This window comes from Magallana gigas, chromosome 4 (genome assembly GCF_963853765.1).
Source record: "Magallana gigas chromosome 4, xbMagGiga1.1, whole genome shotgun sequence".
NCBI lineage: Eukaryota > Metazoa > Mollusca > Bivalvia > Ostreida > Ostreidae > Magallana > Magallana gigas.
Window position 1 is genome coordinate 32,752,443 of NC_088856.1, and position 281,947 is coordinate 33,034,389.

At 33.5% G+C, this 281,947-nt stretch overlaps 10 protein-coding genes and 1 long non-coding RNA gene across 35 annotated transcripts; 4 read left to right on the forward strand and 7 right to left on the reverse strand.

The window, feature by feature from the left end:
• Positions 1 to 11,020: 11,020 nt before the first annotated feature.
• On the forward strand, positions 11,021 to 29,358 carry LOC105331625 (probable glutathione S-transferase 8). The gene is made up of 6 exons (XM_066082149.1): positions 11,021 to 11,123; positions 15,629 to 15,848; positions 20,318 to 20,410; positions 26,747 to 26,862; positions 27,257 to 27,361; positions 28,617 to 29,358. The coding sequence occupies exons 2-6, from the start codon at positions 15,716 to 15,718 to the stop codon at positions 28,779 to 28,781; spliced, it is 612 nt and encodes a 203-aa protein (XP_065938221.1). The 5' UTR covers positions 11,021 to 11,123; positions 15,629 to 15,715; the 3' UTR covers positions 28,782 to 29,358.
• Positions 29,359 to 32,906: 3,548 nt separating this feature from the next.
• On the reverse strand, positions 32,907 to 37,781 carry LOC105331624 (E3 ubiquitin-protein ligase MARCHF8). Of its 2 annotated transcripts, none has more exons than XM_011433893.4 (4): positions 37,624 to 37,781; positions 37,384 to 37,534; positions 37,104 to 37,273; positions 32,907 to 33,420 (listed from the first exon to the last, which is right to left on the reverse strand). In XM_011433893.4, exons 1-4 carry the CDS (start codon positions 37,762 to 37,764, stop codon positions 33,061 to 33,063), a joined length of 822 nt encoding a protein of 273 aa, XP_011432195.2. In that variant the 5' UTR covers positions 37,765 to 37,781; the 3' UTR covers positions 32,907 to 33,060. The 2 variants fall into 2 exon arrangements, with proteins under 2 accessions (XP_011432195.2, XP_011432196.2); XM_011433894.4 differs by having other exon boundaries at positions 37,651 to 37,768.
• A 7,331-nt stretch (positions 37,782 to 45,112) lies between these two features.
• On the forward strand, positions 45,113 to 51,183 carry LOC105331623 (uncharacterized). Its single transcript, XM_011433892.4, has 2 exons — positions 45,113 to 45,445; positions 50,106 to 51,183. Exon 2 carries the CDS (start codon positions 50,137 to 50,139, stop codon positions 51,181 to 51,183), a length of 1,047 nt encoding a protein of 348 aa, XP_011432194.3. The 5' UTR covers positions 45,113 to 45,445; positions 50,106 to 50,136.
• Positions 51,184 to 52,171: 988 nt separating this feature from the next.
• Positions 52,172 to 69,742, reverse strand: LOC105331622 (protein MCM10 homolog). Its single transcript, XM_066082150.1, has 22 exons — positions 69,618 to 69,742; positions 69,259 to 69,290; positions 68,805 to 68,969; positions 68,197 to 68,469; positions 67,469 to 67,927; positions 67,248 to 67,370; positions 66,998 to 67,132; positions 66,603 to 66,708; positions 66,045 to 66,207; positions 65,526 to 65,684; positions 65,260 to 65,387; positions 65,089 to 65,169; positions 63,509 to 63,601; positions 63,251 to 63,403; positions 61,219 to 61,301; positions 60,883 to 61,124; positions 56,167 to 56,293; positions 55,532 to 55,671; positions 54,869 to 54,982; positions 53,995 to 54,140; positions 52,391 to 52,433; positions 52,172 to 52,303 (listed from the first exon to the last, which is right to left on the reverse strand). The coding sequence occupies exons 2-22, from the start codon at positions 69,263 to 69,265 to the stop codon at positions 52,202 to 52,204; spliced, it is 3,042 nt and encodes a 1,013-aa protein (XP_065938222.1). The 5' UTR covers positions 69,266 to 69,290; positions 69,618 to 69,742; the 3' UTR covers positions 52,172 to 52,201.
• On the reverse strand, positions 54,991 to 55,524 carry LOC136274663 (ATP synthase subunit a-like). Its single transcript, XM_066082046.1, is given in 2 exon segments — positions 54,991 to 55,281; positions 55,284 to 55,524. Coding segments are annotated over 2 exon segments (513 nt in total). The 5' UTR covers positions 55,506 to 55,524.
• Positions 69,743 to 71,350: 1,608 nt separating the features above from the next.
• Positions 71,351 to 122,164, reverse strand: LOC105331620 (dedicator of cytokinesis protein 3). Of its 4 annotated transcripts, XM_066082151.1 has the most exons (52): positions 122,005 to 122,164; positions 112,113 to 112,205; positions 108,980 to 109,020; positions 108,810 to 108,865; positions 108,394 to 108,496; positions 107,830 to 107,975; positions 107,257 to 107,380; positions 106,337 to 106,491; positions 106,022 to 106,103; positions 105,728 to 105,788; positions 105,508 to 105,582; positions 104,561 to 104,636; positions 104,281 to 104,405; positions 104,012 to 104,137; positions 102,952 to 103,076; positions 102,400 to 102,498; positions 102,224 to 102,287; positions 102,012 to 102,121; positions 101,748 to 101,925; positions 101,136 to 101,233; positions 100,937 to 101,023; positions 100,735 to 100,835; positions 100,550 to 100,628; positions 100,383 to 100,438; positions 99,718 to 99,832; positions 99,416 to 99,608; positions 98,800 to 98,927; positions 98,578 to 98,691; positions 97,667 to 97,870; positions 95,984 to 96,049; positions 93,593 to 93,685; positions 93,097 to 93,191; positions 92,878 to 92,956; positions 92,102 to 92,261; positions 91,870 to 92,018; positions 91,689 to 91,777; positions 83,336 to 83,434; positions 82,253 to 82,313; positions 79,328 to 79,570; positions 78,835 to 78,921; positions 78,306 to 78,452; positions 78,026 to 78,167; positions 77,480 to 77,649; positions 76,890 to 77,156; positions 76,289 to 76,552; positions 76,007 to 76,101; positions 75,215 to 75,299; positions 74,080 to 74,250; positions 73,025 to 73,076; positions 72,848 to 72,883; positions 72,357 to 72,427; positions 71,351 to 72,210 (listed from the first exon to the last, which is right to left on the reverse strand). In XM_066082151.1, exons 1-52 carry the CDS (start codon positions 122,048 to 122,050, stop codon positions 71,965 to 71,967), a joined length of 6,027 nt encoding a protein of 2,008 aa, XP_065938223.1. In that variant the 5' UTR covers positions 122,051 to 122,164; the 3' UTR covers positions 71,351 to 71,964. The 4 variants fall into 4 exon arrangements, with proteins under 4 accessions (XP_065938223.1, XP_065938224.1, XP_065938225.1 ...); XM_066082152.1 differs by lacking the exon at positions 74,080 to 74,250; XM_066082153.1 differs by lacking the exons at positions 95,984 to 96,049; positions 97,667 to 97,870.
• Positions 122,165 to 125,927: 3,763 nt separating this feature from the next.
• LOC117693028 (uncharacterized) lies at positions 125,928 to 134,449 on the reverse strand. Its single transcript, XR_010713115.1, has 5 exons — positions 133,817 to 134,449; positions 132,066 to 132,228; positions 130,858 to 130,943; positions 129,802 to 129,897; positions 125,928 to 129,056 (listed from the first exon to the last, which is right to left on the reverse strand). It is a non-coding gene; the product is annotated as an uncharacterized lncRNA (long non-coding RNA).
• Positions 134,450 to 146,630: 12,181 nt separating this feature from the next.
• On the reverse strand, positions 146,631 to 165,297 carry LOC105345995 (mRNA-decapping enzyme 1A). 2 transcript variants are annotated; one of them, XR_010713117.1, is made up of 12 exons: positions 165,140 to 165,297; positions 159,933 to 159,973; positions 156,542 to 156,669; positions 155,477 to 155,540; positions 152,424 to 152,580; positions 151,017 to 151,152; positions 150,680 to 150,848; positions 150,188 to 150,584; positions 149,958 to 150,060; positions 148,806 to 148,891; positions 146,768 to 147,847; positions 146,631 to 146,718 (listed from the first exon to the last, which is right to left on the reverse strand). XR_010713117.1 is itself a non-coding variant. In XM_011454415.4 (11 exons), exons 1-11 carry the CDS (start codon positions 165,260 to 165,262, stop codon positions 147,776 to 147,778), a joined length of 1,476 nt encoding a protein of 491 aa, XP_011452717.3. In that variant the 5' UTR covers positions 165,263 to 165,297; the 3' UTR covers positions 146,746 to 147,775. The 2 variants fall into 2 exon arrangements, 1 of the variants encoding a protein (XP_011452717.3); XM_011454415.4 differs by lacking the exon at positions 146,631 to 146,718 and having other exon boundaries at positions 146,746 to 147,847.
• LOC105345994 (muscle calcium channel subunit alpha-1) lies at positions 157,637 to 243,364 on the forward strand. 20 transcript variants are annotated; one of them, XM_066082169.1, is made up of 49 exons: positions 157,637 to 157,689; positions 157,893 to 157,959; positions 175,022 to 175,331; positions 181,660 to 181,765; positions 183,949 to 184,088; positions 184,906 to 184,926; positions 186,748 to 186,854; positions 189,548 to 189,700; positions 189,850 to 190,037; positions 190,690 to 190,793; positions 191,226 to 191,398; positions 194,275 to 194,353; positions 197,348 to 197,508; positions 198,091 to 198,316; positions 199,263 to 199,476; positions 199,673 to 199,793; positions 201,799 to 201,950; positions 202,614 to 202,720; positions 203,648 to 203,745; positions 205,525 to 205,572; positions 211,900 to 212,080; positions 212,290 to 212,419; positions 214,646 to 214,705; positions 214,794 to 214,900; positions 215,025 to 215,112; positions 215,397 to 215,504; positions 215,645 to 215,697; positions 215,920 to 216,066; positions 216,386 to 216,587; positions 217,102 to 217,260; positions 217,349 to 217,459; positions 217,989 to 218,072; positions 218,348 to 218,368; positions 223,758 to 223,880; positions 224,719 to 224,784; positions 225,068 to 225,162; positions 225,291 to 225,447; positions 227,455 to 227,582; positions 229,090 to 229,186; positions 230,031 to 230,235; positions 231,954 to 232,084; positions 232,213 to 232,323; positions 232,604 to 232,902; positions 233,061 to 233,207; positions 233,296 to 233,476; positions 234,757 to 234,856; positions 238,550 to 238,776; positions 239,980 to 240,276; positions 241,672 to 243,364. In XM_066082169.1, exons 3-49 carry the CDS (start codon positions 175,207 to 175,209, stop codon positions 241,711 to 241,713), a joined length of 6,180 nt encoding a protein of 2,059 aa, XP_065938241.1. In that variant the 5' UTR covers positions 157,637 to 157,689; positions 157,893 to 157,959; positions 175,022 to 175,206; the 3' UTR covers positions 241,714 to 243,364. The 20 variants fall into 20 exon arrangements, with proteins under 20 accessions (XP_065938241.1, XP_065938240.1, XP_065938244.1 ...); XM_066082168.1 differs by lacking the exon at positions 157,637 to 157,689 and having other exon boundaries at positions 157,770 to 157,959; XM_066082165.1 differs by lacking the exons at positions 157,637 to 157,689; positions 157,893 to 157,959 and adding an exon at positions 165,428 to 165,756 and having other exon boundaries at positions 238,589 to 238,776.
• A 7,525-nt stretch (positions 243,365 to 250,889) lies between these two features.
• LOC105345996 (periostin) lies at positions 250,890 to 252,911 on the forward strand. Its single transcript, XM_011454416.4, has 6 exons — positions 250,890 to 251,072; positions 251,739 to 251,956; positions 252,043 to 252,232; positions 252,321 to 252,422; positions 252,500 to 252,607; positions 252,690 to 252,911. The coding sequence occupies exons 1-6, from the start codon at positions 250,925 to 250,927 to the stop codon at positions 252,791 to 252,793; spliced, it is 870 nt and encodes a 289-aa protein (XP_011452718.1). The 5' UTR covers positions 250,890 to 250,924; the 3' UTR covers positions 252,794 to 252,911.
• Positions 252,912 to 258,571: 5,660 nt separating this feature from the next.
• LOC105345997 (periostin) lies at positions 258,572 to 261,361 on the reverse strand. Its single transcript, XM_011454417.4, has 6 exons — positions 261,146 to 261,361; positions 259,530 to 259,747; positions 259,257 to 259,446; positions 259,067 to 259,168; positions 258,882 to 258,989; positions 258,572 to 258,799 (listed from the first exon to the last, which is right to left on the reverse strand). The coding sequence occupies exons 1-6, from the start codon at positions 261,291 to 261,293 to the stop codon at positions 258,696 to 258,698; spliced, it is 870 nt and encodes a 289-aa protein (XP_011452719.1). The 5' UTR covers positions 261,294 to 261,361; the 3' UTR covers positions 258,572 to 258,695.
• Between the last annotated feature and the right edge of the window lie 20,586 nt (positions 261,362 to 281,947).

Genomic DNA, 281,947 nt, shown 5'->3' on the forward strand with positions numbered 1-281,947 from the left:
TCTTATTTCATCTTGCATCTTTGACACTGTTTCCGTAAGGGTCGAGATCGTTTGCATTAGTTGGCGATGGTCGCCGCCATCTTGGAATCCGTTTCTGTTACTCGAGCCCGATGCTAACTGTACGGGGCGCTCTTCATGATCCACGCGACTACGACTAGAAGTCAAGTCTTTAACCTTCTTCAATAGCACACTCTTTTTGTCGGACTGACGAAAACTAACGTTGTTCTTTCTTAACTCCTCTCTGAGTTTCTCGACTGTCCAATTCTCAGGTCTGTTGAGATCGTACGGGGCACCTGCACTAGATCTCGCTCGTGCACTGCGGCGGTCTGCCATGTTAAATCCCGTGAAATTAAAGAAAACGTTAATGGTTTGTAAAGCTGGTCGAAAGTTTGAAAAAATAATAATTAAAAACACAATGCGTCTGCTTAGCTAGAGTCCGGACAAAGGAATGATGCTACAAGTAGTTACTGAAACTTAATACTGCTAAGATAAGAGAATCAGGACAAAGGAATGATGCTACAAGTAGTTACTGAAACTTAATACTGCTAAGATAAGAGAATCATGTGGTGGCTGACCACCAGAGATGTAGCTGCCCATTATGCAATGCATTACCTAATTTGGACATGGAATTTAGGTATCTGCAATAATTAGGGACCCACTGCCTGGTCTAAAAATAACTACTACAGAGTGACCAAGCTTGTTTGCATATAAAGTATAAAACAAATCCTACATTGTTGACTATAAAATAATATCCAGCAAATGACTTTAAACCTAAATACATGTAGACCACACATTACATGAAGAATGAAAATATACACATGAAAATTATTGTTTTATATGTATAAACCAAATTTTTTATACATAAAAAATAACATTTAATGGTATACACGAAAAGGCATGCAAAAAGTTGAATATATTAAGATTACTCAAGCATACAATTGATAGGTAAACACTTGTTAAAATTCGGCTTTTATCAGACCTAGATTGGAATATGGTGATGTTGTTTGGAACAGCTGTATCAAGGAAAATCCGAATTGCTTGAACATGTACAAATTGAAGCAACCAAAACAGTGACAGGGATCAGAGTTAATTCTTCTAAAATTATTTTATATTGTGAGCTTAATTTGGAAACCTTACAATCTCGAAGGGATAAACATAAACTAATTATATTCTCCAAAATTATAAATGGTTTAGCACCACACGATATGTTAGATTGAATTCAATCATATTTTCTAACTGAACATACATATAATCTTAGGTCGAATGAGCTTTTTTACTATCTACCACTATATGCTTATTACAATAGCTTTGCTCCGTCTACATGTAAATTATGGAACAATCCTCATGCAGGAAAGAAAATTCCATCAACTTTATCTTTCTTTAAGTCAAAACTTAAAAAAACAAAATATACCTAAAGCTTACAAATATTTCAGTTAAGGCCATAGGAAATATTATTTTACGTCAATTACGGAATAAAGCTAGTAAAGCTTACTTTAAGGGTTTTTAAACTGATGGGAGTCGATGTTTATAGTGTAGGTTGGCATCTGAAGGAAATGTGATTTTTTTCCCCTGGATATCCAAGATATACTCAACAAAGAGACGAACTTTTTAAACAACTTATTGACATTAGTGTAACTTTTTATATGAAATATATACTTTATGGTAGTTCTGATTTTTCATACAGATAAAATTGTAAAATTGTTTCCCATGTTTATATTTATATTAGAGCTCCAACGCGTTTTTGATTCTCTTAGGTTACACGGTTTAAACCTATTTAAGTATTATACATGTATATTTACTTAATATATAGTCCCCTTTTATTTACTGTTTTTTTCAAATGGGCTGGATCATGAAAATGTCATTCTTATGTTTGTATCCCTGCAGGTATAAATGAACGTGATAGGTTTGTTAATGTAGGTGTGAGTCAACATGTCTACCAACAATATGTCATACAATCATATATGATAAATATTCAGATAATTATTTAATATTCAAGTATCCACTGTATTATATGCACATATCAATAATATTCTGTAAACTTGTAATACTATGTTCTTATGACTATAGATAATTTCTTCTTGACTTTGTATGTTTGAAAGGGTTTACATAGGCTATGACTCTTATCCAGTCCATTCAATAATTTGAACATTCCGTTCAATAAAACACGTTTAAATTGAGTTAATAATGTAGGTGGCTGTGATAGGAGGGTAAACCATCTACTCCAACGCTGCTGTATGATCTACTTCTACATATTTCTAATTAAAAAATGCAATTTACCTATTTATTGACGAAAACAATTACTGTTAGTATTTATTTTTGTAATCAAAGCAATTTAGAAACTTTTAAAGCAAAATTATTTTATTGTCATCCTGTACAAAAATGAAGTTGCTAACTTGCTACAGATTCCATGAAGCAGAATTGTTTATGCCTAAAAAAATCAGCGATTTGATGATATTTAGTTACCCTAGTAACTACGTAACAAATAGAATTTTTAAAAAAGGCTTTCAAGATATAGTTACTACAGCATTGTTCATGAAATGCATATCATCATTTTGTAATGAAAAATGAAAATCTACAATGAACAATATCAAAGTTTCAATTTACTGGGTGAACGTAAAACCAAAATTAAACAATATGATGTATTGTAATTTTTAAAATATTTACATTTTTACATTTCTCCAGCGAATTTAAAAAATGGAGTTTAACTGCATTGAATATTTTAACGTGTTATTATGTATATGTCAAGGGGTAGCTGATATATAATATTCTGGGCCACATTTGGGAACAATTAAGAACTCCAAGGCCTATTGTGGAAATGACGCTGAATATTTATTGTTGTATTTGTATATCGAATAAATGGTTTCCTCAAGTACAGCTGGGTGATCTATAATCATATACAATTATAATATTACTAAAACATTCTCATCCTCTACATTCACTCATCAAATTTATCTTTAGTTAGATAATATTTAAATTACACATATTTGATTAAAATAACTCACCAAGTATAACAGCAATATGAACTAAGATAATAGTCGGGTTGACAAGCTATGAAGCTTAATAATTCAACCGTCTGTCTTGGGTGGCGTCGTGATATTAAATCAAAGTTCGTGCTAAAAATTCGATAATGCAAACGGACATGCGCACTCACTCACTTAAACCCGAAAAACCAGTCTAACACACCCATTCATTCACTGATCCACCCGCCAAACGTAACCACGTGACCTCTCGTACTACCATCATACTATGAATGATTGTATGAATGAATGAAGCGATGTGAATATAAACAAATGAACAATGGGAAATGAACACATGAAATGTTGAAAAAAGTGAACGCAAATATGAATACTACTTAACTAAAATAATTCATCCTGTGACATATACAAATATTCTTAAAAAACATATTTTTTAAAGAAATATATAGATATCACAAAAAACAGCAATTATACGCGAAAAGTTTATTATGAATAAAATAGTTATTACATATTTAAAGGGATAATATGTAAATTAAAACATATTCATTTATAAAGTTTCATTTTTAACCCCCCCCCCCCCCCCCCCGTTGAAACATATAAATATAAAGAATAAATATGTATAAACTGATAATTTTTTATTAAATAAACTCAAGTTATAATATTGATTCCTTATTTTGTGCTTCTTTGGTGTTGAATTTTGAACCGGTTTCATGATCAAAATTCCACGATGCGGGTCAATTTTCAACGGATTAGGGTCTTTATTCAACACCTTTCGTCTCATTATTTAACGTGGAAAAATGACCCCCGGGTCAATTTTCAACCCGGGTCAAAATTCTTCGTTACACCGGTTACATTTGTGAAACTGAATGGTGTATCGCATAACAGTACATGTTAAAGTCTGCATTCCCTCGTGTTAAAAACTTTATTGCAGCTTTTCCCAAAGCATTTGTGTAATTTAAAGTATTTACGAAATGTTTAGGACCCTCAACACCATGTGACTTCTATTTTTATTACAGTACATTCCATGATGGCGATTCTAACCTTTGTGCAACTGTTTATAGGGAGTATCCTGTAATTTTCATCGCGATGCTAATATTTAGACGTTATTGGTGGAAAAACAATAATTCATTTTTTCACTTTTGTATTTTAGAATTATCCTTAGAAATTAGCTTACTCTGAATGAATGATTCTGTCACTTGTATAAAGCAATATCCTATATACATTCATGAATTCTATGTACTCTGCGAAAATAACACATTTTTACAATGAATGCCATTTATCAGTTATTCCGTTAAATTATTGAACTACATGTATAGGTACATACTGATAAGATGATATATTACGAAATAAAGATTAAAGAGTACTACGCTATAAAACATTTTTTTTTATAATCTATGTTATTTATTACGTAGAAGAACAAAATATGCTACAATACAAAAAAAAACATTTTTAGTTCGATCGATGTTATCTACAGTAAAAGAACAATAAATAATTGGTATATTAAAATGCACTAATAGAAAAATTCATAAAGATTCACAAATTTGTGCATTATATTGAACATTCATTACTGATGTAGCCCTACCCATTTCTAAGACTACAGTCCACTTGAATTGAAGCAATATTTTATGTTTCGGTCCAGCAAAAATTGGTCAAAATACTTTGCATTCAGTAAGTCCAGAACATTCTCTTTATTTTGCTTAAGTTTATGTAAAACGTTTTATTTATTCAGCTACTCTTTCTTAAACTTTGGGCTTGTAAAAAAGCTATCTAAAAAAATATCGCGTTATGGGAAAAGTTATTTGGAAAAAAGTATCAAAATGATATTAAGCTTCAGGCAAAACAATTTGAGTACCAGTGACTGTACATTAACCTGTGTGCATTGAGGTGCTGAATTATAACACATTAATTATCTTATTTACCAGAATTGACCATTGATAATTTCATTCAAGAAGTAAATGTGTTGTCAAAGGAGAAGGTCAGAGGTCAACAAGCCGTTAAACCGTTCAAATTAAATTCCTGTCACATGTGAAACTGATTGGTGTAGTGCACCATAGTAAAAGTTTGCATTCTTTCACGTTAAACTTCCTTAGAGATCTAGAGTTGTCTTTAATGCGACTTTTCCCAATGCATTTCTGTAATTTAACACTTTAAAGACATGTTTAAGGTCCTCGACACCCTGTGACTTCTATTTTTTATAACAGTACATCACAAGATGGCGATTTAACATTTGTGCGGCTGTTATTAGGTAGAATTCTGGAATTATTATCGCAATGCTAATATTTAGACGTTATTGACGTTGGGAAAACAATCATTTTAAAGAATTATCCTTAGAAATTACCATACTCTTAATGAATGATTTAATGATTCTGTCACAAGCAATATCCTATATACATTTATGAATTCTTTGGATTCTGCGAAAATAACATATCTTTACAGTGAATGCCATTTATCAGTTATTCGGTTAAAACATTGAACTACATACTAATAAAATGATTTATTACGAAATAACGATTAAATAATACTACATGCACTATAAAGAAAATTCATTTGTGTTACAATCTATCTTATTAATTCTGTACAAAAACAAATAAGTTACAATATAAAAAAATCAGTTTTGTTTTGATTAATGTTATGCACTGTAAAAGAAAATTAAACAATGGGTATATTCAAATGCATTGATAGAAAAATTAATTAAAGTTCAATTTTAATTCTCTAATCCGTCTGTAAATAGCTTTGGACGATGATCCCACATTTGATATTTTAATCTATTACGGAAGAAGTCCAAAAATACAATGCTGTAACAATTTTTAATTGCATTTCGAACAATGCAGTTTATTCCATAATATATTTAAGACGATAGCTTTATTTTCATATCTTGAGTAACGACGGAATTCAGGCAAATATAAGACTTTCCGATTACGAAGCACATCAGAAGACCTTGGAGACCAGGGCATACGTGATCAGTGGGCTGAGGATGTCTGATTTAGCTTAAAGTTCCGAGGCCTTCCGATTGTGCATACATGGTATGCTTGATCAGTGAACACTACTCACTGTGCTGGATCACATCCTGATTGGTGAACGCTAATCACTGAGCAAGGAACGGCTGGTATGGCTTAGTTCTTGAGGCCTTCCGATTGTACAAACACATCGGAAGGCTTCGGGAACCAGGATGCATTTAATTGGTGAGCCCTTTTCACTAGAATAGGGACATCACGACTATTGAACACTACTCACTGGGCTAAGGACGTTTTGTTTAGCCTATAGTTCCGAGGCCTTACGATTGTGCATACATGGTACGCTTGATCGGTGAACACTACTCAAAGTGCTGGATAACACTCTGATCGATGAACGCTAATCACTGAGGAAGGGACGGCTGGTATGGCTTAGTTCTTGAGGCCTTCCGATTGTACAAGCACATCGGAAGGCTTCGGGAACCAGGGTGCGTTTGATTGATGAACACTACTCACTAGAATAGGGACATCACGAACAGTGAACACTACTCACTGGGCTTAGGGCATCTTGTTCAGCCTATAGTTCCGAGGCCTTCCGATTGTGCAAATATGCTACGTTTGATTGGTGAATAATACTCATCTCTCATGGGACACCAAGTCTTGCCTGACTCACGATGCCTCCCGATTGTGCAAGGACATCGGAAGGCCTCGGGAACCATGGTATGTTTGGTTGGTGAAATCTACATGTTTAGCAAGGGACACCCCGATCGTTGAACACTACTCACTAGGTTGGGGACATCCCGATCAGTGAACGCTGATACTAATGGCCATACTCAATCGCTCAGTGAATTTACTGTTACACCATCCATATAGGTAAACACTACACATGACAAATACACTCGAACTGATATATATTATTACCTGAGTGGTACTTTGAGTGAACATTACTTATCTTGTTTCTTGTACACGTGCACTACTTATAAAAGAGCACAATTCAATGCACTATATAATATTGTAGATTCATTACTGATGTACCCATTTCAAAGACTTTAGCACACTTGCATTGAAACAATATAGCATTTAGTCGAGCCAGAACAATCTCTTTATTTTGCTCGAAATTAGGTACGTAGTTTTATCAATTGTTAAGTTACTTATGCTAAAGTTTTGGACTTGTAAAAAAGCTGCCCAAATAAAACTTTAGCTTTGGAAAACCAAAGGCAAAACTAATCGAGTACCAATGACTGTGCATTACCCTGTGTGCATTGAGGCATGAATAAGAATGATTTCTTCACAATGTGCTGAATTATTACACATCAATTATCTTGTTTTCCAGAATCGGCCATCGAAAACTTTATTCATAAAGTAACTGTGTTGTCAAAGGTCAGAGGTCAACAAGCTGTTAGTCCGTTCAAGTTCAGCTTAAGCTCCGGTCATATTTGTGAAACTGAATGGTGTATCGCACAACAGTACATGTAAAAGTCTGCATTCCTTCGTGTTAAAAACTTCCTTAGAGTTCTTTCTTGCGGCTTTTCCCAAAGCATTTGTGTAATTTAAAGTTTTTACGAAATGTTTAAGACCCTCAACACCATGTGACTTCTATTTTTTATAACAGTACATCACATGATGGCGATTCTAACCTTTGTGCAACTGTTTATAGAGAGTATCCTGTAATTTTCATCGCGATGCTAATGTTTAGACGTTATTGGTGGAAAAACAATAATTCATTTTTTCACTTATGTATTTTATATTTATCCTTAGAAATTAGCTTACTCTTAATGAATGATTTAATGGTTCTGTCACAAGCAATATCCTATATACATTCATGAATTCTTGGGATTCTGCGAAAATAACACATTTTTACAGTGAATGCCATTTATCAGTTATTCGGTTAAAACATTGAACTACATGTATCGGTACATACTGATAAGATGATATATTACGAAATAACGATTAAAGAGAACTACGCTATAAAACATTTTTGTTATAATCTATGTTATTTATTACGTAGAAGAACAAATATGCTACAGTATAAAAAAAATTTTTTTTTTAGTTTGATCCATGTTATCTACAGTAAAAGAACAATAAACAATTGGTATATTAAAATGCACTAATAGAGAAATTCATAAAGATTCACAAATTTGTGCATTATATTGTACATTCATTACCAATGTACACATTTCAAAGACTACAGTCCACTTGAATTGAAGCATATTTTATGTTTCGGTCCAGCAAAAATTGGTCAAAATACATTGCATTCAGTAGGTCCAGAACATTTTCTTTATTTTGCTTAAGTTTATGTAAAACGTTTTATTTATTCAGCTACTCTTTCTTAAACTTTGGGCTTGTAAAAAAGCTGCCCAAATAAATATCGCGTTATGGGAAAAGTTATTTGGAAAAAAGCATCAAAATGATATTTAAGCTTCAGGCAAACCAATTCGAGTACCAGTGACTGTACATTAACCTGTGTACATTGAGACATGAATAAGAATGATTTCTCCACAATGTGCTGAATTATTCCACATCAATTATCTTATTTACTAGAATTGACCATTGATTACTTCATTCAAGAAGTAACGGTGTTGTCAAAGGAGAAGGTCAGAGGTCAACAAGCCGTTAAACCGTTTAACTTGAAATCCGGTCACATGTGAAACTGATTGGTGTAGTGCACAACAGTAAAAGTGTGCATCCTTCACGTTAAACTTCCTTAGAGATCTAGAGTTGTCTTTAATGCGACTTTTCCCAATGCATTTCTGTAATTTAACACTTTAAAGACATGTTTAAGGCCATCGACCCACTGTGACTTCTATTTCTTATAACAGTACATCACGTGATGACGATTTAACCTTTGTGCGACTGTTAATATGTAGGTAGTATTCTGTAATTATTATCGCGATGCAAATATTTAGACGTTATTGGTGGGAAAACAATCATTTTTTCCCTTTTGTATTTTAGAACGATAGCTTTATTTTCATATCTTGATTAACGACGGAATTCAGGCAAATATAAGACCTTCCGATTACGAAGCACCTCAGAAGACCTTGGAGACCTGGGCTGAGGATGTCTGATTTAGCTTAAAGATCCGAGGCCTTCCGATTGTGCATACATGGTATGCTCGATCAGTGAACACTACTCACTGTGCTGGATCACACCCTGATTGGTGAACGCTAATCACTGAGCAAGGAACGGCTGGTATGGCTTAGTTCTTGAGGCCTTCCGATTGTACAAACACATCGGAAGGCTTCGGGAATCAGAGTGTGGTTGAGTGGTGAACACTACTCACTGGGCTAGAAGCACCCCGATCGGTGAACACTACTCACTAGGATGGGGACATCACGAACAGTGAACACTACTCACTGGGCTATAGACATCTTGTTTAGCCTATAGTTCCGAGGCCTTCCGATTTTGCAAGCATGGTACGCTTTGATCGATGAACACTACTCACTAATTACACCCAATATAGCCTGGCTCCCGATTGTGCAAGCACAACGGAAGACCTCGGGAACCATGGTAAGCTTCATCGGTGAACACTACTTACTAAGCTAGGGACATTCCGATTGACAGTAATGTAATTAAATTTATAAATATCAGTCTGGTAATAAAAAAATATTAATGGTTTTTCACCTCGGTATTTCTATGAATTATTATAACAATATCGATCACCCACCAGTTCACACTTATAATCTAAGAACCGGTGATGTACAACTTGTACGGACAGTTGTCCCCCTTCCACTGTCAAGCAAAGGCTCAGCTTACCTGAGTACATTAGAAATTAACGCTCTAGTATGTCCTCTGTTAAAAGTCGATTAAATTCTTATTTTTGTAGGAAAAGTAATGAACTTTTTAAATTTTTGGGCCTGTAAATATATTTTAAGGAAAAATGCAAGTATCTTAATGGCAGACATGTATAATCATGGCTTAGCAGAAACAGCAATGTGTGGTAATAGTGTTGATTCAGTTGAAGATTCATATCATTGCACGTATTTTTTTTCAAATGTCCGAAGTATGAATCATTTAAAATGTCACTTTTTCAAGCCAAAATGATATTGTATTTGGCGCTGATCATTAATTTTACTTGAGTTTAATGATATATGGTAGTCTTAATCATGGACTTCATATCAATGTTCAAATATTTAGAGCATACTTTTATCACAGCAACAAAACGCGTATCATAATATTTTTCCTTTTCTTTTTTCATTTGTATCTTGTATCTTGTGTCTTTTTTTTTTACTTTTCCCTAATTCCATTCTTATAATTAAGTAACGATAACAAATTTACGTGTCTGAAGAATTTTGATATATAATTTCACGACTTGAATAATTTCCTTTTTTATCAAATAGTGATAATAGTGATTTGCTAGGCCCTGGATGGTCAAAACTGAATGAAAAAGAAAGAAAATTCCTGTAAAAGGAAATTTTAGATTAGTTAATATTGTATGCAGGTGGAAAGAAAAAGTTGTCACAAGTCGAAATTCTAAACTAGGACGGTTTTCGTGAGAGGGATACCGCGGTAATTCTTCTAAGAGGAAATTCTAAACCAGGCCCAATTTCCCCGGAAAGGGGAGGGGGTGTTCCAACCCAGGCCCATTTTCAGGTAAGAAAGTATATGCTACAACACCGGCATACGGCGGCGCCCCTTCTCACGTTCTTTGTAACCTAATACATGTATCTTCAAGGGTATCTAACTTTATGTAATCTGAGTCAAAGTTAATTGTATTATAGTAATGTTTGTGGTTTAACGCCGACATTTCGTGATTTATTGCATCTGTGACATTGTTTTTGTATCAATCATTATACTATTTCCTATATATAATTATATTTTAATCGTTTTTTATCTTCGAAACTCAAATAAGACGAGACATTTTATTTGAAATTATGAAGCAAAATTGAAACAAAATAAAACTTCGAGATTTCTCATTTTAAAAAGAAACAGCTGAAACAACAATATGTATCACTTACATGTACATGTGTACGACAAGTGTTCATTGTTCACAGACAAACTCATGTCATTAGTTGTAAACATGCCGACGGGGGACTCCTGTTTATAAGCCAATCATTTAGTTACAACTTCGTACATGATTGCATGAATATGTAAGGAGCTTTATTCATATGTTTGATAGATTACTGAGCCCGTCACACATACATTCATACACATCCATTCATATAATCAGTTTGTCAGTCTGTGTATTTGTCGGTAGAAGGTAAGTGACTTTGTACTGTTATTATAGTCTAGTCGTTAGTATCACACGAGAACTCAGTCCAAACAAACACACAGTACACAAACAACAGTCCAGCCTATCTATGTCGGCCACAGTTATCAGATAATGTATTTACGCTTCAAAGTTAAGGTGAACTGAAAGTAGGCAAATACTAAAAATAATAGAAACTTAGAATATGAGTGTTTATCAGCTCATCACCACACTGCAAGACTATCATTGTAATTGTATCATTGTAAGAAATTGTACTAAACGTACGGATTCAGCTTGTTTTAGCTAATAATTGAAATGTTTATTGTATATGTAACACTGCTTATTTGTTTTTGTTTTTGTTTTTTTTAAACAAAACTGATAAACTGTATCACTTGAATGCTACTGTTGAATTACCATCTAACTTTTTCGCTTAAAAAAGTCTGTTGGCTTCAGATTAATTTTGAGAGGATTTTACGTTCTCAAATTCTGTCACCAATAATCAAACGAAAAAGACGGGAGGTGGTGATGGGTTGGTGGGTCCTTGCTTATCATACTGAATACCATAATGATACCCTTTGAAATTCAAATGCGTATAGACCCCATTAAATTAGCAGTTGTTTATGGTATCAGACAAAAAACTGTTACTCAACATAAGAATGAAACAAACTAGTTCCGTATTGCTACAATGGCTGCCCGTGATGTGTCATAGCTCTTGACTCCCTCTTCCTTTTCCGTATGTTAAAAGGGGTCAACATTTTCATACAGTAATGTGTAGACAAACAGAGGGTTTTCAACATTTTTCTATGTACAGATTAGTTTGACCCATGACCTTTAACCTTATGACTTCAATAGGATTCTTTAAGGGGTACCCTGTACTAGTGTGCTAAGTGCTAAGCTATATAGCAGAGGTTTCTCAGAATAGTCAGTAGGCAACATCTTCCTTTGTCAAGAGTGTCAAGAGCAGTTTTTGACCTTTGACCATAAAAGAGTGGCTCTTCATCTCAAGGGTTTCCATTGCTTCAAGTTTGATGTCTGTCGAACAAAAAAAATATAGATATTGAGTGAACAACGCTAAATCCACTGGATGAAGTCTTTTAAGAGTAGTTTGTACCTTGGCCGTAGTCCCTGTGACGTTATAATCAACAGTGTCCTCAACTTTATAGGGGGAACAGTTAACCAAGTCTGATGTCCGCCCGGCAAAAGTTCTCGAAATGTTGATTGGACAACAGGGTCTATCAACCGACATATCTTTTTTTAAAAGGGGGTTGGATTTAGCAGTAGGCTGATAGCAGTAGGCTGATCACATTGAAAGAAAACCATATCACAGAGCTGTATTAAAAATATCTTATGGAATTGTAAACAGGTCAACATGATTTACAAAACAAAGCTGTATACATGTAATTCTTTGTTTTTACAATCATGCGTTTATTAACATACCGTAGGCGTTTGACAAAAATACTTAAAATACAATATATTCAGAATACCTCAAGGCATCTTTATATTTATCCTGGGCCATGTATTAAAGTCGTCCATCTGTAACAAAGTGTCAAAATTAAGGCATTCGGTGCAATAATCCTACCATGAAAATGCTCGAGCTTGGGTGGAATTTTCATATGAATAAAATGAAAAAAATGTAATCTTAAAAACTTATCAGTTTCTATGTTTGGAATATTCATTTCTTTGTAAATTTAGCAAAAGTTTCCAATCATTTTCCCATTATAATTTTTCACAGAAGAAAACATATAAACTCAAATGATATGAAATAACACTGGTTATACACGTAAAAGAAATAACACTGGTTATACACGTAAAAGAAATAACACTGGTAATACACGTAAAAGAAATAACACTGGTTATACACGTAAAAGAAATAACACTGGTAATACACGTTGATCCCTGATCCTCTGAAGTTTGAGAATTTACAAAATGCTTTATATTAAGAATATCTAAAATAAGAAAAAGATTCGAAAAAAAGGTGTGGATTGGGGGGGGGGGGGGGGTTGGGGGGTTACACCGTTACTAATATTCTGGTCCAGTACTATCTGTCGCTAACAGTCAACGACGGAATCAAGTATAACTCTCGTGGTTAAACCAAGTTGAACTCGTCGTTAAACACGTCGTTAAATAGTTGAGCGTTTCGTGGTTTTATTGTGGTTCAGTCAGTTTAAACTGCTTGTGTTAGTGGCAAGTGTTCAACTCGTGGCTAAATCAGTCTGAACTATTTGCGATTGAATCAGGTTTCATCACTCTCAAAGTTACATAGGGCTGAACTTGTCGTGAATAAATCAAGTTCATTTACTAGTACTTTTTTCTGACCCAAGTTACAGTACTTTTCTGGAAACGAAGTATGTTCTTAAGGACTATGTAAAACAATTGTTTGTATCAAAACGTTGGTGAAGCAAATGACGTGCATGGTTCAAATGACGTAAATTGTCTTAGCATACCGCGGCTCTGGAACAAGGAAGGAATTTACAGTTCATACACTCAGTACAAGTCGCTGACAGATGGTCACGCCCCTCCGTCGTCAGAATAACCTTCACGGGGGAAACTGATTATCAGCAAAGTTAGAACCTGCGATCTTTAGTTCCCCGTTTTGCAATTGTAGAATCATTGCAATATATTATGAAAAAAACCCATCAATTTGCAATTTATATATTAAGGTCTAAACATTCATGAGTGAAAAGATACCTCCTGATAGATCGTCGTATTATTTATCTTATCTACATATGCAATAAAAGGGATCGAACAATATTAAATGTACCCGGGTCGTTATTATACAGTGTATATGCTATATAATTGTAAAACTTAATTTGATTAGTTGTATTTGTTTAGGTGCAGATTAATGCATTTATCAAATTTTCCCCTGAAGTATATATGCGAAGCAACAAAGAGGTTGATCGCATCCCATCCAAACAGACAGTTTTATTTACAGTGGGTGCACGTTCACACGTTAAGGCTGCACTGTTGGTGTTCACTGACTGGTATCGAGGAACCTGCCTCGTATGTTGTACGGTACTCCCATGACCGATCGATTAAGGAAAACATAAATAATATATAATAAGCTTTAATGTGTGCTCCCGAGATAACCAGCACCTACACGATCCCTGCCGAACTACAGACTTCACTGAGAAAGTGGAGCATTGCTGAATAAACAATCTGGAGATGTCGCCATGTCTTTTAAATATATACTGTAAATAGATCAAATTGGATAATTACACAAACGCAATAACCCCAAACAAATGAAAGTATTCGAGTAAATCTGGTTCAAATATAACAGATTACACGTGCGATATCCCAATGATTTGAACCTTGCGAGGTCATGGAGTGCAAGTTGTCTATTTCACTTGCCAATTCCCCCATTGACAGAACTAGTGCAACTACTTCCTCCCGTACGGGCCGGCAATGATTCAACTAAAACATTCCGATCTGTCGGCACCCGAGACTCAAAGATGTGAAAACGGATAAGAAAAACGAGTTGAAAGCCATTTAATCTTCTCTTTTATGCTAAGAAATCTTTTCGACACTTGTGACACAACTTTGAAAATGTAATTCAACTTTTTTGGGTGTAAATTTTATCTGTTGTCCTTCCAAATGCCCTTTGTATGCCACATTCGGTACTGTATGAAGGGAAAATGCGAGGAAAGATTCCTGCATTAAGTTTATAGGCAAACGCAACGAAAACTAAATATTTGGTAATTTGTGTGTTGTTTTGGCGGGTAAAAATGTGGAAAGGGGGGGGTGGGTGTAATTCTTCAGTACGGTGTCAGTATTAAGATAGGTTTCCATCACAAACAAGCGACTAAAGTTTTGTCATATGTAATTAACTACAGTATGCATTAATCCCCTGCAAATTTGTAGCATATTAAAAGATATTTCTGACATCGATCATCATTAATAATGTAAAGATATTTTTTTAGATCAATCATCATTTATGACATTGTAATTACAAGAACTGCATATATTCCGTTCAAAACATTCATGTATTCGCCAAAAATTCAGCCAAAAATTATCTGAAAATGAACTTCAAATCTTAGTGAATAGCGGACGTAAATTAAGCACCTTTCACAAATTAATATATTTTAATGCGTGTCAGTGCATAAACGTTATATACGATTTGTATGACGACCCTACTCGCCCACTGGGGTATTGTTGTAACAATAGTTAAACATCCACCCGTATGAAATAACAAAGTCACTAATAGTTAGGGACTATATTGTTAACTGGACTGTTTTAAATGACATTGAAATCTCGCTTCATTTTAGGGTGATAAAATCCTTCATAATAACCTGAAGATATATCAATGGCCTTTTAAACAAACAATTAACCTCCATGCACTGAATAACTTTCTAAAATTAAAACGACCAATCGGTAAGGGGTGTCATATAGAGTGAAATAGATTAAAATGCACCTGTTCACTCAAAATCTGAACATGTAACGAAATTTTGCCTCCCTCTCCGCGATATCTGAGTCTAGCGATTATACTGAATTCTGACATACTACATGTGTATATTGTAAAGTCCAATCAGATTCCCACCTGACATCCTATACCCAGCCGTGCATTATAAATGAGCGCTACTTCTACCGTCCTACACTGGGGATAAAAGATGGCCAGCTACCGACTTCACTACTTCGACGTTAGGGGCAGGGGAGAAATAGTACGAATGCTCTTCAAACTGGCCCAGGTTGAGTTTGAGGATATTCGAGTTACTCAGGGTGAATGGACTGATGTTAAGCATGGTAAGTTTGTTGTTGTTGTTTTTTTTACTGATTGATAAACTTGTTTATTTTATGTACAAGCTGTCGACAAGAGACTCATCTACATGTAATTGCATCCGGCTTAAACAGGTCCATTGATAGTGCAAAAAGAATATACCTCAAGTTAAGATACAAATAAATTTAAACAGAACGAACTTTTAGTGTTGATCTTGCGTGAAAGGGTTTAAAGCATAGCCCGGGGCCATTGGGGTGTGTAATTGAGCCTTCCAATTGTCATTTCGTCATTGTCAGCAAAGACATTTCATTTCAAACCAAGCCAAGTAAACTGGGAACCGGTGGGTGTGTATATATATATATATATATATATATATATATGGGTAGCATCGCAGAGTGTTACCTCATCTGTACAATAACCTCTATCGTCTTACAATATTTTATTTTTCTTATTTAGATAAATATTTACGTGTATAAAGAGTAAAATAAATAATACAGTGTGCAATTATATTCTGTTTGTTTTAATTCAAATACTGAACAACTATGCGCTGTAACTACCTCACATTTAATGGGACAATAAGGTGTTTTGGAGAAAAATAAACATTAATTTCTATATCCAGACACTAGAGGAGTCACTATTTGTTATTTCACATGTAGTTCTCAGTTTTTAAAACTTTAGCCCTTGACAGCTGATTTTTCAAACTAAGGATGTACGGTGGCTATCTACATCAATTAAATTTATTTAAAATAGGTACAGAATACCTTAATGCAAGAAATCTGCAGTTTTTAGCTCACTTGAGCCGTAGCCTTGAACAAGACCTCTCTAATTGACCCCTGCGAATGTGTTCGGAATGTTTTCTTTATCGTTGCTAAGAATGTAATAAATCCAGAGGTGCTCGAATGAAAGTTCACGAGACTTCACCGAGATTTGTTCAGTTCCTGTGAAATTTCGAGCGGAAGTATAAGTGTTCGGATAATATTCTCAAAATACGTAATTACTGGTCGTTTTTCATATCGTATCCTACTTTGGTTTATGTTAATGTTAAAACATGGAATTCTTTTAATAAGTTCGTCTTGTTTCACCATTTAGCGGTTTTTTATATTAAACGATAATATTCAGAACAGAGTTTTCAACACGTGGTTGAAAATATAAACATTGCGTGGCTTAATAAAATCATATCCATGTTTGATGCTTGAGGCGCGGATCGAAAATTAATCCTCAGGGGGGATCTCTACTTAGCATGTTAATTGTTGCAACAGCTGACAAAAACTATTTTTTGTATTGTCACATTTATTTCTAGAACACATTTTATTCACCAATTAATGAAGATAAAGTTTAAAATCAATAAACCTCTAGATTTAATATTTGACTACTATAGTACCTATAGATTCTATGAACTAGACTATAAACACGAGGCACGATTTTTACTGCGAAACTGAAAGGGTCAAATAAAACCATGTGGTCTAAAATTTAAATGACAATAACATTCGCAGGGGTGTAATTCACGACTGTTCACAGTGCCAAACTTACTTTTTCGGCCACTGTAGGGTAGTTTGTTATATACCGGTACACGGCATATGTGAAAAATAGCTTAAAATAAATTATAACACCCCTTCCACCTTAGAAAAGAACAAATGCGTACCACCCCCGATTGTATGAATAACTTCTTATTTGTCATTTCAGAAAAGTAAAGCATGTATCCGATAGAGTATCTGCTTTATTTATCCAACAAGCACGTGTTGATATTATCGCAATAGTTGTTTCTCTTTCTTATCGTGTTTGTGTTCTTCAGTAATCATCCACTGAGAGGTGGCGATCGTTCTTTAGGTCACTGTCGAACGGTAACATCCGAGAAAACCCTTACATCTACTGAAGATGTCTTCTTTGTTTTTAAAGAAACACATTTGTGTTCATTCTGCTACTCACACTCACAAAACCGTTTCGGAATCGCGATCTATACATATTCAATGTCCGCGAATGAATATACGAATATCTTAATAAAAAAATTCAAAAATACTGCCTTCGATCGCATTATCTAGCATAACTTAGATCACTAACGGCGTTTATTCATATATTAATAATGAATAATGTGTACATTTATTTAATACTTTAGATGTTGAGAATATGGGATTATTTCCCGATAAAACGTTAATAAAGAGCATTGCGTGGACTGACACCCCCAAATGTTTGATTCATGTAGGGAAGATATTGCTGTTTCATCAATGCTACTAACTGATCGACAGTGATGATACGAATAGAGGGACGGACAAAAAGACGGAAAGGGGGGGGGGGAATGCACATCCATTGGTAGCTTATATGAACTTGAAACAAATGTGTTCATTATTGAAGAGAAAAAATTATAAAACACACTGACGCGGGTTGAGTATTTTTCTGCAATGCTGTTACTTTCATACCCGCATTAATCACCAAAGAAATGACTATCGTGATTCAATTGGCACGCAGAAAGCACCATTAACATGTAACAAAAATATACATTATTGCATATTTCAATGTTAAATTAAAAAAAAATTTCGGAAAGACACTGATACTACCTCCCCGGAAGATGTTTGCATCCGCTATTATTACTTATCATGTCGTCCAAAAAAAGTACATGTTGTATAAATAACGCCGACATGTTCTTTTCTTTTCTGAAACGACCGAGAGGTGTTGCAAACCTTTCTCTTTATTTAGACATGGAATGGAATGTGGTGTTTAAATTAAAATCTTGTTTTATTAAAACAAATCACTGTGGTGGAAGAGGGTGTCAGTCGTGGTATTGACGCTGCTATGATTATAGGGACGTAAGCAGAAGCATGTGTCAAATTTTTTGAGATACATGTATATCAAGACATTTTGTCAATAAATTAAAACATGTCTGCGCCAGAGTAACTGCTAACACCTTTGGTATTTCAACACGTGTGTTATGATCCGTAAGATTAAATTGAAGTCTAATTATAAATTATAAGTAATTATTCTAAAATTAACTGAAAACGTACTTTAATTTTCAATAAACCAGCCCGAAATAGCAAAAATGAGAGAAGGTGGTGGACACTCATTGGCGGATCCAATTGGTGGGAATTTGCATCAAAATACCGGTATATGCTTTTAAAATTAGATGAAATAATATTGAATATAATTACGTAATGAGTGAATAAATTTACTGGGAATTAACTTAGAGTACACATTGAAGTTAAGATTCGACAAACGTTGGCAAAAAGTTTAGGGCGAGTTCATGCATCGCGGTCAGATACCTTGGATCGGACATCTTTGGTAAATACAAAAAATTATTAATGAATAAATTACAACAATTTGATGCGATTTTAGTTTTGATGGAAAGAACTTTCCAGAACGGGGTGCCCAGGAACGCGGTTTGACTACTAACGACATTACGGAAAGTGTAGGGAGAGTTAACCATCTGGTAGATACATGTACTTTGGATCTTACAACTTTGGTTTAAAATACGCATATAAATATAAATACAATAGCGTTTTACAATTTGGTATATTTTTATACCACAGCAGATAGATTGTAAATCTTATATATTACATTAATTTGTTAATAGTGTGCAGATTGTGTCCTTTGTCTATATGAATAAATGATTTATGGGAAGTTGAATGGGGGGGGGGGGGTCACACCTTTCCCCATTTAAAAAAATAATATTAAATTCTTATTTGCATGGGACAGTGATAAAAGTCATCGTAAAATTTAACCCATGGAACAAAATTTAGAGATACGACACCCTAAATACAGACTCACTGGTTTGAAATAAAATTTTTAAAAAGTTTAATTTCAGCTTAGATTTTTCAACTCTGTTCGCTACTCTAAATGTCCAGCCATGTATTTTTTTTTTCATTTCAATTCTAAAGAACAGGTTAAGAAAACAATTAAGAAAAATTTCGGGCACAGTACATTTGTACATGTATATATACAAAAAAGATTTTAAGAAATATATTGGTCAATATATTAAGCATTGTGTCATATTAATGTGTAAAGTGTTTATTCCTGCGGAAGACTGTGTGACTTTTGTGGGTCACAGGGGACTGCAGATGGGAGGGGAGTCTAAACTTTGTTCTCTTAATAAAGAAAATGCTCACACGTTAAGATCGTCTCACAAAATAGAAATATCCCAAAAGAATGACATGTACTGCTTTAAAGTCAGCTCATGTGGACCCATGTTAACAGATCTTTTTAAGGTTATCCTAGGCCTCTAGATGCAAAAAAAAATAAGACTTGTAATCTTGTAAGTTCTACGGTTCAGTTTTGTTCGTAGACTTTGTGAATGTTATCTTACGCGATTGCAATCCCAAATTTCATATTTGATGCCTCAAATAATCATAACTGCATTGCATTATACTGTATCATATTATTTTACCTGATTGTACTTATATGGTTGGGTGATTATCTTTGAAATTGTTCAAAAATGTTATAAAATGTTAAAACATCGCCTAAATATTGTATAGAGTGGCCGACTAACAAGGCATCCTTTTTTTTACAGACACCCCTACTGGAGAACTACCGTACTTAGAGGTTGGTGAAAAGCAGCTGACACAGAGTCTGACCATCGCCCGCTACTTGGCCAGGGAGTTCGGTGAGTCCAGTAAGAGTAGGCATGTATAAACAACCAGAGTCCAGACTTAGAGTGGTGGCATAAAAATCAGAAAGCCCAGTTGGCCACGACATCCTATTTATATCTTCAAATGTGCATTTGCTTTTCAAAAATCCCCCAAATTATGTTCATATTAGTTCTTTTCCTCAGGTATTCATTATTTAAAAGTGACTATCATTCCGAGGTCTGTTATAGACTATGTACTAAGAGACTGTTACATGTACGGTAGTTTAAAGCACTTGTATGTAGTAATAAATGACGTCATTTCCGTCTTGTTTATCGAGAAGTTTCATTTCTGCTTGTAGTAATTCAATACGATTTTCAGCTTTCCAATAACTGATTCTTTTATTGCATAACTGACTTGTTTTATCCTACAGTTATGGTGTAATTGTCATCTCAGTCATGCGGTTATACAATTGAATCTCATCTCGGTCCTTTAGTTATGCAATTTATTAATGTCATTTCGGCCTTGTGGTTATGCATTAAATGAATGTCGTCTTGTTCTTGTATGTATGCGATTGGATCTCATCTTGGCCTTGTAGTAATATACAGTTGAATCTCATGTCGAAGCAAAAAATAACTCGTTTCTTCTTGTATTTTTGGAATAAATGTAAATAACTGGTATATTGTTTCTGTTGGTGTACTACAAACGACTCCCATCACGGATAGGTCTTTTAGGTATTTGATAAATTACTGTAGCCATCGACTTGGAGTAATGTAATTTAAAGTTACTGTGCCCTTATCCACGTCTGTGTCAACGCACTTTGAAAAAATTACGCACTTTGAACACATTTGTCAAAGTGCGTTAAATTTGGGACCAAATCAACGCACTTTGAAAAAAAAAATCAAAGTGCGTTAAATTTTGGACCAAGTTAACCCACTTTGAAGAAAAAATATGTATAAATCACAAATTCTGGAATTGAATTTCTAATTTGTTGATAGTATGATGATTTGATAACACTGGTGAATCTATAATTTACCGTATTTGAGAACGGGGATGGGGGTTGAGGTGGGGGTTAACCAAAGATACCGGTCAATCACCAGTGCATCATTTACTTGATAACAGGAAGAAGGACCCCTACCCCTCATTTTTCCTTCCAACACATACATGGTGTCCCAGAATAATTGATACCATTTGAAATGCATGGAAATTAATTATTGCTTGGCCAAAACTTGTAAACTATGACTCAAATAAAATGTAAAGTAGTTTAATTTCAGATATTATGGGACACTCTGTATGATATTCAGCAACTTAAACGCTTAAGAGCGGAAAAAGAAATATGTTCTGTTGTAAATTAAGCACATGGAGTGATATTGAAAAAAATGAGCTGGCCAAACAATAATTTCTCCATTGGTATGTTAAAGAATCTATAAGAGTTTCAACATTCTGTTTTTATTTTCTAATCAAAACACTTCAAAATAAAAAGAAATTACATTAACAAACATTAAATTATTATAAACTTAAAATGAGCATTAGGATGTGGGTTTTTTTTTCTTGCACTGATTCTCTAAAAGATCATAATGTTTTTAATAAACATAACTAACGTATCCTTTTATCACATTATGTTTGTTTACAAGCACATGCAATAAGCTAGTTGAAATATGTTATACATTGATCTCAGTTATCAATATATACCAATCATATTTGTTCTTGCATAGCTCAATATACCAAATAGGAAGTAAATTTGATGCATACTCAAAATAGGAAAATGCAGTGACTAAGCAATGAAGTTTATGTCATATTTGGATAATTCAAATCTCCCGAATTGTTCTTTGTGTGTAAATTGTCGATATTGTCTTATGAGAAAAAAAAATTGTCATCTAGAAACTGTTTATCAAGTTAGCTGAGAATGCAACGGGTTCTTTTTTAAATAAAGCTACACAAGGTTAAAACAACCATTTATTGTAAATGAAAGTATCAATTATTTTGACTAAACCCTGAACATTTTTTTTTCAAAGTGCATTAATATCGACGATATCAACGCACTTTGAAATAGAATATATTTTTTTCAAAGTGCGTTGACTTGGTCCCAAAATTAACGCACTTGAACAAATTTTTCAAAGTGCGTCGCTTTAAATTTTTAGCCAGGCTCATTGCGTTGAAATCGTTCTTTGCTCAAAAATGTTGTTCCAATGAGTGTTAGAAGTCCAATGACAGGCGAGGTACAGAGGTAAAAAATCATTGTTATGTAAACATATATGTTGTAATGTAGTTATGTAATGAATGACTGTTATGTATGTAATTTAGTTATGTAATGAATGACAATCTTGTTTGTAATGTAGTTATGTAATGAATGACTGTCATGTATGTAATGTAGTTATGTAATGAATGACTGCCATATATGTAATGTAGTTATGTAATGAATGGCTGTCATGTATGTAATGTAGTTATTTAATAAATGACTGTCATGTATGTAATTTAGTTTTGTAGTGAATGACTGTCTTGTTTGAAATGTAGTTATGAAGTGAATGACTGTCTTGTTTGAAATGTAGTTATGTAGTGAATGACTGTCATGTATATATTGTAGCATTGTAATGAATGGCTGTCATGTATGTAATGGAGTTATATAATGAATGATTGTCATCTATGTAATGTAATTATGAAGTGGCTGACTTTCATGAAGTTATGTAATGAATGACTGTCAGGATAGTAGCATGTATGTAATGCTGTTATGTAATGAATGGCTGTATGTAATATAGTTATGTAATGAATGACGGTCATCTATTTTATGTACTTATGATATGAATTCAGTAGTCTCTGTCGTGCCTTGTAATAAATTATCACAGCAATGATTAACAGTAAAATATGTAATAAGTTATGCAAAGAAAAACAGTCATCTCTTATATGTAGCTATGATATGAATAACTGTCATTTTTTACACTCTATGTAATGTAGCCATGTAATGAATGTCATATGTATCGTGTAGTAATGAAATGCAATTCACATGGTTAGTTAAATCATATAAGGAATATTTTCTCAAGAATAAAAAAAAAATAAATCAATTTTAGCAAAAAGCAAAATACGAAGTCTCAAGATAAATATTCTTGTTTTTTTTAATGGATAGTCGCAAAGATATTAAAATATGATCATGATTGTGCTCATAGGAAAGTTTTGTAATAAGTGTCAAATATTTTTCGAAACTATATACATTAGCAAAGCTTCTCGGTGACTAAGTAGCAATGCGCCTTTGTGACGTTGCAATTTGACTGATTGTGACGTCATAAAGGATTCTAGTTTCAACATTGCGGATGCTAGAATAACAAAACTTGAAAGCAAAAATGGAAACCAAGAGCAAAAGGAGTGCTATGTCCAGCTTCACGAGGCTATTTATCTGCTGCACTCGTGGCGAGAAGGTTTCCCCCCAAACAGACGAAGAAAAACAAGATTTTGTGCAAGACAGAGAGAGTTGCCAGACTTTTATAGACATGGATACCAGACCAAAGACTGGCTTTCTCTACCAATGTCGAAGGTTTCAAGATTACATTAGAAGGAAATTTCACATTGAGAGAAAGATGAAAGTTCTGAAGAAACCAATTTCTCTGGAAGATGAGCCATGTTCTTCTCGATCTCCCTCTCCAGGGTCATCCGGCTCAAGCATGGGCAGTGCCATCTCGACAAGTCCCAGAAAGCCAAAAAGAAGACTGATAAGGGCTATGGAACGCGCCGGCCGTTTACTTCCGGGAATTCCTGAGGAAGATCTTGAAATAGAAATCATCCAGCTGGACGATTAAAGATGCAAACGCCTGAAAGACTGGGTCTGAATAAACCATATAGGTTTTAAGAAGTAGGACGCTGTCCATGGATATTGACCCTAGTGAGTTGTGCCTTTCTATTGTAACCTTGAGTTGGCCTCCAAGGAAAGGCAGCTCAAAGTAGAGACACGATATATAGTGTAGTATATATAGAGAGGGAAACTATATACATGTATTCCCTTAATTTTTCAGTTCTGTATGGTTACTTTGCATCATCTCTGAATAACGTATTTAGATCATTATTAATTATACATAATTATGCTATTGAACTACATCACTTTAGTGTGAAGTACACAGAAACTGCCTTTTCTACCGAAGCTTTTTTATTACAACCTATTTGGTCAAATAAAATATTCAATTTTAAAAGTAAGACAATCTGCTTTGAAAATTGGATTAAAAGCGGAATTCTATATGTAAAAGATATTTTTGAAGAGAATGGAACTTTAAAAAGTTCGTCGGATATATTCGGTACATTACGCAAAAGAACAAACTGGTTATGTGAATACAAAATAATAAAACAAATTTTTACCAAATTTGAACTCAAATACGATTTTTTAAAAATTCCATACTTACAAACAAAACAAATACAAATAATTTCCGATCAACACAACACCAAAACTTTTTATTCAAGATTAATAAAACGTAAATTTCAAGCACCTTGTACACAATCTAAATTAGAAAAAGAATTTAAGTTGGAAAGCAAAAATGTATGGAAATCAATATATACACAGAAAATAAAAAATACCAAAGACAAAGCCTTAGCTGAGTTTAATTACAAACTACTGAACAATCTGTTATGTAACAATCTTTTAGTGAGCAAATGGAATAAAAATATCACTGCTAAATGCAAACAATGTAACGAAATTGAAAATTCAAAACATCTTATTTTTGATTGTGTTAATGTAGTAAAAATTTGGAAAGTGGCCAGCGAGTGCTTAAATTTTGATATTAATTGGAAGCATATTGTTTTGGGTTTCTACCTGGAAGAAACACAAGTCACCAAATTATATAATTATTTTTTGTCATTTATTGCATATAGAATATACAAATGTAAAATGTATTGTAGACTTGAAAATTTACCCGAATCAATTTTATTGATAAAAAAAATCATTCAAAGAGTATATTACGACACACTGTGCAGTTCTGAAAATGCTAAAAAATACAAAAGAAAATGAGCTTTTTCAACTGTTGATATCTAAGCTTTGATATTTGTTATTCTTTTCAAAACAATAATATACCCGATACACATAGGGACTGTCTATGTGTATTAGCGCTTTACCCGGGGACGTAGTGATGGACTGTATGCATATGTATGTGTTATGTCCACCGGGTAAGCCAGGGGTTCAACTTTTTTTTTACTACGTATACCAATGAATGTAACATTTCAATATATGCATGTATGATTATGTTTTCGGACGATACATTGTATGTTAGTATGTATGTTTTATTACATTTATCACTGTGTGCATAATAATGAATAATGATTTCAATTGAAATTCATATCTATGTATAAGCTATCTTTGACCACAATCTTGTAAATTGTTTTATATAAAATCAATAAAAGAATTTGAAAAAAAAAAAAAAAAAGTACACAGAAACTGAACAAGACCATGTTTGTAATATTCAGTAGTATGCTGCGATCTTGTTCTACTTATGGAGCAAACTATTTCAAATACAGAAATTAAACGCACGACTTTATCAGAGGTCAACAGGTCAACGGTCAACTAAATATATGTCAGGAAATTTAAACTCCTTTAGTCGGTTAACCACAAAACAGAGATGGGTGATTACCACGTGATACACGTTCGGTGACGTGACCACGAGATACAGCTGACGAACACTTGCTACACACTACAACACAGAGATGACGGAAAGACGAGGAGAGAAATCTCATTCATTTTATCAAAACTGTAACAATATGATAGAGATGACATTTATCACGTGATTCCAATACTCATTGGTTTATTCGTAAAATACAATTCAATTTTAATTGTGTGCAGTTCTGTCTGTCGTCGGCTTGATTTTTTTTTTTTGGGGGGGGGGGGGGGCAACACGAGAGAAAAAATTGCCTAAAATTAAAATCAATAATTCTTTAACCTTATCAATGGTCTGCTGCTTTATCCACTGAGCGATATACATATGAGCCATATCAATCACATATAGATTTATTTCACCACTTTATGGGACTTTCGCCATAAATTTACGGATTTCTCTTATTTCCAAAAAAACAAAAACATTCTGTTGATGTGATTCAAAATGATATTTCTTATGTAAAGTGGGTCATCCCTCTGAATTTTTGTTGATTAAAACTGGTTTCATTTCCATTAAACCTCATTAAGATGATTAAAAAGAATACATGTGTACCGTCTGCAACGTAAATTATAAAAAAAATATTAGATTTGTTGGTATTTTTATTTTTCGGTGTTTGAAGAATCCATCCTGATCTTGGCATTTTACCAACCTTTTTCGCATCTTCTAAATTCACTTCTTAGAAAAAATAATGTCTCGTAGATATGGGAAACAAATGTTAATTGTGTATAATCTACAGTTTGTCCATGTTGTCAGGTTTAGCTGGGGACACGAACTGGGAGCGTGCACTGGTGGAGCAAGTGGTGGACACATGTGATGACCTGAGAGCAGAGAACGCCAAGATCATCCATGAAAGAGACCCGGACAGGCTGGTAAGTACAGCAAGATCTTCCAGGAGAGAGATCCAGACAGGCTGGTAAGTACAGCAAAATCTTCCAGGAGAGAGATCCAGACAGGCTGGTAAGTACAGCAAGATCTTCCAGGAGAGAGACCCAAACAGGCTGGTAAGTACAGCAAGCTATAGCGCACTGTGACTTCATAATTCAACATTTACTGTACATATTTCACATACAAGGGTGTATGAAAATCATTCGATCTGATCTCGTCCAACAGCCTACAGAGGTAAGAATTTCCCAATGAAAACATGGAAGGTCTTATATATACCGGTATTTCTGTTTAGTATCTGTTTTTGTGTTAAAGGAATTAATGTCACATTAAATATCACTGGTGGTACAATATATTTATATATGTATTTTTTACTTTAAGGCAGTAATGAAATCAAAGATGAAAGACCAAATACTTCCCAAATACTTGAACAGACTTACTAAATTTCTAAATGATCATGGAGAAAGATATTTCGTCGGATCAAAGGTAAAACTTTTCATTACACACTTAGTATGTATTTTTCCATTTGCTACACAGCTAACTTTACTAACTTCCAGGGCTGGTACGGATCATGCATCTGCATGTCTGGTGCGGATTCGTATCACACTTCTTTCGGAACTCCTTGGGTTTTTTCCCGCTTCATCATTGTATAACATTTTTTATACATTCATACTTTATAAAATCATATTTGTGTTCAAAACCCAATGGTAATGGAACTAACAATTGTAAAACTCTCTTCAACACAATATTTCATCTATGCAAACTGAAACGTATTTATTTAACTTGACAAAATAATCTGATTTTAATTATCTGTTGTTTTACTAGGCATGTAATAAATACAATAATTTATCCACATCACATTCCTTGACAGGATATGATATGGGAGAAGGTGTGTATTACATGTAATTCTATATATCACATAAAATGCATTGGATAAAACGCGTTACGCGATTGTCATCGACATCTGTTTAGACGGCAAGCGGCAGCATATCGGACCGGGCGTCTTTTCCTTGACATTTTTGTCCTTTATCATCATCCATTAGGTTTGTTACTTATTTTATTGACCTTCGTGTAATATGTAGCGGGCTGGACGAAATCAATCTTAATATCTGTGTTGTAGATAATGTTAGCAGACATTGCTGTCCTTGAGTTACTGACACAGACAATGTTTTAATTATATATTCAGACAAGTTGTGTTGTGGATAACGTTAGCAACCATTGCTGTCCATAAGTTACTGACACAGACAATGTAGATATAATCAGATATATTGTGTTGTAGATAACACAAGCAACCATTGCTGTCTGTGAGTTACTGACACAGACAATGTTCATATAATCAGACATGTTGTGTTGTAGATAACGTTGGCAGACATTGCTGTCCTTTAGTTACTGACACAGACAATGTTTACATAATCAGACATATTGTGTTGTAGATAACGTTGGCAGACATTGCTGTCCATTAGTTACTGACACAGACAATGTTTACATAATCAGACATATTGTGTTGTAGATAACGTTGGCAGATATTGCTGTCCATTAGTTACTGACACAGACAATGTTTACATAATCAGACATATTGTGTTGTAGATAACGTTGGCAGACATTGCTGTCCATTAGTTACTGACACAGACAATGTTTACATAATCAGACATATTGTGTTGTAGATAACGTTAGCAACCATTGCTGTCCATGAGTTACTGACACAGAAAATGTTTATATAATCAGACATATTGTGTTGTAGATAACGTTGGCAGACATTGCTGTCCATGAGGTACTGACCACCTTCCTCCAAAACGACCCGTCATGCCTTGACAAGCACGAGCTACTACGGGAACATCGACAGTTAGTGGAGCACCACCCCAACCTGAGTGAATACCTCTCCTCCAGACCCCGCTTTGTCGTATAACTCGGCACCAGAGCTAGAACCCATGTCGTCAGAGCCATGCAGGCCGTCAATACAAGAGATATACCGCGATATATCAGGGTAGACAAACTGTACTGCGTGATATCAGAGGAAAAGTTTTAACGTACGATTTAATATTGTTACTATTTTTCATTCAGTATAAATTTATGTAAGGCACGTGGTATCGTTTGGTTTACAAAGCGTAAACTGTCCCCTGTCCCTTGTTATACTCGTATAACATAGAAATAATATGATTCATTCCTTATACTTTAATTTTCCATTTATAAGTAAGAAATTATTTCCTTTAATGGATTTTCAGAAAACTTCAAAATGATGTTAAAATTGCCATCAAAGGCAGAAAGCGATAACACTAAACTGTTTCTCGAGTTTCGGTATTCTTGACTTTTTAAAAAGGCCTAATCCCCAAACATTGCTACGTGCCTTGAATGTAATATTTACCCTCAGTGCGAAAAATGTGACAAGTTATAATAGAATTACAGAGTAGTGGAGAGAGAGAGAGAGAGAGAGAGAGAGAGAGAGAGAGAGAGAGAGAGAGAGAGAGAGAGAGAGAGAGAGAGAGGCAAATTTAATAAATACATATATTTACGGGTATTTTCTTCTGCATGTTATTTGAAAATATTACATCAAATATGTAATGTTTTAACATACAATTTTATTATGAATCTGAGGAAGAGTGTTTACCGCACACAATCTAAGTTTGGGTTATGTATTTAAGAGAAACGGGGCTTGATTGTCATGTCGATTTTTTAACCGCCGTAATTATGGAAAAGAAGAGTTCTAAACATGCAGGATAATACTTAACATTTGCGTTTTCCTACTGTTAATTTTTTATAGATCTCGAATTTCAATTTTCCAGTGGATCGATCAGATGGGTAATTAATTGATTGGCTGATTAATTAGCCTCTTTTATAGAAGGTATTTTAACAAGTATGAGCATTTGTGAAGTATTTGTTTCAGATCGCATGTAACCACCTGCCGGGGGGGGGGAGGGGGGTGTGATGATACAATGTACATGTAATTAGAATCGTTATTGTATATAATAGATATGTTATAAAGACAATACTAGGCAGATATGTGTGTAGGTTTTAAAAGGTCCTGTGCATGGATTCTTTTGTATTACGGTTAATTTAAACAGATATGTGACCCAATTTTTTTTTTAAATGGTTAAATGGGCACGATTTACATTTTCAATCGATTTAAAAATCACTCAAGAATTAACTCTTGGTACAAGTATTATTGGGTTTCATTGTTAGATGTTGTTAGATATGGCCAAGAATCGATCAAGCATGCATTTAGATAATGATTATAAGTTTATTCAACATGTTGATATTCCTTATAGATTTTCGCATAAACATACAATGATCTTAAAAATCATAATAAATATTCATTCATAAAATATTAATGATAACAAAGATTATGAGTTAAAATCAATATTTAGTTAGGTTTGGGTTTTTTTTTTTGGGTTTTTTTTTGGGGGGGGGGGGGGGGGGGTGTACTTTGCGATTTGTTAAGGCAGAATGTCTCTGCGTCTGGTAATTATTCAGGGAGGTTGGTGGGTCAGCTGCTACATATAAGTCCAGTGTTATTTATACACGTGTTGTACTTAATGAATGTGATATATTCTCTGTCATGTATCCTCTTATGTTTATTTATTTATTTATTTCTCGTAAATTTGTAGTATATATCAGCATATATATCAAGAACAAAAGTTTCGTGTCTCCTTACTGCTGTTATGAATTATACAATGTGCAATTCTTATCTTGTGTGTTTGTTATTGGTATACATGTATTATTCGAATTCAAAAATATAAATGAGGTTAGGAAAGATTTTCTTTTCATCGTAGCGCATGACAATTGTTTTTACTTCTTAGTTTCGTCACTTTTCATTTATTTCCATAGAAGAAATACCGATTTTGAGGCCACATAGCATTGGCTTGGTAAACTAAGTCCATCGGGGTATACACGACGGAAAAGTTAATTTCAGTGAATACAGCTTTCAGGTTTCGGAGTTTATTCTATCTTCGAATGTATCAATGATACACATATACATGTGCAGTTGAAAGTCATCTCGAATGAATCTAGCACAAAAATGACAGTCTTAATTCATTAACTGGGTTTTGACTGGAGAAAAAATTATAAGAATAGGAAGCACAGCAATGATTTACGTCAATACAACACACGAGCACATTTTTGTTGCCGACACTCATTGATAGAATTGCCTCGCTTGTAACAATCTGAATTCACGTGCTTTAAATTCGTTTAACAATGCAGCTGTGTAGCCTCTAATGTCATAATTTAAATTTTTTTTTATTATAAAATCTGTACTTTATCAACTGTGTACTCGATAAGAGCGTCTTTCATACCTCATTTATTTGAACTGTGAAAATGTTGGCCATCTATAAGTGGTTTTTTTTAAATAAACTTCTGATGTGAGACTGTTAAGCGTACATATGCTATGAAGTAGTCTGTTCCTAAACAGTTAGGAAAGAAAAAAAATGTAAATATAAACACTGAATCATTGAATCATTTTCTTTTGCATGAAGAATTTAATCTTATCACTGCAATATGATAAGATCAGATCCTCACAAACATATTTCATAACGCGCGTTCTTCAATTGGTTTGCACACACCAGTGCAGTTATCGGACTACATCTTTGAAACAATTATTATTTAATCATCAAATATTTGTAATTCATAATTCATAAACAGTTGGTAAAATAGTTTTTTTATAGCTTATATCTAATTAATCTGTAGGTTTTCCTAGACAAATAAGTCTAGTAACTTTGCAATGCAATACATTTAAATCACTTGAAAAATCATAAATGACAAGTTGGTTGTATGTTTTAAGTACGAGAAGTGTTCCAAAAATAATGCCATTTCATCTTTTTCGCGTGGAAATCGAGTAAACCTCATTGACACGTTAGATTGATCACTGAACAGTCCATGCTCACAATTTCATTGTCATAGCTACAGTGTCCATTGCTCTATAGCGTATTCATTACACTAAACTCATCAAAACTGGAAAAAGAGCAAGCAATACACTTGAAATTAGAACCTATATAAAAGTAATGTTATTAATTGGAATTAAACCAGTAGATATTCATCATGAGGTCTGTGATATCTACGGGAATGGTCAAATGTCTCGTGAGTCTGTTTGTCGGCACCTCAGAGACGCTGCTCCCCAAGGCCGCCCTGCAACAGTTACAGCAAATAATACCGTCGTAAAAATTCACCAATTCTTACAGAGAGACGCAAAATATACCGTAAGGCAAACGTGAACATGGTATTTTGAAGAAAAAAAATCTAAAGCTTAGATAGATATAGATAAAGTTAAAACGCTAAGTGGATACCTTGTTTGTTTAGCGATCAACAAAAGAGTGTCCGTGTTAAAATGCAAAGAAATTATTCAAACTGTATCCCAAAAATACCTAAAAGGTTTTTGATAATTTAGTTACTGGCAATAAGACAATGGAATTCTATTTTGAGCAAAAACGAGAGAGTTCTAACAGAGTCTGGGCATCAAATTGCAAAACGTCCTAGTATTATATTACTAACAGATTACGAACCGTGAAGGTTTTATATTATTTTCTCTGACAAAAAGGGCACTGTCATGCAAATTCCTGTACCAAAGAAGAAAACAGTCACAAGTAACTCTATAAAATGTTATTAAAAAACTGAAGAAATATTAAGAAAGTCGTCGCCCCAAAACGGGTATGAATGAAGTATCTCCTACATTTGCACGACAATGCGCCTGCACAAAAAGCACGTATTGTGACCATGTATTTGGAGGCAAAAATTGTTATTATCCTACCATACCCCACCCCCACCCCCTCTGTTTTCTCCAGATTTAGCCCGTGCGACTTCTTTTTGATCTCTTAAATTCCACCTATCTGGAAAAGGATTTACGAAATGCCCTTGGGTCTGTACTTTATCAGTATATGATTGGCGTCCCTTTGAGGAGTATGAAAAATGTTTCCAGACGTGGATTGATCGTCTAAAAGGTCAAAGGTGAGTACTTTGAGGGCATGGACGAATAAAAAAATCAAAGATTAATAAAATAATGTGGGTGAAATCATCTAAGTGTCACATATTATTTTTGGAACATCCCTCGTACGTACGGACTTCATGCCGACTCGCTGAAGTGAAACCGTCACTGTATGTGTAAGAATCTACAAGTACCATGTTAACCCTTACATGTTTCCAAGCATCCGCTTTATTAATCCACCCTGTACCCATTTTGTAATAAGTGACACGGCGCATCGTTACGCTCTGTTTTCGTTGAGCAGTAACCGTCGTGTTGCGCGCCGCAACATCCCCCTCCGCTGAATAGAGAAACAACACTCCACTCCAAACCAAATAATCACCAACCCCACAGTCAGCGTGGCACAGAAAAAGGCAAAGGCGATACAAATAGAGAAAACTATGTTGGAATCGTCCACACGTTTCGGGGAAATCTCAGGGTCCCTGGCGGCCTTCTCGTACTCCCTGTCAGCACTGACGGTCATCAATGACGTCACAATGGTCACTATCAGAAGGAACAATATGGCGGTGCCGAGGATAGCTCTTTTGCGCCGATTGAATGGGCGATTCCGCTCAAAATGCCAAGCAAGTTGGTGTAAAGCCTTCCTCAAATAAAAGAAAAGTAGATTAATTTAATAAAAATTAGTTAAATAGAGAAATTAATGTTGAATAGAGAAAATAATGATCAATTCAGTTCGATAATGGGTAATTTTCACTGATTGTTATTTTCGCCCAATCACGGTTGTAAAATTTTAAGTTTCGTTTTAAATTAGCCTTTCATGATGGTCGTGGTTAAAAAGAAAGTAATCCAAAGTTTACACGTTTGTTTAACTGTTTAGGTGGAGTAACACATCATCACAAAATGGCTGACCTCTGATCGAAACGACATGTCGTTTTATTAAAAGGATTTTATCGACCTATATTATGTCACTTACTCCATAGCCGAGTGGATAAGTTGTCTGACTTGTGATCCGTACATTCCGAGTTCGAATACCGAAGGGACATTTGTTGTTACTTACTGAACTGAAATTTTTAGATATTCATTTTTTTTCCCTAACTGGAAAATTTTCGCTTATTTGACATATGTACAGTTTATTTACGATTAAATCTTTCATAATCAAATAATTTAATGTTAATTTAATTGACTTTTTCCAGGTGTATTACATTGTATTCCACCTAAAGGGGTGTAAAAATAAAATATATTTGCATTCAGTCTATATTTTCCCTTATGTTTGCATTGGAAATCTGCGACGATCAATCAATCAATAGAAGAACAAATATAAACGTCTTCACGTGTTTTGAGTGTATTTATTTTTGTAAGACTAAATGAAACATTCTATCTTACATAAGAAATTTTTTGAAAAATAACCATTAATTTATATCTACTCCTTAATATTAAAAAAGATTTTTCTCTACAAAGTTTCTGGCATTATATTTTTAGTCGCGGAAGCGAACTAAATAACATGTTAATATGGCTGTTCCGTGTATGTTTCATATCCCTGACTGAGAGCTTTTATAATGGCTTTACAGCGACAATACACGTGTATTTCATACAAATAGACAAATATAAGCATTGAATGCTTATTTTTGGATGTCGTCAGTCCTGTAACACACCAAGCGGTGAGACAAATTATCATACCGCGCTAACGCGCGGTACTACATGCAGTATTCAATTTGTCTGCACCGCTTGGTGTGTTCTTAAATTGACGAAAATAATCCTTGTTTACAGTACATTGTTCCAACGAGAGAAAAAAGTCTAAAGATTCACAAATGCAGTACTGTTGTTTTGCTTCTTGTAGATTTATTTCATAAAAATAAAAGAAATGGAAAGCATCATATTACCTTATTTTACTCTTTAACTCTAAAACCTTGTTCTTAATTTTTCTCTAATTTCATTAACATAGTAAAACAATATAATGTTGAGAATTTTTGCATTTGATTTAAACACAATTTTTGCAGTGCACGGCGTCATCAGTTTGTTTGAATGGGCTGAAAATATATTTTTTTTTTTACATAAAGGTAAATAAAGAAAGCAAGCTTATATGGTCAAATTTGATCGCCGAGGCATCCAAGGAGTTACCACTTTGTATCCAACAAATAACTGTCCAAGTTTATTTGATGGTTCTAGCCATCAGATGACTCACCAACCAATTGTCTATGGGTACAGTCATTTGGGGTATTCACTTATTTACAAATTGGTTGCAGAATTATATGTAAAACGCATTTTACAGTTGGTTGTTTGGTATCAACCCTTAATCATATTAAGTCAGGAAACAGGTCATTTCCATCTTTGAAGAAGGAGTTCTTATGACACGCTCACTTTAATGTATTGCGGGTCACTTCCGGGTTTTTCGAACCGGTACCTAAACTGGCACAAAAGAGTCCCACAAAATAATATGATTTAATGAATTAGCTCGTTTTACTTCCCTACTGTCAAAAACAAATTAAAAGAAATCACTAGTTCAGTCCATACTTTTGGCTACTTTAAATCTAATAGATTTATGCAAAATTTTATTATACATGTAATTAGGTTTCTGCCGTTAAATTTAAATTTGAAAAGTGGAAACTCCCATCACACGTATTTGGGAACAAGTTAAATTGGTGATTAAAATTTTGAAGAGAGCGTGTAATGTCTTGAGAACTTCTTGATAACGTTTTTCATTGGGTGAAACACGTCACGTGACTGTCGTCTATATTTCTGTAGACAGCGGAAGATGAAACTCGCTGTAACCTCTTTTTCAGTGTGTGTGTGTGTGTCCAACAAAACGTTAGGGTCGTCGACAGAACAATTAACTTATCAGGTTAGTTACTGTCTTCAAAGCGTTTTGAGTTCATTGAACTTCAACAATCCGAAGGCATTGCGTATCTGAGCTATTTCTGCAGAGAGTAAGTGACAAACCCAATAACTAATAACGTAACGTCAAGCGGACAAAGGGTCGTTCTCTTAAAACTTCAAGACGACATTGAAGTGGTAATCACCATATTATTATCAAAAAGCGGGGGTTAAAATCGTTCACTACGGAAAAAAGGAAAAATATTTCCATGGTAACATGATGTCTTGATAACCGCCATAGATAGGCTTATATATGACTTAAACTGAAATAAAAACAATTTAAGCTAAACTAATCTTAGATCAATGTCCTAAGTAATGTTGTTTTACATAGAACTAAAAGACAGTTTTCTATAAATAAAACGCATCATGTGATTGCCATCTAAATTTTGTAGTCGGCAAACGGAAAAAAGATGGAATCATGGCACGTCTTTTTAATTGAAGTTTTTCTTCTATATTGAGGAGATTCACAATTTGCGAGTATATAAATTAGTGAGGTTTCGGTCGGTTTAACTTTAAACTGCAAAACCTATTGTCGGCCATTTTTAGGATAAAGAATTTCTTGTGCGGAGAGCTCGCTATAGCGATATAGGAAAATATTTTATAGATGAGCAACTGATTTATCAATTTTGAAATAAAAATGTTTGTAAAATTTTCGTTCTACATGTGTATAGCTGCTTCGCCAGAGATTTTCAATTGAAAATTGGTTGATAAATGTTTATAGTTGATAGTATGGTATGCATTGCGGATCCAATACTATACTTTGTCCCAAGATATTTTGGATTCACGTTTGGCTTAATTGTTTGATATTTATAAATACCTCAGGATTCAAACGATGTTCATTCAAAAGTATGAAAAATTTCCAAGATTTCTCAGTCAAAACGCCCCTGTTAGCTTATCATGTTTCAATACAATGCTAAAAAATGTGATGTCTACGGAGATTTTGTATCGCAGCAAGCCCGGATGATAACGTTGAAATATTGCGCGATGTATTCCGAGTGTATTCCGAATGGAGTAAAGATGTAAACATTCCCCATTATAAATCTCCGTAAGGAATCTGTTTTCGTTCCTGTGAATTTTTCCGAGTGAAAGATGATAATGTGTCAATGAAATTATCTTGGAAAATATCCCCTTTCAACTATCTTTCACAGGTAAGTGTATTTTTATCAAAAATCGTCCAAATGTGCAGCATAAATATCTTGGGACAGACTATAGTAGGATATTAAAGAAATTAGGGGGTCTGAGGGATAATTTTACCTGAAGGGGAGGGAGTTGGGGGGGGGGGGGTCATTTTCCGACCCCGAACCATCTCCTCTATATCCGCGCATGATATGGATATGCTCAATTTGCTTTGCTCTTGGTATGGATTAGCCTGCAGCTAGGTATGGATATCATTAGAAGAGGAAACTTGAGAACGTTGTATGGGACATTGTACGAGACGTCATATAGACATACCTCTAGCTGTAGCAGTCCTGGCTGTAAAGGAGGTGTGACGCAGGCAAAATGGCTGGTACAGATCTCACACCTTGTGGAGCCCTTGTATCGCACCCACTCCTTCAGGCAGGAATGGTGGACTTTGGACAAGTATCCGCGACAGTCACACTCCGTGGAACTTAAGTCTTCGTCTTCACAAACGACATTCAAATGATACCATATAGATTATAAAAATATAGATATAAAACATTTTCATTTTTTGAAATCATTGAAATTATTTGGTACTGAAGTGCTAAAATACCTGAATTCTTTTTTGCCAATTGACAAATTCTACACACAAATTCTGAGTTAGAAGAAGACGAGCTGACCACAAAGACATTGACCTGACGGTTGGAGACTTGGCAGTCGGTAACAGAGGATTCTTGTGAGGTCAAGGATGGCGAGTCTCCAATCTAAAATGGTGATAGTACAATATTTTTTTTTAAGATTAGAAACAACAACGGACATGTCAATCAATTTAAAAACAAACCTCGGCGATTACCTGCGTCAGAGGGACCCTATCACTGACCGTGTTAGACTCCATGCCTAGGGGCTCAGAATGACCCTCCATGTTAGCATACCCATTTTCAATATTTAAAGATAACGTTGTGCAAGCAACGCTAAAGCACGTATTCAACGTCATAATGAAAGAATGGTAACGTTTCCCGCGCAGATTGGTTAAACGTTTAGCGATAGGAAATCAACTGACCTTGCGAACAGTATACGTGAAAAACAAAATGTGGGTAGAAAATCAAAATTTTATATTGATACAAACGAATCAAATCATAAAAAATAATTCATCTTTATTTTACGCAAAACTACAGAGGAAACGAATAAACAAAGTGATAAAAAGCAGATTGTCAACGCTGAAAAAATGATAAACGACTTGAACCAAAATCGAATTACAGTGTACCTATTTTTCATTAACTTATTTATTTTTCAATCTCAAAGATTTTTACGAATCAAGAGAACTTGCTAAAAACCACATATTTGGCTATATATCTCTATGTAGTTGTTATGATCCCTTTTCAATTTCTGGTCATAAATGAAAATGTGAAAATATGTTTGAAATTTTCAATTAGTCTTTTTCAGATTTAAATGTACATGTAGAAATAAATTTTCTTACTTCTACACTTCAAGCTGAAAATATGTACAGATTTTTAATTTTGTCTGATTTTTTTCAAAAGATGCCGATGCGTATCTCAACATATTCAGATATAGGCGGAGAATTTGCCAACGACGGAACTTTATCCATCGGAAGTCTGACGTCATTCCGTGGAGTCCAATCTCTCATGAAAATTTATCTGTAGCTAATCGACTACGATACAATTTTGTTACATGATTGATTTCAAAAAGTCAAATTTTTTAAAGAAAAAAAAATAGATACTAGTTTGACTGGGATATGAACACTTGGTCACAGGAAGGCTTATTTCCCTCCATTGATCATGAGTTTGTGATGATTCCATGTCTCTTCTCAGTCTCCAGAAAGAGCCCTTGAGGATTCTGGTGTTGCTAATGATGAGGAGAAGACTGACAATCAAAATGATGCCGAAAAGGTGCAAAAAATATTAAGTTCAATTTTTAAAAAAATGATCATTTATGAAGCCTGTTGCCTTGTCAATTTTACCTTTTGCTGTTCTTCTGCTTCCATTTGACTTTAAAATAATCCTCCTTTCTGAAGGCCCCTTCCAGTGTCATTGACACTGCGATCTAATGTGACATTATCTCCCTTTTGTTAAATACCGCGGTATATACGTAGAAAATGAGCGAAAGTGTTGCATTTTAAAACTAATTTGTACACATTGTTTTACTACGTTAAAATACATTAACCTTACTTTCAACCTACGGTAATGATGCTAAAAAATAGATACTACAAATAGAGAACTCAATCATGAATGATATATCAAGTGGGTGTGGAAGGAAAAATGTGGTGTTTGCATATTGGTTTTTTGGGGGTGATTTTTTTGACACTCACACACATTCTTTGTAAAGGCATACTCTAAAACATGGCGTGGTCTTGTCTCAGAATTGGCCTGGTCTCACTCATAGCCACAAATTTTGACCTGGCCTCAAATTTTAGTTTGGCCCCAAATTTGGCATCTTCTTAAATTTTTGGCCTCACATATTTGAAATTTTTATTATTTTTATTTATCAAAATTTTCATAAATTTTTTTAATGTATATTTTTGTAAGAAACTGAAAATTAAATGCTTTTTAATGTTTAACAGATAATCGTGTGGACAATATATACACGACACTTGACTGACCGATAAGTTTCAATTGATTTGATCTATGTCTCTACACACAACAAATGACATGCATGTACAACACTGCTCTCCCTATTGACAAGAAATGGATTATTCCCGCTACTAAAGCTACTAGTATCAGCTATAAAAATTCGGTATACTCTAAAACCTGGCCTGGCCTCACTTTTGGCCTCAAAGTTGGCTTGGCCCTAAATTTTGGCCTGGCCACAAATTTTGGCCTGGTCCCTAATTTGGCCTCTTCAAAACTTTTTGGCCTCAAATTTTAAAATTTCATTTTTTCTCATTTTCTTAGATTTAGGTTCAGTTTTTATTGATTTCTTTTGAAATGTTTACGGAATAATCAAATGAAAAAATACATATTACAAGTGATTAACTGTTCAAGTTTATTTAATTTTATCCACGTATAAACACAAAAAAATACCTATGACATGCATATACACCACTGCCTTTACTATTGTAAAGGAATAGATTATGCCAATACATGTACCAAAAGCGGTTAACTAAAAAACTAAGAGCCGCCCCCCCCCCCCCTCCTTCATTTAAAAGTTAAACATCATTTAAAAGACTAACCTGATTGATATCCCAAACATTTGTAAACTCGTACAAAGCATTTTTAATTAAAAATTGTTATCACTGTGTAATGCGCTTTTAATTTTGCCTCTAATCAGGTACATTGGGGTCAGATTCATTGCCTACCCTGTCATTTAACAATTCACACGGTCTAATTTAATCAATGGCATGTGTGAATGACTGCAACATTGCATCTCTGATTACTTGACTCAGTGATGGTCATTTATCATCACCTCCTGATTAGAGTAGATTTTCATGCATGTGTTGTTTGTATATTTCTCCTATAAGAAATTGTCATATGAATTTGAACAAAGCAAAACATTTTGTGACATTTGCTGTTGGTTAAAATAAACAAAAATTGGCCTCCTCTATTTTTTTTCTCTTAAACAAGTAGTTGGTATAAGTAAAGTTACATTGATATTGTTCATTGAATTAAGTACGTTGCAAAAAATGGTTAAACAATGGCAGGGCAAAATCACATTCTTAAGTTTTTAATAATTTAAAACAGACTGAATAAAAATCTATTAGAATGGATTACTCGACATACCTGTAGTCATAAAGATACATTGTTTGTGCTATATTTTCATTTGTCAGTATTATTTTTAATAGACTATCACTTAAACACACTAAAGCCATCAAGTGGGATTTTTAATATGAATTGAAAATAAATCAATAAAATCATTAAATATGTAAAGAAAATATAAAAAAAATTTGAGGTCAAACATTTTTGAAGAGGCCAAATTTAAAGCCATGCCAATTTTTTAGGACAAGCCAAAATTTGAGGCCAAAAGTGAGGCCAGGCAAACTTTGAGGTCAGGCCATGTTTTAGAGTATGCCTAAAAATTCAGAGCCGCCAACCTCTCCCCATTCAAAGAGTAGACGAACTGTTACTAGAATGATAAAGAAAAACATATTTTGAGAGACTGATATTGATTGAGCGATCACTAAATATCTCAAACATTTGTAAACAGGTTCATAACATCACATAATGCACTTTAAAGCTGCTTGGTCCGATTTTATATCAAATTTTATGCACGCTTTTAAACGATGGCTATGCTAAGTATATGTATAATAATAGATATTGCAGTAGTTTTACCCTTCAATTATGCCAACTTTCAATGAAGAAAAATACGTACAAAATTTGCTAACGAAACATACGACATTAAAGGGTACCTCGTTATTTCGCCTCATGTTAAATTTCACCCCTGACGACGAGACGGGTATGGTTGTATTACGACTTTGACATCGCTTTAAATAAAGGTCGAAATGATCAGACAAATTACAAATAAACATGTGTACGTTTTGTTCGCTAATATTTCAAAGTCTGCTTTCTTTTCAATCGATGCATAACATGCGGGTTGAATAACCCCAATCATTCGGGGGACGAAACTATGCGGTTTCCTTTTCTAAACATTCCCGTGATGCATTTTGGTTTGTTTTTTCGTTTGCCCAAAGAGAAATTATTTTTATTTACTTTGAATATTTCTAACTTTGAAAGGAGACTGATTCTGCTGGTGTAAATAGGAGAAAGTCCATAACTTTCTAAGATAAATGATTTGTATGGGAAAAAATTTGATACTGTAATTACAAAAAAATCGGACCAAGCAGCTTTAAAGATGCCAGTTTGTTTACATTACCTCTCAACACCGATCAAGCCCAAATTTCCCTCCCCAGCAGAAATACGATCTCAGCCTCCTCTGTCGCTAATTTGGTACATTGTGGTCAGATTCATTGCCAGCATTGTTAAACATTTCCCATTAATTAATTTAATGCCGTTTGTGAATGACTGCATCCTCCAATTATATTTGATTCAGCAATGGTCATTGATCATCAGCTCTCAACTAGAGTAGAGTTTCATGCGTGTGTTGTTTGTATATTTAGAATATGGGAAAATTCGTTATCAGAATTTGAACGTTACAAAACATTTTGTGACCTTTAATGTGGGTTAGAATGATCAAAATGAACTCCACCATTATTTCTTTCTCCTCAAACAAGTATTTGATATAAGTATAGTTGCATTGGTATCGTTTGATTCTAGGAGCAGTTTATAATTAAATTATCTGAAAAAAAGCAAGCAATGGCAGGGTATCATCATGTAAGCATACTATAGAATTTAAAACCGACTGCAAAATTATTACACATTCTTAAAGTAGATAATTTCTTTGTTCAAAACAGTTTCTAATAAATGTTACAAATCTTTTAATTTCTGTGACAAAAGACGTGATGTTGGGACGCAAGCGGTTTTTGCATATGAAAATACCGGTAACGCAAAATGGTCAAGTTGACCATATTTTCATATTTTTTAATTTTGGATTTGTCAATTTTTATAATCAATCGTACAGTTGTTTAAAATTATGTAAACCATACGTAGTAAGGAATCCTTTTTCTTTGAGCACTATAGCATGGGGCGGTCATTACAGTCGGGGCGTGATCAAATCTCACATAAAGCAATTTCGGCTTTAATGGATTTTTTACACTCTGACCATAATAATCACTTCATAAACGACTCCTTATTACTTAAATAATTCAAACAAAATCACTCCGCCTTGATGCAGATTTTTTTTACACAGATTTCAACCTAAAAAATGGTTTGTTTGCAACTGTTCACTATACAGTATACAGACCCAACGGTCGCGGACATTGCAGTCACCCAGTTCGATCTGATTGGGGTAAATGGTAAATAAGGGTCTTCTGGTGTTGGTTATAATGACTTTAAATAATTTTCGAACAAAATCGTCATTCTAGTAGTGTTTCGTTGTAACCATCTAAATCAAATCAATATTTGAAAAAAGGTCTTTCAATTAATTTTGGTTTCCTTTTATTTTAAGTTAAATTAAAACTTTGTAAGTCTACAGGTGATTTCATTGTTCAGCACAAAGTTCCCGAGTGATTCCAGTTTTCCGATAAACATTTCCTGTAATGCGAGTTTATATCGGTTTTTGTTTGAGGAGTGATAGATATATAAGTGTAGGTTTCAGCCTTGATAAGAGCTGACAAGCAGAGAGACAATATATTGAACATGACAGTTCATATTAATTTCCGTTATTATTGCGTTCGATTTCATTAAGACGAACTTTCCTTTCGCAGAAGCGACAAACGCTTAAGACATTTTTTTCACTAAATGCCGTTTTCTGATTTCGCATCGATATTCTGTGCTCTCCTATCACAATTATGCATCGTTTTGTAAGAAAGCCCGCAGCGACCTCACAATGCTATAGAACTGTAATGGAGACCCTTGTAGTTGATAAAATGGCATCATTTTATGAATGAAATTTCCGGTTCTATCACGGGACATTTCCGCGCCGAATCAATGATAGTATCTCTTGGGCGGGCCTATCCTCTAGGATTCATTCATAAACAGCATTTGACCCTTGTATCGGCGTAAATGAAGTTCACAAGGTCGAACTTATTGAATTCTCTTTTCCATTATCTTTTACTGGCGCTAAGTTAAAGTCATTGTTACGTGCAAATGATTTAGTGCAACATACAGCCAATTGCGCACTATCGAGAAACAACGTCATCCGTTCGTTTAATTAGTGTTTAATAAGAGGATTTGTTACAAAAACATGTCAAAACATCTAGGTATTTTTTTTTAGAGATTTATTACACAGGAAAGCAATCATCCACGTCCATGAGCATCCGTATTAAAGACTTAAAAGGCCAAAACTGTTCAAAGTGACCATGGTTCTCTCCTGGGTAGCAAGACCGGCATCTACATGTACATCTAGATCGTATAGTGGCATCAACCTATATTACGCTTACCAAAAACATTAAAGAAAGCAAAACAAAGTTAAAACATTGATCTTCAAATATACATTAATTTTATAGCTTTAGTTTAGATGTCACTTAAGTAGTGGCTCTAAAGGTCAGGTAATGCTCGGCTCAATATAACACTGAGTGGTTGTTTGATTATTCTCTTTTGAGAAGTGGACAGGCATAGCCTACATCCACTATTTGAGAAGTGGACAGGCATAGCCTACATCCGCTATTTGAGAAGTGGACAGACATTGCCTACATCCACTATTTGAGAAGTGGACAGGCATAGCCTGCATCCACTATTTGAGAAGTGGACAGACATTGCCTACATCCACTATTTCAGAAGTGGACAGGCATAGCCTGCATCCACTATTTGAGAAGTGGACAGGCATAGCCTACATCCACTATTTCAGAAGTGGACAGGCATTGCCTACATCCACTATTTGAGAAGTGGACAGGCATTGCCTACATCCACTATTTCAGAAGTGGACAGGCATTGCCTACATCCACTATTTGAGAAGTGGACAGGCATTGCCTACATCCACTATTTGAGAAGTGGACAGGCATTGCCTACATCCACTATTTGAGAAGTGGACAGGCATTGCCTGCATCCACTATTTGAGAAGTGGACAGGCATTGCCTGCATCCACTATTTGAGAAGTGGACAGGCATAGCCTACATCCACTATTTGAGAAGTGGACAGGCATTGCCTACATCCACTATTTGAGAAGTGGACAGGCATTGCCTACATCCACTATTTGAGAAGTGGACAGGCATTGCCTGCATCCACTATTTGAGAAGTGGACAGGCATTGCCTGCATCCACTATTTGAGAAGTGGACAGGCATAGCCTACATCCACTATTTGAGAAGTGGACAGGCATAGCCTACATCCACTATTTGAGAAGTGGACAGGCATAGCCTACATCCAGTGGATAAAGGTTATGCCTGTCCACTTCTCAAAAGAGAATAGTTGTTTGTATTGAAAGTGAAAAACTAAATCCAGAATCACAACCCGTTAATAGACAAGCTAGTGCCAAGAAATTATCTTTTTATTTCAATATATTTACATTTTTCAGTGTCTCTCTCGATGATAAACTACACATTTATTTTGTAAGGTATAGTCTAAAACATTTCACCAAATACTTTTTGATTGTTAAATCGTACAATTGCAGAAAACTATATGAATATAAGTAATAAGGAATATTTCTTTGAATATCATGAAGTGATCAAATACGGTCAGAGGTTAAATCCCTTCATGCTTTATATTGGATTTGACCCCCAACCCCTCCACCCGACCGTATTTGATCATATAATAATACCCAAAGAATGATTTCTTATACCTTAAATTTAATAGTTCTTCTGGTTTTGAAATTTAACACAGTTCAGCTCATACCACAATCACTAGCCCCACGTTTCATGAAATCTAGTAGCTACACCCGCGCTCTATGGCAACAAAATAGTGCGTGGCCGACTAGGTGAGAAGTGAGCCGCTACATTTATGGATATATAGTTATACTCGATATTTATGATTGCATAAACTTTATCAGTAGAGTACGGGGAGGATTCAGAACACTCTACTTAATTATTTCTATCTTCCCTTGCCTTCTCCAATGTCCATTCACAAGAACCTATAATTAATTAGTTTGCGGGGGCGACACATTGACACTATAAAAGACAGATCGGACACGTACGGCCGGAATAGTTTGGCGCATATACTCACAATTTCTTTGGGTAAGTTGTACACTATATTTATTTCTGGGTATAAACCAATTCCAATCTACTGCATTGGATCATGTTTTTGTATAAAGGCAATTCAGTAAAAAAAAAAGTTTGATTTTAAAAAGTAGCTAATTTATTAAACTCTAATTTGTTTCAAGAATTTTTTTTAATGCATTTGAATTGAGTCTAATTGTAATCGCAATACATTAATTTGCGACTTTCTCAAATGTTCTAGAGTGATTTTTAATCAATGAAAACAATATTTATGTGCATTATAAGTCTGCAGTTTGCTCAATGTTTTTTTTAAGGAAAACAAAGAAAATCGCAAAAACAACAGGTTACAAAAACAAGGAGCTGTTAATTTGTTAATTCTATTTAATTGAATCTTTAAACAGTTTTCAAGTACACCCCGATTTCCGCCTGGTCATTTAACCGTGTGGTTTTATTCTACAAATCCTGGTTATGGTCTCCGCGGCATACGTCATAGATGCTCTTACAGGTTTAAAACCATAAGGTCTGATAAAATAAAAGCTTTAAAAATTCCCTGGTATATGTTAGTTGACACATATAAACCTACAGGTATTAAATTCTACGTAACCAACCAACTTCATAAGAAGTCTAAACACCTGCTAAAAACGGAATAATTATATTAAATATTATAGGGGAGAGGGGGTCTATCAGGCCACATCGCAGTCTTGCTTCATACTCTCAAAACTTAGTTATCAACTTCAATAATCCCAAAAAATATAGGTTTTTTTAAAATCAAAATGGGTCTCTTACTTTTGATATGACAAATGAAATCCATCGTTTTATGGAAACTTGTAAACAATATTCCAATTTTTCGAAATATAACTGATTGTAGAGACTGTCGAGGACTGCTTTTTTTTAAAAAATATTTCCATATAGTGCGTCCAACGTACGTCTTGGGATACGTCTGACTATTTCTCGAAACTCTTCTAAATTTAGGAACTACCACAACTCTGTCCAAAATTTAGGACATCACTTACCTTGTCCTAAGACAATCCTAAGGTTGTTAAAATACATTTTTGTGGGGAAATTAGGACTGTTGTAAAGCTTGTTTTTGACCGGTAGAGTAAAGTAATCTCTTCTACGGTTACACATTTCCGACAAACCACTTATTCCTAATCGGGGGGGGGGGGGGGGGGGGGGGGGGGGGGTTAGCCATTTATTCTATCATGTACGTTCGTTTAAAATCTTTATGTGGAGAGGTTTCCCCGAACCCCCCAATTCTCCACATGCCTGCCTGGGAGCTGGCAAATTAAGCATTCCCCAGAAAATACTCTCTCTGTTTGGCTGAAGAAAATTATTAAATTATCTTTAATATATACAAAAATTTAGTTATATCCATTGTTTTGATTACATGTACTAGTTTTGGCCAAAAATTTATTCAAATGTCACTTCATTCTGAAAAAATAAACTTAATAAAATTCGTAATGTTGATTAAACTATTTATATATTTTGAGATATATTACAACTTATTTCTTATTAAACATGTACGTGTATTCTGTATATTGCATTTACACACGTAACGTTAAATCTATGAAAATCGCTGTTTATCTTATACTTCAATGACAAGGTTATCAAACGTTAATTTACACTCAAGGAATGCAGTGTGTTTTAAATAATTATTGACTTGTAAGCCAATTCTGTCCTGATACATATTTTCTTTACAAAAATAGCAGTTTTTTTTGGGATTTCTAGGGGTTTTGGGGTTTTTTTTATGTTTGGTCCTTTTTGTGGCTTTTTTCTTTTATTATACTTAATTAATTGTTTTTTATCACCAGTATATTTTTAAGTGCATATAAATGTATATATTTAGAAATGTATACATTAAAATTGCTGGTTTTAAGCGTATTCTGTAGGCCACCGACTCGTACAATTCCTCTGACAAAATATTGACAGATTTATTCCTTCACAATCTTTTAAATTCGACCTATATGAATAACTGTGAAAAATAAAAATTCTCTTGGTAGGTTAGGATATTCTTAGTAACACACGTAGATCACATTTTAGGAAAGTTTCGTGAATATGCCTGCTCGTCACGAACAAAAAATCAAGCGAAATAAATTAGAATATTTTTTAGTATCAACTATTCAAGTAAAATAAATTTTTCAGTATGCGTTTGCATTTGTACTGTAAATCAATTAGAACAAGAGTATTTTAAAACGAGCTGCAGCTAGATTGATAAAGACGCATACTAATTACTTACGTTTTATTGACATAATACCGAGTATTAAAATAATTTCCACTTTGTGTTTCAAATACCAGATTTAAACGAATGATCAGAATATTGCAGGTATTACCAACGTTTTGAAGCTCATAACCAATGGAGGTTTGTTAGTTTTATAACATGTATGTTTCATATTGTGTCCAAATTTTAAAACCTCAATTTAAAGTGCCAAAATTTAGAAGACCCCCCCCCCCAGCATATTTCACTAAAAAGCGGCAGGACATCTTATTAGCTATTTTGAAAAAAAATTTCATTTGTCCAAACTTGCAATTGCTTTTTATATTTACAATTTCGTTATATTCGTTAAAAGTACAAAGAAAAGAAAACCTTCGTATTTATAAATATTAAAACCATTTAATAAGGAAAGAACCTGGGGGATTAAGTGGCCACAACCCTATCACTATAGTGTGTTTCAAATGACAATCACGCATATAGTATTGTATGTGTATTAACTTCAAATATTTTTATTCCCGTGCTTACATATCTCCAGAGAATTTATTATGTGCGTTTACATAGAATAAAGAATTCTTATCTTTAAGTCTAAAACTTGTAGCCCTCAACTAAGTAACATGTTTATTTTTACAAATAACACTAAAAACAAATGGTTTAACAGTTAACTAACAATATATAAAATGATTCAAAGTAACGCAATTTTTACTTTCTTTAAATAGAATGAGTTTTTCGAATTTAAACACCCCCCCCCCAAAAAAAAAAACAATAAAAATATTTACACCACGATTCATTAGAATCGAACTCCTACTTCAACATTACTAATGTTCAAAGAACTCCGCGCTAACCGCTACATCATGGAATCACATGTTTGAATCCTTTGAAATAAACTCAATTTAGTATTGCGAAAAAATAATTCAGTCTTGGCCAATTGATGATCATTGATAATTGAAGGAATAAAATTTGCTTTTTACCCTAGAGTGGGTTTGGTACCATTTTTTTATTTGATTGAAAATTGAAAAAGATAGACACTTACATGTTTTATCAGTATACGTTGTTAGAGAATGGTATGATGACCCACTCTATAAAAACTATAATCTGAACATCCGATTTCATTAACATTTTATTGCTCAATTAGCATATACACATTTTGATATCTTAATATCAATTAAATTGGAAGTCAATTTTTGAAGGTTTTGGCAATACTGAATGCAAATGATTACATAACCGAAACAAAAGTGATATTTATAAGAAAAAAATCAGAGGTTTTCAAATGGACTAAAGTGGTTTAGGCCTCGCCTTATTCCCCCACGTTCTTTTTTGTCAAAAACGTAAACAAATATTTTTTTAAAAATCAGGGAAATTGAACATTTTTGTAAATAAATGGAAAGAAGCTTGGTTAAATAAAAAGAAGATTCGCACTGAACAAAACACATGGAAAACAAAATTAAAAAGCCCCCCCCCCCCTTGAATCCGTTATGCCTCAAAGTTTGGTTTAAAGATTTATATCACAGTCAGGTAAATAATTGAGTATAACACGTGCTGGATAAATGGTCACATTTATTTTTGTTTCATTGGATAAGCTAATAAAAAACGCAATAAAAATCTTTGAAAATAAACTGATGACTTTGAAAAACTCGGTGATAATTTTAATTCGTATTTATAATTTTATAAAATCGATATTTTATGCCGCAAATAACATTTCATCATTTCCAGACTATATGCGATTCAATAGATGAATTTAAAAAAAATGATGGATAAATCTTGAAAAAATGTCAATGACCTCAGATAAAAAGGAAGTCATAAAAAAGCTCAGAAGATTTCAATAATGTTAGTCCTAGGCATGCAATGTAATTAAATAAGTATTAAAATAAAGAAAATGAAAAATACTACATCGCTCACCAGTCCAATTGATCTTATTCCTGTCAATAAAGCTCCGAGATGTTAAATTCTAAATGAATAAATAGTTTCATCTTTCATCTTTTAATCTGTAGATGTCCCTTTGTAGCCCTCTTTAACCCAAATAGGTCATTTTTTTTTAAAACTTCAGCTCCTCTTTAAGAAGTTTCTTGCATGTTAATTTCACAAACCAATGGCCTCTATGTTATATTAAAGGAACTTTTATCTTGACATCATTTTGAAACCGATTTGGCCACAGGCTGGTAATCTAATGGATTTATAAAATCCATGATAAACAATAAACTTTTATATAAACATGATAAATGTAAACGAGTACAGTTAAGACCTCCGATAAGATTTTGTCACGTTTTTTTACTTTGATTGACATTTTAAATTGCATTTACCGGTACTCACCCTTCAACTAAATTTTTACTTCACGAACTTTGTTGAAACAGCAATATTTAGAAGGCTCATATCAAATTATATTTTTTTCACGACAGTATTTTTGTACACATAAGGGGTGATTCGAGACAACCGTATCACATTTCATAAAAACATTTCTTACTTTTTCAGATATGAGGATATTGAGCTCAGTGCAGTGCTAATGGAAGAGGCTACAGTTTTGTTGTGTATTTGTACTCTACAGTTGCTCACGTGCATCCGTGCTGGTGAAAATGAGACTCGAGTGGGCAAAGACTTCTTACAGTTTGACCATTATAGCTCAAATATAAGACAACAACAGATTGGAACAGAACACCTCGTTCAGATTTTTCCATCAAAGCAAGTGTATACAATAAAGATACTGCCGTCTGTTACCATCAAGAACAATCTAAATAAGCGCATGTTTTTAGTGAACAAGCCAGATCTAACCAAAAAACAGGACCAAAAGCGAGAACCAAAGAAAAGTGAGTTTATCTATGGCACGGACGATCGCATCGTGGTGGAGAGCTACAAGCTGGGACAATACCCATACTTCAATGTGGTCAAGCTGTCGTCTGGATGTACCGGTACTCTGTTAACCCCAAACTACGTCATGACGGCGGCACATTGCGTTCATGACGGAGTGGAATTCCACAAGAACATGGAAATGCTTAAAATTCTGATTCCCCGTAAAATGGGATATAGACTCCATTACGCCAGGGAGATTATAGTGCCCTACAACTGGCAAAAGTCCGAGGGTGTTTCGGATGCTAGTCGTGTGGCGTTCGATTATGCCATCATAAGATTGGCCATTAGCGTGTTCGGGCGCCAAGACTTCTCTCCCTTACGTGCTATCAAGTCCAGCATTTATTCGGAAAAGCTCTGTTTCTTTGCGTTTCCTAACAACGAAAATCTGATGTGGAAATCGGAGTGTAACGGCTGGAACAGCTTTCCTTGGTTTAACCAAAATGTTCTCCTGAGTAAATGTGATTCTGCTCGAGGAAATTCGGGTGCAACGATTCTGGCCCAGGATGATCGTCATGGCAATACATACAAAATCATAGGAGTTCTTTCCAGTGTCATACCAGAGAAACACTACACGTCGTTCAGTCTACTGACTGCGGACAAGATCAGTGATATATGTACAATGATTTACCCCGAGGGACAGACCTACAACATATGCCCTCACCACGAGTCCCCGCTGACGAGCCCGTGGTTATACAAAGGCTGAGACATGACTTTCTACTATACCCAGTCCTTTTATTTCACAGTTGACACAATCAAACATCACAATAATTATAAATAAAACTAACATATATCACCTACAAAAGACATATTTACATTGTTACACAGTACAAACATAAATCACAAAGACGTGTCTGTAAAGCATCAAAACAATCACAAAATAAACTGAATCGCCATATGCCAGAATAACCGAAGATTTGGCAATGTACAATGTCCAATCACATGAATATAATGTAGATCATGTCTTCTTAACATTGACATTTTGAATACAATAAATTTATATACATGTATGTTAATATATATGATACATGTATGTACCCGTAATTCTTTAGTACATAACATGTACACTATTACATGGGCGTCATTACAAAAAACTGTAAACGTCTGTACTGGTATAAAGCAGGAAAAAATCCAGCCTTTATGCATTCCTTACATCAATGCAAGTTCAATATATTGTATTCATTTGCTGTTTGTTTTTTGCAAAATAAAACCAACCATATTTTTCATTAAAAATAATTTTCTTTTTTGTTTCTGAAAAAAATATCTTGATTTAGATTCTACATAACCTAAAAAAAATTTTATTTCTGAAAATCAATCCTTAACATGTTAGTGAGTTATGTCAATCAGAAAACCACAAGAGATTGTATAAAAAATAATGTGTGACTCAAAACAATAATACATGTACTTGGATACATTTCTTAATTTCTGAGCTCTCTCTCGAGCTCTCTCTCTCATAAATGAAAGCAGGACTACTGCTTACATGTAGTTAAAATCAAGCACTTAAAAAAAAAATTCAATTCTATATCAATCAAAAGCTCAAAATCTGCTTCAGAAGCAAAATATGCTGGCTGCAGTAACAGAAACCCAATTACAGTGCAAAAATTAATTGCAGTAGAACAAAATTTGATTCAATGTTCATAAAATCGGGTTTATGCCATGACATTTGATTACAGAAATTTTTTCTCAAAAAGTCCTTATATTCAGAATTTCAATATCAGATGTCCTCAAATGTTGAGATAGACAGTTTGCTTCATGGCGCCGAGATAGGACACCTCATCCCCGCGTAGACTTAGCTTCTCCCCGGGCAACTTGGGACCTTTTTTCTCCTACAAGATGTCAAAACAATACTCTAATACTGCCTCAAGTATGGAAAGAGCGACACATTTCATTTCATACCATAAATTTGACTTTACCTCCATCATGGCTGTTCTTTGAAAGCTGTACTCCCCACACTCACTGTAAAGGGAACCAGGAAGTGCCGTAAGTCATTGTAATTGAAGCTCAACAACATTTTTGTGTGTATTCTACACTTAAAATGGGCTTATTAATTTTCAATGAATGAAAAAGTGAGCACTCTCACATACCCCACGCTCCCACATTACTTGACAATGCTACACATAATTAACGGCAAGGCATGCTTTATGTACCCGGTACATAAAATTCCATGCAGCAGTTTAAGAGGATTTGCACTTAAAAAACTGTTCATTTCTATTTCAATATATGGGCAAAATTTTAGGTTTTAAAAGGGCAAAAATTCCCAGGAAAATAAAGAAACCTAAAATTTTTGGTAATATGCACATATACACATTGTTTCCTAGATTTAAGGTTTATGAGGACTTGCGCTAACAAAAAAGGAGGACTGACGGACAGATGGACTGACTGCAAGACAGACAGACAAACTGACTGACGGACTGGTCAAAACATTTTATCCCTCTCAACTGTTGCATGGGCTATAAATAATAACAATTTGATTTGAAATAAAGAGTAAAAGCCTGTTATATATCTAGATTTGTTATTTTATAAGGTCTAGTAATGTCTACATAATTAAAATCGCATCATAAAACAATTTATTAATATGGTGGGTGCACTAATGAAATAAAAATTTTCTGTGCTGATGAAATCAATACACTATTACTTAGTTAAAAACTAATGATGCAATACATGACAACAGTGTAGATATAACATAGCTGCTGTTATTACTTATTAGGTTTGTTACTACAGAATTACTGTATACAGGGGTTATTTTCGCCTATGTTATTTTCATCCTTTTTCACTTGCACTCGGTTTCGCCCTGTCTTGAATTTGCCCAGACAAAATATTGTTTAAAGAGAGATACTTTGAGATGTTAGAATTTGCCCAGTCTTAAACTCCTGACAATTGACAATGAGGGCGAAAGAGACAAAAACTAGACATCATTAAGATGGTGACTATCTCAAAGGGCCCTGCTTAATTAACAGAAAATGGGATAAAAGCAATTCACAGGATTTTACTTTTACCTATGACTCAGGTTGGCATAGAACTTTAAGCTCATTACTCTTACCAACAGGCTTTTTGGGGTTTAATATCAGTTAGAAATAATAACAATAATATCAATAAGAAATAATTTGTGTTCTAAAACCAGATTTTAAAGAGATCTACAATGACCTTCACACTTGACGTTGAAACTTTGTATAAAAATGCTGCACACCCTTTACCCAAAAACTCTGTTTATGTGAAGTATGAGCCATAAATATGCTCCGAATTTTTTTTCATGGTGATATGAATTTGACCCTTAACTTAGACACATAATTCAAGGTCACTGCACATCCTTTGACCAAAGGCACTCTGTTGGTAAAGTATGAGCCAAATTGGACCAAAGGGAAGTATGATAGCCGATTGGGCAACGGGGAGAGACTGAGAGGATACTCTAAGACTTACAAGGGTTCTGTGAGTATTTGGGGATAAAATCTTACTCTTTTAAAATATGGTTCTGTGGGATATATGTGGATAGAGCCCAACAGTTTAGTCCGACACTTACCAGGGTTCTGTGGGGTATTTGTGGATAGAAATTTTCCTCTTCCCACAGTGTTTACACTTAAAAAAGCGCTTGGATGTCTCACTCTTGACTATGGTATGTCTTTCAGTTTTACACTTGTCTGCAAGCTTCATGGCTGTATAATTACACTGCCAAGACAAAATATATGTAAAATGTTTAACTACACTGTCAAAATAAAATACATGGATTCTGTAGAGCTACACAGTGAAGACAAAACATACTGTATAGGTAAGCTCTCAAAATAAAATGTGTTTTACTCTACTTATGTTGTAAGCTAAAAACTGTAGATAATATCCTCCCACATATGGTATAAGAAAAAACAAACTTAGATAAAACTTTGAGAGGCTAATCATGCATTCACGTATTTAAGAACACTGTACTTAACCAATGGCATAAATAACCATTTTACAGCAATGTTCTTTACACTGACATGTAGCTACATCCACTATCAAGATAAAATAGAGTATACTGTTAAGGTCTGCAATTGTCTAATCATGATACACATGTATTTTCTACCATCTGTAAAATACATCAAAAATTAAACTTGAAGGTTTGACGACACATTCCTCGAGCATCTTTTTGTATCTCCTTGTAATCATAAAGAGTTGCAATAAAATTATTATTATTTATAGTCGTTTATAATGATGAAAATTTTATTTATCCATGAAATTGCATACTCTAGTATTTTACAGAAATGTCTGGTAAGGTATTCTAATTTTTTGCAAAAAAGCTTCTCAAAGTAGTAGTAAGTCAATAACAAATTCCTGGAAAAAGTTATATAAAATTGAGGAACGTGTCGTCTGACCTTAATGCTGAATTTTATACAGAGGTTGTTGAGCTTTCCTTGAGTACTCACATTTTTACAGGTGAAGACAGTACACCTGACAGACATGGTTGACTGCATCTTGTCTTCGTACTTCTCTTTCTTCTCCAGCTCCATGAAGTACCTCTCCTCCTGCTCCATCTCCACCTGACCAATCACAGACAACACAGAGATAAACAGACACACAGATAAACAGACACACAGAATAAATAGACACACAGAATAAACAGACACACAGATAAACAGACACACAGAATAAACAGACACAAAGAATAAACAGACACACAGATAAACAGACACACAGATAAACAGACACACAGAATAAACAGACACACAGATAAACAGACACACAGAATAAATAGACACACAGATAAACAGACACACAGATAAACAGACACACAGAATAAACAGACACACAGATAAACAGACACACAGAATAAACAGACACACAGATAAACAGACACACAGAATAAATAGACACACAGATAAACAGACACACAGAATAAACAGACACACAGATAAACAGACACACAGATAAACAGACACACAGAATAAACAGACACACAGATAAACAGACACACAGAATAAACAGACACACAGATAAACAGACACACAGATAAACAGACACACAGATAAACAGACACACAGAAGTTTGTACATCACCGGGCATTGTACTAACACCAAACAGGAACTGACCTGAGCTAGAGTCCCCGTGTGTTTTGACCTGGATTTCATGAGATTCTTAAATTCCTCTGAATTCTCGTCAATGTTACCCAAAAGCTTGGAGCGTTTCACTGGAGGTTCTTCTAGTTTCTGTTTTTCATCAACTGTATTTCCTGCCAAATCATTGACAACTTAAAAAAAATCCTAAATAATAGCTAACTCTAATTGTTGAATACAAATGTATGCTGAGTGTCTATGTTAATTAGACATATCTATCCATTATATAACAGGATGCATTGAAAAACCACTTATCATTTTAGAGATGATCAAGTGAGCAGGCTGCTGTTAATAAGACTATGTCAGATGGGAGTGAGCCCCATTTTGAAAAGGTCTAAGTATTTATGTTGAACAGGATCAAATATCCCTAAATACCTATGTTGATTTAAGATTGACTATGTTTGATAGGATGAAGTACCTATGTTGGATTAAACTGACTTACTATGTTGGATTGGACTAAATACTTAGTAGGATAACACCAACTTACTATGTTTGATAAGACTAAATACTTATGTTGGATAAGAGTGTCTTTACAATGTTGGATAAGAGTGTCTTTACTATGCTGGATAAGAATGTCTTTACTCTTTACTATGTTGGATAGGACAAAGTACCTATGTTGGATAAGACCCTTTCCTGCATCTTCTGCTTACTCTCTGGAGAATCTCGCTTCCTTTTAAGTGCATTTGGGTCTTCCTTTTGTATTCCTCCACTCCTTTTAACCTTGGATATGGCCATCAACTGCCAAATATAAAATGAGTCAAACAAAGGGTTCTCACAAAAAATACCATATCAAGCCTACAAATGAATATCTAGTGTAGTTTGATCTTTGAACTATGACCCAATAGGGGTCAACTACTCCTTTGGAATACCTGCATACAAAGTCTGATATCTGTTCTGCAAAGAATTCTGAAGATACTGACCAGACAATGTTTAGCTTCTCAGGTGATTCCAGACTTGCTGGACCAATGTTCTTTGACCAAGTGACCTCAAAATCAATGAGGTCATCTACTTCACAGGGTACCTGCATAGTTCTAAGTTAAAGGTCTGTCTAGAAAACCATTACTAAATATTGATATTGATAATAACCTCTTGGTCAGCTACCCAACACTCCCACAAATTATCAGGAGCAAACTATATGCTTCTTTTTTTTCTAAAATGGGGCGGGGCCATAAAAAACCTTTTCTGAAATCAGATAACCAGTAAACATTCCTCTAAAACCTTGTTTCAGTGAAGTTTGCACTATTTCATCATTGATTCATTATAAAATAAAGACGTATTAAAGTTTATTATTCTGAACATCTATTAAAGGGACTTGGACACAATTTGAGCTTAAAATTTCAAATTTTATTTCCATGTTTTATGTATAGAATGGTTAATATGGGAATTTTTAATGCCTTGTCAAAATTTAGAAGTCAAATATTGAGTTACAAGCAAGGTACAGAGTTAAAAATTCTTTGTTCTGTAAACAAAGCTCCAGTCTTTTTATTGTTTACATGTGTTGTTGCTTCTTCTACATGTAATATAATTTAGGAACACATTGATTGAAACAGTTTATCTTCTTTGCCCCATGTCATTTTGTCAGAGATGGTAATTCCTTACTTTACATTATTTGTAAACAACTATAAGAATTGAGCTCTGTTTACATACCACTGTATCTCTCTCATAACTTGACTTGTAACATTCAAATTGTAGTCATTCATTTGAACTGTAGTCATTCATTTGAATTGTAGTCATTCATTCAAATTGTAGTCATTTATTTGAATTGCACAAGAAAACTATTTAATACATAAAAAATAAAATTTTTATCTCAAATTGTGTCTAGGTCCCTTTAAAATTAACCCCAAACTTAAGCATTCAAATGTTCAATACAACAGCTGACGAGTTTCTGTCTATCAAATGACAAAATTGAGCAAATCAGAAAAAGTGGCTTCCAATTGATAGCATTATCTTCCCTTCCTTCCTCTTGGTCCATCATCTCTAGCCTGAGGTCAGAGGGATGGGGAAGGCCTGAGGGCTTGATTAGGTTAATCATAGTTACAGAGATCTGCTGATAAGAAATCAATACACAACACTCCAGGTCTGCAAGCGCTCCATTCATAAAAACTCCAGACCAGCAGTATCTATCAAAAAACATCACTTCCTCCATCACAGTCAAATGCTTCTTTAATCCTCTTTGTTGGAATGAAAGATGACAGATAGGTTTGGGGTCAGCAAGCCTAGCGGTAAATCAGTCATGCCACCAGATAATCTCAAAATATACATTGACAATAAACAGGGCTTCAGCAGGGTAAGTTTATGATGTACAAATCAAATAGGAAGTCACTCCAATATCAGACCCTCCACTCAAAATTTTCCAACAAAAAATGGACAATTTATGGAAATTTGTTTCCTGTGCTATTTCAGCTACATTTTGTTCCTGACTTTTACAAATGATATTCACAATGATTCATGGAAATATTGTTTGAGGCAATGTCACTTCAGCTGACATCTTCACTAATCTTGCCATTTACAACCTTGTTTCTGGAGGTGTTGGAAGGCTGTCACTGAAAATGTATATTCAAGGACAGGACAACATCCAAGAATAATGCGCAGTAACCTCTGGAACAAGAGAGATTGATATGGCCATCCTTACTGCATGTTAAGCCCTCTTAAGCTTCAGAAACCTGAGTCATTCTTAATTGTTATTCCATTTAATACCTTGTTCATTGAAAAGGAAACACTTCTAAGATATTAATGTTTTTGTACAAAAAATTCAAGATCTCAAAAAAACCAAAATGATTCAATCTTTTAAAGTACAAATATCCTACCAATCGACTGGATTGGCAGATACATGCAGATAGATAGATAGGTAATTAATCTTTGATGTATGTGTTTATCAATAAAACATGAACTCTTACAGAGGTCTGTGAGTTGGCTATACACAGATAAAATATATTGACTTGGGGGCTTGGGTCAATGACACTATGACAGTCTACCATCATATCCTTCTGAAATACATCAGTGCACTCTGTTTAATACTGTTCACCTGGCAAAAAACCTCACCTAAAGATAAAAAAGCCAAATGGCTTTTACAGTTACCTAAGTACCGGTACATGTACGAGGGTCAATAAAAAAATACGAAGACAATGTGGCTGTCTATCATATATTTTTCAGTAAAGTCATAACTAACAGATTATATTAATGCAACATATTTATTTTATTGATATACGAAGTTTCATTCCATTTGATGAAAAGGTATTTTTGTTATCCAATTTTAAAATCAACATGTTTTGTCACTACGGCGCACAGTAACTTTGAAAACATTGGTCAAGGTTAATAGAAATATCCAATCTCTATATCACCCTGAGTCTTTTGTGCTTTTCACTATACAATTTAAATTGAGAATATTTCACTTGACATCTAATTTGTTCACATTTGTTCGAAAATCATGAGTTAGTTCCTTGAAGTTTTTTTTATTTTTTACCGCATGTCTTCTCATTTACAGTAAGGAAATCCCTGAAAGTCAGATGACATTTATTTTTCAACCACATATTTGCAGACATTCTACTCTCTTTCGTATTGTTTAATGTTCAAAATACATTTACCACAACCCCCACAAAATGTGTTAGACTACAACACAAATGTGCAAATAATTTTTGACTTATTTTTTTACCCCCATTGAACATTTTCGCAGTTTTTATTTTTTCATTGCGCCGTGACATCTGGCGACTTCAATGTTTTTAGTTAATTTTAAAGAGGACTGTATGTCTTTAGTTACTGATGTCTGTTCAACATATCTGTATATCTCGTCATTACTTGGTACATAGTATATCATGACTATTTTTGATTTTAGCTTACAATATTAGTTGGATTTAAGCCTAATTTATGGAGATATTACTTTTAACATATGATTTATTGTTGACACAACACAAAGCCTGACCGTGCACCGTGAACTCGTTATTGCAGGATTAGATTCTATATAATTCTTAGAAATAAAGGAATATATTCATTTTTTTTTTTATTTTAAATTGTTTGAAACAATTGCTAAATTATGTCTACTGAATTTAGTACATGTTATATAATATGACGTTAAAAACCATAGCTACGGCAAAAGTCTTCATATTTTTTGATTGACCCTCGTATATTGGGAGGGATCCACAGGTTGCTGTTTATTAATAAGTATTTAATAAATCCAAAATAAACTAACTTATGTTTGAAATTTGTCGCTCAAAATCAAATAGGGAAGGTTTTCAAATCATTGTATTCCATAAAATTAGGTCAAGATGTAAAATTAAAATTTGATCGATTAATTTTCATGCTACTTGCACTATTTATTGGGTAAGTTGGTGTAATTGTGACCATTAATTATACATAGCATTTCAAAACCTGATCATACAGCCAAATAGCTCTAGATTTTTCTCTGAAAATAAGCAGTTCACTATCACTTTGTTCTAATTTCAAATGAAAACCCAAGAAAACAACCAAATTGAAAGCATATGCAACATTGTGATGCAGATTAACTTTGACCATATCTGAGGCTTCTTTAACTATCACAAAATAATTTCTTCTTCTCATCAAATCGATCAATTTCTGACTCAATCCATTCTCTTTTTTAATTATTATTTCAACAGGAAATGCAAAGAGAAGAAACTGAACTAACTGCAGTAGTTGATTGCCTAAAATATGATGATATTTTATGATAAATGCATATTGGGAATACTAAAAATAATTATCAATATTTTTTAAACTAAAAAATTTGAAATAAATTAAAAAGTGATCGAAATTAAAATAGCATACATGTGAATTAAAGTTAGCATGCCATATGAAGTTTCAACAGTAAACAAACTTCGCAGTTGATGCTGACTGAAGTTAAATTAGGTTAATTAAGTTACATTAAAATGAAATGAATTTATTTCTAGTAATACACAATTTGAAAAAAGTAAAAAAAAAACAAAACAAAAACATTTATTTGATATGAGGTTAAATTTTTTTGAAAGGGATTATGTTGTCTATTTTGTTTCTGCTCTGCCAAAGTAATTGATGTCATAATTTTTTAAAACAGAAATCACTGTGTTTGAATTGTAAAATTAAATATATGCCTATTTCCTGATATACTTGTAATTAGCAATAAAAAGATTTCTAACACTAAAACCGAGTTAACAAAAAACAGGACTGACAGACTGACAGACGGGTTAAAAGACATTTTACCAGAATTCCTTCTGTGGGGTATACTGAAAACATTGCATGCCTTTTCAAGGATTGTAGTTAAGAGTCTTTCCACTCATTTGATCATCTGCTACTATTAACTCCACATGTACAAAGTTAACATATAAATCTCGATCTAATACCTTGGCAATTTCTGTGCTAGATACAGGCTTGGCTTTCTTGGACATATCAAGAGAGATAAATCCGTCCATGGATCCCCCTCGTGCTAATTTGGGAGTCACATCTTTTGGATTCTGTGGACTTTCTAGGGAAGCTAGGCCACTCTGCCTGGACTTCCTTCTCCTGACCATGTCCTGCTTGTGTTGTTTGAGTAATTCAGCAGGGGATATTGATTGTATTTCCACTTTTTTGTCACCTGAGCAGTCTGCAAAACCAAGTATTGTTCAAACAAAACAAACCTTTAACAATGAAAGTGGCACAAACGTTTTGTAAAGAGAGTGTATCAATCAAGAACTAACCTGTTTCTTTGGGATTTTCTTTCTTTACTAGATGCTTCACAAAATTCAGAGACCCAACAGTAGGAGTAGCTAAAAGATCCACACTGAAATTACATAGGCTTTAATTAAACACAGGCTAACACAAATAACCATCACTTAAAAAGCAATATTTGTTACACATACACAACTTATTTGCAGACCAATCTGACTGATTTTTCTTCACCAAACATATCAAAACAAGAGATGTTTGCAAAACACTTATGCCCCCCTCCCATAGAAACATCTGCGAAGAAAATGAACGGAAACTACAAATAATTGAAATTTTCTGAGTAGAAGGCACATAACTCTGTCAAAATTGCTTGAATACACCCAAAATAAAACTTGACCTAGATATCATTATGATAAACCTGTATACCAAATTTCATTTCAATATGTGCATCCTATGCAAAGAAAATGAACGGAAACTGCAAATAATTGGAGTTATTATATGTCCAAAGGGCATAGCTCTGTCGAAAATTGCTCGATCGCACCCAAAATCAAACTTGACCCAGATATAACATGTATTATGATAAACCTGTATAGGGTGATTTAACCATGCATCGGACACATACCTTGGATCGGACAACTTTGTTTATAAATATACAAATAAATGTGCATGCGCTCATGTGTTGTTTCGTATATTCCTGAATTAGAACAAATGAACTTTATCATTATTAAGAATTTGACAGTCACATTGTCAAAGAAATAGCAATATAGACATCGTAAAATGACATCAAATACGCCATTATTGAAAATTTAGTTACGAAGATTTTACACTAAAGCATGATTTGAATGTTGTGCGTTTGATTGTAAATTAGTGAAAATGCACTCTCTTCGTAAAATAATTAGAAAGAAGTAAGTTTTGAAACAAAATTTGATTAAAATAAGTCCAAGAAATTTGAACAATTAATGTCAAGGCCATTATTGCACCATATCTTCATTTCACCATGGATCGGACACAAATTAACCATGCATCGGACAGTTTTCACTGCATGATTTCTTCTAATAATATGGAGATTATGTGCCCATTCCTTCTGATATACTTTAAATGTGAAGTAAAATAAAAATTCAAAAAATAATTGATACAAACATTTTCCTCAAACCACTTAAAAATCGAGTTTTACGGACACACCATTTTTAGTCCAAAGTTCCTGTAGGAGCTGGCACGATAAAGAACCCCTTATGATAAATATTCCTTTAAACAGAAGCACTAGTCTTAATTCCTATATGTATATTTGAGGATTTACATTAAAAGAAATATGAATAGCAATTGAATAAATTAATATTTCCGAACTTTTGTATTTTTGCATTAAAACCAGAAAATGTTGTTATTTTTAATCTCTACTGCACTGCTATAGCTGTCCGATGCTTGGTAAATATTGTCCGATCCATGGTGAAATAGTTCAACACTTCATTAATTTGCTTTATTTTCTACATTTTTAACAATTTCACAATTTTTTCTCCAATAATTAAGCAAGGGGAAAACCTGTACCTTTTAAAACAAGTTTTATTTATATTTGGACGATATTTAATGCGTGAACAAAGGGAAAAATCCAAAGGTGTCCGATGCATGGTGAAATCACCCTAGCAAATTTCATTTCAATATGAGCATCCTTTGCGAAGAAAGTGAACGGAAACTGTTGGTGGACCAACCGACCGACAGACATCAGCAAAGCAATATGCCCTCCCTTCTTCGAAAGGGGGCATAATAAATTTCTTTCATACATTTTAAAATTATCATGTCCAATATAATTTATTGTCTAGAATGAATTGGTTTGGCTGATGGCTTTCAATTGATAAACAATTGCAAAAAAATTAAAATAGTTCATTCAACTGAACCTGATATTTATCAAATTTAGTGATAATTACATCCATAATCCAAGTGAAATCTGTAGTTTTTGCACAATGTTAATTTAAAACATTTTTCATATGTTAACTTTAACTTTTTATGATGGTGGGTCAATAAAGAAAAAATCAGAAGTTGGACAATCTATCTGTTTACTGCAGAGCTTACAGGTCATTTTTTTTCTGCTCCAGTTGTCTGAGTTTCTCCTTGTCTGCCGGGTCAAGGTCGTGGAGGGACATGGTGGTGAACTTTCCCTGACTCTGTAGCTGCTTGGCCTGGAGCTTACTGACCGTCACCTGGTCCTTCTGGGACGCCTTCCTCCTACACAAACACACAAACTCAAAGTTTATATTTGATCTTCAATGGGTATTTCCAAAATAAAATAAATTACTATAAATACATTTAAACGAATGCTTGATGATATACTTTGTATTGGTAAATGTTTCCCCTCCATAGAAGAAAAGAGAGTCTTTGTTGTTCCTGCGTCCAAACACATGATTCTTAGGGGTGACTGCGGAGCTAAAACAAAACCATGATAAGTCACCTCGTTACACTATTCACATTGGACCCTTGCAAACTAAGTGTTTATATATGTGAGATTGCTACATAGGACTGGTAGACAGACACTGTAAACTAAGTGTTTATATATGTGACGATTGCTATATAGGGCTGGTTGACAGACACTGTAAACTAAGTGTTTATATACGTGACGATTGCTATATAGGACTGGTAGACAGACACTGTAAACTAAGTGTTTATAAACGTGACGATTGGTATATAGGACTGGTAGACAGACACTGTAAACTAAGTGTTTATATACGTGACGATTGCTATATAGGACTGGTAGACAGACACTGTAAACTAAGTGTTTATATACGTGACGATTGCTACATAGGACTGGTAGACAGACACTGTAAACTAAGTGTTTATATATGTGACGATTGATATATAGGACTGGTAGACAGACACTGTAAACTAAGTGTTTATATACATGACGATTGCTATATAGGACTGGTAGACAGACACTGTAAACTAAGTGTTTATATACGTGACGATTGCTATAAAGGGCTGGTAGACAGACACTGTAAACTAAGTGTTTATATACGTGACGATTGATATATAGGGCTGGTTGACAGACACTGTAAACTAAGTGTTTATATACGTGATGATTGATATATAGGACTGGTAGACAGACACTGTAAACTAAGTGTTTAAATATGTGACGATTGTTATATAGGACTGTTTATATATGTGACGATTGCTATATAGGACTGGTAGACAGACACTGTAAACTAAGTGTTTATATACGTGACGATTGCTATATAGGACTGGTAGACAGACACTGTAAACTAAATGTTTATATACGTGACGATTGATATATAGGACTGGTAGACAGACACTGTAAACTAAGTGTTTAAATATGTGACGATTGTTATATAGGACTGTTTATATATGTGACGATTGCTACATAGGACTGGTAGACAGACACTGTAAACTAAGTGTTTATATACGTGACGATTGCTATATAGGACTGGTAGACAGACACTGTAAACTAAATGTTTATATACGTGACGATTGCTACATAGGACTGGTAGACAGACACTGTAAACTAAGTGTTTATATACGTGACGATTGCTATATAGGACTGGTAGACAGACACTGTAAACTAAATGTTTATATACGTGACGATTGCTATCTAGGACTGGTAGACAGACACTGTAAACTAAGTGTTTATATATGTGACGATTGATATATAGGACTGGTAGACAGACACTGTAAACTAAGTGTTTATATACGTGACGATTGCTATATAGGACTGGTAGACAGACACTGTAAACTAAGTGTTTATATACGTGACGATTGCTATATAGGGCTGGTAGACAGACACTGTAAACTAAGTGTTTATATATGTGACGATTGCTATATAGGGCTGGTAGACAGACACTGTAAACTAAGTGTTTATATATGTGACGATTGCTATATAGGGCTGGTAGACAGACACTGACCTTCCCTGGAGCTCCGTCCGCTTGGCACATGTTTTCTTGTAGGCTGACTGTACATGGTACACACAGAACTGCCCTTGTTCTCTAAAACCAATGACAATACAGTTAAATCAGACCTCCCTATGATACTCAATGATACTGCTTCACACACACACACACACACCAAGCACTCACTTGTTGATGAAGTTGGTACAAGCCTTGCCCGCCTTGCTGACCCCAGCACACTTGCCTAGATCCTGGGAGTAGCCCATCATCATTATCTGGTTAGGATGGTTCACTGTGAAAGCCATGTCCTGCTGACCCTGGAAAATAAAGCATTGCTACTTGTATTGATAGACTAGACAAGATTTAGAAAACTTGTTTATTCCTATATAGACTGGGGTGTACAAATAGATCTAGATGTACCTCTATAGACTGGAGTGTACAGATGTGTTCCATACCTTGTCTGCTTTGTCCATCTTGTTCGGGTTTAGAATGCCCACCACAGATTTGACCTCATTCTTCCAGTGCTGTTTAAACACCTCCCCGAATAAGAAGAAGCTAATAGTCTGATCGCAGTCATCCAGGTCACTCAGGCGCCAGATACAAAAGGACTTCCCCTAGATATGAGGTAGAGGGATAACTGTAAAAGTGGTTATTTACACGTGTGGGAAATTTACACTAGTTATGCGTAAAGCTTAAAACCGTGTAAAATACCCCACGTGTATGGTAAATAATTTAACACTCCAGTGTGGTCAATAATGCATCCGCTTATTTAATACTTACGCATACTGTTTGACCATAAAAATCGCGTTCTTAACCACCAGCGTAAAACGCCACTTTTACAGTATACAAAATCAAGCACAACACCGTGTATCTACCCTTTCTGGATTTTGTTACATGCCTACACATATTTTAAAGCTACAAACTATATCCACTCTTGGTATATCCTATACAACCAAGAGAAACGTTTTACTCACCGAGGATGAAGTCCGAGGCTCAGATTTATGTACAATGACCCCTACTGTCACCCAGTCTCCTTGTAATTCAGCACTTTTTAACTTAAGATGAATCTTGGATAGCTTAATTAGTTTCCTGTCTGCCATCTTGTATTTCATTTCCATGCTAGATATCTTTGGATTGCTTAAAAAAAAAGTACTTTGTATACAGCTATATGTATATACATGTAACAACAAGGTTTAAGATAAATAAAGGTTTTAGAATGACAAAATTAAAAATTAAGTATCAAAATTACATAAAAATAATTTTTTATCTGATTTTTTTTTTCATTATGTAAAAAAACAAGCTCTGTTGCTACTAGACTTGCATAATAACACCAAAACTTGTCAACAAGGATCACTGGACAAAAATGAAATGTCAAAGTATGGATCCAATGTCAACTTGAATTTAATAAAAACTTTTAACTTTATTAAACACATGCATTCAATGGACAAGCTCCTCCATTACATAGGCTACCAGGACAATGAATTCCTACAGCCTCCCTGTCACTACGTTAACTGCTGGACAAATGTACTCACATTATTCTGATCCCTGAGAAAGGGTCTGTGATACTCTGATAATTCTCACTGCCATTCTTATGGGGTGGATTTACCATCTCCTGGCCGGGGAAAGGGCCAGTCTTCCCTGAAACAATTAATATCAATCCTTCACTAGATCTGTTGGCTATCTTTTTTTGGAGAGAATCGAAAACTGTAACCAGTGTATTGTATGCATGCAAGTTATAACTGCAAGATTCCCGAGAAACCTCCTCTCATGGAAGAATGAAATAAAACAAGTACTTACTCCAAGAAATCACTTTTTCTGGTTTTGTTATCAATTAGCCATTTGCGAATAAAACTCAATGTGTTTCATACCTGGTTTACATAGTACAGGTAAAACACACAATGAGGTGTAGGTATACAGTAGAGCTTACATGACTTGGACTTGAGGGCCTTCTGTCGGAGTGCCTTCACATCCTCCAGGGACGCCGAGGACACCCTCTGGGAATCAGCTGTCTTCATCAAGTCATGGATAACTTGGCCTGATTCACTCAATCCTGGCTTTACATCTAATAATTTAAACTGAGATAAGCTGACTGTATCCTATATGAATACTAGCAATAATTTGTGTAGGCCGGTAGATACCAAACTCAGTATTAACAAAGTAAAAGTACAAATACAAACCCCCATCCAGTTCCTCCCAATCACTGTCACTGTCCCCAAATAGCCCACTTGTCCCCTTACCCTCAGCCCCTGGGTCTGAACTGGCAAAGAAAGGATTTTCGTCTGTGCTGTCAATTGTTAGTTCTGGAATAAGGATAAAATTTGTCAATAACTTCTCAAGGGTGAAACATAAATAACCTGACTCAGGTTTTTGCTTGAAAAGAACAGAACTAATACACTACCTCTCTTATTTGACACCACTGATTTTGAGTCACTATTTGGAGACACTGTTTTGGAGATACTCTTTTCCCTTTTCTGTTTCTCTTTATTATTTGGAAGGTTGAAACCATTTTTCATTTTCTTTTCTCCATTTCCAACACAGGTATTGGATGGCAACAATTTGTTTATACGTTGATGGCCTGCGAAGTTCTCTGGGTCCTTCCCTGTTTGAGATACTTCAGGAGTTACAGTCTGTTTTCTTGTCTGTGGCTGAGACATTTCTGAAGCTGGTGTTTGTTCCTCTTTCACTTTGAATGAGAGCTGATCTTCAGAGGTTTCTCCACCACTTTTTTTAGAGTCTAAATCCTTAGCAACCTCAGACTTCCCAGATGATGATAATTTTGAAGCATTCTTACTTTTTTTTCTCTTCTTTAGTTGAGATTGAAGTTCCAACATCTTCTTTTGAATATTCAAGAGCTCAGCTGATTAACAAAACAATTAAATTCAAATTATAGATAGTTAGGTTTGAAACAGATTTATTTATGATAGTAGATAAAAATAATAAAGAAATTCAGAATTGCTTAATGACAGTGTTTTTACAAAGTACGACACCAATATTAAATCAAAGTAACATTCAGAGAGTTAAGTGTGTGAATAGAGGCGAGTCAGTCCCACATAATGGACATCAAAATCTTGACTCTATCAGAAACATCAGTGTTATATGCAAGGTGATGAGCCACCTTCACTTTACCCTGTATATCTGTGTCATCATTCGTGTCATCATCCGTCTCATCATCCTCTTCCTCTTCTTGCTCACTCATCTCATCAAGGGCAGTCCGAGATAAAGATGGCTCACACGGCTCACTTATCACAGTACAGGCAGGCTTGGACTGTGACGGCCCACTCCTTCCTTCAGACGGGGAGATGTCCTTGTTCCTTGATAATTTATTCCCAGTATCTCTTTCCTCAAAATCACCATCCTCCTCCAGAAAGGCTGCTAGGCTGTCAATGTCACAATCCTCATCTGCAAAAATAAATCAACTTTGAAAATTCTTTACCGGGTAATTGTATTTGTTTTTGCTATTTTGTACTGGTAGTCTTATGTAATTTTTAAGCACTACCGGTATTTTAGTTGGTGTACAATGCTTTAGTAAATTAGTAAATACATACCCTAATTTCTATTTTTAATAAACCAAGAGAGAAAAAAGCAAAATTAATGTAACATAACTCATGAGTATGCTTTCCCTTATAATTACATCTGCATCTCTTACCAGTCCAGTAACTACTAAACAATTAGATCCAGAAACATTTAACTTGTTCAGCACATAACAATTTTGTGAATTCTTTAATCAACAAGACCTTCATTGGCTGGCTGTGGACCCTTGGTGAGGGTTGAACTCTGTGGACTATTTCCGTTCCCTTTTCCCACTGACTTATTGTCAGGTGGATCCCGTTGTTTTACATCTCCTGAATTACTATCGTCATCCAAAAGTGAAACTAAGACATCCAAGTCACATTCATCTTCTACAAAAGTTTAAACCAATTTAATTCAAAGTATTCCCACAATTAATTGATATGTACATATGAAGATAACTACTATTGGTAACTTGAACGCATATTTACAGATAGAGCCTTATTGATTTTATATACAAGTATGTAGCTATATAAATGTTTGCTAGCTGAACTTCATAAGTTTATTGTTATACAATCATTCAAAAGATTTATGATCATCGACATGTTTCAAAAGCATGTGTGAGATATGTCATATTTTCATGTTTACATGCAAGCATATAAAATAATAAAGAATACAAACCTGACATTTTGACTTTTGAAAACAGCAATGGTCTGAAACAGATAATATAGGCCATTATTGCCATGGAAGCAAAAAAGATTTTTTTTCATATTATTTCAAATGAAATGATAACAAAAAATGATCAGAAACATTGTAGCTTTTGTGCAGGATCTGGAGTAACAAACTTTCGAGCCTTCTGGTGTCACTAAACATTGGCTTAATTAAGAGATGGACACTTTGTGATGAGTCCCTGTGTCAAGAGTATCAACACATGATCTAACGTAGGTCAGTTTATTCAAACAGACCAAACATATGACGGTATATGAGGTTCAGAACATGATGAGATGATGCTAAACTGATACAGAAGGTGAGTGATTTACCTTCAAAGCTTGTAAAACATCGGATTCTCTCTTGACTGCGTCCCTTTCTATATGCCTTTGGTTTATATCTGCCTACTTTCGCTTTTTGTTTCTTGGCGCCATAAATGGGCGTGGTTAAAATATAAAGTTTCACTGAGGAATAGCAATTTCCGAATTGAGAGAGAGAGAGAGAGAGAGAGAGAGAGAGAGAGAGAGAGAGAGAGAGTACCCAAACTCCGTCATCATAAGCTGGAAACATTCCGCGTTTCTCTGTAAATTATTTCTTGTGGTTTTTATCATTTGCAATCACTAAATATAACCTGAAACGTTATAATTTATAAAATTATTATCAAATATATTTTTATTATTATTCAAATAAGCCCTCTGAATACGACGTTTATCACACGTGCTATCATAACTTATGAACCTAACTCCGTCACCCACATGATCTATGATACGCCAAGGAAAGAAGACACATTAACAATTTAGTTTAAACTCAGGCCAAGTTATAAGTAAAATTGGTGTATACAATTTAAAATGTATTTAATTTCATCAAAGTGAAATGATCGCCAGAATAAAAAATGGGTCCTTGTAACAACAATCACAATGACCTTTTCAGAATGTATGGATGTCGTTTGATTTCTGTCCTTACATATTTCAAATATATCATTTCAATAATGAATATATTAATGATTATCTTATTTTTTTATTACATTTTTTTTATAATAAATGTAGCATATTCTAAATACCGACATACCGTAAATATCTGTAACCCTACATCATGAGGCCTGCCTGATACATTTCTAATACCTATTAAAACAGACCTACATATACACGTACTGAGGAGATAGCCAACAGATTTGGTACACACTCATTTACTAGTAACTGGTACATATATCCTTTATATATAGCTGCTAATAAGAAACAATAAATGTAGAATTAAAATATAAATACATTCATAATCTGAAGATATTTTAGAATTCTTAAATAAAATAAATCTTTTGGATAGCAGTGTCCATTTATAAAAAAGATACTTGTCACAAACTTTCTGTATTAAAACAATTAATTAAAACTTATGTGTACATGTAGACCAGTTGAGCTAAGTTGTGGAAAATTTGTTTGGAAATATTTCCTTGCTGTGATGACATGTATACATATTTGCAATTTGAAATGCAATTGAAATGAATTGCACAAGCATTTGAGGAACTATTGAATCATTGATAGGGTTGCCATTTTTGTTTAACATACAGTGTAGCTAGATCTTTGCTGGCAAAACTTTATGAATTCTCTTCCTCGAATTACAGCAATTCAGAAGTGTTTGTCAAGGATGTTATATTTATGACTGAGAGGTACCAACAAAATTATGAAAAACTGAACCACTATAAATTCGAAAACTTTTCAAATTTGTTAGATCTTTATTATAGTTTAAAGTTCATCCCAACACAAAATATGCTTATATATGTTTGACATTACATGCAATAGTCTGCAATTTCAGTACTCATTGCATACCTTGCATTTATTTCTTCATATTCAAATTTTAGATAAAAACAAGCCACATGTATGTGATAAGAGTACATGTATTTCATTGCATAATCATTGGCACACATTAAGAAACTAAAATGACTTAATAATTAGCCTATTTAACATCCCTTTGCTCTGATAATTTCCAATAAAGGTTTGCTCTGTAGTCAATCATTGAAACCAAATGATAAGCTTCCTGCTCTTTTGGCATGTAAAACGCATCAACGCACTCACAGGGGTAAATGTATATTTATTTACATACATGATGCACTTTTTATAACAGAATCTGCATGGAACATTTTGCAGAATAAATACATGTAGTTAAGAATTAATGTCTTTTATTTGATCATGAAATAATCATTAGTACACACACAACAACAGATCAGTTCCTGGATGAGATTTAAATACAATGTTGATTGTTCTCTGATTCTATGAAAATTCTGTAACCTGCAAATATATTTCACATAAAAATAAAATTTTTAAAAATGAAAGATTGCAACAATGAATATCATTTGTAGATGCAAAATGACGACATGAACAGTCAATATTCTTGTATGCATTGGTAAAAACTTCTTGTGTAAAAATTAATCTGAAAAAAATCCCACACATGAGATTTGTGTATATCACAGTCTATTGCCAGGGGAGAGCCGCCATTACCATCTACACTGCCAACAGAAATCACGCCTTTCTCCTCTCCCTTATCACTTGCCCAGATTATGCGTACAGTAAACAACATAGATTTTAGCACTAGTTTCAGTCTTCTCACTGTGTTTTAATCTCAGAGGATAATCCCCATTAGCAGAGATCTGCAGGGCTTAGTTCTATCCCAGGAGTGCCCCAACCTCTCTCAGAGTCTACTGTTTTCCTCATGCCGGATTACTGAGGAGCGAGGAGCAGGCTTTGGCACTGTGGAACGTAGAACAGAGGCCCTCTGAGGAATAGGAGGAGGAGTGTCCGAACTCTGTGAGGACTCCACCGGCTCATACATGGAGGTTCGATGAAGTCCGTTTGTCTGTTTCCCTAGGGAGGGTTTACGGGGAGGTAATGGGGGTACACGATTGGATGTAGCACTAATTTCACTTTTGACAAGTTCCTATATAAAATACAAATGCAGAAAGATGTATTAAAATAAATGTCATAATAAAACTTAAATTACAAAAATATCATATTTTTAGGTCAATCAAAAAATAGAAAATACCAGGAATGAGGATTTAGAGTGAAGCAGTAAGACGACGGTACCTGTGTTTCCTTTGGCTGCCGTTGTTTGGGAGGGGGCTCAGGTTTTTCTGGGATAGGCTCTGCAGACAGACCTGCCAAAACATTAAGTATATCTAAGTACACACATAACAATCACACAAAGCAAAGAAGTTACACCAGGGGGTGGGGGCTACACAATTTTATTCCATTTAATATATATATTCATTAATGGCATACAATGTATGGTAAAAACCAAAGTAGTACAATGTTGAGTATCCACATGCATTATTTCACTCTCCTTTGTAAACTGTTTTCCCCAGATGTCCTATTTTAGTTCTTAGACTGGGAATGAGAGTCTAGCAATACACCAAAATGGTTGAATATATCTACCATATGTATCAAATATCTTAAAAATCAATTCAATTCAATTTTCATGACTATTACACACTTTGCTGGTGTATAGTACAGTACATGTATATCCGTACCATAAAACTTGGTACACATATACTAAGTGACTGCACCTGGAGCCTTACCTGGATGTCTGAAGGGACTGTCTCTGCTGAATGAATCTGTCAATACAAGTCAGAATCAGAGTCATCATTAGTTAATAATCAAACAATGATTTTCTTTATCCTGCAGCTTTTTAAAATCATTTACATCCCTCATGTCAGGACTTACTATTTCAATAAATAATTGGGTTGTTTCTTTACCTGGGTATTTGTGGGATGGCTGACGTGAAATATCTGGATCTGATATGGACTTCTGCACAAAAATATGACAAAGGACATTTATAAGTTTGACATCTATAAGTTTTCTCAAAAATATAATTGTACTGTTTTTTTTGTAACCTACTGGTACCATATAGCAGGTTATTTTAGTAATTATCAAATTTTGTAATTTTAAGTTATCATAGTACTGTTATAAACCAATTTTGACACTTGAATACAAAATTTTTCATGACAAAAGTGAACATAAGTGTAACGTTAGGATTTCAATTTTGGCCATTTTATCAGTTTATCAGCTGACACTACAATATAAAATGAGCATCCTGCAAATAACCGGCTATAAAGTACCAGGTAAGTGTAATCAAATTTTGAATCAATTTCTAAACTACTGGATATCAAAAAGCAAAAAATCATGCATAACTATTCTACTGAAGGGGAGATTACAGTACAGAGGAATGTATATTATGGTAAAACAAAACGGAGGATCTGAAGCTCATGGTGACATGACTGAGCAAGTCTTGTAACTATACTAAGTTTCCAGCAGTCCCAGGCAGACTAAACCAGACTATTGAAGAAATGAGCACAACCCCACAGAACTGCATGTCCCACTGGATTTTATGTGGGCTCCTAGTTTCATATTTACTCATCCAATATCTAAGCATCTGTGGCAAGTTAATAATGACAAGTCAATAGCCTAATATCAAAATAAAACCATGCTTTTGAATATATTTATCTAAATGCATGGACAAGCAAAACAACGGATATATTGTACAGATATAAATATCTATATAAAATTTGGTATCAAACTCATGCTTTTTGTAACAAAATACATATCATAATGACTCTAAAAGTCAGAAGAACAATAAATCCCTATTGCACGTTCTTCAAGTAATCAAGGAGGCAACAGAAATGCTGTATGAGCCTTTAGCTCTATACCCACCACAGGGACATGCTAAAAACAGTCAACTCCCAGCCACAAACCACAACATCAAAATCAGGGCCCACTGAATGCAGTATAACCGAGGCTGAGTAATGTTTACCTCCAGCAGTGATGAGCTGACTGTACCAGAGTCGTACCACACAGACTTTGGTGGAACTCGAGGTTTCTTTTCAGTGCTTAGTATCATTGAAAATGGACGCTTTTTCTTGCTATTGTTGGAGTATGCTCCCTTGGGTGGCTGGTTGGTAGGTAGATTTATAGGTGGAATATTCTGATATAAACATGCAGATATGACAATAGACAAAAGACATCTACAGATTTACTAGCAAGCTTGTTATACATGCAAAACAAATGGGTAAAATCAGGGAAGGGGAGGGGGCTTGAAATTTTACAGTATAGATTATTGTAACATGCTCACAAACTGCATGGTTAGTTTAAAAAAAAAAAATTTTAAAAAGAAAATAAAATTAACTGAGTATTAGTAAAGATTGTAAGATTAACCATAAAATAAATTTAAACTTTGTAAGGGAAAAACAAATAAAAAATACACAAAATTCTAAAAAGGATTGAAATACAGATATTTTTTTTAAATTTTGATCCTTTTAAACAAATAACTGTGATAACATTCATTAACTTTATCAACATGCCTTTTTTTTTTTTTTTTTTTACAAAAAAAATAATGATTCACACATAATTTACTCATCTACTTGTATCATAATTAACAAGGAATATTTACAACATTGAGTTTTCTTTTTTTTTTATTAGTCTTTAAAAAAGTGACTTTAGTGCACAAATAAATCAACACAACAACAAAGATAACAGAGTGGAAATAAATGAAAACCATTTGTTCAGAAAATAAAGGCAATGCAAGAATGTTTTGATAAATTTTGAAGATTGAAACAGAATTGAAAAGTGTTAACAGAGGTTAACGGTCTGCAGTTATAAATTTCTCTTCTTTCTACTTTTCACCACATTCTACCAAAAACAGACATGAAAAAAACATAATTATTCATAAATTCAATTTAAGAATTTAAAAATTTGCGATCTATATCTGCGAGTATTTCTGAACACCAGTTAGTCTTCATTTATACGGAGCAGGAGTGTCACTGCAGTAATCATTGCTTGTTGTTTAAGTGGTCAGTTAAAACACTATTTTCCATTTACGAAGCCCTTCACTGAAAGCTCACACAGAGTAATATAGCTATATATAACACAGTGTCTGTGCTAATACTGACCTCTTGAGGTCCTTGATCCGGTTCAGACAGGTCTACTAGTTCTTCCGACACTGCGTCTGCTGCTGAGAACCCTGAGGAACGATTGCTGCAATCAGGAAAATAGACATAGTGTACAAACATAGTGCTCTCTCACTGTAACATGATCATGAGTTTCTAAAAGTACAACAGTTTTAGATTAGCAAAGACTTAAACAACATGTAAATAGGTAGTTTGTGGGGTTTCTTTGCATATCAATTGGTGAGGTGGTAGGATAAAATGATATGACTCGGTGCGGCTTTACAGTGATTTAAAGCCCCTGATTTGATCTTTCTCTGAAAATACAAATTATTTTCAATTGGATTCAGTTCTAAAATTAGTGAATGTATTTAATGTGTATAGATAAAAATTGTTCTTTGATAAGTTGATGTCAGTGAAAAATTTAATAAAATTTGCATCTTAATTATATCACTCAAAATGGAGGTCAATGCAAACAAACACACTAATTTTCAATTCATACATCATGTACGCATTTCCTTTAATATGAATTTCTTTTCAACATTTGAAATGAAAACTACCTAGCAAATTCTTTAATTATTAAAGAATGTTTATACATGTGTTGTCATAGCAGGTAGCAATAACAACACTGATTTAATAAAAATGTAATTTTACGGTAATCAAATTTTAGAGAAATAATTCATAATTATACTCTAAAGTATAAAATCATTATTAATTGGTATAAGGGTATATAAAATATTGCGTGGAATGGTGATACACATGTAGTTTTCCCCTGTGAGGTAGTGAGTGGGTACTGACCTTCCTGATGACTGTATGGACCCACCCCCCGGGGTTCCTGGTCTCTGCTCCACCAACATACTCTCCACTCCTGAGTCTGACCGACGATTCCCCTCCTAGTGATACAAGAGAGGACTCAATACTAAATGCTTAACGGTATTATAATGAAAGGAAACAAAGAGATGAGAGGAAGTCTTACCCTCACTAAGGACAAAGATATAAGAGGAAGACATCCTCAGTGAGGACACATATAGGATGGAGACTTATCCTCATCAATGACACCATTATCAGACATAGACTTACCCTCACTGAGGACACAGAGAGATGAGAGGAGGACCTGCGTACTGAAGAGGACTGCATTCCCAGACTTTCCTTGATATCCCGTAATATTTCACCAAGGGAACGCAGCATATCTGACAGTCCCGTCCCATGCATGCGGTCCATGGTCTTCATTAAATGGAGTCCATGGTCCAGTAGTTTGACTTGTTCATTCAAGAGTTCCTTCAGCTCTCGTATTCTGTCTCTCTCCTCAGGGTGTAGTCGCTCATAATCCGGCGAAAAGAAGGCCTGGGTAGATGAGTTTCATTTAAGTATATGTGTGTTTATCATGCAACAAATATTCAAATAACAAACAGAGGATTATTGTGAGCTGTACAGAAAAAAAATTTGAAAGAGCACATTCCAGTGTACAAGTACTCTCAACAGCAACCTCTCCTCACCATTGGACAAGTACAATTTGAACACCCAGTGTTATATGTATGTTTATTACTGGTATATATCTCTATCAGAGTTTACTGAATAAATAAAACTATTTAATCTGTAATAAAAAGTCATATATTACACTTACCCACATAACTCTTTTGCACATGACCTGTCAAACAAATGCATCCCACAATGTCCTTACCTCTTGATACTTTGGTATTCCACCTTGAACAGAGGCACTAATCATTCCTTGTAATTTCATGGAAAGAGATTTAATAGCATCAATGGAAGAGTCTTTTTTAGTTTTGTCAATCTCTTTTTGCAGTTCTTTACATGCTGATTTGACAGCTTCATTGGCTGTACACACAGGACTGAGGGTCAGCTGTTCGGTGCGGATCACCTCGTACCACTGGAGGATCCCGGGGAACGTGTAGTTGGTGTGCATCACCAGCCTCTCTGTACACAGGGTCTGGAAACAGACACGTCAAAATCAATTACTGTGGAAGCATTTCAATTTGTGGGGGCCAATTTTTCGTCAATTGTTCATATTTTTGTGGGGATGTAATTTTTTGGATGCATCCGTTTTCAGTTTCAATAAGAGAGATAACTCTTTTTAAATTTTTTTTTTGTCGAGGATGTGAATTCATTAGGGAGGGCTACCCACGAATACTACGAAAATTGAGTCACCATGAATTCTAATGATTCCACAGCAATACACTCATATTCTACAATTATTAGGATAAGACTGAGTCTTTATTACCGACGATCAATGAAGGGGAACCATATGACTACCTTGAACTCATTGTTTGGATCCTTCTCTCCTCGGTGAAAAGATCTATCAAACTGGAATGTACTGACATCATTAACCGTATAGAAGTTTTTAATCTCAGGAGCTACACCACTGTTGTACACAAACTCAGGCTTATCCTCTGGGCGAGGTTTGACGCTGCCAATCTGTATATCTGTAATCAGACAAGGGGGACAGAAATGAGCTTTTAAAATAGCTCTGAAGTGACATATACTTTATACGTTTGATTTTTTTCCTAAATTAATACAGAATTAATGACAGAATGAAAGAATTTTGAAATCAAACACTTCTAGAAAGTTAGATACATGAAAAGTTTTTAAAAAATTTCATACATCAAAGAGCTGGCATTGAATATTGAATACACACATACAGTTGTATTTTAGGAATAAATATCAATGAGGGAAATAGAGTTCTCTGCCCCTTGTACAGTGTCTACCAGTGCTTCTTCATAATTTCTTTACAAACCCATTATTTCCTATAAACGATCAAAGATCTTTTATACAGCCCCTAACTAGTAGTAATTGTCGTACATTGAGCCTCCCCCATTTTTTTTTGGTCGTCGATGACGTTGTTGAACTGTAGGATGGTAGCCATTGGGTACTCCTGCTTCAGCTGGTTAATGATGTCCTGTAGCTTCAGACACTCGTTTCCTCTGTAGATGAACACTTTGTTCTGGAACATGTTCACAGAACTTTAATATCACATCATATACCGTAATATGACAACAGACTATCTGCTAGAAATCAATAGCATGAATCTAACAACACATTAAAAGTCTACTGAATCTCACATTGAAAGAAAAGAACTCACTCTAACAAATGGAGGGAAGAGCTGGCCATAGTACGCCACTCTGAAGTAGGTGGGTTCCTGACGCGGGTAGAAGACCGGCCTGTCCTGTCCCTCCTCCTGAACTTTGACTCCATCTAATATGTTGCTAAAAAACCGTGCCTGTCTTTCCTGTAATTGATGAATTGAATGAAGGTTCTGGTTTGTGTAATAAGTTGTAATCAAAAACAAAATATGAAACATTATGGAAATTGAAATGTAACTTATCACAGTTTTCTGTATTATGTTACTGGTAACATAATACAGAGATATTTGTATTGATTCATAATACTTGCCAGAATTTTGCTTACGTTTTTTCTAATAACTTATACTGGTACTTGCCAGAATGTTGCTTGCAAATTTTTATCAAATTTTACTGTTCCTTGCGTATTTTGTATTACATAACTGTAACATATACATACACTTGCCAGAATATTAAATTATGCTTTCATATTTTTTATTGATTATACTTTCCAAAATGTTGCTTTTGTACTTTGTATTTAATAATACTTGCCAGAATGTTGCTCAGTTTCCTGTATTCATACTTCTTCTCATAAACATCAGCCAACTCCTTGCACAGCGGAATTCCATATTCCCAAACCTTAAATATAAACAAATCTACAGGAATTTGGTCACATTTCAAAGTAAAAGTAATATGGTATAATGAATCCTTATCTCAAATAAAACCATCAGACATTTCCCTCTGATATAGACCATATTAACTTATTGTAGTGTTGTGATTCATGAGTTACATGTAAGGTATACAATAATGTTTAATGTTTTCTATTTCAAGGAAGAAACTTTCAGTAAAATGACTTTATTCTCCAGCTATGTCTGCTTTTACTGTAGCACTGTTTCTCTTATAATACTTGGAAACTGCCATTTTTTAATTCATTGACATGTACTTGTACCAGGTAGCTTATACTCAGTAACCAAACTGATCAATTATAATATAATATATAATTATATGTTTTCAGCCCTGCCACTGCTATTGCTCTCTCTCTGACCTTGCCCTTGTCGAAGCAGTCCAGGATCTGTAGGTAGACCCTTTCTTTCCTCTCCCACTCGGGCTGGGCCAGGTAGTCGAGCTCCTCCTTCCTGACTCCGTCCTTCCACTGCAGCAGCTGGGCGTACAACTTGAGGGTCAGCCCAGCCTCCACATAGTTCTGGGCCCCAAGGTGAAGGTCGTACAACTTTTTAATGTAGCGTATGTACATCTCCTCTTTGTTTGTATTGTCTTTGTAAAAGTTCTGATAAAAAAATACAATTTGCAGTTAAAGCAAAATATTTACACTTGCAAATGTTTTCCCTTATATAACACTGTTTGAGCAATCCGCTGTTATTTCTGCATAACATCATTATGGGTCAAGAGGTCAAAGTAGCGCATGAATAATATAGGTCACTACTTTTTCTATGTACACCTATTAGATATCGTAATGAAAACATAATTTAGGCATAAAAAATAAACGTACATGTATTTGAATTTTGTTATACGAAGTTTTATTCATTCATTCTCATAAAAAAAACCATTAATCGCGGGGATAAATGATTCATGTTAGATAACACGTTAGGCATGTAAACATAATGTTTATGGTTCGACATCGTAACGAGGCGTTCTTGAAAATTACAATCGTAATTTGTCAAAGGAGTTAATTCAGTTAAAATTCATTTCTGATTTTATTACAAGCCTCAGTCAAAATTGCAAACGCAAAATTACAGACCTTTCGTGTGTAGCATTCACGGATCACGGTCAAATTTTAAAACTCCTTGTGTTTTCTGTCCGATTTGTTCCGTAAAAAATTCATCAAAGTTAAAATCGCTTTCCTCTATAATGTCGGAGGAAATCATTAGGCTATTGAATCTGATTCTGCGATAGATTTCCCCCTGAAAATGCCTAATTATATACTCTTACTCAACTTTCAATCGCCTGTTTTTAAATTTCTAACCGCTCTGCGACTTCAACACAGGTGGTACTATTCCGCCAAGCTTCAATCAGGTTTTTCAATTGTACAAGTGAATTTTCTTTTCTGTTTCCCTTTTTAATGATAAAAAAGTGTTGTCTCCTCAAAAGTAGTGTCATATTCATTTATCACAATAATCAAATGCTTGCAACATTGTTGCACTATTTTTTGTTACGTCATTTTAATCGAAGCGGCTTTCTAGGTCATCACAAAAGAGGAAGTATGGAGCATTGTTAGTGTTATAATTTGCAACAAATGTAAATATAAGAAATAAGGTATCATTTTTGGATGTCTATCGGGATATAGATACGGGTTGGTACGTGATCAAATCTTCCATAAAGCCCTTCGGGCTTTATGGGATTTGATCACGTGACCAACCCGTATCTATATCCCGATAGACATCCAAAAATGATACCTTATTTCTTAAACATTGTGTACCTAAGTCTAAGCAAAATTAGCCGTAAGGATCGACTGACTGTAGAGATACAGTTCATAACATGCAAAAATTTCAGTTTACTATAATTTCAATTTGATATACTGGTACTGTATATGCATTACATTAAGCTATCTATCTCATGATAAGCTCAATATGCTGTTGTTTCAGCAATATTTCTGAAAATGTACAAAAAGTTTTTACCAAAAACACACTTGACGAAGAAGAATTTGGGTTATTGAAAAGAGTAACGCACAATTTCAACCCTTATAAATATTTGTCTTGATGCCGAGGTCGGTATATTCAGAATATGATTTTTGCTTGTATGATTAAAACAAGCCACCAATTTTTGTGCACATAAATGAATAATAAATAAATAAAACTGGTGAAATATCAAACCAAGATGCTTTGGAAAGATTTTTCTGAACTTGTCAGGAAATATTGAGACAACCCACATAGATAATTTCAACTTCTAGAAGACAAAATATAGCTAGGAATATCTGTTGCATGTTTTTATATCACTTCATCCATAGTTGTATTCATAAAGAAGGTCTAATAAGAATGCCAATTTGTGAGTCATGAACAGAATTCCTTTATAAAAAATGAAATTCCATATTGCATAATAAGACATGCATTAATCATTTCCTGCATCAAAAAATAGATATTTTATATAAATATAAATTTGGCACTGGGGTGTTGCTATAGGTCCCTCTATTTGAGAACTTTCACATGTGTTTCAGCTCTCCTCTGATGGCGAAGGGCAGGCAGAAGATTCCTGCAGAGTTTACTGATTTTTACTTAATTAATGAACCATGCAAAAGAAAAGCTTCAAGTTGTTAAGTTTTGCCTGATCACATCAAATTTCATTCCCTTTGACAATTTACAACTTTTTAGAGGCTGAGTGGGTTCTAAGAGGCCTACCATATGTTGTTTTCAGAGCGCTGTTATTAAATAGCTTAGCGAGAGATAAGTGTTGTATGGCACCAAGGTAAATTAGATCATTGACCAATTTTTTCCTTTTCAGTCCCAGAAAATCTAAGAAACATGAAGTGAAGGAGCTCCATTAGATCCTCCAAGTCAGAATAACTACAATAATACTATGTATCTTGGGCCTTGAATTGCCACCACATTTTTTTCATCCATTCTATTAACCAGTGCATGCACATCTTTAATTTTCCATGCCTTGATCAGTATAATGTACAACTGCTTTGTATCATCAGTATGCCAGAGCCCTTCCCTCCAAACAAGTATGATGTCCACCCTGATCCACAGTCCTGCTACATCCTGTCCTCATTGCCCTCAGTGTGGTGAGGGGTACACCTTATTTTGCGGCTTTCTACAGACCCTATATCTCTAACCATATATCACTCTCACTGTTTTACTGAAGCATTCTATAAAATCAAACTTCGATTTGTGTGAAAAAGGTTTCTGTTATATTTTCAGAGCAGTTATTCAGAGATTTTAGCAAATCAGCTTCAATATTTCCCCTTAACAAGCAGAAGTATATATTGTAATGAGAAATAGATTTATAGGCTTACCAAGATGTTGAAGGTACACTTCATGTGGCTGCTCCTGTGGTCCTCTCCACCACATACTTGTCTGTAAATACAACAACCAAGACAGGCGGTCAGTGTGGAATGTGTCCAGTATAGAGGTTAATATTTACATCATAGCACAACATCAATACCTACGTAACTCTACAGCTCCACATGATAGAAGCCACACAATCGAACAAATTACCCAAATGGCAGTCTGTATCTCTTGTATTTATAAACAGATTATCATACATCTTCTTCACAACACAGATGCCAGAACTGAGGATAATAGAGCAGTGTAAGCCAATGACTAAGGTCTGATCATACTTATAGCATATTTACCATTGTTACATGAATTACCAGTAATCACCTCTATTTCATTACATACCTTCCAATCTGACTTTGTCTCTGAGATATGTCACCACCACATGTTTACAAAAATTATACTCTCTCACCCCACCCCCCATCACTGAGGCTTTTTTACGGTATTCTTAAAAAATAATTCATATGTTCACATTTTATTCCCTCAGTTCATTTTAGAAGATTAAAGATGAGGGAATATATAACTTCCTGTGATGTGGTTGCCAGTTTTCTTGACTTGTAGTACATGATCTCTATATTTTGTAGAAGTGTGCTTTGTTAGATTTGAGGTGTTTTCAGGGCTTTAGCTATAGTGTACTTTCTAATATTTTAGGTGTATTTACCAGAGGCGTACTCTGTACTCTGCAAGATCTTAGGTGGTTTTTACCTGTTATGTACACTGTAAGATTTAAGGTGTTTTACCTGCCATGTATCCACTCAAGATTAGGGATGTTTTAACCTGTAAGTGTACTCTGTAAGATTTGAGGTGTTTTACCTGCCATGTATCCCCTCAAGATCTGGGATGTTTTAACCTGTAGTGTACTCTGTAAGATTTGAGGTGTTTTACCTGTAGCGTACTGTGAAAAATATGAGGTGTTTTTTTTTTTTACCTGTAGTGTAATCCAAGATTTGAGGTGGGTTTTTTTTACCTGTAGTGTACTCTAAGATTTGAGGTGTTTCTTACCTTAAGTTTATTGTTAGATTTGAAGAATTTCTGTCTCTTACCTGTAGTCGAGCAGCCTCTCCAACAGGTTGGTCACTGACAGGACAAACTGGCGACCATTATCCTTCAGCTCAGGCTCTTTCTCCACTTTCTCCAGCAATCTATGAAAGAATTTGATCATTTTATCTTCTAAATGTTAGTCCATAATCTTCCTTTAGTTCACACAAAGTCCTGTATGTATGTAGAGGTCTTGCATGGAATTATACTTTTACATTCCCATCATGATAACCCACACAAAACAGCTTCTGTTTATTGAGATTAGTGATGTCATTGTCAAGGTGTAAATCCTGTCAAACACATGCATCCTCTGTCACTCACAAATTGTCACTTCACTTCATCCAACACAAAATGGCAAAAACAGATGGACCACATAGACAACCAGCAAGAACTTCTTAATGTTCCAAGTACAAAAACAAAAAGAATTTTTTTTAAAAACTTTGATTTTATACTTTCTTAACAAACTTTGAACTTGTGGAGATGGGTGTACACCTCAAGGAACAATCACAGAATATATATTCATTGGATTTAATCTATCTACATATACCACTCCTTGTCACACTCAGAGAGTAGGTATTTCATCCCCATCAATTACCAATAAAGTCCACACCAAGTAAATAAAACTCCTCTCTATGTATTGTGTTGAAGCGAATTGAAAATATCTAAATTAGCTGGATTGCAGGATGTGTTCCTCATAAAAAGCTGGGCCGGCACTGTCACAATGTTAACTATTGAGGAGGTTATCCTGCCATTTAACCCTCCCATCACTGCTTTGTGAGAAAGAACAATCTTAACAATTACCCTGGTGCCTTACCCACTTCTTACAACCTTTTTGAAAAGGAATCTAAGACAGTATGAAAATTCACTAAATTTGTTTGGGGTTTTTTTTTTAGCAATTCAAATTTTGTTTTATTAATTAAAAATCTGTCATTTTAACACCACAACAAATTGTTTTTCATAGGATTTCAATGCAATAATTCACAACATTATTCTCCAAGATGCAGACAAAATGACAAGATCTTGTCAATTTGTCTGCATCTTGGAGAATAATGTTGTGAATTATTGCATTGAAATCCTATGAAAAACAATTTGTTTTGGTGTTAAAATATATTCATCAATTAACACATATGGGTGAACAACAAAATATACTTACTTAGCATGATCCAATTTCTTGAATTTAAACATCAGTGGTGTTTTCATTATCACCACTCAAATGACAATTTAGCTCCCAATTAGCAATTAGCTGCTTCCAAACAGAAAATAATAAGACCTAACTATCCGCATCTCAGCAAACTTTAATGGAATGCAGCTATAGAAACTGTCTCTTTAAAAGAAAATGTAGATTTGTCCGTGAATTGAGTTTTGCAGACTTTGAGAAGTAATTGGAAGCTCTTCTAGGCAACACCTGCTGTTTGGCTCGCACCAGAGGGAGAGAGAGAGAGAAGCTGCCAATGGTCTATGGCCGACTCTGAAGGAAGCTGGAAGCATTTCCCTAGCCATTCATAAATCACAACAACCCATTCCATTAATAGCTTTCCTGCACCAAGTCTGTTTCACTTTTGTTGGCAAATAGTGCAGAGAAATGGGACTGGATTGTGGAATTTTGGACAGATTTATTGGCACATGTGATGGCACTATTTCATGTGATCCTCTCTTTAATTTAGTGAAAATTGTTTCCTACACGTAATTTCTCCCTAGTTTACAACAACTTTTTTTTAATTCAACCGACCGAGCACAACTGCAAACATTGAAACAACACTTATGAATAGCAAATCATCAAGTCTCACTATTAGACTTTACTGAGCAAGGTTTTGGCAGTCGGCAGTGAGGCATCAATGGAGTGATAATAAACAGTTATTGAAAATATAGTGCATAGTCTCGTTTGATCTTTCAATTTAATAAGTGAAAACATCTGTACAAATACTGTGTTCATGGTTCAAAAGCCAGTGTGGGTTGACTAATTAAAACAGGACACTGTCCATATGGGTTTAATTCTTACATTTACTCTTTGATAGAGAACGTTCTTAAGATTGATCTCTCAAATTTAAACAGACTCAAATTTTTGGATCACCTAACTGATAATATCACATCGAAATCAAACATCATATCTCCCTCCCAAAACATGTCAGAAAAACTGATAACATAAGATAAATGAAGAACAAATGACCACACATTCTATTACAATTACATGTAACTCAAGATAACCTAACAGCACTATATTCTAAACACTTTGTAATGAATAGTTTCCGACATGACTGATTGACATTTGAGCTCTCCATGAGTCTATTATCTTTTGGAATGGAAAGATTTTTTTTTTTGGGGGGGGGGGGGGGGGGGGTTGATAAGAGTATTTGGCAAACTTGTGGTAAAATCAACTTGGAATCAGCAGTAAAACACAATACAAAACAGATCATATACAACTCAACATCAGTCAACACTGCAACACAACGAGACAGATCATATACAACTCAACATCAGTCAACGCTGCAACACAACGAGACAGATCATATACAACTCAACATCAGTCAACGCTGCAACACAACGAGACATACCCAACTTATTTTTACCCTTAGAATTACATGAAACACAGCTTAAAATTAAGTCATCAATTAATATTTTATATCCATTTTATCATTAAATATTACTGGCTGTACAAGCTAGTCTCGATCCCTTTAAATTGATAGATGCACAGGTATAGGTTTTATGTTTGTGTATAAGCTACACTTTCATTTAACCAATCATATTGGCTTTTAAATAATTCAAACAAATACACAAGCGGGGATTTCAAATTAACATCTCCCCAAACTTATAAATATATCAATCAAAATATGTCTGGTTGACATCAGCATTTAATGCATTTTCTAACCAACCTGGAAAATCTAGAGAAAGATTTCCTTCTCTTCTGGAATCCTGGAAACTCCGGATTCCTGGTGCCCCCACTGAGGTAGGTTGGACAACACTCGGACTGTCCCTTCCTCCATGGATACAGGTTAGGCTGGGATTTGCTTCGGGATCGGAGGTTCTTCTGGACCGTCCGACATCCCGGACACAGGTCCTTCTGAGAGGCCCTCCTGCCGTAGTTCATGATATTCTTCATGTATGCGACCTTGTCAAAGGCCACAGTGTGACGGCAAAGCCCACAGTGCTACCCTCAGAGGAGAGGACGCAACTCTTTGTCACTGTAATCCGCGAGTCAACACAGCACAAACATATAAAAGGTTCAGTCCATTTCACCAGTACCTAACAATCACCCCCTAAATACAGAACCCCAAATCACTTAGGTTATGCTTTCAGCTGATAACAAATTATGGATATTTAAATTTGAACTTCTGTTTGCATTAAAGGACAAATTATCTCCACACAAAATCTCCTCTTTTTTGGCAATGTCAAGCCCCAGTGCTCCAAATATCACTTTATTGAGTGCTTTAAATCTGACATAAAAAATACAAGAAACTCCAGAAATATTGGTTTTCACTCCAATCCTTTATGATCTTTGATACCATGGCAGTGAAAACCAGAGTAGCTGTCCTAGCTGTAATGCAAATAGCCCAATGTCACCTCACACAAAGAGCGGCCAGGAAACTTTATACAGCAGTACTTGAATGCCCCTGGGCTGTCAGGCAATTGTACTTAGGGCTTCACACCCTGTTGTAACACCCTCCAACACATCTAACACAGCAGCCAGACATAACTGCACCTGGACAAACTTTCATGTTTACCTCTTACATAATCTTTATTTACAACAAATAATTTTTACAGCCCCCTGGTCATAAATCTCAACACTTGCACTGGGTGTCATAATTGCACTATTAGTTGTTTCTTTGATCTAGATTATAGACCAGCAATAAAGTTTAGGATTATCTAATGAAACACATGTTTAACAGGGCTAACACTATTGTACCTCACTAGTGTGTGATCATTGATCCAAAGTCATGTACATTTAATGTACCGTAATATTAAAGACAAATAAAAGGAACTGAAAAAATTGTTCCTGTATCCTTAACCTTGGTATTAAACATGTTATTAAAGATTCACACAAAGCAGTCATATAAATTATACTGTTAACAGGTAGTGCAACACGTAATGTGTGCACATAGTTACATTTCCCAGATGCCTCATATGGAATCAATTGCTGCTCATAAAAAATAGCAAAATTAAAAGCCACTGCATTGAAAGGAGAGCAATCCTTTCAGACAACTGGCAAACTGACCTGTCAGCAATGGCCTCAATATAACAATGAATGACGGAGTAAACATGACTTAATGTAACTATGTTAATTACCAGCAGTGTATCATAAAAAACTGCTATGATAAAATAAAAATAGGTGGTGAAATATTGAATTTTATATGCACCTTAAATAGTTGCCAACAGCTAGTGGTTATATAGCACTCTGAAAAATGTAAAGATAATAATACAGCAATTAAATAATCTTAAAGAATTAACAAAACCCTTCAGAAAATCTTGCTGTCACACAAAGGAGCAATGAATGTAAGTGACAGGTAAAGATAATTAAGCCTTAAAATTTCAGGCAAAATCACTTATTATAGTGATTTAATTTTACGATTCTTGTTCTTTTATATAATTTATTCAGAGTTTACAATATAAAAAGGTTATATATCTAAAAAAAATTTACTTCTCAGAATATGTGTACCAAGTACATATGAATTAGAATCAGAAAGCACATCGTTGAAAACCCATGGTCGTTCGCGCTTCTCTTACCTAAGAGTAATGATGCAGAAAGCAGTACATGTAAACACTCTGTAAAAAAACATCCCTAAAGAAAAAGAATACAAATAACTTAAAAAACCCCAAACATTTCCTAAAGACAGAGGTGTTAATTAATGTTATTGTAACAGATAATCTTTATCATAAAGATCTTCCATTTTCCTGAAGCACACAAGTTACTTGATTAGTTGATTGCAAAATCATTGAATATCAGTATTCGATCAGCAGTTATCTCTCTTTGCCCATTGTTCACTCATATTACTCTGCCTTCAACCCCAGCTCCAAATCAGGTGACACACAGAATCAGTCTTTGCATTTCTATAAAACGTCTTACTGCTTATTCAACCGACTAACCAAATTTAAACTTAATAGTACAAGCTTAAAGGAAGTTATCAGAAAAACAGAAAATTGTTACTGGAGGAATGATCGACTGATTGGACCCTTATATTAGCTACGCATTACTTTACTTAGATTACATGGCACTAAATTTCTAAATGCACAAACTTACGCCCATTAATGGTCTTCATTGCTGATCTTTACATTACACATATATCTAATCATATAACACATAAATGCTTAGTAGAGCTCTCTCTCTCTCTCTCTCTCTCTCTCTCTCTCTCTCTCTCTCTCTCTCTCTCTCTCTCTCCTAATATTAAATGAAATCATTTTTATGCAAACCAAAAGAAAAGTAAATTTTTTTCACTGCATGTGTATGTTCCCATTCATCTCTCAACATAGGAAAATAAATAGATCTCTTTATGCAAAATTAACCTTTAGAAATAGTTTCTATTCTTTTCTTGTGTTGGGAAAGTAACACATGTAGGATTTTTAGGGTGGCTTAATTCTCAGATCTCCATATTGACTATACAACTTAGGACGTCATTTAGCATCACTTATTCTGGTTTATGAGGACATCAGACTGCAGGTGTATCATTGTATGAAGCAATTAGCACGGTCTGGCAGGTCTGATGTGTTCAATACCATACAGCACAACAACGCCACACACAGCGACTGATATTTTAAAATATCCCTTTCTATCATATTAATTTTGAAATCAATTAAGATCCCCAGAGGAAATACCATACATGTGCTCACTCATACAAGCATCATCATCGAGTCTGCAAAATTAATCCATTGATGTCATAGCAGTGTTGGTCTGGGGATTCCATTTTAAAAGTTGAAACAAAAGTCAAGAAACTGCTAATTAAAGAGTCTACACATTTGAACAATAACAGACTTTACCGACTCTGGCTGGTATTCGCCAATAATTTTGTCATTATTTTCCCAATTATGATAATATAATTGCTTCTGATGATCAACATATTTTTTGGTCTGGAGGGTGGATAATTTGTAAACTCTAATATTTCTCAAATCAAATTATAGGAATTTTAATCAAAACAGATATGATTGGTGTTCATTCTTTGTAACATTTCTTTATGATGTTAAATCTCAAACAAAATTATTTATGATATTATACACAGTTTATTTTAAATACTAAAATCCCCAAAACACATGTATTTTTTTTTTTATCACAATAGAATTTGTTTCATACCAAAGACTTGTATATTTCTGTGTATGTCTATAACCATGTGATAAATCAGATTCTCTTCCTGATCATGACTTTCCTATTTACAATAGATGCTTCATGTCATCATTATAGAGGATTGAAGCATTTTGAACTAGAAAACTGACCAGTCAGGAAGGGCCCCGCTATGACAATTAATATAGAGAAGTGAAAAAAACTTTGAATTCCATCCTCTTTATATTAACAATGATGAAAAATAAATGCCCGGCAGAAGATGTAAAGAACTGGAATATATAGGATCTCGTGATTTGTAGTTGGATATGATTTTCATCCAACAATTAAAGTGTTTTTTTCTTGAGCCTTAGTGAGGGGATAAAACACACAAGTTGGATAAAAATCATATTATACTACAAATCATGAGATTCTATTTATCCCATATTTTATACACCGCAATCAATGTTTACACTGTTTATAAAACTCTACATTATTTTTACTTCATTATGCCTAGGCAAATCCCATTGTAAAGTCACAACTCTGGAATATCAAAAAAATATCCAATGAGTCATATCCACGGGATAAAGTGGGTTAACATGGGATGAAATAAAATTTGTTAAAAAAACAAAGAATTGATACCAATGCAATGATACCTAGGCTTTGCCTCTATTCAATAAAACTATCATAAATCATTGTGTACGGTATTTTAACCCCAAAAAATATGAATATTATATTTCAAATCCATATTTCAAAGAATGTACACAATACTACACATCATTCAAAATTGACCTTAACTTCAAAACAAAGTTCATTTGCAGACACAGGCAGTGCAGTAATTAATCTCAATGTGACAGATAAAGATAAAGCTTAGGATTTTCTTCCTGTGGAAGGTTAATTAATCCCAAAGGACAAATATTGCACAGCCTTCCATGTATACAATGGTAACATTCTCAGCAGTTATCTCTCTTTGCCCATTCATTCTCAGCAGTTATCTCTCTTTGCCCATTCTTCTTATGCATAGTTATGAATCTACCCCACCACCCCAGCTCCAAACCAGAAGACATAGAGAACCAAACTTAGCATCTAAATATGTATTTCTGCCTACTGAACTACCATACCAAATTTGAACTTGATTGGGCAACCATAAAAAAAGTTATTAGAAAAAAACAGGAAATTTGTGGACGGAAGAGTGACAGACGGACGGACGGACAGAAGGACGGACGGACAGAGTGATTACTATAGGGCACCCGCAAATCCTTGCGGGGCCCTAATTATCTTGAGATGGTTTTTAATTTATAGGGTGTCTCTTAAAATTATTGTATATCTTTAATTACATAAATTAATCAAAAGCTTCCTCAATTTCTGGAGTATTGGGTAATGATTGAGATTCACTTTGTCAACAAATGAACCATCATTGCAAACCTTTAAAATCAAGCTAAATAGGCAACCAGCTGAATAACACTTTGAAGAAGGAACATTTCAGTAAAAGTTGTCACATTAAAAATGTAGGTCTTAGTATCACAACACTAGAACAGATACCTCAATTTCTTTGTTAAACAGAATATGTATGATGTCTAATGATAGGTCTTAACATGCTATATAGGTCTTTACACGCTGTAGGTCTTTGCATACTGTATGTCTTAACATGCTGTAGGTCTTTACATGCTGTAGGTCTATTCATACTGTATGACTTTACACAAATTAGGTCTTTACATGCTGTAGGTCTTTAGACACTGTAGGTCTTTACATACTGTAGGGTTTACATACTCTAGGTCTTAACATGTTGTAGGTCTCTACCTACTGTAGGTCTTTACATGCTGTACATCTTTACATGCTGTAGGTCTTAGGTCTTTACATGCTGTAGTTCTTTACACACTTTAGGTCTTTACATGCTGTAGGTTTTTACATATAGTGTCAGACATCATTAAATCAACATCTAAAATATGGTAGTGTTAATCTCAATGTGCACTTCATTAAACACATGTACCAAATAAAACTGGCTAGAGAGAGAAAGATTTGTAACCAAACATACTAGAAAGTCCAATACTGTAATAAACTTCAACACTCTAAATCTGTGGATATTGCTCTTAGTTGAAGATTGAAAGTCGACTTACATGGTGCTGAAGAGAGCCATGTAGTCGGTGTCGCCAAGGTTCTCTGAGGTGATAAACTCATCCAACTTCTCTATCATTTCATTCTCAACCTACAAATAAACCCAAACACAAGTCAAACTTGGGTTCACACATGTTGTGTACATGGGATACAGGAATGTTTTATATCAGAGTGGTGACTGACCATCTGAAAGTTCCCACAGGTTTTCATCTCCGATTCCATCATGTCAAAGAAAATAGGGATGGTGGCTTTTCTCAGTTCTTCTTCTGGTACCAGGGTCACCTTCAGGAAGGGGCCAATCAGAGATGGAATGAAATGGCGTCTGTTGGCTCCTAACAAGTTATAAGCAGAAATTATTAAACTGAATTTCCCTAAAAGAACATAACACTGTACAATGTTTCTTCGCCTTACTGACCCAAGTTCTCCCACAGTGTTTGTATCTGTTGTCCCATCAGGATCCGCATGTCTTGGTACCTTTCCACAATCTTTTGTTTCTTGGCCTCCGAGTACATCTCTAGCTGTAGACTGGGTTGTGTGATGAATGCCACAGACAGATTGAAGTAGTGACTCCATAGCTAAACACAAAGTTAGTCTCCATAACACATCCTTGTACATGTAATTGTAATATTATCAAGATGATCTTACAATTTCCTATTTGAATCCCAAGATGGTACATGTATTAGCTTAGTTTATATGATGAAGAATTACAGGTTTGGAGAATTTTCAAAACCAACATACCAAAATTTAAGATATTAGAAAGAAATGACAAGACCTTCTACTGTTTACATCCATAACAATATTTGTCATGTGATTTACCATATATAACAGCCTAGCACTGTATGCAAAATGGAAAAATAAAAACATGCAGTCTGGCTCCAATCTTTTTTTTCCCAGCAAATTTATTTGGCTAATTGTATATTTACAAAATTGATGAACAATAAGATTATAAGAAATAGTACTAGAAATCATGTCCAAGTCCACTTTGAAAATTCATGTCCATTTTATATAAACCAAATGATTGTCATTGAAAAAGACACGTACCTATACAAATATAATAAACATCACCGTTTGTGGGGATTTTGGGTTTTTAAAAAAAACTTTTAATGACCTATTTCATGAGCATTGAAGCATAAGTGGTATAGATATTTTTTGCTATATATTTTTGCATACATTTGATAATAGAAAAGTTACCTGCTGGTTAAACTGATCCTTTTGGAGAAAGTGCTCACTTAATGCTGTTGACAGATATTCAATGGCAGTGAATAGTGCACTAGGAAAAGAGAGCATAAAATTATAGATAAATGAAGGATATAATGAATTAAAGAAATGGCCTATATACGTGTGCATTACTGACACACTATTGAGTTAAGTGACATTAGAGAAGAGAGTTGGCAGTAGAGAGATACCTACTTATTAATCACCATCCTCATGACCGTCCAACCAGACGGGAACAGATCTTCTTTGATCAACTCACGAAAAGTCAGCAGAACTTTCCCAAGAAAATCCTTTAAAAAACCTCAACGATTAGATGCAAGTTTGATATAAAATTATGGAGGGCGGCATCCTCACAAGGCTAAGGGAACCATTTCCAAAAGTATCAGAATTAATAGAGTACAAAATTATGTTGTGTTGGTCTGAACTGATAATGATTTCCATTAACATGTAAGCTCCAGATGTGAAGGAACAAAATTTTCCAATTGTTACATCTTTGTAATACTATTTATTTTAATCTTATCTTTTTGCCATGTAGGCTTTGTATTCTTGAAGGTGATGTGAAATATTGATGTAATTATAGAGTTGAATAAACTTTGGACAGCCGAACTACTTTCCAAGGCCCCTGAGAGAGAGAGAGAGAGAGAGAGAGAGAGAGAGAGAGAGAGCGAGCAGTGTCATTGTGTTTTCTCACTTTGAGCGATGACTGTGTTGGTTTGAGGATGACATTATAATGCCTGTGTTCCATCAGCCTCAACAGTTCTGCCATGCAGGAAATCATTTCTCCCTAAAATCATCATAAAACAGCATCAGACCCTGTCGCTATAGCATGACCGCAGTCAGGTTTGAAATAATGAATGTTAGTTTTAAGAATATCTCTGTAAACTTAAAACAGAAAATATTGCTCATAAATGTGCACATTCATTAAGTCTTTTATTCTATAAGTCTGTAGAAGTAATTCAGATTTAATTCATAAGAGATAGACAATATAACACCAGCTATTGGACTGAAAAAAGAAAATTGCAAATACTTTATATGCATATGTCATTTATCATAATGAAAATTTTAAATATCACTCTGTACTTGACTTAATGGACAGCAATCAGGCTGTACCGGTATATAACTGAATATGATTACTGAGTACTGCTAAATTAAGTATGTTTATAATATAATCCTCATTTACAAAATACATTCATAAGTCATATACATGCATTTCACCTTGATCACATACCTGATATGATAGAAAGACAAAGATTACAACACAGACATTCTAGATATTGATAATAGTACATATTAATATCTTACCTAAATCAGTATATATATGAATAGTAAAAAAGTAGGCAAATGTAAAGTACTTTTGAAAACAGGCAATGCAAATGGCATGAAGAAGATAAAATCATCAAAAAATTACTAAAAGAAAAGTATAAATGCAATCCTTGTAAAGGGAATAGGAATGAAGACCTAGAAGACTAATGGCTTTGATACAACTAGTACACCAGTCAAAACTGATGCAGAGCTAGGAGCAAATCAAAACTGATGCTGATTATGAGTGAGGAACCAGTAAAATCTGATGCAGAGCGAGGAACCAATCAAAATTGATGCAAAATGAGGAAGCAGTCAAAACTAACGAAGAGTGAGGAGGCAGAGTCTAATTCAAATGATCATCATTTTCTTGCTGAATTGTATATTTTTTTTATAAGTTTTTCAAATTGACCATTGACACTAACATACATATTTTGTATTTTACACCGCTGCGACCTGAGTTCGATCCCCGTGATCGACACAGGTTGTATGTGATAGGGTATGGCGGTCGCCCATTTGGACACGTGGGTTCTCTCCGGGTACTCCGGCTTCTTCCCACACCAATGACCCCTCGCGCTTACATCCGTGCCAATAAGAGATATTAATATAAGTTGTAGAACTTGCTTATCAATCGTTGTAAAAAAAATAAAGTACAGTTACAGTTATACATATTTTGATTACCGGTATATATATGCACTTTGAAGGAATTTCACTGGGCGGTCCCAAATGAGCATTATTTCTCACTGACATGAGGTCTTTTTGAAAAAATGCATATATCAATATTGACTATTGTTAAACAGGGTATATCAGTACATATTTACTAAGTTAAGACAGTTTTGATGATCATCATATATAAGTCATTGTGCACCTATATATACTTTCAAAATGATTAATGAAGTTTTCAATTAATAGAGAGTATCAGTTCATTCCAGTCAATATATAAATATATATATGGTTAATGTACTGAAGATAAATTTGAAAGATAAAATTTGACGGTATATGACACACAGATGATTTTTAGAGGTATACTCTGAAACAAGCAGTCTGCCTGACCAGACAAAACTGCCAGTTTACACTGCATTATTACTGGTTTACCAAAGTTTAAGCAAAGAGTACATTTGGGAAATAAGGTCTGACACTTACGCCACTAAGTATTTCTACTTAGTTTGTGTTGTTTCTGACCACTAGGAATTATTATTAAATTTGAACAAATTTTAATCTGATTTATCTCGCTTAGGAAGGTGGATTGATTCTTTCTTTGAACTTTTATTGGACCAGGTATGATTTATCTTAGGTACTATGGTTGTGCCAAGTTCGGCTTAAACAAATCAAATACTGTAAATGCCTTATTTAACACAAGTACCTAATTCCGCGATTCAGCTGTTTTCCATCATATTATGAGAATGTAAAAACGCAAATCCCAAATTTTTAACATAGTTTCATGTTGTCAACATATGTACGAAAAATAAAAGCGAGATCTTAAAATTTGCGAGATGTGATTTTCATGATTTTACACAGATATTACTTCCATGCATTTAAATAGTTTGCCAGAAACATAAATTTTATTGAGAGGTCGAAAGATTTTAAACTTTAGAAGGCATCTACTGACTCTTTAAAAGTTGGCCTAATCATTGTTTTAATATTCTAAAATACAAGTAGTAAGATTTGTATAAAAGTGTGGTTAATAGAGTTTCTCCACAAACAATAAGAATGGGTCTCCTGAAGCTTGCATGCTGTACAGACTACAGTGTTAGTTGTTACAGATGATGGCTGTGATATTTACACTGAGCCCTAGGTCTTCCATGGAGAAGGCAGGCACTCTTTTCTTGTATAGTTCTCCAATATCCAGCTTGCAATGAATCAACATTACATTTTCTAGTTTTTTTTTTTAATTAAAATGACAAAAAGCTGCAACTACCATAAAGTCCTGTGTTTATTAGGCACTGGTAAATACCCAAAGCACAAAGTAAGTTGAAAACCCCTTCAAAAATCCTGTTTCTGTGTCTTCCCCACCCATCTTCCAAAATGGCCTTAACAAACCACGTTCCAATCGCCTTTCAATATCAAGAAACAAACTCTGTTCTTCCAGTCTTCTTATAATGTATGCACCCCCATTTATGAAATAATCAGTGTGTACTAAACACAAGACTTTATGGTTAATGTGTATAACAAATGATATCAGCATGGGCTAATGAAAACATTGTGAAAGAAGAAGCTTTTACTTATTGTAACAGTTATAGATTTGTTTGTTTAATTTTTTTTTGGAGGGGGGGGGGGGGGGGGTATTTAACTAGATAGGCCAAAAAAAAAAAACTTGTTAGTTTCTCAGGCACTGTCACATTGTGTCAAGTTATGATGAATTAATTAATCCCATTATGCTTTAAGGTTACTTATTTTTTGCGATATGAAAAAAATGAGCAAGATCACACACCCTAGATATGCTTCCACATTACATGACAATGTCTCACATAATGAATGGCAGGGTATACAATCAATTCTTAAATAATTTTATATAGGGGCATTACTCCAAATCAAGTTCAAAAGTGCCAAATTCCCAGAAAAATTTCCTTGGTATATTTCCTGGTAGTATGGATATCAAAAAATTGTGTCCTAAATACCTACAAAGTTTCAAAACATTCTGTGAAGTGCTTAAAAGGAGTATTGCTGTCAAACAGTTCATCACTACTCAATATATGGCCAAAATTCTAAGTTGAAAAGGGATGAAATTTCAAGGGAAAAAACGAAATCTGAATTTCCTGGTAATATGCACATTTACATAATGTGTCCTGAATGCCTGCAAAGTTTCACAAAATTCTGTGCTGTGGTTTTAAAGGAGTCTACCCTACATAAAAAGGCTTTGTTGCAAATAAAAGCATGTCTGGTATAGTGGTTATTGAAAACCAAAATGTAAAAATTACTGAAAGGCAGACAGACATCAGACAAAATTTGATGAGAAAAGTTCATTTGAGCCTTGAACCTAATAAGTGCCTAACCCTACATGTATATACGTTAAGTCTTTAAAAATTTCCAGAAGCAAAATATATGTATACAAAAATATCATATATAAAAGTACATAAAATTCGTAATTTTAAATTAGGCAAATCTTTATATATTGCCAAAATGTGCCAAAATTTAATCCCTGTGAAAAAAATCAAGCCATGATTAATTCCCCTTTTTCAAATCTTGCAATAAAAACAAAATATATGCCTGAGAAACTCGAAGATGTTTTATATTGGCCTTAAGCGAGAATATTGTAAATCTATTGAAACTCTTTGTATTAACCATAAAGTTAACATGTATGCAGCAAGTTTTTAACATTTTTCCTCTAAATTCTCACGCACTTTTTTTTTCCAACAAAAGGTTAAAAATAAGAATTATCGTTTCTTACAAAAATAATTTCGTATGGCAGATATTTTTATAACAATAAATAAAGCATGCCTAGAGCAAGAAAAATTTAAGTGCCTACAATTTTGACAGGAGTACTATCGACTGTTTTCAGATTTGGAACAGATGGCTGCATAGACATTGAGGGAGGACGCCCTTTAAAGAAGTTAATTCCTGTCAAAGTTCGGCGACGATCACGGTCAACCTGCCGCTTGCTTCCTTTTTTCTGAACTTCTTCTTCCTCACAATCAAAATCATTTGATTCGTGTTGTGATGAAAGTGAGGACTGCAACAATGTATAAGTATATTGAGTAGATTATGTACAAAGCACACACACACACACACTGCATGTCTTGTGATGAATATACAAAGCTGAAAAATGAAAATGTGTAGCAAACAATGTGTAACAAAAAGAGGTGAATTACAGATCATACAAATGTGAAGATAACAGAAGGGCTATGCTCATGACTATGCCTAACAATTACAGGAATTAGATTCATCATTTCCTGAGAAACTTTACTTTAATTAAGTTATTAATTACCCAGAAAAAAATATCCTATGTTTCTTTATGACACACATGTTCCAGAATTTTTAGAGACATATTCGTTAACACATAAACTAATTTTAAAAAAAATACATGTATACTGAAATCTAAATGGACATAGGAATTTGTTTAAGCATATATGGAGTATATATACAGTGCAATACTTAGTGCATATATCATAACATCAAACACTGTGCTCCCAATTTGATTCTGCTCCATCTGACTTAATCTATTAATGCCAAGTTCTGCAATCTTCAGTCAGACTGTCCTCAGCCATAGTTTCTATCAAGTTTACCGGTCAAGTAATTGACGATACTAAGACATGTATCAGACGGGACAGAAAAATAACAATTTTGGAAGCACAGCTTAGAAAGCAGTTAAATTCTATAGCATCAAATCTACTACAAAGCCACACAGAAAGGAAAGGCAAGCCATCAACATCTTCTTACCGAAATGTACGAGGGATGAGAAACGACCTTCTCGCTCAGGCTCAAAGTGGTATCCACCATTACTTGAAACATCATCTTGACAAACATCTCTATGTCATCTGCCATGTCTTTTTCCTGCCAAATATGTTGGTTGGTTTGAGACATGTAACAAATACTCATGAGTGCAGATCATATTGATTACATGTAATTTCATAATAGAAAATATTAAAATGTGCTCAGTACCTGTTTGAGTTTGAATAGTTTATCCAGTAGGTCTCCTAGCGTATTAGTCACAAGTTGCAGAAAAGTCTTTTGTAGCAAGCAATTTCGAACCTGAGATACACACAAAGGCAGCAAAACACTGCGAGATTCTGTAATTATAGACACACTAAATATAAGATACCTGAAAAAGTGGTTATTTACGCTGGTGGTTAAGTACGCGCTTTCTATAGTCAAACAATGAGTATTAAATACTCTCGAATTAAATAATTAGATGTGATTTACCACACTAATGTTTTGATTTCTTTACCATAAACATGGGGGGTAAGGTAATTTACATGGTTTAAAGATTACTGCGTGACAAGTATAGATTTTCCCCACTTAAATTAACACTTTCATACAAAAGAAAAACAAATCCTACGAAGAAAAAAATCAAAATCTATGGAAAAATGCAAAAATTTTGTTTCTAATAATTCCAAAAGGGTCCAATAGTAAAATTTATGTTTGAGAAGACCCCAAGATCAAGATAAATTAAGACGTTAAATGTCCATCACAGTAGTAAAAATTCATGTAAAAATCTTAATTAGAGTCTTGTGTTAGAATAAGTATAGACTCTGCCTTGTTAAACATATAACTTTACCATCATCAATGAAGAGCTCAGAGTTGACAATTTCACGGATAAATTCCATCTTGTTCCTGGCCACATCTTCTGAGATCTCTCGTGGAGAGGGCAGTTTGGAAATTACCGCCTTGACATATTCAGCAAGCTCTCTTTTGGTCATGACCACTACAAAAGTCTCAAAGGACTTCTGGAGGTTGGACAACAGGGCCATCTAGGTAATACACACAGTGCTGATTAGTCCACTGTAACTGCCAGCTTAAGAACATTCACTGACCACACACTCATACGAGTGCTCTATGTAATGTCTGTCAAGTACTAACCTGTGAGATCTTAAGTTTCTGATCCTTGCTAGACAGAAGAAGCCCAAAGCTGTCAAACAGCTTGGCAATCAGAATGCTGAATTCTTGGTCTGACTGAGGATTGACACACATTGGGCTACAGAAGAAAAACCCACCATGCACATTTACCAATATTTAGCATCGAAATTGTACACAGTTTTCATTAAGGATATTTGCAACAAACGTCTTTAAAATGTAGTAAATATTTATATGATTATGCCACATCCAAGCACCCATAAATTGAAAAATTGTCGGGGTAGGAAACAAATTAAATACATTTACAGTATAGTTTGAATAACATTTTGTAAGATATTATCAGTTTCATGTATATCATGGCATTCAATGCATCAATATTACTGTTTGTAGCCAATGTCTAAAGCCAAACATTCAATAAAATTTTATAATGTTTAGATCTCTCAGTATACTTAAAAGAATACCAGCACCAGTCATTTCAATATACCTGGTAAATACCAGTGTCCCAATTATCATGAGCATTTTACCCTGAAAATGCTGAATGGCTGTACTTAATTTGTCAACTATGAGATCAAAAGTTAGTTTGAAGACTGCTTTTTCTCACGATTTTGTTGAATATTTCCTGATACGGTTTTCTACAGATATAAGTACTCATATATAAATGAATCACTTACTTAAGAGTCTCTAGTTCTCGAGAGCGAACGATAAACCTCACCAGTGGAGCGAGCACCTATATTAGACAAAACACCAATCTATGGTATAACTTTTAAAAACATGGCAAATACAGTGGTCTAACCACAGCAATAAGTTCTGTGAATTTCATTAGTAAAGTTTGTAATACCTTGAGTGACATGGCCACAGGAAATGACTCCCCGTTGACAGCTCTCTCAATGCCAGAGGAGAACAAGGACATCAGATGGCTGAAATCAGAAAACACAGGAGACACTGAAACTGAATCCACTTGATTCCATGAGTGATTTAAAACTCGCCAACTCTTTTTGGTCTTGGTGGTAACTGTAGACTTACGTATGGACTAGGGGGGAGGTGAACGTCTCTTTGAGGTAACTGTCTAGGACAGGGACAAAGTTCTCAAAGCGACTGTCTAGCAGCAGATTCAAAATAAAAGTCTGACAAAGAAACACAACATTAACACACAAAAAGATACACTGCTCTAAGATATAATAATGGAAAAACATGAATCATCTAATAAAAGCAAACTAGAACTTACTAAAGCATGGAACACTTTGGTATAATATGGGGTTTGGTTGCCAGCTTGTAGCATCTCAAACAAAGCATCAAGAATGTCGGACAGAAACTGACAAAACACAAGAACAGGATGACAATCTGTGATCAAACAAAGTCAGAAACAATACACCCTGATGACTGTACAGCGCGAACAGACACTTTTTACTGACATCCCCCCATACCTTCATTATCTCTCCTCCCTGGAGTTTCATTAGTTTATCCAGATTTTTATCCAGGTCGGACATGCAGTCTTTCCATTTCAAAATTCCAAGGAGTTCAGCTAAAACAAAATGATTACACATTTTTAACAACAGCCCTGTCACCAAAAATCATTCCAAATGAAAAATCTTGCCTACAATTCAAGAACAGAATAATGTAGGTTCCTTTCTTAATGCAGGTATTTATTTCAGTGATTCAACTGTTTTACATCAAATCGCAAGAATATAAAATTGCAAACACCAAATTTCAGAATTTTTGACAAAAGCACAAGTTTGAAAATTCTAATCCTAGTATCCAATCCCAAATCATGGAAGATTCTTTGTACAGTATCTTGTTTTTACTCCATTCATTTTTGATTTTTAAATATCCACTTTTAGTAGCTTTGAGACACAAGGTAATACTTTTATCATTTCATCAGTAGTGTGGAAAATTCATTACATCACACTCATAGTGCAATTAAAAGAATGCCTTACATAAGCAACATTCACCGTAATCATGTGATAAATGGAAACACTAAGATGTACTGGTAATACTAAGGTGAGTGAATTCAAACTTTTTTCATTGCCCTGACTTACATGTCTGTGTGAACTTGGTTGATGTCAGTTTGGTGGAGACTTGCATGGTCTCCTTCGGACTGCGGACGTACGGCAGAGATTTTGATATGAACACTGATTGGCGAGGCATCCCCCAGTCATCCACCAGAAATGGCATGGTTTTGTACTTCTCATACTTGATTTTACTTGGATCCTCACACTGCAACACAGGTGAGACGTCAAATATTTTCTACAGCTAAAATTACGAGGGGTAATACCCACTGCTTCTCAGTGTAATATGCTTACCTTATATATACAAAGATTGTGAAATGCATCTTTTATAACAATGTCTTCATCGTCTGTCAATCTCATGAAAGCAAATCCACACAGTTTTTTCTCTGCCTTACTCGCTTTAGCTAGAATGAATAAGATAATGCATATAAACAACATCACTGTGTGTACCTATTGAACACAGTTCAGTATTTCAACATAATCACTACATGTGAATGTAAACTTACTTGAGCAATGGGAGATTTCAAACAGTACACTTGATCCTGGAAACTTTTCCATTGGTATGGAGATCTAAATGTATTGTAAGACATCGTTAAATGCAAGAAGGGAGATTCAATAAATGAGACTTCTGTGTAGATAATGCTTCTTGTGTATGGTAGTTCAGTGATGGACAGTTACATACCCTGACAATTTCCCCCCATTTTGGTCCATTGTTATGATATAGTACGCTGGATCGGAATGTGTCTTGTAAATCTTCCGCATAACCATAATTTATACATTTCTGAAACAATAATACACCTGTACAAACACATCAAAGTTATTGAAAAAAATGAATATGAGGTATCAAGTTTTTAATATGATAAAAAGAACTTTTTAATGACATAAGCTAATATAAATTACATGTGAAACTTTTCAATGAAAGAAACAAAAGTAAGGCTTTTTGCTTAATGGACTTTGTGAAGAAAATTCTTTACCAAAATATTTCGCTGCTCTTAACATGGGTTTCCTTATACATTTTAAATTTTTTTTTATGCTCAACTTGTAATGATTTTTTTTTTTTTAACATCATGTTGGCAAGTATCAAAGAAGTAAATGGGGTTATCTAGATTAATTCTTAATTGCACTGACGACTTAATACGAAATGAACTATTTTGACCACACTTTACAAACTAAGCCTCTCTCTGTAAACTATGGCCATCATTTTCTGAGTATATTAAATCGAAGCTTGCCGTACTGGAATGTGGCGTCCTTCCTTGTCTAACACTGTCACTTTTACTTCCACATTTTTCTGAGCTTTTTTACCATCTCTATCAAAATCCCCCTCACGCAGTTCCAAGTACACATCATTACGGACTTCCCCTGCACATCAAATGTTCAAAACACATGTACTTGATTAGTTTAAGATTTCTTTGGGTTTGGAGTAGTTTAACCCACAAGGCATGCACTATTTAGCAGTCCACAACAGAGCATAAAACTTAAGATGCTTTACAATGTTGAACATATCATGGTAGCAGGTAAATCGTTAAAGTACTGTATATCCATTTTTTTTGCATATCATAAACTTTGCTATAATGGGGTACATATGTAACCTTTTTATTTGCATCAAGATTAACAAATTTTTGCAATTTACAAACTTTCTAATAGCAAACAATACTGGATATTATTTCTGCATATTGTGTTTTTTGCAATGCAGAATAAAGTTCTCACATAAAATAAAGAATCTATAGTATAGATATTTATACATAGCTTGAGTCTTGGCACCGAATCTGATAGAGAATTATAAAACATTCAACATAATGTCCCATAATCAAATCTAATGAGGAATACCTAGTAAATGTATCCCAAAGACAAAAACTGTAGAAGGTAACACACACTTAAGCAATGGGTTTTAATCACAGGCAGGATGGGGTCTCCATTAAGCATTTTCTACAGCAAGCATCTATTTATCTCACTTTTAAGATTAACATGATAGGAACGGGAATTTCTAAATAGCATTCAAACATGAACAATCAGATGTTTGAAGTAAAGCTATACCTGTCTCCTGAATATCATATGCTACACATATATGGGAATAACTGACAGATGACTACCCAGTACATTACTGTTGAACCATGCAGACATGAAAAATGAATGGATTCTTAGGTATGGATTATCACACATTTACATGTGGATGAAATGATGACCAATGCTCCCCACAGACCAATACAGCAAATATCATAATGCATTTTAAAGAAGAGCCCTGATGATCATTAAATGATAATCAATATAACTCCAAAGCAGACAACCAGTATTACCAGGGTTAATAACATCAGAGAAGTCCATTTTTTGTATCACAGCCAATCCTTTGGTAAATAGCATGGGATGTTCAGTCTGACATTTTTTCAGGTCACCTGTGATGATTTTCACAGCCAGATGTAGACCTGTAAACAGAAAAAAAAAATTCTTTATGCAAAGGCAAGGAAAACACTTGTAGGTGCACATAAAAAATAAAACAACTCACTAGATTTAATATTAGCTTCAAAAATATCTGAAATTAACAATAATTCTTCATTCAGATTCATACCAAGACTTGCCCGTTCTGGATTTGATGCAGAAGCTTTGAGTTGGCTGGAACTGGCAGATGAGGATATACTATAACGTTTGATCAAGGATTCATGGAATTCTGAGAATATGCTGTCATCAGTACAGCTGTAATACAAACAATGTATTGTGTAATCAATTAAGTCACAAAAAACCATGATCATATTTCACTGTCACTGCTGTTAGATGAATTGAACTTTTTTCAATGAGCTTTAATATTTTGTATATAAAAAGGATCACCTAATATTACCATCTCCACTCACCTCACAACCTTTAAGTTACACTCATATAAATCATCTACAATGTCCATTTGTTCCTGAATTTCTCGAACACTTAACACTGAAAAGAATTGAGAAAATTCAGTATGTCTATTAACAATTTGTTTCTGTTGCTTGCATTTGTTTGTAGTTAGTAGTTTTGTACATGCATCTGTTTCGAGTTTACATAATACATCTACAACATAAGTGTAATAGGGTGAAAATTGACAGTTATCATGATAGCAGCAAAGACTTCACATTTTTGAGATTCTGACCATCTGAAATGGCACAGGTTTCATAAAAGACATAAGGATGGAACTAAGCTTTAATTAGTCTTTCACTTCTCTTATAGAAACAACAGCCCAAGGTCAAGGTCATCCTTCATTATACAACCACACAAAGAGTAATTAAAAAATATAGCAGATTGCGTCATAGGAGGAGATCATATTCACTAGAGATTAGCTATGACCTTGAAACTTGGTTTAATTTTGTGTTTAAGTATGAGCCAGATAGGGCCAAGGGAGAGAAAAATATGCTGCGGACATGATGATATAGGCATACCAACAAAATATGCTGCAGACATGATGACAGGCAGACCAACAAAATATGCTTCAGAAATGATGATAGGCATACCAACAAAATATTCTGCAGAAATGATGATATTAGGCAGACCAACAAAATATGCTGTGGACACGATGACAGGCAGACCAACAAAATATGCTGCAGAAACGATGATAGGCAGACCAACAAAATATGCTGTGGACACGATGACAGGCAGACCAACAAAATATGCTGCAGAAATGATGATAGGCAGACCAACAAAATATGCTGCAGAAATGATGATAGGCAGACCAACAAAATATGCTGTGGACACGATGACAGGCAGACCAACAACCCTAGCAGACAGACTTTTCAATATACAGCCCCGAAAGTTGGGCCCAAAACCATCCTACCTCCAACCCCCCAGGGCCGTCTGTATGGTGATGTAAGGGGCTTCTTGTGTTCCTTGTGATCATGTAACATTCGACCTAAACAAAGGACAAAAAAGAATGAGATAAACCAATGTAAACCAATACATGTAACTGTTATACCATTACATCGATGATTACTGTTCTATTTCACACTATACAGACTTATCTCTATCATTTAATGTTCCTAACTTTTTAAACATACCATATCTGTATATACGAACAACAAGGAATAAATTTTTGTTCACATCCTCTGGTGAAAGATCCTGGAATAAGAATTATGTTTGTTCTTTAAGAATTCATACTGTAATATATCAATATCATACAATCAACACAAATTTCAGTAAAAACACTGGTACACAGATTAACTGTGCATAAAAATATGCATGTGTCAATCAATGAAAACACGTTCACAGTAGTAAAAAACTAACATAATTTGCATAGCCTTCTGGACCCAACTACCAGTATAATGAATAATGAATACAAAAATAGGTCTTACAGTAAAAAGAGAATTCAAGATATCTGATCTCTCCACATCCACAGGAAATCCATTCTTGTTCAGTCGGATTTCATACTGTTCACTACAACAGCAAAGCATTTGTTATAAAACAGTCTTCATATCATGTATAAACAAGTCACCTTCAGCAGTTGTGAAGCAAGAATTACCACTGAGAAAAAAAATAAAACCTAATTCTCACTTAATAAGTCAGCTAGGATTATCCCTAAATTATTATTCTGTGCATTTCTGACCAATTATCACTCAAAAGGAATCTTTGTTGTTATATGTGAAAGGACTACAATGTGAATGAGTCACCTGATAAATTTGTCTTCTTTGGCACTGTATATGGAGAGATATACGATAGAGTCATCGGCTATATTACACTGATTGCTGCGATAACACACGAGAAGATTAAATATATTCCCTTCCTCTGTGCGGCAGGACTCTGTGGGTAATCGTGTTCGCTTTGTCTAAAACAACACAGAAAAATAGGCATTCAATGTTACAAAAATTAATTGATGGGTGGTGAAATTCCACCTCGGGGACCAAATTGACTTTCTAGGACATGGCTTGGACAAATCATGAGGAACTTCAATATATAACACAAGTACTGGTATATAATGAATGATTATTTTTCTCCTACTAATTTACATTTGTACATAAATGAAAACTGGTATTGTAAATCATCATCAAAATCAAAATTTCTCATGATGATTCTTTAAAAAAATTAATACATCATCAAAGGGACTATACCTCAAAACAGTTTTAACGATATGTAAAAATTCAAAACAGATTTCAATTTGTTTAAAATGGAAAGACAAATTTAAGAAATTTCTATTTACAATTCTGATTTATCCATATATGTGCTACAGACCAAAAATAGATTGCTCCATTCCTTGACTGTGCATCCTATTTATGCTATATAGAACTACACTCATCATTTCTCCACTCCTTGAGATTTATATAGTACTACACTCATCAGATACTTACAGACTTAGTGCCGAGTTTCTCCACTCCTTGACTGTGCACCCTGTGCAGTTCTACATAGCACTATACACATATTATACTTACAGACTTAGTGTGCAGTTGCTCTATTCCTTGACATTGCACTTGTGCAGTTCTATATAGTAATATACACATATTATACTTAGACTTGGTGTGGAGTTTCTCTATTCCTTGACTGTGCACCCTGTGCAGTTCTATTCTGTATAGTACTACACACATATTATACTTACAGACTTAGTGCTGCGGAGTTTCTCCACTCCTTGACTGTGCACCCTGTGCAGTTCTATGACACTGCACTCATCAGGATTAAGCTCCTGGCCATTTTTTCTTGGAATAAAATCCATTCCTAACTGCCTGTTAAAACATATTTATATATCATACAAAAAATGATTACTGTTTATCAAGTATTATCATTTTTCATTATATTAGGAAGCTTCCATTTTCTGCTTTAGCCCTGTACACCTTCAAAACCAAAGCTTCAAAAGGCTAAAATTTTAGTAGTTTTATAAGGGCATATTAAATTAGAAAAGGTCTCTACTACTGTTTGAACTACAGTATACACCTTGCCTAATTTTCAAATGTGATACAATTATTTCAGAATGCAACAGTTGAATGTGGTAATATATCAGAAAATTCTTACTGAAAAATATAGAAATGGCACTGACAATCTTACTTTTATGTGAAAAAGGAACATAAAGCAGAAAGCAAGAATTTCATTTCAATTCACAAACTCTTCCTGCCTTTCCCTGCCCTTGTCATCTCCCCCCCCCCCCCCCCCCCCCCACACTCCCTGTAAGCCTCACCCGTTTCCCCAGTCTACAAGCGTGGCAATTTCTTCTCGTAGACTGGTAGCTTGTTCCGCTGACAGAGTGTCCTTTAGGAGTCGGCCTCGAAGTACAGTCAGATCTGCCATCACTACGGCCACATCGTCCAGCATCTGGCTCCATCCCTGGAAAAATAGACAGTTATCTCATTTAATCTTTCCTTTTCCTTTAAAGCACATAGAAAAATAAGACTCTGTATTTACTGAATTTGTTTGGGGTGAGCTTTTGAGGGTTATCAATTTACATTTATTAAAACAAATAAATAGGAAAGTAAGTTTATTAATCAATAGCATCAAAAATAATAAAAGACTGTCTCTTTATTTGTTATAAAATCTGTTATTGAGCCAATATTAATTCTGATGATTCCATTTTATTAACCATTCTATAACTTTAAATTTTAGAACTTTTATTTCAACATTTTCATTATATTTTTTTGACATGTAAAATTATACAGCCACTTTTTTTTTACAACTTCCATATAACTACATAAAAAATAACATCAACAACAACAACAAAAATACAAGATCAATCTGGAATTCCTACTTGACAGAGGTACTTGGTCTTCCAGGTTTGGAACCATTCACGTAGGCCAAAGGTCAGTTCTCTGACCATGTGGTCTTCTTTTGGAATGACTGTTTGGTATTGTCTGTAATTACCAAAAAACCCCATAATAGTGAATAAATGAAAATCAATTTTAGTAGGCCTGCATGCATTTTTGTGATGATTACATGAATCTTCTAACACTACCATACTAAGCATATACCTACAAATTTAATTGGGCCAAGTGCATTATCCAAATCAGTCTCTATTATTATCTAATTATCAGAATTGTATCTGTCAAACATTTTAATCATCTAAGGAAGAAGATTTCTTACCTTTTACCACTTTTTTTTTTATTGTTTCCTTAAAATGTTAAGAAAGCCATTATGATTTATTCTCATTGAAACTGCACTACATACCCCTTTCCCTCAGTAATGCAATCCTTGATGTGAATGAAACTCTTTGGAAATATTCCCTGAAAATATTTTCATAAACGAATTCAACAGAATTTCTGATTATGAAGTGGAATACATGTGTGATAAATATTAAATCCACAGTCTAGTTGTATAAGACAAGTACAGGTACATACCCATCCTGTTTTTCTGCTCATTGATTCTCCATAATACCACCCTACAAAACATAAAGCTTTAAGGACACTCTATACACCAATGAAAAATAGGTTTTTTTTAAACTTTGAATTAAATATGTCACTCGAAGATATGTATTTTGTGTAGCTCAATTTCAATATAGAGTCTGTGGCACGGATATTGCCTGCAAAGAAACTTTTCAAAGAATGTAACTTGATCTAATCAGTAGTTAAAAATACTTAAATCAATCACAAATAAAGACATGCACTGCACGTTGAGGTTTTCTTCTACTTTACAATTTATATAACTACTCAAAAGACATATTACTCCCTCAGAATGGAAGCTACCCTCTTCAATATACTCTATAATTGAATTTATCATAAAGACCCCATACTCCTCCAATATATAGACTGTCCTCTACTGATATCCAACACTCCAGAAATAATAAAACGTTTTTCATACATGCACATGACCTAGGTGGTCAATATAAATTATGATTTGTTCTACATAGGACTAAAAATATATCCGGCATTTTCAGAATGCTATGAATGGTAATCACAATTCCTGTTGTTCAATGAAATATCACGTTCTTACTTCTCAATTTGTTTGATATGGTTTCAAACTGAAAGATGATGATATGATATTTATGTACATGTATTAATTCACCACTGAATCATATAATAAAATATTTATAGCTGTTTCTTTGATCAATATGATGATTTAGCTACCCTTGATGTTCGCTTTTGGCTCAGTGAATATTGTACTTCTCAAGTAGATAAATCATCATACTGACCATAAAATAACATTGAATGATTGTATAGTATTCATCATAACACCCCATACTCCTCTAGTATATGAGCTGTCCTCAACAATATACTTGTATATATATCATCATAACACCCCATACCCCTCTAGTATATGAGCTGCCCTCTACAATATACTTGTATATAACATCATAACACCCCATACTCCTCTAGTATATGAGCTGCCCTCTACAATATACTTGTATATAACATCATAACACCCCATACTCCTCTAGTATATGAGCTGCCCTCTACAATATACTTGTATATAACATCATAACACCCCATACCCCTCTAGTATATGAGCTGCCCTCTACAATATACTTGTATATAACATCATAACACCCCATACCCCTCAAGTATATGAGCTGCCCTCTACAATATACATGTATATAACATCATAACACCCCATACCCCTCAAGTATATGAGCTGCCCTCTACAATATTCTTGTATATAACATCAAAACACACCATACTCCTCTAGTATATGAGCTGTCCTCTACAATATGCTTGTATAACACCCCATACTCCTCTAGTATATGGACTGTCCTCTATAATATACTTGTATATATCATCATAACACCCAATACTCCTCTAGTATATGAGCTTTCCTCTACAATATACTTGTATATAACATCACAACATCCCTTACTCCTCTAGTATATCAGCTGTCCTCTACAATATACTTGTATATATCATCATAACACCCCATACTCCTCTAGTATATGAACTGTCCTCTATAATATACTTGTATATATCATCACAACACCCCATACCCCTTTAGTATATGAGCTGTCCTCTATAATATACTTGTATATAACATCACAACACCCCGTACTCCTCTAGTATATGAGCTTTCCTCTACAATATACTTGTATATAACATCATAACACCCCATACCCCTCTAGTATATGAGCTGCCCTCTACAATATACTTGTATATAACATTACAACACCCCATACCCCTCTAGTATATGAGCCGTCCTCTACAATTTACTTGTATATATCATCACAACACCCCATACTTCTCTAGTATATGAGCTGTCATCTACAATATACTTGTATATATCAACATACATAACACCCCATACTCCTCTAGTATATGACCTTTCCTTTACAAATGCTTTTGTTTTCCATACACCTCCAGTATATGAGATGCCATCTACAATATACTATTTTATTTATCATGAAACACCACCATACTCCTCTAGTATAATCACTGTCCTCTACAATCTTACATTGTATTCATCATAACAACATCAAACTCCTCCAATATTTGGATGGTCCTTTTCAATATACTATTTTGTTCATCATAAAACCACTATCCTCCTCCAGCATGTGGGCTGTCTTTTACCATATGTTATTGCATTTATCATTACACTACAATTTTCTATAATAATATGAGCTGTCCTCTACTACAACAACATATTTATCACGCACATTTCCACATTATCCTATTGAATAAGAACTATCCTCATCCAATGATTCATCAGAAACACTCCCACTCCTCCAATGCGCATCCTTTTTCTCTCTATTCTATGACAGTAGTCTCTATGGTCTTCCCCATACTCCGATCATTGTGCAAAATTCACTGTTTATTAATAATTTTATTTTGGACATTACTTTTTAAATTCAACATCTGTTTTGTAATATTTTCTCACATTTATTTCGTACAAAGTTACTTATATGAATTAGTGATTGACACTTTTCAGACTCTATGTGTGATTTCAAACAGACAGTGTTATGTCTCAAAAACTGCCAAGAAGTTGTTTAAATTATTTTAATTTTATATCTGTCAATCTTTCACTCAGCTTACTTATGTCATCACCTGTCAATTTTCACTCATTGTTCAGATTCCTATTTATAGTTGTGTACAATTGTCAATCAGCAGTCCGGGATTCCGCGGCCAGCCTGCACAAACGACTCACCAAGAGTTTTGAGTCCAGAGGCCACTACTGGCCATATCCAACTTGCTTGTAACATGCCTGTCTGTTAAATTGTTGTAATGTTGCCATTGTCGAGTCTCGTCCAATAAATTTGAAATCCTGCATCAACTTCCTTTTATTTCTTTGGAATTGCATATTGGTGGACCTTAGGAAATATGGGACACCTACCCTTCGTTTTTACCTTACGGCCCACAGCGCGCCTCAACCTTATTACTTGTATCTCAACGCCAACATTCCCTCACCCCAATTATACTGCACATGACTTATGCAGTTTCAGAAGAATTTCCTAAGCATCGTACGAATCTACACAGTAACACTCCTTAGGTATTTGATCTGACTCTCCCAGACTCTATAGTCCCCCTACCCTGGTATTGGTACTTTACTCACCATTTTCGCCCCCATACTCCTCCAGTATGTGAACTGTTTCCCCCACATTTAGACTTAAGCCTTTCTCCACTCTTGGTTTGTAGGTACATATAGCTGAAAATATTACAAACCAATGTAAGAAAATAAGATGACAAACTACTGGTATGTTAAATTTTCAGAAACAACTTCATTTCAGAAAGAATTATGTAACATTATCAGAATCATTCATTAATTATTACAAATGTGATATGGTCAAATTCCACAATAAGCACAAGATACATGATTTAAATCAAGGCTTTAGTGAGTGCAACAAGAGGCCCATGGGCTACATTGCTCACCTAAGCAACAATAGACATCATAAAATCAGCTTTACAGAGTCATATACAAAAAAAATATGGACAATGTTGACTAACAAATCCTGTATTTATAAAAAATAATTTTTTCCCTAGATACTGTTTATCAATGATTCCTTTTTGTCACAGTATAGTCATTCTCATATTGAGCATTGCAGTTCTAAAAAAGATCTAAATCAAATGGGATATAAACCTTCATCAAACTTGTGAAGCTCAAGAATTTTGACAAAATCAGGTGAGCTAATTATTATTACAGATGTGAGCATAAGTTGGGACCACAACCATTTTAAAGTATTAAGACCATTCATAAAATGAAGAAGGTAGGGATGACCCTGGCAGTATTTGTCTAACCAGTCATTCTGATTATCCATACACATGTAGGGTTAAGGGGTGGAGTTCCAACTGTTTTTCATAACCAACTACTGTATTCTGGAAAATAATATTTGCCCTCTTTTTAATTGCCCCCCTTTCGCTCTCGTTGTCAGTGGGTGAATTTAAGACTGTACGAATTCAAAAATCTCAAATTATCTCTCTTTTAAACATGACTTTGTCTGGGTGAATTCAAGATGGGGCAAAACCATCTCCAAGTGAAGAGGGACGAAAAGGGTGGGACTGATCCCAAAGGCACTTGTCCAACTCACCAATCAGTGCATTTTTACTTCAGCATAAAGAATCTGTAAGGTTTTGGGGTGGTAATCTCTGATGTTTTCAAGAAAATTATCATCATACATATAGTTATAAAGTAAGGGGATGGAAATTGCCCAACCAAGTTTTACTAGTTCTTGAACCAATTAATGTATGATATTAACTCAATTTATGATAAACCTGCCATTCTTATAAATCTCAGGATGCTCGACTACAACTCTGAAGGTTGTGGATTTGTTTCTATCCATGTGGTATTTTTTGGTTGCAATTTTACTGTTTTTCTAACAAAAATACATTAATACTTAAGCAACTTAGCAACAAATGGTAGAGGAAAGACCTAACTTGTCCACTAATTTGCCCAATGAATTGTCCCTTACAAGTAGATTATAGTTTGCAAGATGCCAAAAAGAAGAAAAGAAGATTATCAAGATTTAATTACATTAATTTTTTGATTTTTTACCCACAAGTCCCCTTGGGATAGGTTAATAAATAGGTTAACATTCATGTTCCCCAACAAACGTATGAAACATACTGATGCCACTTACAATAGTTTGTGGTCGAGTAGTATTTGAAATGTTCAAAATTTCTAAATGTTAATGAATGATTGTTAACTAGCAAATACAGAGAGACAGAAAAAACAAAGAGCACAAAAGGTAACCAGAGTGACTCAGGTATCCTGAAGCCCTGCATGTATTCACTGGTACTTTAATTCATGAAGCCTTGCATGTATTCACTGGTACTTTAATTCATGAAGCCTTGCATGTATTCACTGGTACTTTAATTCATGAAGCCTTGCATGTATTCACTTGTACTTTAATTCATGAAGCCTTGCATGTATTCACTTGTACTTTAATTCATGAAGCCTTGTATGTATTCACTTGTACTTTAATTCATGAAGCCTTGTATGTATTCACTTGTACTTTAATTCATGAGAGAATTTATGCAAAAGTTTTGATAATACATAATTATAGGTATCATATCTACTTCCTATCAAATTTTTGAAAAAAGTCCTCCTTATTTTTAATTTTTCATGTACCCATTAGAAGAAAGGGGCTGGAAAAAAATTGATTTCACTCTTAATTATAAACTGTGCTTAATGAGTTAATAGGTGACATTCAGTGCCATAAATTTGGAGAGGTTTACAATAATATTAAAGATGCAGGACAAATTTTGGTATGAAAATTAGATCACATGAAACTAATTAGTCTCTTACTCAGCCTAACATAACCATTATTTGTGCTACACCCAATCAAACATCACAAAACACTACATCACAACCACTCCAAGCTCTCCAGGCATTTCATTTGCTGATAATACGTATTTCAAGGTCCTCAGTTTTTTTATAGCTGGTTCAGATCTGATGACACGTACAAGTATTCATTCAAAGCTATAAACTTGCGATTACTTTTTCCTGATCTACATTGAATGAGGAAGTCCATGTACATGCAAGTGACCTTGTACACATTATAAATTATATTTTCATCTTTAATATGACTGTTAGTGGGCGCATTAATTTAAACGAGAAAAATGGGAACAATTCAAACCAATATGATACGCAAGTCCATTCAAAGTATAAAGAAATGGTCACCTTAAAAAAATGATCAAGCACTGTATATTTCATTTTAAGCAAGACCAGGAAGTACATTTAAACAATAAAATGTTGAATGAAGTGAAAGTATCATGTGTGGATTATCCCTACTTAAAACACTTGAATTTTCCGGTTTTATCGCCATATGATCTGAAAATGTGGTTGATTTTCACCATGGCCAGAAATCTTCCTCCCAAAAGGATTTGCATGTTGCTCATTCAGATTTCAATATAAATGCTATCGTTGAGAGCATGGGAACTCATACCCATCAAATAACACATGGTCGAACCAATAACTAGATTTTTGAAAACATGTTTCAATACATGCTTAGGCTGAATGACTGAAAGACTATACACATGCAGACAGATGGACAAACACACCGCTACAGGAACTTGTCTGAATAGGACAGCCATTACACTGTCAGAGAGAATGTAATGGCCATCCATACATAGGAATATTCTTACATCATACAGTACTGACTGGACTGGACAACTGGTGAACAATATGAATCACATCATAAAATCAGATTTGTTGTACCTCTGTGCATTTTTGTATGTAAAATAAAGATGAATAAGCACACTATTGTTATATTATCTAACCCACATTTACAGTAAGTGTATAGATTACATGCATTTTGCCCATGGAAAATAGTCATCATAACTATTTACGAGTATCATTCAATTTCTCTCTCATTTTAAATTCAAAGTCTCTTTGCTGTTTTCATCAGTCGCTGGGTTGAATAAATCTGATAACTCAAAACTGCTTACCAACAACAAACTCTACAATGCCAACAAATGATACTTTCTTGGTATTTTAAAGAATAAATACCTAATGTATAATGGTCATTTTTACAAGCTGCTAATTTTTACCAGTTTCATTTATATATCTGTGAAATTTAAACATGCAGTAGTCATGCATTCACTGCAATGAAATAGGGACAATTAAATTTTTCCAAATGCTAAAATTATATGTATTTGAAATCCCGTGAACAAAATTGATCTCTTGCTAACAGTTTATGATTGTTGATACATGTATTAAAATTTAATGTTGTGTAATGGTGCTCATCAGCAACTGAGCTGCTTTCTACAAAGATATAGTCAATTACTTTGAAATGAAATGATTGAATTGGAATTATATTGAAATTCTTTCCATTACAATTACCATTACTATAACTTTCATTTAAAAAGTAATTAATATATTAAATTACAATTACTTTCCCAAAGTAATGAATTACATTACACATTACAAGAAGGAGAAAAATCAAAGAGACAATTTCTGAACACACTTGATATAGGATTGAGGTGACTCTTAAATCATCCAGAAATAAAAGCTGGACAATGTTTACATTTCGCCAAAAAGTTTATATCCTTAGGAAACATTTCAGAAAAGTGAAGTTTGCAAAGTGATAAACATATGATAATACTAAGAGTTTTATGCTGAAAAGACTGGTCAGAGCTGAGTAAAGTAAACAAGTATTATTTGTTTAGGGCTATCTCTTTGGAATTTAACTACAATTATTGAGTAAATGTTTTTGATCTGATATCACTCATTATATTTCTTTTAATTTTTAAATAGTTTCTGTTAATCGATTTCACAATTTCTTAAAAAGATCTACTATTAAAAATTCTTTTAAAGCTTATAGAAGGCAATAAATACATATGCATGCAACCAATAAAAAAAATTCTTTATAATCTATCTCAAAAAATGAATTTCAAATTTTTGATCATATACATTGAAAAGGTATCAGATTATTTCGTAAAATATGAAAATTATGCTAATTAAAATGTAATTCAAATGTAAATGAAAAGTAATGGTCAATCATTAATGGCATTTTTACGGAAGTAATGCATTACTGGTACCTGAAATTGAAAAAGGGTGGATTGCGCATTACATCCCATTTGTTTTTTTATAAATGTAAGGATTACAATGTGAGGATTACAATGCATTACACATTACCATTACCCCAGGTCTGGTCACTGCTATGAAAAGAAATCCTGATGGTACCATATATCTGAGTATATTCAGTACATCTCCCTGATGCCACGTACATGTAGTTCTTATGTACCGGTACAAGTATTCTCTTTTGAGAAGTGGACAGGTATAGCCTACATAGCTATGCCTGCCCACTTCTCAAAAGAGAATAATGTACAAGGTCTATTTATTAAACATTATACAAAATAAAATTGTATAGAAGTTAATGTGATTATTTCCCTCTTAAAAAGGTAATTCACACTTCATTTGAACAATTTACAATCCCCTTCCCATAAGAATTCTTTGTACCAACTTTATAGTTAAATGTGACCCAGTGGCTTTAGAGAAGAAGTAAAAAATGTGAAAAGTTTACATACAGATGGATAGACTGACAGATGGAGGGATGACTGACAACAGGTGATCAGAAAAGCTCGCTTGAACCTTCAATTCAGGTGAGCTAATAATCAGTTATACAGATTTAGTGGTGTCGGAAGCAAATTGAAAGTGGAAGGGGGTGCTAGACTTACCACAAATCTTGACAAGCCAAAAAAAAAAATGTTATCTTTATGGTTATGTCTAGCTTTATAAAATGGCTCCTAGCCCCCTGGTACCAACGCCTATGAGATTATTTTAATAATTTAGATGCAACTTTAAATGGACATTAACAGCAGCTGATCTTTCGTAATTAAATTTTTTATCAAATTGATGTAAAATTGATTTCTTAATAACACAACAATAGCCATAACTGATCAGAAAAGCTTTAGACTGTCTTTACATTATCATTTATAAAATATCTAGAGAACTTAGTAGAGTACATACTGTTTAAACAGATTTTTCTCCACACATTCTTAAGTTAATTTAAGCTTCTTTTATTGTTTTAGCCTTTGAGTCCCAATATAATCAATCCTCAAGGGATGGATGTTTTATTTTTTTCAAATTTATCGAACACAAGAAACAGAACTTGAAAACTAAAATGTAGAAAAAAAATTTAAACAACTCTTTATTTTGTTATTTATTTTTCATTGTGAACTTCATGAGTCTCTGAGATAAAATAAGCCAAACGTATCAAACTGAGATTGTGTAGATTCTGATTGCAGGATGATTGTTACTTTTTTTTAGTGTACTCCAAAAATTTATTACTTTCCCATTTGTGCAAGTTTATCATAAAAACTATCTTTCCCCATATGACATTTCACTTGGCCTGGGAAAGCATAATTCTAGACCACTAATAAACTTTCAATAATTCTAAATTATCTCCCCTATAAAGAAAGATTTGTATTCGAACAAACTTGAATCCTCTTCACCAAACGATGCTTTGTGCCAAGTTTGGTTGAAATTTGCTCAGTGGTTTTAAAGGAGATGATGAAAACGTGAAAAGTTTACAATGACAACAAACAATTGTCAAATTTTAATCAGAAATGCTCACTTGAGCCTTTTGTCCAATGAGCATAAAAACGTTTTAACCCTTTACTTACATTTATCTTTTACTATTTGAAAAAGTGAGTAAAAGTCAAAAGTAATCATTATTGTTGACCAGAATGTTACAAAAAAGGAACCAATTTCCAATATACATACAGTGAAGGGGATCATGCAACTTGGACAAGTTGGAAGTTTGTGTCAAATAAATGTAGCTATAGCTTTGATTGATTAGAAAAAGTCAACACAAAAAGTACAACAAAAGAGACATCAATGAACAGATGTAAAAATTATTCATTATTAACTTGAATTAGTTGACAATTCATTAGCTAAACAATGCATTTGTAAGCAGTTTCAAAGTTATAGGAATGCATATACTAATACACAAACTGGTCGTTTTAATCAATAATGTGTAGATTTCTGGCTTGTCAGTTTTCTGTATGATTTACAATTGATTTTCTTAAGAAATAGAGGGAAAAATACCTAGTGGACGTAAAATATCATTATATTTATTTGTTTGTTACTGATTGTCGAAATGTATCTGTGGATCAACCTCATAGATAGTGAAGCAGAGCCTAGCTGTCTATGAGATTGATGACTTGATAATTTTTCCATAGTCAGTCAGTAATACTGTATACAGGGAAATATTCACCCCCATTTTATTTTCGCCCCTTTCACTCTCGTTGTAGAAGGGCAAATTTAATACTGGGCTAATTCTATATTGAAAATAATATCTATGTTAACAAAACTGAATCTGGGCAAATTCAAGACGGGCGGGGGCAAAACCATGTGCAATTTTTAATGGGCGAAAATAACATTGGGCAAAAATAACCCTGTATACAGTAATACAAATAGGCGTTGTGTTGTCCCAAGGACTATTAAGAGACACATTTATTCACTGGAGGTGATGATCACCACAAATCCATATTTTAAAGTGTCTAAATTCCATCTCATACAATTTTACACAGTCAAACTCTTCAGAATTCTCATTCTCACCTTTCACCTTCTAACAGTCTTAATGGTCAGTTCCAACATTTTGTTGCTATTTAATTTCATCTTATTTAATTTACAAAGGTTTAAACAAATCTTGACTCTGCCATTTTATCCTGCAGCGGAGACAACAAAGTGACATCATTTCAAATGGGCAACTAAGTATAGAAAGAACTTATTTCGGTAGTAAATAACATGAACTGTGAGATAAGAATGCAAAGGGCCAGAAATATTGCTGAATATAAACTCTAACCAGCCGGATATAGAAATACAAACTATGCTTTACTGAAACCAATGAAAATGTGACATTTCAGTCTGAGGGAAACAAATACCCTGTTCTCTTCAATCTGGGGTGAGATAAGAGGAAAACAGCACATATATGTTAGAATGATCAAGTTATACATGTACATGGGTTTCTCAAGTCAGACTGGGTATCTCATTGGTTTCACCAATGTTAGCAGGTCCAAACTTTTAGTTTAATATTTAAGTAATAGCGAGCGCAGCTCGCCAGCGCGCAGCGCCGGCGCGAAGCGAGCTCTACCGGCAAGGCGTGTGTGAATAGAAAATTCGGACTATTTCAACATTCATTCAACGGATTTTTTTGGCGTCAGTAAATCGGACCAGTAATGCCTTGTTTTAATCTTCCCAGTAGTTCTCTGTAATTATGGTTTCCCATTTCACACTCTCACGAGAACAAGATAAAAGACTATGTACATGCATTGTAAATAACACAACGCCAATTTCCATTACTTTTAAGACTAACGGAGTTATCGTCCTTTCGAGTGACGTCACAATGGATTTCTTGCACATTGATCCGACAGAATTTTTCGGAGTCAGTAAATATCGACCCACAATGCAATTCCTCAATGTCGGCCGATCTCACTAGACTGGATACCATCTCGCGAGAATCAAAGTAAAACTTTTGAGAAACAGATAAATTGTGTAATTTCCAGAACATCATGCTTTTTAAGTAAACAATCAATATTTTTCGCGTAGTTTTTTCTAGTGTGTTTTCAAAGAGACAGACTACACTTGACCGACGTGAACTTTGACGTCACAATAAGGGGAAACAACTCTAAGTAGTTATTGTAAATCTGCTGAAATATAAATACCAAAATCTTCTCAAAATCTTGCAGAGCTAACGAATCGAGACATTTCTTCAGAGATAGGAAACAGCTGTAACTTGCTCTCATTTGGATGAATGCTCACATTTATTTTATTCACTGTATTTACGGTAATTTCCAGGAACGTTTTTTTAAATGGGGCGTGGCAACATCATTCAAAAAATCTTCACAAGCAAAAAGAAAAATAAAATTCTCAAAATCAGGAAAATTCTAATCGGGGTGAGGAATGGGGAGTGCGTGGTATGCCTTTAGCTCTTTAGCTGCTCAAAAGTGTCTTTGTTTTCACTACTATTTACGGTATTACATGTTACTGGGGGATCGATTTTCCTTATGTGATCAACAAATTTTTTTATACGTAAATTTGATTTCTTTTTAAACGGGGGAGGGGGGATTCTGTGATAAGTCAATTTTTATTTGTTTAAGAAAAATGTCTGCTGCAAGAAAAGAGGAAATATTATGTTAAAACATTATGTTAAAATCTTTATTATATCAACAACATTTTATCTGAGATAAATTCTATACTGGCGTGCGACCAGTATATAAACAATCTGATCAAAATCAGATTTTTTATCCGCTCCGACAAATTCTGATGTCGCTACACTTTGTTTAGCGACTATCAGAATTTCGGAGCGTTATTAAGATCTGATTTTAATCAGATTGGTATATAAATAAATAAAAAATCTTATGAATTATGAATAATAAAAATTTACTGGAAAATTGGTATATTTATTTTATTTTGCATTTTTCATTTACGCGTACTTTTCGTCACTACTTTTATTTTTATTGATTTATCATAATTCATTTTTGATCACCTGCTGCGCTCGCCCCAACGGTCGCACCGTAAAACATATTAATATCTGTACCCTCAAAATTGGGATAAATATGTAATGGGATGGGAGAAATAATAACAGACCAGAATTCGAACTTGGACCCCCTGAATCTCTAGTCAGGTGCTCTACCCACTGAACCATCTGGAGCAATTATCCAAACCAGTCTTAACATTATATTCCTCTTGACTTCTCTTTACTGATCTTCGCCCTCGAAGATCACCTCGGGCTCTTTCCCCTGGCAAGAGTTAACCTGTCAGTTTTAGGGGTTGGCATAAGTATGGCACCAAATGCATCGAGATGACAGATCAAACTGAAATTTGAACCTGGGCCCCTAAATCTACAGTCAGGTGCTCTACCCACTTATCTATCTTGCACTGGACAAGTGGTACTGAACCAATATATGATCATCACAAGTATACTGGTATGTGACCAATTCTCGCCAAGGACCATTTCTTGCCTGTGTTTTTCATCGAAACATAATTTTATACATAAAAAATGATGCAACAATGCACTAGAAAGAAATGGTACTTGACAAGCACTTGTCGCACACGAGTAGATATCCCTTCAACATCTTTGGGATATACAGTGTTTATCAATCTGATGCTGACCCCTGATATATGGATACTTTTCACTAAAAATTTGTGATGCTCTCTTAGTTTCTTACAATTCTCGATTTTTTAAATGATTGTTTAGACATTTGATATGTTTATTTCCTTCACACTGACACTACTAAATTGAAATGAACTTTTCACCCAGAAACCTAAAATAAGATTTGAAGCTGTATTAAGAGGGGTTGTGCATTATTTTAAACCATAAATTTGGCCATAAATATTTTTGTCAAGAACTTTGCCTGCTAAGATGACGGGACGTTTATCTTGACAATTCCTGTAGAGTACAGTACTGCAAAAACTTACAACGCATGCAACCACACTTCAGCATAAATTTCACTGTGAATAGATTTGCTATAGATCATTCCCCTACGATCTAGACACTTACCGACACCATAATTGTCATCTGCTGGTCTCCACTCGCCATTGTCCATCTTCTTTCGTTAAATTCAATATTTACTTCCTCATTTTTGTCGTGTTGGTTTAGTACGATTGCTTCCCTCCATATCCAGTTTTCACAACTGTTGTTGTCACGTGATGAGTGTCATAGGTCAACAAAGCGAACGAACGATAACTCGAGAAAGTATCCATCCTGATTTTTTTTTTTAACAAACAAACAAACATTTTTCCCCTGTAAACTTCTATAAAGTGTATAAAAATGAGATCTGTAGCTCGGGAAACAATTAATATTGACCACCAGAGACATGTTGACATGACAAATCTACAGGTACGCGTGTCAACATGGTCAACCCGAATAGATTTGCGATAGGCCTAGCTCGTTAGTTTAAGAGATTAATTTTAAAGCAATATGAGCTGCAATTTTCAGGTTTAATTTTTTTTAACGAAAATATTATTTTCTACTAAGATGACACAAAATATCATGGCTTTTAAATTTCTGTTAGCCATATCTTTGTAGGATTAGCCATCAAGAAGCCTTAATTGGTACAAAATTGAATTATTGTCGTCCTGTACAAAAATTGATTTGCCCTATATTTCTTAGATGAGAAATCTTTCTTTTGACAAAAATTGATGATTTGTTCAAATCTTATTTATCATAAAAGTTTAAGTTACATGCATTCTTTTCATACTAACATATTTTTGGCACCAAAATAAAATTCTAACAAAAACACAGCTCATATTGATTTAAAGTACATGTATACAGTACTTATATATATCGACTATTTCCAAAGTGCAAAATCAAATGATATATATGAAATGGTTTGATCAAACTTGTACTCGACACAACCTCTGCTACACTCAAGTTTAAGCTTTTTTGGATGAATGCTTTTCCAGACGATTTTTAACAGATTTTCTCTATCTTAATTCCTATGTATTTTGACATCCCTCATACATAAACTGAACTGGAACAATTCAATCTAAGATTAGATAATTATTATGAGAGTTTTTATAAGCAAAATAAAATAAAAATAAAAGAAACCAAACAAACACAACACCCCCCCAAAAAAATGAAAATAAACAACACAAAAACCAAACTATTTTTCAAGATTTACGATTCTTTAAGTTGAAAAGAATTGCTACTAGAATAACGAAGAAAGGCTAAACATACGGTACGGATCGAGACTGTCTTTAGTCATACAATTTAAATGTGGGATCCTCTCCCCCAGGATAGAATCAGGTGGACGTCGAAACAAACCTCCATAGGTAATTGATCCCGGGCAATTATATTATAAATATATATTTTTTTTTTATAAATAGATGTACATTGTATTACGAAAACATCAGAGACACTTTCTCTCATATCGTAAAGTTTAAGGTGCATAGATACTCTGATAACAGAGATAACTACCTTTAAAATGCTTTTGCCGATTTTGTGATAATCTAAAATTCTTCCGAGATTTTTTTAAGACGTTTTCTGCATGTAGAAAATTTGGTTTCTATATTTTGAACATCGCACATAATAAACTTAAAGACTAAAAGGTGTTGCAGCAGCCCGCAGAACTGCTAGTTCATGCATGAAGTACAGATTCATTTAAAACACAACGTAACCGCTGAGAGTTCTTACAATATTCTTAGTCTTCAGTATTACAGGGAATTGGACACGTTGACAACCTTTGTTTCAAACAATGTTATTATTGGAAATACAAATAAAATCTCAACACCAGGTCTCTCATTTCATCATTCAGAAATGGAATCCAGAAGAAACGATCATGCAAGATGGTATTCACAGTCTTATTACCGATAAAATAAAGGGTCATATAAGTTTTTCTAATTCAAGATTTATTATTTGGGTTTTTTTTTTCAGAACAGGTAACATTTACAAATAAACTAAACTTCTAAAGTACATTTTTTAAAATACTGGTATTAAAACAAAGGAAGCTCAGCTTCTGTACATTTTAACTATTGTTTCATATTTTCTTGATACGACACTTTGTTGTTATATATGGTATATACATGTATATTTAATAAAGTATAGTACATGGTACTATCTGAACGGTGCGATCTTTTCTGCACATTATGATTATGTTGATCATCATTTTTTTAACCTATAAGAACCGCATGAGGCATTCAAATATAATATAATATAATATACTATAATATACTATAATATACTATAATATAATATAATATAATATAAGATAAGATAAGATCAGATAATATATATGACTGGCCAGAGAGAGGGAGAGAGAGAGAGAGAGAGAGAGAGAGAGAGAGAGAGAGAGAGAGAGAGAGAAGGTCATGAATTCCTGCAAGTCTGACCATCAGCTACCTTATGACTGCATATAGCTTTGTTATGTTTAAATATTTCCGCCCCCTCTTTCTTTCTCGCCAAAGTTATCCTTACAAAGATATAATTCATCAGGACAATTTCAAAAATATATATATCCTTTGAATAAATAAAATAACTTTACCCGAACAAACAATTGTTTTATTTTTTCATCTGCCTCTACTACACTTTTTAGCTCACCGAGACGAAGTCAAGGGGAGCTTATGCTATACCCCCGGCGTCGGCGTCCGGACCTGGTTTAATTTTTTGTTGCAGGTCCTGTATCTAAGCTATTACTTGTCCTATCGTCACCAAACTTGCATGGATGATGCGTCTGGACCTACTTATGGATTTGAAAGACTTGGATGCTGGATCCGGGTCCTAAATTTCAGATGCTGGAGGAGGTTAAGGTTTTTGGAGCAGGTTAAAGTTTTTGTTGCAGGTGCTCTTTGACAGCAATATCTAAGTTACTGCTGGTCCTTACTTCATTAAACTTGCGTGGATGGTGCGACTTATGATACTGATGCACCTGACAGGCTTGAATGCTGAATCTGAGCCTTAGGTTTCGGATGCTGGAGGAAGTTAAGGTTTTATATATATATATAAGAGCTGGTTAAAGTTTTTGAAACAGGTGCCCTCTGTGATGATATCTTAGTTACTACTTGTCCTAACTTCACCAGACTTCCATGGATGGTGCATCTTATGATACTGATGCACCTGACAGGCTTGAATGCTGAGTCTGAGCCATAGGTTTCGGATGGTGGATAAGGTTAAGTTTTTTGGAACAGGTGACATGTTAAATAGATAATAGTACTATTTCAAATTTACATAGTTGATTAAACTGTAATATTAATGAATCGCAGAGGTAGCTTCAGATGCAGAGCTTGATCTTCATTATCAAGGGTGCTAAAAATATATCTTAGTTATTACCACTGCACGAAAAGTCGCGTTTAATTTCACCTTAAATGCAATTTAAACGTTACGATTATTTAAAATTTAAGTATGTAGTATTACATATTGTGTGCCCGAAAACGTTTAAAAATAATTAGCATTTAATATGAGTTTACTGGATTCCGTAAAAGAACAAATTTAATAATGTCGGAAAAATTGTAAACTTACTCATACGTACAGATTTAAGTGTTCCGTAAACTAACATTATACCTCTTGTATATAAAACGTATAATTTTCATTAAACATGCTCAAAAAATTAAGTTTAATGGATATATTAAATTTGTTTGGTTAATAAAATTTAATGTTGAATTTTAATTCATTATTTGTTCTCGTTTAATTTACATTTTACATTATAAAACTGTCAAAAATTAAATTATATACGGATACCTTAAACTTCCTAAAACATTCAAATAAACACTTTTATCAACTTACATTATACATCTTGTTTATGCGACGATAATATTTTGATTAAACCTGCCAATATAAACTGGATTTGTATATATTTTACGTCATTAATATTTTCGTTTAATTAAATATTATACCACCGCATACATCTTTATATAACTTCAAACATCCAGTTGTTTTCTTTGAAATTGTTTTTGCTATCATTTTTGAAAATTGAAATCACACACAAGTCCACTTAAGATTCGATTTTATTGCATGTTAAAGTCTCAATGATGTAAAAAAATAAATACATGTATTCTTACAGAGCAAAACATTTCAAAGTTTTAAGCATAAAAGTCACAATTTAGAAAATTACAACACGTACGTCATGATCAGATACATATGGAATGGATGCCATTACAATTTCTGATATAGTTCTTAAAAAATACTTAGGTAAAATGTCCAAATTTGGAATTGTGAAATGCACATTTGACTTAAGCAAATGCAGGCTAATACATTAAATGGAAATAATGGAATCTATATGGACTAGTAGGAAAAAAACCCACAACTGAAACAGACCCATAAAAATTGCTGCATGGTCTGCAAATAACAAATTCTAGCTTAACTTGCGTATTTTCATATACAACATAAATTACAACACAAAGTCAGTTTTTCTATATAATGCATGTGGATAAAGAAAAGCAATTGTTGAAAGTTGACAATACTGAAGTAATCAATTTTTTTTACTTATTTACTGGTCACTAAAAAACATACACACGCACACACAAATTCTCTTTCCTAGTACATGTATTTTGAAAATAGCATGTTTTCATAGAAACATACATACTACATACATACTCTATAGTTCATAACTGCAAATAGATAAGAGTTTCCACGAAAACCACTTCAGAGAAGATATATATTAACAATCATATTATATGTAATAGCATTGAAAAACCCCTATATATTTATATATATGATGCATACAAATACCAAATTATACTAAATTGAATGAACAAATTATTCAATAATAGGATGTACATGTGCATCTCTAATTTTAAACACTTCATGTGATTTTAAAAAAAATTCCTTAGGTTTTACATTATAATATTGAAAATTTATTATACAGAAAAGAAAAATACATATTCTAATGACCAGACTCTTCAGTTAACATTTTGGAACTTATATAAAGTAATTTTAATTTACACAAACTTCCAATGCTAACAATAATTGATTATCAAAATTTGGCGAAATGGTAAATCTAAATCATGGAAATTCAATAAAATTCTTCTAGTCTATCCTAATAAGGTCTGGAATAAGATCAAGCATATGCATGTACAAAATTTATAAAAGTTATGACACTATAAAAATTCAACTCAATCTTACTTATCATAAAAAGAAAACAGTTTCCCCAATATTTTACTCAGAAATGTCTTATCAAGTCTTGTGTATCTCTTGCATCTGTAAGAAACTGACAGGGAAGCCTCACTCGCCCACAAGCAAGAGCAAAAGGATCGGTCTGAGACACCACCTTTCTCTTACTTGGGTATCAAGATCTGCAACTTACTGCCAGCATAGCCCTTTCAAAATACTCTTTCATTGTTTCCTGCTTAAAATTCACTTTCAATAGAAATTCTTCTAGTCTATCCTATTAAGGTCTGAAATAAGACCTGGCATATGCATGTACAGAATGTAAAATATAGTTATGACACTATAAATATTCAACTCAATCTTACTTATCATAAAAAGAAAACAGTTCCCCATTATTTTACTCAGAAATGTCTTATCAAATCTTGTTTGTTTATTCCTTGCATCTGTAAGAAACTGACAGGGAAGCCTCACTCGCCCACAAGCAAGAGCAAAAGGATCGGTCAGAGACACCACCTTTCTCTTACTTGGGTATCAAGATCGGCAACTTACTGCCAGCAAAGCCCTTTCAAAATACTCTTGCATTGTCTCCTGTATATTTTTAACAACAAATTTTGTTCACTATAGAGCTAATTAAGCTAATAAATTATATAAGTGAAACTTGTACAAATATGTAGATTAAAATAACTTGAGATAAAAATTGTATTTTTTCCGTAAATTTTCTAGTCTACACCCAAGTTTCAGGAACAAGCTCTGAAAGATATACATACAAAAAGTCTTGTATAACTGCCTAGATGTCCATAAAAACTACTCTTTACTCAATAAATTATCAAAAATCTAGTCTTTAACTCTTTACTTAGAACAAAAGAAACAAATTATGATAAAATATTCATTAAAATAACCACTTTATATCACTCATATATGTGATTAGTTTATAATTTGATCTATGATTTTAAACTTATACAAGCCTTTGACAGGGAAGCCTCACTCGCCCACAAGCAAGAGCAAAAGGATCGGTCAGAGACGCCACCTTTCTCTTACTTGGGTATCAAGATCTGCAACTAACTGCCAACAGATCTCCCTTTAAAAATAAATAACTTCCTATTGTCTTCAGTCCTATTATGCTATAGAGATGTATGCACTAATTACTGGAAATAAACTTAAACATATTTGTAAATAAATTGAGATAAAAAAAAGTATGACTTGGTTACATGCCAATATGACAAAAATTGAAAATCATAATGGCCAAATTTAATCTGTAATTGATCAGCATAAAAAAAAATTCAACAATAAAAAAATACACAATGAATATTCTTTTATATAACAGTATGAGTTGAACAAGTAATATCAGATCCTGTATTTAAAAAAATACCCAGCATATTCTTAGGTTCATCATACTACAACAATACATCAAGCTATTTTGCAATGATTTTACAGTCATATCACATATTGAGCTTTGCAGTTCTCAAGAAGTGTTAAACAACTCTTTATACATGGATAATTAACCTACATCAAACTATGAACCTCTTACGAGGAACAAAAATTGTCCATGGGACGGAGTTAACAATTTTATACAATCAACAATGTATATGTCAAAATGCTTGCATATCAGTAAAACCATAGAATAACTTTCAGCTCAGGTGAGCTAATTATACATGACAGTTGCAACTCTTTTAAAAATCTCAAATGGCCCATTTCTGTTCATTTGATATATTTGCTGGTTTGTCTCTTGATGATTCATTGTTGGTCCTTACACGTCTTATACTTTGCCTTTTTGAACATTTGGATTTCAGAGCGGAACTTTTGGTGTCCAATTAAACATTCGTCAGAGCGCCACTTTAGAGATGTGATTTCATATATTGTGTCATCTTCCCAATCATTTTCATATTCTGATGACATCATCAAGTACTCGACAAGAAATACAGGTTCTACTTGTTTCTTTTTCTCCTCATCCAGGAGGTCTTTTGTTTAAATACAGCCTGACAGCCTGTCTATAGTATAACTTCCATTTTCTACAACATATATACACACATAAATACACATGTTTATACACACATATTGTCTTTAAAAAGCCAACATTGTAAAATGTTCAGGCTTTTCTTTTAAATTCCTCAGACAATTTATTTAAGCATTAAATCATTGTTTTTTGAAAGAGGAGTAACAGGCGTGTGTGCATCATGAAAATTTGTCTGCACACACTATTGCAGTTATGAGACTATATATTTCAAAAAACAAGAGATATTTGTGAAACACAATTGTCCCCTTCTTCCTTGGAGACCTCTACAAAGAAATGAACGAAAAAGCAAATAATTGGGATTTTCCCATATCCAAGGGGCATAACTCTGTCAAAAATTGATCAATTAGACTCTAAATCAAACTTGACCAAAATATTATTATGATGAATCTGTGTGTCAAATTTCATATCAATAGGAGCAACCTCTGCGTTAAAGGAAATTGTTGGTGGACCGGCCGATCAACAACAGCAATGTAGTATTCCCTCCCTTGTCTGAAGGGGGCATAATAACAAGTATTTACATTTCTGTTAATTCTTGCCTTATCTGCAAATGCGATTTCTACATCAAAACTCCTTATTAATCTTAAAAGGTAAGTTAAACCAATAGAACAGTCACTGTATATAATACAGCATAAATTAGAACTTCAAAACAAGTTCATGATTTTGGCAGTTGTAAACAGGGACATTTGAACATATGTATGGTCTAGACTCTCAAAACATGCAGTGCATATAATTGGGCATACCCTTGTTTCCTTTGATACAGATCCATTCCTTTCTTGAAAGAATCGACTCTCTCCTTCCTTTATCTTGCATAGACAGGAAATATCTGTTTATTGCATCTAAAATATAACATTGCAACAAAAATTATAATATTATTTGTAAAGTTTTATTTAAATACAAGAGCGGGGGATCTGACAAACACAGGGTTCGACACTAACTGTTTGATGCATTAGTCCAGCCGGACTAGTGCCTGTTCATTTTAACTAGTCCGCAGGCAATTTTATGTGCCAGTCAGAAATAAATTAAAAAGCATTACCGTATTTGCCTTATATATAGTATGGAGTTTTTAAATAGCATTTGTAAGAAAGGGGTGCATAATATACACTATAATGTTTTTCTTACAGGTGTTGCACATGTTTAGTTGTATTGTGCTATGCAGTACATAGCAATGAGCTGCGTATTCACTATCTCTGTGTACTAGGTGTATGCCGCCATTACAGATGTTATAAATTAGATCCAGGCTATGAGCTACCTTGTTCTTTTCATTGTCTAAGTTCTTTAAAAATCTGTTTAAAATAATAAGCAATTTATCACAAATTATTTAACGTAAAACAATTCATTTGAATTAAACAACTCACAGGAGATTCGTTTCACCTATATTTTTTAAAAACACATAAGCGTCCCTTTCGAAGCTGTTGTTGTGAACACGTGCGCTTGTAACCTATTAATTTTCTCGGACATCCCCTTACGGCAAAGAAAAAATCAAGTCACCCATAATATCCTGCATACCCTGTTGTTTTGCTCGGTAACTCTATAATCACTGCAATGTATCATATGCTAGATAATAAAAATACAGTCAGTGTTTTCCATTATAATGTCGACAATCACACATCGTTAATTTACACATTTTTGTAAGCAAAACTTTTTATTAGTTTGACCAGACTGATTAGACAGAAATTTTGTTAATCCGTATGAAAATCTTTTAGTCTGTGACTAACTGACTAAGGTTAGTGTCGAACCCTGCAAACAAAAATTTTTATTGGTGTGGTCTAAGTTACTAATTCTTTAAAAAGTTTTACTTCAATATTTGGTTTCCATCATCAGATTTCATTTTTCACTACAATCCTAGGGAAATTCCATGGGAGTATCCATCATGCACAGCAATCTGAAAGTATGCATTCACAAAATATCATACCAAGGCCATACAATTATATAGTTGCTGATATTGAGATAACTCCTCTCAATACGCTCCACATGTACATTACAGTATAAGCCTGTATAATACAATTAACAAATTTTTTAGATGTGTACAAATGATTGAATATATATAAATATACAAGCCAGTCACAACATTTATGCTTATCAAATATATGTATGTTATGTCTCAGCAATATTACATTCAAACATGCAAAAAAAAAATCAGTAAGGTATACAGAACATCATGAGTTTTAGGTGTGGAAATCAGGTGTACAACAAAAATGAAAGGCTTTATCAACCAATTCTTTTATTTATTTTAGCCAAAGCTTTGTATAATGTTGTGTTCAGATGAAGCCTACTGTTTTAATTCCTGTTTTTTGTCAGAGAATGTACCGCATAATCCTCTAATTCTTAGCTCCCCCCCCAACCCCCACCCAAACAAGATTCCAGCAAAACCTAATTCAAAAAACATTTAAACAAAAAGCTACAATAGATTAATCACTGAAAAAAAATCTGCAGCTTCAATTCAGTCATGAATTTTTTCAGGGCTGGGACGATACTTTACTTAACAGATTTGGTACAAATCACGATACATGAGATGCGATATGATACATATCACGATACATTGCAACTTAATGAAAACATGAATAAGGGCTTAAAATTTATTGAATCTGTCTATGTATTACCACATGTCCAAAGTGATTTCGTTATATTCAAAATGAACGTTGAACAATTTACAGATTACTTTCGTCTTGTATTCACTACTTTTCATAAAAAGTAATCCGAAAGTTTTCCACACTCCAGATTTAGCTTCGATTTGACAACTTTACGAGGTTTTCTGCCATCTTTGTACTTTAATATTAGGCGCGCGGACTTAAAATAGCTGGTATATGAAGCTCGGATATTTTATAAAAATAAAATAGTGGTTCGCTACGGTATCGTTGTAGTAATGGTAAATGTATCGATCCAAATATCGTCAAAGTATATACCGTGATGCACTGGTGTATTGTCCCATCCCTATTTTTTTTTGCGGTTATATGTTAAATATAGCAAATCAGACCAATATTTTATCGACATCAAATATACTTACATGTACTTGGCTGGGTACACATATTTTAACTTTCTTATTTCCTTTCTTTTGCGATGGATTACTTTCAGAGAGTATTTAGCGATGATTTCCTTCTGCCCCTCCAAGATTTTTTTCTGCTGAAACTCAATCTTTCTCAACTTGAAAAGTGGCCACGATGCTGGTCCTATTCATCAAAATAGTGAAAATAAATCAAAATACAGGCATTGAAGAGTTATTCTAGGCCTCTAAGGGGAATCAAGTCAAGTCGTACCCAAACCGACTCGTATACCCAAGCCGATTCTTAATCAATAGGTCACAGATTGTGACTATAATGGGTAGCAATTCTTGGTTAATAGCTACACTCTGTCCCAAGTTTTTTCTTCGTTCACTTTTTCTTGATATTTTGATAGTCATAAATACCTATGTTCTCAAATTATGTTCATCCTCAAAATAGATATGAAATATCTTCAGATTATCTGTTTTGAAACACCCCTTTGGCTTTTGCCCCTTCAGATCTCAATATACAACTCAAAATAGTCTATGGGGATTTTTCATTGCACCAGCCATGAAATAGCCTGGATAACGAACAATTGTGCAAGGTATATATTCCAAGTGATTTCCAGATGGTGAAAAGATGTAGACAATTCCTATTATAAATTTTCTGTAAGAAATTTATTTACCTTCCTGTGAACTTTTATGAGTGAAAAATGATGTGTCATTGAGTGGAGATATCTTGGATATATTTTCCATTTCATCGATTTCAACTGTACTTCTATTTGAGTGTAGGTGTATTTTTATAAAAAATCATCAAAAAGTGATGGAAACAATAACTTGGGACAAATTATAATCAACATTGATTAAATTTAAAACTTGTGTGTTTAATCATTGCCCCCCCCCCTCCATTGTTGGGTTATTTTTTTATCATTTATTTTTAACTATATGTTGATTTATGCTACATTTAAAAAACACAATTAACGCAAAAGCTATGTAGAAATAAAATATATACCCCTGGTATGAAAAGCAAAGAATTTGCAATGTCAGCAGACACCATCTTGTAAAATTTGACACCTCGCTAGGAAATCCTTAAATTATTTATACTTGTTTCTATCATATCGCTGGTTCTATGGTATCGCGGTATTTCTGTTTACTTATAGTAGCACGCGCTGAAATTGACATTTGATGTCGGAATATTTTTAGACATTGAAAACAGACACGTAAAACAAAACTGAGGTATATAAACTCACAAAACATTAGTTTCTGGAAATATTTTCGTATTGATAGATTTTTTAACAAAATAATATAACTACCGCGATATCATAGGACGGGCTCATAACTGAAAAAGTACTGACCGGCTGGAGATGATGGTTTCTTTAATTTCATAAGGTGTCAAATGGTGAAAAAATAACTTGTGAATGTGGGGGGGGGGGGGGGGGGGGGTGAATATGGGGGTTGGGGTCCCGTCCCCAAGCATCTGTGAGTACAAATACTTATACCGGTAGATAATATGGTAATTTGATAATATGACATACCCAACAATATTTATTTAAATGAATATCAATATTAAAAAGTTATGACTGTGGGCATAATCATGTAATTTGAAGTTATTTTTCACTCGGACTATCCGACTATTTGATTACAAATCAGTTTGGTTACGAGTTGACTGTACTTCTTACAAGGGAAATAATCATGTTTACAAGGGGAAGTAACTATAAAATTACAAGAGCATGTGTTAGTGGGACGCTTGTTTATCGATACCGTAATCACCACCATACCTATTAAACAACTGGTACTACTGGCCGGCGAACCTATCTCCAAGGTGCTGCTACAGAAGTTGAGGCAAAGGACTGACGTTGTGGGACTGTTTCGCCATCTTGTTTCTCACGAGCGCTCTACCTGCTTGACATGGTGGTGACTTTTTCTTCCCTTTCGGCACTTGACAATAGTCTTGACAATGGATGATTTCCTAAAGATTTCGTCGATGTACGAATCTGATGATTCATCAGTCCAAGAGCACTAAATTCTGATAGATCTACTTCGCTACTTCACTCGAATCCGACATGTTATCTCCATCGCAGCTTGGCGGGTTCAGAATTCTCTCGATTTTTGATTGGCTTAATTTGATTCGCATGCGCGTAGAGGTTAAACAAACTCTCTCTCTCTCTCTCTCTCTCTCTCTCTCTCTCTCTCTCTCTCTCTCTCTCTCTCTCTCTCTCTCTCTCTCTCTCTCTCTCCCTCTCTCTCTCTCTCTCTCTCTCTCTCATCCTGAATCAATTGTTATAGTCAAATATTTTTTATTTGCTTTGTGATTTTTTTTTTTACTACAAATCAAATATTTCCTTGAAGTGATTAATTTAGTGGGTTTTTTTTCGTCCCAAACCCCTTTCACGTACATGTAAGTTCAGAGCTGCAGCATATAATAATATTGGATGCTTTATAATATTTTGTCTGTTTGTATCAGTGTATAAACAATATTTTATTCTAAATGAAAGATGTATTAATGACACATTAATTATCACGCATATTTAATGCAAATCAAACTTAGTTAAACTTCAAGTATAAGCAAATTTACATATAAAAATCAAACTAAAGTTATCATAGTTATATATTTTTTCTATTAAACTTTATTATTCTTTTTTGTATATTGTATCTAATCTACTTATACGTGTCTGAAAAAATAATTATTAGGATGTTTTGTGTTTACCGTCTCGAACCCCTCCCATGATTAAATCAGAACATAATGATCAGATAGTTTGATACATATAGACGATTTTGTGTATTTGCAATAATGAGTACGTAAACAACATTTTATTTTGTATAAAATAACATATTATTGACACATCAATTATCATATATATTTCCTGAATACCAGAAACATTATTAAACTTTATGTATAAATGTATTTACGTATGAATGTCAATTTTCTTAAACGAAACGTATAATGTTTTCTATTAAACTACATTATTCTTGTTGTATATCGCATTAAATCTAATTATACTTTATTATAAAATCCAATCAAGTAAATGACATTATATTTTGCATATAATATAACGTTATACACAAATTATATTAAAAACAAGAAATATAATTTGGTAAACGAATTTATAAAATTATATTAAACGCGACTTTTCGTGCAGTGTACAGGTCCTAACTTCACCAAACTTGAATAGATGGTGTGTCTTATGATACTGATGCCCCTGACAGACATGGATGCTGAATCTGGGCCATAGGTTACGGATGCTGGAGAAGGTTAATGTTTTAATTGCTGGTGCCTCTTATGATGATATCTTAGTTATTACTGGTCCTTACTTCCCCAAACTTGAATGGACGATACGTCTTATGATAGTGATGCACTTGATAGGCTTGAATGCTGAATCTGAGCCATAGGTTTGGATGATGGATGAGGTTTATTATTTTTCGAACAGGTCACATGTTTAATTGATGATAGCTTGCATAGTTGATTTAACTATATTATAAATGAAACGCAGAGGTTGCTTCAGATGCAGAGCCTGATCTCCATTATCAAGGATGCTAAAAAAAAACTCCTACCTCACTCAAATCTGCTTGATAGATAGATGTGTATGTTGTTAAATGATATAACATGATTCCTATGATATAGTATTGTATGATATAAAACACTATTGTTTAATATGATACAATATAATATCATATGTTATATTGTAAAAAGTTATATTTTACGATAGGATATTTTATCATTGTTTTGATATTTTATGATATGATATTGTATCATGATATTGTTATGTATAATAATGTATATTATAATACAATATTGGATAATATGATATAATATGATATTGTATTGTTAATTTATTATTTTATCACATGATACTGTTACATATGATATTGCAATATAAAATATTGTATCCTATGATACAATATTGAATATTCTATACTATTGTATCATACGATATTGTATAATATGATATTGGTTTCTGTAATGTAGAATTATATCACATAAAATTATATAATATCATTTTGTTATATGTATAATGTTGTATCAAACTATCGTATCATACGATATTGTATAATATGATATTGGTTTATATGATTATTATCATATCACATGACATTGTATTATATGATATTGTAATACATATCATTGTATCATAAGATACAATATGCATATAATTTAATATTGTATTGTATAATATTTTACTTTATCACATGATATTGTATCATTTAATATGATACAATGTTGTATCAAACTATATTGTATCAAATGATACAATATAATATTATGTATCAAATATGAAACAGTATCATACAATACAGTATCATATTATATTATACAATTAATGTCATATTGTTCAATGTTATGATGTATTATGTAATATGATATTGTATCATATAACACTATATTGTATTATATATTATGATATTGTATTATGTGATCAAATGCAATAATGCATAACACAATACAATGTCATATCATACGTTACAATATAATATCTTATCATTGTTTATTACGGTATTTTATTGTATTATATGATACATATAGTAAGTATGATAGGATTCAATATTTAATTTTATATTATTGTATTGATTAACACATGAACATATGATTATCATAAATATTTTAACAGATGATATTCGATATTGTGTCAAAACAGAATCCACGAATATCCAAGATAATAAAGTATGATTTTCATATTATATGATAAAGGTGGTCTCATAAAGGTGATGCCTCATAAGGGTGATGCCTTGTCTCGGTGAGCTTTGTAATCTGTGATTACCTATGTTTAAAACTGCTGGAGGATTATGTCCGCAGTCATTTTTATACAATGAATCATATAATATTTGTGACATTGTATTTTCAATGAGTAAAAAATGAAAAGAAGGGTGGATTTTGGTACAATAAAGTAAAACAATATCAATTTCAACAACTTTTTAAAGTTGAAAATAATGTTGAAATTACGATTTAACTTTAAAACATTGTATTAGCATAATGATATATATATATGACATATCATATTTATTCATATATAGTAACTTCGAATACGCTTACCGAAATGCACGTCACGTCACGTGACGGGTGGTACAGACAGAATCCTTTTTTCTGTCCTCTTAATATATCATATTTAATTAACTGTTCTTTGTTATACCACGTTATCATTTCCCTTCTGGTAAACGCTAAGACAAAGTGCCATTGATCGTTAAAGGTATATGCCGTTTCAGCGCTGTTTTTGCTGTTGGAAACTCGACCCTAACTTTGTCAGTGTAATGATCTGTATTAAAAATAACCCAATAACCCACTGTGATGAATGCGCAAGGTTATTCATTGGTATAACTATTAACTGAAAATTCTGGTTAAGGAGAAATGAAAATGTTCTTATGCATATTTATAAACGATCCACATGTGTGTAAATCTGCGCACGACCGCGGAAAAAGTAATTGAGAGGAACACCGTGGTGGGGGGGGGGGGGTTAACAAAATTAATTAGATTGTGAAATACTTTTTGACGTTGAAAAAAAATTATTCCTTGAAAACCTTTGTTACAAAACAATGATTATTTCAATAAACTTATAGACCGCCATTTTAATTCATACCTGTTCAGAGAATAACTAAAACAGAATGTCAATATTACCACTTTTGGGTGGCCCTCTGCTCAAAACATTAGTGTCTCAGTTTTTCTTTCTAGTGTCTACGAATGCATTAGCCTGCTATCAGCATGCTGACCACACTTTTGCGTCATTTTTGAACAGGCTTGCGACATCACGTGATTAGGTGATAACTGACCGGGTCATTCAGTAAATAAATTAACTGGAAATTATATTCAATATTTTTTTAATGCGTTTGAAATAAAATGTCTAAATTGCAGAAAATTTCTAACATATGTAGATAATCACTTCGACAATGTCTGGGTCGAGTTTCTAAAAGACTTGCGTTGAAAACGGCATGTATGCATTTAATAATTTTAAAAAATGCGAGTTTTATTGCTGAAATAAACTCAAAAGTATAAGGATAATGGGTGGGTGTTATGTAAATCAAATGATATTGAAATTACCGGTGTACGTACCTTTGATTATCAGTTACTGACAAAAGTAGGGTTTGTCTTTTGAATAATGCACTCTTACCAATTCCAATTGTCAGCAATGAAAAAAGTTGTGAATCATCCCTACTGCCTCGATGAACCTGATAATGTCAATTCAAGCAAGCATGCGAATTACTGAATGAAAAACAAGAAGTCTCAAAGGTCCAAAATATTTATTTCTGCACTGCATGTAAACAATTAACAAAGAAGAGTTACAATTGTCAAGATACCTTGAAAAAATAATTTCCGCAATTTTTGTTCGATTTATAATACAAGGTCTCGTTTCCTCACAATAGCACTTAACAACAATAATCCAAAATAAAAAGGCTTTTAAATCAATAAATGGTATCTCCTCTCCAAATCTTGACTAGCTTTAAATTTACATAAATACATGGATTAACAGGATTTTGATTATTAGTGTCCAAAAAACTAAATTTAATTTACAAAATTCCAAACACGTGCCTTACAATAACTGTAAAATTGTGACAAATAGTTATTATAATAAACAGAAAACTGGCACTGTTTTTATTCTAGATCAGAAATCTGTAATATAATTCTTTTACTTGTAAATCCCCATCCCTGTGTACATTGCATGTACTGGTACACTTTGTTGGCAACAGCAAATTAATCATTTGTGTTTCTTTGATTTAGGATGAGCATAAAGTTACACCATATTACGGACAACACAGAAATAACTAATTTTGATTATCCAATATTAAGTCATAATTATAAGTTGGACAATAATTAACAAAAAAAAAAAAAAAGATTTTAAAAAGCTCTTAGCTGCATTTTCCCAAAAAAATAAATAAAAAATTGTACAGTTTATTATCCGTTAGCAACTGAAAGTTTAAACTTATAACCAGGAAAAATGCTTAAAGATGTTGAAATAGTTTGGAATATACATGTATGGTTTTTTTTTTGGATTTTGAGCATACCGGGTATAGAAAACCATCAGTAACTTTACTGAGATTTACTCTCACAGTAAATATATTTTTTTGTTAAAAATAGCCCTGGTTCCTGAAATTCAACAAAGTAATGCCCAATACCAGTATGTAACGCTCAATCTAGATTTTAGCCATGTGTTGCCATTAGTATATTTATCTAAACCATTTCCACCAACGTTACCAAATCTCCAAAAGTTTAGATGCTGGTAAAAAAAAAAATCTTACACATTCCAGACACTCCACAAAGAATAAAGATCAGCTGGACAGTTATCTAACAACATTACATATAGGAAGATCAATTTCTTCATGTATCATGTATTCCCCAATAAAATGCTTAAACATAAAATAAAATCAATCAAAATATTGTTAATTCCATCACATAAGAATAATAGAAGGAGAGAAATTTAACGATTCTAACTATGGCATGTTCAATAGTAAACCATGAAAAAAAATAATATCAAAAAATCCCATAGCCTAAGTATGTATGGAAAGTATCAAAAACAGTTTTGTTACTTGTCATATCTAAAAATGAATGATCAATTTACTAAACATACGGCTTGCTTTTTACTTAAAATTAAAGATTTCAAACATATAATTTTCAAAATTTCATTGATACTAGAATGTTATTAACTAATCTTAAGACAAGTAATAAAAATTGGAACATCTTTGATGCCATAACCTTGCTAAGAGTGGATGAATCTAAGGGACATACATATACTAAAATTCTTTTATCCTGCACTGATACAAAACACGTAGAAAATCTAATATATATACCACCCCTGCCATAATGTAGAGGGAATAGCATTGGTAGTCCTTTTTATTACATCTACACTTTTATTGGTAATGATTTTTTGATGTGGAGTTGATGCTCCAAATGACAATCCAATGAGATATGATTCTGTTTATGACTTTTTTACTTTAGATGGTTACAACTTACAGTTGTACTAAAGACTTTGATCCAAAAGCCAAAGCACATAAAGATTACAGTACTAAACTTATGTGCAAAATGATGGATAAATGAACAATGAATTCTACATCATCCTTCCCTGCATAACAAGAGGCCCATGGGCCACATCGCTCACCTGAGGAACAAGAGGTATGATAAAATCAGCTCAATGGAGTCATAATACAAACTATCTGGACAATGTACAATAATTCATGTAAATCCTGTATAAATAAAATCCATTTTCCCCTAGATATTCTTATGTTTATAATCATTAGTCCCTTTTCTTACAGGATGATTTCATAGTCATATCATATGTTGAGTATTGCAGATCTAAAAAAGATCCCTAACAATAGTTTATATATGGAATATAAACGTACATCAAATTCTGAACCTTCTCGTGAGGCCAAAGAATTGTCCTGGGACCAAAGTCTTAACAATTATAAAGAATCATCTGGCTGTTTAGTTTCTGAGAAGATTTTTAAAGATTTACCCTATATATTCCTTTGTTAAACTTTGACCCCCCCCCCCCATTGTGGCCCCACCCTACCCCTGGGGATCATTATTTTCACAACTTTGAATCTACACTACCTGAGGATGCTTTCATATAAGTTTCAGCTTTCCTGGCTGATTAGTTTCTGAGAAGAAGATTTTTAAAGAATAACTCTGTTTATTCCTATGTAAAACATCGACCTCCCATTGTGGCCCCAACCTACCCCCCAGGGGTCATGATTTTCACAAATTTGAATTTAGACTACCTGAGTATGCTTCCACACAAGTTTTAGCTTTCCTGGCTAATTAGTTTCTGAGAATACGATTTTTAAAGATTTACTGTATATAATCATATGTTAAACTTCGATCCCCCATTGTGGCCCCAACCTACCCCCAGGGGTCATGATTTTCACAACTTTGAATCTACACTACCTGAGGATGCTTCCACACAAGTTCCAGCTTTGCCGGCGAATTAGTTTCTGAGAAGAAGATTTTTAAAGATTTACTGTATATATTCCTATGTTAAACTTCGATCCCTCATTGTGGCCCCACCCTACCCCCGGGGGTCATGATTTTCACAACTTTAAAATTCACACTATCTGAGGATGCATCCACACAAGTGTCAGCTTTCCTGGCCGATAAGCTTCTGAGAAGAAGATTTCTAAAGAGTTACTCTATATATTCATGTTAAACTTCGACCCCCCATTGTGGCCCCATCCTCAGGTGAGCTAAAAAGGTTAAGTTTACAATTCAATAAGTGGGTTTCTGGAAGAACAGATTTTGAAAATTTTCGTAATAAATATTGACAATTTTTTATACTTTTTTAATCTTTAGCTTTTAAGATCTGTGTACAAACATAGAATTGTGAGCAAATCTCTGTATCTTGCTTATAATTCGAAGCTTAACACTCAAATATGGTTAGTAAATAGAAATTGTAAACAACATGCATTACATGTATAACAAATAAAGAACACAATTTATTTTTTTCGAAATGAATCATATATATATACATGGATATACCTACATAATTCCGTAAGCGATATCAAACTCTATTTAAACTGAATAAACTAGAGAAAATGCCGAGCATCTCAACAAAACCTATTGCATTAATCTACCATTACGCAAAAGATAATGCCGAATTACCGATAGAATGAATTGTATTTCAGTACCCCTACATCAGATTTTGCTTAATCTGCGCAGGTAAACAGTTAACGTAACTGTTTGATTTACCGAAGTCATTGATTGATTTGATACGTAAAAATCCCGAAATACAGACGATAGTTTCCAGGTTACAAAGCATAAATAATGAAAACGAAACGAAAATCAGAACAAGCTAACACCAACGTCATGTGTGAAAACTGTCAACGCATTGAAATATTTAGCTCAATTTACTTCACAAAATCGGCACCAATATATTTTGCATGTTTCAAAACTTCCCTTCATACGCGAACTGTTGCACAACAAGCAAATTCATCATAGTCAGATCGACCCTTTTTCGTATAATGTCATGGCTGCTTTAAACAAAGAACCTCGTTTTAGAAGTCTTGGTAAAATGGGTATGCAAACCCGGGCCGTGGCAAAATAAATGCCGGGGCAGATCGGCAATCGTCAATTCCAAATACGCATTATTTTGCAGCAATATCTACAGCGAATACAAATATACTAGTCCATCAAATATCCTGAAATTTTAATGAGATTGGCAGATTAATAACTGCCAATCTTTTGTTTTGCCCAGGCCAAGTCTTGCCTTCCCATTTTACCGGATGCCGAGCCCGATTGAAATACGCCTTTCCTTTATTATTATTTTCGTAATAACTTCGATTTGAAACAAAATTACCCCTTAATTTTTGCAATTTATATTTTCCTTCCCATAAGGATAATTTATGCTAAACTACGTTGAATTTGCCTCGGTAGTTCTTGAGAAGAAGATTTTTAAAAATGCACCCCCCTTTTTCTACAGTTTCAAGGTTTTCTCCGCTTTGAATACAGATCGGACTTTAATTTTTGCAATTTATATTCGCCCTCCCATAAGGATGCTTTGTGCCAAATTTGGTTGAAATTGGATAAGCAGTTTTAGAGAAGAAGTTCAAAATGTAAAAAGTTTACAGACGGACAGACGGACGGACGGACAGACGGACGACGGACAAAATGTGATCAGAATAGCTCACTTGAGCTTTCAGCTCAGGTGAGCTAAAAAGAGAATAAACCTGACCCCCCCCCCCCCCCAAAAAAAAATTTTCTTTGTCAAAATCACTGATCACATTACAGATATATCCTAAGGTCAAACATTAATAAACTCAAAACTATGAAAAAAATAGACATGAATGAATTATTGGCAAATATACCTAGATTCTGTAACTAATGTTTATTCACACATATTCCAATTACACATTCAAAACCACGATTGACACATAAAAAACCACTATAAACTCATTCAGAACAATCACTGTAACACACACAAGCAGAACTGGTACATACAGAACCATCACTGACATACATCAAATGATGTATATCACAGACTCACAGAACTGACATTCACATAAGTATCACTGAAACATACAGAACTGCACTGACATAAACATTTAAATAACAAACACATACACACTCATGGTTTACCATCATTATAGATATGCTGAATCAATATTATGTTCAAATCTGTTACTGACATACACAGAACCAACATTAACACACACAACCATCACTGACAGTCACACAACCATCACTGACAGTCACACAACCATCACTGACAGTCACACAACCATCACTGACAGTCACACAACCAACACTGACAGACACACAACCATCACTGACAGTCACACAACCATCACTGACAGTCACACAACCATCACTGACAGTCACACAACCATCACTGACAGTCACACAACCATCACTGACACAGACAACCATCACTGACAGACACACAACCATCACTGACAGAAACACAATCAGACAAACCTTCATTGACACAATCATAAAAACCATTTTTGACACAATCATAAAAACCATTGTTGACACATTCATACATACCATCATTGAAACAATCATACAAACCACCATTGACGGACACGTATGCATATCTACTGACACGTTCAGCAACATTACTAAGCTGGTATATGACCTAGGCATTTTGAAATATCAATGTTTATGAATGTACTTTGTATTCAAAATATAATCATCTTTTCAATTATCTAAATTGCTTTTCAAATTATACAAACATTGTAAAAAGTACAGCCAATTTCAAACTCATGACTACCAGATTTGTTGCTGATGATTTAAGCTATAGCACTCTGCTGTAAAACAGCAAAATTATAAAAAAAATTATCTTTTCATAAAATTATTTGTTGGTCAAAATTTTTAGATAACATTTACCTTCTTAATACAAATTAAATTTTAATTAGCATTTGTAAGATAATCATCGATGTAATAACTTATACACATCATTTTAAAAACTGTTACAAACATTTAACGACACTAATGGTATTACTGGTATATAAAATAAGCACAAAAGAAATCTTCACTGACACACATGATGTAATTCTTGACACACAAGAAATTATCACTGACACAAAAAGTGTCATAACTGATACACAATGAATTTACACTGAAACATAAATTGTAACAACTTCCACTCATGGAACTAGCTTTGTCACATATTGTCAGAAAAGACACATGTGAAGGAATTATCACTGACACACAGTGTAATAATTGACATATATTAAGTAATTATAACTGTCACACACTGCCATAACAGAAACACTGACACACAAAAATGTATCACTGTCACACAAGGAGCCATTACTGACACAAAAGGAATCATCACTGACACACAAAGTGGAACAACTTCCACTCATTCAACTGACACTAAAGAAGCAATCAATTGCTGTATTACATCAAGTCTCTAGTTTAAAGGCTGGTGAAATAAGAAGCTTTTCTTGTGTTCTGTTCAATTTCCATAATTAAATTTTGTATATCATATCTGCATCACAATATTTTTATATGATGGAGGAGGGGCTCAACAACATAATAAGGTAAACTGCATGTTTACAGTGACACTCTATAGCATATCACCTCCAGATCATATATAGCCCTCAATTATTCTAAAGCATCAACATCTATAAGCCTTCCATCCCAAAAACTTGTGTCTAATGTATGAAGGTCATAAGATATTGTAAAAAAATAAATTCTAATACAGCAAACCAAACTCCATTAAAATAAGGTTTGCAGCTTGCAATTTCTAGGAATTACACTTAAGTTACATACCATTTTGTTTACTATACTTTAGTTATTTTTCCTTATAAAATTCAAATGATTTTGCTGCACCCGTCTTGAAACTACAAAAGATCAACCTTCATGATTGAAAAATGTCATGTTGATAAATGTAAATAATTTTCGTGAAATTATTTACATTTTATATGCGACTATTATGTAGGTGTTTCTAAAACACTATTTAAAACCATATGTTGCAGACTTCTTTTTTTGTGGAATTTGATAAAATACATGCGTCCTGTTTTTCAATGTAAATTAAAACCCCCACGAAATAAAAAAAAAACCAAGATCAATTATTACGTCATATAAATCTAGAATTTTGACATCATATCTGAAATAAAGGGTAGTTCCTGTTATGTCACAATATTTGCATTTGCAAATATGTTTCCTTATATGAACCTACAGAATACCGAAAAACGTTCCAATTCTGTGTGATTATTGTAAACATAGTAATTTTAACAATTCTGAACAATAAGTCTTTTTAAAATGTAAATATAAGTCATAAACAGCAATGTTAAAAAGTTCCCCGAGATATAAACTTGGTTGGTCACCTGATCAAATCCTGTGAATCCCAAAGGGCTTTTCAGATGATTTGGTTGGTACCTGATCAAATCTTCTGAGAAGCCCTTGGGCTTCACAGGATTTGATCAGGTGACCAACCAAGTTCATATCCCAGTAAACTTTTTAAATTGCTGTTTAATTCTTAAATGAAAATATGAGTTATCCCTGTAACGGCAAATGTGTGAGAAATAAAGTTATTAGGTTCACGAAAATCTTCCATTTGTGAATACTTCCTGCCATGAACCAGTCTATTGAATGTATAAATGTGTTATGATTAACACTGACTTGATGTTGTGGTTGCTACAATTCATTTTGTCACTAGTCAATCATGATGGTTTACAGTATCTGAAGACATTTTGTTTCAGTCGCTATGTAACATTGAAGTCCATTTTGAAAATCTATGTGAAAGGACCTCTGTAAGAAAAAGTGGGCACTGATAAAACTTAACAGTCAGCAGTTCAAAGTTACATGCAGCATTCTCAATCATGCCATCACAAAGTAACATTGTCCATTATCTCAAATGATGTTGCTGTCATTGATTTTATTCATGGTATCGTTTATATGAACTGAACCCAATTTTTCTCCCTGAACAATAAATTCCTTCCATTTGTTTAGATTACATGTACTTTTAACAACAACAAAAAATTGAAAACATTGTAATTTTTCAATCTTTCAAAAAACATGGAAGGTTTTATTTCTACAATGAACTGATGAAACATATACTGTAAACGTGGTTATATTGACGAGTTCAAAATTTGACGATTTTTTAGTAAGAGACAATTGGCGAGTTTTAATTTTGACGAATTTTTGAATAAGAGTAAGAGTTATCTATCTTTGATTTCTTATAAAGCCAGGGTTAGAGTTACAATGTAATTTTCTTGCGAACTCTTTTACAAGCGTTGGTATTCATAAAATTTAACTTTGATTGAAAAAAAGTCTGTACAAATTTAATGGAATAAAATTGTTCTTTGTTTTTGGTTTTTATTCACTATACGATTTTGCCTGAGGTAATAAAGTAGGTCAAACACGGCATGATAATTACGTACGAAGTTATTATAGAATTTTGTGACGATTGAGTGACAATTGCATTTAAAACATGCTTGTTTAGATTTTATGTGTTTTTAAAATGCTAATTACGTGTTTTTATAGCTATTTACATAAATGAATCATTAACTTTAATCAAGTCCTAACGGGATAATGCCGATAAAAAATTCTGGTATTAATACGCTATATTTATGATGTGAAGTTTGGCGAGTGGAAATTTTGACGAGAAAATAAAAATCGCCAACATAGTCAAAATTAACACATCGTCAAAATTTCCACGTTTACAGTACCCTGCGTACATTTTAACTATCAATTTGATTTTTTTAGAATCCAAAAAAATAGTTGACTTGTTCTTTTAACACTCAGTCCTCATACCTATTTGTATGTGACAACACAGTAGCATTTAACACTCTATCCCCCATACCTATTTGTATGTGACAACACAGTAGCATTCCTCCATTTTCCTCTGACTAATACTTTAACTGTTACAAATAGCACCAGAGAAGATGATGAAAAATACAACATTAACAAAGTACATTGCACCTCCAAAGCACACAAATAATCAGGTCAGATACGTGGAATTTCAGCAAAATGTATGATGAGTATAGTTTTGTTTTGAATGGATAGGAAAAACTCAACTGACACAGAGATTTAACCAAACTGAAAAAAAGCTTTGTCAAATAAGAAAAAGCACTTGCAGGTTTAATTAACAAAAATGAACACATCTTGCAATTACTTAAACACGCATAGTATATAAACTTGTTCAGTGACAATGTTTTACTTAAAAAAATATAACAAATACCAAACATAGTTGGTACAAGCTGAAAAATACACTATAAATCTTTCAAACAAAAAATAAATAACATATCTTCATTACAAGAAGATTTCATGATTAAAAATATGATACAAATTACAATTTGAGATCATATCCTATTTAGCTATGCTTTACTAAATAAAAAACCCAGTGAAACCTGCATGTTTGACAGTACAGGATATGCACATCTGTACATAATACTGTGGAACTGAGCAACCTTTGATATAAGCAAATCAGAATGATGTACATGTAATGAGGATTCTGTGTTACAACAGCACGACCCTACGTATGAAGAATCGACCAGTTCAGTGCTGCACTGTGGGTCAGGGCATTGCTGATACAACATAGCATCAATGTAATATCTTTTACAATAAAACTATTTAGGCCTACTAAGACAGTACAATCCCAGTAATAAGGACTTGTTAGTTAGAACACAAGTCCTGTATGTTTAATATAGAGTGAAATCCTAATGTTCTGGACTTTTATCACTGACCATGATATGAATCTATGAAGTCCCACTGCACTACTGTAAGCTAGCTTAGTCTCGTCCTGATCAGAAATTTACATGATAAATTTCCACATAAAAATAATCATAACTTTTTCTCAATTGACTGTCTGCTATGTCTTATGAGACACCCTCAGGCTGTGTAAGTATGCTTCATGTAAACTGTCAATAAAACTGGAGTCATTCTGCAAACAGAAAAAGTAAACAACACGTTAGGAATCATAACAATCATAAAGAACTATATATACCATATGAGTTTCATTTGGCCCCCATAATTTGCCATTTTTTAAACTTTTTCAGGTACATAAAATTGTTATGTTATTTTTTAGAATAGTTGATATGATATGTATTTATTTGATTTACTTGCACTCACTGGCATTATATACCAGATAACATCAAAAGTGACACTATTAGTGTATTTCAATCAAAATCAGTCAAAATTTGAGCAGACATTTTTCTTATCTTTTATTTTAAAGGGAAATATATCGCGAAGCTTCGAACAAGAACAACTTTATGTCACTTATAAGTCTTAAATAACACAGAACGAAAATAACTCTGTATACAGTAACTTGCTTAAATCAAAGTACGGAAGTACTAGTGAGAGTGGATTTTATTGTTTATTATTTGGTTTAAAATCAATGATATGTAATTTTGAATGGCAAGTAGTTTCTTATACAGGTGACACTTGATAGCTCGAACTTGATGGCTCCGCTGGTTCTGTATATCTCCGACAAACAGAGAGACTCTCTGCTTATCGAAAATTTACGGAGACAGCTGAGTGTCTGGTTGAATGAGGCTATAATGAACTCTAGCAACTTTTTATTAGATAGATTTATTTAAATAAATGTATGTTAAATCACTGGGTCCAACATTGTGGTCCTTTTCTGGTATCTTATTTTACACTGAAAGTAATGACTACCATAAAAACAACCACAGACAATGAATAAGTTTGATTGAAACAGCCTTTTGCTCAGGTGAGCTAAAAGCATGTTGGTGTCATATGATGAACAGGACATTTACTTTGAAACTCATTTAATCCTTGCATTCCTCTTAAACATGTGAGTTTTCCAATGGTGACACAGATATCTAGCTATCCATCAAGTGGAACTTTGCTTAACGATAGTCCAATTTATTATAACAAACCTTAATGAGATATAGGAGGGCTTGTTGTAGTTGTTCTTTGGTAAGGGCTGCTACAGGAAGGTCTTCTGTGGTTTCCTGAGATGTCACTGAAATAAAACAGAAAATCCAAGTGAATATCAGGTTAAACAGAAACATAATAGGTACACATATATTTCAACAATTAACAAATATGACACAACCACAAAAATAAATCAACAAAATAATTAAATCCAATAACATCACTTCAACTAACAATGCAGATAATGAACTCTGTTTATTACAGTATTCACAACATTATTTTTCAAAATCCTATCATATCGTGTATCAATCCTATCGTATCGTGCATGCATATTCTTCTATCATTCATTAATCCTATCAGGTTTATTGTTCAATTTTTACTGTTTTTCTGTTTCCTATCGTGTTAATTGTTTAGTGCCTTTTCATAAGCAAGTTAATTTATTTCAAAGTTACTCCTCGTTCGGTGCCCCATATACACAAATTTATCGCACAAGCAATGTAAAATCCTATCCAGCATTCTATTGTTAAACTAATTTGTAAATTCTTTAGATCAAAATTAACCAATATTACATGTAAATCATATCTGTAAGTAGTGGAAATGAAAAGTTAATGTAAACTATCGAATTTCTTACAAACAAGGTAATATATTTTCTAGCTTTTGAAGTATTTTTTGTAACCAATTTAAGACAGTAAATTAACCTTTAATCGGTACTTTTTTGAAACTTAGTTAAATGTAAAATATGGTGAATTAAATGACATAGCTCCAGTCATTGTATTTTTATAACTGACAAATGCATATCTTGGAATGAAGTTTTTTTTAAAAATACCTACAAATGTTTCTTGACTTTAGCTAGTTACTAGATCTGTGCCCTACAACATCAATTCATTCATTATTTGTAACTGCACAGCACTATCTAACTAAAACAGTTTCTGGTTCATTCTCTTATTTCATTCATAAGTGCAATGATACATTTTAAGTGCCATATTGATGCTGTTTGGACTTGGATGCTGTGGTTCTGATGTGAAGGCATTATGCCTGACAGAGTTTTAAAAATGTGTTTGTACATCAGTGATGAGTTCTGACACATCAGAAGATGTGTTTCTTACTTATACAATAAGTTTCTAAGACATGGCATGTGCTGGTCTGTGACTTACTTGTTGTATTGGCAGGTGAGGCTGATTTTGGAGACTGGGTGAAAGCCATAGGAGTGAGTAAAACATCAGGGTTCTGAGGAAGTAACCGTGACAACCCAGAGGCCTGAAACAGTGCAATAAACTTTGAACTCCTGATTAAAATTTTTTTTTAATCACAATCATTTTAGAGAAATGTTTTTTGGTACGGAATGAAACCTTTAAGAGTAAAAAACATTTGAAATATAATGTACCACTTCTGAACCCAGAGAAAAAGAGTTTTGTAATGCTGCAGGTGTAAGAAGATTTTCTGTTCCCTCCATTTCCTGAATGTTAGGGGACTTTTTCATAACTTGGTCCTCCAAATTACCAACATCTGTGTTTTCATTGGCTTTTAAATAGAATGATATGTCATGTTTAGCACCATGTGAGACTCTATCAGAATCATTCTCTGGAATCTTGTTTGGAGGGGACCTGTTTTTACTTGACTTAAAATTCTGAGAGAGAGGTTTCAAAGAGGGAGCAGAGGAAGGCTTTGTTGGGCGTTCCCGTCGCTGTTGTCGCTCTATGTCCTCCACCATGGAACCACTAGACATGATGTGACGCAGCAAGTCTTGAGATTTGGAGTCCCCCTCTGTCATAGATACAGACCTAGAACAAAACCAAATTGGTTCTATATGTTGCTGTATATCAGAAGAAGCAAATGTTCACATGATTTTTTAACGAACTGTTTATCAGTCACTAACCTGTGAAAGGGCTGTGGTCTTTGGGGTTCTGTTTTGTTGGTTGTCTGCTGCTGAAGACTAGCATTCCTAAATAATGTTTCTAGACTTATGGGAGCTGTTGCTGGTGCTGTGTTAACAGAGGCCAGAGGGGGCACTGACTGGGCGCCACCTCTGTCTTGATCTCCTCCTCCTGAACAACAAGCAACAATACTACTTAATGACTGCATGTACATCATTTATTCTAATCCTTACATACAGCAACAAGAAATTTTTTTTGCTTAATATATTTGAAGCTGCACATACTTCATACAGTGCACATAACAATATATTATGATAAATATCCTGAGCAGTTCCTTACCCTCATCATTTACATCCCCAATTTTTAATGGGGTGGGTCTGATCAAGTTGGATGTCTTGGTGGCTGATGCATTTGGGTTGTCAATCAATGGTTTAGGGTCTCCTGCCTTAGGAAGATTAATGCCACCACACTTTGACTGCAATCATGAAAATGATAAAGGGAAAATTATCATCACTACTTGAATATTGACTATATGAACAAAACAAAACCAGAGTTTTTGAGAATAAATTTGTCTTGTTTACCAGTACTCAGTTCAGTCCAGAATTCAATATATTCAAATTAAAACGGTTCAATATACCTCTACTAATTTTTCACTATATAAGAATTCACAATCCAAACCGAATGCAATTTACTTTTATTTATTTTGATGTTATAACTTGTACAAGAAGAATTATATTAGTTGGTACTTTTTCTGATTGATTGTTTGTATCAGTATAATAAAACATTTAAGTTTACTACTGAGGGAGTCAGCAAGATTCCAGTTCCCAGCAAGCAATCCCCATTTCCCTCAGCTTCACCTCGCGAAATAGAATTGCTTGGGCAACTGGAATCTAGCCGACTCCCCCAATGGCATACTTGAAGTTAAATTGTATACCAACACACATGAGACACACTATCATAACAATAAACATGCTTCTTATTTAAAAAAAAATGTGTTTACCATTCTATATCAAATGCTCAAAGAAAAAAACCCATGGGTAAATTGCAATAATAGATGTTATATGCAAAATATTTTGGTATTTAGGAGTTTTGTTCAAAATGGATGTTCTGTCAATATTTAAGTTGAGATCAAAGAACTGATTTTAGAGTGGCTTAATGATGCCACTACAGCCATAATGGATTTGAAATAAGTTTTACCCATTCTTTACAATGTAAAGGAAATTCCTTTCTAGACAATCCATGTGAAATATCTAAAACAAATCATTCAAATATCCATTTCAATCTAATACATTTGAAGAAGAGGCAAAAATCATTTTAATTCCAATTTTAGAGAAAATCTAGGCATTCTGGATATATTTCATGGAAAATCTCAGAGATTTGTTACTGATTTTCCGAAAATTTCAATGAAAATGACTTGTATATACTTTATTCAACCAAACTAATTTCAAAGCACCAAAAGAAAAAAAACATATCTCACATTTTATAAACCTACAACTCTTAATATTAACTAGATCTTGTCATAACGATCATCAAATTATTTTGGGGGAAAAATTGCCACTTATTAAACTTTTCATTATAAACATTTTACAGTTTAGAGTGTGTTCAGATAACAGTGATTTTGTGACCCTCGTTAAAAGAAAAATATAATAATTTACTATGCAAATGGCTACATTTGATCCAAAAGGGACTCACTAAAGCAATGTTGCCCTCGACCCCAGTCAAAATTTCTATAATATTTGGTGTTACCCTGTCATATTCGTGCTGAGCTTTGGACAGCATCTGTAGAATGTCCACATTTTTGGGTGTGCTTTCCTCCTTGTCCAGAATACTGTCTGACTCGGACGCTCTCCTCTGTCGCATGTCTGACTTAGCACGGTGATAATCAATAGCCAACTGTAGCAGACTAAAGAAAAACACAACACTATTTTAAACAAAATATGCATAATCGTACTTACAATGTCTAATTGGACAGAGACATGATCTAAATTGAATACAATGTAGTAAAACTTAACTATGCAACTTCTTTATATTACCGGTGTCATATAATATTTTGAACCCCGCGATATATTGAACCCATCCAAGTATTCTTATATTTCCCGTTAGTGTTAAGTGTACATTTTAACATACATATACATATTAATTAAAGTAACACACATGAACAAATCTATCAAAACAGTAAGTCTGTAATTCAATATGATTGATCTTGACCTTTTTTTGATCTTTGGCAATAATCACCAAAGTATTGATTTATACACTGTATTTGCATTTTATCTTAACTAATTACCACTTTTTATTTCAGTCTTGCATAGTTTAAAGACAGTTTATAATCTCAAATCAAATGTAAATAAATATTAAATACTAAAACATAAAAGCTGCCATATACGTGTATTAATGTTTCATTATATATACTGCTATCTATACTTTATTAATTGTAAACATCGGGCTATTATTCTTCTTCTTGGAAATATATTGTGATGTAAGCAACCCCACAAGCTTCAAAGAAGATATTTCATTTAGAATACAACTTTTTAAAAATTAACCTCAGAGAAAGATTAGATTTTAGCAGGATGAATAGGAGATATTGAAGCTGCAGCAATATGTCTGCCATTACAGTGTCATTTTTGGCCAACTGTGAGGGGGAGCTTAGTGAAGCACACAAACATCTGTTTCCCATGTGCAGTCTTACTCTCTGATTCTTATCACTGATTACCAAAACAACCTAAATTCTGTTCTCATATCACTCTTGTATTAAGATTCATATATTATTATAAATGTTGATAAAATTGTTTAACAGAATATTTTTGTTCACTGCTGACAGTACCATTGTATGCTGAGGAATTGAGGCTGAACTCAGGTTTGCAAGATGACATCAAAATAGTTGACTATATTGAGAAAGTTAAAGAAATCATCTTTTATTTAGCGGTATAAAGAAGTAAATGCACTTTCTAGGAGTATTGCACAAGAGAAAGCTGTTGATGTGATAGCAAACTGGATTTTTTTTGGTGTAAACTGTATCTATAACCATTTGTAAACCTTAATTGATAAACTCTACCTATCCAGAGAAATGGGATAATCTACGGTAAATGCAATATTTTGCAAAGAAATGACTAAGTTCAACTGCTTGTATTTTTCACAAATAATATCAAAAATCAAAACCAAAGAAATATGTACATCTCTGATATATGTACAATTTATCTGCAAAACACATTTCCTATCTTGAAAACTGTAGTAGGAGTTATCAGTACACTAGAGTACCCTATAGTACAATACTAATATACTATGCAAAAAAACCCCAAAAAACTAAATTCAATTACAGCTGGTATTTTTTGCTTAAATTTTCAAAAATCAAATTCCAATGCACATCTCTGACAATTGATCTGCAAAACGAAAACTTCCAATCTTAAAAACTGTCATCGGAGTTATCTGTTCAATAGGGATACCCAATATGCAGATTATGCAAAAAAAGGTTCAACAGCTGGTATTTTTTTGCATAAATCGTCAAAAATTAAAATCATAGTAATATGCACACCTCTGATATGTGATAGTGAACAATTGATTTGCAAAACAAAAATTTCCTATTTTAATTGAAAACTGTAGGAGGAGTTAACCATAGAATAGAGGTACCCTTTTGGCAGCCACCCATCCATCCCATATGCCATTTTCACCATTTCAATTACCAGATTATCCTTTTGAAAACCTGGTTATAAGCAACACATGTCCCCCCTCTAGCACCCATAGCTTATTAGAACGTTGTAGTTTTACACACTAAATAATCTTCATCAAATTCAAACAAAGATATTCATTAATTTATTTTCAATACAAAGGCTTTGAAATACAATAAATAATTCTCCATACTCTTATGCATTTCTGCTTCAGAGATTTCTTTGAATTCTATGAAATATATGACACTTGTTATGAAAGGCACCAAATGGCGAACATTTTTTCCACATGTTCCATCCCTGGAATTGCAATATATACTTTATATCAATTTATTTTTGTAATGAACTTATATTTCCATTTTTCGCAAACATTGCGAAAATACAATATGCAGAAACTATGTCAGGCATTTTTTGTTATGAACCCCCCCCCCCCCCCCAAAAAAAAGTACCCAAATAAAAACCTGGTGCACAACTACTGCCTTGGAATATGCATATTGTGAAATTCAAATTTCAAAGCCAAAATTAAGTGCTAACCAGTTTTCAGAACTCATAAATTCTGTTGCATCTGATGTAAACATGTTTCAGAGATAATGTTTACACAAATTTTAAATCATGATAAAATAGACTGAAACACATACAGATGGTGGCAATTATTTTTCATGTATTAATTGATCCTAGCTCTGTTAACTTCACATTATGTAAGTAAAATGAAATGCATGATTTGATCCCTTTAAATAATAATGAGCATGGTTTTGAAATGGGTTTGCCAGCAAAAATATAAACCTGCTAGGTTCCTGAAATAAAATGTGCAGAAGTATGTCTGGCAGTTAAAAAAGTAAAACATTCCTGAATCACTTTCCAGCATATGATGACAACAAAATGTGCAAAAAATTATGTTATATCGACTACTTATGTTCTACCTATTGATAAACCAAATTCCTTTTAACACCTACTTTTTTCTGAGGATGATTTATATTAAAAGTCCTCAACTGCTTGATGCACCCAGCAGAGAAGCATGTGCTTTGTGGATAGGATTACTGGTATTCTGAATACTAATTGCTCAACCTGATTGCAAAGCATGATAACATGTCTGTAAGTCTGTCTAGATCTGTATGCAGTGCGCCCCAATTCATTACCTACCTATTCATAAGTTGTCCAATGCGAGCACATTCATCTTTATCATAAAACCAAATGCCATAAATTGCTGCAACCAAAAAAAGAATTATTAATAAGTAAGATTTTGCATATAAAACAAATCATGCTTTAAGACTACAAAATTTCATACATTATAGTCCGTGCCAGGTTCCTATGTCCATCACTTTTGTTGAATTTCAAATTAAAAACACATACCAATCAAGAACAGTTGAAATCAATAAAAGACAAAATTTCTGAGATTTCTTCTTTCACATGTCTCAAAGTCTCCTCTCTTTATCCAAAGATTAAAAAAAAGGGAAGCTATAGCCTTTCCCAAGTTCCCAACTCCATCATATTTTGCCTAATATTTCAATATTCATAAATACTTTTGCATCACATTTTTTTTTAGAAATTTGTTTTGAAACAATCCCTCTATCACTTCAGGTTTTGATACAGAGCTAAAAATAAAAAAGTCTCCAGAGATTTTGCATTGCAAACAACTTGAAGGTACCTGGAGAATTACGTTGAAGATTTGTGCAATATACATGTATTGTTTAGAGAACCCACAAATAGATAAAATTTGTATGCTCCCATTACATGTATATTTAAGAAATCATTGTAATTAAACACTATAAAATATTAAAAGTTTTAACTTGCAAAAAAAGAAATTTTTACAACATTAGCTAACTACTGCAAAAAAATGAACATGCATTTATTTACATGATAACCTTTGAACCCCCTATTAGGGCCCCTTCATGAACATTATCAACAGATGGTTTCTATTTTCATATCCATCATTTTGATAAAAGAAAGATCAAAACCAAACTATTCACTGTCTACATGGCATCATATGTCAACATCTCATTCTTAAAAAAATTTGATATCAGTGACATTTGAGATTTGTACATGTAATTTGTAGAAAGAAAAATTCAAGAAACCAATCAAATTGACCATGTACCAATCAAGGTTGAATGACTTGCATAGTTGTCAAGGTTATAAATGCCTGAAATAAACACAAAACTTTTTCATAGAAGCTGTCAGCTGATGCTATGTGAGGATCCAACCACTGACCTTTGGAATTGCGATACAGAAGAAATGGGTCCTGAAGCTGGAATTCCAAATCTTTTGTGATAGGTTCTATCTGGTTGTTCAACCCAAGTCGGTTCAAAATCATAAAACCATTGTTTGGAGAGGCTGACCTGTGATAAAAAAAGACAGCAAAACAATGAAGATTACAAAATGCCTCTAGCATAGAAAGGTGCAGGTCTGCAACACAAAGCAGGATCTGTTCTCTGAGAGGGTTAATCAAAAATGCACTTACTTCCTCTCATTGGTAGAGTATTCTTTAATAAATAATCAAATTGCCAATTTTGAAAGGCTTCATTTATATATGACAATACTGAGAATTAAAAAAGAATGAATTCTGCTCATTTGTACTGGTACATTTTATTAGTAAATGATTTCAAATCTAAGATTCTGTTTCTGCAAGCCTGAAAAGAAGAATTTTTATCAATGGTCAAAGCTTGAACTGAGGGTACCTTGGTGTATCAAATGAATTTTTCTTTTATTTAAAAATTCCAAAAGAAATGCTCAGGTCAAATCAATTGCCATAATCTCATCTATAATAATTAAGAATTGTATTGAGTGCTATTTCTGACCAAAAGGGAACCACAAGTTTTCAATTCTGCTACACAAAATGAGGATCCTAATACTCTCTGAAAATTCAAGAGAGGAATACCATTTTCAAGAATACTGGTACATGGCTATAAAAAACTTTCTTCTAATGGATTTTAGATTAAATTTTGAAGCTGCTCATCAGCATCAATGGATACATGTTGATGCTCTAAACCTACCTTATAATAACCCCCTGCCACCAACAAAGAGATGTTTAACAGAGACCCAGCACAGGTCAAACATTATCTACACACAGAATGCTCTAACAATGAATTAAACTGGAAACACCTTAACTAGCTCAGCCACCATCCTGTGGCTGGCAAGTACAAAGAAGATTGCCTAAAAAATCACAGAATATTTTGTGCTGATTAATTGTTTTCCATTTGGTGGAATCCAAAACCCACTGGTTATGTAAACTCTTGACTCCCCATCACTCGATAAGAGCTTGAACTGACAATACTGCAACACAATTTCTCCAATGCAAACATGCAGTTTACATACTTGAGGTTAAAGAGCGGAAGACATCAGGAGTCAGCTTGATTTTAGTGAGTTACAGCTGTTTCTTTGGCTCTGTTGGTGTCTGTACCTACAAGCTAATTTACTTCAAAGTCATTTGTCGAGTATAGTTATTGTCAGCTGGTGTAGTGTACCTAATAGTAGTGTTTCTCTGACACATATATATATATAGCATTGTGTGCGAGACATTTCTCAGCTCTGGGAATTTTACTGCCAAATCTTTCTATCATAGGATCAAACATTAGTATGTGACATTGACCAGGCAGCATGGAGGTTACTCAGACACTGACACTTCCCAGGTAAGATTTTACTGCAAGGTTACTGCTAATTGCTGGGGTAACCATGGGGAATGGACAGTTCTCTGTCCCATCATCACGACCTCTCCCTGACCCCTGTCTATTACTGCAGGAGAAGGCTGATGATACTCAGCTTTCCTTTCTGTATTGATCAAGCATAGAAAGCATGCAAAAAAGCTGTAATTGATTTTAAAAAAAGTTTCTGCAATCAATTTGTAATCACTTGAAATTTAACAAATAATTAATTGACCAATATATTACCATTTTACATGAATATAACTGCCAGTTTTAACACATATAGAACTTCTTTAATTAGAATAAAGTTGTTAATCTGTGTAAAGCTTAATTAATGAGAGGCTCAAGTGTTGGTTGGTTATATAAGTAAAAATATTACAAACATCAGGCTGTGCAGCATTGAGGCGATGCTGTCACTACACATTAGTCTCAATCTCACACTTTGCCAGTGCTTATTCAGAACAGAGGATGCAATCACCAATGCTATTCCCTGCCTTGACAACATCCAACATAAAATAATCTGTAGTGGTGGAGTAAATTGATCATAACTCACTATATGTAGACATAATTTTGTAATTTAATAAATTGATGCATGCCATCAGAATGATGAATAAGCCAGTGTGACTGGAAATTCTGTGATGCTGGTAATCACATATAAATCATTTCTTGATACAAGAATTTAATGGCTGGTCATTAAATATGACCCAATTGTATTGTCTTTCTCACAGTTGAATCATTTACATGTAATTATGAAAAACCAACAGAAAAATGCATTCTGTGTGTACTGGGTTATAAACTGGCACTCAAGTCAGTCGTGTTAATTATTCCTCCAGAACAAAATCACTGGAGAAACTAATAAACCATACCATGTGTTTCTCAGTTCTTGGCAGAAGAAACCCTCTTCAATGCTCCATAATTTCTTGTCTTGCAAGGAGTGCCTAAACTAAGCTTGCTCTGCTCTCTAAGTCTTAGCCATTAGGATCGGCAGAGGTCTGTCAACATTTTAACATTCTTAGAGTCACTGTACACGTGCACTGGGTTCCTGTCTCACTCAGACAGTATCTCTAACTAGCTTTGCCATGCTTTCCCCATATCACATAATGAAGAACTAAATATCATATCTATAGAGATTTTGAATGAGTAAGAAAATGATGCATATTTTTTCTTTTTGGATTTTTGCCAAAACATAATTGGGATGTGCGATGTTAACTTAAAATTTAACAACACATTTAATATCGGAGGGAGACATTTTCACTGTTTACTTTTTAAGTCAAGGCCAGTAAATTAATCTTGAATGAATGAGCAAACAGTACAAATATACATCTGAACTCGTTTTCAATTTGCTGATCAAATTTCAATGCCACATCTGATTTATTCAGAATGTATGACTCATAAATTTATTCATTTTTTTTATGAAACTCATTGACCTCCTGAAGCGTTACATGTATTTATGTAATAAATATTCTTGGTGAAAAGTCTTATCAACAATAGACATGAAAATTTAAGGTGATGTTACTTGGGAGCTTTGAAGTGGACAGATTACAGTTCTCTACCCTAATGATCTTGTGATATCTAAATGGACCTTTAAGTAAATGATACTCAGAGTATATAAATAAAATGGGGTACAAGTTCTTTTTCCCAGTGTTGCATTAAAAAATTAGTAGTGTATTTATTTTTCTACAATAGTTTAGATATTAATCCTCAATTATTTGAGTACACATGCATGTACTCTTAAGTACATTTGTCTGAATAATCAACATAAAATTTCCTAACAAGATATGATGAAGTTTTCCTGAATGCTTTTCTACTTTAATAGATAGAAACAAAGTGCAGGTATGGCACTGTGAAAAGGTTTGGTGCAATATGACGTTATCTAGGACAAGCATTCAGAAACCACTCTCTGTAATGTAAACCCCACTGCTCAACAGCTTCACCCACTTACTACACATAAAAGCACTCACCTTTTATACACAAATAACGATCCCTCAATGGATGTCTTCTCCTGCAAAAAACAAAAACAAAACATATAGCAAATATGAACATTGCAATTATATTTTTAGACTTTCCAGAAAACAAACTGGTAAGAAAGGAATGCAATAGAATCTTTTAGAAATGTCTTTGAAATAAGGCATAGTTAGATTATATTGAATGTGGTATATATAATCCATGGTAAAGTTAAAATATTCTAAGAAAGTGTTCTAAAGAATCGTAAAGTTGTATTTCTCAAATAAGTATATGTACATTGTTTATGTTTTTAAACATTTCAATTCTTCATTTCACACAAGTCAATTCAATTTTCAATTCTTTATTTCACACAAGTAATTATAAATATCTCCTAAAAGCTATATAGCAAGAATGCAAAAATGAAATTTCAAAACTTGCAAGGACTTTGATTTTTCTACATTCAATTGTACAGTTTAGGGTCTTTTTAATTTGTTTAACTTAGAGATCTAGAGGTTTCAGTAGTTCCAATCCCTCCACTGTTTCACTTCAAAATGTAGTGATAGGAGCTAAAATCAGATAACCTTTAATACATTCTAATTAAACCTTAAAATACGAAATTGATTAATGGTCCTCCACATCTTAGGAAAAGGTTTCATAATAAGATTCTCATGGGCCGCATTGCTCACCTAAAATATTTTAATGAATATGAAACTTGCATCTTACAAATTGTAGCATTGAAGATCTTGAGGAGTACATGTGTATTGGTCCAGGGTTTACAGTTTTAACAATTCCGAATAATTACACTATCTAGGATGTTTGCAAAGTAATATAATAAATTGCAGCATTGTAGACCTTGAAAAGAATATTTTAAAACACTTCCCTTTATATTTCTATGTTGACCTATAAACTCCTCTTGGGGCCTTGGTGTTGATCTGGGGTCATGGTTTTAACAATTTTGAATCTTCACTATATATACAAGTTTTGTGTTAATATTGGTATTTCTGCCTTAATGGTCTTGAAAGAATTAATTTTTAAACACAACTTTTTTCACTGTTCAGTATTATCTCCCTGTTAGAAAGGGGTTTATCCTTTATTTCAACAAATTAAAACCCTCTTACATACGGATACTTTGCACCAAGTTTGATTAAATTTGGCCCAGTAGTTCTAAAGAAGAAGTAAAAATTGTTAAAGGTTTACAGAGAGACAGATGGACAACAGGTGATCAGAAAACTTAGGGTTTAGGTGAGCTTAAAACAAAAGTCCCTGCTATATTCAAACATGGGACCTGCAGGTCAGTTAACCAAAGCTATACCCATTGTGCTTACGAAATAGACACCTCTATTTGGCGATACAGTTTCAAAATGGGTTGAAATTGGTATTTAAGACCGCTAAAGAGACATACTGAAGCATAAACTACTGATTTCCCAAGCATCAAATATTCACATCATTTCCACATATTTTATATCTCATATGAAAAAATCAATTCTGAAAAATTTATGTATTCAAAAGTAAATAAAAACAATTATTGGTTGGCCAAACACATAAATGTGTATTGAGTTTCCCCTCTGCTTCATGGTCACATCAGCAAAGGGGGATGTAAGTACTGCAGGGTGGCATATACACTGTATAATGTTAAAACGGCTTCACAATGGAGCCTGATGTTTTCATGAATTAACTTCTATAATTTTTATTTTAATTAATGAATGCATATTTCTGACTAAAGATATCAAATAAAATTAAAAATGTAACGATTGATTTTCTCAATACTTCAATCTCACTGTAATAGTTACAGTGAGATTGAAGTATTGAGAAAATCAATCGTATACGTTTTTAATTTTATTTGATATCTTTAGTGTTTAGACAGCAATCACAATCACATGATACTCAAATCAATGTCCAAAACAACTCAGTTTGTTTACAAGTGGAATACTGGGTGAGTTTAACAACTTGTTTGCAGATAGGTGAAGACTAAGAATGCTTGAAACTTTCCGTAAAATCAAATTTCTTCTATTTCTTCCTAAATCCACTGTCATATCAAAATATCTTTTTTGAGTCACTATAATTACACAAATTGTAAATAACTCCTTTTTAAGTATTCTTTTTACCAATTAACCATTAAAAAAAATAATGGGGATAACAATTTTTTATGTTTCAATCTTTGTATTTATCATCTTAATCTATCATTCAAGCCTCTCTAGTTCATCAGTATCATAAGACACACCATCCATGCAAGTTTTGTGAAGTTATGACCAGTATTAGTATGATATAGTCATCAAAGGGAACCTGATCCAAAAACTTTAACCAGCTCAAAGCCACGGTTCAAATTCAGGTTCAAACCTGTCAAGTGCATAAATATCATAAGATGCACCAGAAAAAAGATTAAAAGAATTAAAGCAATTATTGCAGTTTGGATTTACGAAGAAAAGAAAGAAAACTGACAGCAATAAAAAAGATGGAGGATAAAAGTAAAAATAGTAAGCTCAAAACCAGACATTGATACATCAGACATTCCGGCCCAGTGTAAAAAATGACACATCCCACCAGAGGCACTGCACATCGATCAGGTCCGATGGTTCAATGTCTTTTGCAAAGACTGTGCACGTTGGATGACAACAGTAGGCATGCCTTATATAGTAAAGAATACTGCTTTCTCTTTTTAAAAGTAATAGATATTATGAAAAACTAACATTCATGACCAAAATATACATTTGACCAAACAATTTCACCACTCCAATGTGCATCATTGTATCAAGGGGTGTACCTGTCTGAGACCCTTTTAGAATTTTTTTTTTAAACTGAGCTATATATACATGTAACTCAGAGGTATTACATAGTTAACAAAAAAAACCCACCAGTATTTATCCAAGTGCCTATGAACATAAACAGCAACATAATAAAAATGATTTCACATGAAGTTACTATGCAGCACTTGCAGTAGCTAAAGATATCACAGAATGCAAACATATTCATTGCATGTGCCAGTGTATTTATTTTGGTTTTTCTAAATGCATAAATGATCAATGTTTAAATCATTGAGAGGACATTAAATAACTGAACACTGTCCTTCCAATTGTGACTAAAAAGATAAATCTATCCATCCTAACATATATCAGAGTTATCCTTCCTGGACTAGAAAATAACAGTGCCCCAAGCATAATTTAGATTATTCAACACATTAGATGAAATGGAGCTTTGAATATATTCTAATAATTTTTACCAGATTTCTAGAGTTGACTGAAATATTTTTAATTATTATTTTTCATTAAACTGCAGTTATACATGTACATAAAATCACCACACACAAAACTAAAACTGCTAAACAAAATTCTCAATAACAGAAATTCCTGAACAGAGAAGAAAATTTCTGAAAATTTGGCCTTTATTATGCATATTTGGCTTAACTCATGAGGTCCGGAGGTTGTAAAGTTATATATTTCACAATTTAGATTCCTTATATACTAGAGATGCTTCAAACCAAAAATGTTAACAATTGCCCTTGAAGTTTTCAAGAAGTAATGTACTAAAATTGTTAACAGAAAATGAATTTTTGTCTGGGAAACATTGAGCACATACTTCCGAATGCAAAATATAAGGAAAAAGTGACAATATTTTCATTTGTTTGCAAAATTGCGGGAATTGGGTCATTTAGGTGATGCCATAGATAAACAGCTAATGAGCAATGAAGACTAAAATCAAGATTAAAGTGATAGGCATCCACTATACAATGATTTAATTATGAAAATTTGATTTTTATACAATACTATTCTAAAAAGTTTGGTTAAAACTGGGTTGACCATACCAAATATAGTCCTTTGTAATCAGATGTTAAAAGACTATTGTGTCATCATTCCTTTGTTCAAAATATCATCAAATTGTGATTATGATGTATCTTTTTACCCCTAATTATGTCTTCAATACATATAGAATATCACTTTGCTGTTTTGGGCTCGGCCCTGTTTTCAGTCACTATTAGTTAATTTGGTTGGTAACAGTACAAGCTCGACTGGCCAATAAGAGTAAGGAACACATAATATAAAGCAATGAAATGAAACATAGTGATTCAAAAATAAAATAATCATAACAAGCAACCCCCTTAAAAACAAAACAAATGAAAAAAAAGGGCCAAAAAAAAAAAACCCAAAAAACAAAGCAGGAACAAAAAAGGAAAAAAAAAGTCCAATCAAGCTTGTGATATTTTATTGTTGACGAAAGATTTTGTTGCCAAGTCTACGGTAGTGAGATAAAAAGCAGAAGAAATAAGCTTGCACAACCCAGTGTGAAAGGAACATTTCAGTGGCGGATAGATGTATCTGGGTTGTGCAATATGGTAAAAAAAAAATGGCAAGTTGCTCACGAGTTATGGAAGTTGTCAATGGGGCAAATTTCTGTACATCTTTTTCATGCACTTGCAGTGATGGCAGCACTGTAGATGCATTATTAATCAGCCTGGGTCTGACTTCAGAATATATGTTAGGATGAAACTTCAAATACATTTGCAAAGATTGGAATTCTTGGAAGAAATAAGAAATTTGTGTTAGAGAAATTCAAATATGAAACTGGTCTGTTTCTGGATCAATCTGCGTATTGTCAGTCATGCTTGCATATTGAAATACTGACCATGGCTATATATTGTCTGCTGCTATGTTTGTATCAGACAATGAAATCCTGAATTATGTTCTAAGTATTAAGTTTAATCATATAGCATATGATTAAACTTAATACATAATTATAATAACATGCCATGTACTTGTCTGTTCTGGACTCTGAATTAGAAATAAATGATCTGTATCTGTATAGCAAGTAAAATTTTGTAAGAAAGACATGGCCCCACAACTTCAACACCACTAAGCTGTGCTTACCAGTAATATGATCTACCTATCAAACTTATATACATGTGAAAACAAGAGTGACATTTGAAGATCAATGCAAATATTATTGACATCGCCAAATAGCCAATCCATAAAACATATCATTCATTTATGCAAATGGAGAAATGCTGAAATATGTATGAAATTCAGATAACCTACAGTAACAATTACAAGTGAAATAGTTACAGCAAAAGCACATCGGATAGTGTATCCCATCACAAGTCCGATTTATTTACACTGCGTAGTTGTACCATTTTGAACGCATGCATGAGACTCACTGAGTGTAATCTTTTTTGTTGTTGTTGTTCGTAAGTTTCATCATTTAACACACCTCAATTAATCATTTTCTAACTTACCCACTGATTACTTTTGGGATTGAACGAATACAAAGCAACTTGTGTAGCTGTATCGACAATGTCACTTATGTATGGATCTCTTTGCTGCAAAGCAGCTAAGTTCATCCTATTTTCCTCCGCCATTGTTTGTACAAAACAGGCCAGCAGTGAATATTATTCGCTGCGCCCCAAGCATCTATAAACAAATTATTTTTTTAAAGAAAAATATTTGTAACGATAAAAAAAATATCTCTAATAGGATATATATTCGATTCCCTTTTTTGTGTAATTTCGTGTGCCTGGTGAAATGTGATACAGGTAGCGCATGCACTGGAATTTGGTCAAGCGTATCATCCACGGTGAGCTGAACTGCTTGTCGATGGTTATCGGCTACTTAGCTCTTCCAGAGAGCACACTTGATATGTGGATGACTTGAAATTGAGGAATAATACTGTGAAGCATTATAATCTCGATTACTTTTCACGAAAATGTATCATTATCATGATGGGCTTAAACCCCGGATGAGTGATGCTGGAAGTTGCATTGAATGAAGGGCGAGATGAAAAAAGCGGATTCTTGAAATACTAAGAATTAATATAGACATATATTGGCGTTAAGGATGGCCTCTCCAGGACCAGGTGAGTAGCGTATACAGATTCTTTAGTAATATTTGAAAGCACGCAATAATTCTAGGATTTAAATTCCCCGTGCGAGAAACTGAGGAAGATACAAAACCGATATTCGATTAAGATGGCAGCCCTGTTGATGATGGTGAATACTCGGAGTCTATAGCGTGGTTTATATATCAATACTAACTCCTCGTTTGTTGCATTATCTGTGATTGTGTTTCCCAGATGATCTGATGATGGTTAAAAAAGATTTTTGATAAAAGTGTTCAATATCAATGTAACTTGAACAACAGATTTATTCTGCATAAGGTCTACATCAATTATTCAAAATTATTGCACATGTGAGGCGATATAACATAAATTAACTAAGCTATATTTTACATGAACCACCAGTTTTGTCCTGCACACTGACAGGAAATTTATAGTGTGTTTCTAAGAATGGTTTTTACAGATGCATAATTTTGAATATATTAAGATAGTTATGTATAGTTAATGGCATGGCCTTGAGGCAATTAAAATGTCACAAGTGATAAAACCTTAAAATGTTTTACAGCTTTATGACAAAAAAGATCTTTGTATCCAGTTTTTTTTTCATTCACCCGTGAATCTAAAGTAGAGGGTGCTCCCCCAACCGTACCAACCAGAGGGGGGTGCTTTTTCTTGCATAATATCACTTATTCTAATAAAAAAAACCTTGCAGATTAACCTACAGTTAATGATCCTTAGGCTGTTCTACTAATTGAATCCTGCATGGTCAGGAATGCTTAGAAACTGATACAGCCTCATACATGATCCCTGATGAGAAGACGAAGCTTTTTCTCATTACCAGGTGGTCACTAGGCAATGGAATGGACAGCATCATTTGACCCAAGCTGATGTTCAACACAATGTTTTAATTAGCACACACAGAGCCCTGTTGGGCACTAATTGTGCTTCTTATCTGCCATGCAACAAATGCAGCTCTCAAAACTCTCAGCCATGTGTCTCATATATCTACATCATTAATTGAGCATAGTAAATCAGAGAATGACAGCTAGATTTTAAAAATATTTTGTATTTCATAGATTTTTGATAATACAACCAAATCTTTATATTTCCTTTTAATATTAGTCCGATATTTATCTTGAAGCTTTGAGATATTTGATAAACCTGTTATTCAGTCTCCACATAACTTGTTTGTGCACTGCAGCATAAACATGTGTGAGTGGGCGGTTAATGCTACTCTCTAAACATTAGCCTTATATATATTCTCACTGATTGTTGTTCTTAATTGCAATGCTCTTGCATACAAAAAAAGACAATCTTGAAATTTTTTAAAGATCCAATTCAATAATGAACTTTCAGGGATTTCCCACACCATTTCTAGAAAGGCCGGACCCAGGCGCTATGATTTTTATGACAATTGATCCAAAATTGTGAATTTTTTATGTGCTATTGTGAGACTGATGCACCTTTTGTGGGTCAGAATAAAGTTTATTGCCAAAACAAAATGCAAATCATTTTAAATTCCAATCCTGTACTTTTCTAAGAATGTGCATAGGGTCAAATTTTAATGCAATGAATTTTAAGGGAAAATTGAGTGGAATTATGGAAAAATAGAAAGTGTTTTGGAATTCGAATGGGGCAGAAGTTTGGCCCTACATTGAGCATTCAAAAGTCTTTGTCTTTGTTGTATTTTTCAGAGCAATATTTGATAACTTTAACTTGACGATTAAATTATTCATGAACACCCCTTTATTTTAATGATATTTTGGTATTTCTTAATGACATAAAATTATGATATACTTAAATATGAATACCAATACCTTTAAAGGGGAATGGTAATGATTTTGGTCATTTGGTCAAATTCCATTTTTCTATTTTTAGCATTTATAATGCTTTAGAAATGCATTTCACACTATCAACTAAAATTTGAGTCTCAGTTTTAGAGTGAAAAGCAAGATACAGAGCCTACAATTCTTTGTCATGTAAACAATGCTCGTGCCCTGTTTTTGTTTACATTGATTCAATATACTGGTAAACTTTCTTTTTAAGTAAATTTCTCTCTGTTTTAAGTTGTTTTAAGCATAAATAAATAGTATTTAGCGTTTATCACATTCATTTCAGGTCTAAAACTGGAATTTTTACATCTACATTCAAAACATAAACAAAGCCTTGTCTTGTACTGTTTACAGGACAAAGAATTGTAAGCTCTGTATCTCACAAATAACACAACATCTGACACTCAACTTATGGTTGACCATTACCAATGACCTACCTAAGCATTGTAAACATAAAAAATGGAAAAGTAATTTTTGATGACCAAAATTGTGACTATGTCTTTTTAAATAGTGAAAGTATATTGCATATATATGTGTACTTAGTTCACTTGAATATGTTTAAAGCTAATAGTTTGCCCAACAAGAAGATGTACATATGTCTAATATGATTTCATTGTAATGTAATGTGTTCATTACTGTAAGTTAAATATGTTTATAAACTGTGTGGGCTACAGGTTCTCATGGGGATTTCTAGTATAACATTTATTCACTCTCCAATCTGAAATTAATTGTCAAGATGATCAATCAAACAATGCCTTCATTTCTTTATTGAGATGAGAATCAGAGCTAATTTTCACCGTTCAGCTGATTTGACAACTGATTTATTGCATTAAGTGTACATGCCTTTAATATTTACACATTAGTCAAAACACAATGGACAAATGTTTGCATAAAATTCCACAGTGATGCCTGTTTTTTGAGGTACAATGTATTTATTAATAATGTATTTATATTAATAATAAGCAACCATATGCATATTCTCTTTTGAGAAGTGGACAGGCAAAGCCTACATCTTCAGTTCCGACATTTACACATTTTCCAGAATCAAAATATGAGGGCTTGCGAAGAGAAGTGGATGTAGGCTATGCCTGTCCACTTCTCAAAAGAGAATACCATATATGCATTGTCAATGTCAAAATGATAAAGAGATAAATCAGTGTAAAATCAGATGGCTATAATCTCGCAATAATTATATAAATGTGATTGCATTTTTGGCTTGCCTTATAAGTACAATTTTCCTAATTCATATAATTGGTTGTAATAAACTATAACTATGTACGAGGGTTGATCTAAAAGTAATGTCACAAATGCAATAAAATCATGAGAAATCCACGTAAAATGACAAAAAACTTGTCCTTTAAGATATCTATCTATTTCAATTCAAATCTGAAAATTTTAATGCATTATGATAAATATTTCTGAAGATAATATATTTTGTAGAGCGTGAAGCAAGGATATAGTCGCTGCAAGCTAGCGACGTCATTTCTAGATCTTTGGTGTTCTGGTAGAATTTTTAATTTAGTACTCTATAAAAATTGGCAACAGTGCTCTGTTTTACATTTTTTTCATTTTTTTTTCATAAAGTAACTAATTATTCTTTTTGCAATCGATGGGCAGTATATTAGATATTATTTAATGTACAATCAGTTTGTCGGGGTCTCTTCAAGAAGTCATGAAGTTAGCTTTATGATATAACTCATGACGTAAGAACCTAGTTTTTACTTTCCTTCAGAGCGTATATCTTCTGTCTATTTAATATATTTATTAACATGACATATGCTTTTATTATCCCCTCACGCAACTTGTTGTGAGGGGGATAAAGCATCGCTGCTGTGCCTGTGTGTGTGTGTGTGTTAGGGAAGGGACGATCCACCGATGCACCGGTGCGTCATGGTATTTATTTTGACGACATTTGGATCGATACATTTACCATTAATACATCGATACCTAAGCGAACTTTTTTTGATTTTCCAAAAATATCCGAGCTTCATATATCTGCTATTTTTAGTCCGGGCGCCTCATATGAAAGTACAAAGATGGCGGAAAACCTGTAAAGTTGTCAAAACTGCTAGGAAGCTAAATCTGGGGAGTGTGGAAAACTTTTGGATTACTTGTTTATGAAAAAGAATTGTATACGAGACTAAAGTAATTTGTAAATTGTGCAACGCTCATTTTAAATATAATAAAATAACTTTGGACATGCGGTAATACATAGACGGATTAAATAAATTTTAAACCCTTATTCATGTTTTCATTTAGTTGCAATGTATCGTGATATGTATCGTATCGCATATCATGTATCGTGATATGTACTGAATCGGGTAAGTACAGCATCGTCCCAGCCCTAGTGTATGTATGTATGTGTGTATGTATGTAAGTGTGTGTGTCCATTGTCAGCTCTTTAGCAAAATTCCAAGAAAACCCTCCAATGAATATTCATCAAACTTTGTACACTTTTTTGGCATGGTAAAATGACAAACCCTATTGATTTCCAAGTCAATTGATTCAATATTTTTCAAATTATCATAAAAAAACTAGTAAGTTAAAACATGAATTTTATGTATGATTTGACAGTAGACATTTCTGGCAATTTTATGTATGACTTTAAGTAAATTGCTACCGTATTATGGGTATGTACTATGCCGTTCAAATCAACAACTTGATATTTTGGGATTTTAATCTAGTTAAAAAAAAACCCCAAATGTTGAGTAGTATTGGAGGGTAAGAAGATTGCCCAAAGGTAAAAGTTGAAGCTGGCAAGAAATTAAAGTCATCCGATTGACATCAAAACAAGCAGTCGACTTTCGGACAAAGAACTATATATGATAAGAGTTAAATTTGGCCCCAATAATTCAATATTTTTTAAAGTGTTTCGGGTACAATTAAATGTTATGTTATAATTTAGAAGAGTTGATATAAAATATATTTTTCACATATTTGTTTGATTTATTTGCACTCAATTGCAGTATATGACGTCAGAAGTGAGGCTATTTCTATAGTTCAATCAAAATCAGTCGAAAATTGACATTTTTCTCATCTTTCTTCGAACGGGAAATATAGAGCGCATGCTAGAACCAGGACAAATCTTTTGTCACTTATTAGACTTGGCTAGATACATCTCTGATTAAAATATTTTGTTGGTTCAAGCATGCGCTCTATGTTTCCTGAAAGAAAAACTGCTTGAAAACAAGCTTTTTTAAGCTAAATTGCAAAAATGGCGGGAAAAGGTTGTCTTTTCAATGCCGTATTTCTAAATTGTGGGCACTTGAATCAAAATGAACATTAAGTTAAAACTTCACATATATATCTGTACAAAGAAAACAAAGAATTACAGTAAAATAATAATATTCCTTTAAGGGGGCCATTTTAGGCCCATACCATATATAGTCCTTTTCCCTATTACTTACAATAGAACTAGTCCAAAATTCAGAGGGGACTTTGACAGATTGTTTCATATTAATAATAGCTGCATATCTACTATACTATGGGTTGACATAACACAAGCAACTAGAATTGTCCATCAGAGCAGACTACAGATCGGTAGATCTTCAGCTACGTTTCATAATAATATTTGGATCGTTTATGCATGCTTATATAAAAATGAATGTCACTTAATGAATCTAAATTATTCAACTTTAATTAAGGCATATATTGTGTACATGTGTTGAGTTTCTGCTAGGAATAGGAAAACTGTGCAACAACGTACATGTAACCCCCCTCCCCCAATTTATACACCACAAAGCTTGGGGATTAGGAAAAATAGATATTATGAATTCAAAGTGGTTTTTAGAAATACTTGTGTCATATTTATTTTGATCTGATACATTTTGATCTAAAAAATTTACATGTATTTTCCAATAATGCATTTCCCCCTACAACAAGTCATGTCGCGAGGGGATGCTCCGCTTTGCAGTGCCCTTGTTAGATATTGGAACCACGTTAAGGGTACCCTGTTCACTCGCTCTCAATTTTAGGTTGATATATCAATTCCAGTACATTTTCTGGCGAGTTCTATTCATCGAAGCAAAAAATGGCTCTTCTTTTTCCTTGGTCTAGAGACAAAAGGCACTGCATAGATATCCGAAATGGACAGTAACGTGCCCTAATTTTTAAAAACAGTTAGAAAAATTGTATGATATATCTGGCAAGTTGCAGTTATGAGACATGTCTTGACTCTTTTGGTGAGTACAGAACAATTGCCACTTCTTGGGCAATTCCAACAAAAGAATAACAAACTCAATGTTTTAAAAACATAGGCATCAATGACCCCCTTTAGATAAATCTTGATATAAATACAGGGAAATATATATCTGGTGTCTTATGATTTGAATTAAAATTTATTAAAGCCACATATGCCTTATAAATGAATGTTATTAATGTAATATACATATATATTTAATTTAATTCTGATTGTAACACCTCATTTGATATGCTAAACAAATTCATCACTATAATTGTACAACATAACTTGCCTGCAGTACGTCACAATGTGACACATGTGCAAAACATTTGATCCGCTTGATGTTATACATTGAAGTTTTGAACAAATCAACATTTTTTAAATAATTGGCCATAATTTCTGAATTTAGTTGTGGAAAAGAAAACTATAAGGAAGAAATCTATTTAGCTATGTTATACAAATATAACCCTAACTTTGGACAGGTTAACTAGGAAATGTGATTTTTCTTGGGGGAATGAATAAATCTTCATATCTTGATCCTCACCATCATGCAATAAATGTACTGGTATATTGTATCCCCATTTATTACCAGCTAAAGAAAAATTACAAATGCATTGAATAACTTTGTTTTTTCATAATATCAACAAGTATGAAGATGACAGATTGAGATGTTAGGGCAAAATGATATAATGATACTTAAAAATATTATAAGAGCAAGACCTAGCTAAGACAAAATAAGACCAGATTCACAGTTTCATCAAGTGGTCATGAGCAGTGGTGATGAAAAATTCCATGTCGTGTTATAATTAACAGTATGAGTACCAAATTAAATTTATTATCATGACAGTAGGCATTTATCTAAAGTCTAGCTTGATAAAAAGTACAGGAGTATTATTTAATGAACATAAAACACTTAGCTGCACTGAAATTTGCATAAAAATGTTTGTCTAGATATATGCCCTAGTAAATATAAAATATATCTTAAATGTATCAAGGAATTTTTCGAAAATCTGCCAGGAAGACCTGGAAAATTGTTACCAGTATTTACTATGATGTAATAGTATTCAACATAACTTCAGTCCTCTTTTTGGTTTTTTACAGTATGATACCAGTATAGTTTGTAAATTTTTAACTGATTTATCTAATGAATGTATGGATTCATTGGAGGTGTTCTAGCTTTTCATTGCCCAGTGAATGAATAAGTGGAGATTTTTAGGACAGCACTCTTACTTTACTGCATAATTAATAGGATAGATGTCAGAAAAATTACTATTTGAACTGCAGATATATTGATCCATAATTAATTTATCACTGCATTGCTAAGAAAGTCCAGTAGTGCAAATAAAGTGAATAATTAACAGTCAATTCTGTACAGGAATTCAATCAATTATCCCTTACACTTTGACATTTTATTCATAGTTTTAAAACTTGATAGTACCGGTACATGTATTACATTTGTGTGTAAAAAAAAAAATACATCCCCCCCCCCCCCAACACACACACACATACACTGTGTGTTTATATGACTATATAATGATTGATGGTACGTACATAAGGAATAAGGAATCATTCTTTGAGTATTATGAGGTGATAATTTTCATCGGGGCGTGATCAAATCCAATAAAGCCTGAAGGGCTTTATGATAGATTTGATCACGCCCCGACCGAAATTATCATCTCATGATATTCAAAGAATGATTCCTTATTACTTATATTTATATAATTTTAAGCCATCGTACAATTAAATCTTTAACTATAAATAAGCAAACCCCGCCGGCGCCTCAATTCGGCGTCAATGTATTATGGGTTATATAGTACAAAATCGATACGTAGTGTTATCACAGACAAAGACACTGGATGATGTAAATATGTTAATTTATAGGCTTTTTTAAGCTTCATGTACCTTCAAGGTCTGTCAATTTGAAATGAATTTGGTTCAATAAAATTTGAATTATAAAATATTCATTTATTGATTTTCTTATTAATGCATTAAATGATTTTTTTTCTGTCTATCTTGAATAGTCTCCCTTCATGAAGTCTGCCAACTCTATTGATCAAAATGTGCTGCACATGTTAAGTAATCGCTCAATATCTACTAGATTACAAAGTTACTTTGTAGCCCAATATTCAATCAACTGGCTTGCAAAGAAATTTAATAGGTCACCATTGTTTAGAGTGTGATCAATATTGAATCCCCCAGGATCTACAAGCTAACAAAAGTCAGTCTGTACCAGCACCTTTGGCAAATCCTATACTGCCTGCTGGAAGCCACCTATCAGCTATTGTTTCCACCAGTCAGACAGCCTAAACATCTCCCGCTGCCACTGTCTGTGTGAAGACATTCCAAAGCAGTATTGATTTTAACATATTTTTTCAATTTATTTACACTATAAGTCTATACATGGGTGCTGAGTGAAATTCAGCTGTAAGGGCTTCCGTATATTGATGTATTTGGTGTAGATACTGGGCCTGTTGTACAGGAGGCATTGTCAGCCATTGTTAGCTAGTCTGTTACCTGTATTTAACTAACAGGTATCTGAGTGGAGAGAGCTCCAGTTGACTCTCTCTTGTGATGGTCCTTTGGATTCTGCTGTTCATAGACTGGCTTATACACATGGTGACTATACAGATGTGGGTACTACTGAGTCAGTGTGAGTAGCTTTGGTATGTACTTGTCCTGAGAAGCTGGCTGCTTTTTCCTGAAGGCAGCATCCCCAGTATTACAATTTGTAGGCTGCAGATAATCAATACTTTCATGGCCTGTGAAAGTTTAATATACCAAAGCTGGTTGTTTTGTGGAAGGCAAATCAGATATGTTTATTGGAAATCATTCTGTTTTCACTGTAGACATGTACTCATTCTTGTTGTTTGGGGACTGTCTTAACTTTTATCTTTGTGTAGCAAAACTTGTGACTTGTTTTTTTGAAAATGTTAGTGTAAATAGAATACATCACATTTTCCTTTTAAAAAATGACTAATGATGAATTGATAAAGGCACTTTTTTTGTTTAATGCAAAATATGCCATCATCTTTTACAAATTTCGGGATTGGTGCTCTCTGGTATTCACTTTTTGTGTTCCTGTTTTGCTGGCTGGTATACAGTACCAGTAGTTTATTTTTAAATTCTCTAGGATGAATATGCAACCCCTTAATCCTTCCTGGTTTTTCTCATTCTTCACATATTATCACACTGGATATATTGACTTCTGACTACTTCGTTTTTATTGATTTTAAACCATTTTTTAAATTTGACATGTATCCATTATGTATTTTAGGAAGAAACAATGAGAATTATAATTCTCCCAGTGGTAATACACACGAGGGGCCACACATCTACTCCAAACCTCAGCCAGGCGGTGGCATCACCATCAGAACAGATTCAAATCACAGCAAACCACTTAGTTCAGCGTGGACCACTGCACTGGGGGCTGCCACTGCCAACGTTGGAAACACCAACACAATGACTCGAAAACGAGCACCACCACGAAAGCAACAAAACCAGAATGTGAGGCCACCAAGGGCCTTGTTTTGTTTAACGTTAGAAAACCCTATACGTAAATTGTGCATCAGGATTGTGGAATGGAAATATCCTTTTGTAATTCTTAAGTTCTTTGGAGTATATAGTAGATTCTATTACCTTGGATTATTTTACTTGGTTTGTATGGTCTTTACAGTTAGTTGATGTTGTATCTGTGTTTGATGTAAATCATGCTGAAATCATGCTTTCAACAAAGGTAAGATTTTTTTCTGTTAAGAGTAAATAAATTTATACATTTGGAAGTCATTTATTATCCCTTCTGGCAACTTCAAGCAGAGGGGATAAGGCGTTACTAAGTGTTTGTACCCATAGATGTTTTAGTATGTTGGTGTACAAGTCTGTGGGCAATACTGAATGAAAACCAAACCACATACAGCAACTTTGCACACTTCCTAATTAAGTATTGTAATGCATCAAACTGTATTCGCTTCCAAAGTTATCTGTGACTTGCATCTCGAAGTATCCAGTACATATTTTATTAAGTACATACAACTCAAATTTTATGTGTGAGTTGTGATAAAGCACAATATGTTAAGTTGGCATTGTGGCAGGGGAAACAAAAGACTCAGGTTAATACTGCCAATACATAAAAAAAAACTTCCCTGTTTTGAGGGGATTGCTTTAGCTGCTGTGCTGTTTTCTTGTTCTAAACTGGATTTTTAAAAAGGCAATTTGATATGACATAAGTTAATAGGACATATTTTTTATTATCAGTGACTTGACTTATTGTATGGATAAAGATGGGTCTCCTATATTAAAAGAACCTAACACTTGCTTTCTTCATTTCTTCATTTAAAAAACAAACCACAGATCAATGTATAAAACTTACATTTCAATAATAACTATTTCTGGAGTTAAAGATACCAGGTATTCAGAGTTGTGTAACACATTCTGTTCTGTTGGCAAGGCAGGTAAAAAATAAAATAAAATTGATAACTTTAGATACAAGTAATCATTGGTTCAAAGACCACGAGTGAAATACTTGTATCTTAGGTCTTTTCACACAGTAATATAAACTGAAATTGAGTTGTACCACAATGACTTATTTTGTTAACAATGTCTCATTAAGTCAATTGCATCACATATTATGACAATCTATAGCATACTTTGTCCATTCACACAGAGTTGTTGATTGGGTCAAACCCTAGTACATGTACCGGTACTACCTGAGAGAGAAACAAAGAGCCTCAATCTGGTTATGTTTTCAATAATTGATATAGAACCAGACTGGTCAATTCTTTTTTGTTCCTTGTCTCTTAATGCACATAAAACAAGTCTGACAATATACCGGGACATATCTTTAACAAAATGTCTGGTTGATAATCACTACTGTGTCAAGTCATCTGAATAGAATAAAATGAGCATTCTTTACTTTCCTAATATTTGTCAGTAGTAAATTGATAACAGTTAAGAACATATGGGATAATCTCCATATCATGTCATACTCTCTGAAAAAAATGATTTTGATAATAATGAACAGAATTGCCGATAAGTTACTATTTGGGAAAATATCTGAATTGAAAAGTTACACTTTTGATATGCTGATTATAAGTGTTCATTAATTTTAAGAAGTAAAAAATAACCCAACCACACATAAATAAATATGTTCTGTACATGCAAGCATGCTCAAGTTTAAATTATTTCAGATGCTTGTATCTCAGGATTAACTGAATGACAATATTTTCTTTGCGTGAAATCTTTGTATCATCATTACAAATAATGAGAAAAAAGATACAGTGGATATGATGAAGATAGGATGAAAAATGCATGTATATTTAGCTGGCATTTGATGTATTTGGTCATTTGAAAATGTAATTAATGCTAAAAGGGGTGGACAGTAAGTAGGACCCAGGCCGATTGTGGGTAGTGCAGAAATGGTTAGAAATCAATCGGCAGCCATGTGAAAATAAAACACCTGATATCAACAAGAGAAAATCAATGATTCTGTCAATATGTTTAGAGGGTAGTGCCTGCTAGTCGCAAAGCTTCTGTGTATTGCTAAAAATCCATACCCCACCAAACAGTCGGCAACACTTGGATGTACATGCTATTTTCATGAATCCAAAGCTTTTTGAGCATTATGTTTTCCTACATATGCATTAATAAATATTGATTTTTGTTGTTAAATGAAAATTCACATCCTTATTATATGTGAAACATTGGTTTAGAAGAATTGTCTGCTGGGCTTAGATTATTAATTCATCATAAAGGATTCAAGCATACTTTGACAGTTTCATTATCATGAACACATTCTATTCATATCCATAACATTCTATTCATATCCATTGATATCAGATAACATTATAACAACTATATAACAACTCCTGGTTTCTTTTTGCATTCTAACAATGTTATTGCACAATGATTGATATACAAAATATCCATTTTTTTTCTCCTGTGTCACAAAATTTGTCAATATGGGGTAAATATGTAAAATTAATATGTGCACAAGTCTCTTTTTTTTTGCCTTTAAAAGAGTTTCTAATAAAAATATTTGCATGTGATGTGATCAGGGATTAACCACCTATTGTCTGTCCTTAGATATTTATGCAGCACATTTGGACGATTTTTAATAAAAATACACGTACCTGTGAAAGAAGTGCAATTGAAATAGTTGAAAGGGATAATTTCCAAGATAATTTCATTGACACATTATCATCTTTCACTCAGAAAAATTTACAGGAGCAAAAAAAGATTCCTTGCGCAGATTTATAATGGGGAATGTTTACATCTTTTTTCCATTCGGAATACACTCGGAATACATCGCGCAATTTTACAAAGTTATCATCCGGGTTTACTGCAATACAAAATCCCCGCAGACATCACATTTTTTAGCATTGTATTGAAACCTGATAAGCTAAAAGGGGGGTTTCAACTGAGATATCTTGGAAATTTTTCATACTTTTGAATGAACATCGTTTGAACCCTGAGGTATTTATAAATATCATGCAATAAAGCAAAATGTAAATCCAGGATATCTTGGGACAGAGTATAAATATTAGACCATATTGCAAAAATAACTGAAGTGCCTCTACTTCACATATAAATACTCATATTCCATAGTTTCATTTTCACTTTCTTTTCATGCTGGCTGACTTTTTGATATGTGTTATAAAAAATACAGATATTCTGATGATTAGGATGGTAAATACGTCCTAACAATAATTTTCCATTTTTATAAAAATTGCAGTAAACAATCAGAAGTAGCATTTCCGTATAAAGGCTTTGTACTGACCTACAATAGCCAAAGTTTTACGTTAAAGGATCATCGACACCCTGACACTTCTTCTTTTTATGACATAGTGTCACAACATGGCGATTTTAATGCATTGTAAACAGTTTATTTTTTATAATTTGTTGTCTATCTCATTGGCACAATGGGTGTAACTTCGGCCTACCAACCCGCAGGCCCCGAGTTGGAAAACTGCAGGGACTTTTATTTTCATGAACAGCGGCTAAATTTTAAAAGTTGATTTTCCCCCAAAAGTTGAATTTTTAGGGTCATTTTCAAGTCAACACACATGCTAAAAATCCATATCATTAAGTAATTAGAAGAATTGACTTGTATGCAGAACCTTTCCCTTAAAAAAGTGCCAAAATTCCATTGGGGTGTGTAATATGCACATCTTTCTTGCAAAGAAATTTTCTAGAAAAAAGTGCTTATTATATTCACAAATTACGGTACATTTTATCATCAAGAGAATCATATGTTTTGTGATACTCTTTTAAGCACATGTAGTTATGGTTCAATCCATGATCAATGTTTGTATTCAATTATTACTCAATCTTACATGTCATATTAGTATTCAAATGTACTATATGATATAGCCACACTCTTCAAAACTACCAATTTCAAGCATCTTGAATGTTTAGTGATTTGTATTTCAAACTCTTATAAGTAGTTTAATCTGAATCTTAGACAGAACTAATCCAGTTTATGTTCATTACTGACAAGGAACAATAACCAGTTTGGTGGCTTGGTATAACTGCTCTGTGTTTTATCTCTCTGACAACAGCTGGAGGATGTAAAAGCAAAATGTAATAAAAGGCATGTCTTTTAAGTTCTCCTAATCCAAAGGCACCTAATTGTGATCTTTTCAGATCAAAGTTATTCTGGTATCAGTATCTTCAGCAGTATGTTGTTATTATGTATCAGTATGTGTGGTGTAAATTTTAACTTTATAAAAAACCCTCATAATATTCGATTTAATTTGTAGGGAAAACCTCGTTCCCTTTCAAGGTGGAGGTAATAGATTTTAAAATCATACATATAATATCATTATCGGTATTTTCCCTGAATTTTTAAAATACTTATACATTCAAGTTTTCATCATATGACGACTCATTAAATCAAAAAAGGTGAATACATTTAAATATATTAAAATGAAACCCTAAAAAATCTCTAAAAATATGTTGTCATTTATCATATCATTGATATAAATCTAGGAAGATGACTAGTTTCAAGATTAGTCTTTCTTGGAGGTCAGAAATTTAGTTTGGAAATGAAAGTGTCCCTCCAAGAAAGGAACATACATTAAGGGGTTGAAATTTTTCTTTCTCTTTTATGTAACGATCAGCAAAAATTGGCTGTGATGACTATATATACTGACTGGTCCAATTTTGATGAGAACCTCCATTTCTATGAATCCAGATAAGCTGACATCCACATTCAGTGATTTTTTTTTATAATTTCTTGCATAGTGGCAGCTTGATCCCTATTAGGGGTATACCTAGTTGTAGTTGTGTATCAGGATATTATCCCACAAAGACCTGGATAGCAGATTGGTGATCTCTTTGTCCATTATAAACTTCCTTAAATCCATTTGTAAAACCACTTATTATAAAACCCTTAGCTCTCTGAGAAATGTTGTCATAGTTATACTGTGCTTGCTTGCCAACAACTAAGTTTTTTTTCTTCACTTAATCATCTTGATTATACATTATCTCATCAAGATTTTTAGATAATAGAGAAGGTACTGTTAAATAAAAATGAGGAAATATTTTTATATGATGAATTTTCAGTAAGCAAAAACGTTATTAACTTATCTAGCAATCTCATTTGTTTCTTATGTACAAACACAGTTCACAAAAAGCAACATATGGGCTGGTACACATGGTACAGCTTGCCTTATAAGTCTTTGTGGAATCAGAACTTAATTCACTGCAAAAAATGCCAGAAAGGTTAAAAACAAATGATTAAAAAATTGGGTTGCATATGTTTCACCTAGATATATAATTTGGCTTCTCTGTGAACCTTATGGATCTTGATGATAATGTGTGTCTAACTAACTGTTGATTGTAGAGCACTCATTTGACATAATTAATGTACATTTTAAACTGCTAGTACAGGGAGAAAAACCTACTACCGGTATAGATGTTGTTTCCCTATAGTTATGATATTTTTTTCTATAAAAAAAAAAGAATGTAACACAACCAAACTTTAAAAATCAAAGTTTTCTCTTAGTAAATTTGGCTGGAAGTTTTCTGAATGTACATCTTCATGATCTTAGAGTTTCACAAGTTTTACAGTTCTTCAAGTACAATGATCTGTTATCTAGTGCTGCACTTTGTTTGAAGCTTTCCTCCCACACAGGATACACATAACCTCTGTCAGTGTCTGGGCCCGGTGCCATGGATACAGCCCAGGAGCAGAGCTTCACTAGTTCTTATTAACATACAGATAGTGTATATTCTACGTGTGCAGCTACAAATGACAAACACAAAAACTTGAATATAAGTCATACTACTGTTCACTGCAAATTTTTTCCAAAGCAACATATAGCAAGCAAGTTTATAATGTTTTAGGAAGACTCTTTGTGCTTGATAATTTTATGACTTGAGAAAAGCTAGATAAAAGGTGTTCATGTCAGTGACCGCTTGGTTCATGGTTGAAGAATTTCAAGATCATCTGTCTCTGTATTATTGTAGGCAGAATAATGCCCTTCATTGAAGGTAATTTATTCTACATAGAGTAATAACATTTGTATTAATATTACAGAGTTTAAAGAAAACTTCATGATTTTAAGGGAGCTATAAAAGCAGTCCATATGAATGCATGGTTACCTATTGGTCTTTTCTTTGATTGACTGTGACTGTCAATGATTGCTATTTTAGATTTAGGCCGTTTTGATTTTAAAAGTAGCATCTTGACCCTAAATTATCGCCTAGATTATACCCTGTCATACTCAGTTTTATGTTCTGTTTTATGGTCTGTTGGATTACCGGTATGTATTTAGTGTCTGTTTAATTTTTAGTTAGCTCATGTGTACTGAAAGCTCAAATGAGATTTTAATACACCCCCTCCTCCCTTCAGTCTGTAAAAATATTAAACTATAAATCATTTTGCTATGTGTTGTTGCCTTAACTCATTGCCACAGCATTCGAGTACCTGATTCTCTTGACTATTTTTGCCAATTGTGTGGCTCTAGCAGTGTTCCAGCCTTTCCCAAATTTAGATTCCAATGAAGTCAATCTAGCACTGGTGAGTATTTAGTAAGAAAAAAATCTGATAACAGTTGGCACCATATGCATGTTCTACATGAATTGCTTTAAGCAAGTCTTATAGCAGAGCAAAAATTAACTGTGAGAATTATTGTTGAAAATTCCTCTTCCTCTAGCTATCTTCTCACTTTATTAAACAGTATTTTTTGTCAATACATGCAGTTATAACCCGAAGGATTAAATTTTGTTATTTTGTCATGTATAAATGAAATTATATCCCAAAGAAATGTTTATTTGGTTACCTGTGAAGGATGATAGTCTTTTTAAAACAACCAAAGTTTAGATCAATAATTAACAAAATGTTATCACCAAAATAAATTCTGCTTTTACTGCACAGTGTTTGATTGCAACTTATCAGAGTATGTCAAATATACTTGGGGTTGGTTCATTCTTCCCATCCTACAAACAATTTTCTAGGATGTATTACTTGGACCAAATTCAAGTTCTTCTAATTAATCTAAGAAGTAGCTTGAATCAGTGCATACTCAGCGAATTCTATCAAAGCATACATGATTGTTTGATACAAAATATTTTATTCTGCAAAACCTTTACTTTTAGCCAGCATGGTATTATGAGAAAACAAGTAATAATTAAATCTACATGTTTCTGATTGAAGGCAATTTCAGATCATACATCTGTATTGTGTAGTAATCCCTGTCATCATTTGTCATTCAACATTACTCTTGATGCAGGTTTAAAAGATTAATATAAACATTATTTGTCATTCAACAATACTCTTGATGCAGGTTTAAAAGATTAATATAAACATTATTCATTATATGTACTTTAATATTTGGAGGATATGATATATAAATACTTTACAGATTTAGGCTACCTAGTACAATGTATGTATTTTTGACTCCATAATGATTACAGAGAGACTATGAAATTGCCTCAAAGTTAGAGATATTGATTGTTTTATCCATTTAGGATTACTTCTCATTATGTTTTGAATCAGGAACCCTTATGGCAGATAACCTCTAGAATAGATATATTGATGACACTGGGGGAATTGATTGCTGTTAATGCAGGGACAAGCAAAGGACAACAAACTCACAGTTGATATTGTTAAAAGCTGTCCCAATCATTCAATGTTTAGGTCTTTTACAGCAACTTCAAAAGCTGTAACAATAATGTAATGTATAGGTCTTTTATAGCAACTTCAAAAGCTGTAACAATAACTTAAAGTATAGGTCTTTTATAGCATCTTCAAAAGCTGTAACAATAACTTAATGTATAGGTCTTTTACAGCATCTTCAAAAGCTGTAACAATTACTTAATGTATAGGTCTTTTACAGCATCTTCAAAAGCTGTAACAATTATGTATAGGTCTTTTACAGCAAATTTAAAAGCTGTAACAATAACTTGATGTATAGGTCTTTTACAGCATCTTCAAAGGCTGTTTCATTCATTCAATGTTTAGGTCTTTTACAGCATCTTCAAAACCTGTAACAATAACGTAATGTATAGGTCTTTTACAGCATCTTCAAAAGCTGTCCCACTCATCGTTCAGTTCCCTGTTCCAGTCTGTGCTCTGTGTCACAATAATGTCCAGTTATCATCTGTTGAGGCCCCACACCATATCTCTCCATTTACTGGTCTCATTTAGTGTTTTGTGATCTAATAGAGCAACACAAGACAAATGTTGCATTTTTCTGGTGCATGGTTTGGGTGTGTGGTGTAATTTGTTTTACAGCATTCACACAAACCATTATAATTTGAACATAATCTCAAACAGTTTCATAAAATTTTTTAATTAAACTGATTTCAAATCTTGATGTTGAAAATACATATTTTATATATTTACATTTTTAAAACTCATTTGAGTAGTGAACAAGATGCATTGTAGCTTCCTTAAAGCAATTATTATTTGTGCCTCTATGTTATTGCGTTAGTTTTATGATTATTTCTTAATTAGCATTAAATTTTGTGTACATAATGAAAAACCACTTTCAAGGAAACATAACTTTAAGGCCAATGACTATCAATACAATATGATATTCATTTTTTCACCTCAGTGAACATTAAATATTATGGATCAGCTCAACAACAAAATTCACAAAAACTGAACTGTACAATTCAATAAATATTGATGAAACCACAGTATCAAATTATAAATTTATTTGATTTGATGATATAACATCTGATACTCCTTTTTTTCAGGAAAGAGTGGAATATGTTTTCTTAGTCATATTCACCTTAGAAGCAATTATGAAAATCATAGCCTATGGATTTATGCTACATTCAGGGGCCTACCTCCGTAATGGCTGGAACATCCTAGATTTTATTATTGTAGTTATTGGGTAAGTCACAACAACATGCACCTACATGTATTTCTATCCTTTCATGTTTTATTGATACATGTAGCTGTGGCTATCTTTCTACATGCAAGCTTCAATTATAGTCCATATATATATATCAAACTTCTTGCTTCTCCAAAATGAAATTGAAAGACAATTTTCATTAAAAAAAAAAAATAGATAAAGACATACAAATTTTGCAGTTATAGTGTTAAGATCTAGAATTGTTTCAGGAAATCTTAAATTGCTTAACATTGAAGTTTCAGAAATGTACACTTTTTTTCATTTTGTTCTGATTGGTTTACAGTATTTGATAATAAATTTATGTTCTTTTTGATCATATAGTATGTTAGGTTAGTATATGTTACTGTTCAAATCATTACTTATTCCTTTGGAATTTAAATCAAAACATCAGTTTGTTAAATGTTAGTGAATTGTATGTTCTATAATTACAACATGTTAATTTGGTTCTCTATAGCTTGTTGAAAGAGTTAACTCATTTGTATATCCATTATAATGTATTATTCAAAAAAAATTTAATGATAAAAAACCCTCCAATTATTTATAGTTCTTTAAGGGCTAAAGTTCTCAGACCTATTGGAATATTTGTAACTATTTATATAACATCAAGAATTTAGCCATCCTTTGGAGCCATTGTAAAATTTGTAATGAAATAAGTTTTAAAACAGGTGAGAGCTGATATTCTTTGATCGTGTTATTGTCTCTATCAATGTGTGTAGTCGAGCTGTAAGAAGCCGAAATGTCTTTGGTAAGACTATGAACAAAGTGTGACCTGATGACTTTTTTTTCTGTTGATTAGTCTTTTCACAATCTTTATAATGTGAGTACTACCGTTTAGAGCATGCTGTCACTGTTTTAGTGTTCACTAGATGTTGTGGCTTTACTTACCACAACTTGATTTTACCTTATATACATATCATTCTTTAAAAATTAATTGAAAGGAACTGGTTTTGTTTATTTTTATTGTCCTTAAATTTTGAATATTTTAAAAGAAGTGAATTTTAATTTTAGAAAAAGTTTATTCATTTATTTTGTATGATCTTCAATAGAGCTATTTGCGGTTGTGTTTGATAGTTGATCACATTAGTGTGTATCTACACATTTTTAAAGAAGATGTATCATTGTAATATATTGCCAATCACCTATTGGAAAATTAATGATTCCATTGATGAAGGAAATAATTAGGTTGGGCAGGCTGTGCTTTTGTGCACCTGGCTTTATTGATTTCATATATTCATTAGTTACATTCAAAACCTTTCACATTTTGTATATTGTATATTATCACTATGACATGATGAGGAAATCCAAAATTACCATGCACTTATTTCATTGCTATGTTTTATGGTGGGATTCTCCCTTTCACAACTATTAGATATTGAACATTTTGAAAGAAAATATTTATAGGAAAAGTATTTCCTGAACAAATGAAACCAAAAGATATTCTAGGAATGTATCATATATCTTTTAAATATGCAAATTTCTTCCAATAGGCAAAAAACTTGAGGCAATGTGTTTAGAATTGATACAACCCCAATTATCACTTTATATTGTTAATCATGCAATTATCCTGCACCTCCTACTGTGAACTAGATCTGTATCATCTACTTCAATCAAGTCATTATGGAATTAAATTGGAGTATTGTGTCTGTATTCCATGTATCTTTTTGTGATTCTGTTGATTTTAAGACAAATGATTTGTTCTCCCATATTGGTGTCCATTGATTTCTACTGCCTGTATACATTGTGTTATTTTTCCAAGTTCCTTTCATTAAATGTTGTTAAAACATTTTATAAATAAATTTTCATCATATATGACAAAAATAGAGTGCCTTAACAAAATGATTGGAATTGTTAATTTAATTTGATAATTATACACAAAAGGAACATGAATATGATAATTATATATAGGTAATACACTGGAAAATATTGCTGCTATATAATTCTCTTTTTATCCCTGTCTCAACAATGACATCATGGAATTCTTTTACAGCTTTCCTTGGACGAGGTAGTCTCTTTTGAAGTCTTTTGACATATTTTTTCCATTATTTTCAGGCTGAAGAAAAGCGCAGACTTTTAATTGTTTTTTTTTATGTAAACTTAGTAAGAAAATAATGTTGGAATTGTTTTGATTTCAGTATCATAACTCCAGTCTTTTCTTTATTCAATATTCATGGATTTGATGTTAAGGCGTTGCGAGCCTTCAGGGTGCTTCGGCCCTTACGATTGGTCTCACGGGCCCCTAGTAAGTTGCCAGCATTTATTCGGAAGTGGCCATGTCGGACTACACTAATCATCTAACACATTTTTCTTTTGTTTCTGTTTAACTGCTTGCAATCTGGAGAAGGAACTTTCTGCCTAAGATTAACAATCAAATTGGTGTCTATGTAAAACCAACTCATAAGACATTATAGTTGTGCAAATTGTAGCTCTTTAGTCTTGTTTGGTAGGACTGGACTAAACAGCACAGCGTTGTACTCTGTTTGTGAAATTGAATATATACTGCCCACAGAAAGCGGCTAAAAGTTTTGGTGGTATTATGTGGACATGCAATTTCAAGAGTGGCCTGTGTAAAAGGGCCACAAAGATGGCTGATAAGTTGATTTCAGCATGGGTTGTAGTTTTTCTTCCCTCTTCATTTCAGTATTATAAGCACTGTCTTGTCAACAATGAACGTCAGTAATTTTGATGTGAAAGCCCTGCGAGCATTTAGGGTTCTGCGCCCCCTACGTCTGGTTTCAGGCGTGCCCAGTAAGTATTTTGGTGTCTGTGTTTTATGATTTGGTGTCCTGTCACTCTGTAGCAATCTGCTGTAGAAATTCTATCACAAGACAGTTGAGGAAGTCCACCAACTCTGATCGTCTGGACTGTTCCTTTAGCTATACATGTACTCTAGATATTTTGTGATAGCTAGTTTTTTTAGGTTTTCTTCCTATCAATGATTTTCATTGATCCTATAATCTAGTCTGTTTTTATTACAAGTTTATTTAATAGACATAATTTTTTTCCCAAGTAATTTTTAAAAGTATTTTCATCTTCTTGTTTTCGTTAAACTTCATCTTTGAAATATTTATAATTTATTAGAGAATTTTAAATACTAGTAATAATAATTTTTAATATTTCTATTACTGGTATATAAGTTTATGAAGTTTTTTTAATTCTACATCTTAAAAATTCACAAAAAATGTAAATTGCTACAAAAGCAATGATTTTATTTCCCTGCTTTAGAAAATGACACTTTAAAACTTATAGGACATAAGACTTCTACTGTACAGTAGAGAGAAATTTTGCAGAAGAAATGCTTAAATTGCAAACATGGTGAAATTAAAATCATCATATAAATTTTCAAATTACAGTATAAGTAGAACTTAATTGAATTGATTTGTAAGGAACATGCTTTATGGACTGAATTTATTTGATTCAAACTAGTGGAATTTAGCAATTTACATGATATGTAGGCTGTATATAAACATACCTGATATATGGTCAACAAAAATATGGCTAATATTAATGTGGCTAAAATTGATTGATTCATTGTGGCGATGCAGGGCTTTCCTATAAGGATTATTCACTAATCTGGTTAACAATTGATATGCTGTTCATATTACCTACATAATCAGACTCTGTATCTGCGTGATCTATTTGCTTGTTTTTAGTTAGTATTGTAATGCAGTGTTCGATTTCTTTTTTTGGTTGGTTGGTTGGCTTGCAGTTTTTGTTTTATTTTATTTTTATTGTGGTGTCACCTCCAAACTTTACTCAAGCCGTTGTAGTATTAAATGAAGTTGGAAAAAATGAGGTTCCTGTAATATATATGTAGGTAAGATTGCCAAACCCTCAGGCATGCATTCTCTTAACAACTAGTGTTATCACAGATATTTACCATATAATAAAAGCCAGGCAAACCACAAGTGATGAGCCAGCAGTCGTACATGTGTAACAGTATGCCCTGCATGCCAGAGGAGTGAAGGCTTCACATCTACTACATGTCTGCCAGGATTGAAGACAGATGCTACAGCTTATCAATTGAAATATTACTCTCAACATCAGCAGACACAACCAAAGAAAGAATTAAAAAGACAGTGGATTCTTGGGCAGATTTAGGAGCTAGTCTATCACAACAAACAGTTTATAGTACTTAGAGTACCAGTGCATGTGTACCGGTATATGAAAAAAAATCATAACACAATCCTACAACAACTTTAGCCATAAGATACAAAATGATGTAATTAAAAAAAAAATGATATGATAATGGTAATTATTATTTAACAAATAATTTTCTAAGATGACTACTGAGTATGTATGCAAAATGCTACATGTAGTTTCAATACAGCCGTGCATATAAAAAACAAATTTTAAAAGGATGGTGATATTATATGTTCAGTTGGATATAAATCACTTGGTTACATGTAGGCAAAAAGAATTCATGTGGAATGTTATGACAAAACTTTTTTATTTGGATCTTTAAGATTATGATTTTGTTGTTGATAGAAAGATATAATGCACATGAGGCTCAATATTGCTGCAAATGAATAAATGTGCAATGAAAAAGAAAAGAAATTGGAAAACAAGAATATGTTTAAAGCCTGGAAATATATAAAATCTATTTTATAAAATTTATACCTTTTAGTAAAGATATGGTACTAGTCGTAGACATATTCTAAATAGAAATTAAAACAAAATGGCCAAACTCCAGAAATAATTACAAAATGGAGCCAATCTTGAAAATCAAACTGATCCCATTGCAAAATTTCAAACTGCAAAAAAAAAATTTCTGGAGTTGACAAGTTGAAATAATATGCCCCCTCCCCCAATTTTTTTTTTTAAATAGATAATTCTTTATTAAACGAAATGAAATGAAAATGTTGGAGAAGATTTCAATATTATGAATATTGAAAACTTTTAAGCGTCTGTAATTAGACACTGAAACAGTTTATCCAATTTCTCGCTATGAATTCAATCAAAATTATCAGAAGGATAATATTTTTTTATCAAACAATAAAGTCATATTTCAAAATTGATACAGTAATGGTTTGATATTTTAAATAAAGTTGTGGTGTAGCATTCCAACGTAATTAAGCCTTGAAAACTCTTTAGCGCTATGCATGCACAAAATCATAGTGCACTGATAAGATTACCTAGAAGTCACATTATATTTTTCGTAGTATCATTATTTGAAATTATTGAATTTGCATCTAAACATATGGTACCGGTACTTCTTTCTTTACTATTTTATCTAAAATATATATAACATAGATTAACATTTGTTTTTTTTTTTTGCATGCATTTTTGTATCTATGTTTCAGACTAAGAATTAAGTCAGAATAAAGCAACAAGCTTCTTACTTCTTTAAAAAAAAGTTATGAATTATTTTCTACACATTATGATGTTTGATTGCATTTTTTTAAACAGGATATATAAAGGCATATTTTGTCTTCTTTCAGGCCTACAAGTGGTGCTTAACGCTATCGTGCGTGCTATGGTGCCTTTACTCCATATAGCTTTGCTTGTGATCTTTGTCATATTTATATATGCCATCATTGGATTAGAACTCTTCTCAGGATCCATGCATGAAACCTGTTTTGATAAACAAACAAGTAAGATTGTTATTATATCAGCAGATAAGGAACGGGTGTTATCTGGCTAAATTTTGTAATTGAAAAGCTTAGTTATTGTCAAATATTAGGAATTGTTGTGTACAGTAGGGTTTATAATTGTAAATATGTATAATTTTATATCTCTTTAGATTCCGTCATGACTCTCTCAGATGTTCATCCTTGTGGGAAAGGATTCTCTTGTCCAGAAAACTCCACATGTCGAAGATATTGGGCTGGTCCTAATGATGGCATCACTAACTTTGACAACTTTGGTTTAGCAATGTTAACAGTATTCCAATGCATCACCTTAGAAGGATGGACAGATGTATTATATAATGTAAGAGATTTCTTGTACAATATTACCTGTCTACAGTCCCTGAAACGTTCTATTTTTCCACTTGAACGGTGAGTGCATTCTGAGCGTACGGTGAGTGCACTCTGAGCAAACCGTGAGCGCACGCTGAATGGAATTTAATGAAGGCTAATGAACAGTGAACAATGAGAAAATGCAGAGCGCAAACGGAGCGCAAAGTAAACGGGGAAGGCATGGTGAATGATATGTGAACACTTTTTAAACAGAAGATGAATGATTTGTTCGGAGTGCTTTGGGAGTTTTCCTTAAATTGTATTTCGTCGGTAATCACGAAAAAATAGCAAAAAAATTTTGGAATTTCTAATGAAAATGAATGGTGAACGCTTTGTGAATGGTGAGCGCAAATGGAGCGAAGCGGAGAGGGCAAGTGAGCGCACGGTGAACACACAGAAATATGGGAAAGTAGAATGTTTCAGGGACTGTATATAGCTTGTACATAAAGCCAAAAAACCCCTTAAAATATAGACTATGTACAACACAGGCCATCAACATTTTGACAAAACTTTAGACAACATATTTTAGTGTTTGAATCCACAAATTATATTGATGTATAAGTTAATATTTTTGTAGAAATAGTTATGATTTTATCTTGATTTAGATTCTCTTTCTATTTTAGATTAATGACTCACTAGGAAACAGTTGGCCATGGACATACTTCATTAGTTTAATCATTATTGGATCATTTTTTGTACTCAACTTAGTTTTAGGTGTACTTAGTGGGTAAGTACCAGGTACATTAAATGGTTTTAACAGCCATTCTTCTATATGATTGAACAACACACACTTGTTTGGAACATGATTATATTAATGTTGACATGCAAAACCATGTAGCATACTGAGTATAATGATTGGTAAAGTTTTTAATCATGCAACTGCACTGTTCAATATGTCTGCTTTGCCTCTTTCCAACCTGGAACTTCATTTTTATAACCTTACATGTCAAGCTGTTGTTCAAAATGTTTAGTATAGTATGTACCATTCAGTATGCAATGCCTTTGATATTTTGAGGTATTGTATATACTATTCAGTACATATACCACTTTTGAAATTTTGCTTTTATCTTATTTAAGTTTTCTCTGATATAATACATATATATTATTTTTCCTTGCTCTTTGTCTTTTTGCATATGTGTATCTGAAATGTCTTTTCCAGAGAGTTTTCTAAAGAAAGAGAAAAGGCCAAAGCACGGGGAGATTTTCAAAAGCTTCGAGAGAAGAAGCAGCTTGAAGAGGACCTTCGTGGATATTTAGACTGGATTACACAGGCAGAAGACATAGACCCTGAAAATGAGGAAGAAAATGAAGAAGGTGCTACACCTCGCCACAGTGAGTATCAGAGGTGCCAGATGACTGATTAGTGTAAGGGATGAGAAAGGGAGGGTCTTAATGTGATAAAATTTTGGCAATTTCAGACCTAGTAGAGTTGGTGACGTTTATGAATATTAATGAACTGAAAAGTTGTAAGGATATTTTTGAAATGTACAGTTTTGCTGGGGGAAATAGATTGATTTACAAATGGTAAGATTCATTAACAAGGAAAAAGTCACATTTAGGAACTTGTGAGAACAAAGGTTTTTTAATTTAAGTAAAATCAGGATGAGATTGTCTGTAGGAAACGGAGAAGACATGAAATAAAACGAACAACTAGGACACATTAAAGGATCCTGTTTAACATCATATTGAAAGCTAGGAGGGGATTGTGTCCCATTTAGTGATATGTACAGAAAAGTTCATAGCAACCAAATCATTAGGAAATGGTTAAAGATTAGGTCCATAATCAAGAGGAAAGCTGGATTAATTGAATACCGGTAACTTCCAAAAAGTCTTATGTAAAATACACACTTTTCAGCCAAAAGAACGTGGTGGAATAAGCCAAGGAATAAACCCACTTAAGTTCATTTGAAAAACCCAACATTTTTTTTCTAACAAATATCTTGTTACATGTATTAAGCATGTGAAATCATTTGCAATCAACATTGCCAAAACTTTTAATAATTGACTTCAAATTTTTAAGACATCAAAATATGTTTATGCTAATTGAGCAACAAAATGCTAATGAAATCGGATGTTCAGACTATAGTTTTTATAGAGTGGGTCATCATACCATTCTTGAAAGTAAAGATTGTGGAGATATTTTGTATTATGACTTCATTAAGCTGATTTTATCATGCCTAGTGATGCTCAGGTGAGCGATGTGGCCCATGAGCCTCTAGTTTTCAAAGAGCTTTACAAGTATATATGGATTTTTGGTCATTTGAATTTACTGCATATTACATGGATTGCCTGACTTTTTTCAAAATAAATGTACCTTTGGGGAAAATTTAGTAATGATCAATATGATATAAGATATCTAGAGGAAGTACATGTACCAGTACAGCAGTCCATTGGGGTTTAATCTCAATAAAATATTATACCAACATGGATATCAAAGAGTGACAATAATTTTACTAGTCTTTCTAGGTATCATGGTTTTTTTTTATTAAACGATTAAATTATTATTGATATGAGCAGATCTCAAGTAATATTTTATGTTAAAATAAATTTGCGAAAACCTTTTTTAAATACCAGGTACTCCTTATAGTAAATAATATATTATTCAGCTTATTGCAACAGGAGGTAGTTTTTTTTATATAAGATGTGACTGAAAATTGACAATCAAGCTGAATCGCCTGTAGTACTGTATCCATGGTCTGTGGCACCTCTGAAGTTATTTGATGTGGCGGATGTATGTATAGAGTTGACATGGTGTGTGTTTACCCACTCTCCAGGATCTTATACCTATACAGTTACACCCCACACTCTCTTACTTTTCCTCATCACAATTTCTTATATATATAAAACACATTTTGTGTACTAAACTTCTTTCTTCTTTGCACACACAAACAAAATGTACATCACAAAATGTTTTGAGCTGCATTGGAATGAGTAATTTTCACTGTTTTTCACCATCAGTTAATTTTTATATAAGTTTTCAGATCCTCACCAGTGTTTGATAACTCGTAATTATCTTGGAATTATTTGTCCCTACCATAGATTTTACTTTTAAATGTTAGAAAACATGTAAAACCTGGTAAACATCAGTGACTGGCTCAATGGTATTATCACTAGGAACAACATTGCTGGATATGTGAAGAAAGTAGGTTCAACCGTCTGACTTGCATTGTGAAACTTCTACACAAATCGACACTGTAACATTGGTGGACAAACATGCTTAAACATTGTAAAAAGCCTAGATACTGTTGTTGAATTTCATTTGATTTCAATATATATATATATATATATATATATATATATATATATATATATATATATAGGTACACACACACACACACACAGAAAGTGTCTTCAAGATGATAACAGTACATTGAGATTGAGATTACAGAACCTTATTGTTCAACCTGGCTTTGTCAAAATGAGTGCAAACTTTTTATTCTGTAATTCATTTATAATGAATGTTCAAAGAGTGGACCCTCTGTCTACATTGAAGCACTATGAAACTATGCATGAAATGGCATTTCATCTTTATCAAATTTATTAGTAATTATTACGTGTTGTATACATTTTAATGCACTAGTTATTTTTTAACCAATGAAATTCTTCCTGATACAGTTTTGTTAAGTCTCCTTATTCACTCAAATTAGTAAACTTATCAATAAATTTAACTTCCATAAAACTTATAAATAAGGTAATATAAAAAAAAATGTATTGGAGAAAGGGAACAAACTCTGAAATTCCCTTGGGGGGGGGGGGGGGTGAAGTTTGGGAAAACTTTAAAAATTATTGTCAGTAATCTTTCAAAGCATCAAATCCAAAAATGAATCACAGAATCTAATTTGTTAGTGTATTTTAACTTCAATTTTTTCATTTAGGATATTGTCAACTAATTAAGTCCCACATTCTTTTTCATGTGTTTCACAAAATGTTGCCTATCTGATTTTTGCTAGAGCCAGAGTGTTTTGGAAAAAAATTACTTTAGTTCCAGATATTGGACAGACATGATGTTTTTAAGCTAATTTTGTAAGAAAATTGTTATTTTGCCAATTGTTTACATTAAACTTTAAAATGAGATTAAATGTATAAGAATTTACTATGCATGCAATTACTAGTAGAATTAACCTATACATTGAGATGTGTTTACCTCGATCAATACTAATAATGCATGTATATTGATAGGTTATTTTTTAACTTTACTTTTATCCCAGAAAACCAAGAAATACCATCAGTGAAAACAGAAGATGTGGAAAGTGGAGAGATACAACAAACATGGTGGCATAGAAAAAGGTAAATATAGAGTAGACTTACCATTTATGAATAATTGCATTGTTGTCTGTCAATTGATTTTAAATAATGATCATGCATTATATTGTCAGTTACCTGAAGCAGGGATGGAGTGATTTCTTTCAAAAGTAATCAATTAAATTACAATTAATTTGGATTTTAAAAGGAATCAATAACAAGCTGATTACATACAATTTTAGAAGTAATCGGTTACTTTAGATTATTTTTCCTTTTTGTAATCATGATTACATGTTATTACTTTAGATTACATAACTAGTATTTTAAGGGGGTGTTCTCGTTTTTTGTTAATTTAATGTTTAGGAAAGAAACGATGTATTTTTGAGAAGAGTATTACTTCTGATATCAAGTTATAATTTTTAGAAGTTTTTTTCATTTCAATGTATTGTTAACATTTGAGGAAATTTTTGTCTGTGTGTGTCCATAGCCATTTGAAATGGGTTTTTTCTAATCGTCTTTGTTCTAAAAAGAAAGATGTTGATTTATCTATCAAATAAGACACGATTTTTAAAAATCATATAATTAAAAAGAAAACTGTTTACCGGCCGGTGTTGAACTTAAACTGAAAGGTATATGTTTTTAATAATTAACGCAATGGTTGACTAGGCATGCTTTGATATACCGGTATCATATATTATAAAACATGCTGTATTATCCTAGCTGCTAAAACACACTTTACATTAATGATATTCATTCCTTACTGAAACTTTATCTGAAGTTGATCGAAGCTTATTCACCGAAAAAACTCTGATGAATTTTTATTTCAAGTCTTTTAATTTTACTATTGTAATCATAAAAGTAAAATTAATCATGATTACAAGCTTTTTTTTAAAGAGTAAGTGATTAAATTACGATTACTTGTAATCAGAAAACTGGATGATTACTGGCTACTGTAAATTCCTTATTTTACGTGAGTACTTATTTCCTCGATTCTGCTGTTTTGTTTCAAAATGGGAGAATATAGAATCGCAATAACCAATTAATTGTTATGATTTCGTATAGTTCAAAACTGTCTGAAAAATAAAAGCGAGACTTTAAAATTGGCAAGGGTTTCTTCTCGTGATTTTACATGGAAATTAATTCCTTATGTTTAATGAGATATCTACAGTAGTCATGATTATTCAGCAACCTGTAATCAATTACTGCTGATTACAATTACGCCATCCCTGACCGGAAGAACAGAATTCAAACTCGCTATATGAATGAACAGTGAATAATGTGAAATTTTGTTATATTTTATCTGTACATCTATTTTAATCTATACAATAGCTGTATTTCGATTGATGCAATTTTAGCAGAAATTACTTCTCATTAGTCACCATGTTGTGAGATTTCTTCATTCAACCAATTTCAACTTGCCATACTGGGCATTTTAAAGTAGATATAACATTATTTTTTGTTTAAGAAATGAAGCACAAGTTTTTGAGCCAAGGTTTTTATATTTCAAACATCATATCTCAACCTCGGAGGTTATTCTCCAACATTCACGATGATAAGAACTTTATTTCTATTCTGCAAACAACTCAGATTTTTCATTTATTGTTTCCCGTATAAAGAGACGAACTAGGTCATTTAGATAAAATCTATTAAATGAAGAAATACAGCATGTTAAAAAGTTCACCGAGATATGAACTTGGTTGTTTTCGTGATTAAATCCTGTGAAGAAGATATTATGATTTGTGAAATATAAATTCATATTGCTAATAATAACAAAGTTTAAGAAAGGAAAAAATGTTCAAAATTAATAACAAAAACATGTTTTATTTTTACAATAATGCAACTGTCAAACGATAAGCATGTGTTAACCATTGTGATGTCATTGTACAAAGTAAGCGGAATTGCACGTTATGCACCCTTCTTTAGGTTCATATAGTGAAGCATATTTGCAAATATATATATTGAAGATTATACATTTGTAAGGAAACATATTTGCAAATATAAATATTGAAGAATATACATTTGTAAAAGCCTCTTTTAATTTGCAAATTTAAGGTTAAGATTTCTACCTGATTTAAAGTAGTATTTATCAGAGGAAAAATTTTTACAGTCAATTATAATGACAAGATGCAGAAGTGTAGAATTATTTGTTTTCAACCAAGTTTTCCGAAGGAAAATCCAGTTATTGGAATGGGGAAAATGGCGCAGAATATTGTACGCAGAATATTGTATATAGGGTACCCCTAATGTATGGATAACTCCTCCTACAGTTTTCAAGATAGGAAGTTGTTGTTTTGCAGATCAGTTGTACATATATCAGAACTGTGCATATTACTTGGATTGTGATGTTTGGTTATTTTTGAAGAAACTACCAGTTGTTGAACTTAAGTCATTTTCTCGCAGAATATTTGCATATAGGGTACCCCTATTGTACGGATAACTCCTCCTACAGTTTTCAAGATTGACAAATAGATTATGAATACTGTTCAAACAAAAGAAAACTCAGTTTGCTGTCACATTGAAAGCTTTTTTTTTTGTTGATAGCTGTCCTGTAAAATGTCATACCGTGCAAGAGATTTTTTTCACACTGTTCTTGACATTAGTACAAAATATGGCAATATACTTCTCGTTTCGATGCCATAAGGACGCATTCTTTGATTAGTCAGATTAACACCCATTCACATGTGTATCAGCCAAATTAATTCACCATCTACAATGGTAAAATGCATCAGTTAATGTCATTGTTACTCTTTATCTTGATATCTGATCGAATGGTCAGATAAAAAAAACAGCTTGTGATTTTAAATTATTGGTCAGAAATAGTGGTTTGCTATTGTTTGATGAAGGAAGGGGTGAATTTTTATAGAATTTGGATTTTACCCAATTCTTATCAGTGTGATGTGATTTCTTTTACAGAATACATCTACTTAAATATGGATAGTTGTAATGTATGTGGTCAGTCAATGCTATGTTAACTCCACTTGAATGACATTTTACGTTGCTTTTGGAACTTTTTACTGTAATATGTTTCATCTCTTTTAGTCGAAGATTACGGAAATGGAACAGGAGATGTAGAAGGATGTGTAGAAAACTTGTGAAGTCTCAAGCCTTTTATTGGACTGTCATTGTGATGGTGTTCCTGAATACTTTAGTTTTAACTTCAGAGCATCATAAACAGCCCCAGTGGCTGGATAGCTTCCAAGGTAGGCAGATTTCATCTAAAACAATGAATAGTTAATATGTATTGTAGAGCCTAATTGAGGCATTTAATTTTTCATTTTGAAATTTGCCAGAAATTGTGGAATAGACAGACATATATATTTATATGTGAAAATCATCAAAAATGAATCTATTCACAGAGTGTAATGATAAATTCAAAATGAAAGCATCAACCATGAAAACTGGATTAAAATATGTGGGAAAAGAATCTCATATGGTTTCTGATGGTATATTTTTCAACTCCTTGTCTGTTTTCTATTCCCTCGCCATGGCCAGTGGGAAAATAATCACAATTTGTTAGATAAAAATCATTTTACATCACAAATCATTAGAGTTCCTCTATGTTTATGGAGTCCTTCTAGTTACAGTGTGTAAGTAAAGTAAGAAAAGCAAGAATCACAAAATCTTGACAAATGTGCAATCTACTTAAATTTTTAAACAAGTTTAAGTACAAAGTTATCAAATCTTAGCTCATCAGTAGAAAAGGCCTTCAAAATTAACTTTGTTAGTTTATTGTTGCATAGTTTTAGAATCATTCTCTTTAACAAACACTTTTATTTTTTCAGCAATTGCCAATTTATTTTTTGTCATCCTTTTCACTCTGGAGATGTTGCTGAAGATGTACAGTTTAGGACTACAGGGATACTTTGTATCATTGTTTAACCGTTTTGACAGTCTTGTGGTCCTCTTCAGTATCATTGAAGTCATCCTCATATATGCCAAAGTCCTTCCACCCTTGGGAGTTAGTGTTTTGAGATGTGCTCGATTGCTTCGAGTTTTTAAAGCTACACGGTAAAATTTTCTTGAATCTAGGAATTTCCGAGAAATTAATGAAAATTTCATCAAACCAAACAGATGATACAGTACCAATCATACCTAACCTAACAGAAAGTAGACCCCCAACTAAACCCCAGCTCTGCTTTCACGGGTTCACTAATGGTTTGCTCCGGGTTTTATAGTTCAAATGAAGATACTGTTTGCATAGATTTATCATTGTTTTATTTGATAATGACTTTATACGACATAAACACGTTTCCTGTGATTGTTTTTTTTTTTCAACAAAAAACGGAGAATTAGGTGATAAAATGTATTTCTGCTTTAGATGAGTTTTGCAAATGTAATTACTTATAAGGGCTTGAAATACATTATAAACACATGTACATCGGCGACTTCACAAAATTTATAATTGACAATTTCAATCTTTCGCTGCAGTCATGCATGTATGGGGGAATTTGAGTTATTTGATGTACATCTTCCATTTCTTCATTATAGTAAATGCATGTGCTTACATAACGATCGTTATAGGAAAATGCTTAAATATCTCTACATAGGTATTTGGAATGTACAAGGGGATGGGGCTTACAGACGTTAAGATAAAACAGAGCTCTGCTTCACACTTCAGTGTGTAAAGCAGACCCCAAAAGCAAACCCAAGTAGAGCCATAATAAACACTGAGTATACCCATAGTAAACCCCGAGCAGATGCAAATTTTCAAAAAGCAGACCCTGAGACTAAACCTGGGGCTTAGGTGGGGTCTGCTGTGGTGTTAGGTTGGGTCTGGTTGGTACTGTATATATATATGACTGATATGGCACTTTCCTGCTTCACATGGATCATGGCTGACTTTTATCAGGATACCTGTGAGCTGGACTGTGTTTTAGAATATTCCTTTTTCTGATATAATACATTACAAAATCAACAACCTCAGTTTGTGACATTGATTCCTTGTTGTTTGTAGATACTGGTCATCTCTTCGTAATCTGGTGGCCTCTTTGTTGAACAGTATGCGCTCTATTGCCAGTTTGTTGCTTCTCCTGTTTCTCTTCATTGTTATCTGTGCCTTACTTGGGATGCAGTTGTTTGGAGGCAAATTCAATGTCATCAGTAACACTGAAGATAAGCCTCGCAGCAACTTTGACACATTCTGGCAGTCTCTTCTCACTGTGTTCCAGGTACACATATTTATTTTAGATATCAGTTAAGTTAAAAGTAGTGAAAAATAGTACATTTAGTCAGATTCTATAGAAACTTTAACCATTGATTATTCTTATAAGTGATTATGTTTGTGGAGTGTATTATATATAAGGACTCTTCAATACTTGATGTATTGTAATGTATAGCCTCATATTTGATTTCTTTGATTTTCAGATTTTGACTGGTGAGGATTGGAATATGGTGATGTACGATGGTATCAATTCGTATGGAGGTGTTAATTCTATAGGTCTAATCACCTGTCTGTACTTTGTGATTCTTTTCATCTGCGGTAATTGTATCCTTATGCAGAAAGTTATTTTTATTTATATAACCAGCTGAGAATTGAAAAAATTTAATAATGATGTAGGATGGTCTTTTTGTTAAAATGATTGTAGCTCACCTGAACCAAAGGTTGGTAAAATCGTGACCCCCGGACTAATACTAAGGCCACAAGATGGGTCAAAGTTTAATATAGAAATATATAGGTAACATGTAAGAAAATCTTCTTCTCGAGAACTACAATGCTTCAATTTGTCGGATAACTACAACTTGTCAGATAACCACATAAGCATCCTCAAATTGTGTAGATTCGAAATTATAAAAGCTGTGACCCTCGTTCTAATACGGGGGCCCCAAGAGGTGTCGAAAGTTTAACATAGAAATATAGAGGGAAAATGTTTAAAAATCTTTTTCTAGAGAACTACAATGCTTCAACTATTAAAGCTTTGGCACTGGGGACCCAAGAGGGGTTCAAAGTATAACATAGAAATATATAGAAAATGTTTTTAAAAAGTTTTTCTCGAGAACTATAATGCTATAGTTTTGTGAGATTACTATGCAAGGATCCATAAAAGTGTAAATTCTAAATTGTTAAAGCCAATCATAAACCTCGGACCAGTAGTGGGGCCCCAGAAAGGGGTTCAAAGTTTAAAATAGAAATAGCATATGCTACTAAATAGAATGTTTCAAGGAACTGCTGTTCAGGTGAGCGAAGTGGCCCATGGGCCTCTTGTCATCTTTTTCTTCAGAACCACTGGGTCGATTTCAACCAAACTTGGCGCAAAGCATCATCAGGTGAAGGGATTCCAAGTTTGTTCAAATGAAGGGTCACACCCTTTTAAAGGGGGAGATAATTTAGAATTATTGAAAATTTGTCTGTATTTTTAAAATCTTCTCAGAAACAAATTGGGCAGAAAAGCTGAAACTTGTGTGGAAGCATCCTCAGGTATTGTAGAATCACAGTTCCAAGGCGGAAGGGTGGGGCCACAATGGGATGAAATTTTACCTAGAAATATATGAAGATAATCTTCAAAAATCTTCTTCTCAATAACATTTAGGCCAGAAAAACATGTATGGAAGCATCCTCAGGTAGAGTAGATTAATTTCCGCCGCAACGCGGAGTTGGGACATAGAAATGCCGGGCCTCCATCCGTGTGTCCGTGCGTCCGTGTTTCCGTCCGTCACACTTTTTTGTAAGCGCTCTCATGCCTACAAATTTTGACGGATTTTCATTAAATTTATACCAAATGTTTATACGACTAATACTTTGGTCAAGATCGAAAATCAGCATTGGTCGATACTTTTTGTTGGAGTTATGGGACTTTGACCACAATAATGACTCCAGGAATTCTATTCTTGTATAAGTTTATTTTCTCGCAAATATCGCATGTCCTTAAGTGCAGTCATCCATTATCAGAAGTAGAGAATGGTTTAATTGAACTGAAATTGAAATGTTGAGTTTCGTTTTTCTGTCTTTGTTCTAAGTACAGTAGATGTAAGTACAGTGGTATGATCAAACATGTTTCTCTGGAGAAAATGTTGGCCACAAAAGGAGATTTTTATATAGGAAAATATTCTCACAATTGCTAAAACAACAAAAGGGGCTTGTTAATTACCGTACCATAAGAGTTATTGGATAAAAATCAGCAGATTAAACTTTTTGTGCAAGATCTACTGTTCTTTGTTGTCAAGATATTTTGGTACTGTATATAATGCTGATTTGATCAGAGTTATCGCTATTGTTGCTCAGGTGAGCAATGTGGCCCCTAGGCCTATTGTTTTTTAAAAGGGGATGTTGGTTTATTATTGTATTTTTTAAATAAGTGTTTAGACAAAAAAAAGGACTTTTTGGGTAAGTATTGACCATGACCATTGGTGTTCATTGTTCAGGTGAGTAATGTGGATAATAGACCTCGTGTTTTTTTTTTTAGATGTAAGAATGCTAAACTCTTAAGTATATTTTGTACCTGAATTTGTGGAATTTTAAAAAAAGTTTATGGTTGTTCTTAACTGAGTGATAGATATCTTGCTGAATGTTTTCTTGGCTATTGCTGTTGACAACTTGGCTGATGCCCAGAGTCTCACTGAGGATGAGGCTGAAAAAGAAGATGAGAAAGAAAGAATTCGATCATTACGCCGATCCAAAACACCAGAGGGGGATGAAAAATCTAATGTAACTTTACTACTTTTCAGTGCTGTAAAATGCTTGCATAACTTCACATTTAACAAGAAATCCTGAAAAACTATGGTTTAATGACAAAAAAGAATGAATAACTTCCTGGTTGTAACGATCTCTAAACTAATTTTTTTATTAGCTCACGAGACGAAGTCAGGGGGAGCTTATGCTATACCCCTGGCGTCGGCATCCGGACCTGGTTAAAGTTTTTGTTGCAGGTCCTGAATCTAATTTATTACTTGTCCTATCTTCACCAAACTTGCAAACTTAACATATGATGTACAATATTGTGTCATAACAGTATTCATGAATATCAAAGATCATTAACTATGATTTTTATATAATATGATAAAGGTGATGCCTCGTCTCAGTAAGCTTTGTAATCTGTGATTACCTTTGTTATCATGTAAAATATAATACATACATTACAATAGGACAGGAGTGCAAATTGAATCAATCAGCTGGATGATGAATTCAAATTTTTTACATTTCTACATAATTCTTTAATAAAACTTGTCCAGTATAGTGAAATTTAAGGTGGGAAATTATAATTAAACTTAAAAAGACTACCAGTGAAAAACACCAAAATAAATACTAGAGTATGTCAGGTAAAAATGAAATCAATTCCTTTAATGAATGCTTGTTTAACCACTCCATCAGGAAGCAGAATTGGAACCAGATGAAGGGGTTGGAATGGTTGAGAATGGTGGAGAAGAAGAGAATGTTTACCATTCTAGACAGCCAAGTCAGAGGTCCCATAGGTCGAGGTATATACCCTCAAACTTCTCCCAATCAGATCAGTTCATCAACATGTCAATTCAAACATCTCTGGAGAGACTTGTGGTGTAGAACATTTTCACATCATTGCATGATGTTGCAATTTGAAGTTAAATTTTGATCACCATGATAATATTTTTTAATACTTCACAAAGTAATTGCAAAGTTATTGATATTTTAATTGCTATCCTTTTTCTTATGAAAAAAACCCCAGAAAAAATTAAATTTAGAAAAAATGTTGGTTAATCTGTTATGAACTACCTTTATAGGTGGAAAACACAAAGAATCAAATTGAAATGATTTCTTTTAAGAAATTAATGTTTTAGAAATGAAAAGGTAAAATAGAAACAAACTTGTTATAACATGAGCATTTGTTCCCAATTTATTTAATCCTATTAGATATCATTTAATCTTTATACAATCACTTTAATTGTCTTCAAGCAAAATAATACTGGGATGAGCACATTGGTAACCCTATCCGTGGTTGAACAATTAACTTTTTCAGTTCTTTGTATTAAACATGGACCTAGTCAACCAAAATACATTTTACTTTTTTATATTTTATTTTCTTTGACATATTAAATGTAATCTTTTTTATATAATATTTGAAATTATCAGTTCTTTCATAACTTTACAAACACTAAAAGGGTTTAACATAACAAAAAAAATCTTAGATGATAAAGCTAGATCATACAGCTTTTCCCTTGCAAAAAAATAGTCTCTCAAAAAACTAACTCCTGGGTGTTTCATCACAAGTTAAAAACACAAAGGACAACTGCACAGAAGTGATAGAGCTAAGTAGATAATAAGGAGAAAAATCAGTATAAGGGGTATAAGCATTGTCAGTTGTAAAGAGTTAACATGTATAGCCACTACACTTTTGACCAAGGAAAAATAATGAGAATTTTAAATTATAGGCAAGATGTTGGAATTGAGTCAGAAGAACACCGAGTCAGAATTAACTTGGGACATACAGAGGATGACTACAAGGAGTCAAACCATATACCAATAGAGGGTAAGAAGTCACTCACCACTAGTAGAGCTCCTCCCCTTCCCCACCACACAAGCTTTTATAAGAAGTCAAACCACTGCAGGCTGCCTTCTTATTCCATCCTGTGTTGGTTACAAACAATGCAATAGATGTAGGATTTACATGCGCGGATCCAGAAAATTTTTCCAGGGGGGGTCCGAAGGATAATTGTGTTTGCCAGGGGGGGTCCGAGGCATATTTTCGCGATAATTTTACTATGTAAATTTAATAAATTTTCATTTTCCAGGGGGGGGTCGGGACCCCCCCGACCCCCCCTCTAGATCCGCGCATGGGATTTAAGTGCGTTGTACATGATCTAGGCAAGCCATATAAAGTTTGTCATAATTGTCTTCTGTCCTTAAAACTGTGTTTAGCTCAGTTTCAAATACTTTTATTGAATTCCATACAAATACAGATTTTGATGGAAGCCATTCAACCATGCCATAATTTTTCTAACTTTTACTTTCTCAGTGACCTTGAACTTCATCCATAAAAATTAACAAATTAACTTCATATAACTCCACACATAATTAAATCAACATTCAAGAATTACTAACTCTAGATTTGTTTTTGTAGATACAACTTCAAATGGTAGTTATTTAACAGATCTATTGTTAGTTAGCAGCATAAAGAGAGAACTTTAAAGCTTGAAGTAAAATGATGTCATTTGGCTGCTAGAAAGAATATCATGCTTTTTAAAGCAATATCTTCTTGAAATTTCAGTTCATTACATGGGGGGGGGGGGGGGGGGAGAGAAATTAAGAAAACTTCCCAACTGTACTCCTTCCCTCCTTCCAATTTCACAGTGTTTTTTAGAAATTAAAATTTTTGAAGAAAATTAGAAGGGAATGTAAAAAAAAATCCCTTGAACAGTTACACTGATCAGCAGTATGGCCCATAGGTGGCCAAATGACCTTTTTTACATTAGCATAAGTGTTTTGGAGGGATATAGATTATATCTTTGTCATTTTATCACTGCAAGCCAATTTAGAAGAAACCCGTAAACTCTGGCTGAATATCTCTTTATTTTTCCATCTTCAATCCTTTTCATCATGTGTTGGCAAATTATTGAGCGAATTGAAAAGAAACCATGAAAACATTTGTCTCATTTTCTCGTTTCTGTGTTAGATTTAAAAGTTATTTTTTGAAAAGAATTAAAAAGGTATTTTGAAGTTAATTATTAAATTTAAAACATACTATGTCTAGGGGTATTTTTTTTTATTGGTCCTTATTTTCTGCTGTATTTATATGCATTGTTTGTTGAGGTGAACTCTGATTTAATCTTTGATGTTTCAAATTTGGTTGTTGTTGATTTGCTTATAATATATTAGACATTTGCTGTTTCATTTTTTTTTGTTTCCAAATACATGTATTTGAAATACATGTCTGGCTATTTTGTTCCTGGGTTCTTGGCTTAGTAGTTAAGGCCATTTTTACCAGGTCATTATTAATTATCCTCATACTGTGATGATTTGTGAAACTTTTTGCTTGTCTTTGTATTAAACCAGACTCTTCCATTCATCAAACAATGACACACAAAGGTTATGTTGTATTTCCATGAGCATACTAACTAAATGACATATAGACAGACTTGGGTGAAATTGAACAAACAAGACCAAAAATAGATGTTTGGTAATTTTTGACTGATGATCCCCTAGTGAACAAACAAGACCAAAAATAGATGTTTGGTAATTTTTGACTGATGATCCCCTAGTGAACTTGCACTTACCCACCAATGAATCCACCTTTTCTATTTATACCCAGAAGAAGACGACACTTGTGCCAGTGATACCAGTTCATATGATCTCTTAGGTAATAACAGAAAGTTGTAAATGTCATTTGTTGCTATATCTGATCATGTTTTCATTTGATTTTAGTTTACATGTAGTGGTTTTTTATCTTTTCTTTTTTACCTCTCTGAGAGGAGGGTGATAATTGCTCTCTGCTGGCACATCTCAAAACTTGGGAAGGGGTTGGGGATAAAAAGCAGTTATAGGAGTAATATTATTTGTTTTGCATGTTATGTCTAATCTGCATGAGTTCATTTATTATTTTGTGTCAGTGTGGATGATATGAATATAGATTTAGAGAACTACTTTGATTTAATCTTATCAAAAATACCTTTGAATGCATGCATGTAATGTGTGTTTATTAAACACAATCAAAATATATTGGCAAGATCATCTTCTTATCAAGTAAAGAGTAGATTCATTATACATATCAGTTTATAGAGATATATATTTTATATGTGTATAGTTCTATCTATATGTTTGCTTATACATTTCCTTAAGTTGGTTTTCAAGGAACCAGGTTCAGTTAGTACAACCTAATTTGTCATTATTCATTGAATAATAAATTGGCTGATTCAAAAAATGCTGTATTTCATGCTGTTAGGTTATTTGGTGTGTAAAAAAACTTTTGAAATATTTATTACCTTGTATCTCTCTAAGGATTGATGGCTGTAGACACATATGTATAGTGACTGTACTAGTTATTTAACCTCCTGCAAAACATGCTATATACAAGAGTCAGTAAATATTCAAATTAAATTGTTTTTTAAATCTGAAACATATTGATTTTTTTAGCTCATTGAGATGAAGTCAGGGGGAGCTTATGCTATACCCCCGTCGTCGGCATCCGGACCTGGTTAAAGTTTTTGTTGCAGGTCCTGAATCTAATTTATTACTTGTCCTATCTTCACCAAACTTGCATGGATGATTTATCTGGACCTACTTATGGACTTGAAAGACTTGGATGCTGAATCTGGGCCATGAATTTTAGATGCTGGAGGAGGTTAAGGTTTTTGGAGCAGGTCAAAGTTTTTGGTGCAGGTGCCCTTTGATAGCTATTTCTAAGTTAGTACTGGGCCTAACTTCACCAAACTTGCATGGATGATGCATCTAATGATAGTACTGCACCTGAAAGGCTTTATTGCTGAATTTGAGCCATAGGTTTCGGATGCTGGAGGAGGTTATGATTTTGAGAGCTGGTTAAAGTTTTTGGAGCAGTCGCCCTCGGATCAATATACATGATCTTAGTTATTACTGGTCCTAACGTCACCATACTTGCATGGATGGTGTGTCTAATGATACTGATGCACCAGACAGGCTTGAATGTTGAATCTGAGCCAAAGGTTTTGGATGCTGGAGGAGGTAAAGGTTTTTAGAGCTGGTTATAGTTTTAGAAGCAGGTGCCCTCTTATGATTATATCTTAGTTACTACTGGTTCTAAATTGCATGCTTCTTATGATACTGATGCACCAGACAGGCTTGAATGCTGAATCTGAGCCATAGGTTTCGGATGCTGGATAAGGTTTAGTTTTTTGGAACAAGTCACATGTTTTATAGGTAATAGCTTGATAGTTGATTTAACTATAATATAAATGATTCGTAGAGGTAGCTTCAGATGCAGAGCCTGATCTCTATTATCAAGGATGCTAAAAAAATCTCCTACACTCAAACCTGCTTGATAGATGTGTTTGTTGTTAAATGATACAACATGATTCCTATGATTTAGTATTGTATGATATCATACACTTTTGTTTAATATGATACAATATTATATCATGTTATATTGTAAAAGGTAATATGATACAATATTTATTGTATCAATTTTTTTGGGGATATTTTATATGATATTGTTTCATGATATCGTTATGTATAGTATTGTATATTTTAATACAAATGAATGTTGTTTAATATGATACTAGATTTTGACCCGTGCGTGCACGGATTGACATTGTATATCAGACATTTACAAAATAGATACATCGACACACCGTATTGTTGACATATACATAACAAAGCTACAATAATGCTATTAATTTCACTACACTTTCCTTAGTTAGAATAATCTAATGTGTCACGGGAAAGGACCTCACCATGGACAGTTAAAATGCCTCCCATATATCCTTAATATAAAAGACAATTGCAGAATCGCTCCGAAACAATTTTGGAAAAAATTAATGAAGTTGCATTGAAAATAATGGTCAAGTTAATCATGACAAACCTTTTTGAGACTGTAAATACCTTTCATCTAAAAATTTAATCCATATAATGGAAGAATTCAACACTTTTTCACCGGTACCAACGTACACGTATTTTTTTTGCTACAGAGACAATACACGGAACACATTCTATCGTAAAACAGGGTCCGTAGGACATTTATCATTTTAATGATAAAACATTAATCTATCTTCACTTTCCTAAGAAATATAATGTGAATTTTATTGATGGAATCAAATATTTTTTTGTCATCTTGAAGACAAAAGTAAGTACTAAATTGATATGTATATTTTTTATTTTATGATTTCCACGTAAGAAATCATAAATATATATGAACAGAATATATAGCAAAGGACTATGTATGATATGGGCCTAAAATGGCCCCCTAAAATGAACACCATCATTTTACTGTAATTCTTTGTTTTCTTAGTACAGATATATATGTGATGTTATTACATAATGTTTATTTTGATTCAACTGCCAATAATTTAGGAATATGACATCGTAAAGATAACCTTTTCCTGCCATTTTTGCATTTTTAGCATAAAACAGCTTGTTTTCAAGCAGTTTTTCTTTCAGAAAACAAAGAGCGCATGCTTGAACAAACAAAATATTTTAATCAGAGATGTATCTAGCCAAGGCTAATAAGTGACAAAAAAAATTTTCCTTGTTCAAGCATGCGCTCTATATTTCCTATTCATAAAAAGATAAGAAAATGTCAATTTTTGACTGATTTTGATTGAATTATAGAAATAGCATCACTTCCGAGGTAATGTACTGCCAGTGAGTGCAAATAAATCAAATAGGTGAAAAATTTATATTACATCAACTCTTCTCAAATATAATAAAACACTTTATTGTACCAGAAGCACTTTAAAAAATGGCGAAGTATGGGGGGCAAATTTAACTCGTATCATAGTTCTTTCCAAATTTACACATATTTGTATGATCGTTTCTGAGTTTATTCAAGCAAATATGATTTTGTGGAAACATAAACTAAAGATCCCGTTAGCGTGAATGTATTGTGCACGCGCAAGATTGTAAAATCCAAAAAAATCCAGATGATTTCCAGGATTTTTTTAAGGAATTTTCGTTCATTATTAATTAGTGAAGCTTATTTGAGAAAAAATAAAAACAAATTGGTAATCTTCAAGTACCAACGATGTTTAAAATAAATAAAACAAAAGACAGTACTCTTCCGATTTATCGGTATTAAAGCCCAAAAATTTGAATCTATTATTTTAATATAGTAGTATAGATTGTATCATAAATATATTATTTTATCACATGATGTAAATGTTAAATATATATTATATATATTATATAATATTATATCTTACAATATTGTATAATATGATATTCATTTCTATAAAATATTATTATATCACATAAAATTGTGTTATATGATATTGTAATATAATATAATATTGTATCATATGATACAATATGTATAATATGATATTGTTTTATATTATATTTTATTATATCACATGATACTGTATTTTATGATATAATACAATGTTGTATCAACATTGGGGGGGGGGGGGGGGGTATGCTATACCCTTTGCTGCGGTGTTGGCGTCCAGACCCTATTAAAGTGTTTTGGAGCAGGACTTAGAGTTTTTGGACCAGATGCATTTTGGTGGCCCTATTTAAGTTACTACTGGTCCTATCTTCTGTTTGTTTTTTGACAAAAATTGTGTAGAAGATGAGTGTCACTTTCATTATATAAAAAAGAGAGTAATACATTTTTTCATTATATCTCATTACTTAACCAAAAAATTATCTTAAATTATCTTATTAACAAAGAAAGACACATTTATTTGGTTAATGTCTATATTTGTGAATTATAGAGAGAGAGAGAAAATGTACATGTTAATGGCAAATATGTGGATTTACCCTTTACCCAACTGCTGCATGTTTGTGTATGGACTATTTGGCCTGTAATCTATAATTTAGGACTTTCTTTCTAATAATTTTTATTTTTTATGCCTTCAGGGCCCAAAATATCTTACCTCATCTGTTTGTCACCAAACTTTCATATGGTACTTATGCACTTGACATGCTGAATCTGAGCCAAAGGTTTGAGATGCTGAGAAGGTTACAGAATAGAACTGTATGATGTGATTTCATTTCATTTCATGATACAATATCATCATATGACATATAATATAATATATATGATATATAATCATAAGATATTATTGTATTATAATTGTATGCAATAATATCATATGTTATGATACCATATTGCATCATATGTTCAGTATCATAATGTATCCTCATGTTTTCGACCCAAGCCCAAATATCGCTTTATTTAAAGACAGTTATCATGTATTTTGTTTATCCTCGAACATTATATCACATTTTATAGGAACTTTATTTCGAAAAATTTTGCCACATATCTGCAGTTGAAACCATGACGCCATTACGTTAACAAAGCAAGAAAGATGACGTCACAAAGCATTTGAACATTGGAAAATGCTGAAGGCTATATTAGGGCATCGAATGAATTTAGCTTTGGTTTATTTGGTTACCTTTATTTAGTCAATGCAAGGGGTAGTTGAAGGATAAATTATAATATTGTATGATATCATATACAATATAGTATCATACCATATAATTTTGTATTGTGTAGTTTGATAAAAATTTAATATACCATACAATATGAAGTTGTGCAAATGACAGGAAACACTATTGTATCACATGATATGATACAATATTTTTCATACCATGAAATACTATATTCTAATATATATATTAACTACGGTATGAATGTTGTATAATATGATAATGGTGGTCTCATAAGGGTGTTGCTTCATCATGGTGAGCTCTGTAATCTTTGATTACCTAATATGTTACTTTGTATTCAGATTATCTAGATTTACTTAATTCTAATTCTGTATGTGTACAGACAGTTTGCTGCAGCAAAGATTTTTCTTAAATTAACATATAAGCAAGTGAATGATCAAGGAGTTGCCCCCTCCCCCCTACTTTTTTAAGACCAAGTGAAAAATTGAAGTAAAAATAAAAACATGAACAGGATAAAAAGGAAAATTGAAGTGTACTATGCTATCCACCCCCTTCACCCCCACCTACACAATTCTTTTTTTGGCTAGTCAAGATTTTTTGGATGACTCCCCCCCCCCCCCCCCCTCCCCCCCCCCCCCCCCCAGTTTCAAAAATGATGCAACCTACCTGAAAAACTACTTTAGAAGCACATATATTTGGGTCAAAATTTCGTTGTGTTTAAATCAAGTGAAATTTTGTTGGCATTTAATTAGGTCCTATTGTACATCCCTCATACAACATAGGTAAAAATTCAATTTATTTCTAATGATTTAATTTTCTACTGCTAAAATAAAAAAAATAAGGCCAATTTTTTTAGTAAAATGACATTAATTTGTACAAAATTTAAATGTTATGTCTAGCGGATTAATACGTTTTTCATGCATGTCGTATTGTGACTTAGGCAAGTTATGTCATACAATATATATGAATTGGTTTAGCAAACCAAATGAGGCGTTACAACCAGAATTAAATTATGTATTCAATCATATATTGTTAGTTTTTATATTAAGCATTTAAGATATATGTTGTGTGCATGGATAGGTTAATTTTTTACTTAAGTTAGATTGAAATGGGGAAGTGGGGGCATTTCAGTATACTTGTATTTAATAAATAACAAGTTCAGCACTAACCTTACTGCAATAAATTTGGTGATTGCAGCTGCCAATCTCTGGTATGTTTTTGATTGATCAAAAGACTTTTTTTTTTTTTTTTTTTAGAAAGTATGGGTATAGGTCAATTTTTGATGTCCAAACAAATAATCACGGAATAAAGTGTACATGTAATTAGCTTGAAATTTTGAAACTGATGGCCAATTTTTATTGACAAGAAAGCAAAATCTCATACCAGATTAGTCTAAGATATTTATTTCAAACCAAGATCTCTGGTTTAAAAATTCTAAAGTGTCAGATGTATCTATATTCAAGAGTAATTTCCATTTAAAATAAAGGTAGAGAGCTTTATCTCCTTTTAATCAAATTTCACTGGAACTTTCCTAATTAGTGCATTCAAAACTATTACTCAGAATAGCTTTAATATGCGGAAACATTTGTGGATTTTGTTGCAGAAGGAGAGACAGCTGTTGAGGATGAGGTTGATGAGGAGGACATGGAGGATGAGGAGGATGAGGAGGAATCTCAGACTCCATCTACAGCTCGACCAAGGAGAATGTCAGAACTCCACATTCCTGAGAAAATCAAACCAATTCCTAAAGCCAGCTCTCTTTTCATTCTTCAACCCAGCAATAAGTATGTTCCTTCTACATATGCACAAAGAATTATTGAAATGTGATAAGCTTTGAGAAAATATACTGACTTCTTTTTCAGTGGTTTGTGAGACTTTGGTATTAATATAGAATTAAATTAATACAGTAATATTTATTGATGTGAAAGTTACAGATTGCTTATGCAAAAGGACATTGATTTAACTGGTAAAACTTGAAATTTTGTCATAACAGGTTCCGAATCATCTGCCACAAAATCTGTAACCACCCATATTTTGGCAACATAGTCCTGGCATGTATTTTGATTAGTAGTGGTATGTTAGCTGCTGAAGACCCTCTACAATCACAATCAAAGAGAAATGAAGTAAGTGTACCTATAGCAATGATATACAGTTCACAGTACAATCAAACACTTTTTACGTTTATTTAAAGTGCTCTACAGATATTGATTCATATGTTAACCTTAGTTGTCCAACTCACTATCGTGAAAACCATTTGTTTAGCAAATACCAAACTAAAAGCCATCATGAAAAAAATTTTGGTAGCCATCTTGCACTGGATCATTTTCCTAATGAAAAATATTAAGAATTACTTCAAAATCATTCTAAGTTTGTTTATACTTCAACTCCATGGGTCATAGAGTGTCACTTTGCTATGGAGGTGTAATGCCCAATTTTATATTTACATAGATGTATGTTTTCTTTAGAGATCTTGGAGGATAATTTAGAATTTGATATTTGATAAAGCTTTGATGAGGACTTATTTACTATTACAATAAAACTTGTTAAGTATGAACACGAATATAGCAAATTCATGGATACAGCGAAGTTTTTTGAGTCCCCTGTAAAATTCTTAACAAATCTTTGCAAAATTTTACGGTGATAAGGAATTCGGATATAACGAATTTATGGATATAGCCAACTGATTTTGAGTCCCGTAGAGGTGAATTATAACAAAATTTAACACTTTTATTACAAATTTCTTTACAGTTTAAAAAAGTTTGCACTACCATTTTAAATAATAGTTTGAATGAATTTATTTTCATATCATTTTTTTCTACTCACAATACAATTATTAAAGGTATCAAAGTAATGTATTTTTATTCTAAGCCTCAATTAGCAAAAATTATAGTCTGGTGAAAGAAAAACATGTAAATAGTGAATTCGCTATAGTTATTATTACGAATTCGTTATACGGATAAAGCAAATTACGGATACAATGAAGTAAATCCATCAGTCCCTAGGACTTCGCTATAACCAAGTTTTACTGTACTTCTTTGGGTCAAATATGGGTCAAAACAAAACAATTTGGGAAGGAAATTAATTTCCAATTTTGTCTTTCCAGAGCATATATTCTCTCCCCTTGGCCAAATCTGGCTCATATTTCACCCACAGAGTGCCTTTTAGTAAAGGGTGTGAAAAGTCTTTGAACCATGTTTCTAGGTCTAAGTTTAAGGTCATAGCAGAATTATATAAAAATCCTTGTCCAGAGCATATTTTCTCTCCCCTTGAGCCAATCTGGCTCATACTTCAATACAGAGTGCCTATAGTCAAATGGTGTGCAGTGACCTTGAATGAAGTTTGTTATTCAAGGGTCAAGGTTATATTTGACCATTCAATGCAACAATTCTTTTTTCAGATCATATATACTCTCCACTTAGTCCTATTTGTCTCATACTTCACATAAACAGAGCTTTTGGGTGTACTGTGACATTTAGCCAAGTCAACTGTGAAGGTCATAGCAGAATTATATAAGAAATCCATATCCAGAGCATATCCTCTCTCTCCCTATGGTCCAATCTGTCTCACACTTCACCAACAGGGTGCCTTTGATCAAAGGGTAGTAACCTTGTATAATATTTGTAGGTCAAGTGTCAAGGACTAACGTTTATATTGGATCACACAAAAATCCTTTTTTCAAGAGCAAATATGCTCTCAACTTAGCCCAATTTGGCTCATACTTCACATAAATAGAGCTTTTGGGTAATTGGTGTGCTGTGACTAGAACCAAGTCAGTGTGAAGGTCATAGCAGATCTCTTTATAATCAGTTTTAGACTGTAGGTTATTTCCTATTTGCTTAATCTCACTGTGGTTGAATAAAAATGCCTGCATGTAAGAGGTAATGAGATTGAATTATAAAAAAGCGTCACTTCTGACGTCACATACTGCCAGTGAGTGCATATAAATCAAATAAATAGGTGAAAAACATATTTTATGTCAACTCTTTTATGAAATAACACAACAAATTGATGTACATGAATCACTTTAAGAATAGTGAATTATTGGGGGTTAAGTTTGATTTGATTAATATCATATATAGTTCTTTAGTTATAGGTCAAGGTCAAAGAAAAATTCTCAGAAATGCTTTTCATCCTTTTGTCCATTATTTAAGCGGGACCCTTTGAGATGGTCACAATTTCAATGTTGTCTACTTTTTATTAAGATTTGTTTTATATTGCATTTCATATACTTGTAGTAAAGTTAATTAGTTACCTTAGTTTAAGGAGGATATTGTTGCTCAGGTGAGCAGTTAGGCCCATATGCCAATCATTATTTAATTAGTGATTTAATTGTAAAATTTTCTTTTCAGATCTTGAACTACTTCGACATATTTTTTACATCTGTTTTCACAGTGGAAATTATTATCAAGGTGAGGCCAAACTCTACAAATGTTTCAAGTCTAATTAGAGCAATTACATGATTTATACAGAAAGTTGATAATATTTATTTTCTGGCAGGTTATTACATATGGGCTTATTGTGCACAAAGGTTCATTTTGTCGAAGCTTCTTCAACATCTTAGACTTTACTGTGGTTGGTGTATCCATCATATCCTTTGTTCTGGAGTAAGTAATCAATATTCATGTACAGTCTGTTATGTACTGTACAATAATTGGTAAGGTTATTGGAAATTAGTGCAAATATGTATGCTCCATTAATTACTGATGTCTGTTTTCAACTGTCTTATAGCAATCAGGCCATATCTGTGGTGAAGATTCTCAGGGTTCTGAGAGTGTTGCGTCCACTCCGAGCTATCAACAGAGCAAAGGGACTGAAGGTTTGCCCATATTTAAATCAATATCAAATGGTTACCAGTATCATCATTCATAGCATTTTGAAGGGCTTTTGTCATGATTGAGATGAAATCTTTAATTTTGATTGGTATCCTATGGGACCCTATAGTGATCAGCCTGCTATTATTTTGGTTGCATCATTAAAAACACCTTAGTAAAACATTCTTAGCATGAAATGTAGAAAAATATGTTAAAAATTTCCTGCTCAAAACATTACCAAGCCTCATTTCTCATGAGTGATTTTATTTAATTTTATTTTATTTTGCAGCATGTGGTTCAGTGTGTGATTGTGGCTATACGCACAATCTACAACATCATGCTGGTCACCTTCCTATTACAGTTTATGTTTGCTGTAATTGGAGTACAACTGTTTAAGGTTAGTGTCGTTAGCCTTGTTTAGTTATCTAACACAGAATACTGCATTGATTTCATACTCTTACAATAAAGTTCAAAAACCAGCCTAGGTGATGCATGTGCCATGCAAGGTTAAAATTAATGTAGTTTTTATGTTTGTAGGGGAGGTTTTTTAGTTGTTCAGACAAGTCCAAGTTAACAGAGAGTGAATGCAGGTATGTTTTTTTATGAAAAAAATTATTCTATATTAATCATCAATTTGCTTTTTGTATGTGAACATCAAATTTTGTTAAATATGTAAAACTGAAATGAAGCCTGACAAAATCTAAGGGCCTAAAGGTAGATATCCATTTTGAGCATAGAGAACAAATGATACAGTGTGCCTTGACAGAATAAACTTTGTAATGATTTGAGAATGTCAAATTTATTTTGTGTAGAGGTCAGTACATTGATTATCCAACTGGAGATATTGACGAAGCTGAAATCAAGGTCAGAGAATGGACAAACAACCCCCTGAATTATGACAATGTTCCAGAGGCGATGTTGACACTCTTTACTGTCTCCACATTTGAGGGATGGCCAACGTATGTTATTCATCATGTAACCACTGTGTGATAAAAATGTGTGTGTGTAATGAAATTGTTAAATTTGTTTTTTAATATTTGAAACCCCAACTAAAAAAATGTATGAAGATGGGTTATGAAAAGTTGATTTTCACTGCTTGGATATACTGTTTTTCTTTCTGATAAATCACAAAATATCAATTCCCTTGTTCCTCAGAAGGTAAGGTTCATTTTGAAGGTGTAGTTGTATGTTTCTGGATCTGTATTTAAGTACTTGATACTTGACCCTTAAAATGTACATGAATATACAATGATTGTGTAATATCTTATATTTCTATAGGTTGTTGTATAAATCCATTGATGCCAATGAGGAGAATAATGGGCCTATTCATAACAACCAACCAATTGTGGCTGTTTTCTACTTTATCTTTATCATCGTCATAGCTTTCTTCATGATGAACATCTTTGTGGGTTTTGTCATCGTCACATTTCAGAATGAAGGAGAACAAGAATATAAGAATTGTGAACTGGACAAAAATCAAGTAAGGCTTTCAATTGAAGTACTTGTTAATCTATTTAAATGTCACCAAGGTCTATATATACTTCATTTTTCATTCTACTAAAACTTGATTCGTATCGTTCATATGGCTTTTGGGTTTTTTATTGGGGGGGGGGGGGGGATCTCATCTATCAACTTGGAATGGTACTTAAGTGTACAATTCATGCACACTAGTACACTTCATGGACTTTGTTTGAGATAAGGATTTTACATAGCAATGCAATTATTTCTTCATGTTATATAAAGTAATTATAAAACAGATAAGTCTTTCTTTTTCAGTATACTAGTCATTGCAGTTACTGGAGGAAACTCTAATCGGGAATAATAATAAAAAATGATTGGGGGAAAAAAACGTGTCATTGTTTTGTACTTCATATAGTAATACTAGTAAAGATATATACCTATATGTTAAAAGACAGTCCTGCTTAGGTGAGGATAGTGGCCCATGAGCCTCATTTTTAATTACTTCTAGCTGTTACATTTATTGAATATTACAGAGAAAGTGTATTGAGTTTGCCTTGAAAACTCGTCCAACTCGGCGCTACATTCCTAAAGCTCGTTGGCAGTACAAAATTTGGTGGTTTGTGACATCCCGAGCTTTTGAGTATGGCATCTTTACCCTGATTATATTGAACACTGTCATTTTGGCTATGAAGGTTGGTGTCTGGAATGACAAATTTATTTTCATTCTGATCTCTGTAGTATAAATTGAGCTTTAAGAATGGTTTCATTGATTTTTTTCAGTATGATGGACAATCTGCTGCATACTCGGATGCTCTGGACTACTTAAACATGATCTTCACTGGGGTCTTCACCATTGAATTCATTCTCAAACTGATGGCATTCAGATTTAGGGTAAGGTCTAAAATGGACCCCTGAAATAAACAACGTAAAAATAATTATAATTGGCTTAAATTATAAAGTTTTACTATATGAAGTTCCAGAATCACTTAGCAAAAGAATTAGAATAAGAATTACTGTATTAATTATCATAAAAAATGTATTTATCCAATACTTAATATTTATGATAGAATCTTGTTCAAAATTTAAATCTGTGTTTCCCATTAGAACATGCACATTTTTTGGGGTCTGAATCTGATTGGATTGCAAAAATAGTGTCAATTCAGACATATCCTGCCAGAGTGCTAATAAATATGAGACAGGTGGATAAAACAAAACTGTCTAAGATAATTCAAACCTTTTTTTTTTAAATATTGATTTATTATGGTTAAAATTGACTTTTATCATATAATCATTGTTGTTTCTTGATTCTTTAAGAAAATATTAAGTTAACATCACCAATTTTCAAAATGAGTATTACAAGATTATTAGATTCCTTGACATAATGCATATAAACTTTATCATAGTATCTGGTGTTTTGTAGAACTACTTTGGAGATCCTTGGAATGTGTTTGATTTCATCATTGTCCTGGGTAGTTTTATTGACATAATCTACACAGAAGTCAATGTAAGTAGTGATGACAGTTAATGAGTGTTTACACATGCCACTATAGGTCTACCACTGTATACTGGTTGCTGGAAACTAAATACAAATTCAAATCCCTTCTCCAAAGAAACCACATCTTGATTGAATCTGATTCAGTTGCTGATTTGTCTGTACTTCATGGTTTTGTTGAATTTTTCCCTGCAGCATTTTGGACTTTACAATAACTTTCTGGTCTATTTCAAACATTTTTCTTATCAATCCTTCATGGAATATATAAAAGACCTTGCACATTTCAGCGAGAAAAGGGCGATTTAAAGGTAACAATGTGAACTAAGTGCACTGCAAATTGAGGCTGTTTTTTAATCTCTAGTGGACATGTGTTCTAGTATTTTTCACAACAAATTTTAGTGATTCAAGACATTTGTCTGGATCTTAACTTGGCTTTTGAAAACAGACATGATTGTTTCCACCTTTTGAATTCACTGTAAGAACAGCCATTAAATTCACCTAACTCTTTCACCAATCTTTTGTCCTTTTAAGATTTTGGAATATAACAAATTCATGTCTGGAAACCTATCTTGGCAATCTTAATGAATGATGCTAAAATTAGAGTAATTGCTTGATTGTAGTCAAAGAAGGGCTGCTAAGAATACTGCTTACAGCTTTATTAAATATATGTTAACTGTTTAGATAACAGATTGGATTTGGATATTTTTAACTTCAGTGTAATCTTTGCTTGTCTATATAGATACATCCCAAGGTATATGCAGTTATCTTGTGTCAGCTTTTAAAATTTTATTTCCATTTCTATATTAAAGCTTCATTTTGTTTTACATGTTTAATGTATCAATTATTTGCTTTCTTTTGGCTATTTTGCATTTTTTTTTATTTTAAATTATTATAATTTATAAACTAGTCTTATCATTGGTTCAGTTTTCCTTCAGTGGCCACAACTGAATTTCAAACCCAATTCCCCAAATGAATTAATTGTCCAACAATTGTCTTGCATCACTAAAGACGCTGGAGACTGAATCATGCAGTGATATTATTTAGCAGTCCATGTTTTAGATGTCATTAACAGATACTTAACTCCATGTTAGAGATTGCTAGTGTCAATGAGGACTAATGTCTATGGAGCTTAGTCATTCAAGAATAGTTCTGAAATGCATATATTTGCATCTTCAATTTTTTAGAAATCAAATGGTGTTCATACATCAATTAACAAATTGATTCACAAAACAACAAGTTTAAATTCATTTATCCTTTTATGAATATATGCATTTATGAAACGTTTCAAAACTGAATACAAACGCATCATCAAGCGGTGTTCAGGCATTGTTTATTTAGATATTTATGAAATGTATTGTGTATAATGTTAAATTATGTCTTACTATATACCTTTGAGGTTGATTTAGCATGGATAATTTTGTGATTGATCAAAATTTAGCTTTATTGAGAGCACAGACTTCACAAATTGCACTGACCAATGTCAAAATTCATAATACAGTAAAACATGCTTACAACAAAGTGCGAGTGGTTGGCTATTTTGCTTCGTTATCGGCGTAACTCGTTATATTTTACAATTTTACAACATGTAAAAAAGTCTTGGGGAATGAAATCACTTTGCTGCAAGCATCAATTTGTTGTAAGTGTGTTCGCTGCAACCATGTTTTATTTATGGAAGAGATGGCATTTCCTTCCATAAATAATGTACTTATGGACAATAGGATAATATACATAGTTTGGTAACTTTACATGGATTATTGAAGAATTTTCAGAGGTAGATAAACAATAAAATGTTTTTATTGGTAATTCATGCAGGTCTGAAAGGTTGCGATTTGCAAAAAAAAAATTAAATGACTCACTTATGTATTTTATGTATATTTTTTTCTGCAGTGCTTGCTTCCTTTGTATTAGCATGAATCATTAAAGAAAGCAGTTTATTGTATAAACAACAGTGCCTGTATATGTGATTGTATTTTCAATTAATACTGTACCGAATATTAGTCCATAATGAATAGGTACAAAACTGAGAATTCCTGTTACATTAACATGTGGACAGCAGTATTGTTACTAATAAAAACACTGCTAATGTGTCTAGATAAATGTTCAAACCTGCATGGACACATACATAATAGATTTTATTTTTTTGCTGATAGGGAGTTGATGATATCTTTATTATATTTTTCACAAGAGTAGCAACATTTTATTATAAGGAGCATGCAGGCTGCGAGTTTACCATTCTGATCCATTCTCCCTGAGTAAAGGTCATGTATATAGGATATTCTGTTAAGTATGCCGGGAAAACAATTCCTCAGCAATGATGTCCAATTTGATTCAGCATTGCAAAAGTGTTTTTTTTTTTTAAATTTACTCCAGAACCTAAAATAAAATATAAATGATGAGAAAATCGGCATCTAGCTAAGCATGTCTGTATGTCCACTTGCTAACTGAGTAAAACACTTGGTAGAGATGTTTTGAGAAGTATATTTGGTATAGATTTAGCTAGATATTGTGCATGGTCTAACACACTTAAGTTATGCACAACAGGATGCATGGACACGAGGACAGTATAATACTCAGGGCACTAGAGAGTGTTTCAATCTTGTTTTTAGTTCTTGTAAATCACTTTTTCCATTCACTGAAATACATATGCCATGTCTAAATTCACAATGATACATTTGAAAATGTAGACCGGTAGATTATTACAATATAAGCTGCATTTTCATGTCAGATATTTTCATTGTGAAATTGAAATTGACTAGGTACTAAAATGGCAAAAAAGATGACAGTTTTATTAATTTTTATAAGTCATAATTTTGTTGCAAAAGCTCTTTAGAGCTAGGCCCTGATTGAAGCATAATTACATTATTATCATCCTTTACAATTGTTTTGCTATATATTCCTGTTTTTCTGACAATATTTAGTGATTTATTTTGATCTTATTTATCAAAATTGTAGAGAAAATCAAATGTTATACTGACCTTTTAGGTCATGTGCAGGTGGATGTAATGTTTTATTTTTTTCTAGATTGCTGGATATCAGCCTATCAGAGAGCTAGAAATTAATCAATCATATGATAATATGAATTACCAGTAATTTTCTAAATAGGTCGAGAATTTCCTAAATGCAAAATGGTTATCAGAATTCATGTCTGGACATCCAGTTTAATATTGTGTTTCTCAATTTGTTCAGCTATAGCTTCACACCAAAAGGTGATGAGGTTTTCTTCACTTGATTACACTCGTATAATAAAACAATTATTGCAGGGGGTTTTCAATTAATACTTTTTAGCTACCTGAGAAGTACAATATTCACTGAGCCAACCTCAAAAATAGTAATAATTGTAAAATATCCTACCATCATGCAATAAATGTATGATGTATCCTAGGTCAAGCTTCTTTTAACATCTAGATTGGTAAAATACATTGAAAGCTTAATTAACAAAGTTAACGTAAGACATGCTGCATTTTTTTGTCAAAGGTAAAAGGTCAAGTCAATAAACAAAAAGGATACAGTCATGGTACAGAAAATTGTTCAGTTCAGTACAAAGTAATAGGGTCAGATCCATTAGATTTGATTCCCACTGTGTTGGCAATGTTACCAGGGATAGCTAATTTGATATACCGGGTATTTGTACGTTGAAGGGTGGCAACCAACAAGTGTTGCACTAATAAAAACAGAATGTATCACAATTGTATACAAATCTGTTCTACATTTTTCAATCGTTTCATCACAAAGTGAAGAGATTCAGAACAATCTTACTGCATGGTTATCAGTGTTCCTGATAACAATGCAAATGAAGAGTTGCCTATTATTTGCAGGATACAATAGAAATCATATGCACTGTATAATACTATATATTATCATAACAGTAACTTGATCCCAAGAGCTAACTAGGTTGGATCATCATGCAGGTCAATCTGGAAGCAAGAGAATGTGTGGAGTCTGGCTTTATGATCTATGCTTGGCATCTGGCTTTTCAGATCAAGCTATACTACCATGATGATGCGAAAATAAAAAAAACTTTCTTTTTTTAATCAGTCGATATCTTACTACATTTTCTACAGAACAAAAACCATTTGAAAAGAAGTCTTTTAAAACTCACTTATAAAACAAATGTGTTTTGTGCATCATGTCGTTTCACATGGTGACATCTGATTTAGAAAATTAAATTAATCCCTCTAAAATAAACAGTATAAAAAAAGGAAAATTGATCGGTATATAATGATTAAATTTATTTGAAGTTTCACTTTCATGGGCTGCAAGATTGACTGTGAATTTTTTTGATAGCTTTTTTCCACATGTGATTTGATTCTTATTTGATGTATCAATATCTGTTTTTCATGTCAAATGCTGAATGTATTTTGTTACTAATTATTGGTTCACTTTGAAATTACAACATTCTAATAGCGAGCAAAGGTTGGTTAATTGTGCACTGAATGTTAGAAGCCTGGTCTCCTCCTTAAAAGCATGCTACAAACAAACTGCAGTAGACTGCCATAGTAGCATGCCTTGTGTCATTTCTGTTCAAAAAATCTGTTAAATTGCTTCTGAGATTTATGTTCAAGAATATTACCTTAAGATGCAACTTTACAAGAATGAAAAGCCCAACATAATTGAATATTATATTTTCATTAAAGATGAAATTATATTTTGTTACAAAGATATGAATATAATCATTGAATCAAGCCTACTGTCGGCCATCTGTGACTCAGCTTCCTAGCTCTCTCTCTCCCTCTCTGTTCCTGTTCTGCTAGAAAGATGTTGTCTGCATGATATGAACCGCAGAGAATCCACTGAATTGTTGTTTGTTCTCAGTATCCCTCTACATTATGTGTAGTATGTCAGCCTGTATACCTTGTGTAGATGTTTCTGTAATACTATGGTATTTTAACTCCATTTCAAGCAAGACGTGGAACTTGATGTAAGATGTAGTGTATGAACATACAGATATAAGTAGTGTGTATACATATGTATAGTGTAATCAATGAACTGAATAGCATGTACATTACTGTACATGTATTTCACTACCATTATCAAATACACCCAGCCTGTTAAATTGCATGAACTTATACAATGTGTAACCATATAAATATAGCATAGGTTGTTATTGTGTTTAATCAAAATTTTGGTTAAAACATTTAATTAAACACACTTTTCTATTATTATTATGTTGATGTATAACTTTCTGTGTTTTGTGTATATTTTTCCCACAAGCATAATCAGAAGAGAAGGATATACTTGCATATTTATGTTAACTTCTTTTATTTTCATCACAGCTATATTTGATATTATTCCTTAATTTTCTTTGACAATTAAGAGTCAAATTTTACAGTCATAAGTTAGATCTAATTACACTCTGTTGCCAAGATACACAACCTGATTAATTTTTTTTTTTTTTATTGAAAATGCTGAAGGTTAATGTAATGATTTAAAACATTTAAAAAAAAACATTTAAAACCCCACTAGGAATAAGTTATTGAAAACCATAATCCCAATTTAGAGAAATTATTTATAGTGTTACAGTGTTCATGGATACATAAAAAAATTACAATGATACCGCATAAACAAACAGCTGAAGTATGATCTGGCATGTCAATAACCCAGCCTCTTATAATTTTTAGATTCAGGTACATTTTCCAACATCAAAGTGATGGTGGAATCTGCCTTTATCAAAACTGTAAAACTCTCTTTTATTGACAGCCTGGACAAGGAATTATCAGCATTAATTTTTTCCGCCTGTTCCGAGTAATGAGACTGGTAAAGCTCTTGAGTCGGGGAGAGGGAATAAGAACACTTCTGTGGACATTTATCAAATCTTTTCAGGTAATTCCTCCAATATTTCATAAACATTTTTGTTTTTTCATGTAAATAGGTTACCTGAACTCTTAGATGAATGCAAGAGAAGTCATACCCTGGAGAAATCTTACTCATTTTGAAGGGTACAGATTCTCTTGGAAAACATTTTTGCATTATAATCATGTAGCCATTTAGCCCTTGGTTGCTGAAGATCTGTAGCTCTACATTATTACTAATTAGGTTTGTTACTGACTGTTTACAGACTTTACCGACCCCACAAATTTCTGTAAACAGTCAATTACAAACCTAATAAGTGTTTTGTTTTGTCGAGGACCTAAAGTTTGATATGTAAACAACAACAGATATAAAATATATAACAATATATAACAATTAAACTCATATGCTAATTCTCCAATTTTTTACCTTCCTCGTCAGTCATCTGTGCAAACCTGGATGCCGTTGTAGGATCGTTTTATTACGTCATGGGGAAAGGGGGGTCACTCTAAATATTTTGGGGCTTAAAAATTAAAGATAAGGTTGAATGTTTGTGTAAAATGTCAGCTCAAATAACGTTACGTCTGCCATGTTGCCGTATAAATTTTGACACCCACCGTGTAAAGAAATTTATAGGGTTATCACGTGTCGCGATTCATCCAATGACATTGAGACATTCTAGTTTGAGGCAAAACAAAGTTAAATATAAGGATATCAGTTATAAATGTTATGCCCAGGAAATTTCAAATTTTTTTGTATAGGATGCACCGTAGCTCTACAAAATGTATTATAGAGCTTCAGAGATGAAATTAGTTTGATGGAATAAAGTTGATGAAGTAAACATTCTTATTGGTCTCATTTCTTTTGATAGGCTCTGCCATATGTAGCCCTGCTTATAGTCATGTTGTTCTTCATCTATGCAGTCATTGGAATGCAGGTAACAGGATTCAAGCCTTTTGATGGCTATTTTATGCATTTCTTCCAGCACTAATTAAAAATTGGGATTTTTTATAAAGTTTATATATGATAAACCTTGAAAAAAAAAAGCTTGTTTGCTGTACGAATGCTAAGTAAAGTCTCTCTCTCTCTCTCTCTCTCTCTCTCTCTCTCTCTCTCTCTCTCTCTCTCTCTCTCTCTCTCTCTCTCTCTCTCTCTCCATATATTCAGTTGTACTCTATAGATTTATGTTTAATGACAAACTTATTACCTTTTGACTGTAGCTGTTTGGGAAAATCTCAACACAACAAGATGATTCGCAAATTCATCGCAACAACAATTTCCAGACATTTCCTCAAGCAGTACTGGTGTTGTTCAGGTATTGTAATCATTTCCTGTGCTGGTTGTCAATATGTCGACAAATCTTCCCTCTCTCTTTCTCTCCCCTTCATTCTCAGCCATCACAGTACAATTAAAACAAAATATCTGTTGATGTTTTGTTGACAGGTCTGCCACAGGAGAGGCATGGCAAGACATCATGTTATCCTGTGTTGGAAATGAGATACCATGTGACGAAATGTCAGATGCTGATCCCAGTCAGACTTGTGGAAATGATGTGGCCTACTTCTACTTTATCTCCTTCTATATGTTGTGTTCATTTCTGGTAAGTCCTTGATCCTGTAAACATTAAAACTAGTACATTAATTAATCAACGTTAACTGGAATGTGATATTTTATTAGTTCATCATCATACATCATTTTGAGTTTGGATTCAACAAACCTAGGTGCTTTTCTTAAAGAAATATCAGAGTCGCAGGTGGTAAAATACATTTGGCAAATAGTGTAAGCTTCACGAAATCTACATTTTCTGTGCATAAATACAATGCAGAAAAGGAGATGTGCTAAATGAATTTGTAAATGATCACGCTAGTTTATAATGTTAGTTGATTACGGCTCTGTTATGATCATAACTTTTGGGCCATGGCTTATTTTGAGTTTTGGATTAAAAAAAATTCAGCTTCTTTAAAAAAAAATGTCTAATTTTCAAATCAAGGCATAATCAAAAGCAAAGCAAAAAATATGTTATCAATTGATATTAGATGGTGGTATCTATTCTAAGATTACGCTTTCTTGTTTCTTCTAGAAATAGAATAATTTAGATAAATACAGTTATGTATGCATAATATATGTTCAATATCTTCAAAATGAATTGTGTTTTTGATGATCATTAAATTGGGATGTATGGTTTTTAAGCACATACCTTCTACAAATGGCAACTATTGCCAGGCTCCACTGTCGCCAAAATTTTCAAATCCACAAACTCATTCCTCAACTCAAATCCTTTAAAAAAAAGTGCATAAACCTGCAGTCAAACCTTAGATTTAAGGCTGAGTATTCACTTGAGAAAAGTTGGTGACATTGGAGCCAGAATTTAGTGGACTCTTGACTTCTAGAGAAATGTACAATAGAGCAAGATAATACTATATAAATAGTGCCTGTTTGGGAGGGTAACTGTTGAAATTGACACCCCGCGAGAACCATTGTCAACCGATGCATGCGGAGGGTGACAATGGTTTTCGAGGGGTGTCAATTCCAACAGTTACCCTCCCAAACAGGCACTATTTATTTTATTATACTGAATGTCTTATTTTTAGAGAAAATCTTACTGTTTTTATATAGAAATGAACTGAATTCTACGGCGAACCATACGCGCATAATTTACGCGCATGTAACAATTCGTTGTGTTACCCGTTGCCAAGTGCGTTGCTAACGCTGAGGGTAATAGAACAGATTACCAACTGCATCTAAACCAATCAGATTTCAGTATTTAACATGAAAGTATAATAATAAACATTGTATCATTGAAACTGTGAGGCACCTTCAACCTGTCAAAGTAATGTATGCTTCTGTTAGGCCTATTAAAAAAAATTGTGTGTTTAGGGTAACACTGATGAAAAAATAAGGGTAGGTAGTGATTTTTTTTTTATTTTATCATATTTTTTTCTGCATGATTCGAATCCTAAGAATGTTTGTTTGTATCGATCATATTAAAAAACGGATTTTTAATAGAATTAATATAAAATTCACAATCGGATAAAAATAGACATCTAAAAATGGTAGGATCGGGGCATTTTTGTAAGGTAGGTCGGGTTACCCTAAACACACACCTTTTTTTTTTTAGGCCTTATATAGCAAAACCCTTATAGCTCTTTTTAGGGTGAATAGATTTCCAGGAAGTGCATGCCAAGTAGATTTTGATTTGTAATTTGCCAATGGGCAAGTACTTCAAAAAGTTGATTTGTAAATACTTGGTTAGGCTGCAGTTACTGCTTCTGAAATAAGTCAAGTTTCACAGCCAAGACAAGTGCTAAACCATTTTTAATACATCGCATATGATGTAAATGTGTCAAACTTGAGATTATTTCTATGATATTTTTGAAATGATAGTAAAATCACTGAAATTTTTAGCTATTACAATAATTTTTGCATAAAATGTTGTGTTTTGATTTTAATGTGTTAAATAGTTTCAGGTTTTGCTGCAAACAGTGAAACTTTTAATTGACCCAAAGAAAGTTACCACCAAACTTCAGAAAAAAACTTGCCATGAAATGTTGGCTTTTAAGAACTGATGTTTCCTTATGGTATACATATATAAATTAATACTCTACAGATCATCAATTTGTTTGTGGCTGTTATCATGGACAATTTTGACTATTTGACTCGAGACTGGTCAATTCTGGGCCCACACCATCTGGATGAGTTTGTGAGGCTGTGGTCAGAATATGATCCAGAGGCAAAGTAAGTAGATCCTTTTAGGTCACCATTATCATATAGGTGACCTACTTACCAGTGCATGGTCTTCATTTATTATTGTGAATTTCATTTATAATTATACCCCACGCAATAAAGTTGCAAGGGGTATAATGTTTTTGACTGGTCTGTCAGTCAGTCTATCAGTCAGTCCTTTAGTCTTGCATTTTTGTATGCGCAATTCCTCTTTAACCAATGCACGGAATTTCATTAAACTTTGTTGGTATTTAAGACACAATTTTTATATGTGCATATTACCAGGTTATTCTAATATCTTTAATTTTCTGGAAATTTTACCCTTTTGAACTTGAAATGTTGGCCCTAGGTTGAATATACAGTCAAAACTGTTTTAAGAGGCCACCTCGGGGAAACTGTGAAAGTGTTTAGACAGGTGGCCTCTTATTCCATTTCGCCTCCCAAAAGTCATTCGAACATCATAATTTTTATATGTTGTATCAAAATTCATCCATAGTTTGTTCTATGACTCATAATAATGATTTTTTCAACAACTTTTTCATTGAGACTCTATATATATTTGGATTGAAATAAATTATTTAAAGTGAAAACAAATTAAAAAAGAAAATCAATTTAAAATACTGTGTTTTGTTTTTTATTAAAATTGTTTATGTTGATATCGTTGTGTGGAATATAGCACACATCATGTACATATAAGTCTACAAGAAATACTTTAATGATTACCGTATTTTGCTAAATATGATGCATACATGTACTTTATTTTCACTAGTTCTATGTTAGAGAGGGGTGTATAATATATACATGTACCACAATGGGTGTTTGGCACATTTTCCTTCCAGGTGAAGGACTGACTGTCATACTGGAAAAATCTTTTATAGTTGAAACATACACGTCTGTTTTTTTAACGCAATATTTAAACTTAAGGTGGCAGGGAACATTTTTTTTTATACAATTCATTGTAGCCAGGGGATTAGTGTCTTCGGAACTCTGTAACTAGAATTTCCTCAGTTCCCATTCAGCACAAATACCTTTAATTCCCTCCTTATAAAGCCAACCACCAATTTCTGAGCAAAATTACTAGTCAGAATGTGTAAAATTTTCAACATAGTGGTTTTCCTGAGATTTCAATCCTTTCGTATTTTGACCCTTTCATATTTCACCGATTTTTCATGATTTTTCGGCTTTTTAGACCTTCCTCCCTTGATCCCTGCAAAGGGTTGACCTTCCGTGCCATGTGCCTTTGTAGGCAAGTAGGACACAATGTGCAGATGTGCACATTACCAGGAAATTCTGATTCCTTTATTTTTGGGTCGAAAATTTTGTCCCTTTTGAAATTGATTGTTTTTAGTTGCATGTTTATAACAAAGGTCTTTGCTTGAAGTTTTTAGCAAGTTATGCCCTTTATTGAATGATTTTGTCAATTTAATTCATACTTAGTCATTCATAATGTGTATAATTGTAAGAAGAGAAATACTAGACAAGAATAACTTGTACAATTAAACTTTTTTTTTCTTTTCAGAGGCAGAATTAAACACTTGGATGTAGTACAGCTGCTTAGAAAAATTTCCCCTCCTTTAGGATTTGGAAAACTTTGTCCACACAGAGTAGCATGTAAAGTGAGTGCTGGATTCCTAATTGCATGTTTTACCATAGCTGTCAATGAGTTCTAAATTCCATTTGGAAAAAAATCAAATTTGGATCAAATTTTACCCTGTTTTTTTATAGCAATGTTGGTCAATCATGACAAATGAGTTTCAAATGAAAACAGTCTGTCAGGCATAATGAGATTAAGGTTTAGTGATTGTGACAGTATATCTAATCTTGATTAATGTATTTACCGGGAATGTTTGAATAAACCATTGCACGTACTGTATTCAAGTAGTATTACAAACTGTAGCAAAAATGTTAATTTAAGTTGGCAGAAAATCCACTGCTTAAGCAAGAAACAATTATGTTGATGAAACTTTTGTTTAAGCTATTAAGTGAGCCTTTGATGTAAAGCTAGATTTTTAATGACATAGCAACATTGCACCACAGAAACATAAAATGAAAATGTCAAATGATATTGCAGTTGTTTTAAAAGCTGTCAACAATATCATTTTTGTAGCTTCGTCCCTTCTTTTTAGAATTAAGATTAAAGAATTAAGATTTGCAAAAGATGAATTAGATCAGGCATATCAAAGGTTTGCTCTCTTAAGATTCATGCATTTATGTTTTCTAATATTTGAGTATGAAGTAGTTTTGTTAAAAGTGAAAATGACAAAATTCAGAACTATGACAACAAAATTCAGAATTATGACGGCAAAATGTTCAAGGGTCAGCTCCCTACAATGGTCACTTTTTCCTGAGTGTGACAGATTTGACTATAATAATGATACTAATGAATTAAGTTTATCAAGCTGGTTGTACTAAAGTATCTATAATTTAAATGTTACACCAAGTACATGTATTTTCTTTCAGCGCCTGGTCAGTATGAATATGCCTCTGAACAGTGATGGAACAGTAATGTTTAATGCAACATTATTTGCCTTGGTACGGACATCTTTGAAGATCAAGACAGAGGGAAACATTGATGAAGCCAATGAGGATCTTCGCAGAGTTATTAAAACAATCTGGAAAAGAACCAGTCCTAAGCTCCTGGACCAAGTAGTCCCCCCTGCTGGTAGTGAGTTTTGTATTTTGTTTGTTGTGACTATAGAGCACCACAGCACCACCTTCTTCTTGGTAGAATTTATTTGGAGTGACCGGCTGTAGGCTATCCTCTTGGGAACTTCCTGAATGGTTTGATGTTGATGTATATAACAGAAAACAATGCATGCCTTTATTTTTTATATATTTCTCTATTCAAAAAATATATTTTTCATTTTGGCCATTTTCTTTTAAAAACATTGTACTAAATGATCAATGACTTATCCTCAGAATTTTTCAAAATTGAAGCAGACTCTGAATTGAGAAATTGTTCCTTACTCCTTAATGTAGTATGAAACTGTAGTCTTCCCAATCATCACCTTCTCTTCAATTGGTAAATTTTAATTAGTGCCCCTCCCCTTTCCCTTCTCCCAAATCACATTGTATTTGGAATATATGAAACATAGTTTATGGATATCAACTTGTGTTAGTCTGTACCCATACTAGTCAGATTATATACAGCAAAACTTGTATAAAGCAAATTTCAAAGTACCATAGGAAAGACTCTGTTACTACCATAATTTGTTTTACGCTGATAGCAAATTCATAAGAAATCTTATAGTAAATTCATCAAAAAGTAAACAGCTTACAGAACTTCAAACAATGGTAAGTTATAAAATCAAAATGTCAATATAACCATTTAACTTTGAATTTCTGTATTGTATTTGAAATTAAATATTTTATCCACGCATCTTAAAATTTCATGGATCTTCAATGAAATTTGTAATGAAAAATATTCATTATATGATTAATAAAATGCATTAAAATTTTGCCATCAGGGGTCTTAAAATTACTTGGTTGTAGCCCTAAATTCATTATAGCCATGTTCTTCATATATGCATGGCTATTTTATATAGGTTTATGTAAGAATGTTGCCGGAACATGAATAATGATTTGTTTTAACTGTAAATTTGCTATATCCAGTTCATTACATTCAAGTTTTGCTGTATATACATCATCATTAGATGACTCAATCTGTATCACAAACAGATGACTCAGTCTTTTTCACCGTTTAGATGAGTTAATTTGTATCACTATCAGATGACTCAAACTTCATCAGATGATTTAACTTGTATCATAATAATCAGATGACTCAAACTTCATCAGAGGATTTAATTTGTATCACCATCAGATGACTCAAACTTTATCACCATCAGATAACTTGATTTGTATCACCATCAGATGACTCAGTGTTCATCACCATTAGATGACTTCATCTTTATTACCATCAGAATACTTATTGTTTTACCATCAGATGACTCATTTTGTATTTCCATTAGATGACAAAAATTAAATCACAACCAGATGACAAATCTGTATCACATTCTAATAGCCCATACGCTATGTTGCAAAACTGAGGGTTTTTTGTTTTTGTGTTTTGTTTGCAAGACACCATGATTTAGCATTTCCATTTCTCATATAGATCTAAATTTTATTTAAGGAAACAATGCTTTAATTGGTTAAATATTTGCAAAGAATCCTTAGAGAGGTTAAACTCAAAGCACTAGACTAATTTTAGAATTACAGTGTAATTTTCCCTTAATTGAAGCAACATTAACACAGTCACATGCTTTGAAAAAAATTATTACGTCAAACACTACATTTCAATATACATATGATGTTAACTTTAGAAATTGTGATATTAATTTGCAGCTTATAAATAATTTGCTATTAACGATTTTTTTTTTTACTTAGGAGAAGATGATGTGACAGTGGGAAAATTCTATGCAACCTTTTTGATACAAGACTATTTTAGAAGATTCAAAAAGCGAAAAGAACAAATGAAAAAGATTGAAAAGGGACAAGAGCATACAAATGCTTTACAGGTAAGATACATTGTATTTTAGATATTAGGGGTTATAATGTTTATTTTGATATGTTTTACCTATGCTATTGAGGCGGTATGTTATTAAAATATCATTCCACATAATGTGAGTGTGTTCTCTGTTAATAGGCAGGGTTAAGAGCAGTTCATGACCTGGGACCAGAAATTCGTCGCGCAATATCAGGCAACCTGGATGAAGAAGACTTTGCAGATAAAGATGTAGAGGAGCCAATGCACAGGGTTTGTATTGAAGTCTTTATTCCATCTCTTATTTTTTGCCCAGTATTTCATGTTAGATTGTATGTTTATTTTGTTAGTGTTTTGTGTAATTACAGAGAATCCACAGCTTGTTTGGCAATGTTATCAAAGCTGTGACTGGTGTGCACAAGACTGGGCAGGGAAAACAAAACCAACCCCCCAAGTCTGCCCCCCAAATTTAGCCCTTCCCCTCCTACCACCCTTTTTGTCTCATACCTGTCTCTCTAATAATGTTCCTGATTACATACTTTCCTTCTAACAGCGGAACCACAAATTATTTGGATTTGGCAGTGTGATGACAGCTCTGGCAGGAGTCCATAAAACTGCCATTCCTTTTGCCAGTCGGACACAGTCTCTCTTGATCAATCAAACACCTAAAATCTCTTCCCATGCCAACCTCTCACCACAAAACTCGCTGAATGGAAAAGTAACACCTGCTGAGAGTTGTAACCACTTGAGTGTGGAACAGCGCAATGCCATCAACCGATCTCCCTCCCCGCTGGCTCCCGTTCGTGTCTCACCAATGATGGGCAATGATTCCCGCCGTCATAGTCATACCAGGTAAAAGCATTATTAGTATCAGGTATTTTGGTGCATAATCAGAAATAATCAGAATTGATCAGAAAAGTCAGAAATATTAAATGTTGCTCTATATTTTCACTCAAAGAACTGAAAATTTTCTTTCAACAGTTATCTATACAGTGTTTATATTTTTGCAGTGGAATTTCTTCATCTGAATCCCACCGAGACATGCTTCCTCCCAGGAGTCCTACTAGTCAACAAGATTCAGAGCCAGAAGCTCCTCATTGGGACAAGTACAAACCACAGGACATCACCAAGAAACAGGGCCTCTATGTGTATAGAGAGTAAGTAGTTTCTGAATCATTTCTTATGTTGTTGTTTAAACTTTTTGCATGACCTTAACCAATACGCTTTTATATATTATTTTTATAGCCTTCCACAAGAGGACAGTGATTATGAAAGAGATCATGATCATGCTCCTCCCACCCCTCCACCCAGGAAGTTAAGTCGCCGTGGAGCATCACTACGTTTGGCCTGCATTGGGAAACAGCAGAGTGATGAAAATCCTTTAATGAAAAAGATTGCAGAACCACTTAAGCTTGCTCAAACTCAGGTATATTGGATATATTTCTCTTTTCTTTCCTATTTTTCCTTTTCATGATTTAACGAAGAAAAAACCCCTTTTCATCCCGCTCAATGAATAAGAATTTAGAGAGATTAAGTTCTTTAACTTGCTCAAACTCAGGTATATTGGATTTATTTCTCTGTTTTTACATTTTCCATAAGTAATAAGAAATCATTCTTTGAATATTATGAGGTGATAATTTCGGTCGGGGCGTGATCAAATCTATCATAAAGCCCTTCGGGCTTTATTGGATTTGATCACGCCCCGACCAAAATTATCACCTCATAATACTCAAAGAATGATTCCTTATTCCTTATTTCTTTCCTATTCTTCCTATTTATGATAACTGTAATGAAGAAAAAGTTGTTTTTATCCTGTTCAATAAACAAGGATTCAGATATTATGCTCTTATGTTATAAACTGGCCCCTTGAATCAATCAATCGACCTATTACATGTAATGTTTTAATCAACAGCTAAAAATAACTTTTTATTTGAAAATCCTCCTGAAGGGCTATAGATTAGGGATAAAAACAGTAAAAATGGATGCAATCTGTTGATATCTTCCACAAATGTCATTGTTATACTTTCATGTTAAATACTGAAATCTGATTGGTTAAGACGCAGTTCATAATCCGTTCTATTACCCTAAGCGTTAGCAACGCACTTAGCAACGGGTAACATTACAAATTGTTACATGCGCGAAAATTATGCGCGTACGGTTCGCTGTAGAATTCACGTTATTCCTATATAAAAGCAGTAAAATTTACTTGAAAATTAAGACATTCAGTATAACAAAATAAATAGTGCCTATTTGGGAGGATAGCAGTTGAAATTGACACCCCTCGAAAACCATTGTCAACCTCCGCTTCGCGTCGGTTGACAATGGTTTTCTCGGGGTGTCAATTTCAACTGTTACCCTCCCAAAAAGGCACTATTTATGTATTATTCCCTTGCATCTGACAAACAAAGAACTGTAGATTTTCTCTTAACCAATCCCTATAGTTTATCCATCCAAATTGGCCAGTTTACAGAAGTTGCAGGTTTCATTTAATAATTCTACTTTGGCCATTGAAGCCCACAAATACTGAACCCGGATTCGAAATATCACTGTAAAATAATGACAACCTCCCAACACATAAAATATTGAACCCTGGTTCAAAATATCACTGTGAAACTATGACTAACCCTTACCCAATAAAATATTGAACCCAGGTTCAAAATATGACTGTGAAATAAATTTTTAAAAAAAATTTTGTTGTTGTTACAGGCCATGGCAGTAGCAGGATTGACTAGCGATGGTCGACAACGACCCAACGAATATCCTAGAACAGGGCTTCCACTCAGCAGAGCTTCCTATCAAAACACAGGTCAGCAGTCATAGATGTATACGCTAAGCACAACCCTTGGTTCTTTTTACCAAACTAAAAGCGTAATAATAATTACTAGAAGAACAGACCTTAATCATCACTAAAAAACCTTCTTGTTTGTCATTTCAGCTTGAATAAATATTCTGTGTATTTTGATGTTTTTTGATAATAATGCAATAATTTTGCACAGCCATTGCACCAATGTATATATGTTAACCTCCAATGGTGAAAAAGATGAAGATTTGATTTCAAAAGCAGTAGCATTGCACGCAGACTTTTTCGCATCTCTGAATAGTTATTAGAAATATCAACTAGAATTAAAAAGAATAATATGTTGAACAGTTACTTGATTTTGCAAATCAAACACAGGGGCTCGTCACGAAGTTTTTTTCAACCTTTTATATATACCACCTCTATACTATAAAATACACGTGTATTTTATAGTATAGATGTGGTATATATAAAAGGTTGAAAAAACTTCGTGACGAGCCCCTGTGAATCAAATTGATGAAAAGATTGGAAACAAAAAATCTTCGTGTGCAGCGACTCTAACAATTGCTATTGTTAATTAAATATAGATTTAGTTGCCAAAATTTAACAAATAAGAGAAGTAAAAACTTGTAGTAAATCGTTTATTCTTTTTCAATTTCAAAAACGAGGTTGAACTGCTTATCATATAACATGCAGTGTTGCAATTAAAGGCAAGTCTAAAAAACTATATATGATATGGGCCTAAGATGGCCCCCTAAAATTTTACTGTAATTCTATGATTTATATTTATATATCATATTTATATATGATGTCTCTACATAATGTTTATTTTGATTCAACTACCAACAATTTAGAAATATGACATCTTAAAGACAACTTTTTCCCCGCCATTTTTGCATTTTTAACTAAAACTTGAACAAACAAAATATTTCAATCAGAGATGTATCTAGCCGAGGCAATAAATTTTCCTTATTCAAGCATGCGCTTTATATTTCCCATTCATAAAAAGATAAGAAAAATGTCAATTTTTGACTTTGATTGATACCGGTATATAGAAATAGCGTCACTTCTGACGTCATATACTGCCAGTGAGTACAAATAAATCAAATAAATAGGTGAAAAATATATTTTACATCAACTCTTCTAAAATATAACATTTTATTGTACCAGAAACACTTAAAAGATGGCAAATTATGGTGGCCAAGTTAAACTTATATCATATATATAGTTCTTTATGGCAAAGTTACAAGACACATTCAGTCATCATTAAACCATGTGTAGAATAGCAAAGCTTCCTTGTTTTGTAACTAACGCAATCTTCTTACACCGTTCAATGTAGAGCATGTACCTAAAATCATGATTTATTATGCTTAAAAAAGCATTGGTATACCCTTACTAATTTCAAACCACACTTCCGGTAGATTTTCTGACCACATGGCTTCTAAAATGACTATCCATCAAACAACAAATCAGATTTTGATAAAAGCGGTAGAATAAAAGCGTTACGCGGGAGACATAGTTAAAAAGTGGTAGACTTCTGCATAAAGCGGTAGAGTTAACATGTATGACTAATGAATAAATGACTAAGCCTTGATTTAGCATAAATCAAGAAAGTTCTGGAGATATCCTTTTAACTGGGTTTTCCAATGGAAAAATCCAGTTATTGAAATGGTGAAAAGGGCGGGCAGGCAGCTGCCAAAAGGGTTCTCTTCTTGTACGGATAACTCCTCATACAGTTTTCAAGATAGGAAGTTGTTCTTTTGCAGATCAATCGTACATATATAAGAGGTGTGCATATTGATAGTTTTTTGATTTATGATAATTTATGAAAAGAATACCAGTTGTTGAACTTAGTCATTTTTACGCAGAATATTGCAAATAGAGTTGCCCTAGCTATTGTACGGATAACTCCTCCTTAGTCCTACAGTTTTCAAGATAGGAATTTGTTGTTTAGCAGATCAATTGTACACTGTCAGAGATATGCATGTTGTATGGATTTTGATTTCTGATAATTTATGAAAAAATGCTACCTGTTGATCTTAGTTATTTTCAGGCAGAATTTTAATTCCACAATAAAGTTGATTCTATTCTTAAATCAAAACTTCAAGAGTTATTTTTCATGGATTATATTTTTGAGGCTTATTTTAACAGTCCATGCGATAACCAGTTTAAATTGGTTTTGGAAAACAGCTGTTATTGATGTTTCAAATTAACTTCCTCTGTGATCTGCAATTTATACCGATTTATTTAATAAAATAATTGATTTCATCAATAAGGGAACGTAAATATAAGCATTAAATGATTTATTTTTGGCTCAATTCATAATTTGCTAACATATGCTATTCTGTTCGTCTACTCACCTTATGGCAGTTATTGACAGGACAACGTCAAAAATAAATTGTTGAATGCTATATTGAATATTAATAATATGACAAAGATATTCATTGCGAAATTATTTCAAATTATAAAAATAATTTTACTGCAGTTAAATTTTTTTATTGACTTGAGTTGTACCTATCTTCATAAAAAAATAAAGGAGTATTGTAAAATGTATTGTACACCACCCTTTATTTTCCTGCTAGAAATATTTTCATGATTTGCAGAAAAATGTGCAAAAATTATTGCCATGTACTGGTCCTGTAATATCTCTCATTATCTTAAAGCAATATGAGCTGCAATTTTCATGTTGAAATTTTCTTTTACGAAAAATATGTTTTTCTTCTAAAATTACCCCAAAAAATAATGGTTTTAAATATCTGTAAGCTATATTTTTGTGGGAAAGGCCGTTAAGAAGCCTTTATTGGAGCAAAATTGAATTATTGTCGTCCTGTACAAAAATTAATTTGCTAGATATTCCTTATAAGAGATATCTTTCTTCTGACAAAAATTAATGAATTTTTCAAACTTTATTTACCATATAAGTTTAAGTTACACACAGACTTATCATACGAGCAGGTTTCTGCAGCAAAATAAATATCTAAAAAATACAGCTTACATGTATATTGCTTTTAAGAGATAATTAGCATTTCTAAGCAGAATGTGTGGTATGTGTATGTATAAAGTTTTTGCATGTAAATGTTGGCTATATCTCAAGAATTGTCTATATCTTTGGCTTATGGACTTTCATTTATTCTAAAAGAAGGGTATTGGTCCTTAGGCCTATAGGTCTAGAAAGGGGAGATGATAAAAAATAAATGCTAGTAGTGGTTGCTAGTAATCTTCTCAAGTATCAGTGAGTACCTGGTATATCAGCAAACTTACACCTAAGAACTTAATGTGTACTACTACGTGGTTTTAAGGTCACTTCAAATTTGACATATTAGAAATGATATTTTTGAAAACTGAAATATTTCCCACTTTTAAGGCTAGGATCATCAATTCTTGTCAGTTGATGCATCTTAAGACCTAAAGATATGTTGATCCAAAACGTTATTGTAAAGGATGATCAACATCTGGCAACATGAGCTGATCCGACACTTTGGATCAAGTGTCTGAAAGGATAATACATATGCGAGGAAATTGTCCACTGGTTGTTTGTTAATACATTTTTCATAAATCTACACAGGAATAAAAATGCAATATGCAATCTACAAATATAAAGCACACAGAAATGAAAACATAAGTAAAGTGTCATTTGATATTATATGCATGCACTGCTTTAGCACTTTAAGTACTAACCCGCATGCATCGCCTTATTTTCAGCACATCTCACATTCTCACGATCAAACTCCGTTATTGAAGGCCACAGCATGTCACCAAGACAGAACATTCATAGAGGGTCAGACACCATGGCTTTTGATGACCAGACAGGCATGTACTCCCGAACAAAGGAAGCAGGACCTCTCATCATACCCAACTATGTACTGGCCAATCAGAGGTATCGACAGGGCAGTCACACCAAGTCAAGTGCTGAGAGCCTCGTAGAAAAGGTACCTTACTTAAGACAAGGGAATTTAAAGTGATACATTGCTTTGAAAATATAGAATGATATGATATTCTAAGCAGTAAAGTAATGAGGATAAACAATTGTTTCCATAGAACTTTTGAAACATTTTTAAAAATGGGTTAAGAGAATGGCAGTTTACCATTGACATTGTGCCATTTCAGATCTATGCATACATATCACTTCTCATGATTGATGTATGCAAATGGAAGACCTTCTTGTTTCTTAGTTTTTCCATAATTATTTTTTTTTCTTATGCATTTTTGTGCATGTGAGTTCTCGAGAACAGCTTGGCTGATTTTTATGAAACTTTCAGAACGGATATTGATCTGCAACGGGTTATTGCAATTTTTCTTGATGTCGTCATTTTCAGTTTTAGGATATTGATGTTTTAATGATTTTAAGAGGGTCGGCTTGTCAAGAGATTTTCTCCTAAATGAATAAAGATATTAAGTTCAAATTTTCAAGGATTGTAGACCAAAGATAGTAGATACAATAAAAGCATTTTCATCATTTTATGACCCAAGGCATCAAAAATTGCTGAACTAAATAATTGAGATAAAAATGTATCATTATTGTTATGGTTTTCTTTGAATAATATTATGTAATGACATGTAGAATAAATATAAATTTATAAAAGAGTTTTCATTTAACATAAAGAGAAAGGGGCTAACCCTTCAAATTAAGGGCAAAGAGGGCTTTAATGTATTTTGATAATAGGTCCCTACTTTGAAGCATTTACATACACACCTCCTGTATAATGTTTGATGAATAATAATATTTTTCCCTGATTTAAAGTGATTTAAAAATTTTTTTATATGTATCAACCAAAAAATATGAAATTGTACCATTTATTTACACAAGACTACCCCAAGATTAAGAATATATGAATAATTTCCATCAATTTCTACAATTTTCATTAATATTAACCTGTTAAGTGGTAAATAACACTCATGAGCAAAAATGTCTGAAAGAAGAGAGAACCTGTTTGTCAAATTGCAGAGCTCAAAATTGATTGATCAAACAATGAATTTAAAGCACAAATTAAGTGTAATGCAATCATTAAGTTTATCAGATTGAGTGTGGTGAGAAATACAGAGATACCAATTGATCTCTTTTTTAAAAAGCCTGGCATTTAATCATGATTCTAGAGTTTTCACAATGTTTGAGTTTTGCTTTTCTTTATAAGGTGTTGACGGAGGAGGGTTTGGACCGCTATGTGGATGCTCACACGTTACGGCAAGAAATTGCAGAGGCCAATGACATGACAGCTGATGACCTGGACAAAGCAGCTAGAATGTTATTACACCCACCCGATGAAAACCACACCAGCACCACCCACCCAGGACAGAGAAGCCCTTACTATGAACACCTGGGTGGTTTTCTGGTGCAGGAGATGAAAGACTACAATTGTTACTCCACGAAGGATGACCTCAATCATAAAGGCTACAGCCAGAGCTCTTCTGAGCCAAGTGATGATGAAATGGTATTTGTCACCTCTTTATGATCCTTCTGTACCTGCATGGAGTTCTTTCTCAGATGCTGTTTCCTCAGATTTATAGTCATGCTGCAGGTCAGCAAGAGTTGATCAACTCACAACACTCGAGCAGTCATTGATTAATAGTAATCCTCTTCTACAAGGCTTATCCTCCCTGTGGTTGATGAGAAATCCTTGGGACAAAATTCAATATATATTACTTTCTGAGTGGTGCAGAAATTGATTGACTTCTCTGGCCTGTTGGGAGTGGAATATGCTTGTCTTCCATACTTATCAATGCTTGCCAAATAGGCTTACTTGCAGATTCTCATTTTCATTAGATTTACAGTAGTATTTCATTTTTATCATTATAAAGAATGAGTATTTCTGTGAAAATGGGCATCTTTAAATCAAGTTTGGTTGGCTTGTTATTGGCATAATTTCATCTGTATATTCTGATCATAAAACACCAAGAATGTGAAGGTTGTATGTACCAATACTCACCAGTTCTTTGTATTTTTAAGCAACATTTTGCATGTTGTATACATTCTACCATTCTCTTGGATTTTTTATGCTTTTCTTCCACTGGTTGTACTTTTGGTGTGTACAGTTTTATTGCCATAATTGTATATATGCTTGAACTAATACAAATTCCAGTATATCAGTTGTATATTGTAAATATGTTCAGCAAGCCAATTTGAGGTGGATTTTATCCTTTGTTTTGTGTGCAGAAAGCAGACTGTCACAAAAAAAATCAGGATAAATATTCTCTGCTTCATGATGCATAATAGACTTGGCATCCATGAGATTTAAGTGATAGGGACATTGTCCTTTTAAGATTCAAACCAGCTGGTTCTGGTTAATTATTGCTTGATGCAATGTTTCTTTTGTATGTTATATTTATATATTCGATATATATTATGATATATTATGTAAATACTTATAGAATTTTATTGTGACTTTGTATACATTAGTGTTGTATAATTTGAAAGTCTTTTTTTATTTTTTACCATGAAAGTTCTTAGTCTGTGCAATAAGGAATTTTTTAACAGATGGATTTTGAAAGGATCAGAAAGTTTAAAGCTTGAAATGATTGCAGTGTTTTAATATGAATTGATGAATATAATTCAGTAGTAGAATTTTCCATGTGTATACAAGTATGGTTTAAGTGAGTGAGTTCTAGGTGTCACCTGCATGGGTTGGATTGTATGATGCCTGATATACAACAAAGCATGAATACTGCAACTACTTGTCAGAAGAACAACAAAATCCTTAACTCTCAGCACTTGCTGCCATTGAAATATCTATTTAAATTGACAAAAATATGAAATATTTTGATTAGAATGAAAATAGTGACAGTTTAAATGATCCTATGTAATTGTTTATTGTTTGCGGTATTTTCAGAAGTTCCGTTTGACTAGACATGCTCACAGTTTTAGATATTGACCTTTGGCCAATACAAGAAAAAACCAATCCTACAACCCCAGCTGTGATATTCCTATGTTTGTGGAGAGACTGTGATGTTACCATAGAAACAAAAACCAAGCTCCAGACCAAACATTGTGATTTTCTGAATGTGAGAAATTGTTCCTTGCTAAATGACATCATAATTCATTCCGTAGTGCTTCAGGATTCATGTTTGTTTCAATTTCCATTGAATTTATATGGGTGCAAGACTCCACTGTTGGAGAGCATTATATACCCTTGGTTTTAAATACCAGATCTGCATTATTGTTTTATCATTTATAACACTCTGCATCAGAGAATGTGCAGCAAATGGTTATCATCTGTTCATGAGTCATAAACTGGTCATTCTAGAGTAAATCTGAGATACTTGTGCATTGTCACATGAAACTTGAGAGAAATGGACTGTATAAATGCTAAATTAAGCATTTTCAGTATCAAAATTTGTGTTTTATTATGGTACTATTGCATATTCCTAAGATAGTTTTAAAAAATGTTGTGTATGTGTCTTGTATAATTATATAAGGAATGCAAATATTTGTTTCATTTTAACCAGAAAAGACATGCATATACATGTGGATACATGTAGCAAGTGACATATTAATATTTTATATTCTTAAGAGAATCTGTTATTTTCGGTTGAATTTCAAGCCTTTAAAAAATTCTCATTGATATATCTAGATATCATCTTAATTATATGTATATTTGATATCTGGTTTTTTTATGCTTCTTGTTCATTGTCTTGAATAAAGCACTATTAGATCCCAATGTTCCAACATGATCAATACAATTCTGATTACTAAGTTACATCTCCCGAAAGGAGATTTACCAATAACTGACTTTGTATATATAAAGTAATACATTGTACATTGTATATGCACTTGTTCTTTCATTTGAAACATTATTTTCTATGATAGTGTGATGTTATTGGATTTGATTCATATATCTTAAAAACCTCCATTTTACAGCAGTGAACTCCACAGGACTAACAATAATTTTATTGCGATGTTCTTTATTTCATTACCTTCCCTTCCCCATACTTTATTTACATTTATGTGTGTTAAGTATAATCATGATAAGAATTGATTTGAATGGTGCGTGAATGTGAAAATGCAGTACACATGTACTGTTGTGAGATTATCACTTGAACAGCTATGAAACTGATCGTGATGTATATACAGAAGATTATTTATTACAGAAGATATCTTATTCATTGTTTGTTGATGTCGGTGGGCTTTATCGTAGACTCGTCACAAACGTCTTGAAGTCCAGAGGAGTCTGACACTTGATATTAAGCAATGCTTTGATGTTGTCAGCCAGTCTGTCTGTGATCATGCATGATGACTACAACCATTGGCCAGAAGTCTGTATCTGTCACCACAGTCCCAATATATGTCATGTTTTTTCTCATTGTTTTCTTTTTTAAGATGACTGGAACCATGCGACGCTTCTTTGCCGACAGCTCTTAATTCCATATTTTTATCTTTATGAGGCATCCATGGCTACAATCATGATGCTATCAGTTCTTGGTTTTCTTTTCATTGTGATAGATTTTATAATGACTAATGCCAAAACCTTAAGGATTGAAAATTTGTATCAAAAGTTTTTTTTAAAGTAAAGTATCTTAACAAACTTCAGTTGTTGTGTTTGATGCATTTTTCATAAACTTCAAAGACTGCATCTACTAGAACAGGAAGAACTACTCCAGCCCATGTGTTCAATATACAATAGAAATAGCATATTGCAACATTGTTCGGTCAGATTTGTTGATCAATGTAATTTCACAATTATGATACAGCGATTAATGACTCAAGAAAGCCCAATTGGTCTTTAGCTCACCTAAGCTAAAACCTCAAGTGAGCTTTACTGATCACCTTTTGTCCTATGTAACCGTAGAATAATGACCGGTGTCATTTTTTGACGCAGAAAAATGACCGGAGAAGGGGGGGGGGTCATTATTATACGAAGAAAAATTACCCTTTTGCATAAAGAATAAGTGTCATTTTCATAAAAATGAGCTCACTCTACGTGAAGAAAAGTGACCCCTGCAGAAAAATGACATGCTTATAAATTTAAGTTTTTCAGTATCATTTCTTGTTTTTTGTGAAATTTATTTTATAATATTGTAATTTTTACTTTAGTAAACAGAGAGTAACCGAAATTATAATTTACATTCAATAAACGAAGTCAAAGAAGGGGTATGTTTTAGAAATGAAAAAAAATCCTTCCGTTATTAGGAGAAACTGACATATTGTATCCGGAGTATAGTTCTCAACTCAACGAGTTACATGTACATGTATCACATTATTACGAGTGAAAACACATTAATTTTTTCCGAGATACACGGCACAAAATAATTGGCGATAAAGAGTAGACTCCATATTGTTCATGAGTTATATTTGCATTGATGTTCATAATTTCATCCTACTACGAACTACTGAGTATGCAAGTGCAGCACACAGAATTCTGGATTAAACCTAAATTATGAAAAGTTTACTCCATTTTATGGATTTATTACTCGAATGATCAATCTATCAAACCTTGAGCTCTGAAATACCTTGTTCGCAGTCAAAACAAAATATTCACATGTACCAAGTATGATTCCCTCTACTTCTTGCGGAAATTTATAGTTAATTCATAGCTCTATAGAAACAGCCAAACTGAAATCTACACGCCCCGAAACTGACAGGATTGAAATTGACACGCCTTGTTTATCGATTGGTTGAAATCTACAGCGACCTAGGAAAAATCACGGCACGAAATAATCAGGATGGTCTCACAGGAGACAATTTGGCTGTTTCTTTTAGCAAACGTAATTATGTACATTAACAGTTATTTAGTGAATTTTACTTACTTTATATAATCAATCTTTTAATTAGTTAAAAGAAAGATGTAAATATGAATAATAAAATGCTTTCTTTGATGATTCATGCGGGCTATAAAGGTAGCGATTATTGCAGAAAAAAATTATTTTTTCTGCAATGTCGCCACCTTCATATCCCGAATGAATTACCAAAGTTTTTTAGAAATATTCGAACAGTGTTTAATAATTATTTAAGATTCATTACTATAGTCAGGTACTCTTCTCACACTTGCACTTAAAATATATAGTTCTATTCGTGTTCAGCAAATACAACATTAATGATCAAGTTCACTGCTGTTGCTATGACTGATTGCATACAATAATAAATTCTCTATTACACATTTTAAAAGTATTTATTTTTAAATTAAATATCTACATGATTTTATGTTATAAAATGGTTAGCAATTTTTTTCTTGATTAAATCTTAACTACTTTTAGTGAGACTTTAATTATCAGATGAAAATTCATTTAATTTGTATAAATGGATGAAATTACATTTGAAATGATAAAGATTCTTTTTTTAACTGATATATCTAAATGAGTGAATATAGCCTTGTGACTTTTGGAAAGGTCGTTTGTTTCGAGCCGTGCTGTGGTCACTTCAAAATGTATGTTGTGTCCTGGACAAGCCAATGTGTCGGCATAACCTTATACCATTTAACTGAAAATCTGTACATACATGTATGGGTAGCTGACCAATTTTTTAAGGTTGCCCCATACTCTCATCCCCTATATAGCATCACCAATAAAAACATTGGCATAACTGGACATATCCCTTCTTCAATTTAAATTTGACATATGAATTCAGAAAAGTATTTGGCCACCACATCATTTTCGATTTAGGGGATATATGCAAGTTTCAAAAATTATAATTGGTTGAGAACCGACTAAGACATTCGGGTTGCACGGACTAAAGGTGATATGGGACACCTGTTGATATTAGTAGAGAAAAGTACATTACAGTCAAAATAAATTCACCGGTTTAGAACTTTCAATTTTTTTAATATTTGACCAAAAATATGATTTATTTTTTTCTTTGATTTGCCAACTTTAGGTCACGTCTATATAATTGCGACTTTTATCCCAATTAAATACAGATGCGGACTTGTATTTATGCATTTAACATTAAATTGATACACATGATAAGTATACATGTACGTATAATTCTATAGACTAGTCAGAGGTATAGGTTAAATCCATTTATATGATAGAATATATAACAACGTGATAATAAATCACTAAAAAAACCCCAGAAAGTATCAATTATGTTCTGGTTAAATCGGCATTATCCTGTTATTTACTTCGCGAAGTAAATAAGTTTGACGTTGTTGACGTTAACGTCAAATGTGTCAGAAGTTTTCACAATGACATTTAATGTACATTCTTACTTCAATTATATACATTCAGCACACATTTCCATTCCAGTATTTTCGGTGTCAACAAGCATATATTCATTTATTCCGTAAAAACATCCATAAGATTTTCATTCTTATTGTGGTTTTAGTGTAGGTAATTGGTTATGTTACCTTTTCATTTCAATTAATATATTCATGGTATAAAACTCAATCCGCCTCCGCTTTTCATAAACTAGAGTTATCGGTATTGAAAGAGTTATCCTCTTTTATAAAATTTCCACTTGGATTAAGAATTTCTATAATCGACTTTTAGGCTAACACGTTATTATTATAGTATCAAAGTATGTTCGTAATCCTTCACTAAATATGAAATAAATGATTTTAAAAGATGATATTCCCTTAATTTCTCTGTAACCTATAACAATATCCGGTTACGGAATTTGTCGAGCATTAACTATATATATCCTTACTTCTATCGGTAAATATCCCGTTTGCCTTCTCTTGTATTGTAAAACATTGAATTCTTCTCAGGAACAAATGCAATTAAGGACCATTAAAATTCCTACCTTGACTGACAACATTTCATGTGCGCCTCATGGCCTATTGATTGTGCTAGTTATGAGTAAATTTCAAGGTATTCGTCGGTATTTACTCCTGTTATTTGCTTCGCTTAAAAATTAAATGAAAAGTTATATTTATGAAACTGTTTTATAATGTGCACTCCCCCCCCCCCCCCCAAAAAAAAAATTTACCAAGCCCCATGTTTTATATATCTCTCCCCCAAAGAAACCCTTTTCCCGGAGAAATCTTCCTCTTGGGGAGCTATTTAGAATGAAACGTCTCGGTATATATTATATAAATAGTGCCTGTTTGGGAGGGTAACAGTTTAAATTGACACCCCGAGAAAACCATTGTCAACCGACGCGAAGCGGAGGTTGACAATGGTTTTCGAGGGGTGTCATTTTCAACTGTTATCCTCCCAAACAGGCACTATTTATTTTGTTATACTGAATGTCTTAATTTTTAAGAAAATTTTACTGCTTTTATATAGGAATAACGTGAATTCTACAGCGAACCGTACGCGCATAATTTTCGCGCATGTAACATTTTTTAATGTTACCCGTTGCTAAGTGCGTTGCTAACGCTGAGGGTAATAGAAAAGATTATTAACTGCGTCTTAACCAATCAGATTTCAGTATTTAACATGAAAGTATAACAAATATATATATATATATATACTCCTGTTATTAGCTTCGCGAAGCGAATAAGTTCCAAGGGTTTGCGTCGGTATTTACTCCTGTTATTCGCTTCGCTTTTATATAAAAAGCTATATTTATGAAACTGTTTTATAATGTTCCCTTCCCCCAAAAATACCAAGCCCCATTTTTTATATGTCTCTCCCCCAAAGAAACCCTTTTCCCGGAGAAATCTTCCTCTTGGAGAGCTATTTAGAATGAAATGTCTCGGTATATATATACTCCTGTTATTTGCTTCGCCTCTGTATATATATATATACTCCTGTTATTAGCTTAATCGCGAAGCGAATAAGTTCCAAGGGTTTGCGTCGGTATTTACTCCTGTTATTCACTTCGCTTTCAAATGAAAAGCTACATTTATGAAACTATCTAGGCCTATGTACTCCTGTTTACGGAATAAATGGCTACAAGTTTAATTGTTATTACGGAATAAATGGCTACAAGTGTAATTGTTATTACGGAATAAATGGATACTAGTTGTACGGGCCGAAAATGACAGGAGTCGAAATGTGTGAAAATAAAGTCATGTTGGGTCGAGTGGATATTAGACAGAGAAAACAGAGTACACAGGTATGCAGATAGATTTGACGTTAACGTCAACAACGTCAAACTAATTTACTTCGCGAAGTATATAACAGGATTATGCCGTGTAATCATTAAAGATTTATCAGCACAATAAACAGTGTCATTAAATACAAATTAAAGCAACATGGTGGCGGACATGGCATAAAGATTTCAATTGACATGTAAGGTATTACACAATTGCATATTCGTCACATGAACATTAACTTGTGTTCACACTATGCATCTCTGTGCGACCAGAAGAACTTACTAAATATAACAGACAATCCTAGGTCATCATTATAAGCAGACAACTCTTGTAATGCTTGCTCGATATCATGGAAGCGAAGGTCCATTATCAAAATATCATATACATGTATATGTATGCTTGGTACAGTATTATAATAGCTTATACTGGTGTATCCTTACAATGCTTAGCTCTTGTTATTATAGCGCTAGACAAATATCTACCCAGTAAATTATTGAGTGAACAAACAAAACACAAAAATACGATTTTTTTCTTTTCATTTCCAAAGCAACAAGCAATTTTCTGCATAAAATAATTAACGATTACGATTGATCTGAGTTACTTTGAGGTGTACAATTCCATTGTTAGATTTTTATGTCCTGAAAATCTGTAGGATATATCAATATATACAGTATAATTTTCAAGCAAAATATTTTGTATGTGCGCTACTGGTTCACTGTGAATAAGATATTAGGTTCAATGTTTTTTTTATGAATTTGTTCTTAAGTTTTTTTCTTAACTAAGAATTTATTTAGCACTTAAGTGCATTTTTTAAGAAAAATCTTAGAATCTTTATGAATCCCGGCCCTGGTCCTACTTTAATCAAATTTGCTTAGTCAACGTGAATGATGATAATGGGATTTTTTTTATGACACAACTGTATTGACATTACATTATTGCCTTACGTATTTCGTCAGGCATCTCTAAGGTTTGAAAGTTGCATTCGTCGAAACAGTGCAAAAAGTGGAACAAGCAAAATTACAATACATGATTATGTAACAATAAATTTATGAAATTAAACATAAAATTAAGAAATACATGTAGTTGATTCTGTATGTTATAATATTTTACATATAAATAATAAAAAAGTCCCATTACTAATGTAATCAATAATGTGATTGATTAGATAATTTATAACAAACGTAATCTTTGTGGTCTGAAAGCACATGCTAAATAAAAAAAATACCGGGCAATTCGTTTTATACTCATGTACATTGAAAAGAAGGGTGGAGGTGGTTTACAGATCGCTTTGAAAATGTTCAGTGCTTAGCTATCGGCGTCCTGAAAGAAAGTGAGAACCCACGCTATTAAAATGATGCTCCCATAATTTTACCGCGAAACAAATCCATTGGTTACACCCGGCGACGTTGATTTTGTGTCCATATATGAAGATGCTGTATAACTTTGACAATACCGCAGGAACCACAACTCTCACGAACTTAACATAAATTTTCAATATTCATTAAATATTTTAGAAATTCTTATAATTCTTAAAACTGATAAACCGATGCATATTGTAATGTGTTAACATTTTAATTCGCAATGAATGAAAATGTTATATAGGATGTAATAAGCTACAGTGAGCAGGGGTTTTCAAGTAAAAGTTCACTTATTCACCTGTGTAATCCTGATTAAAAATACATGTACCAATATCTCGGCCAGTTTCTTTGCAACGTTTTCGGAGAAATAAGTTGAGATGAACATAAACAAAGACTATTCTTAATGTAAAATAAAAAAAGGCGCTTTGCTATTTTAAATACTGGCTTTGATGATTGTATTGGTCCAGCTACAATAATCTTCAACGAACGAAATAATGCACTGTCCACGGCCTTCTAACCATATGTCGCTCACACCTTTGACCTAAATTAGTTATCTCTGATACCAGACCGACTCACGTGTCCAGCTCCAGGTCGCGTGGTAATGTTTACAGAACACTTATCAGTAGCTCATATCATCTTTTAGAAGTAGTTTATTGAAATGTATCAAATACTATAACAATCAAATGTATCAAATACTATATCAATCAAATGTATCAAATACTATATCAATCAAATGTATCAAATACTATATCAATCAAATGACTTATTGTTTTATTCCATGTGATACTAATAAAAATCATACAGGGTGTCCCAGAATATCTGATACCATGTGTAATTCGTATAAATAATTAACATTTGGCCAAAACTTGTAAATTGTGACTCAAATAAAATCGTTTCAAATTTTCCCTACGAAAATTTTGGAGAAGAACATTTCTTTTCTTTGAATTATTATGTCACAAAATTGCATCATATTTCTTTGCTTGAATTTTATCCAAGATGACTCGGACAAGAGAATATCTAGGCATGCTCGTTTTACACCTGAACTGTATTATCCAGCACAGACTCCAGATACAGTTGTACGAATTATAAAAAAATTAATACAGAGGGGAAAACAACCCAACAAACATATTGTTTAAATGGTAAGAGGATTTAATAAATAAGATCCGTACAGTGGCTGTTGGGAGGAATTTTACTCAACGACTTGAAGTTGTCATTCATCAAAAGGACGTCATTTGGAACACTCTCGTAAATTCGTTGTGTTTTAATAAACAATGCTAAAAATGCATTTGGTATTTTGATAAACAAATAAAATCAAAAGTTATTGAAGAAGTAAATAGTATCAGATATTTCTGGACACCCTGTACGATGAACTGGCATACTGAAAACACTGGAATAGTTTAAGTTTCGTGTATAAACTTGATACTGCAAATTGTGACCTAACTATTGAGGAAACTGCTATCTAAAACTTATTTCAAAACATGTACTATATAAAATTTATTATGTATTAAAGGACAAATACACCTTTTCTGTTAAGAACGTATTGCTAATTGAAACCCGGCTATTATGTAGCATTATATGAAACTCTTGAATATGTAAACCGCCGTCTGTTTAATCTTCAAGTTTTCTCTCAATATCTTCTTTGATGGCTAACTAATAGTACGAGCATTGCCAGTCAGAATTTGGAACAGATGACCAAGGAACACTGTTACACAATCAAATAATCTTCCGTAACATAGCCACACGTGACAAGGTCTCTATAAAAGAATCGGAGAACGTGTTCTCTGAGAATTCATACACACACTGACAGCACAATGATGAAGGCGATTCTTCCTCTCTGTTTAATTGGGTTTGCACTGTGCCAAGAAGGCAACATTGTACAGGTTGCAAAAAAGCTTGGAGCAACAACCTTGTTAGAGTTTGCAACGGAGGCTGGTCTGGCAGATACTTTGGCTACTGGAGGTAATTATTTAACGTTGTAGGATGACATCAAATGTTCATTGCTTTGAAATTGCCATTATGGATGACCAGTTATATAGTATATTTATGAAGGCATATCTGTAGATTAGATAACTCAGTCCGGATCGCCTTGAGCGAGCCGGTGAGATTTGGATATGCGGGGGCGGATATCAATGAACGATAATAAGTCCAAAAAAAATTAAGGCATCAGAAATACAAATTCGTCTTGAAACAAGAAAAAAGTAATATGAAACTATTCAATAATATCCGAAAACATCAAACAACAATGTCTATGATGCTTCTTTCCTCAGAGTAACATATCTTAATTTATGGATTGATTTAAATCATATTGTAAAGTAGGCAAACAAAATTATATATTAGAATCATATAAACCCAAACTTTTGTCAATAGTAATGCTATAGATCTCAGAATTCGTAATTTTTGTTTGGTTTGAACATTTTATTAAAATTAATCAAATAGATTGAAAACTAGTTTTAACGACTTACTAGTTCCTCACCTCAGTTATTGAAACTAAATATTATTTTACGAAATACTAATAAATGATGATTATTTCCAATTTTACTTTCAAAAAACAATTCAGAAAGCAAGGCAAGAAAACAAAAACCTTCATTTATTAGTAAAGATGTGTTATACATTTTTTTCTGCTAGGACCGTTCACCGTTTTTGCCCCTACTAACGAAGCTTTCGCCAAACTACCACCAAAGGTGGTGGAATTCTTGAAGAAAAACAAAGAAGCTTTACAGGAGGTTCTTAAATTCCATGTTCTCAGTGGAAAGACGTATTCAAGTCAGCTTAAAAATGAACTTGTAGTACAGACGCTTGACCCAAAACTAAGCGTCAGAATCAACATTTACCAAAACGGCAAGGTAAGAATATAAAAATTTTCATACTAACACCAGCTAACATAATCACGGCCCTGTTGTATTTTTCGTATTTTTGCTGTTCTGCGCAGGTCATCACAGCTGATGGAAGTCCGGTAGTTCTAGCAGATCAGAATGCGACCAATGGCGTCATCCACGTCATCAACCGAGTGGAGTTTCCTATCCCTGTGATGGATGTAGTGAAGACAGCGGAGCGACTGAGTGAGCTGGGAACTCTGGTGAAGGCCGTAGTAGCAGCAGGTCTGCAGAATACCTTGTCAGGTGTGTGCAATTCTTTGCTGTTTTCACATCCCATGCAGAAGCTTTCAACAGACATAAATTGCTATAAATGACGTTTTGAATGTTTTAGGCCCAGGCCCATTCACCGTGTTTGCTCCAACGGACCAAGCTTTTGCTGCCCTGCCACCCGGGACGCTAGATAATCTACTGAAAAACAAAACGGCACTCACAGGTATTACATCCAGACAAACGTAGATGTTAGCAGCATTTCCCTTTAACACTTGTACACAATCCCCTGCCTATTTTTAGACGTACTTACATACCACGTGGTTAGCGGCACCTACTTTAGTTCAGGACTAACATCTGGAGCAGTCCCAACTGTAGAAGGCAAAAGTGTCAACATCGTCGTTGGGCAAGGTAAATAATAACCATATACTAGTATTACAGTAGCTCTTTGAATTCTTTCTTCGTTGTTTTTTTAACACTATTCATGTTGTAGGTGTAAAGGTGAATGGCGCCAATGTTGTGGTGGCTGACGAAGCTGTAACTAATGGAGTTATTCATATCATTGACAAAGTCCTTATACCTCCTTCTTTTACTTGATTTTCTTTCTTTAGATATTTTTTTATAGAATGCTATTTAAATAGTTTGTAGTTTTATATACTAGGTAGCTTAAACTTGTCTAAATAATTGTATATTTCATTAAAAATATCCAACGATACTCTCGAGTTTTTGTTGTTGTTGTGTTTTTAAAGAAACTATTTGAGAAACATCTCATTTATCAATAATTGGTCAACGGACACTAATCTATGAACGGTTATCTAATGGTTGAACAGAAGAAAAGTAGACCTGTCATTCTGCCTCCGGAAAAGATACAAACGAAATAACCTCCACATCTATGAAAAATGTGAATTTAAAGCACTAAGACTAGCAAACAAGCGAAACCCATACAAAACACTGAGCAAACTAAACTTCAAAAAAGAGCAAAAGTGCTACAGAGAACAATTAAATAAGGTAATTAATTTGACACAGTTATAGCATTGTCAACTTATTGTTTAGGTGCCTTACTACACCTTAAAATGGTTTCTCAAACCAGCAGAGAATAACTAATAAATTTATGATTCATAAGAAGCATAAAAGTCAAGTAGGCGATAAAGTATGCAATTTTTGGATAAAAATTCTGATTTTTAAAATTGAATTCAGCAAATATGTCCATTTGTGTGGATTCAAACTCGTATTTCGTGTCTAGTAATTGAAAACCACACATCATTGTACATCTTGTGAAGTAGTCTCTTAAAGAGTATGTCTTGATATAGTGAAATACCTTAACATGTATGTCACTCTTTGAAATTTTGTCCTGTTCAATGATACTGTGGAATCATTAGATTTCGTAGTTGCTCAATTTTCGTGGAATTCCTGGGTACCTCTGATCCACGAATTAACATCCTCCACGAATTAATAAAATTGAGGCAATAAAGTCATAATTCCTTTTGTAGGTATACAAGAATACACGAAATTACGTCCCCACGAACCTGTAAGATTTAAGCAATCCACGAAAATTGGACCCCACGAGTTTTAGTGATTCCACATAGGGTTTTCAAATACTACGTCCGATACACATCTGAAGATCAGAGATTTGGGCTTCAAAGTTTTAAATCGGCTTGTTATTGCCTGACGTCATGACGTCAGGCATATCTAAAGTTGCCTTCTCCGAAACAGTGCAGACAATGGGAGTAAGCAATATCAACATTTTTCATAAAAAAGATTAACCGATGCATGGTTAATGTGTCAGCATTTACATTCAAAACAGAAGAAAATGTTATATGGGATGTAATAAGCAACAGTGAGCAAGAGTTTTCAAGTAAAAGGGATTTTCACCATCCTGATTTAAAAATAGATTGCCATATTTGAACGGGGGGGGGGGGGGGGCATCGCAACAAGTTGTTGCATATTGTCTATTACGGTACAATGTAAGTAATAATTGGTGTTTGATTATCATCATTACCAAAAAATCATCAGTTTTGATTAAAACAAATATACATTCATATAGCTGGAATATTTACTGGAGGAACTAAATCGCCGAAGTGGGGTGTGACCTGATTTTCGATCACTTGGGCGATTTCATTCATCTTGAAAAGGGTACATAACTCGCGTGTTTTTACTAAATGTACATTAAAACAAGTGTGTGTGTTAAGGTGGCTCACTACACCTTGAAATATTTTCTCAAATCAGCAGAAAATTACTTGATTATGATAGAAAGCATAATGGATAAGAAGTATTTCAGTCAAATAGGTGAAAAAAAAATGTGCAATAATGAAAAATTCATTTTAGAATATTTAATTCAGTAAACATGAACAAAAGCCCCAGGCGGATTCGAACTCATGATCTGCGGTTCAGAAGCCCAATACTTTAACCACTGAGCTACGACGATATAGAACCCATGTGATGTTGTGTCTTAAATAGTATAAGTCTAGATGTAGTGAAGTACCTTAAGTGTGTTAATAGATTTCTTCCAAAACATTCGATCCAAAGTATAAAATATATGTAGTTGTTACAAAACAAATGTCAAAGATTCATTTGATCCCGTCCCATCGGACCGATATCTCAGCCGTTGCGTGAATGGTAAAGCAGGACTTCGCGCCATAATATGTCTCATTCATAGTTTTTGCGCGCCGATTAGTGGACGGTTCCAAATTGGGATCATGAGCACACCGTGTGTACACATAACAGGCACGTAGCATTGGGAAGGGGGGGGAGGGGCTGCTCTCTCCACTATTTTTGCAGCAGACACTTTTCTTAACTTAATATCAAGGATTTGCCCCCCCCCCCCCCCCCCCCCCCTCCAATTTTGTCGGAGCATGTAATAAATGAAACTGGAAGTGAATTGAAATGGAGTTACAATTAGGATTTTCTCTCATGATTATGTCTTCATTGATTGTCAAGATGTTTTGGATGAAGCTGCCCCACACACTTTCTAAAACATTGCTACGTGCTTGAATATCCTTTCCTTTTTTCTATGGTAGGAAATTTAAAAAAAAAAAGGTTGATTTTGCATTTTAATATAACAAACACAATTAAAAGATTTGACTGTTTTATCTTCCGCTCTCAAGTTTACATGTAAATCTTGATATAATATGTACATTCCTAAAATAATTTGAATAAATAAAATGATTTAATTTCAAGTGATATACATGTACATGCACAAGATCGAAGAAAAGACTGAAATTTCTTATTATATATGCACGTTTCGTTTATGTATTTATGATCAGCAGCGAAAATTAAAATTCATTTCTTACAAACTAGCCTAATTGATACATGCATGCTTCCATTGAATAAATTTGTTTAGTCAGGCAAGCTTTTTGGAAAGCTATTACTTGTATACCAATTACTATTGTTTTTATAGATGTACTGGCGTCACGAACAAACGTGTATGTCACTTGATATCAAAATTTTGTCTGTGGTCTGTCGTCGGCGGCGTCGTTTTTGGCGCTGTTGTCGTTGTCATAAGCTTCTCATATTTTCATCTTCTTCTCCAAGGCTGCGTTTTACAAAAGAACTTACGACTTACGACCAAATCAATGAATGCTAATTAATCCCCAACTAATCAATGTTTTATTCTAATGGCTATAGAATATAATTATGGAAAATAAAATAGTTGTAAATAAATGGCTTTATATATATATATATATATATATATATATATATATATATATATATATATATATATATATATATATATATATATATATATATATATATATATATATATATATATATATATATATATATATATATACACGTGTATATTGGAAGTATTACAAAACAAAGATGATAGATCTATATCTGGGTTCTTAAACTGAATCATGTACATAAATTATTGTTTCTTTGTTCAAGGCATTTCAGATGGTATGTAGGTCATGATCCCAAGTGCTCTTCCTGAAATTATCAAATATCATAAAATTCATTGAGATTCCCACCTTAATCCAAAGATATTATTCCTCCTTTGGTCATGGCGCATCAGATCGTTATGGTATGTAACTCATGATCCTTCGGGGTCATCCTGACCCCCTTAGAATCAGAAATTGTCGATTATCTTTATATTATTGATGTTTGATGATCCTATCTCTGTTAAGTCTCCCAAATGAAATTTGGAGACTCTTTGTTTTGTACGGTTCTTACATATTACATATATTTTTCTTCTTTTTCTTCTTCTTCTTCTTCTTCTTCATCATCTCAGCTCTGAACTTGTTTCTCAGAGATAGCTGAACAGAATTGTACAAAACTCTATAGGATACAATAGGCCTGCACATCTAGTTGTGCATCCTAGTTTGATTTTTCTCATTTGAGGTTATCATTTTTCGGGGGCGGGGGGGGGGGGCGGGGTCAAAAGGGTGTGGGGTCTAACATTGAACCTTATGGGAAGAATCGTAGACTCTGTTGTAAATGGTAACTTGAAAATGGACAAAGATAATAATATAGGGTTTTCATAATCATATAATGACTGTTACTGGCAATATATAGGGTTTATTAGATCTGACCCCTGGGGTCAACCCCACCCCCTAGGAATTGGAAATTAACATATATCTCAGAAACTGTTATAATCATGACCCCTAGACCATATATATTCTTGTTCCTTACATCAAGGGGCATCAAATGTTATGTAGGTCATGGGCCCTGTGGGTGGGTGGGTCACCCCCCCTCTAACAGCAAGTCCCTTAATATCTTCAAAACAGTTGAGATCCCCACCCTTAAACCAAATATATTCTTGTTTCTTGTGTCAAGGGGCATCAAACGGTATGTAGGTCACGGGCCCTCAGGGTGGTCGTGACTCCCCCCCCCCCCTCAAACAGGATGTGCACAAATATCTCGAAAACGGTTGAGATCCCCACCCCTTACCCATATTCTTGATCCTTAAAGGGCATCAACCGGTATGTAGGTAATAGGTCCCAGGGTTAAATTTAATTTTTCAAAACCGTATTATGCACATCTATAGAACAGTCCCTATCATATCCCAAGATATGATGTGTCTATTTATTAAATCATAAGAGGAGTTCTGGGGTCTATGTTTTTTATGAGTGATAAACGTCAATTTTCTGCTACTATTTGACTCCCTGGATGATATTTAAATTTTTAAAACCTTAATGCACATCTATAGAACAGTCCCTATCATATCCCATGATATGATGTGTCTATTCATTAAATCATAAGAAGAGTTCTGGGATCTATGGGTTGTTTTTTTGAGTGATAAACTTTTAAAACCTTATTGCTTATCTAAAGGACAGCCCTGATTATATCCCAAAAGATGACGTAGCTACTCCAAAAGTTGTAAAAGGAGTTCTGGGAACCATACTTTTTTTTGCAAAAAAATGTCACTTTTTGTTGCCCACTGATCCCCTTAAAAAAAAAATTCTGGAACCTGATCACACTTCAATATGACACCCCAATCATATTCTAGAAGATCCCTTGACTACTGCAAAGAAAAAATGACGTTTTTAAACCATTTTTTTTGTAAAAAAAAAACAAAAAAAACCCACATCATTTTTCAGCCATTAAATGACCCTTAGGACAAATTGAAATTTCCGAAACCTTATTGCGCATCTATAGGATACCCTAAAACATATTCCAAGAGATGAATTGTCTACTGTTGAAAATGTAGGAGGAGTTTGAGGAGGAAGGTTTTTTGTGAAAAAACGTCATTTTTACCAATTATTTGACCCCCAGGACTACCAGAGAATTTTTGAAACCTTTTTACAAAACAACATAACACCCCAGATCAAACTCAAAGAGTTCAGTTTGCTGGTTTATAAGATGTAAGAGCAGTTTGAGAAAGTAAAACGTGACAGACGGACGGACGGACGGAACAGGGTAACAACAATATACCCGAACTTTCTTTAGAAAGTGATGGTATAACAATCAGAACTTTTATCCAAAAGTTGCATATTTTCTCGCCTACTTGACTTTTATACTTCTTACTAATCCTGTTATCAAGTTATTCTTTGCTGATTTGAGGCACTATTTTAAATGAAGTAAGCCACCTTAAACAATAAGTTGACAATGCAAAAACTTTGTCAAACCTGTATGACATTAATTATCTTATTTAACTGTGTTCTCTGCAGCACTTTTGCTCTTTTTTCGAAGTTAAGTTTGCTCAGTGTTTTGTATGGGTTTCGCTTGTTTGCTAGTTTTAGTGCTTTAAATTCACATTTTTCATAGATATGGAGGTTATTTCGTTTGTATCTTTTCCGGAGGCAGAATGACAGGTCTACTTTTCTTCTGTTCAACCATTAGATAACCGTTCATAGATTAGTGTCCGTTGACCAATTATTGATAAATGAGATGTTTCCCAAATAGTTTCTTTAAAAACACAACAACAACAAAAACTCGAGAGTATCGTTGGATATTTTTAATGAAATATACAATTATTACACAAGTTTAAGCTACCTAGTATATAAAACTACAAACTATTTAAATAGCATTCTATAAAAAAATATCTAAAGAAAGAAAATCAAGTAAAAGAAGGAGGTATAAGGACTTTGTCAATGATATGAATAACTCCATTAGTTACAGCTTCGTCAGCCACCACAACATTGGCGCCATTCACCTTTACACCTACAACATGAATAGTGTTAAAAAACAACGAAGAAAGAATTCAATGAGCTACTGTAATACTAGTATATGGTTAATAATTTACCTTGCCCAACGACGATGTTGACACTCTTTCCTTCTACAGTTGGGACTGCTCCAGATGTTAGTCCTGAACTAAAGTAGGTGCCGCTAACCACGTGGTATGTAAGTACGTCTAAAAATAGGCAGGGGATTGTGTACAAGTGTTAAAGGGAAATGCTGCTAACATCTACGTTTGTCTGGATGTAATACCTGTGAGTGCCGTTTTGTTTTTCAGTAGATTATCTAGCGTCCCGGGTGGCAGGGCAGCAAAAGCTTGGTCCGTTGGAGCAAACACGGTGAATGGGCCTGGGCCTAAAACATTCAAAACGTTATTTATAGCAATTTATGTCTGTTGAAAGCTTCTGCATGGGATGTGAAAACAGTAAAGAATTGTACACACCTGACAAGGTATTCTGCAGACCTGCTGCTACTACGGCCTTCACCAGAGTTCCCAGCTCACTCAGTCGCTCCGCTGTCTTCACTACATCCATCACAGGGATAGGAAACTCCACTCGGTTGATGACGTGGATGACGCCATTGGTCGCATTCTGATCTGCTAGAACTACCGGACTTCCATCAGCTGTGATGACCTGCGCAGAACAGCAAAATTACGAAAACATAACAGGGCTGTGATGTTACGCTGGTGTTGGTATGAACATTTTTATATTCTTACCTTGCCGTTTTGGTAAATGTTGATTCTGACGCTTAGCTTTGGGTCAAGCGTCTGTACTACAAGTTCATTTTTAAGCTGACTTGAATACGTCTTTCCACTGAGAACATGGAATTTAAGAACCTCCTGTAAAGCTTCTTTGTTTTTCTTCAAGAATTCCACCACCTTTGGTGGTAGTTTGGCGAAAGCTTCGTTAGTAGGGGCAAAAACGGTGAACGGTCCTAGCAGAAAAAATATATATCATACATCGTTACCAATTTAATGAGGGTATAATTTGATTTCTTCCTTTGCCTTCATATAAGTTGTTTATTATTGAAAGTAGAATTAAAACCGTTATTATTTATAAATATTTGGATAGGAATATTAAATATTAATGTAAATACAGTTAAACTTCGGTATCTCGAACTTGGCGGGACGTACTGAGTAAAAACTTCGAGATATCCGAGGGTTCAACATTACTTAAGCCTTCTCGAATACTGTTATAGTCTTGAATTTTGTTTTAATGGAAAGCACCATTGCCAGATTATCTAACTGTCTCCCGGGATTAAGACCGGGTCCTTCGTTAGATTGTTTATTAGAGATGATGGGTACCGAGAATTGAGTCTCTAGTGTGGATTCATAAAACGTTAAGACAAGAAATATTTAATTAATTTCTTTTTCACTTTTATGTGTTTACAAAATAATCATTTCAAGTTATGTTTAATTATCGTGTCATCCAATGTCACTATGTAAGCAACGTCGATAACCTGGCTTGCGTGATTATGAAGAAAGGGTTTCAACAGCGTGAAAATCACAGGTAACCTCAGTAATAGCACGTGCTATACTAACAGATCTGTTCAATAGACCGGAAAATCGGCATTAAAGAGAGACAGTGCACTGAAGGTGTGAAATTACTGAGGCGGTTAATTGACTTGACTTCGAGATAACGCATGTCTTTTAGTGACTGGGGCCGTACGTTTACTTCGAGATAAGCAGTGTATTCGAGATTTCCGTGTTCGACATACCGGGTTTTCTATAATCATTTAGATATACCTCGAGATATCCGTGGTATTCGAGATATCGGTGTTCGAGATACTGAAGTTTAACTGTAGTTATGAATTTTGAGATATGATTTAAGGAGGCCGATTTGGGTTTGTTTTTTTTGCAGAGAAACTACAATAGCATTGTTTATATTTTGACATATATATGACATATTTTGAAACAGTCTATTTATGACATTGACTGGAACTCTTCAGCATTGGAGATGTGAATGAGTGTGGAAATGAATTGAAAAATAAACAAGTTCATATTTTGTGGGATATAAATCTTATTATGGTAGGAACCTAACATTTTATGTTGATAGGGAGTTAAAGGGATGTTCAAAGTAAAAAGTTAAAGCGAGCAGATGATTTAATTCAGCGTATTTCTAACATAACAACCGGCCGAAGTTGGGGCAAATTTTCCCGAATCACTTTGTGTGGCACTGGTCTGAGATTCGGAAGAGACGTCCGTCAAAAATTTTTCAGTCTCGACGAATCTCGCTGAGATTAATGTACATGTATACTATATAACTGGTCATCCATAATGGCAATTTCAAAGCAATGAACATTTGATGTCATCCTACAACGTTAAATAATTACCTCCAGTAGCCAAAGTATCTGCCAGACCAGCCTCCGTTGCAAACTCTAACAAGGTTGTTGCTCCAAGCTTTTTTGCAACCTGTACAATGTTGCCTTCTTGGCACAGTGCAAACCCAATTAAACAGAGAGGAAGAATCGCCTTCATCATTGTGCTGTCAGTGTGTGTATGAATTCTCAGAGAACAGGTTCTCCGATTCTTTTAAAGAGACATTGTCACGTGTGGCTATGTTACGAAAGATTATTTTATTGTGTAACAGGGGTCATACTAAAACACGCCTGCCGACGCCTGCCGGGGAAAACACGCCTGCCGAGAGAAAACCACACGCCTGCCGTTTACCTGATGGATTATTTTAATACTTTCTTTGATATTTTATTTAACTTAACTAATTTAAGTATCATAATAACATAAAGTTGACTTTATATAGATTATTTAGCACAAAATTAACAAAAATGTTCAATGTTGGTAAAGATAGATAACTCTCACGTAGAATTCACACGCCTGCCGAGGAAATCTAGACGCCTGCCGTTTATTTGATGGATTATTTTACTTTTTTCTTTGATATTTTATTTCTTGTAACTAAATAGATGATAATAGAAATCAAAAGTTGATTTTATATTAATTAATTAACACAAAATAAGTAAAAATCGGATAAGCTGATAGCTCTTACGAAGAAATCATACGCCTGCCAAGAAAATGTATAAGCCTGCCGTATATTTTATGGATTATTTTAATTATTTCTTTGATATTTTAGTTCACTTAGCTTAATAAACGATAATAGAAATAAAAACTTGACTTTAAATTCGTTAATTAACACAAAATTAGTGAAAATCGGGAAAGTAGATAACTCTTACGCAGAATGCATACGCCTGCCGAAAAAATCTATACGCCTGCCGTTTATCTGATAGATAATTTTTTTTTCTTGGATATTTAATGTTTCCTAACTAAATACATGATCAAAGAAATAAAAGGTTATTTTGTATTCGCTGTTTAATGAAAAATATTATTAAAAATGTTCACAGTCTGTAAAGAAGACAAAGAGTTCTTACCCTGCTTACGCCTGTCGAGACACTGAGTTGTAAGCCTGCTGATTTAATCATTTATCCATGTCTTTTATTTTTATTTCTTGAAAAACTTCAGCTTTTTACATTGTTATCGTTATACTGTATTAGTGTTTTCATACCCTTATTCTTTTGTTGCAATTTATTAAAGATATATTACAAACTCGAATCAGGGACATATGTACTGTTATATACATGTACATGACTTTTGTATGTCTCTGCTCGAATTTTAAGATTAAATATGGTCTCTAGTTTTTAGAGGAACCCTTAAAATATGCATGTATTTTACGTATAATCAAAATATTTTATGTTTTATATTCATACGATCTAAAAGTGGTGTCTGAAATAAGAAGGAACTTCAAAGTATACTGATGTGAATATATATAATTAATGCACTGTTATACTAAGTTCAGAAATACGTATGGAGTCAAACTGTAAATACTGTGTTGGGTGAACATGTAAATACAACATTCAAGACATGTAATGGAAATTAATATTTACACAAACTTAATCAATTCAAAAGATGCAATTCGACAATTTCATTTCTTTAGAGAAGTGGACTGGCATAACCTTTATCCGTGTATGAAGGCTATATAATGTATTTCTTAAACAAACAGGCTAGCGTACTTAAATTGTGTAAGCATTCCATTTTATAAATATTTATGCTCCTAAATGATTAATTCTAGTAAATGTATATGGGGAAAAGTTAGACTTTTTAAAGGGACACGATTTGAGATCAAAATTTAAAAATTTTTTTTTATCTATAAAATGGTTTACTTGTGCATTTTAAATGATTGACCAAAATATTAAATGTTAAAGTTAAGTTACAAGCGAGATACAGAGGTAAGTGTTTAAAAAAAATGTAATGTAGAATTTTACCATTTCTTAGACAAAATGACGTGTAAAAAACAATTTAAACTAATTCAATATCTTCATAAATACTATTGTCAACAAAAGAAAGTTACATTTGATTAAAACTTACACCAATACAAGACATATGTAAAAATGACAATATTCGAGCTTTGTTTACAAAACAAAGAATTATGAACTCTGTATCTTGCTTATAACTTGATATTTGAGTTTCAAATTTTGACATAGTATTATAAACTTCTATATTTATTAGTATAAACATTGAAAATGGAAAAACAAAATTTGAAAATTTTAAGTGAAATCGTGTCCAAGTCCCTTTAAGCAAAGTGCATTTACATTTTCGTACACAATTAGTTCTGTATAATGTTTGTAACTGTTTACATCTTGAAAAACTTTTTCATCTCAAGACTTTCACTGCTTAGTTCACCAAACTATATCAAAATCTCTAGATTCTGATTCTGTTTCGCTGCGTTTTTAAAATCAAATATTACACAGGACATTCATAAGCCTGTAGCAAAATTTGAAATTGCATGATATATCAGTGTAGCGGATAATTATTCCATTCAAGGAAAAGAGGGGGTTGGGGGGGGGGGGGGGGTTGTCAGTTTGAATATTTAAAAAAAACCCGGCTTTTTCTAACAAGAAAATCTAACATAGACTCAATCATACCCCACTATAGACTTTTGAAACCCAATACACGCTTAACCTTCCAGTGATTACTTATTCTGTTCGTAGAAAAAAAAAAGCAGACTTATAGAGCATGCAATTACCAAATCAAAGCAGAAATCTGTAGGTTGATTCAATATTCAACACAATCAATATACCGGTATAATTATTTCAGCTACATGTTCAGTATGGAGGGTAATCGTGTTCAAAAATCCAGACATGTAAACTTGTAAATCCGAATATGCAATCGTGTTGATGTGTGAGCCTGAGCATGAATATGTGTAATTCTGATCGTGTAACCTATAAAACTCGGGCATAAACACGTGTAAGATTTGACTCAGTTATTCGCATGATGCACATTTTGCAACTTTATTGTTTACATTAGTTAATTAAACCTTCAACTTTGCACACTTTCAATCCGTAGTTTCTGCGTTTGTAACTTCAGGCTCGGCAATAGCACATCTGACATGATACAAATTAACAAATGTAAAGTCTACAAGTTTGTCGAATTTTGACATGGCCTTATATGGAAACAGTGACGTCAGTGATAGAAAAAGGCTAGCTGCAGGTAAAGGCATGCCGTAATCGCCGGAATAGGGACGGAATAAATAAAAAAAAATATATTAGGTAAGCCTATAATCATATTATCTCTGGATAACAACATTTCATAGAGTATTATTTTTCGGAAAATTAAATTATGGGATTGGTGTACATTTTATCAAGATAATGTATAAAAGATGCGAGTAAAGAATTCGATCGGCTTCAGATATCCTCTTAGAACTGAAAAACATTACATTTAATGACTTTGTTTGAATACACGTGTATAAAGATATATACGCATTTTTATTCATAGGCGTCTGAACCGGGAAGGGGGGGGGGGGGGGTTAGGGGGCTGGGGGGGGGGGGGGGGGGGGGGACTAATCCCCCCCCCCACTTTTTTGCCAAGTTAGACCTAACCATTAGGAACATAGCAACAGGGAGGATTCACCCCCCCTACTTTTCCTCGCAACAAACAAAATTGTTCCTTAAAAGACCTTAAAGAGAATGAAATATTAATAGTGATATTGAAAATTAGAGTCATAGTAGGTATACTAGCACCCCCCCCCCCCCCCACCACCACCACCACCACGGATTAGGAATTTCATGATTTGGGGGGAAAAATTGGGCAGGTAAGATTGGAGTTATTGGTATACCTCCCCCCACGGATTAGAATTTTCATGATTATGGGAATTCCTGTCAATATTATTCATGATTAGTTTAGCCCCCCCCCCCTTTCAATTTGCTTCCGACGCCACTGTTATTAGAGTACATGCAACAAATTGTTAACGTATAGGCCTCGGCTGAATTAAGAAAATATCTCCAAATGCATCCTTATCGCTACCACAAAGTTGTGACAAGACCCCCCCCCCTCCCCACGCGAAAAATTACACGGGGTCCGTCAGCCGAGTTGCAAAGTTATCGATAAGAAAAAAAAACTATTTAAAGACATTGGTTTTGAGATTGTGATTACCCGGTAATATGAGACATAAGAAGCGACACCCTCTTTAAAAAAAATGAATAAAAAATCCATGCAAAGATAAGGTTAACTGTCGTGAAATTAAAATGTGTATAAATTATTTTAAGAAATGTTTCTTTGCATTGTCGGCAATATATAGGGAAAAAAGCCTATCATGCAGGTAAAAATTGACATTTTTAAAAAATCATTTTAAGCAATTATTACGGCATTGAGTATGACGTCCTGAATGTCGGTTCAATACAGACTCACTTTGTGAAGTTGGCTGATAAAAAATTTCTGGAGAGCTAGTATAATACAACTTTACAGCCACTTGTGAACTAGGTGCAGGTCTGTAGCTCCCTGTCTAAAATTACAGATGGACGATCTTTGAGCTACAGTGCCTCCCATAGTAAAACTTCAATTTACGGCGCACAAAAAATATACGCTAGTTAAGGTCTTCCGTTTCCAACGGAAGACCTTGTACTGATTCTGATGGTTCTTCTTCATTATAATTTTTCTTCTTCTAGACGTTTTTAAATCCTCAATAACTTTTTTGTTTGTCATCTGATTTCATTCAAATTTTCACGGTATGTTGTAAATTAAATTAGGTTTCTAGAGCACAAAAAAAAATTTGAAATCGCAACTTGCGGTTTTGAGTTATTCCCCTTTTTCTAAAATTTTAGGGGCGTTAGTTTCCAGACAAAGGCTCCGAAATGGTCCGTAGCAAATAATTTATAGTTAAAAATCTTTATTATTGACACTTTGAATATTGTCCTCTGATTTTTTGATTTTAGTTTCTTCCAATTATTCCACTCGAATTAATCAATCGAAATCTATGTTTTAAAAATAGCGAAATTTTTCTCATGTTTTAGCTTCGTACCTTTTTAGTTTGAAATATTTCTTAAATACATATAGAACAAAAGTTGTGCATAATGTTAAGGGCTTTCATTTGACACCAATAAAAAAGGGCTGGTCCCTTAAATTAAGGGTCAGTAGCCCTCAAAAGATTTTGCTTAATAACTCAAAAACGGTTAGCATTTCGATATTGCTGTCGCTGGAAAAGTTGTTTGTTGGGATCTCATAAAGGTCGTTACAATGTTATTTTGTAAGTGATTTGTGTAGTGTGAGTGTAAAAAGCTTTACATGTTAACATGTACCTGCTTTCATTTGGCAAGTTAACGAAAGTCTTTGCGCGTAAAACTGGCAAAAAGTTACCACAGAAAGTATGATGGTTTATACAGGAGGCTTCAATTCATGAGAAAAAAATTAGAACACATGCTTTTTTTTTTATAGAAGTTAAAGTCATTGTTGTTTAGTTCTTATAGTGCACAATCCTTAAAGACGAGAATCGAAAAACAACACATTCTTTTTCTTTTCTAGTAAAACACAAAATACTTATTGAAAAAAAATTCTGTGCATTACATTTTAGTTATCATACTGCATGCATTTAAAATCCACCTTGAATCAGAAATGTGTATTATTACGTAAGCTATCCCTCGCCCACGGCCGAGAAAATCGGTCACCATGGTCGCGGCTGGACTACCTAGTGGTCAGCGGTTATCTAATACACGAGAGTTGCGTCTCTCATATATGAGTTAATCTAGCTGCGAACTGAAGAATTATTTCAGTTTTGATTACACATAAAGGTTTATTCTTCAATTGGATTAAACGATAGGGTGTCAATTAAGAAATCGTTCAGTTAATTAATAACAGCAATGCCATTCTAAATCTAATGCAATATCAGACATATATATCAATTGTGGGTTTTAAGTAAAAAAAGAATTTCTATTTGATAGAATTTAGTCATTAAATTGCAAACTTTTCAAATCTTCCTAGGTTCTGAGCTGTGCGTGTGTATGCGTTAAACCTTTATGTAATCTATCCTTCGCCCGCGGCCGAGGAAATCATTCACGGCTGCACTACCTAGCGGTAAACGGTTATCTAATACACAAGATTCGCACCCGCACCCGATAAATTTATTTTACTCGTACAGTTGATTTAGCATTGACTTATACGACAGCGTACAAGGTAATTGAAAAAATCAAATCAAATTATGATTTGTGCCATGTTTGCGGTAGGTGCTGACACAATAAGAGAATGCCCTGAATTAAGGCATTCGGTGATTATTTTAAAGAATATTCACATGAGTTTTGAAACAAGTTTTGTTTAGATTCTATCGGTCACATATTAATAACTTCTGTATTGTTTCTACATGGTCGTTAGTTTCATTGTGAAAACGAACTTATTTCTGTGTTGCCCTCCCACCGTCCCGCTGCCAAGTGCTCTCTTTTTTTTAAATTCCAGATCTGTCGAAAATCATTTGATAGTGACTTCTTATGTGTAACATTTTCTCCTGAGCGTGTTTCTCTTTCCCACCCGTTTTTTTATTCGGTCAGTCTGTAAATTTCAACTTTCTTTATTGCGTAAATTCAATCGCTACGTGCTACCGAAAATCTTTTTTATTATTCTTTTATTATTCTTTATTTGCACAAGACATACATCTTATGGCATAGGTTATTACATATAAATATAGCAATATTGAAATAATGGTATGGTACATGAACATGTGAAGTTCATTAATAATGTATATAAAATAAAATTTTACTAACAGGCAAAGAAACCAGAGAAATTTTTCTTAATTATCATGAATATTGAAAGCTAGATGGAGATACTTCCCCAAATTACACAGTTCTTTAAAATTTTGAACACTTAATAATTGTATAAATTTGTATACAGAAGGTTTTTTCCAATAATATTTCTTAATATATTTTACTCGGATTTCTCTATACTGCTGACATTTCAAAACAAAATGGAATTCATCTTCAATATCTGAACAAAATTTACATAAGCGTCTTTCTTTTGGTACATTAGTGTGTCGTCCACTTTCAATTGCAAGTCTATGAGATGACAATCTAATTCTTGTAATTTGTTTCTTATATTTAGAAGGTATTGATTTTGTTAAATAATATTGTAATGAAAACTGGTCAATAATATGCTTGTAAAAATAACATCGAGATGAGGAATTAATCTGTTCTACAAGTTGTTGAGTAAAGTGATCAATGATTCTTTGCTTAATTAAAGGAAAATAGGTTTCACAATGTATATACTCCTGTTCATACCATATATGTCCTAGACCTATTTCAAAAAGTTTATTCTTAATTACAGTAACCCAATTTTCAGCTGGTGCCAAAGACGATTCACACTCATTATACAGCATTTTATAACAGGACTGCAAAATACAATTCTGACTTTGTAACAATTTGAACCAAAATTTGAATATTCTAAACAATCGTATAGTTTTCATAGGTAGCCTCCCAGTTTCAAAATATACAAGTGCAGTGTTTGTATTCTTCTTCACACTTAACACAAATTTAATATATTCTAAATGCACTTTTTCTATATCATTTGCAGCATGCATGCCCCATATCTCACAGCCATAATTTAATATACTAGCAATATAAGTATCAAAAATTGACAGCATTGTTTCTGTATTCAGATACAATTGACTTGTTTTTGACTTTAAAGAAAACATGGCTTTTCTCCCTTGGCTCGCCAACTGTTTCTGTGTATTGTTAAACTTTCCATTATATTGTAACAAAAGGCCCAGGTATATAAAGCTATCGACAACCTCAATTGGCTCACCATTTAAATGCCACCTTTCACAATTGTGAATTTTACCACCATTTCTAAAAATGACAATTTTGGTTTTTTGTACATTTACAGTAAGATCCCAGACAGATGTATAAGAATACAATGTATTTAACATTTCTTGAAGCTCATGTGCAGTTTCGGAGAAAATTACCATGTCATCTGCATACATTAAAACAAAAAGATTTAACTCTTGAATTTGTATTGGTATGTTACCTTTGCACAAAAATTCCATTTCAAAATCATTCACATATAATGAAAACAGTATTGGAGATAGCACTTCTCCCTGCAAAAGTCCTGTGTTATTTTTAAAAAACTCAGATAACTTTCCTGCTGAATTAACACATGATTTCATATTATTATACATACTACGAATAAAATTCAACAACTTTCCTCTAATACCAACGTTAGACAATTTTTCCCATAATTTCAATCTTTCAACAGTGTCAAATGCTTTCTTAAAGTCAACAAAACAACAATACAATCTTTTTTTCTTTCTTATTGACATATTAATAATATTTGAAAGGCTAAATATAGCCTCAGCTGTACCTCGTTTGGGTTGAAATCCAAACTGTGCATCAGTGATTACATCATTTGCGTCAGACCATGTTAACAATCTTTGATTCAAAATAGATGTGAATAATTTACAAAAGCAACTGACAAGACTAATGCCTCTATAATTATTGGGGTCTAATGCATCACCCTTTTTAAAAACTGGTATTATAATACACTGTGCCCACATATTAGGGAAAAAACCAGAAGAAAATATTCTATTGAATAATCTTAGTATAAATGGAACAAGATAATCTTTAAACTCAATGAAATATTCGTTAATTAACAAATCAGTACCATGTGATTTTTCTTTTTTTAAACGTTTGATAGCATCAACAATTTCTTTTTCTGTGATTGGACAGTCTAGTTCCTCAAAAACAGGATCAGCGTCTATACAATCTGTACTTTTTTCGGACGCGTTCATGGCGTGCGCGATATTTTTAAAATGTTCATAAAATACACTTGGATTGATATTTGTCTGCTGCCTTTTTTTCCCTCGGAAATTTCTGTAGAAGGCTTTCGGGTTACTTTTACGTAGGTAGTCCAGCATGTTTCCCTCCGCTTGTTGATACTGACGTTTGAGCCTTGCTGTCAGGACTTTGTATTCTTTTTTCGATCGTAATAGACATTCACGGGTTGCTTCTGTTTTGTTGCGATTGAAAAGAAACAGATCACGCCTGTACGTATTGTACTTTCTCTGAGCTTCGGTGGTCCACCAAGGCTTGTCAATGGAAGTCACGGTTGAGTAAGCAGTTTTACGATGCTTGTTTACAGGTTTGATTTTTATTTCGAAATATGGTTCAAAAGCTTTGGAGAGCTGTGAGGTAAATTGGTCGACGGCTGTATCGATAGTATTCTGACATTCCACGTCCACACTTTCCGAAGTAATATTCAAATTTTCCAAGCAAGAAAGAAGTACGCCTTTGGCTTCGTCATAATAATCCGGATTCCATCTAAATTTACGGGATGTATGTAGTTCAGACTCTACTGTTGGTTGCTCGAATTCCACCATAGAGCACTGGAGCTCAACATGTAATGGTGCGTGATCTGAGAAAGTAGTAAAGCTAGACACAATAAATTTTTCTGTTATATCAAATATATCAGGCGTAGATATAAAATAATCAACAACACTTAGTCCTCTAGCTCCACAGAAGGTATAATCTCTGTCCAGTGCATGTTTGTGTCTCCCATTCAAGATTCTTAAGCCGCTTGATTTGCACAAAGATAGGAGTTTGGATCCATAATCATTTACAACTTTATCCGGGTTAATACGGACAGCAGCAGCCGAAAATCTTGTGTCACTTTGAACAGCGCAAACAGCTCAGAACATATATAGCCCAAGCTTATTTATGGCTGCAGATCATCAATTGTTATGTAATTCATCAACAGTTCGAAGGGTGCTTTCTTCAAAGTGGTCAATTTTCAAACAACAAGACTTTCATTTTCACATTCAAGGTGCGGGATCGTAATCTGATAACGTGGCTATAATAAATTAACATGTCGAACACGCTAAACTTCTATTATATATAGTTATGAACAGAATAATATATATTATAATTAAAAGTTTTAAGTCAAATGTAATGTTTTCTTGGGATAAGATGTTATGAAATACGACTACATTATGCTATGCAGGTGGTCGCCATAGAAATCATCGCCCCCCCCCCTAAAATTTTCAAAGTATGCATGACTGTAGATGATTTTGATAAATTTTACATAGAAAAGTTAGATTTTGTGTTTCACTTTATTTATAATTATGCCTGACTCAATATTACACCTCATCGATACATTAGCTGTGCTATGCTGACTGTAATTCTGCTGCTCTATAAACATCTATAAACATCTAATCCTAATGCATGTTGACAGGTTCTGATAACAAACCAATTAAACTGTGTTTAAAACAAGCAGTGTTGGTCATTTCATTATGGTGGCTGCAACAAATTCCCCAGGGCCCTGAACTTGGGGCTTCGACCAAGAAACGACTGGAAATCCCAGCAGTTTTGTTTCAAGTGTAGACTGCGCTGTCATTTCCATATTGCGACGCAAGCAGACATTTCTGAATAACTGTATATTTTTTGAATTTTTTTCTAGGTAAATAGACTATTTTAATATAAGAATATTGAAGATTTGATGCATCAGATATTTCTAACAGCTAATAGGGGGTCGGATACCGTAACGACATTACAATGTTGTAACTTTGATAACCTAGTTAATTTTGGGAGTTCATAAATGCCCAAAATTTTTTGTTTTTAATCCAATACAGGTATTAAGTATAAGTAACAATATGTGTCAAATTGTTATATATATGTAAAAGGCTTTTGTGTAAAGTGTACATAACTGAAAAATACCACTATTTTGAGCCTGGTTTTACCTTCAAAATACATGAAAACCCAGGAGCTTCCGGGGGCTTCGCCCCCTGGGCCCCCACCAGGGCTTTGCCCGGGACCCATGTGGGGCCTCAAGGCGGTCCCCAGACCCCCTGCCTCAATAATTTTATCACCGCCCCCCCCCACCGCCCTAACTACAAATCCTGTATCCGCCCCTGACAATGATTACCCAATCTATTAAAATACAAGATAAATAGAGAAGGCAAATATTGCTTGTGACAGTAGTTGTACGTAGTTTTTTTTATATATCTTTATGATAAAGCAGAGAAAAGCAAAAAAAATAAAAACAAAAAAAAAACCCCCACAAAAAACAAACATGGAACTTGCATCATGTACATGTTACCAAAAATCCGACCGAATATGCGCCTTTGTCACATTTAATTAAATAACTGAAAATAAAAACCGTAACACCATTATTTTCCGCTTATTTTTATTGAAGTTTCTCCTTTTTTTTTTTTTACATACATACGTAAACTTTCTCCGAGAGAATAACTGTTGATCCGATAAAGGAGAAAAAAACTGACTTAAAAATAGGGATTTTGAATATTATTGCATCGTAGGGAGAAGTAATATTCATTTCTGTAAATAATGTTAATATCAAGTTTTACGTTACATAGCGGTGTCTGTATATCAGAAGAAAATTTTAGACGCTCACATATGCATAAATTCTCCCGATGATCTTAGATAGCCGATTATCATTTTAAATGTTCAAGTCTACTCGTATTATCAAATAATATCAGCCCTGAATAAATTTTCATAGATGCCATCAATTTTGGCTATTTACCCAATTTTGACAACACGAAACAAATTCAAACTTGCACATAGTCTTCAAAAAATTAGAAAGATTTATTTACAGAAGTTACGTGTTTTTTATGCACGTTTTTATTACATTTCCTTACATGAATCATGAGTACGTGTAACATATAACAATCCATGCTACCCTGAAAAATTTAACTCGCCATTAAACTTCTCATAGTTTAAACCCCTGTCACACTGGAGCTGCGTCCTCACAGCGATCCCGCTGCGTAAAACGCCATGGTAAACGAATTAGTGTCTTCTACAGCGCCGTAACAACTCAACGGCATCTTCGTTCGCCGCGGTGGGATATCCTAGCCTAGAACATTTTAGAACGCCATGCGACGGCGCGTACTTTGAACATGCACAAAGTACGCGCCGTGGCTCTGCGTTCCGATAAACACGCCGTAGAAGTGGAGTGAGGTCGCCATGACAGCGCCGTAAAGTCTCCAACAGCGCATGTGCACGCAGTCAGCGCGCAGAGCACGCTGTGGATGCGCGGTAAAAATTCCTAGCACGTCATGAGCGCTCGGCGGATACCCAGCTAGAGGGCAGTCAATCGCCAAGTAGAACTCTGTGGAAACGTAGTTGGGAGCTCTGTAAGAACGCCTTTCTGAATTTTTCTTGCGATCCTACGGCGATTCCATTAATCCATTAATAACGCCGTGAACACGCACTGGGAACGCAACTTTGTGTGACAGGGCCTTAAAGAGTTTTCAAAACAATAACACAAACTGTGTTCGACAAATAGTTTTCCTAAAACATTTTCTTCCTGTCTTTATACAGGCTTTCAATCACAGCACGTTTTTATGACAAAAGCAGAAGTGAAATTTTAGTCATTAGTCATTATAATCGTTTGACACCAAATCACATAAATTTTCATCTCGCAGCAACAACTTAACGGAAGACCTACTCATGGCTTTGCCACGAGCTCTGCTCTAGTTTTTTAAAATTATTATTGAAGATTGTGTTATTTTTTATCTTTCACTAACACAACAACAAAAAGTATAAATACATGTAAAGTAACATAAATTTTTCCGCGAAAAATTACCAAATACTTGCAGGTCGTTTATTCTAACTAATTCAGAAAAAGAGTTATCGGTACAATAAGGGTACCTTTTTAACAGCCACTCGCCCGTCTGCAATTTTTACTTTTTCAATAATCGGAAACCCGGTTAAAAATTCACTCTCAAAATTCTTAGAAGCAATTCGGAAGCAATGGAGTTACATGGGACCTCACGGCGGTCTTCGAACCCCATGCCGCTCAAAATATATTTACCCCCTTAGAAAATATCTTGATCCGTCTCATTTCTAGAAAAGAGTACGCATTTACTTATATTCCAGTTTAAATTACATGTCAAATTTTTTTTTAGAGATATAAGATATTAGGCATTTCCTTTTATAATACCATGAGAATTATATTACGGAAATTAGCGCATTCGTCACATCGGCAACGATTTTTTTCTACATGAACCTCTTCCTGTTTGGTCCAGTTTCAATCATACCTCATTTTTTTTTCTAAAAATAATAACGTTGTTTTCGATAGAAAAGGTGTCGTTCATCAAAAGCTTATTGCAACAGTTTAGCTGAATATTATGTTTATTTTTCGTTCATTCCGGTCCGGCGGTTACGGCATGCCTTTTCCCGCAGCAAGGCAGTTGCCATATAAGGTCATGTCAAAATTCGACAAACTTGTAGACTTTACATTTGTTAATTTGTATAATGTCAGATGTGCTATTGCCGAGCCTGAAGTTACAAACGCAGAAACTACGGATTGAAAGTGTGCAAAGTTGAAGGTTTAATTAACTAATGTAAACAATAAAGTTGCAAAATGTGCATCATGCGAAGGAACTGAGTCAAATCTTACACGTGTTTATGCCCGAGTTTTATAGGTTACACGATCAGAATTACACATATTCATGCTCAGGCTCACACATCAACACGATTGCATCGGATTTACAAGTTTACATGTCTGGATTTTTGAACACGATTACCCTCCATAGTTCAGTATATGCTTTATTTTGAGGTTATCAGTATTAAGTTCGTTTAATTTTTCCAAGCTGATAAAAATGTGACCGGGTTAAAATTTTTCGATTTATGGGCTCAGTTTTTCATGGAGAAAAAAAAGAACCCTTTAACGTTGTAAAGTGATTCAAATCATGTCAATATTCTTGGTTATAAGCCTGGACTGTCTCTTAAAATAATAATAATGAATGATATTTTCCCCTATAGAATAAGTTTTGTTTTCCTGTATATTTTATAAGCTTCTCCAAGATATATAGTAACACAAATGTTTCAATGTTTACGGTTATGAATGGACTATACACGTGTTATGAAGAGACGTAAGTCCGACCAATTAAAAACTGATGGCTTATTAATCAGAAATAGTTTTTTTTATAAAGTGCTTGTACATGATAAATACATATATAAGGATAAAATGGTATTATTCTTCAATTTCATATAGATACATAAAAAATACAAATATAAGAGTCAGAAACCATGATATGGCGACCTTGCTCTATCAGTTGGAATAATTAAAGTGGACTGCAAGGTTTTAATAATACTTTTGGGTTAATAATTAGGTGTAAGTTCAAAGGCTATACATAGTATCTTAAGACATACTTGGGTAGATCGACTCGTTCATAACTATTTTTCTCAGTTACCTAAAACACATGAGAGAGAGAGAGAGAGAGAGAGAGAGAGAGAGAGAGAGAGAGAGAGAGAGAGAGAGAGAGAGAGAGAGAGAGAGAGAGGGGGAGAGAGAGAGAGAGAGAGAGAGAGAGAGGCTTGTGTACAAGGTGTGTGCTTCACGGGCGTCTTCCAATATACAGGTAGGTAAGGTCTATTGTTTCTTAAGAGACAAAAAACCGTTCAATTCACACAGAATACACAAGAAACTAACACGTGTATGTATACACGTGTATCAGTAGAGCAAAAATCACTAGTTATCTTTGGACACGTAGCCCCAACCCCGATTCGCCCAAAATATTATAGCAAAGAACATAATGAGTAAATTATTTTGTTATTAGTACATGATTTGTAATAAAATGAGATAAAAATACATTAATCTGTATGTGCATGTTCAGATTGTGGTCCCGTTTTTTTATTTACAAAACTGTGAGTGTAACCGTTTGAGGGATAGTGAAGTGAATGATATTGTAAGCCGTATGGTATGATTATATACATTGAAGAATCAATAATTACGAATGCATGCATTATTCTTTTTTTTTTTTTTTTATCAAAACCTCTTTGACCTACGATTAATTACAGTCAGTATGGTTGATTAATGTAAAAATTGTCGGGAAGATATTTTACTTTCATTAAGTTCAAAGACAACCGATCTGCAAATAATATTGCGTTCATTTTTTACTCAGAAAATGTTTACTCATGAAATAAATTAAAACCGAAAAGACCACCACGTTCAGATGTCGAACATTTGGAATGTGAATGTCTTACGCTTACCGACTCGCTGCAGTTTTCTCCATATTTTTATTGAAAAATACATGTACTAGAACAGTTAAACGCAGGCGCCACTACATTTATTAGTATTTTTTTTTCTCTTGATATTTGAATTGTTTTCGTTAAGGGGGCTGGGGGTGGCTGCCATTTTAGACAATATTGATCTCCTTTAAAAGAAGAGCTCCATATAAAGATAATGAAAAATGATAAAATTTTATATTAAAATATATGAAATTTTTCTTGATCAAGTAGTTGATAGCTTCAGAAATCGCCTATAAAATTTTCAAATAAATCTGATGGTTTTATACTATATTATATTTTGACCCCCCAGCCTCCTTAAAGAAGAGAGAAAGAAAGAGAGGGCAGTGGATGGAGAAGACGGAGAGAGGAGAGAGAGAGGAAGTGAAAGAAGGAGAGGAGATAAGATAGAGGGAGAGAGATAGAGATGCAAGAAAACAGCTTAATTTCTTCCTTTAACAATATAACAACTATATACACGTATGAATACGCCACGTTTCTAAAGCCCTCTCCTTTCTCATAAGGGTTTGTGATCCTTCTGTTGTTATTCTTTAGACTTTTGAAATCATAAGTCAGTTGGAGTTTTATGATATTTATTAAGCACTGTAATCGTATAGTGGTATAAAAGCAATATATAATCAACCTGCTATCAGTCTAAAATCCATCTACCAATTATTAATCAAATCATAAGTATAAAAATCAGTAAAATAAAATAAGCAATTGTTAGTACATCCTTTCGGGTCACAGTTCATAAGTGACTTATAACGAAGTCCATTGTTAAAGGTTAATTACAATTAAGAGTCTTGCATCCGTTGACCGCTTTCCAAAGTCCAATCACCATCAAGAGTTTTATTCTTCCTGGTCATCCCGCTAACATCACGAGTTCTAACTACGCAGTTGTCCCTCTCGGTCAATGACCTTTAACATTGTTCACTATACACTTATTTCGTATCGAGTGCACAACAAATTAATGACTAATTAACGTAAAGCAGAATACAATCATAAAATTATAATTTATAAGCTATAGTTAAAAAAAAAAATAAAAAAAAAAATTTACCTACCAAAACTTTCCCAACACAAATCTTGAAATTCCTAATCCGTTAATTTCGCAAAAATTATTTCTCTTGCGAGAAAAAGTGCGGGGGGGGGGGGGGGGGCTGAACCCTCTATGATGCTTTGTGCCCATTGGTTAGGTCTAACTTTGCAAAAAAAAAGTGTGTGTGTGGGGGGGGGGGGGGGGGGCTCAGCCCCCCGGTTCCGACGCCTATGTATAGGAAACCACTGGTTTCACAATTTCTGTTGGTTTACATTTTTAAAACACGATTTTTTATCCGGTATTTAGAAAAACTTTAAAACAGGATTGGTCTATAGACCAAAAGATCGTGGAACAGTTAAATAGATCGACCTTTGTGATCAGTATGCTGTCGTAGATTAGGATACTTTAATATCAATGTTCTTGCTAACAATAACAATGTTAGTATAACTCATTAATTAACGTCCATCAAATATTTATATCAGTCACCATTCATTAATTTTTTGGGGGTAGATCTAAGAATTTTTCTCTGGCTTTGTAAATGATTTTCACTCATTCTTTTCATGCATGAGTTGATCTACACGGGGGGAGGTGGGTAGAGTTACTCCCCCCCCCCCCCATCCACGGTAAAAAAAATTTGCCTCGACACCCCCCCCCCCCCCGGACAAACCTAAATACTACCCCCCCCCCCCCTGAAAAAAAATTTTCTGGATACATACGTTTCGTGTTACGTTTTAATATCATTTAAATCTAATTCTTATGTTTTTATTCGTTTACTTGGTAAAGTTAAATGAAATATGAAATATTGTTTGAAAATACAAGATTATCAATTTTTTGCGTTAGGCGAAAAGTTATGATATTGATTAATAGTATCCCTCTTTACAACACAGAAAGTTTTATATAATTCTTATTCTGTGATCATGTACACAGTTGACTGAAGAAAAAAATTAATGAAAAAAATCATATCATGCAATAATATAGGTATTCGACAAGCGTAAAAGCGTACATGTGTATATTCCTTGGGCGTTTCGTATCTATAGACGTGTTGATAAATCTTACCCTGTATTTCTATCATTAAAAGCTTCAGTGACAGGCGTAATATTCAAAATATTAAATTCTGATAGAAAACAAAACCATGTTTGTCAAACTTGAAAGGGATGACATACATATTATATCATACTCGTATCACCCGACTTCATATAATATGATGAATTAATAGCAGCAATAAGTAAAGTTCTGAACATAATTATAAGGCAAAATGTAAAGTCTATATATAGCAATCTTAAGTAATTCATAAATTAATTTATACAAATAAAAATTACATAAATAAAATGGCAAGCGTGCATATTGAATCGACAGTCGTAAGATTTCTACATAAGAGTTTTCCCTTTATTTTTAATCCCTTCGCAATTTTTTTCCGTTTTATCTATGCTTGCTATTTAGTACAGTAAAATAAAATACAAACGTAAGAAAATTTTTAAATCATCTTCAGGTAAACGGCAGTCGTATGGATTCCGCGTATATTTATCCATGGTTTTTTCTCATGTTGTGTTAATTAAAAAATGTAGTAAATTTTTAATTAATCTGATCATTTATCAAGTTAGAAAACATAAAATATAAATAAAGAAATTAAAATCATCCACCGGGTAAGCGGCAGGCGTGTACTCTTCTCGGCGGGCGTATGCATTCTGCGTAAGAGTTATCTACTTTCCCGATTTTCACTAATTTTGTGTTAATTAACGAATTTAAAGTCAAGTTTTTACTTCTATTATCGTTTATTAAGCTAAGTGAACAAAAATATCAAAGAAATAATTAAAATAATCCATCAAATAAACGGCAGGCGTATACATTTTCTTGGCAGGCGTATGATTTCTTCGTAAGAGCTATCAGCTTACCCGATTTTTACTTATTTTGTGCTAATTAATTAATATAAAATCAACTTTTGATTTCTATTATCATCTATTTAGTTACAAAAAATAAAATATCAAAGAAAAAAGTAAAATAATCCATCAAATAAACGGCAGGCGTCTAGATTTCCTCGGCAGGCGTGTGAATTCTACGTAAGAGTTATCTATCTTTACCAACATTGACCATTTTTGTTTATTTTGTGCTAAATAATCAATATAAAGTCAACTTTTTGTTATTATGATACTTAATTTAGTTAAGTTAAATAAAATATCAAAGAAAATATTAAAATAATCCATCAGGTAAACGGCAGGCGTGTGGTTTTCTCTCGGCAGGCGTGTTTTCCCCGGCAGGCGTCGGCATGCGTGTTTTAGTATGACCGGTGTAGGGTCGTGTAGTGTTGTTTGGCCATCTGTCCCAAATATTGACTGGCAATGCTTGTACTATTAGTTAACTATCAAAGAAGATATGGAGAAAAAACTTGAAAAATAAACAGGCTTATAAGATGCTACAGAATAGCCGGGTTTCAATTAGCAACACATTCTTAACATAAAAGGGTATTTGTCCTTTGATACATAATAAGTACTAGACTTTGACCCGTGCGTGCACGGGTTGACATTGCATATCGGACACTTACGAATAGGTACATCGACACAGTTTATTATTGAAATTTGCATAACAAAGCTATAAGCCTACATTAATGGTATTAATTTCACTACACTTTCCTTAGTTTGGTAAATCTAACTGTGTCTCGGGAAAGGCACTCCCCACAGTTAGAATGCCTCCGTTATACCCGTAATGTAGCAGAAAATTGCAGAATCGCTCCGGAACGATTATGGAGAAAGTTAATGAAGTTGCCTTGAAAATAACAGTCAAATTCATCACAACAAACCTTTTTCAGATTGCAAATACCTTTTATCTAAAAATTTTAATCCACAGAATGGAAGAATTCAACACTTTTTCACCAATGTACACGTATTTTCTTTGTAAAACTGGGTCCGTAGGACATTATTCATTTTTACGATAAAACATATTCTATCTTCACTCTAACAAATATAATGTAACTTTTTATGTAATCAAATATTTTTTGTCATCACGAAGACAAAAGTAATTAAGTACTTACATGTACTTGAAATGTATATTTGTTATTTTATACTTTCTCTCATAAGAAATCATTAATATATATGAACAGATCATATAGCAAAAGTCCAATGAAAATTTACCCGTATATGTTTTATCATTTCTGAGTTTATTCATGCAGATGTGATATTGTGGAAACGTAAACTAAAGATCCCGTTAGCGTGAATGTATTGCGCAAGCGCAAGATTGTAAAATCCAAAAAATCCAAGTGATTTCCGGGAATTTTTGAGGAATTTTCGTTGATTATTAATTAGCGAAGCTTAACTGAGAAAAAATAAAAACAAATTGGTAATCTTCAAGTACCAATTATGTTTAAAATATATAAAACAAAAGACAGTATTCTTCCGATTTCTCGGTATTAAAGACAAAAAATTCGAGTCTATTATTTTAATATAGTAGTATAGATTCATTCGTACATGTTTTAAGAAAAATTATAAATATCAATTTCCTCAATAATACAGGAAACATCAACTTTTTTTGATATGCTATTAGGCCTAGTATAAGTTAAATACTAGTACATATATCTTAATAATATATACTGAAAATACACAACTTCTAAAAGTAAAGTGTTCTGTAAACATTAACACGCGATCTGGAGCTGGACACGTGAGTCGGTCTGCTACCGTTGACCAGATAAAGATAACGAATTTATGTCAAAGGTGTGAGCGACATCTGGTCAGAAATTCGTGGACAGTGCACTCTTCTGGCCCCGAGATTATAAAACATGCTTGAGTACGATCTCATACTCCAAATCGTACTCCGTGCTCCAAATCGTACTCGTACTCAAGGTATCGAGGTTATAAAACTTTTTCATACTCATACTCGTACTCCGGCTGAGTACAAAACGGCAATTTCTTGAGTAAGCTATAGAGCTTTCTCAAAGTCGTATTCCAGACATTTAATTTAAATAAAATGTAGTGTAAACATATTATATTGTTATGTTGCTGTATTATACGCTATGAACATGTATGTAAATCATAATGGAAAGGTTTTTTTCCCCATTTTATCTAGAAATATCTAGATATAACGGAGGTGAATTTAAGAGTAGGGTAGAGCTGCAACCATGATTATCAAAATAACTTTTAGATATTTTGCTTCATTAATGAATAATTGTACATGTAAATCTACGTACAAAATAACTTTATTGAATAGTTCGACTTTTTAAGAATTCTATTTTTAGTCGAATTCGACCCATAAGTTCCCAATCATTTAAAACCAAGAAATCAATGTGTATAGACCTTGAAGCAAATAATACGCGGGTTTTGAAGTAAATAAAAGTAACAAAATCGATTAGAAATGGGTTTTGTGAATAAGCAGTTTAACAACATTGAACATATTTGTTCGAGTATGATGACAATAGGTGGAAAAAAGAAACCCACTGGGCGTCAAAATGCTGAACGACACATTTTGATAAGACGGACGTTAGACAACAAGTAATACAAGGCATGTTTGGAGTCATTAGATCGTTTATACTTATGAAAAAATCTAGAAATGTATGTTGAATGTGCACTCAGGGTACATATTCAAAGAAAATATTTTTTCCAAGACATTTTCGGAAATAAAACGTAAATTTCATCGTTAACGATGTGGAGGGTTAGCAACAACGTTAAGACTGGAAATGTTCTATCACAAATTGTATAAAAAATTTTTGGGAGAATTTCCTATAAGCGTACATGTATCTATAAAGAAATTTGCAGCCTTAAATCTTTAAATCTGAATCATATCAGGGTGCTTGATTAGTATTGCTCTATTAAAACTACATCATATTGAAAAAAAAA

Coding starts and splice junctions, on each gene's coding strand:
- LOC105345996 (XM_011454416.4), top strand. CDS start 250,925: ATGATGAAGGCGATTCTTCCTCTCTGTTTAATTGGGTTTGCACTGTGC. Junction 251,957..252,042: donor ACATTTACCAAAACGGCAAG/GTAAGAATATAA, acceptor TGTTCTGCGCAG/GTCATCACAGCTGATGGAAG. Junction 252,423..252,499: donor AAACAAAACGGCACTCACAG/GTATTACATCCA, acceptor GCCTATTTTTAG/ACGTACTTACATACCACGTG.
- LOC105331623 (XM_011433892.4), top strand. CDS start 50,137: ATGGAAGAGGCTACAGTTTTGTTGTGTATTTGTACTCTACAGTTGCTC.
- LOC105331620 (XM_066082151.1), bottom strand. CDS start 122,050: ATGGACAATGGCGAGTGGAGACCAGCAGATGACAATTATGGTGTCG. Junction 106,492..107,256: donor AACTCCGCAGCACTAAGTCT/GTAAGTATAATA, acceptor GTGTTGTTTTAG/ACAAAGCGAACACGATTACC. Junction 103,077..104,011: donor CTCTGATGTTATTAACCCTG/GTAATACTGGTT, acceptor TTTGATGTGCAG/GGGAAGTCCGTAATGATGTG.
- LOC105331622 (XM_066082150.1), bottom strand. Junction 67,371..67,468: donor AGTGGTGTCAAATAAGAGAG/GTAGTGTATTAG, acceptor TCCTTATTCCAG/AACTAACAATTGACAGCACA. Junction 56,294..60,882: donor CTAGCACAGAAATTGCCAAG/GTATTAGATCGA, acceptor TATATTTGGCAG/TTGATGGCCATATCCAAGGT.
- LOC105331625 (XM_066082149.1), top strand. CDS start 15,716: ATGGCCAGCTACCGACTTCACTACTTCGACGTTAGGGGCAGGGGAGAA. Junction 20,411..26,746: donor CTACTTGGCCAGGGAGTTCG/GTGAGTCCAGTA, acceptor CCATGTTGTCAG/GTTTAGCTGGGGACACGAAC. Junction 27,362..28,616: donor GATATTTCGTCGGATCAAAG/GTAAAACTTTTC, acceptor ATTGTGTTGTAG/ATAACGTTGGCAGACATTGC.
- LOC105345997 (XM_011454417.4), bottom strand. CDS start 261,293: ATGATGAAGGCGATTCTTCCTCTCTGTTTAATTGGGTTTGCACTGTGC. Junction 259,748..261,145: donor AGATACTTTGGCTACTGGAG/GTAATTATTTAA, acceptor TTTTTCTGCTAG/GACCGTTCACCGTTTTTGCC. Junction 258,990..259,066: donor AAACAAAACGGCACTCACAG/GTATTACATCCA, acceptor GCCTATTTTTAG/ACGTACTTACATACCACGTG.
- LOC105331624 (XM_011433893.4), bottom strand. CDS start 37,764: ATGACGTTGAATACGTGCTTTAGCGTTGCTTGCACAACGTTATCTTTA. Junction 37,535..37,623: donor ATAGGGTCCCTCTGACGCAG/GTAATCGCCGAG, acceptor TCACCATTTTAG/ATTGGAGACTCGCCATCCTT. Junction 37,274..37,383: donor ATTGGCAAAAAAGAATTCAG/GTATTTTAGCAC, acceptor TCGTTTGTGAAG/ACGAAGACTTAAGTTCCACG.
- LOC105345994 (XM_066082155.1), top strand. Junction 214,706..214,793: donor CAGTGGAAATTATTATCAAG/GTGAGGCCAAAC, acceptor ATTTTCTGGCAG/GTTATTACATATGGGCTTAT. Junction 225,163..225,290: donor GCAGTACTGGTGTTGTTCAG/GTATTGTAATCA, acceptor TTTTGTTGACAG/GTCTGCCACAGGAGAGGCAT.
- LOC105345995 (XM_011454415.4), bottom strand. CDS start 165,262: ATGGCGGAGGAAAATAGGATGAACTTAGCTGCTTTGCAGCAAAGAGAT. Junction 156,670..159,932: donor TCGTTATTTGTGTATAAAAG/GTGAGTGCTTTT, acceptor TTTTTATCACAG/GTCAGCCTCTCCAAACAATG. Junction 155,541..156,541: donor TCTGTATCGCAATTCCAAAG/GTCAGTGGTTGG, acceptor TTTTGGTTGCAG/CAATTTATGGCATTTGGTTT.